This window comes from Callospermophilus lateralis, chromosome 6 (genome assembly GCF_048772815.1).
Source record: "Callospermophilus lateralis isolate mCalLat2 chromosome 6, mCalLat2.hap1, whole genome shotgun sequence".
NCBI classification, from domain to species: Eukaryota; Metazoa; Chordata; class Mammalia; order Rodentia; family Sciuridae; genus Callospermophilus; species Callospermophilus lateralis.
The window spans coordinates 31,697,575-31,985,932 of record NC_135310.1 but is presented as its reverse complement, the minus strand read 5'-3'; the positions used below and the strand labels follow the sequence as shown (position 1 = coordinate 31,985,932).

The following is a 288,358-nucleotide window of genomic DNA, read 5'->3' as shown; positions in this document are numbered from 1 at the left end:
ATGAAGAGTGTTGGGGTCTGCTTTAAAATACTCAAATCATGGGGGAACAAGGAAAAGGTGAAGATTGGAGTCATCAATAGGGAGATGTTAAAAAATAATATATAAAATTTTTCATAATCTCCCACATAGAAACTAAATGCACCTAAATTCTTATGAACATATTCTGATATATTAAAGATGCTCTAGGCTGCAAATATCCATAAGTGATAAATAAGCTATCATTTTTATTATACTCTTGTATGGTAAATTTCTTTGAAATGTTAATTCTGCCTTACAACTGGTCACCTACTTCCCATATTCCGGCCCCCATTTCCAAACAATCCCCCTCCTATCATATCCCTTAATTTTATCATCTATCACCTTTGCATGTTTATAGTGGGTGAAGTTATCTAACTATTCGTTTATGTCTACTTTTCTCCTTATCCACAAGAATGCAAGCTCCAGGAAAAGGAGGAAAGTTTGTCATCTTCTTCATTACTGTTTCCATCTGTTTTGTTTTGTTTATTTTTTTTTTTCACAGAACCTAGTTCACGGTCAAATAAGTAAAGTATATGAAGTATATTTTCAAAACAGTATATAAAATAAATTGGATAAATGAATATCTTTTTAAAATAACTCAGTGCCAAGGAATATATATCAATGGTCAGATTGGTGGACATTTTGGAAAGCTTTGTACCAGACGCCATCTTGAGCCAGACATGTCTAGGTAGCATCCACTTCTCACTGTGTAAGAAACCACTTTATGTGCATCTTGCCAACCCTGGTAGGAAATAGAGCAAGAAACATTTAATTAAAAGTAGTTTTCCCTCCCCACTGAGCCAAGCTACCCACCACGCTCACAAGAGTCCAGTTAGAATAAACGGGCTAATCTCAGCACTGAGCATTTCTCATTTGGTGAAATCCTTCTTTTGCTTTTTATATCTCTTGACTATTTCTCCCATCTGCCACAAGGGATTCAGAGTTCTAAATTCCAGAGACAGGATGAGGCCTCAGTGACAGTTAGCCCAACACCCTAAAACCATCAGTCCTATTTTTATTTTATTCATGGAAGGTCCTTCTTTGATAAATTTTTTTTAGTAAGATCTTATTAAGGAACAATCAAAATATTAATAAGTTCTGGACATGCCCCTCTAATTGAGGCTATGTCTATACAAATTACCTGAAGTCTCCATTCTTTTTTTTTCATCTTTCATACATTTGATTCAAGTGAGTTATGAACTTCCATTTTTACCCCAAATACAAATTGCAGAATCACATCAGTTACACATTCACAATGTTTACATAATGCCATACTAGTGACTGTTGTATTCTGCTGCCTTTCCTATCCCCTACTATCCCCCCTCCCCTCCCCTCCCATCTTCCCTCTCTACCTCATCTGTTGTTGTTCAGTTCTCTCCCTTCCCCCCCCCTTCCCCTCACAACCTTGTATATGTGATTTCGTATAACGATGAGGGTTTCCTTCCGTTTCCATGCAATTTCCCTTCTCTCTCCCTTTCCCTCCCACCACTCATCTCAGTTTAATGTTAATCTTTTCCTCATGCTCTTCCCCCCTGCTCAGTTCTTAGTTGCTCTCCTTAAATCAAAGAAGACATTTGGCATTTGTTTTTTAAGGATTGGCTAGCTTCACTTAGCATAATCTGCTCTAGTGCCATCCATTTCCCTTCAAATTCCATGATTTTGTCATTTTTTAGTGCTGCATAATACTCCATTATGTATAGATGCCACATTTTTTTTTTATCCATTCATCTATTGAAGGGCATCTAGGTTGGTTCCACAGTCTAGCTATTGTGAATTGTGCTGGTATGATCATTGATATGGCAGTATCCCTATAGTAAGCTCTTTTAAGGTCCTCAGGGAATAGTCCGAGGAGGGCGATAGCTGGGTCAAATGGTGGTTCCATTCCTAGCTTTCCCAGGAATCTCCATACTGCTTTCCATATTGGCCGCACTAATTTGCAGTCCCACCAGCAATGTACAAGTGTACCCTTTTCCGCACATCCTCGCCAGCACTTATTGTTGTTTGACTTCCTAATGGCTGCCAATCTTACTGGAATGAGATGGTATCTTAGGGTGGTTTTGATTTGCATTTCTCTGACTGCTAGAGATGGTGAGCACTTTTTCATGTACTTGTTGATTGATTGTATGTCCTCCTCTGAGAAGTGTCTGTTCAGGTCCTTGGCCCATTTGTTGATTGAGTTATTTGTTATCTTATTGTTTAATTTTTTGAGTTCTTTGTATATTCTGGAAATTAGGGCTCTATCTGAAGTGTGAGGAGTAAAGATTTGTTCCCAGGATGTAGGCTCCCTACTTACTTCTCTTATTGTTTCTCTTGCTGAGAAAAAACTTTTTAGTTTGAGTAAGTCCCATTTGTTTATTCTTGTTATTAACTCTTGGGCTATGGGCGTCCTATTAAGGAATTTGGAGCCCAACCCCACAATATGTAGATCAGAGCCAACTTTTTCTTCTATCAGGTGCAGAGTCTCTGATTTGATATCAAGCTCCTTGATCCATTTTGAGTTAACTTTTGTGCATGGCGAGAGAAAGGGGTTCAGCTTCATTTTGTTGCAAAGTTTCCATTCTTAACCAGTTCTTCTATGTCATATAGATGCAAATACAAGTTCTGGGGTGAGTTGTGCTGCGTACTACATACAATATAAGTACCATCTAGACAGTTTCTCTCTTAAGCCTCTGAACATACTTAGGAAGTAGATTATTCTTATAATTCTTTCTTTTATAGAGCCCCAGGGAAGTTAAGTAACCCACCCAGGATCACAAACTGATGAATGAATGTAGGGCCAGAAACTGAACCCAAGTAGTCTGACGACATTAGAGCTCTGAATCTTTTAGGGGGAGGTAGGGGTACTAGAGGCTGAACTCAAGAGCACTTGGCCACTGAGCCACATCCCCAGCCCTACTTTGTATTTTTAGTTGTTTAGCACCTCACTTTTTCGAGGCTGGCTTTGAACTCATGATCCTCCTGTCTCAGTCTCCAGAGCCACTGGGATTACAAGCATGTGCCATTATGCTCAGCTAGAGTTCTAAATCTTAACAACTACCCTGAACACTATACCTGATGCTTATTGATTAAGAAGAAATTTTCCCTCATGCTCATAATTCATTTTATACATTTTATTTGTAACTCTCCCATGTGTGGATTTTACTTATTGATGGGAAAACTAGGAGGATGGGAAGGGAGAGGATAGTATGTGAAGCCACAGAGTAAATTTCCCAGCCTGCCAGCTCCTAGACTTCAGATAAAAACTTGCACAATCCTGAATGTTTCAAAAATGCAGGATGTGTTATGGCCTGAGTCACTAGCTTTTCATATCATCAACTGACCTACTTTCAAAATGTGCTTGTTTTAAGGTGGTCATTAAAGATTAAGTTTCCTGAATGAGGCAAAGATAAAAACTCAGGTCCACTCAGCTCTGTAAGGGAAATAGGGCAACAGCACCAGGGTATAACTAAAGGGGATACTGATCAGATGTCTGGACACCACTGTGACCGGGAAACATGTCTGAGCAGTGACAGGTGACAGCATTCTTCCCTGGAGAGACCCTGAATGGCTTTCTAATCTCTGCTTGATCCTGGATACAGAGCATCAGATGTCTGTATCCAGGGCCACGTGTCTCAAACTCCTCGGGTGGGTTGTCGTTGACTCATGGTCAGCCCAGCAGTGGCTCAGTGACTCGTTCCTGAGCCCCTTTTATGTGCCAAGTGCTATGCTCCAAGTTGGAGACTCAGTGTTGAGCAAAACCATTTAACTTGCTCTTCTAAAATTCAGCTATTTTGTGCTGGAGACAGAATTTAATCAGACCACCTCATCCATGATCGCATATCATTATAAATCCAAATAAGTGCTAAGAGGCCAAGAAAGAATTCTGTGACAGGACAGAACTCAGGCCTCATAGAAGACGTGGCACTGAAATAGCAACGAGAGCAGATGTTGAGAAGTCAGGGTCGGGGTGGCGATGGTGGAGGTCCAGGAAAAGGGAATGGCATGTGAAAAGGTCCTGCAAAGGACTAGCCCAGACTGCATCTCTGTGCAAATTAGAGAAAACTTACCACCTCCCCAAGACCCTATGCTTCTACTGTAAAATTGTTATAATTTACTAATTTTGTGTTAAAACCAGATTTTTTTTTATTGCAAACTTTCAGAAAACTGTTGTTCTGTGATTCTACAGTATCTGGAATATCAGAGGCACAATCCTAGGCTGCTAATACTATCATGACTGACCGTGTGTGGCTACTGAGCACATTCAGTGTGACTGGTCTACATTAAGTTGTGTCGTTTAAGTACAAAACACACATTAGAATTCAAAAATTTGGTATGGGAAGGAAATAACATAAAGTATCTCAGTTATTTTTATATTGATTTTGTGTTGAAATGAAACTATTTGGATATTGTTTTAGTCAGCTTTTTCACTGTTGTGACTAAAAGATCTGACAAGAACAATTTTAGGATAAAAAGTTCATTTGAGGGCTTACGGTTTCAGAGGTCTCAGTCCACAGACAGCCAGCTCCATTCCTCAGGGCTCGAGGTGAAGCTAAACATCATGGTGGAGGAGTGTGGTACAGGGAAGCAGCTAACATGATCAGGAAACAGAGAGAGATACTCCACTCACCAGACCTAAAATGTATACCCAAAGGCTCACCCCTAGTGACCCACCTCCTCCAGCCACACCCTAAATGCCTTTAGTGCCCACTCAGTCAGTCCCATCAGAAGATTAATTCACTGATTGGGTCAAGGCTCTCATAACCCAACCATTTCTCCTCTAAATCTTCTTGCACTGTCTTACACAAGAGCTTTTGAGAGACACCTCAGATCTAAAACATTACAGGTAATGCTGGGTTAAATATAAAATTCTCAAACTCAATTTTGCTTTTTTAATGTGGCTACAAGTAACATTCATGGCTTTATGGATGATACATTTCAATTAAACATCAATGGCACATCCTTTGGTGCAGTAGACTAGTTGAACAGCTTGGTGTGCTCTGTGTGGCAGAAATGGAGATGAGGAACACAGGAAATGAGAGGAGAGCAGAGTAATGTCCCAGAGAGGGCCAGGAGGAGAGCGGAATGAGATATGGAGTGGCCAGGCCAAGCCTTATTTTCTAAGCCTGGATAGTTCAAAACAATTTCATTCTTTTTTTTTTTCCAGGTTTATGGATACTTCCTTGCCAATTTGTCTAGACAGTGATTTATTTTAAAAGGATAGATAAACAAGATAATCTCTACTGATAAGGGACACATGGTTTAGCAGGAGACACAGAGAAGCAAGGGGCCATTCAATCAACCATGAAGAGTCTTGTAACCAGCCTGAGCCCCCAAAACTAAATAATTGGATGCTGTTTTTGATAAAGGGGCCTGGCAAGAGAATGCAGAGATTTCAGCAAAGACCTGCATATCACCCATGAGACAAGGCATCAAGACATGCTTGGCTGAAAGGGGACTCTCAATGCAGAGGAGCAGCACACAGCAAGGGAAAATGAACCCACTCACCACTGTTCCTAGAGAATTCTAAGTGCCCATGTGCGGCTACTCCTCTCCAGTAGGAGGCACGCACAATTCTCTTTAGCATTCTGGATGAGTATGATAATACATCTCTTATGTCTTCCAATCAGAGAAGAAAGCAAGCCACTCTTTTTAGGGATTCAGCAAAAAGGGATGATTACAGGTCTCTCTAGAGAATGAAGTTGGGGAAACCAGAGGCTGGACACAACCTAAGTGATTGGGAGCCCAGAGCAAACCTCCTGTCCTCACTCCCACAAAGACTTTCTATTCTTATTAAGATGAATCTGAAGAGCAATCCTAAATAATAGTGACAATATAAACTGTACAATCTATATACCAGATACTGTACAAGTCATATGCACATATTAGCTCATTTCATACTCAAAAAACTTTATTAAATGGATGTATCTATTTTAAGATAGGAAAATTAGAGAGGTTAATGATCTGTCAAATCTGCTTATAGATGGCAGAAAAAGAGGGTTGGATGCAGAAGAATAAAGGACTTCACTGTAACCTACTTGCTGTATGTGCATGAATCCTGGACTTTCAAGAGAATCACAAACAGGTGCCTACTTCCTGCAGCCCCTCCACCTGAGACCCTCATGGTTAGTAGGCAAAAGGGTGGGAGGGGAATGCACAGAGAGGCTGCAAGGGACGCAGTTGCGGGTCCTGGTGCTGTACTACTGGGAACACTCTGAGTGTGCTTCTTTACCAGTGAGACAGAATTCATTAAAATGGAAAGGAAACCAGACTTGGAGCTAGACCAATATGTTGGATTCTCAGATTTTATGTTGACTCGCTAAGCAATCTCCATAAAATCATACCAGCTCTCTGGAAATGTTGCCTGATCCATAAAATGAAATGGCATGGTTGGCTATGCTCAATACCCCTCCTAGCTCTCACAGTCTATTGTCTATGAATAAACACAACCGAGCAGAGGTTTTTGCTAGAAGCCATGTAACTCCCAAGAAGCTGGTCTTGTAGACTCAGATTTTGTCCCTGAAATATACTTCTGTTGTTTGACTTTGAAATATTATTGAATCCTAAAACACATTCTCCCTTTAAAAAAAAAAAAAAACTTCTCACTAAGAAATTAATAATAAATTATACAGAAAGATTATTTTCAATATTGAATAAAAACAGTCTAAGAAGAAATAAGGAGAATTGAGTTCTGGGACCATGTAAAACATTAATTCCTTATGTGAACTTGAATCAATGCCTCTCTTTCTTTCCATTGCCCCAAAGGTCAAGTGGGAACCACATTAGAATCAAATGTGGTCATGAACAGATGCTCTGGAGGGGTCTAGGTTGGTGCAAATGTAGGGCACACTGTTGCTGTTTTAATTGTTCATGTATCAGATTGAATATTCAGATTAATATGAATAGCAGGTATAATACAGGGCGGGCATAGTGAATGCAAAGCACTTAGAGAGGAGCAGGGACCAGGCTTGGAACTGCTCCTGCACTGGGCCCCAACAGACCAGGTTAAAAATCACAGTGGAGTCACTCACATCACCAAACCAAAACTAAGTTGCTGTCTGAATTCCCCCCAAATCCAGGGGGAGCCAGAACAGCCAAATTTCCCAAACAAAACCGTTTCCATTGGCATGATAATGAAGGTCCCCTCTGCCTAATGCTTACACCCAAAAAAGAAATTTGAAGTAAGCTGATGTTAACCAGTTAATTAGATTTTTTTTATTTGTACCCACATCACAAGAAATTAACTTTCGAATGATCAAACTTTTTTGTTCTTTTTTTTTTTCTGCCCTTTTCAGCCCTCTTCTGTCTATAAAAAGTATTCTCTTTGCTCAGCCCATCAAAACACTTATTCAAACTTCATGGAATAAAATGTTGTCCCATTCTGGAATTCAAAATAAGGACAATTAAGATAGTTAACTTATTTAACTTTGTTTAAGCTTTGTTCTTTTAAATTCCAAAACACTATGAAGTCAATGTTGTGATTGTCCCCATTTTATGCTTAGGAAACAGAAGTACCAAGACTCGAAATGAGCTGCCCCAAATCACACACTGCCAAGTGGCCCATGGCTCTAAGCCCAGGGAAGGAGCCACTGCGGCTCACCACTCAGCTCAGCTCATGGGGCTTAGTGCTCCAGGTGCTAAACACGTGCCTACATTTCCTTGCTTAGGAAAAGCACAGAAATGACAATCTAAAGATAAATTAGAACCCTAGAAATTATGTATTTTGAAGTATTTAATGAAACAGAAAATAGATTATTGCTTCTATGTATTGTTGGCTCAAAATGAAGGACACTTTAAATTTTTTCAACGTGATTCGTTTTCTTTTATTCAGAGATGGGTATGTATGACTTTACAACCTAAAACAATATGCAAAGTAATTTTGCAGTTTATTTCTTACTTCTCACCCCTTGGAGGGACCCCACCAGAAATCTCTAGGAGAGGCAGAGATGTGTCACTCAGACCAATTTACAGTGAGAGATACCTGTGGGACCCAGTTTAAGCAAATAGGAGCCAGTGTGGGTTGACGTCAGTCACAACATTGTCACCCCAGCCAGGAGAGCTAATCTGTTTGTGCAGATAACCTTTGCTGCTGACCAAGCCTATGCCAGCATTCAGACTGGCCCACTTTGAGCCCTGACACATGACCTTTCATAATTGCCTTTCCAGGATCCTGCCTGCAGTGGCCTTGCTAGAATCCAGAAATGGGACAGCCCCGAGGTCTAGCTGCAGACTCTAGAGCCTCGTGGGGAGCCTGCCTCGTGGGGAGCCTGGCATAGTCTGGCTCTGCCATGCCCCAGCTATATGACCTCAAACAAGTCACAGGACCTGCCTGTGTCTCAGTTTCCTCGTCTGTAGAATGGGGGGTAATGATAGCATCCACCTCAGGGCAATGTTGCAAGAGTTAAATGGGGGAATAGATCAGACCCCCAGACTGGCTGGTGCACAGTAAGCCTGAGCTGCCATTATTGTCAACCAGAGTACTGCAGGACCAGTTGTCACCCCCCACTAAATCACTTTTCACAGGTCTACATCTTAAGATGACACAACTATTAACTAATTTTTTGTGATATAATTCACATAACATAAAATCTACCTCTTTAATGGGAGCCATTCTGTATTGGCTATGTCATACAACTATCGTTACTGTCTGACCTATCGTCATTGTCTTCTATCTCCCCAAGGAAGCCCAGCCCAAGAGGAGTCACTCCCCCCACCACTCTCACACCTACCAGTTCCCTTTCCATCTTTAAGGATTTGCTAGTTTGAGACATTTCATATAAATGGAATCATCCACTAGGAGGCCTTTTGTGGAAATGATACAACCATAAAGAAGTCTTCACACTTTAGAAGCAAAACAACAGGATCTCACCCCCGACCCCTTCAAAATAATAAGTGTCAGCTGCACTTGCTCATGGTAACAGCCTCTCAGTGGGCTGGCAGGAGGAGGCTCAGCTTGATTTGGGGTTTTGAAACATTTTAAGCTTTGAAGCTCATTTTCCATCCCACATAGCACAATCCAGAGGCAGAGCAGCAGGCCTGTTGCCCCACCCTCCTTCCCTCCGGGTTCATCGACCCAGGTCTGCAGAACCCTGAGGACTAAGTCTCATTACTGACTGATTTCCTCCCCTGCTCAGAGACTGTTCCTTCAGACCTGACCTAGAGGAGATTTTTGATAGAAGTTTCATGAAATGATAAACTCTTCGAGCTCATGGCAGCCCAGGCTAAAAAACTCCATGGGTTTAAATCACACCAGTAGTGGCTCTTGCTTTAAAACATATTGAGGTCATCCTTTGGCCCAAGGGGTGTTATTGAATTGCTTATTAGGAAGAAAATCCCAACATGGCTGTTACAAAGAATGCAGAATAGAAGATATCTTAACTCCATTCCCAGTTTGAGGAAAAAAAAATTAAAAGTATGTTGTGTTAATTTCTCAAATACCCAAGATCTTGTATCATACGTCCCAGGGGAGAACTGTGAGATGGAGGGGAGCTGCTACAGCCATGAATTCACAGAAGGAGGTATCATCGACCTCCTGATCCTCAGTCTTCTTCCCCCAAGTAGCCAGTGAACCACGGAAGGCCTCAGAGAGTAGCCTGCCAATCAGAGAGCATCACAATCCACTAGGAGTCTAGTTTCAGGAAAGCCCACTAAACCCATGCTAAACTGAATTAATATTGTATAGCTGAGTCTTTTGGAAATGTAAAATACAATAGCTCCCAAGACCCTTCCCCTAGCTCTAAGCATCTACAGAAGTTTCTCTCACTCACAAACTAATGTAAGAATGTTGCACATTGCAAAGACTCCTCGGCCTAAGCTCCTGGAATCAGACTAAAGTCTAGGGAAGGGAAAAGCAAGCAGTGACTTCTGTCCCACTGAGCTTCTGCTTATCAACAAGTTCATGGAGAACTGAATAAATTTTTCAGAAAGCTACTGGTCTTCAGTCAAGCAAGGATACAATTAAAATGGAAAGTTGGGGTTTTTCTTTTTAATGTAGCCATGGATCAAGAATAAAGATGCACTTATCACCCTTGTTTTCTAATTGTTCAGAGGCACAGGGTGTCCTGACACTTCTCTAGGAAAACCAACATCTTTCTGAAGGCGTTAAGCTCAGAACTGGCTGACAGTCAAGCAACAGGAAGGAGGAGAGAACATGAAACATACCCTGGGTGAGTAGTACCCAAGAGGCAGCGAACTAATTATAACAGGCCTAGAGTTAGGCCCCATTTTTATGGGTCACACACTGGCTTTCCCTATTTGAAGGCCTGGAAGAGATTCCTTTGTTACCTGAGTGGACTCTGCCTTTCATGCCAGTGGCTAAGACTCCCATTGCCCACGTGGTTTCTCTGATTACATGATTACTCAGGCCAACTGGGATTTCTTCATTCTAGGTCAGCCCTCTTTATCCAAGCACCACTCACGATCCCGGGACATTCATTCCTTTACAGCACCAAGCCTGCCGATTGCAGTGAGGTCACATTACACTCTGACCCAGCCCAAAAGGGATATGAGGCCCACTGTACATACTGTATCTACTTGGGTATCACCCGTTTTATAACTTCTCCAGAACAGCCACTCCAAAGTACACTGTGACAATTCAGGAACAGATGTGTCAATTGCACGGTTTACATGTAAACGTGTTTACAGTGTCTTTCAGGATTAAATGCAGCTTGCATTTTCAGTTTATAGATGGTGACATATACGAATAGAACCCGTGGATGAAAAGCAAACCCCCATCCATTTGGGCTTCCTTTCTGTCCCTGAGATTTTTACCCAGTTTTGTTTCCCAATCTAGTTGAACAAAGCAAGATAGATCGCCTTTCATTGTAGCCAAAATATTTTGCAGGAGCTGACGAAAAACTCTCATCATGAGGCAGATAAGAGGGTACACAATGATGTCAAAACAAGGTCAAGCAAACTTGAAAGAGTAGTTCCCAGTGGGCTGTTTTGAACACCCCTCTCTTCTGTTGTAAGAAATATAATTTTTAATTGCTATCATGCACTTACTGGCAAATGCTCATAAGATAAAAATCTCATCCCTTTGCTTATGTTTGTAAATTTATATTGCAGCAATATTTATTGAGCACCCATTGACACACTCAATCCCCTGTTGCTGGGAGGGCAAAACACAAAGGTTCTCCTTGAATCCTGTAAGGACAAGGCTTGCAGGTGGGTGTTGTCCTCTATGCTGAAGTGGGTGGTGGAATTTTGTGTAAACTGCTCTCTGCTTTTCATAGAATCAAAGTAATGGTTTTTTTGGCTGCTTCTTCTTCTTCTTCTTCTTCTTCTTTTCTGAGTATTAGAGTTGTCAACAATCTCAGCTAAAGGTCAATCAAGGAAAAGATGTTAAGTAGCAAATGGCTTTCAATGTGGTATCCATGAATGTGCTATTCTTACTATTTAGAAATTCCTTGATCAGTTTTTCTCTCTCGGGTAGAAGTGATGTCTGTTAGCATTACTTGCAAGCCCTGGAATGATTTGACTTTTATTGATCATTTTAAGGGTCCTTAAAACAGGCACAGCTTTTATAGGTTGCAACAAGGCTGAATAGTTGCATGCATATTTTTCTGCTAAGATTACAGCTGATTGATTGATCGATCGATTGATTTATAACAAAGAATGCTCTGAAAAATGGATCACCAACCAGACACCTAGAATAAGTGGTTCTTGACTGTTCTATTTAGACCAGAGTTTCTCAACCTTGAACTATTGCCACTTGAAGCCAGATAATACTTTACTGAGAAGTATTCTCCCATGTGTTGCAGGCTGTTTAGCAGCACTCCTATCTCTTCTGCCTAGATGCCAATAGCAACCCCCCTATTGTAATAAACAATCTCCAGACAGTCAGACATTGGCAAGTATTTGGGGGCAGAGATGTGTGAAAAATCGTCCAGGGTCAACAACTACCAATTAAGGTGAAATAAGGGTTTGGGTGGATAAATTGTCCCAGCCAGACAGAAGATCTGAAATGGGTCAAAATCACAGTTTTAATTGTGGAAATAAAAGGAGCATAAGGATTGGGTAGAAAGCTAAGAATTTCCAAACCAGAGTCTTTGTCAATATATCACAGTCTTATTTTACAAGCTTCTGACAGGCCCCTGACTTATCTGAAAGAATGAGATAAATTATTCTTTCTAACTTGGGAGGCTGAACAGGAAAATCAAAAGTTGAAGGCCAGCTTGAGCAACTTAGCAAGACCCTATCTCAAAAAAATAAAAATGGGTTGGGGACTAGCTCAGTGGTAGAGTAGCCCTGAGTTAAATTTTTTATGTCAGTGGTTTCAAACTCTCCACCAGTATCACAAAAAAGGTGTTTTCTAGACTAACTGATAATTAAAACTAGATTGTAGACTAAATAAAAAAAGGAGGTCCAAATTTTGCTTTGAATGTCCTAGAACATACTACAGAGAGAAATGAAAAGAAAGTCAATTTCTTAAGTTTCTGCTCTAATCCACAAAGTTTATGGCTAATATGTGCATTTTTTAGTATTCATGTCACTCTTAAAATGTACAATTGTGCTTCATAGATGGGCTTTACAGATATAATCAACATGATTCACACGCTTTGGTAAATCAAAGGACCTCTCTATCTCATCTCTCTCTCCTTCCTGCCCTTCCCACCCAACACACACTCATACATGTACTTTTCTGAGTTGATTTTGGGTTTTGGCAGGGAGGTACCAGGGATTGAACAGAGAGGCACTCAACCAATGAACTACATGCCCAGTTCTTTTCTTTCTTTCTTTTTTTTTGTATTTTATTTAGAGACAGGTCTCACTGAGTTGCTTAGTGCCTCACTATTGCTGAGTTCCTCCTGATTCAGCCTCCTGAGCCACTGGGATTACAGGTGTGGGCCACTACACCCGGTTTCTGAGTTTTATTAATCCAGATTTTATTTTCCCCGTCAATTATTTTAACTATCAATTTTAATCCATGGTCATGGTTTTTATTTTTAGGAATTCAGAACTCTCTTTCTTCAGTTTTTTAGACAGAAGCTCAGTTTGTGAAACAGGGTGCTTTCCTTCTCCTCCCCAGAGGTATTCTTGATACAGAGTTTGAAACCACTGACATAGAAAAGAGCATCTAACCATTTAATGTTGAAATTCACCATTTTAAAGACAATAGGAAGCATAATAACATAAGTATTTTAAGGTCAAAATGATGACCTGTATATGTGGCCAGTTTTCAATTAGCCTCAGGGGGATATATCATAGTTCTCAAAAACAAGACAGAGGCTAGCATTATAACGAAAAGCAAATCTCTCAGAATTTTTTTCAAAGAGAAAAAAAAAAGGTACTGCCATAAGAATTCTGCTCATTTTACAAAGCTGTTATTATCTTAACTTCAGTTAGAAGTTAAATATCAATTCTTGGTGGTGAGTCAATACCTCTCAGTTACTATACTGAATTCTTATCAACCCATGCCCCACCAAGCTGGCCACACCTCCACCAGGCCTCCACACTGTGCTTTACACATCTCTACAGATATTGGTCATGTCCAAAAGAAATCCTTTCTTCCTGGTCCATCAAATCAACTGCTATGTTGTTTTATTTTTAATTTACCTTCAAAATTCACCTGAAGTTTTCCTGAAAGTCTCTGCCTGGGAAGAGTTCTGTCTCCCTAAAGACTCCAAAGAATCAACAGATTGAGCTAAACTCTGTCATTGGCTGGACTTTGTATTCTTTGAGCTGTTTTAGTGAGTAGGTTAATCACAGATAACAAATTCCTCACAAACAAGACATTTTCCATTTTATTCTCTATCTTTTGTATATAGGACACACAATAACCTTTTACATATGCTTATAAAAATAGAATTGTACATATAGTTTTTCAGGATTTTTTTTTTTGTACCGGTGACTGAACCAGGGGTGCTTAACCACTGATCCACATCCCCAGCCCATTTTTTATATTTTATTTAGAGACAAGATCTTGTAGTTGCTAAGTGCCTCACTAAGTTGCTGAGGCTGGCTCTGAAATTGTGATCCTCCTGCCTCAGCCTCCCAAGTCACTGAGATTAGACACATGTACCACCATGCCTGGCAAATTGTACATATAATTTTTGGGGGGATTATTATTTATTTATTTGTTTGTTTTATAGTAGAATGCATTTTGACATACAGTACACAAATGGAGCACAGCTTCTCATTCCTCTGGCTTTACATGGTTCAGAGTCATTCCACTAGTGTAATCATACATGTATATAGGGTAATAATGTCTGTCTTATACATATAATTTTCAAAGTGGGTTGTGAATCCAGAAATAAACAGGTCACTCATGAAAATAATAGTTAATTGAATTAATAGAGCATGATGATTAATTTTATGTACCAACTTGACTGAGCCATCAGGTGCCCAGTTATTTGGCTTAATATTATTCTGAGTGTTGATGAGAGAATTTTTTTTGGATGGGATTAATATTAATAATAATGGGGTTAATATTAAAATCAGCATACTAAGAAAAGCAGATGGCCCTCTATAATGTTGTTATCCCATTACTATCAAAGGCATAAATAGAACAAAAAAGGGGAAAGCTGACTTTCCCCCAGGAATGAGAGAATTCTCCTTTTTTCTTGCCAGCATTTGAACTGGGACATCAACTCTTCCTAGTTCTACAGCATCCTCCTAGGCTTCAGACTCAACTGCGACATGGGTGTTCCAGATTTTGAACTTGAAAGCCTCTATAATCACGTTGAACCTATTGTTTCTGTTTCTCTGAAGAACACGAATATATGAGAAAAGAAAGCATTATCAATAACCATTATAGGTCCCTATCTGAGAAAGATAGACCTGTCAACCTATGCCAGCTCCTGAGGATGGTGCAACAGAAACAATGTAGGATCTGTCGGCCTCCTAACCCAGAAGAGGTTGCCTCCATTACAGGAAGAAAAATGTCACATATGTCTAAGGGTCACCCAAGTATCCATGGGGGCAGAAATGGACCCAAGTTTTATGGAATTTTTATTTGGGGGTGGATTTTTTTTAAGAAAGTGAAATTACAAAATGTACAGAAATACATATTCATAAAACATATTTAAACATATTGTTTGGAAGCATTTCGTGTTCTTGCAAAAAGTATGTGTATGTGAGCCCTGAAATTTAGGCTTCTCTCACTTTGTAGTAAGTTAGCTCTACCCAGGAAAGTCTTGCTGAATGGCCCACAATCCTCCACCTGAATATTTGGCTCCATGCTTTCCCAGCCCTGGAAGTGTTGGGGGAGAGAAAGAATCAGAAAGGAGAAGGAGGGCTGCTAACAAACTTTGACAACTAACTTTAGAAATCATTTCCACACTTAACAAAGTACCAGATGCCTTCCTAAAATAAAAACAAGTCAGAGGAAAAAAGATATATGCATCTGCCCTCTACAAATAAAATATGGTTAGTAAATACGAATAAAATGCCAACTGCTTACAATTGTAGCAGATTGTCAGCTTCCAGTCGTATGAATGCTAAGGGTACATCTCACTACCCCTAACGTTGGAGACAAGGATGCTGAAATCAGCTCACTTCAAAGCTGCTCAAGTAAACATAACCATTCACACTGGTGCTGATAAACAGAGGCTGTGGGATGGAAAGTACCAGTTTCCTGGTATAAATGCTTGAAATCAAGAGAATGGATTGGTTTCTAGGAATTCTTCAGGCCTGATAAATTTTATCTTTGTCCAAGTAAAAGGCAGTGTTAAAGTGTGGTTTACCTAAGGCTGGGACTTGATTTTGATTAAAACAAATTGTTCTCCTTCAGGAACAGTAAACTTCTATCCAAATGTCTTTTGAGTTTAAACTAGATTACTTAACACTGTGGTGGAAAAATGTTTATTTTGTCCTCTTCCGTTTCCCTCCAGCTTCTTACAGATTCCATTTCTTCATTTTGAGCCTCAGAATCTTAATCAATGGCTGAAGGATTCACACATACTAACATCAGTCATGACCCTTGCTCTCATTCCTTTCAAAGATGAGATGTTTGGGGACACGTTAAAAATGGCAACATGGCAAATTTCAAGGGAATTAGTTCTACTGCCCTTGCTGCCCACGTACTGAAGACTGCAGTAGTCTTTTATTTCTCCTGTCTCCTGCCTCCTGCCTCCACCTAAAGGAGTGTAAAATAATGGGCACTATGTTGGGAAAAGCCATACCACTGAGAAGTGACATGTTGAGCCTTGTTGTAAACCTCACCAAACCTCACTAGGATGAACCTGAACTATGGGCCAGGCCTCTGTATTTGATACCCACTATCAGGCAGTCTTTCTACTCATCATCACAGAGCCTAAAGGGAGAGAAACAAGTGGACTTGACCAGAGTCCAGGGAGTAGAAAGGAAGATACAAATGAGATCAGTGGAACTGACATGTCATCCATTAGGATCCCCTCACCTCATCGTCATTACCAGTCACCCAGCAGCCTCAGCCCTTCCCCAGCCTCACAACAATGGTGGGCTTGTAAAGTAATGGACTTGTTTCATAGACCCCCGACTCCAGATTTTGTGTGTATGGATGTGTGTGTGTGTGTGTGTGTGTGTGTGTGTGCTCGCGCACGTGTGTGTGCTTATGCACACGTGTGCATATTCTGTAGATTCTCATTATTCATGGCACTTATGTTCTAAAAAATCTTCGCAAAGAGTGAAACATTGCTCCTAAGGAGAAAATGGGGCTAGGCCCCTGCCAGCTTCTTGTCACATCTTTGTTAACGTATCAATACACTTAACCTTATATATATGAGTATCTGTTTAAGGATCCCTTACTGAATACATATTATTGATGCGTTAACGTTGAACTCACAGGCAGCAGTGCTGTAACCCATGACTGAGTGAAGTTGACCTGTCACATGTGATTTCTCCATAAGGCACCAAACAGCCTTCTTGGGCCTTGGAACACTAGAAGCACTAGCACTCTGCTTGGAGCTATTTTAAAAACCCAAATCATCAAAAAACACAAAAATGAGAAAAATGTAGCGCTAAATAGATTGTGTGGACTGTTTAAAGGACACTTGTTTATGTGTGAGACCTGAAAGAAGGAAGCAGAGCATCACCTTGCATGACCTCAGCTGGGAATGTGCACAGTAGTCAACTCAAATTTGTCACCAACTTACATTATGACTCAACCAATATTTCTTGATACCTACTCTTGGCCAAAGAGTTCTGTGGAAGATGCAAGGAGGATACAAATAGTATAATTGAAAACAGCTTGCCTTGAGGAATGCGTAGATTACTGAGGAGTTAGAGCACTAGTACATAAAATTATAATGAATAAAACCAAGAGAAAGAGAGTGTTGACTGGGTAATGGAATCCATGTCATATAAAATTTATGCAGATTTTATTGCAATTATGGCTATTTAATGAATTATTTTCTACACAAACTTTAGAGAGAAAAATAGATTAAATTCTGCACTGTCCAGTTATGATAGACTCTAGTTATATGTGGATATTTAAATGAAAATTACAATTGATTAAACTAAAAATTCAGCTCTTCAGTCCCATTAATCATCTTTAAGTACGTAACAGTGATATGATTGGTAGTTACACAGAACACTACCATCTAGGCAGAGCATCCCACTGGATGGTACTGATTTTTATTCTTTAATTTGTATGTGTGGAAAACTAATGAAAAAAAAACTAAGGAAAAAATCACAAATGCCAAAATTTCCCATTTGAAATTTTAAAACTACAAATTACAGAGAAAATTTAGGGTTTGGTTATTGCATAACTTGAAGAGTTGTAAGCTTGTCCTTTCTTGCAAACCAGCAATATCGTGTGGTAACAGCCAAAAACACCATGAACTTTCCACAAGGTCCTCAGATAGCAGTGGTATTTCTATGATAAACAAACAGCAATCTCCGGACACTGTGCTCAGTGAGGGCTCATTACACATCACAAATAAACATACTCCATTTTCCTTTCTGCTTCTCCACCACTGGGGTCAGTAACTTCTCTCAGAGGCATAAGAAGATACATGCACTAGATGAGCCCTGAGGAAGGAACCAGAAGACAGGTCGGTCTCGTGGATCAGATTGATCCGGGTCTTATCAGCCACTTACTACAGAAACTTCATAACATAAAGATCAAGAATTTAGGGGCTGGGGTTGTGGCTCAGTGGTAGAGCGCTAGCCTAGTATGTGCGAGGCACTGGCTTCCATCCTCGGCACCACATAAATAAATAAATAAATAAATAGATAGATAGATAGATAAATAAATAAATAAATAAGAAGGTATTGTGTCCAACTCCAACTTAAAAAAAAAAATACTAAAAAACTAAGATCCCTCTAATTCCTGGGCCAATCTAGTGCCTCAGTAATTTCCAAATGTCACTTCACACACTATGGGACTCCAGGAACCTTGGTCAGCATGTTCAGCTTAAGATTGCCCTTGCCACCAGCATCACATGTGGCAGACAATTTGCAACCACACAGGCCCATACTGCCTGCGGCCTGAACCAGCAGGCAAGGGACACGTATGCACAATTTTCAGGTTCTCAAATAGAAAGAAATATTACAAAGTTGATTAATTACTCATCCCACACTTATTTCCAAATTCTTTTCTCACTCCTAGCCCAGCTTAGGAGGTAATTCTCCATCCTGAGGGAGATAGCAGGGGATAGAAACAACTGAGCAAGCAGACACAACAGTCTATGGAGCTCTTCCTGTCTTGTCCTTGGACCTGTAGTTTTTAACTTAGAAAATTAAGAATTTGCTTTCTTTGTTCCCAAGTACAGTTTTGATAACTTCCCCAAACTTCCCACTCAAACAAGGCATGATCACGCAAAGAAGAAAAGAACATGCAGGTTGATTTCTCTAGTTTGTTATCCCAACATAGATACCAACTTGTGGAGTGAATGCCCCTTGAAACGTCCACAGGAGTTTTCAGTCTCACTTAAATCACCATATCAGGTTTTTCCAATCCCTGAGCAATTTTCTACCCCGTATCGTTAGTAGTATAAAAGATACTGAGAAGTAGCTAAATTGAAGACAAGAAGACATCTGATCAATTGGACATGACAAACATACCTGTGGTCTGATAGTTTGGCTTTAGCTTAGAAAATTTATCCATCTTTCAGGCACTGGCCTACAATATAACTCTTTTTAGAAGAATTACTTACTGTGGTCATGAACTCTAAATTTGCATTCAAAGATTGCTTGAGAAAAGAGTAGAGAAATAGAAATTATACTTCCTGAAATGTATGAAAAATGTTCCCAGGGCTAGGCTGTAGCTTGGTGGCAGAATGCTTTCCTAGCATGGCCTAGGGGCACTGGGTTCAATACTCAGCACCACATAAAAATAAACAAATAAAATAAAGGCATTCTGTCCATCTACAACTACAAAAAATATTTTTAAAAATAATGTTCCCATCTTCCACTCCATGCTTTAAAAAATAATCTGGCACATGAAGGAGTTAAATTTTTTTATTACTGTCTTTAATCTTTTTCTTAAGCTTCTTCAACCGAGAGATGCTGCCAACCTCTGATAGACTTAAGTCTCAGAAAAAAAAAAATAACAGATTCCATGCATGATTAAGTTAAAGTACATTAAATTAGAAACTCAAGGAATCTGCCTCAACTAGTACTGAGATGTCAATGTATTGCTCTCATACCTCATGTTTTCTCAAAGAAATGACAAATAAGAATTTTAAACTAAATCCCAATTTTAAGCTTTTCTGAATATGAAAATTTTTTTCTTTGCTATAAAAACTGCTTTTGAATACAGGCTAGCATTTTTCCAGTAACTGAACATAATCGCACAATTGCCTGCTCTCACTCAGGATGTGAAAAGTGACTTTCTTTCAAAAACTTAAGATAGTGGGTTGAAGAGGCAAATATGATAGGAACAACATTTTCATTTTAATGGTTACTGGTAAAAGATTCCAAGGACAAGTTCCATCTCTGGTGTTATATTTTTGCAGAGAAACATAGAATGGATTACAATTAGTATTTTCAGTGATGAGATAGCCTGATTCCTCACATCCCTCGGATGTGAATTATAGATGGGCAGGGTTCGCTGAGTGATAATGTTGCCAAAGGAAAAAAGATGCTGTCTTACCAAAATGTGTTTGTGTGCGTGTGTGTGCACATCTGTGCTGTTCACCACTGGCCTGGGGACACCTTCTGCACTTCCTTGTCACCTCACCTTTGACTACCTTAGCAAAGAGTTTATAATTTTCCAGGGACCTTCCTTCAGCCTCTGATCCTGCAGTGACCACTGTGAGAGGAAGAGAAACCCAGATTGTGCACCTGAGTCTACTCCTGCTGGCTTCCATGAATAGAGATTTCTATTTCTGTGTCAGAGACTACTACACCTATAACTTTTTAGAGTAGGATAGTAATTCTTACTACGGATGGTTTGTTTTTTGTTTGTTTGGGTTTTTTGTTGATGTTGTTTTTGTTGTTTTAGTAGTGAGGATTGAATTTAGGGCCACCTAACCACTGAGCCACATCTCCAGCCCTTTTTTGTATTTAATTTAGAGACAGGGTCTCACTGAGTTGCTTAGGGTCTCACTAAGTTGCTGAGGCTGGTTTTGAACTATCAATCCTCCTGCCTCAGCCTCCTGAGCTTCTTGAATTATAGGTGTGCGCCACCATACCCAGCTTGGATGTATTAATTACAATGTATAAAATATAGTAATTAAAAAGCAGGGACAAATGGTGAGAATATAAAAACATTTATTGTGGATCCCTCAAATAATCAGTGCTTACTCTATTTATTTAGATTTCTCACCTAGCACACATACCCACAACATAGCTTTTTTTACCCCCTCCTCTATATAACAAAATTGCTTTTAGTAAAAATATAAAATGAAATAAATAATAACATAAAATAAGTGCAGGCAGTTAAACTCTTCTTTTATTGAATTTCATGCGTATAATTAGTTATATAAAAATTAATAAAAGTAATCTTAGTTCAGCCAAAATAGCTATAAAATTAAAAATGTGGGTGATTTCTAAATCATACCACTGATTTAATATTATATTTTCTTGATTTTTTTATTTAGTTTTTTTTATTTAATTAAAACAATTAACAATTTAAAAGAATACTTTTCTATCTTAAAAGGGAGTTAAATTCAGAAAATTCTATCTTATGAGAATTAGATTTGTACTAACCAAACAAAAACATTATACCCTACTGCTAGCACTATTTTACTATTTAAATTAATCTTAAAAAAAAAAAAAAGAAGACGAAGAAGAAGAATCTCAGGGGGTGTGAGAGGAGAAGAAGAAAAAGAATGGACATAACTCAAGTTCATTTTCTTCATCTTCATAACCTCTATACTGTCTTGTTTATTTCAAATCCCCTATTTCAGTGAAGGCATGTGTATGTTATCCCAGAGTTGGAGAAACATGCTTGTCAGCGTGACCCTGAACTCCACATGGTCATGAACTTGGCCTAGACACAGGCTAAATCCACATGTACGGGGGGCGGTGACCGGATGGTTGGTAATTTTCCAAATTAACTTCCATGTAGAATACAATATTTATTAAAGGACAAGTAATAATTTTATATATATATGCTAGCTACAAACTCATGTATACATTATTGAAACATAGTAATAACCATGAAAATTGTTTAAACCAACAACAGATTTTCTTCAAGAAATATTTCATCACAGACATGGTTTAGAATTGCTAGTGCATTTGATGATAAAAACCAGACTGACTTGTAGTCAGTTTTATTGCTGTTTTTAAGTCCCCTATAAACAACGTGTCTCTGTATTGCTGCACAGGGCTGATCACTCCTAGCACCCCACGAAGTTCTACTAATGGGTCTAATATAACATGTAGTCACAGAAACTCGGTTCTCACATAAGTTTAAAAATATCAGAATAAGTTCCCAATGGTTTATCCAGGCCCCTGTTGGATTTTTAGCAGTTTCAATTAAAGATATAATATGCAGGGGATCCTGGTTAGCACTTATCTCACTTCAGAAATTTTGATATTCACTTCAAATATAACTAGCTTTCCATAATAACTTCTGATATTCCTTCTATCCCCAAATTTCTCTGACCACTTTTGGAACCTACTTTTATTTTCATCATGGCCCACATTAAGGGGTATCAGTACCGCAACTTGAATAGCTGTAGTTTACTACTTCTACCTTTTGCTCTCTTCCAACTTTGATCTTTCTGGCATTCAAGACAGCCTCTTGGGTTCTAGATTCCAAGATTTAGTAATGTGACTTTCCCCATTTCAGAAATATATTCAGAGCACATCAATAAAACCATGAGGCTTATTCTATCTTTCTTTCATCATTTTTTTCACCCAGGTATCATTGTTGTTAGTTAGACATACAACTGATTTGAAAGAGGAGAAAACAAGCTTCAAGCTCTAACTGAAGCTTTATTTGCAACTAGTAAGTCACCTTCAAAAGCTCCTGTGACAGGTAAACAGAATTCTAGGATCACAAGGTAGCCTCTGCTCTGCTTCTGATTGAACAGCATCCGGGCCCTCCACTGAGAACACAAACACACCTGTGCTTCCTTTTATGTTCACCTGCAGAAGAATTAATACCCCATCTTGTCTCACAATAATATTTCCTGACAAACCACTTTACTTTAATGGTTTAACCTATTAAATTCCCACTGCAGTATAAACGCATGCATCTCAGTCTATCTGTAACTGGACGTAAACCGTGGCATCCTGGAACCTGCTCATATCAGCTTTCAAGAACTGGTATTTATTATGTAGCCTTTCTTCCCAATTTATATTCAATAACATGACACTGATGGCTTAAAATCAACATGGTCAAAATATTTGCACAACAGAAAATGGCAAAGGCCATAACTCAGAGCTGCTTTTCAAACATTTACCAGAGTACCATTGAATAGATATAGGTACCTCTGTTACAGCTTCCACAAGAAATTTCTTCCACATTCCTTGCCACCCTAGCTTCAGTGCCTAAAGAATGCACGAATGACTCAAAGGTATAAGAGTTCACTTAGAGATCAATAATGGGTACCTGTTCTATATTCCCTGTCCATCAAGTAGGCAGAAGGAGAAACGATGTCAAAGAGCTACAATACATAATTGCTCTCAGCATCTAGTTTAAAAAATAAGATGTGCTCTGAGCCCTGAATCTGTGTCAGTTAGAGTCCCAACAATTAAACTCAAAGTTTTAACTGACAACAGGGTGGTGAAAGATGTGGGCAGAATTGAGGGGAACAACAAGAATGATAAAACATCCAGGAACTAACAAGAGAGGAGACAGGAGATCTTTGACCCACTGCCTGCAGGAACAAAGATGGGGCAAGGGGGCTGTTCATGGAATCAAACACCAGGAGCTCTAGACACAGGGAGAGAAACTTCCAGAACTGTGGCAAGGCATGCAGGAGCTCTTACTCTGCTTACCTTCCTCCTTTACTAATACCTCCCATGAGCCAAAGCAACCAGAAAATAAAGGGTAAGAACTTTTCCTCGACAGGCACAAAGATAAAGAAAAAAGCATTTTAATATCACAAAGTTGTCACAATGTCCCAGCCCTAGTATACTCGGCAAAATTATCATAGCAACCAAATCTGGCCCCAAGAATCTCCACACAATGAGCAGATCTCCACTCATGCCTTTGGTTAGGGTGTTACTTGGCTGGGGCTGCCGTGACATAATGCCATAGAGTGGATAACTTAAACAAAAAAATTCCCTTCCTCACAACTCTACAAGTCATAAACCCAAGACCAAGGTGTGGTTTTGTTGTTGTTGTTGTTGTTGTTTTTAAGCCTCCCTACTTGGCTGGTTCATGATTTGGATGTGGTTTGAATATGTCCCCCAAGAGTCTACAGGTTGGAAGCTTGGTCTCCAGTGTGGCAATGTTAAGAGGGGACAAAACCTTTAAGAAGTGGAACCCCCTGGGAGGTCATCAGGTCACAGAAATTCAGGAGTTAACATAGTTCTCCTTATGAGAGCCCAGTTACTCTCTGGCTCCTATCTCATCATCATGTTGTCTCTTCTACTAACACAGTCTCCCAACTTATAATGATATCTGCCATGAAGCCATCACCAGAGCCAAGCAGAAGCTATGCCCTTAAACTTCTACAACTCTGAGCTTAAATAAACTAATAAACATATTTTCTTTATAAAGTTACAAATCTCGAGCATTTTTTTATAGTAGCAGAAAATGGACTCTGCTCCCTGTCTCTTTATGCACTTTTCCTTGGTACCTGTCTGTATTCGAATCTTCAGTTCTTACATGGGCATCAGTCATTGGACCTTCATGGTCTCAATTTAACTTTCACCTCTTTAAAGATCCTGTCCACAAATACATCCACTTTCGGAGGTAATAGGAATTTAGACTTCAGCATATGAATTTATGGGAACACAATTCAATCAATAAGAGTCACTATTTATATCTTTTCTCCCTTACTACCCATGTCATGCTTTCCTCAAAGGACGACATTTATGCACTGGTCTTCTTTTACTTCATCCCCTTAAAATGGGTCATTCTTTCAGCCCATGCCTTCTGCTTTCAAGTATTATCTGACAATTTATAAATGAAAAGGAAATTGATTTTCTCATCTGTGAAGATATCTCCCAGGTAATAGAAGCTTTCTGGGGACAATGGAAACACTGAGATACAGGACTAGAATGGCAAGAATTCCAGGTATCTTTAAAGTTGGAAAGAGGGATGCTTGCTGGAATGGGGAGATTCACATCTGGCTTCATATAAAGAGATGACAGGAGGACCCAGCACAGATGCATGGTGGGACCTGGGTCCTTAGCTCCCTTCTACACCAAGGTAGCTGCTGCTTCTGCTCAGTAGATCCTCCCAACATCCTCATCTAGCACACCATCACTCCTCCCTTGGACACTGCTCCTAACTCCAATGCACCTCTGTCATTCACAACCCTTCACATTCTCTCTCCATACAATCTCCAAAGTAACTTTATAAATAACTAATGCCTTCCCCAAGCTACCTTAAAACCCTTTGACAAATTCTTGCTGCTATCAGGAAAAATCTTTATTTCCAATCCTGACTTTAGAGCAGGGCTTCACAAGCTACAGAACCTGGGCTTAATCTGGCCCAGTGCCTGGGTTGGTATAGCCCGTGGCACAGGAATGAATTCTCCATTTTTAAATGACTGAAAAAAATTCAAAAGAAGTTTTCATGATACATGAAATTAAAGTCACAGTATGAAGAAATAAAGTGCATTAATATATGACCATGTTCACTAACTTATATATTGTCTGACTGCTTCTCAGCACAAAGGTAAATTGATTTACCTTGAAACTATATGGCTCATAAAATCTAAAATAGTCACTCTCTGGCCTTTCACAGAAAAAGCTTGTCATCCCTGCCATAGAGAATCTAGGTCAATGGGTACCTTCTACTTCTCACTTTCTCCTTCCATGTTCCCAGTCAATTCCTAGTCCCAGCTACAGGAGCTATGACCTCATCCTGAGGCAAGCTGAACACTTTCCCACTCCCAAGGTATTGCAATTTGCTTCTATCCCTGCCTGAAATGCTTTGGATCTGCTTTTTACTGAGGGACACTTTTTCCTTAAGACTCAGTAAAAACATCATTTCTTTCAAGAGACTTTTCCTGAACACACTAAACCAGCTCCCCAGCCCACCCTCCATGTTCCATTGATCTTAAATACCCACTTGCACTTATACGAGGCATGTACCAATTTCAATAACTCTTGAGTTACTGAAAAACTAAATTAACGTATTGCCTCTAACTTTGAAGCAAAATTGGAACTGTGAAATTTTAATAATTTATCTTCCAAAGTTATTAAGAGACTATTAAGGTAATTTTTGGAAAATATAGATCATAAAAAACGAAGAAAATTAAATCTCTCCAAAATGCCAGCACCTTCAGGTGATTAATATCTGATGTGTATATTTCTGATTTTTTAATGTATCTTTATCATTTAAACTGAAGCAACGTAACGAGTCAGTCATTAGGTTTTCCTGGTCTGAAATATGTGTGTTTGTTTGGTGCTATCATACATATTAAAGAAGAATAATTCATAAATTTATGAGATAAGACACTGTGTATATTTTTATCGTAAGTAATTAGGATCATGGATGGTCACAGATATAGTGCCTAAGCTTGGTTCTCTGTTATGAGATGTTAATGCTTCTACTACAGGCTGTGGAGGTCCTGGGGGGAGAAAAGGAAAAGAGAAAGATAAGGAGGGAGGGTAGAAGGAAGGAAGAAGGGGTTAGGAAGGAAAGGAAAGGAAAAAAGTGAGGAGAGGGAAAGACACAGGTGTTTTGCTTTTTCTTTTCTTTCTTTCTTTCTTTTTCTTTTTTTGAGCATTTTAACATAAAATGCCTTGGAGCTTTTTAGAAAAATCATTGTCCACAAATTTCAAAGAGCCCATGATTTGGCTTTTTTCTTAGGTCTCCAGTTTTTTGTATTTCTAGCACGATTATCACAAACCCTTTGCTTCATGTGGCAATTGCAAAACACCTCTGCAAATTCTTTGAGAGGTGTGGCCCATGTCCTTTCACTTGGAATCTTGGCAGTTTTATGATAACTTCAGTGAAGAGAGTTTGGCGGAAACAATGCTATATGATTTATGAGGTGAGGTCAGAAAGGATCCTAGCTCTTAAGATGTTTACTTGAGGGAAAGGGGAGTGGACACTGCCACTGTGTACATTCAACCACCCTGAGACAGCCTCAGCTGAGCTCCAGACAACTGGTCTCAACTGCCAAACATCAGAACCAAGTTGAGTATCCACCCTAGATCATGTTGTGGTTTGAATTGTGACTCTCTCACCCCCAAACTCTCTATTCAAAACCTAACCCATCATGCCTATGAAGGTGACATGATTTAGGAATAGAGTCTTTGTAAAAATGCAATCAAGATGAAGTCAAGCTATATTGAGAGGGCCTGAAACCAATGATGGATGTCCTTAGAAAGAGAAAGAGAGATCTGGACCCAGACATACAGAGATGACCCTGTGATGAAGGTGACAGAGACTGAAATGATGCATCTAGAAGCAAAGGAATGTGAAGAATTACCAGCAACTACCAGGAGCTAGGAAGAGGCAAGGAGGAGTGTCCCTCAGAACCACCAGAAAGAGCATTGTTCTGTTGACATTGACTTTGGACACTGAGCCTGCAGAACTCCAAGAAAATGCATTTCTGCTCTTTAAAACAATCTAGTTTTCTATACTTATGACAGTCCTCAGAAGCTAATGCACTGTCACCCTGACTAGGAACACCCCACGTAAGAATTTCCCAGCCAAGCCCTTTCCAATTTTCTGACCCTCCAAATTGTCAGCAGAATGACATGGCTATTTTAAGGCACTACACTTTTTGGTTACCTGTTACACGGCAGTAGTAATGAGCACACCTGGATATCTCCTATTCACCTCTCCAGGTTTCAGCGAGCTAATGACTTCTCGGAAACCTTCTTGGCCTTCTCCATCCTGCATTCAGTCTCTCCCACAGCACTTGGCCTACCCCCCACTTTCTACCTCTGCATTGTCCATGGAACCTTCTTGTCAGTTGTCCCCACAAACTAGGCTTTTGCCACACTCCAGTGACTCTCTTACACGCACTCCAAAACATTAATTCGCACTCCTAACCCCAAAGCGTTTGGGATTACTGTCGATTTCACTAAAGAATTTGTGGGAGAAATAAAAGATAAAGACCATAATATGTACTCACACTCTGCAGTAGATACTTCTGTAGCTGGAAGTCTGTCAGGGGTTCTTTCCTACAGAAGTTCTCGGACCCTAATGTTGATTTAAGAATGAATTGATCATTGATGTTGTAGAGGAGAGGAAAAAAAGCCTTTCCTCTACCCTCAAAGGTTCAGAGGCTGGGACTTATGAATTAAACTGACAAAAGGCAGATTAACAGATGATTTATTTCATGTGCACACAGGGACCTCACAGAAGAGTGAAAGCCTCAAAAGGAGGCAAGGTGTTATATATACCATTTTAACAAAGGACAATAAGGTTTGGAGAAGTGAAAAGGTAAAGGAAAATGGGTCTGGCTCCTAGAGGCAGTAAATTGGGAAGGTAAATATCTGGAAGAAACTAATGGAAGATGGGTTATTTGGTAAGATTTGTTACACAGACTCAATTTGGTGCCAATTCCAGGTGTGAGTCCTCTCCACTTTCTAGACCTCTTCACAAAAGGAGATTCATTTTGTGCTTTCAGGCAGAAAAGGGAGAGCAGGGAGCTCTGATTTGTTTGCTGTTTCTCAGTTGCTTTCAGTTCAAAATAATCCTTATGACAACATAGCATAACTTGAGGTGACACATTCAGGTCCCCTTCAGCATTAAGACCTGGTGACATATCTGGAAATGTCTGGAATCAGTGTGTTTTATGACAGCTCTGTGTGCTGTATAACCAAATTATACAGGATACGAATGTCTTGTGCACTTTTCTTAGAGTATGTTGTGGTTGTTGCTAGTCTTAAAAGAACAGGCCCAACAAATTCTCTATTACCATGACAACAAAAACAGGTATATGAATAACAAGCATGAAATGTAGAAAAACAATCCAGATCTTGCTAATGACTGGACTCTGCCTAGACCACAACATACAGTTTCTCTTTGCTCTGGCAAGAATCACTCCATAGCATAAGGCTTTTCCCCTCAAAATGGACTGCAAGGACAAAAGATAGGCCATTTGGTGCAGGGAACAGGGTTGACCAGAGGTCTGACCTGTTTCAAGCCTCATTTTTTTCATTAGCTAACTACATGATCTTCATTAATCACCAGGTTCCTCCCTTAAAATAATGAAGGATTCAACTCAATGATCATTAAAGACCCTTTCAGAAGCCCAGAAACCCATCCTAAATAGTAACAATGATAAGCTAGGTATTATATCTCTGAGTATAATGCATAGCCAGCCCTAAGAACCAAGATTTCTTCCACTTCCTAGAATATAAACATTAAGAAATTGCATCTCAGTGATGGGTCATAATTTGTCTAGCTACCTACCACAAAGCCAGGATTAGGATACAGGCTCAGCACTGTTCTGACCCAATGAAAAGGACCTAGCACTTCTGCTGTGCCCCTATTCAAAAGGAGAAGAATCCAGGAGGCCAAGTAAAGGTTTACCAGAGCCCACATCACTTCTGCTCTTAGAGAGTAATCCCAGGATTCCCCACAACTGCTCATTTCTCCACCATCCAGCATCTCCCTTCCTGGCTCATCCTCTCCAGGGCTAGCCAAGTATAGCTATTGCAGGTTGGCAATCAAATGCCATGTGCAATCATGCTGGGGGTGAGGTGAGAAGAGAAGACCACAGACATATTCTGTAAAACTCCAAGGAGTCCAAACTCCTAAATTCAAAGTTGACCTCCCAGGTCATTATGATGACATATCTCGTATGGCAGGAGAACAGAATACACTGTGCCTAGCAGTTTCCTTGATTAGAAGTTTCTGTTTTTCAATTTTACACCATAGTTGTGTCAGCTGCGTTTTTGCTCCACCCTAGGCCTTACACATGTGGGGAGCAGTGCGGGGAGTGGGCCTGGTTCAAGTGCAGCTCTAACAGGAACTGGGCTTTTGAAGATGCTGTTGACGTCTGCCATAGTCCAATCCTGGAATATGTCGCAGCAGACAATAGAGTCATTAACCCCACTAACATGGTCTCTCTAACACATAGTGGACTTAAGACATTTGACATGGTGATTCAGAGGTTTTGTTAATTTATTATCTTTATGTTTGTTTTTATTATTGTTTTTGTTTTGTGTTGTGTTGTGTTTTTTTTTTTGTTTGTTTGTTTGTTTTGGTACTTGGGCTTTAATTCAGGGTTGCTTAACCCCTGAGCTACATCCCCAGCCCTTTTTTTTGTATTTTATTTAGAGACAGGTTCTCACTGAGTTGCTTAGATCCTTGCTAAATTGCTGAGGCTGGCTTTGAACTCATGATCCTCTTGTCTCAGCCTCCCAGGCAGCTAGAATTACAGTCGTTATGTTTATTTTTAATCTATTAATGTGTCTTACAGTATGCTATAGGATGAATATTTGTATTCCTTTTGAAATTCCTATGTTGGCACCTAATACCAAATACAGTAGTATTCAGTGGGGTCCTTTGGAAGGTAAGTAAGTCATGAGCATCTGCCCTCCTCAACTGGATTCATGTCTTTATAAAAGAGCCTTGAGGGAGCTGCTCTCCCCTCCACCATGTGAGGATCCAGGAGGCAGGCACCGTCTTGGGAGCACACAGCATCCATCACCAGACTCTGGGTCTGCTGAAGCCTTGACCTTGTACTCCCCAGACTCCAGAACTATGAACCATCAACTTCTGTTACTTATAAATTATCTCATCTAAGGTATTTTGTGGTAGCAGCCCCAAATCACTAAGACCCAAAGCAATCACAATATTTAGAATTTCTTTTCTGGATCTTCCATTACCTTGGGGGTGAGCAGTATGTCTTGAAATGTGACAGCCTGGTAGTCACCCAGGATCCCAGCAAAATATGCTTTCTGGCTCAGAAGGAAAGTTGCATGTAGAACACATGTAACTTTGGTACCTGCAATGTAATTATCAGTTGGATCATTTTATTTAATTCTTCTTTGGAAGGTGCTTTTTCTAGTGAAGGCCTTTGTCTTAAACACACACACACACACACACACACACACACACACACACAAATCTCAAAGACTTGAGATTGTTTCTGAGTATGATTCCAGTATAAATATCCATTGTTAAGATAAATTCCTTCTGAGCAATGTGTTGCATCGTTTTTCAAAAGATACGGGCTCTAAAAAGGGGGCAGGATCCTGGGTGTTTGACTTCTTTGTCGTCATTGAAAAATCAGTTTTCCTATTCATTTTTTAAAACTTAGATCTATTAAGAAATGTACGGTTGTTAAATGCATAGCACAGAGAAGGTGGAACTGAGCTGGCAGAACAATCTGACCACATTCGCAGACATTTCAGACATCTTCCAGTTCTAGCGTATCCCAAACCATCATCTGTCCTGAGAGCTCTGTGGTTTGGAATGTCATAGGGCCTGTTAAAATGCTTTATTTATAGATGACAAAATAAGTGAAGTGAGATTCATTATCTAGCCTCCGAGAGGTGTGAGGGAATGGCACACAAGTACCTCAGGGTCTGCTCGTGTGTGTGAGCCACAGTGATGAGGATGGTTGAGGAAGGTCCCTCAAGACTTGTCTCATATTTCATATTGTCCTATGTTTGTGTTCATATTGTCTTATGTCTTATCTTTTGGCAAAGGCCTTCACTAGAAAAAGCACCCTCCAGAGAAGAATTAAATAAAATGATCCAACTGATAATTACATGGCAGGTACCAAGGTGAGTGTGTGTGCTCAGCGGTCCTTGTGGTCCTTACACATATCGCCTTAGTCCTAAGAGCTATTGTGCATCTTGGACCTTACATAGAGTGAACAGAAAACCAAGGCTGACCATTTAATCACTGGAATTTGATTGTTAAAGAATGTGATTGGAATTAATGAAGACTCTTGAGAAAGTTTACCTCTCTTTGTCTCAAAACAATTAGTCCCTTAAACAGGAAAGCCACCATAGCCATCCCCCAACACACTCACATTTTCCTACACAAGCAAACACACTGGAGTTCCCCCTTGGAGCTACACTTTATTCTACTCACCTGTTTTCCCAAATAAGTTTGGGAGTTGTCCTCTCCCTCTCTGTTAACACTGAAAAGCTACTGTTTCCAGCAGTCCACCTCTTTGATAACCCTGAAATCCACCCCCATCTCTCCCTAGCCACTGCTGCTCTTTCTAGCACTCAGCAATCTGTTATCCCTGAAGGCACAGAATAGCCCTATCAAACCTGCCCTTATTGGTCTCAGGCCTCAGTTCCTAATAACACACAGCCTGATACATAGTACCAGTTTTTTGTTTTGTTTTGCTTTTTTTTTTTTGCTAAATGAAGGATTTTCTTACATGACCTCTCAATTTATTGACAAGAAGATACTATTTCCTAGATGGAATGATTGGCAGGCAACACAAACGGGAGCACTGAAGAGATTCAAATGCACTTTCCTCACAACATGGAAAATGCCAGAACTCTCCGCCGGTGGAATGGATTTAACTCCTGAACTTAAGCATTGAGTTTTTGGAGTCCCATGTTAAAAATCCAATGTGTTCTCTAAGACAAGCTTTATCACTTCAGTTCACATCATGTATTTGGTCAATTCTTGGGGTTATGAGGGAATGGGTCACAAAGCAGGTGACTTTTGATATGTGATTAGGTAGAGTGAGATCCATAGCATCAGCACTGCCCCATGGAGGCATCAATTCTGTAGGAAAACCAGAGAAATACAACTCAGGGCATTTAGGCTTTGCCTCTAGGATCAAATATATCACAAGAAATAAATGTGAATAATTCACGCTTGAGTCAGAAGCAGGAGAGGCTGTGCTTCCTGCCCAAGCTCCGGCCTCTTCACACTGCTCCCACTTAGAATGATAATTCTCATTCTTGACATGAATGGAATAAACCCCTGTGTGTGGATTTCCTGGAATGTTCTGACTATGAATGTGGACTTGTTCCCAAGAATCTTGCCTGCTCCTCTGCCTCCTGTATGGCTGATTTCCATGATGTCAGAGGAGGGAACGCGGGTTCCTGCGTCATGTCTGCTAGCAGCTGCCGGGTTCCACACAGGTGGCAGGTGAAGACTTATCCTCACCCAGAATCACAAGCCACCAAATTCACTGTTTAATTTATTGCCTGAGTCAAAATAGTGATGATATAAGAGCAAATAAAACAATTCAATTGGCCAGTAAGTCCTAGAAATATCTAGAAATATCTAGGACTGCTCCAAACCACCTTGAATCATCTCAGGATCTGCCAGATGTCTCCAATAATTAGTTAATAAAGTCACTGGGGCTGCTCTCTCCCTCTCTTTCCCTCTCTTCTCTTGTTTGACTTTCTTTCTTGCCCTCCTGTCTTCCTTTCATCTCTTCTTTCCCTTCTGTTTCTCCTTGCTTTCTTTCTTCCCTCCTGTATTAATTTGCTCGGGCTGCCAAAACAAAATACCACAGACCAAGTAGTTTAAATAGCAGACTTTTACTTTCTCCCAGTTGAGGGGCTGGAAGTCAAAGTTCAACGTGTCGGCCAGATTGGTTTCTTCTGGGGCCCCTCAACATGACTTGCTGACATCCATCCTTTGCCCACTCCTCTTACAGTGGACCCTCTGTGCACACATACCCTGATGTCTCTCTGTGTCCTAATCTCCTCTTCTTGTAAAGACACCGGTCAGATTGGATTGGGGCACACTCTAACAGTCTCATTTGAACTTGATCATCTCTTTAAAGGCCCTATCACATTCTGAAACACTGGGGGGATTGTATCTCAACATATGAAAGGAGCTGGAGATATGGGGACAGGAACAGTTCAGCCTGTAACTTCCCTTTCCTGTGTGCCTTTATTTCATTCCATCTTTCATTCATTCAATAAATACTTTTTGAGTACTTACATGGATCTGATGCTGCAAAAGAGAATGAGACAAAAATAATTCTACAAAATCTCCATTCTACACACACACACACACACACACACACACACACACACACACAAAATGGTATCCACAAAGCTCTCCTAATTTAGAACTTCTGACCTCTTCTCAGATTGAGACCAATGTTGGTTTTTGTCACATCACAATTAGTGGCACCCACACCTGATCTAAGTGGCAAGGTCAAGGCCAAGACAGGATGGGACAGGGAAGGCAATGGGAGTTAGACCTAGCTCTACCTTTGACTTTACGAATGACCTTGACAAGGGATCCCATCTACAAGCGTTCACCTACAGAGAGTGGGAGGGGAAGGAATAGATGCCTAATCGGGTCCTCTCAGAGGATAATATCTGAGAGACACTCTTGATGTGAGGAAGGGCTCAGGAATACTAGGAAAAACTAAGTCTCCCAAGGTCAGAAAGGCCAAAATAAAAGTAGAAAATAAATTTTGCCCTTTTGAAATGCTTGTCTATCAAGGAATATATAATAAATGTCCTATTTCCCCTGGCGTAAAAGACTGAAGTTGTTTTCTGGGTCAAGCCTTAGCAGGAACAAAGCAAATGAGAGCCAGAAAGGCTGGTGACCTTCCAAAAACATTCTGCAGAGAAACAGCACCACCTGCTGGGATGAGGTGATGCTGCTTGTGGTAAGAGATGAAAAATCACCAGCCTGAGGTTTGACTGAGCAGAGAATCAGGAGCATTAGTCTTCATCAGAAACTGAGCTTTTAAACTTTGACAAGTCCACTAGACAGTGGAAAGATTTTCCCACAGGTTAATTTTAGCCATGTTTTAGATTGATTTGCACGCCACAATATTCATTCCTGCTATACATCTTCATAAATCAGTCTCAGTGGTATGTACTAATAAAAGCCACTTAGTCCACGTCTGTCATTTATAATACAAAGTTAGGCTCACAGGTCTAGTGTCCTTTAGTTCAGATGCTATTAATCAGTCAACCTCTTCATCAATACACCAGACCTCCAAGTCTCCTTCCAGTACTAAATTCAGCCGCATGGGGAAATCATGTATTTCTTGAGTTCTACAAACAGGGTATTTGACATACTGAAGGCTTGATGAAAAAGGTAAGACATGGTCCTGATCTCTCACTTCAGAAACTCGACATGAAAATATACGTAGAAAATAGCAATTATAAACAGCAAATGACCATGCCAGTCAGCAAATAAAATATGACTGAGGGCATCTGGACATTAACTACTTTGAGAACTGGTATTCCAGGCTGGGGACCAGAGAGGGTTTTATAGAACTGCATCTGGCAAAATGACAAGGATTTTTATGATGTTCAGGAATGATGGGGGGAAGTGGAGGCAGAAAAAAATGCTAAATGCTTTTGATAAGAAAGATGAAATGTGCTTAAGAAAACACCAGGAAGATCACTTTAACCTGAGTGGGATTTTTTAAGAGAATAGTTTGAGATAAGGCAAGAAAGGGAAATTGAGACAGGATTAGATGATTCTGTAAATGCAAGGATAAGGAGTTTGAGCTAATTCCTGTAAGCAATCAAAAAGCATTGAGGATTTCTGGGAAGGAAAATGAAATGATAAGAACCGAGTTTCAAGAATACTCACCTGGCAATCTGAAGCAGGATGAAATGATTACAAGATGTGAAGGATGAATGTGTAGAAGATAGATTAAAAGAAGGAATTTGAGGTCACAATATGTTTGTAAAAGCAAAAATGGAAGCTGCTTTGATATATGTTTCTGTCAATCAACACATACTAACTTGAAATAATTCTGAATATTAAACCAAAAGAGTGCCCACATATACGGAGGAAAAAAAGGAGCCAGAAAAGAGAAGGACTCTGACCCAAAGTCTGAGAGAAAGCAACGACAATGTGTTAAAGACCTAAGATGTTTCCAGAAGAATCGGAGTTGGGAAAAGATTGGTCAGGCATTATACGTTGTAAATAATGCACAATGAATTAATTAACTGCTTATTATTTAATTTTTGTCATTATAGAGAATTGGGCAGAAAGGAACTTAAAAATCATCTCCCTCTCAGGAAAGTAAAAATTTGTGCAAGATCTTTCTAAATAGCCTTCCAGCTTCAGTGTGGAGTCTATTGATGTAAGGTCAGTGGACCATCTAGAGATAGGCAAATATTCAGAGGCAGACCTCTTCCCAACACTTTCCAACACTCATTTGTCCCCTAAGGTTAGATCACTGCAATCATTTTAGATGATTTATTTTGCCAGTGACTTTTTAAAAATGAGGAGTCAATCCTGAGCTCTAGAAGCCCTCTAAAAATCAAAGCATTAAACAAGATAACTTCTCCCTGTTTTGGTTCATACAGCGTAGCCTTGAGGTGGTACTTAGTTTAGGTCCATGCAGGACTTAATACAAGCACTCTTTATTAGACAACTCTAGTAAACAAGGTCATCACACTTCTATGCTTTCTGGCCTTGATGGTGCTAAACCTAAAAGGGACATATTTTTATGTTACTCCCCATAGAGTTTTCTCCTTTTGATATCATTTCATCCCAGATCTAGCATTGGACCTGGTGTGTATTTAATAAATATTTGGTGGATGAATAAATCAATGAATATGTTTCAAAGTTTTCATTCTTTGAGCAAATGTATTTGCCCTTCATCTCAGTTTCCAAACAGCCAAGAATTCAATAAGCATACTACATCAGTTAGGAATGCTTTGGGCAGCAAGTATCAGAAAAGTCTGAGCACAAAATCCTAAACAAATAAATTTTCTTCACATAAAAGACGTCTAAAAGCAGGTGGTCCTGGGTTCACAGTGTCACTCCGTGATGCCATTGAGCACCACGTTTCCTGCCATCTTCTCAGACCCATCCTCAAGCTGCTTTCATCTTCTTGGCTTCTGTCTCTTGGTCTCAACGTGCCTTTCACAACTGTACCACCCTAGACATGCTGCTGGCAAGAACAAGGGGAAGGGAAACAGGGCAAACTCCATACCAGTTGGATCTGTGCCTCTCACATCAGGAAAGCAAAAGGCCTCATTGGTAAAGGCTCCAATACCTTCTGATAGTGTCAAGAGCATCACTCAGCAGTGACCTCGACATTTTATTGACTGAAATTGTACCACATAATCATCCCTAGACCAACTGCTGACTTCTTAGCCCATCATGTAATTGGCCCATGTTAGAAATGGTGAATTATAAAGGTATCATGAATTTAGAACAATCATGAGTTATTCTTCTGCTATTATCCAAACAATCATGGGTCCTGATAGCAAAGAGGGAGACTTGGGATAATGGGTCCACAAAGGGAAGTGACCATCACACATTCCTTCTACCAGGTATAATTGCATAAGCATATGTTTGTGTGACTTCATTCAAGGTCATCAAAATCGTGCATGTATACAATTTCATAGCAGAACCTAAGAATGATTTGCTTTCCCATTCAATGGGGCAATTTGCTATTTGTCCTGAACCTTGAATAGGAATTTAAGACAGCCCTAAATGTGTACAAGTATTCCAATTGAGAATTTTAGGTTTGGCTACTTTTATAGTCCACCAGTACATAGCATTTTAGTTCTTCCCTTATATTATCTATCACCCCATAAGAATTTGAGACTGTTTAGAGCAATAATCACGTCTTATCCATAATCACATCACTGAAATCTACAACAGCAATTGACATGAGATCAATGAATATTTATTTTTAAAGAGAAAGCTCCAGTTATTGATGTGTTATAAAATGAATGTTCTATTCCCACAAGAAAAGTACATAAATTTTTGTGATACTACTAAAATTTCAGTAGGTTGGTTGTCTTTTGTGTGTATGCTTTATGGAAATTGCATTAGTCGGTTTTCCATCACTATAACAAATAACATGAGGCAATTAATTTATAGAGAGGAAAGATTTATTTGACACCAGTTTCAGAGGTTCCACAATCAGTTGGTCCTGTTGCTTTTAGGTCTTTGACTTAGAGGCACCATGATGGAGGGAGAATGTGGCCCAGCAAAGCCCCTCACCTCATGGTCTCAGAAGCAAAAAGAGAGGGGAATAGAAGAGAGCAGTTTCCCATTATCCACCACAAGGGTGCGCCCCAGTGACCCAAAGATCCCCCAGTAGACCTCATTAGAGACCAAACCTTTAACAAATGGACCTTTGGGGTTGGGGGGACATTTATCCAAACCATAACAGAAATTATGCAAGTAAAGAGTATTGAAGAGTCAATCTACTTGTGTTTCCATGCAACTGAATGTGAATCTGCAAGAAACAAGGAACAAGCTACAGCTCTGTGCTGTGACCTGGATTTATAGTCAGTGAAAGAAGCCAGACAGACCATAGCAACCACATGTGAAGTTTTATGTGATTCTATTTATATAAAATATCCAGGAAAGGTAAAGCTATAAAGACAGAAAGCAGATTAGAGGTTGCCAGAGGTAGGGGACAATGGAGATTAATAGTAAATGTGCCTGGGGGATCGTATTAGGTAATGAAAATGGCCAAAGACAGATTTATGGTGATGCTTGCATAGCTGGTAACTTTACTAAAAAAAAAAAAAAAAAAAAAAAAAAAAAACACTTGAAAGGATGAATTATATGATGGGCAAATATGCTTTGATAACAGTTTTTAAATCAGTTTTGGTCTCTGGGGATTTTCCAGCATTCTTAAGAAACATCATCAGTCTGCGTGAAGTTCCAAGTAGACATGGGCATCTGTCACAGGCAGGCAGATTTTGAATATGATGACACAAAGGCATTTGAGGAGCAAATCGCCCCAGACCAATCTTTAATGGCTCCTGTCTTATACCTAGATTTAAATTTCCTTCACCAGCATTGACATTACAAACAGAGTACACACAGAGTAAATTTGACCTGTTCATACTGCTTGTTGCCTTTTTTCTTTTCGTACTTCACCATCAGCACCTTTTCTTCCATTGAAGTATCCCCATCTGGCAGTGACCGCCCACAGAGTGTCCACACTCTGGCTGGAGAGGGGCAGTCGAGAGGCTTGGAGCCCCCTCAAGATCCTTGCATGAGACCCCCCCCCCACCTGGGGATCTGTGACACATAGTTGGAATGGGAATGATCTACCATGTCCATTTGAATGGCTAAGGAGCACTTATGGATGAACCCCAGTTTTCAATCATATTCCCTTTGTTGGATATATGGTTCATATCCAGGTTTCCATTACTCTTAAAGCCATGGAACTAAATCATTGTGCATATTTAGCAGATCTTCTGAAATAAACTTTTAATAGCATTCTTTCTGGTTTAAATTCATGCACATATATAAACAAATCAAAAAAATTATACTTCAAGAATTTTGTTCTGCTTAACCCCTAGTAGCAATATAGAAGTGACTTCTTAGTAATTGTTTCTTTCCTTTTTATTTTTAAAATCTTGTCAATTTGATCAGTGAAAAAATGTGCACATTGTAAATAAATATATATTTAAGGATGTTGGATAATTTTTCTACTGACTTTTTATATTGTTATGTCACTCTGCTCTCATGAGCACTTGGCTTTTTCATACATAATTCAGGTAAATTCTCTGAGAAGCAAGCATTGGCTCACCTTCAGCTTTCCTGGATCCCAGGCTCAAACTCAAGTTTAGAAATCAAGACTCAGCCAGGAAAACAGGCTTGCATTTTAGGTCAGAATCAACAGTTGGAGTCAACCCACTTGCAGGCATTTCACCAGCTCTAGAAACACAATCAGATCTCTTGGATACAAATAGCCCTTGGACACAAAATCTAATTGAAAGACTTGTAGAGTTCTCTGAGTCATCTCCTAAGAGGAAGAGAGCTCAGAGGTCTTGGAGGCAGCAATCCGATGAGCAAGAAAGACTGCAATGGGATCTTTGCTGAAAGATAAAATTAAATAACAATGAACTCTTTTGTATAAAGAGAAGATGACAGCCCAGCTGGCCTTTCACAGTCCTCAGGGTTCCCAGTGTCATTGACTAGTCAGTTCAGGCAGCCTGGCTGCTTTCCTTCCCAGCATCCACCCTTTCTTCCTTGTTCACCTTCCCTTCCTTCCTTCCTTCCTTCCTTCCCTTTCTGCCTTTGGTACTTGCTTTTGTGGGTCTTCAGAAAGAAAAATCACGTAGTAACCGCTGTTCCAAAGGTGTACAGAGAGCCGTACATTCCGATAATGATTTATAATTTAGCCCTTCCTCTTGGAAAAACAATGCTTTGATACTTTTGCTTTCTCCCACCTAGTAAAGGGGATCCCCCAAAATCAATTATAAATGTTTGAAGTTTCTGTATGTACAAAATTAGTGAAGGTTTGTTTTAAAATGTTAAGTAATATAAAACTTTATAAAGTCCAGACTAAAAATGGCCCATGCTAAACATTACCAGGGAAAGGAAGTCACAGAGGGTCCACCCCTCAGTCAGGACAGAGCCCTGGCAGATGTCTTTTCTACACCTGATGCCAACACTGCCTCCATGTCCTTTTGCCTTGAAATCATGGCTATAGCCCCCAAACTAAAGCCAATGGTGTCAACAAAGCCACATGTTCTTAATGTGGTGCCAAGGAGTGGCCCAGAAACCTTTTGGCCTCATAAAAAGTTGCCAAACTGGTCCTTCTACCTCTCCCCACCAGCCACCTAGATCTAGAAGCTGAAGCTCAGGCTCATGAAAGAAAAAAAAAAGAATCATCCAGGTAGTAAGGTGCAGGCACAAGGGACAGCACTTCAGCAGGACTGAGGATCCCACTTCTAATCCCCCAATCCATGTGGAGCTACATGCCTAGTCCGCGGTGGCACTTTGCAAAAGAGCCTGCAATGTGTGCCTTCCTATTGGAGCTGGAGAACAGGCTCCTGCAGCTCACCTGGAGGCTCTGAGGCACAGAAGCTGCCTGTAGAAGGAGAGGCAGCAGCAGGATCAGGCAGCACCGCCCACCATCACTACCATCACCATTCAGCATGGAACTGGTGCATGGTCTGAATCCCTGGTGACTAGGAAAATACAAGTGCAACAGGAAACACCAGGATTTGAGGAGTTGGCAAAAGTTTTAAAAGGCAAATAAAATCTCTTACTGGCAAAAAAAAAATGCAGAAAAATGCATTCTTGTACATTTTATGTAGAACTACAGAATTAAATAGCTCTTTGGAGGACAATTGGCAGTATCTATCAAAATTTTAAAGACAAGTGCCTTTCCCACCAATAACTTACTTCCAGTATGAAATTGTTTTAAAATTGATCTAAGGCTTTTGGGAGATAATTTTCCCAACATCAGTACAGTGGCAGGAGGAGAAAATGGGGAGACTAAATAAATCCAGAGAAGGATTTGAACAGATAATGGCAGCAAGGGTAGAGAGGTAGACAGATTTGAGAGGGAGCTAACAGGTAGAATTAATGGGATGCCGGCTGTCATGGATCAAGCTGTGTCCTTCAAATAGATATGGCAAAGTTCTGCTCCCTTGTAGCTCTGAATGTGACTTTATTTGCAAATGGTGTCTTTGCAGATACTCTATCTAGGGCCATAAATACAATATGACTGCTGTCTTTGTAAACAGGAGAAATAACACAGACACGCAGGGAAAATATCACATGTGATGTTTTGGAGTCATGTACCTAAAAATCAAGGGCCACCAAGATTACCAAGATTATCAAAAGCTAAGAGAAAGGCACAGATTGACCTTGCCTCAGGCTTCCAGAAGCATCTTGGTCTTGCATTTCTAGCCTCTAGAACCACAAAAATAAATGTCAGTCATTTTAATCCTTTCCATTTGTGGGACTTGGTTGCAGCAGTCCTAGGAAATTAACACAGGGGCCAGTCCAGGGGATGGCCAGGAAAGGGGATAAAGGATGACCTAGATGTATCCTGCTTGGGCTGCTGGATTAATGCTAGTGCTAGGAACTGTGCCGATGGATGTGGGAAACATAGAAGGAGGAGGGGCAATCAGGTGAGGCCAGGTCTCCATTGAGTTCAAGGTCCGATGTGATCGGTCACCAGCATCTAGAAGTCTAAGCCAAAGGGAAAAGTGGAACAGCCTCGAGCTGCAGGTGAGCGAGTCATCTTATTGACTTGAAAAGTGCTGCTATTCAGATTAGAAAACTTTCCCCCTCATTCCTTCTGAGGCAAGAGAGACTGTATTCTGTGGCTGAGACATTGGCCCCCTCAGCAAAAATGTATCAGGAAAAAATGTGGTGAGTTCTGAGAATTAGGTCCATTTCCCACCAAGAAAGGGACCCCATCTCAGCTAACTTTCTAGAGTCAACGTGGATCAGCACTGGTCCTCTGGGCCCATGGGAGCTGAACAGCACTGCACCCCAGAGTATGTAGGCAATACTGTGAGAAGAGTAGGGAGACAGGGTCTGGTGGGCCTGACCCTGACAGGTGCAGCCCTGGCCAGGAACTTAACCACTCAGAGCCTCGGTTCCTCACTGGGAATAAAGGAATGTGAGAACTGGAGTAACTTCACAGTCAGTTCAAGCATTTCTTTTATAAGAAGAGGAGAGTTCAGCACGGAGAAGTGACGTGGTTTATTCAAGGTCTCGAACAATTGGGTTTCAGAGCTGGAACCGGAAAGCGCTCTTTTCATCATAGCCTTTCTAAAGTGCCTCTCAGTCTTTGAATCTTATGGTTATAAAAGAAATTTATAAATAGGATGGGATTCTAGAAGTTTCTAAATAGCACCACATACTCCAAAGCTTGCTGTTTAGAGAGATCTAATTGGAATCCATCAATCTCGCAACTCTCTGGCTCCACATTAATTCTGTGTGCTGGGGCAAAATCTGTAGGGCAGATTGTTTGAATGCAGGTCAGATAGATGGCTTCCTCACATCTTCAAGACCACTCGAGAACTGTGTCAAAACCCTTTCCTTAGAAACACTGGCATGTTGGAATGCCACTGCTGTTCCCTGCTACATGAAAATTGAATTGGTTGAAAATTTTCCCCAGCCAGCCCCCACACCTCTCCAGAGGTGTTGGAATTGGGCTCCCCACACAAAAAACAAATATAAAAATGGTTGTAGCAGGCTTGCCCTAAAGTCAGTATCCAGAAATTGTGAAAAATAACAACTGCTTGCTTTCCCGGGTGATGTGTTCCCTGAAAATGAACTTCCCTCAGGCCTTGGGTGGCAGGCTCCAGCATCTGAGCCTGACTTAGAAAGAGTCTGACAAGTGAAGACAGGGGACTGGAGAGGGCATTCCCCACAGCGCCTCAGCCAGATGTCACCAGGATGGATGCTGGGTTTCTGTTCTCACGACTAAAAGGCTCAGGGGTCACTCCAGGTAAACTGGGCTGACTGGGCTGCGCAAAATAAGCACACAAGAGACACAAATACCTTTTTCTTTGGGATCGCTGTGACGGCTCCTCTGACTTTAAGGGTCCGCAGGAAGAGAGACAGCGAGAGCACGCGCTGACCCCTTTTATTGAGGAGAAGCTGTTCAAATGAGGCAAGGGGTCAGGTTTCAGGGGGCTGAGTCTATCTTCATGATGTCCCACACCCAAGGGCACAGTAAGAGAAGGGAATACATACAAGGCACTTCCCTGGAAGATTCTATCCTAAACAGGGCAAGGGGTTATACTGCAAAGGAACAGGTGAGCATAGCTTTACCCACAGTGCTGTAGCAAGACACACCCATGCACGAGACACCGACCCTCAAATCCAAGAAGGGTGGGAAAAGCTCTGCCACATTTTGCAACTGAGCGCCTCAGCACCCAGCCGGGGAGTGTGACCCAGTCACGAGTAAGGTTGGTCTCCCACAGATGGAGGCTTGCTGCTGCCAGCAGTTGACCGCTGTAGTGGGAGTTACCCCTCCAGGGGAAAGCTGGGCAGAAGGGAGCAGGCCCTGCTCCCATGGCTCCCTCCCCTCTCCTTTCCCCTCTTCTTCTCTCCATCTTGTACCATCCCATCTTCTGCTGAGCCTCCTTTTCCCTTGTCTTCATTCTTATTCTTCTCTCTCTGTTCCTCTTTCTGACTCATTCATTTTTTCCTGTATCATGTCTCTTTCCCCTAATCCTCAACCTAACCCTGGTCTGTCTTTTACTGAATGCATGGAAATGAGTCACTTTAAATCAACATAATGCAATAATTTCAACGCCTTCAAAAGACAAGTCCTATGGTCAAGATTGGGATCTGCCCTCTTCTCCTGAAAGGCTGCATTGAGTCTCCAAATGGTCACAAGCTGGCCATTGTGGTATGAGGAATCACCAGCCCATGGAGGACACACCAAGCTCCATGAAAGTAGTGCCATCATGGCCCCATGGCTCCCAGAATGGCCGAACACTAAAACCATCAGAACTCAATACCAATTCCTAGCTCTATTCCCAGCCGAGATGGAAGATTGAACAAGTATAGAATACACCCCTTCCACTCCCAACATATAGAATGGTTAGAAATACTAGTTTAAAAAAATCTTATATATGTATGAGTATACTTCATGTCACTAAACTGTACACTTAGCAATGATTAAAGTGGCAAATGCTATTGACTGTTTATTTTGCTACAATAAAAATTAAAAGTACAGAACAACTGAAGTCCATCAGTGTTGAAACAGAAAATGGAAAATCACTAGAAAGAGGGGACATCTGAGTGTGTACAGATACAGATGTGATATGTAAAAGTTACACAATATAGTCAAAGTCAAAAGGAAGAAATAAAATCTTGAGGATCAAACCTTTAAAGACACAACAGTGAGAAGGCATTAAGGCCCTTGGGCACTTAGGAAAGAGAAATGTGTCTGCTAGTGAAGCTCTACAGTTAGAGCCCCAGTCTCTTGCTTCAGCAGGTAGTCGAACTGGCCTCCCTACCCAAAGCCAAGAGGGAAAAAGTCATCTGTCATCACAGGGGAGTGACCAGAGAACTCGACTCAAAACTCATAAAGCTATAAGCTTCCAATATCCTCAGAGCCTAAGCAAATCATATCTCAATAAGGGACCCTCTTTGAAGGTTGTAATCTAGACAGGAGTCAGAAGTAGAGCAATTTTGTAATGAAATCGTCTTAACCCTCCATCTTGCATCTTATGTTAGCAAATAATCAGCATAGAAATAGACCCTTGGTTTCTAAAACTGAAACCTTTGGGAATTTGCCAGGAACCAATCATTATTTTATTTGCCCAAACCCTATACCAGACGTCAGTCATATGTTTCCAATAGGAACCCTTATTGGCTTTTATGGATGTTAATTTATAGCTCCATTGTTGGCAGGCCATTCAGAGACAGTTAGAAAAGCCAGCTGCTCCACTGAGTGGGTATGTCTGAGCCTTCCACCGAGGGCTTTAAAATCTTAATGGACTAGCAGCTTGGGAGAGCAATTCAGGACAGTTGCTCTTATTTTTATTCTAACCCTTTCCATCTGCTTGGATAGCCACCTCCAGGGTACTAACATAAGAAAGTGATAGTTAGTGTCCACCAATCCCCCAGGCCACTGTAGTATGGAAGGACAAGGGGCTTTTCCACTCCCTCAGGCACTAACAGCTCCCATTTGTATAGAATGCTTAAAGTTTAACAAATGACTTCTCAGAATAACCCAATTCCCATGAAGTAGGTCATGGGACCAGAGTTACTATCCTCAAGTGAGAAAAAGAGATTCAGGGAGGTTTGGGGACTTGCTTGCCTTGACACTGATTGGTTTTGCCTGCCCTGCACTATTAATTTTCATTTTATTGTTATATCTCACATAAAAATTTATCATTTTGAGGTAAACAGCTCAGAGGCAGTAAGTGCATTCATGTTGTTGTGCTACCCTCACCACGTGTCCATCTCCAGAACTTTTCCTCATCCCAAACTGAAATGCTGTTCCCATTAAGCAATAGCTCCCATTCTCCTCTTCTCCCAGCCCTTGGTCACTTCTTTCTACTTCTCTCTCTAGGAATTTGACTACTCTGGGAAATTCAGGTAAGTGGAATCATGCATTTGTCCTCTTGCATTTGAAGTTTTCAGTTGGCATGATTTTTCCAAGGCTCATCTGTGTTATAGCATGTGTCAGAATTTCAGTCCTTTCTAAGGATGAATAATATCCCATTGTATATATGGATTGCGTTTTGTTCATCTGTTGTGGGGAATGGATGCAGCATACAGGGGGTTGGAAGAGAGGAAAATAGGTTTGACATATAGTGCTATCTGTTTGTCCTGTAGATGAGTTTGAATTTCCTTAAGAACCTACCTATATTCACTTTTGCTTATTTTAATGTCAAATCTGGGCCAAACATATACAGACTTAATTCTCTGGATTCCTGGGATTTGTTACACCTTTCATTCTGTCCTCCATAAATTTCCTGGCAATCTTTGAAGCATGTTTCTACAATTTCCTATTTTCCTAAGAGCTCTACAAAAACACATACTGACAGTCATCTTCCTGATTTCTCCTTTAAAAAAAAAAAAAATTCTGTCTCTTAAAATATTCCTTCATTCAATAAAGACTGAATACCTAAAATATACCGGGCTCTGGACTAGGTTCTAAGGACCCAGCAGCAAGCAGGGCACATACGCCAGCCATCCTCATGAAGTACACCTGCCAGGAGCAGAAACCATTGGCAATTATTACTCAGGCAAGAATATGTGGAATTCTACATCTGTTGAGTGTTCTGAGAAGCTTTGAAGGAGGTTGTCACCTGGTCAGGGATGCAGGAAAGGTTTCTCTGGGAGACGGTGATTGACATGAGTTTTAGTAGAATTTCCCTAAATGGACTAGTAGGAGATTGGGTGCTGTGGGGGAGAAAGGGTTTTTGTAGAACATGAAATAGGCAAAAGCTCTATAATAAAAGTTGCCTCAGCCTCTCTGTCTCCTGAAATTTCAGTACTTTCATTTTAATTTACCTAACAGTTTTCACGTAGATTTTCTTTCTGAAACTGTTTTGATATACCTAACATTGCACTCACAACAGAATTTTAAAGCCAAGAATTATTCAGTTTTAGAGAAGTCCCAGATTCTGCAGTCCATTTCTTGCCCCACTTCCTTCCCTTTCTCTGCACACATACCATCCACTTGATCTTCACCTACAGGTTCAGCCCAGTGGGGCCGCACCTTGGTGGAGAAATGAGAGATTAAAAGAGCTTCTGCCTCTATATTGATAGTGGATAACTTAACCCTAATTTGGTGCCTCAATTCTAATAATCAGATGGCTAAGGTGAGACTCTGATCCCAGGCTCTGTGACAGCTCTTTTGGGAACCTTCCCGGTATTCCAAACAGGGGCTGGGCTCTGCCTGGTTTTTCTTATCTCTCTGCTGGAAATCAGTGCCTGCCCTGAATTCCATCAGAGCCCAGCGGTCCCCACCAGATTTCCTAAGACCTTTCTGCTTGGTAGAGTTTAGGAACCTCTCCTGCTTCTTTACCATTTTAATGTCCTATCCCTAGTAAGACAGGAGGTGCCCTTCTGACTCCAGCTACTTCCAGTAGCTCAGTGGTCACACCACAATTATGCTGTCACTTACCGTCACAACTCTGCTGGATGTCTGGCCCTTAAGGACCTGCCTCAGCCCTTTGAGAACATCCCGTGCAGGGTCCTGGAACTTTAAGGCCAAGAATTATTAGGTTTTAGAGAAGTCCCAGATTCTGCATTAACCAGTTAATGCAGTTAACCAGGCCATAGTTCAGTCATGCTAGAACCAGGCTGTAAGACAGCAGCCTAGCAGCCTGTCCACACTCCATCTAAATCCTTTGGCTAGTCAATAAAAGCAGCTCTGTTAACTGGGATTTGTGAGCTCCTCTTCAGATGTAAAAAATAATTTGTGATAGAGAGGGTTTTTATTTTCATTACCTGAGAAGCCCTGATGTCCTCAGTCTGACATTTCCTTGACTGGTCAAGAAATATTCTGTAATGAAGTCATGTTCAGCCTGATGAAACTTAAACTGCCTACAGATTGACAGAGACCATGGACCCCAAGCCAAATGGCCCAGAGCCATGATGATTAGATCAGGATGCACAAATAGATCTGACCAGATCTCCCAACTTCCCCTCCTTGAAGCTGACCAGAATTCCCATGGGGTCAGGCTGCAAATGGCTGCAAGTTTTCTCTGCTCAATTCTCAACAGCACAGCTCTCCCAGCCCAGGGCTCTCCTGCCCTGGGGAGGCAGAAGGAAAGTGAAAAGCATGGGTTCTCCCTGAGACTGAGAAGCCCTGGGCAGGGAACCCTCTAGCTAATAGGGAGTCCATATTTGCCCAGCCCTGTTAGCAATCCTGTCTACCAGGAAGGTCATTACTGCATGGGTTGACTCATGTGCCAGGTCAATAGTAAGGACAACCAGCCAGGCTGACTTTTTCCCTGTACCTGATCTTTGGCACCATTTGAAAAGAAGATAAGCGGGGTGTCTCCTAATGTATCCCCATTCCCTGCCACTCAACTAAAACAAAACCACTCAGCCATTTCTTTTAAAACATCAGAGGTTGCAGAAAGCCCGAGCTAGGAAAATGTGCCAGGGAACATTAGCTGTCACGCTACCTCACACGATGTCTCAGAATGGGTAACCTAATACAAATCCCCATAATCTGAACACTTCATCTTATTTAGCAATACTCAGTGACACAAATGCATGTGCAGATCTCTGGGGAGCCTATGATCTGAGCTCTGAGTACAGGCTGTTCCGACGGTATCTAAGAAATACCTCCGAGTTGGCGGGGAGTGTGAGGGGTGGAATATTTAATGATCCTGATATTAAAAAATCCAGAGATCTGCATACTAATAAAATCACTGTGCAAAACGTACCCCCCCAAAAAAATAAACTAAAAAAGAGGGGAAGAAAGTAAAGAGAACTCCCCCACCCACCCCAGATTAGGTGTCTACACCAAGGTAACACACACCCCAGCAGACTTTTGACTGCTGGCCTTCTGCCTGGCTCTACCAAAGAGAGTTTAATAAAGTTTAAAAGGACTGACTTCTGTCTTTTCAACTTTGGTGGGTAGAGGTCACCAGAGTGGGCAAACAAGTTAACTCAGAAAACAATGAAGCTCTGAATGCAATCATGGCCATAGCTTTCTGAGCAGTTGACACATGAATGCAGTTCCTTAATGTTACTCCCAGAGAGGAAGACTGGGATTTTGAGAGTCCATCTCAGGATTCTGCTTTCCTATTAGCTTCAAGTCATTTGCCAGACCTCTGGCACTATCAAAACCTTGTTAATTCACCTCCAAAGTGGCCTGCATTCCCAGGCAACCCTCAGTATTAATATATTCTATCCACAGTAAAGGTAGAGAAATCACCTCAAAAACCAAGTAGGTTTAAAGATCAATAGGACATAGGCATGGTGGCCCCTAAACCCAACCAGTTTAGATATACTCATAGTTTCAGAGATGGCATGTGGTAGGGAGAGCAGAATTAGCCCTTCAAAATCTTAGTCTGACGTATTTAATGTAAACCTGCCACAGAAGTAGAACAGTTTGTAAACAAGCTGTAAAGAACTCAAGATGCAATGAAAAGAGGTTGATCTTCAAAATATATATCTTCAAGGATGAATATTTAATCCAGGAAAGTATATTCAGTTAAAAGTCAAGTCAAAAATAAAAATGAGGGAGGAAATTGGGAAACTCTAGGCTCAAAAGCAAATAGCTAACGGGCCAACCAAAAGTTAACTGGAGATCAGAAGTTACTGGAAGAAAGGAAGTGTATGATTCACTGTGAAACAAATAGCTCCAGAGAAGACAAGGATGGTCCTCAAATAAAACAGAGGCTCACAGAACCAGAGAAAATGATGGTAGACCCTGAATTGAGCAGAGATTGATAAGACCAAAATGCATTGCTGAGTTATCCTGCCACAGAGGGCTTGGCTTCTTCAAAGACATCTACATTGGACACAATTAATTCGCTAGCAATTGCCTCAGGCTGGGTGAAGAGATAAAAGATATGGCTGCTTTGAAGAGACCCTCTTTGGCAAATGCCAGTAAACTCGTCAGTTTCCAAAGAATGAATCAACCTCTAGAAAAGGGCAGAATAATCACAATCATGTGTTAAAATGGCCTGCATGCTCAGGAACTCGTTTCCTTTCCCAGAATTCCAGTACTCCTCCTGCTACCAGTCAACCCAAACCTATGTTTTTTTCAGAGCTTCCTAACATTTTCTCATGAGGGAAATACCAAGTTGTGATAATCGTCACCATTTTTTTTTTCTGTTCTGTTTGTGTGTGTGAGTGTGTATTGTTTAATTTTGTTTTCATTCTTTAGTCATTGTTTTCTGTCTCCCTCACTTAGAAACTCTGTAAAGCGAGTCTGCTTTCCTTCTGTGTCTGTTGTATGATCCTATAAGGACGATGGGGGCCTAGAATATTCCCATTGAATATTGAAAGGATAATGCGTTGAAAATAAAACACTAGGTGACGTCTTTGTTCTAAGCTATTACTGAAAAGATTATTAAGAAAAATACCCACTTTCATAGAAAATGGAACAGTGTTCACTCTCATCCTGTATTTACGACCTGAGCTCTGTGCATTTTCTTGTGATAGGCTACCAAGAGTTAGGTATGCAGAGTTCTTGTGGGTTAATTCAACTCCTTTTTCATAGACTACTGTACTTTGGATCTGCAATGTCCAGCAAAGGCCCATGTATTAAAGGCTAGGTCCTTAGCCCCTGATGCTACTTAAAGATGGTGAAGCCTTCAGGAGGTGGGGCCTAGTGAGAGGTCTGCCAATCATTGAGGCATATATTTGAAAGGGATTTGGGGGGCCCTAGTCCCTCCTCTTCCTCCTTCTCTTTCATTTCAAGGCTATCAGGAGCTGAACAACTTGTTCCAGTATGTGCTCCAGCCTTTATGCCTTCCAGAGACCCAAAAGCAATAGAACCAACCAACCACAGATTAAAACCTCAAAAACTGTGAGCCAAACTAAGCCATTCCTTTTTTTTTTTATTTTAGTTTTTTTTTCTTTTCTTTTCTTTTCTTTCTTTCTTTTTTTTTTTTTTTTAGTTATACGTGGATACAATATTTTTGTTTGTTTGTTTATTTTATGTGGTGCTGAGGATCGAACCCAGTGCCTCACATGTGCAAGGCAAGTGCTCTGCCACTGAGCCACAACCCCAATCTGCCATTCCTCTTTTTAAATTGAATAATCTTAAGGTGTTAATTATAGTAATAAAATGCTGACTGACATAGAGCTTCTAAAAATGGACGAGTCTACACAGTGGGACTCACCTGCTTCATTCTGATTCTATAATGAGCCGGAACCCATAACATGCAGAATTTGTATTAGCATTTGTGTCTGATCCTGGGTCATGCCCTGCTCTCTGAGTACTTGAGGCGGAGAAACCCCACTTTTCTCAAGGCACCCACATCACTCTCCTCTAACGAGGTATGTTTTTCTCCAAGAATATGTTCACCCAAGCATAACATTCCAAATATTTCTTCACTTAGAAATTTTAGTAGTTCTTTTTTCTTTGTGAGGTGGGAGATACATTAAATGAAGGATATCAAAATATACCATCACAAAATATGCTTCTTGGCATGAGGATTATTTTTAGATGAAAGCAGTGAAGAAAAACCAGATACAGAAAGAGCCCTCTGCCCTCCCTTTTTCTGCCTAAAAGCATCACATGCTGGGAATAGAAAAACTACTCATCAACAGAGACAGAAAAGGCATGGAGCTGAGTCTATATGAATAAAACTTACTAAATAACCCTTATCTACCATTACTTCCCTCATATATTTATTTCCCCACATTAACCACCAAGTCCTCTTTCTTTTGTTCACTTCTTCATAATTTATAATCCTTTGTTAAAATGGTCTATAAGCCCCCAAGTCTAACTGCTTCTTAGGATTTTCACTTCTTTTGTGGAACCACCATGCATATTAAATTAAAAATACATTCTGTATGCCTCCTTCATGTTCATTTTTCCTTGGTCAGCTTCATTCATAGGGCTCAATAATAGATCCTAAGTGGGTACAGGAAAAGTTTTTCCTCCCTTAAGAAGTAAGACAAAAGCCACGTTCATTTATTTTTTGTTTCTCAGGCATAGATCAAACTCAAAACTGGAAACTTTTCATGATTATAGAATAAACACAGGCCTTTAGTCCTATTTTTAGTCATATTTTTTGCTACTGTGACCAAAGAACCTGACAAGAACAATTTTAAGGAGGAAAAGTTTATTTGGGGGCTCACCACATCAGAGGTCCCCAGTCCACAGACAGCCGGCTACATTCCTTCGGGTGCAAGGTGAGGCAGAGCATCATGGTAGAGGATTGTAACTGAAGAAGGCAGCTGGAATTATGGCACCTGAAAGCAAAGAGAGAAAGCTCTGCTCAACATGGACAAAATATAAACCCCGAAGGCATACACCCCAGGTACCCATCTCCTCCAGCCACACCCTACCTGCCTACCTGTTACTACAAAGTTAATCCCTATCAGGGGATTAATGTACAGATTAAAACTTTTATAACCCAATCATTTCATCTCTAGACTTTCTTGCATTGTCTCACACATGAGCTTTTGGGGGATGCCTACACCTAAACTATGAGAGGATTAAAAGAAAAAAAGAAGAAATGGCTTCAAGGGTTTTAGAAGTTTAAAATCCTTATAGGTGCATACCTGATCCTTGGCCCCAGAGACTTTCCTGACACAGGATTATCTCCTCATTAAGTATTCAGATCTTTTTACTGGGAGATTTCATTTCATAAGAGATGAATTCATCACTTTAATAAGTTTAATAAAAAAATCACTTGCATCATTAAATTCCTGATTTAAAATTCCTACAAAATATTAGTCTGTCCACCCAATTCAACTTCTTTCTTATTAAAATGATTTATTGGTACCTACTCTCCCTCCTAAGTTTTCATCTATAAAGTAGTGTGCGTGTTTCCTCATTTAAGCTCCAGACATACAATTTGAAGAAATGCAATGATTCTTCTGGGAGCTATAAGGCAGGGAGATGTCACCAAAGCCTGTCAGCCACCAATGGGGAGCTGGCCTCAGGCATACTGCTAAGGGAAGAGTCACATTTAGTGAACTCTCTGAACACAATTTACTTGAACAATATGCTGGGCCAGACCCTGTATCTCTGAACAGTGGTCAGAGGACTCTGGCTTCTTTCCCCAGAATTTGGGCCCCAACCGTTTACCAAGTAACAAGCATTGAGAATCAGATTTTGCATTGTCTGATGAGCCAGAACATCTGACTTCTCTATTCCCACTTGTGGGATGTATGGGTTTTACCAGAAGTCAGTGAAAACTGAAATAATGATCAAAACTTGATCCAGCCTTATCATAAACAAGCCATATCTCCAGGATACAAGACAGTTCATATAGTGAGTTAGAGTTTTATTTACTTAGTGCAGCAAACTTTTGTGTAGCCTCTACTCTGTCTAAGGCACTGAACCCAGATCAGTAGACAAATAGCACTCCGGGCATGGATGTAATATGAAAAGCAACCCCCATCGTCAGAGACCGTGCACTCTAGGGAGAATGGAAGAGTGTATGGGAAGCACAGAGATGATATTTGTATGTGTTTCAAAATAGAGAAATCATCTAAAAAAAGAAGAAATCAAATGAAGAGAAAGAGGTGGTGGAGGAGGAGGAGGAGGAGGAGGAGGAAGAGGAGGAGGAGGAGGAGGAGGAGGAGGAGGAGGCCGAGGCCTTAAGATCCTATAGAAAGTGGAAATGAAATGGTGCTTTCTGTAAGGTTGACCTCTAAGGCAACAAGAATAGGACATAAAAAGCTATTTATTGCCACAAAAGCTTAAATCATTTTTCCAAAACATGTTTATCAAGAAAAAAAGGGGGGGAGCATTTTCTGCAGCAAAAGAAAGGTGAATGAGAGGGTGAGTTAACAATCCCCAGTCATCACTGGGTTTATTTAAGGTGTCTGCAGCCATCTCTCCAGACTTCTGCTGATGACAGGAATTCATAAAGAAATAAAAGCAGAAATAGCAACACTCACCTTATCAAGCCACAGGGAGGTCACATTCTTTCTATAAACAATATAGTGCAAGGGTTCAGGAGAGTGAGAAGGCTGACCTGAAGCAGCGTTTCCGCTATTCACCATTTTTGACAGTTTCATGAAATCCAGAGAAGTTCAGGGAGTTGGCCTCTCTCAAGATTAGGATGCACTAAATACATCCTGGGGAAACGTTGCAGAACATTTTCAGCAAATATGGTCCAGGAGATGTGAACTCTCCCTCCCTTCATTTGGGATCCCAGAGAAAGGGGCGGGAGAGGCCAGGTCAAGGTTCAGAGTCAGTGCTTCAGTCAGCATTTTAGTATCGCTTCCACAGGGACAGGAGGGACAGTACAGCTTCCATCCTCACGGTGGAACTCAGCCTGAACACAGACCCAAGACCCAGCCCATGGCCCCAAGAACTCAGAGTATAAATAACCCCTCAGAACCCCTTTCTGGTGATTTATCACCATTTAAGCTGGAGAGTGCAGTCCCTCCAAGGTACTGAAAATCAATGCCAAAAGGACTTCAGAAGCATATATTTTGCTGAACTTCAAATCAGAGAAATTGTTCAAAAATCCCCCTGAAGAGGTAAATATGCTGATATTCAAATTTTTACCTCTCTCAGTGATCCTCACTGGCTTTGATTTCTCAAGGATGAGGCATGGAAATCAGATTTCTCCTACTTAGAAATTCATGAGCTCCTGCTGGTACTTCCCAGGGGTGGTCCTTGTGATCCTGTATATGAACTCTGAATGCATGGGATGCCAAAGCAAGACCCCCTATCCCCCAGGAAGGAACCTGTTCCACATACACAGGCATCGGCACCTGGAGGTGCCAACTCAGCACCGTAGGGCCAACTCAGCTCTCTAACTGTCACACAAATTTCACAGAATCAGAGAATGCTCTCTACCCAGCTGCTGACACTACCCGACCTTAGAGACCTACAGAAAATGGGTCTCAACTCTCTTATGTTATTGGCTATGTCTGAGCTTAAAATATAAAAATAACACAATAAAAATAACTATTGATACAAATGAAAGTAAAAGTTTCCCTCTCCCATTAAGCTAAACACTCCCTTCCCCATTAATATAAAGCTCTTTTTGTTTCATATATAAATTCAATCCCAACAGCTGTATTTAAGAACATTTTTCCTTCCTTATCTTGTCCTCAGTGGAGATAGAGGCCACCTGCTTACTGCATATGGGTGGGAAACTCCAAAGTACTTATCAGAAATTGCAGTTACTTGTTCACTAGCCTCAGAAGACCTCTACTTCTTTGATGATTGTACGTTTCTGGGTGTTCTGTACATTCTGTATCCCAGTTCCACCTAGGAGGACTTACTGCTTGCTATAAGATCTTTGGCAAGCTAACAAACCTCTCTGTGCCACATTTGTCCATCTGGGAGAGGGGAGAGAGCTTCACAGAGTGATCTCAAGATCCCTGGCAATCTACTAGGTTATGATTCAGTAACTTAATATAGTCAGTCCTCCGAGGACTATTTTTTCAATGCTTTGTTGGAAATTGTTGCATCCCACTGGAATTAATTGCAATTATAAGATGAGGCTGGAGAGTAATGATACCTCCAAGAGAAAAGACTGGATGGAGGAACATGGAGGAGGAGTGGAATAAGTTGTGGGATGGGAAAGCAGTAATCAAATGTGCAGAGATGGCACATTCTAGGCCAATGGATGCAATTAGGCAAATTCTCACCACTTGATGAATGGCAAGCTGCAATCAGAAATGTGATTCTTCCCAGAAGCACCGCCTATCATCCGTTTGGCAGAAGCCTCAGTGTAGTGATGACGATGGTTTGCAAAAAATCTTGGGTGAGTCAGCATGGTTCAGGCGCTGCCGAGCTTGGCCACAGAGATTGACAATATGAATGTTCAGGACTATTAGACTGACGCATGCCAAGATGCACTCCGGAAGGCTAATTTTAGGATTGGAGGTGTAGAGTGTTCAAGCAGTGGTAGAGAACTTGCCTAGTATGTGTGAGGCCCAGCACCACAAAAAATAAAAATAAAGTTCCCTTGATGAGAAAGCTAGTTTTAGATGCCCAACAACAAAAAATGTCTCCCTAAACTATACCCAGAAACCCTCATCAGCAGATCTGAAGTGTGATGTTTGATCCTGGGGCATCCCAGGTGTGAATCTACCCATTATTAATTTGGTAACAGTCAGCTGCAAAGAGCCCAAGCAAAGGATGCCAGAAATTCCCAGGAGAAAAGCAGCTCCAAAGTTAAAAAGGACCAAGGGCTTGGAGTTTTCTTTTTAAAGTCTGGGTTTAAGCTTAAGGGAATATCCAACTGGCCTGAAGGCAAGTAAGTGATGCTAGAGCATCCCCCATCCTCCCTGTGCCAAGCAGGAGGGAAGGGGTAGCTGCGGAGAGCAGCAGGGTGCAGGCTCTGGCCCCCAGATCCTCCTGCTCAGAGACCGGCAGCACTGGGGCACTAGGGGGATTTGCCCTCCTTTGGTCTACCCTGGGCAGGTTTCCGAGGGTGTCTCTGCAGGGAAGTGTTCTCTCCAATTGCACTGGGACTCCCAAGACATCAGGTGACATCAGACCTCTTAAAGAGGCTGGGGTTGGAGAGCTAGGGCTGGAACAGCCTTAAATAACAGGGAACAAAAACTCCCAATTCCCACTCCTGAGAAAACGTATTAATCAGAAGGTGTCTAAGTATTTATATCATTATTTATCAAAAATGATCACAATATGTTAAAATATAAAAATAAATCAATAAAAATAACCACTGATAAATGAAAGTAAAATTTTCCCTCTCCCATTCAGCTAAACACTCCCTTCCCCATCTTCTGGGGAGTGGGACACATTTATAGGCCTTTTTCACATCCAACAACTTAAAATTTCATGTGATTTCATTCCTCAGGCAGTTCTTCTGTTCGTTGGACTCATGTTTCCCTTCGCTTCCTTGCATGCTCGAGTCACACCAGGAAGGACAGACAGGGAGAAACTTCCGGGGTCACTAAATATCTTATTTTGTCTTCATTCATGTCATGTGACTGACTATAGAATTTAGGTTCAAAGTAAATTTTTTGTGAGAACTTTGGAGACTTGCTCCTCTGCTTTCTAGCATCAGTATTATGAATTTAAAAAGTGTGGTGACAATCTTTTGCTTATTTTCATAGGCATCCTATTCATTTACTCTGCAAGCTTTTCTGTCGGAACTTTACAGTGTTAACAGAATATTTCTGAGTATTTTCCCTCTAAAAAATCTTTTTATTTAGTTTAGGGAAATTATCTTTTAGTATTTGTTTCACTTTCTTTTATTATTTATTTCAGTATGGTGGAAGGGCATGGTAGAGAAAAACTGCTCACCTCATGGCAGCTAGGAAATAGAAATTGGGGAACAAAGCCACAGGAAGATGTACCTTTTCCAGCGCACTCTCCCCGTGACCTACCTTCCCAGGTCTGCCTACAGTTACCACCAAGTTAGGCCATTCAAACGAAGATGAACTGGTTCAGTTACAGCTCCACAGTCCAGTCTTTTCATGTCTAGCATTATTGTCCCATATCCAAACCATAACACATGCACAGACTCTTATTCTTGTCTGAACAATGTAGTGCAACAACTGTTTACAGAGTGTTTACAATATGCTGGGCTCCATGGATTTTGGCATCTGTTGGAGGCAGGAAGAATCCTGAAACCCATCCCTGGTGGGTACTGAGGGATCGTTGCCTTTCTCTCCCCCCTCCTGAGTCTCATGGAAAGCGAGCTCGCTCAAACTTGGTGCCAATGACCACAGTAGACCCCTTCCCAGAATATGTTTCACTCTGGTGTCTTGAGCCCTTCCTTTGCCTGGGTGGGGGGCTTGGGGGAGTCAAATGCTGCAGCCTGCCACTCCTGAGGCCTGGAAAGTGAGAAAGAAGCACTGGGGCCAGGGATTTTGCAAAGTGTCTTCTAATTCCTTGATATTCCTAGTTCCGTAGGCCTCACCTTAGACTTAGGAACACTGAATCTATATTTTAACAGAAACCCTGGTGATTCAGAAGCACTATCAATGTCTGAGAAGCTCTGCTCCTCAGATATGCTTGTCCCTTCCCCATCAGTGCCTGCCCTGCATCCTTCATGCTTCCAAGGATCAAGGATGGGAGCTTCATCCGGGACTCTACCAGGAGGAGACACCCCCCGACTCTGCTCAGCATCTCCCTTGCCTGCTTCTCAATGTGCTCCTACTTTCCCTTTAGGTATAAAAATGTTTCTGACATATGAAATAATATAGTCAACCCCCATGTGCACATAACCTAGTTTAGAAATAAAAGTTTACAAATAGAATTTCAATCCTTGTGTTTTAGTCAGCTTTTCCTTTCTGTGACCAAAATACCTTAAAAGAACAACTTAAAAAGAAGGGAAAGTTTATTTTGACTCAGAGTTTCAGTCTCTGATCAGCTGACTCCATTGCTCTGGGCCCGAGGTGAGACAGAGCATCATGGTGGAAGGGTGTGGCAGAGGAAAGCAGCTCAGGACATGGCCACCAGGAAGCAGAAAGAGAGCTCTGCTCACCAGGGACAAAATATAAAACCAAGGGCACACTCCCCGTGACCCACCTCCTCCAGCCATACCTTGCCTGCCTTTAGTTACCACCCAGTTAATTCATATAAGTGGATGAATCCAGATTAGATTACATTCCTCATAATCTAATTGTTTCACTTCTGAACAGTCTTACATTGTCTCACGATGAACTTTTGGATGAAACCTCATTTATAAACCATAACCCCTTGTAAATCACCCTCTCTGCCTTTTTTTCATTGTCAGTTCTAAATGCAGCATGAGAGCTAAATGCAGCATGATGGAGGTGTGGCAGCCCCATAGCCACAGATAATTCACTCCAATGAGATTCTGTCATATGCAACACAGACCAGTTGCTGTGAGGACCTCAGAAAGTATGGGGAAGTGGGAGAGGAGGAAAGCTTGGATCTGAACTTACCCACTGGAACAAAGCTGGAAATGCTCAAGTGGGGAGAGAAAACAACATAAGCAATGGTTATAACCACTGTCAGCTGGCGTAGTGTCAGAGTAGAGGAATAGCATTTGGTCAAACATACATTAGACTGACCAGGGGTCCAGAAGTGATGTTGGACAAAGGAAAGTTTGACCTAATGATGATAAAAATGATATTAAGTCATGTGAATACTAACATATGGCAGTCTTTACTTGGGGCCTCAGCTTGGGAGGGAGACGCCACTCTGACAAGGAAGTGTCAGATGGGTTCCCTTGAATAAAAGAAATAAGCACCACCACCTGAAGGGGTGGACTGGGGCTTGGCTTGTTAATTGGCTTTATGTGCACTTCAACCTGAGCGGGCACTGAAACTTAAGCATCCCAGCCCTGCGATAAGACTGAGTTAAGTGAAAGAACAGGTAGCAAGTTAAAGGCCCTGGGTATCTGCCATTTTGGGATCTCCTCAACAGAATTACCCTTTTAGCTTTGGAAAAGTGATGCTGAGGGCGCCTGGCTCTAACAATGCACCTGATCTTTAAAGCTGTTAACACTCTTTGAGGATGAATAAATGAGACACATTTCATTTGCTGTTCGACAAACTATAAGTTGGGACCTTTTAATGGCTTGTAAGGCTATGAGCCAAGACCTAGGAATGCATCTTTTTTGTCCTTATGGGGGTCCCAGATTATCTCAGGAGCTGCTAAATTCAAAGAGATATAGAGGCAGGAAAAAGGCAACCAGAATGTCAGCAAGAAGCAATCCCTCCAGAGGCTGAATCCAGAGCCAGGACAAGAACTGACGAGAGCAGAGCTGGCTCAGGTCCTGAGAGCCACCTCTCAGGCAGAAAGCAAGCAGGGTGGGAGGCAGGTATTCAGACACAGGGAACAAGGAGAGTCAGCTGCCAGAATATGGAATTAAGATGTGATTTGAATTTTTTTGCATTACAATTCATATACAGAGTTATGAAAATTGTGCTGTGAATAGTGGAATGCATTATGAATATAATGCATTCCATTATTGTTATGTATGAAAGAAAGAAATTTTAAAAAAAGATGTGATTTCAGTCTCAGGAATAAGGATGACTTTGGCCACAAATAAGAGCAAAGATGAGACTGAAGTTGCTAAAACTCCTCTTGCTGATGTTCAGAGTTGGTCCTGGACTAAAGTAATCAAGGTTAAGAAGAGAGGTGGTGGGCTGGGGTTGTGGCTCAGCGGTAGCTTTACCTAGAATGTGTGAGGCCCTGGGTTTGATCCTCAGCACCACATAAAAATAAACACATAAAATAAAGATGTTTTTTAAAAAAAGAAGAAGAGAGGTGGTGAGGGAAGGAGAAGGGAGGGGAGTTAAAAGCTAAGAACAGGTATAATTCACACCATCACTTGATCTTAAATAGGCTGACTGATTTCTCAGCACTTGTAAACAAGTAAAAATGCCTAAATCCCAAGCAAAGTTATAAAGCATAGTCTTCCTCCTACAGGTATCCACAGTCCCCCACCCAGACACAACTAATGCAACAAATACCTCAGAGCACCAGGAACACCTTACTCCCCTCCTGGAATTAGTTTTGAGTACCTTCTGTGTGCCAGGTGCTATGCTTTGAGACTTGTGGGGATAGTAACACAACCCAGGGCCTTTGACATTCCTGTCCTGTTGTGGGGTCAGACTGCAAACAGATTGCTTCTGCCAGTGAGGAAGACACTGGGCTCCAGGAAGTCCTGGGTGGCATGGCCCTTGTGGCGGGTCCCTCACTCATGCCAAATGGAGCTGGACAAGAGGGAAGAAGCAAAGCAAGAGGGAGACTTGGAGAAGGACCCAGCGTGATGTGTGCCCTGAATCATCAATAATTGGCTCCCTCTGGAGCAGGACCCAAGACAGGTGGGAGGTGTCCAGAGATCATTAGTTTCAGAGTCTGAGGATCCAGGCCCACCTCTACCCCCATACAATTTGTATGACCTTGAGTGTGCTATTTAATGGCTAAAACTCAGTTTTCTCCTTGAATCATTTGGGGATCCATAAAAATAAGCAACTAGAAATAGTTTTAAGAGGATGGACATAAGGAGGGATAATGGACAAGTCAAGGTGAATGCCATACTTTTTACTAAAATTGATAATATTTTATTGTTTCTTTTAGGATTAGTAAATGATCAGCCTTATTAACAATTGATAGACTTGACAGTGGAAATGGATTAGTTTTCTCTTCTTGTTCCAAGCTTCCTCTAAAAGTGGTAGCAATTTTATTGTTCTTTGTCACTGTACAGATATATTTAGCCCAACCTACCACATAGACCTCCTCTAACAAAGTGCATAAACATTCGACACCCCCATACATAATGAGGAGTAGCCAGTTATCACTTAGCCACACAGGTGGAGAATGGACCAGGAGAACATCTCCACAGTCCCCTTAAAGGCAGGAAATTATGCTGAGTTGTTTCTCTTCAGCTTTGCGGATTTTTTTACTCCATATTTGTAAATGAAAATATCTGATCACTGAGGATTCCAAGATTTCAATCTAGAGGATGAAAAAAATACTATGAAGACATGACACGATGATCGCGTGGCCTCCTTGTTGTGACTTCCTATTCAGAAGTATTCTCTTCTGAGTCCACATTGAAAAGAGTTAGCATCTCACGAGTCTCCCAAGGTAAGCTAGAGAGAGCCTCCTGCGGTCAGGATGTGCTGCGATGGACACCTGCACTTCCTTCATCACACTAGACAGCAGGGTCTCGGCTGCAAGGCAGTGACGACAGCAGCTTCCCCATGGGCGAAGTTCAGTACTTAACTGTGATGGTTTTGATCTCGGTAAAGAAGTCATGAGAGTCCTTGGCTCCCTCCCTTCCTATCCCAGAATACTTCATCCCCCCAAAAGGTAGGTTCAGCTCTCTGATCAGCCAGCAGTTGGTCCAGACCAAGCCCGACTGCAGCTTCTGAGCCACCCGGTGGATGCGTCCCACGTGGCCTGACCATACCGTAGCCGCCAGCCCGTATTTGACACTGTTGGCCCTTCTAATCACTTCCTCTTCGCTATCAAAAGGGACAACACACGTCACTGGACCAAATATCTCTTCCTTCATACAGCAGGACTCATCCTTAATGTCTGTTATCACCGTGGGAAGCATGAAGTAGCCCGCCTGGTTCCTGGGGGGCAGGCTCAACCTATCTACCCCCTCGCCACACAGGATTTGGGCCCCTTCAGCACGAGCCTTCTTGATGTAACCTCTGACCTGGGCAGGCAACAAACATAGTTAGCAAATTCTCAGAATTTAGCTTCACAGAAATCAATAGAATATTTCCTAATCATCAGAAAGCAGTATGAGATCATTGCTAAGAAAGCCTAGGGTTTTCTTGACACTCAGCTGCTAAACCTTAGGGCAGCCATCATGTAGGCATTCAGCCATCATGCACAGGGGAAGGAAGAAATGTATTTAATATCTAAGTGTCAGACACTCCGATTCATACTTTACATACATTCTCACTTGATTCTCTCAAAACACTATCAACTATCTTTATCTGTTACTACCCCTATTTGCTGATGTTATATTTGAGCCTCAGAGAGAATACATCGTTCATGAAGCTAATAAAAAGTAAAGTTAAATTCATACTCTGGTGTATTTTGTAGTTAAATATATGAAAGAATATTTTATCTCTTTTTGTGGGGGAAAGATGTCCATAAATGGGAAGTGAGTGATTTGTAAGATTTATAAGCCAGAATGTCCTTCAATAGCTGAGCTTTGAAAAAAAATGATTTCTAGTCTCATTACTGATTATACTCTGAAACTACATCTGGGTAATTAATATAGTACAGCTAACTACAATGGAAATCAAAGTGTGTAATAAATTAACCCAGTGACTTCAAGATAATGACAGATGCACTTTCTTGAAAAGAGGCTTAAAAGAGGCTTGATTTGTGTGTTTTGTTTCTTTTCAGAATCTTGATGCTGAACCATGCTAGCAGGAAAGATGGCCAGGACCTGTGCACCTTTGGACCCAATACCAGGTAGTTTAAGCCAAGAACCTAAAAGTATTCAAGGAAAATGGGTGACTTGATTTTGGAACATATATCATAACTGAAACACACAATATGGTGCAATTTGAATCATTTTCCCAACTAATACTATGCGCCTTCTATGTTCTAGGTATTTTTCTGGGCTTTGAGGACACAGCAGTGAATAAACCTGGCCATGGAGCTTCCATTCTAGTCAAGGAACTCCATTTGCATATTCAAATCTAAAGTTTCTAGAACCTATGTCCAGAGACAACTTCCCATAGCCCATAATTTTCCAGAAGTAATTACAGTATCTCTAAGGCCAATGTGTGTGATGCTTGTGCTGAGCTTCTCTTCCAAAAACTTTCTGTAACTAACATGACAGAGGTGTACTTACTTTCTCCAAATGTGCTTTACTTATCAAAGCACCCATGCTGGCTGATGGATCAGAAGGAATACCGACTTTCCACTTTCTGGTAGCTTCTACAAACCTCTTTAAAAATTCATTATAGATGCTCCTCTGAACAAAGATCCTGCTGGTGCAGAGACAGATTTCACCCTGTCAAGAATGTGAACAAGACAAGACTAGAGGGCCTTCTCCTTCATGGTAGATCCCCCATCACTTTCTAGTGCCTGTCATGTATCAGGCACTAGTCTAGACAATGGGATCCAGTGGTGAACAAGACCAAGTCCCCACCATGTGGAACACATAGTCTTGTAGGAAGACAGACAAAACCACAAATGAACACTTTCAATACACAACAAAGCTTCAGGTAGTAATCAAAGCAATAAATGAAAATTAGGCAGAGGAGGAGAATAAAAGCTTATGGAGGAGGAGACAGCTATTTTACTAAAGGGCATTCTGGAAGGCAATGCAAAGAGGAGACATTTGGAGAATGAGCTTTTTATTGACATTAAGGAGCTGGATGAGCAAAGATCTGGAGGAGGGAATTCCAGCAGTAAGCATGGAGGTCTGCTGCAGGAAGGAGGGGGTGTGGGAGTGGGGCAAGAAGAAATGTGGGGTGAGGCTGGGAGTGGAGGCAGGAATGGGAGGTGAACAAGGCAATGTGGTGCACCCTCATGGGCTCATAAGGAGCTTACATTTTAGTCTCAGTATCATGAAAATGGAAGGTTTTATGCAGAAGAGTGATATAGTCAGATTTACATTTTAAAATTATCATTCTGACAGCTGTGTAGAAAATAGAAAAGAAGGAAATCAGAGTGGAAACAGAGAGCAGATTTATAAGACTATTTCAAAGTGCAGATGAGTGGAGGTAGCTTGGACCAGAAAGCCACCAATGGAGATGGAGAGAAGTGATAGGAATCTAGTGAGTTTAAGAATCTTACAGGGGTATGGAACCCTAAAAGTGTAGGAGACAGGCATGGATGCACTGGAGAAGTTATAGGTTGTAGGTTATATCTTAAAGATAGGACACAGATGCATAAATAACTATTTTCATCCTAGGAAACAGAATGCTTCTAATTACCTTGGTATTTGTAAAAAGGTTTATTATATGAATTAAACAAAATGAATTAAACAAAATAATGACCAATTCTCTCTGCAAACAGGATAAATCAGAATCATCTGCTTATCTGGTTTGGGCAATGACCAACACCAGACAGGTTCATCTGCACAAGTGCCCTGTGCCCTATGAGGAAGGAGGGTGTGATAAAGAGACTTGAGAGTTTTACCAAGTTTCCCGTTACTCAATGCCAGGAAAGCAAGGGAATACTGAAATCCCTGGGAGGATGACTTCAGAGGAAATGAAAAATGGATGATACTATTTATCGAGTCTCTGCTATTTGCCAAGAATACTCGTTCCTTAATAACGCTGATGTGTTGGCATTCTTATTTTACAGTTAAGAAATATATGCCCAAGTTTGTACAGACATGCTTCCCCCAATAAGCCAATTATGTTTAATTAAGAAGAAAGTATGTCTTCCATGAGACTCATCACTTAGCTAAAGTGAAACAATCAAGCTACTTTTTTTTCATTTGTGCCTAAAATCCATTTGTTGCTTTGGACTGGCCCTGATCCTTCTCCCACTGATAACTTTAAAACACCCCAAGAGGAAGTTTCTTTGGGCACACTCAAACCCTCGCATGATTCTAGTAACTGAGCAGCCAGAAGTCTACACCTCCAGGCTCAGTACAGATTTACTTTAATACAGAGAACGTGCCTTCCTTTCTCACCTCAACTCTAAATCCTTGGAATTTGTCTCTATTTTGTTATCTGGAAATCATCAAAACACTGAATTCAATTATCCATTTGATATTTTCTGATTTTAATGATTAAATCAGTTGTATCAAAAAAAAAGGCCTTTTCTATTGATCCCAAATTTCTCTATGTTTCTAGCCATTTTCTCTAGGAATTATGGTAAATCAAATAATTACCATTATAATCATTTTTAAAATAATATTCTATAGGGTTGGAGTGTAGCTGAGTGGAAGGGTGCTTGCCTAGCATGCACAGTACCCTGGGCTCAATCCCATGTGACACCAAAATAATAACAGTAAAAATTATTATTATTATTATTATTATGTTTTCCACTTTACATTTGCAAAATCCTATCAGAAGGTATTGTTATAGCTCAAATGATTCTACAGGTGTAGAAATGGAGGTTCAAATGATTATGCAACATCCAATGTTTCTCCAGTTAGGAAAATGCAAATCTGTCTCATCCTACTGCTCTGAAGTCCTAACTGTTTTGTGTAAGCCTTTATTCGCTACTAAAATAAAACTATCTCTTGGAGCAAACCATTCAGTAATAGCACATATCTGCCAGGAACTATGCAGACATTGATATAAAACTATTGCACAGAAACAGGTACTGCTTCCATCTTCATGAAGCTGTTGTACAGTTGATTTGATCTAGCATTCTTAATCCTTTGGAGTACCATGACCTTGAAGAATGTAACACTACAGAGCCTGAAAAAACATTAGTTATGTAATTTCTGGGAGATGCAAGATGGCCTGAAGCTCTCTATGACATTATAGGCAATGGTAACAGTGTGTGAATGCATTTAAAATACTTTCGGGGTTGGGTTGGGAGGCATGGAGAATAAGGTCCACTAGAAATAGGACATGTGAGCAGCAAGAGGAGATAGTGCAAATGTGTGACTTACAAAATGCAGGAGGTTGAAACAGCAAACTCAATCATTCTGCCCATGTGTGGTACATGATAAAAGTTGTATAAACAACAGTAGGAGCTTAATGAACAGAAACTGATAGACACTGGAATATCCGTGTACTGATCCTCCTTTCATGGAAGTGACTGGATTTACCCATTCACTCCTGGGATTTGCACTATGATAAAACAGATTCAGGTTGACAGGGCCATGGGGTGGGGAATACCCAGAGCACATACCTGGTTGGCAAAGCTGGATCTGACAGTTGCTGGAATACAGTCCTCTAGATTGGCATCCTCAAAAATGATGGCAGGATTCTTGCCCCCCAGCTCCAGGGAGAGCTTCTTACAGAAGGGAGCACTCAGCTGGGTGATCCGCTCAGCTGTGGGCTGACTCCCAGTAAAGGAGATCAAGGGCACCTCTGGGTGGGTCACCAGGGCCTCACCTACCTTGGGCCCTGTTCCAAACACAATATTGACCACACCTGGTGGAACACCTGAATGGGAAACAGTATCAGTGATAGTCATTCTCCTCTGTGTGTTGAGGACTTAAGGTTACACAAAGACTCTCCTTGAACTTACAATAGCTTGAATGGGAGAAGCACTTGATAGGTTTTACAACACTCAGAGCTTTCATGGCTACCTCCAGTTTAATAGCAAAGCAAGGACTACAGAGTCGCTTCTGCCTATAGAACCATTAGGTGGGATTTCTCTGGTGCTCATAGGTTCACATCCTAGGTAATTCATCCCACAGTAGTGACTACACTTTAAGCACTCCAGATGCACATATATTCTCAGGCAGGTCAATTCCAGTGGGGGGCTCAATGCCCTGCTCCAATGTGGTATTTAGGAGTTAAAATGCAGGGGAAAAATGTTAAGTAGAGGGATGTGTAAATCTGCAAAGAAGATTGACTACTTTGGCCAGGGAAGTAGGGGAATTTTCCCAGGGAGGGTGAGGTTTGAGTTGGATGTCCTGTGCCCCATGATTATGAATAGAGCCACTGAACTCTAAAACCAACTTACAAGTACCAAGAGCACCCCAAAATAGATGCTCCAATCTTTTCTATCTCCAGATCCTATTGTCCTAAATCTACATGTATATGTTATGTGTTTTCTGGATTTACCTATATATGCCTGTCCACCACCAGAAGGTGTGCTCACGAAGGGCAGAAATGACATGTGGTTTCTATTCTTTGTTGCATTCCCAGTTGATCACATAGAACTAACACCAATAAGGACTCAATTAATTGGGTGCTTAGTGTGGGCCAGCCATTGTTATTAGTGATGTATAGTAATCACCCCCTTATCTGTGGATTTATTATCTGTGGTTTCAATAACCCACTCACAGTGACTCTCTGAAAATATTAACATTTGTCGTTACTATTTCAAGAGGGAAAGAGACCATACTCATGTGCCTTTTATCATAGTATGTTGTTACAATTGTTCTACTTTTCTTACTAGTTATTATTTATCTCTTTCTGTGCCTAATTTGTAAATTAAACTTTATCAAAGATGTGTCTGTATAGGGGAAAACTTAGTGTATGTGTGCGTGTGTATATATATATATATCTCAATACTAGGCACAGTTTCAGGCATTCACTGGGGGTCTTGGAACCTATTCTCCACTGACAAAGGGGGACTACTATACCCTTTTTAGAACTCACAGAAACCCTATAAGGTACTTGGTATTATTATCCTCACTTTACAGGTGAGAAAATTGAGGCAAAGTAAAATTTAATAAAGAGTAAATACCAAAACTGTCCAGAGTAGGTTAATCAATAATTGTTAAATAAATGAATGAGTGAATGAAAGCTTAAAGTCCAGTATCCAAGTTAGAAATGGCTTGCGAATACAGGAAGATGTGTGTGCAGAAGAGAACTCACATACAATCACATCATGTCTCGAAGTTCTTAGGGTCTGTTGGGAGGTAGCTGAATTTCATCCATTTCTTTAGGAGAACATAGTAAGGGCAGAAGTCCTCCATCATAAAGCCCCAGGTAAAGCATTCTCTCCTCAATGGAAACCCTCTCTGGGATTCCTACCAACACTTCAAGAATCTGCGCTTAATGTATAAATAAGAATTCCACAGTGACGATCAGTTATCATGAAGAACACTCTCCCACAGGGCCACTGCCTAAGCCTGATCGCCTTCAGAAGACCCTAAGGTAAGAAGTTTCAGTACCATGGAGTATCTGTCAGAACCTCCCTTCTAATAGCCCCCCACTTCTCCTCAGTGTGTGCATCTGTTGAATCTAGCTCAGGTCATTTCCGGATCCCAGGTCATCACCAGAGGTGTGCCTGGCACCACGTGAAAGCCCCTGGACGCCAGGTTGGGGCAAAGAGTCTGGAAGGAGAACAACTGATGGGGAGAAAACAAGGACAGGTTTCCCTCATTTCCTAGATGGGGTCAGGCCTCTCCATCCAATATGGGGCCTGTGTGTGGCTGGATCGGGGAGCGGGAGAGGAAGGGGGACTGTTAATACATCCTGAAAGAAAAAATGACTTGAATCACTTCTCCTGCGTGCAACAGCATTTAACAGAGGGTGGGAGGAACACAGGAACACCACAGGTTTCTCACCACAGGAGAGTGAGCTCATTTCGGCAGCCCAATTGCCTTCCACAAGCAATGTTAACCTTCGATTCTGCTTCTGTGGCACCCATGTTCAGATGTAAAGAGGTATCTGCTGGCCGTGATTTCTCAGGACTATTTTGCCATTTGATCCAGACATTCTGAAATTTTTTACAGATATTTGCCTGTTGACCCTTAAGAGATTCCGATTCTTTTTTTTTTTTTTGAATTATCTGATTTTATTTTATTTTATTTTTAAATTTTATTTTATTTTTTTTTATTGGTTGTTCAAAACATTACAAAGCTCTTGACATATCATATTTCATACATTGGATTCAAGTGGGTCATGAACTCCCATTTTTACCCCAAATACAGATTGCAGAATCACATCGGTTACACATCCACATTTTTACATAATGCCATATTAGTAACTGTTGTATTCTGCTGCCTTTCCTATCCTCTACTATCCCCCTCCCCTCCCCTCCCATCTTCTCTCTCTACCCCATCTACTGTAATTCATTTCTCTCCTTTTTTTTTCCCATTTCCCTCACAACCTCTTATATGTAATTTTGTATAACAATGAGGGTCTCCTTCTATTTCCATGCAATTTCCCTTTTCTCTCCCTTTCCCTCCCACCTCATGTCTCTGTTTAATGTTAATCTTTTCCTCCTGCTCTTCCTCCCTGCTCTGCTCTTAGTTGCTCTCATTATATCAAAGAAGACATTTGGCATTTGAGATTCCGATTCTAAGAGAAGGAAAGCAGTTGGTTAAATTGGCAAACAGATATTCAGCAAAAATCAGGTGAGGTGGCTAGCAGGCAAGTTGGGAACCCAGGAACAGACAAGAATGAACCCTCTCAACATGTGCATGGGAGGGAGAAGTATTTAAAATTTAAATAGAGCTAGGGGCAAGAAGAACAGTGGAAAAGACCACAAACCCCAGGAGACTCTCCAGGAATGAGGGCAAACATTTGGTACCACCAAAAAAAAAAAAAAAAAGAATATTCCAGACTCCCAAAGAGGTACTTACTTATAGTTCTACACCAGGGACTAGAGGAGTTAGCTCTTTAAAATACAGAATATGTTAGCAGTTCGTTTGCACTTCCCCTCTCACACTCTTAAAAGTTCCTCCTGCATTCTCTACAGTAGGATTTCCTGGCTGTGATTCACACGTCCTCCAAATCCCAGTGGAGAAACCAAGGGCTTCAGAAAGGTGAGATTTGAGCAGCACCTCTCTGTATTTTTCAGGGGAGGAAAACTTGGCAAAGATAGCCCAGCGGGGAAGGAGAAGAGCTGCCTTGGCTTTACAGGACTGTTTGTTCACAAGCAAGATCCAAGCTGGGGAAATAGATGGAAATGGAAAGCTCTCGTGCAGACCGGGTTCTGGGGAAAGTGGTGAGGAAAGAAGACGCATCATAGATCAAGATGTGTGTTTTCAGGAGAGTGCGCAGGAAAACAGGGCGTCACATCCCCTCCTCCATGAGATCAAAGGAGAGTGAAGTCCCTGCCACAGTTTGGATTAGGAATGTCCCCAAAGGCCCCTATGTTGAAGGGTTGGGCTCCAGTCTGTGGTACTGCTGGGAGGTGGTGTAACTTTTAAGAGGCAGGGCTGGTGGGAATAAGTTAGGTCACTGTGGGAGTGCCCTAGAAGGGAATATGGGGACCTCCTGCTTACCATGAGGTGAGCTGTTTCTTCCACCATAATGTACCATCTCATCACAGGCCCAAAAGCAATGGAGCCAACTGACTATGAAGCTCCAAAACTGTGAGCCAAAATAAACCTTTCTTCTTTTTAGGATGATTTATCTCAGGTATTTGTTATAGCAACAGAAAGCTGATCCTGAACCCTTCTAGGAACCTGCAGTCACCAGCTGAGAAGAAATATCCCATAAGTTTGCATTTACCAAAGACTCAGTTTTGCAAAGGATGGGATTAGAACGGTGGTCACTTTTGTAAGGAAAGATTGATACATTCTGGGACATTGGAGAGGTAGGTACATTAGAGTCACATATTCCCCCCAGAGGACCAGGGCTTCCATAGATATTACCCCAAAGACCTGGGTTGGGAGACCTCATTCCTCTGTAGCAATACTAGGGCCTAGCAATACTAGGCCCAGTGCCCTGATCTAAACAGGTTCAGTATTAACCTATCATTAGAATCCTAGAGAAATGACTAAATTTCACTGGACCCTAATGTGTATGTCTTTGTTGCAAGAGCAAAGATATCCAGAGGAAGAGAGGATAGGCTTGTACCCACTGCCCATTCTATAAATATGGGAGAGCCCAGCGGTACCTTTTCTGTGTGCTGTAAGTCAGTGACACCGCAGAAGCTGACATACCCAGAAGGATGGAAGTCTGTCCCCAGCTCCCAGACATCATTCCACCCTGACTGTGGTGGACATGAGCCCAGAGACCTAATAGCAAGGGGCCTTCTCACAGGTTACCTGTAGGGCTTCCTGCCTGTGACCTCCAAACCCCAGTTCAGTGTCAGGCTGTCTGTGTGGAGTTGTACCTAGAACAAATCCAGGACTGCACTCTGAATGTAGCTATTAAACTATTAGCAGAAAGAAGGCAAGGAGTGAATACAGTTTGTACTGTGAGTGAGCATAAGATTTGGAGGGTCAGGGTAAAATATTATGGTTGGATCTTTAATGGCTCCTAAAACTTCATATATTGGGCAATGCAAGAATGTTGAGAAATAAATGATTATAAGAGTTATAATCTCATCAATGGATTAATCCATTTGATAATAATCCATCAAATGGATGAAGAATTTGAATAGATTCCTGGGTAGTAACTCTAGGCAGGTGGAGCATGGCTGGAAGAGTAGGTCACAGCGGGTAAACTCTGAGGAATTATATCTTGTCCCTGGCCTCTCACACATGCACACTGTCCCTCCCTCTCTCCTTCCAGGCTGATATAAACTGAGAAGCTTTCCTTCACCACACCCTTCCGCCATGATGTTCTGTCTCGCCTCTGGCCTAGAGCAATGGAGTCAGTCTCTGAAACTGTAAGCCCAATTCTTTCTTGCTCTAAATTGTTCCTGACAGGTATTTGAATCACACTAATGAAAAACTGACTAACACAAGGAGCAAATGTGCGACCCTGATAGGCTACGGCCTCTCACCTTCTGAGTATTGATCCCAAATCAAGGAAAGCCAAAGGATTTATATTCAAATCCTTTGGAAATGGCTGTGTCTATGAGGTATTGTGTACAACTTATAGGAATACCTAGCAATCTTCTCCTTTTCACCAAGATTAACTTGTGGCTTAAACCTAAGATTTAAATTGACCATTGAAGATACTCTACAGAGAGCGGATGTCTTTGATTAGATCAGGACTCTTTAAGTTTGCGATACTGTTTACTGTTTTATGCTTCTTGCACTGCAAGACACCACCCTGTGAGGTGGGTCTATTCTGCAGTAGCAGTTGAATAGAGGGAACAGTGTGAGAATGCCCTGCTGTGGATAAAGAGGATTTCTCAGAAAAGGATCAGGGAGACAAATCCCATAGATGTCTTTGGACTGGGTATTCTTGCCAAGTGGAAGATCTGTATGTAATACAACTCTGCACCTCTCCTAAATTTGCCCCCCAACACCTATTTACCTGCTTTATTCAGGAACTTGCACAACATCCACGCAGTCACTGAAGTTAGCTCACTGGGCTTTGCTATCACAGTGTTCCCAGCAGCGATGGCCGGAGCTATCTTCCAGGTCAGCAAGTAGAGGGGCAAATTCCAAGGACTAATCAGACCCGCTAAAGGACAAGAGCAGAAGCACTTCTATGGTGATATGCCCTTCAGTGGCAAGTTGGCCGGATAAGGTTACTGAGAACTCCTTCATGCTGCATGAAACTTATTTACTCTTAAAAACTCTAGACTTGGCTTATTTATAGGTAACTTCAAGTAAATCATCTAAAACTTATTACACGCAATTGTGCCTTTCAAAACAGTTTTCCCATTTCTTGATGGCTCACAATTATAATTATAAACAACAGTGTAAGCCCCAAGGCCACAAGGCTGTCACCAATCTACTGCTTAACAGTTGCAGAATGTAATGCATTTTGAGATTTATAAACTGGGCTTTACTTTTCTTAAAAATTTCTCCCTTCTCATTACTAAGCTGTTCAGCTGCTATTTATTTTAACAAGTTTATTCACCTCTGTTTCCAATATGTTGTGGATTGACACATAATACCTCAAGTTTTCTTAGAATTATTTGTAAAGTAGGAATAAAATGGTTCTAGATGGTTCTGGTAGGGCCCCTCCTGTCAGTAAAGCCAATCAACTTTCATGCATAGATCATGAAAACCATCTAAGCTGTTTTGAATATTCTTAAATAAAAATTCTCTCTGGATTCTCACCTGTATCCTGACCCAATAGATTTCCTGAATAAGTAACATACCAACTTCTAGAGAGTGTCTCCATGCAGTATTCTGAAACTATCCAGGTTCTTAACCACAACATTCGACAAATATAAAGCCTCTATCATGACAGGAAATGGATTCACTTCATTTTAAACTCGGCTCTAAAACCTGTGTTATGAAAGTAAATGTGTATTTTACAGTATTAAATTTCCCAGCGGGAGAAAAAAATCTGTTCTTTGGGGGATAACAAAATATTGTTTCAGCAAAATACTTTAGCATTCTTCTTAGGAAGCAGTTAGGGCTCTCCATAATGCCTTAAAAAATGTGATTTCCAAAAATTTCGAAGAATCAAAACAATAAAATGTCTCATTTTCTTTTCTTTTATATTCATAAAATGTTAACTAGTAAAATATGGTTTCTTTTCAGGGGAAACATTGCCATCTAGTGGGTATGTCTAGTCATTGCAGACATTTAGATGTTTCTTCAAAGAACAGGAGGCAAAGAACTGAGTGGAGGAAGTACAGCATTCTCAGCCAACGATTATTAATTAAATAAATTCATAGGTGTAGTCATTATTCTACGTATCCTATACCTCTGATTTATTTAATTCGTATATGTTATTAAAACATATGTAAGGATAAACTACTCTCCCAGGTTTTCGGAGAAGATACTGAAGCACACAGAATTCTTGAGTCAAAACCACTGCACTCTTTGGGTTGGTTGGTTGGTTGTTGTTGTTCAATTATTGGTGGCAAAAAAATAAAATAAATCCTGGCATATGAACTTACTCCTAGCATCATTCTTTTCCAAAATTGCAATTTTCAAAAATAATGTTCCAGGAATTTGTAGGGAATTTGACACCAAGAGAATAAATTAGAAATAGATTTTTGAGGTCAACAATTTTTCGGTAAAAAGGGAGAAATTGGCTCCTTCCTTTTCCTTAGTCCATTCCTTGAGATTAATTCTACAGAATTTTCTGAGCACCTCTGTGCATGATCATGACATATGCTTTTTCCACCAGCACCTACCGATTCCCACTGGAGTCCGCACTGTGTAGTGCAGACAGCCCAGGTGATCCATCTGTGTGCTCTCTGTAGTATGGTGCAGGATGGAGGAAGCGAAGAACCGGAAGTTCTGCACAGACCGGGGAATGTCTATAGTTCTTGCCATCGTCAGGGTTTTCCCTGTAGGGAAGAAAGCACTTCCAAGTGTGTTCTATGTGGAGTGAGTAGACATGGACAGAGGTGTCCATCAACTGCCACCACACTATATCTGAATTCACACTGGACTAGTCACAGTTCCTTCCAGCCCTGGGGAGGCATTCCTTGACCATGGTTGGGTAAAACTGTGAAATTATTAGGTATGAGGTTATAGTATCAGCAGGGGCAGGGGCAGAGTTGAGTCAGATCATCTTTGCCTTGTGGACTGAACATTTTGTAGCTCTCATTGTGAATTTGTCAGATGCAACCACTTCACCCACACAAGCTCTTGCCAGTCCAAATCACCAGGCTTTGTAAGTGCTGTGAAGGGGTTGAAATAATGGGTATTGAGATAGCTGTGTTTGCACATCACACACAAACACGTGAGTTATATTAAATGTCCTCCTAACACATGGTGGTAATCGGAAGGATTAGCAGGAACATCCCAGCCATGGATGCTGTGTGACACTTGCTCACCTGTCACATGTCCCCATTCCTGGATGGAGTGGAAGGAGAAGCATGAGCTTACCTGGATTGCCCCTGAGTGCCCTCCAGTGAGGCAAAGAAACTGCCACCTAGAAAGGTGGAGAGCAAACATTTTCTTTCCAAGGGCTTGCCCCCAGGCTGCTTCCTAACTCTATGTTGATTTATGGCATGCATACATTTTTTTAAAAGTTTTTGGCTCTTCCTAATAGACAGTGTTACAGAAATTTACAAACATTTATTCAAGGAAGGAGAAAAATTGGGAGATTGTGTTAGGAGTGGACTAATGACTGATAAGATCAGAGCACTTTCTACATAACTTGACTGTGGCACTGCTCTTCAAATGATCTTTGCTTTGAAACTCTCTACTCAGAATGGGAGGAAGATTGAGTGATCAGCCCTAGTTCCTCACCTATCCCCATATCCATGCCCTTTGCTGTGGATCTTTGTATTTTGTTCCATCAAAGGAACAGAGTATAATTCTTTGCCCCTTGACCTTGGGTTCAGTCTCATGACTGCTGTGAATGGGGCAGGAGCATGCTAGCTGGAAGCCATGACTTTCCACAGCCTTGGATGGTTTTTGCCTCCACCTCTGCCATTGCTGTAAGAAAGCACCTGCCTGGCACCACAGGAGGGTCGATATGAATAATGACAAAGAGTCAAGAATTCCATCAATTACATTTAAGTGTCAAGAGACCACCTCATAAACTGGAAGAAGGGTACTAATGGTCAATATTGGGTAATATATTGCTGTTCTTATAAGCATTTAGTACAAGACCTCTACACTCAAACCACAGCTCTGTTAGAAATGGCTCTCACCTTGGTCTTTAGATTCTGCCTGGGCCAACTCCTCAAGGGACTGCTCCAGCAAGTCTGCCAGCCGGTTCAGGACCTGGGAGCGCTCCTGGGGGCTGCGGGATGACCAGCTGGGAAAGGCCTTTCTGGCCGCCTCCACTGCAGCCTCGATCTTTGAAAAACAAACAGAAGAGGGAGGAAGGTCAGCTTAAAGCTGTTGCTCCTGAGGGACTAGAGGAATCCAGAACTCATGGCTCCCTTTTATCCAACATGTCCCAGTGCTGGGCTACCACATGTGGGCGACACAGGTGTTTATGCCACCAGCAAACAGACACCACAAAAACAAAGCAAAACCCTCCATCTCAACCAAGGGAGCTAGAATGCGGCAGTCAGCTAATCAGAAAGAAGCTGTTCAAATCTCAACAGATATGCAATGTCAATCATTTTCCAAAGAACAGATCTTTTTGAATATTGAATAGGAGGGGAAGCCTACTTTAGATGTATGGAATCTCTAAAGCTCTTAATCCATCTCTAACATTGTATAAAACTAAAGTTTTGTATGAAATCCTATCCTTGGAATGTCATTGGCCCTTGGAATGACTAATCCTATGTTAGTGATTTATTGAATAATTTTATAACTAAAGGAATATGACTAAATATACCAATTATTTCAGTTAGCCTCTTTATCCTGAGTATTTTATGCCCATTTTACAGATGAGGAAGTGAGGCACAGAAAGCTCATTTAACTTGCCAGAAGTGACACAGCTAATAAATGCATATCAGGATACAAATACAGATCTTTTTGGTTCCCAAAACCAGAAGCTGACTTGCTATGGCGTAACCACTGGCCCTGCCCAAAGCCCATTGTGCAATGGAAGGGGTGGGTCTCTGTTGGAAAGGAGGGGATCTGGGGTTGAACAGAAATCTTAGATCTCTCGTTTTGAAGCTACATCCCCAGAGAAGCAACATGAGGAGGTATGGGCAGGGCCAACTCATGACCAAAATGTGACTCAGGCAAAATGAATCTGGAGTGCTTTCCTGCTTCTGCCTTTCTTCCCATTCAGGGAATGTCTAATCAATGCCTCTTCCAGACATGGCAAATCTGTAGACCAGGTGTCACCGCTCTCCTCTGCTTGTGCATGATAAACAGTCACTTACACCTTTCTCCCACCACTGGGCCCAGCTCAGCCTCAGAATCCTTCTTCACAGGCTTCAGACAGTCAGGAGTGCCTTTCTTGGGTCATGTGATCTGACCATCCAGACTCCTGATCTAGCCCCCTCATGAAGAACCCCACCAACGTGTCCCTTGTTCCCTCATGGGAGCTGAAGTAAGGCATGAGATTATTAAGAGGATTGGGGTTTAGCTCAGTGGTTGAGTGTCCATCTAGCATGTGTGCGGCCCTGGGTTCCATCCCTAGCACAACGACAACCACTGAAGATTAAGATTCTCATCGTCAGCAGAAATTTGTCTGAGGATGGCAGCCTCACCCCCAAAACCGAATCTCTAATGTGGACCTGCAGGCAGGATGAAGGAAGGGAGGTGGACTTTTTGGTGACCTTCACCTCGATCTGCAGTCATGGAGAATCTACTGCCAGCCAACCAGAGGGGCTCCATTCCTACAGTGGATCATGTACAATTCTGATATGTAACATTTAGAAAATTCAAGTCCACTCATGTTTTCTAAATTGTCTTATGTCACCTGATTTATGTTTGTACAATATAGACGGCATATTAATCTACTATATATAATATATAATATATATATATAAAATATTACTGTAAGCTAATACTTAGAAAGGGCCAAGCACTGAGGGTTTTATGTGGATTAGTCCATCTCATCCTCAGAACAACACTACGAAGGAGGAATCATTACTATCCCCATTTCATAAATGGGGAGACTGAGGCACAAAGAGGCTCAGCTGTAAGTCAAGGTCACAGGCAGCAAGCCATGGAATGGTGTTTGCACCTAGGCAGTTTGACTCTGCTCTGTGCTTCCGTCTGAAATGCCATAACACAAATGGTGTACGTATGTGTGTGTCTGAACATGCACACCAGCACACACCCATTGACCTAGGCACCAGACACCAAAATGTCGGCACTCTGTCCTCTGAACATAAGGACGATAACAGATAACTAATTTCTAGGTTGTTACAACTCGCTCCTTGGGACAATCCTGGTAAGGCAGCTTGGTGAAGGCAAAGCACATAACTAAAGCTGACTGAGGAACCCCTAAGCACTGGCAGGATTTGCTGTGAGCAACTATTTGGAGAAATTTATCATGTAATTTATACAGTGATCTTTTTTTTTTTTTTTTAAGCCAGAAAAATAAAATGGGATTTACGGGATCAGATAGAATACTTAACTTGTGAGTTTCATTCATGGAAATAAAAAATATTTATTACTGTAGTAGCAGCTACTATTTTCAGTTTTGGTCTATTTTCTGAAAAGGTACGAACCATAAGCTGCAGAAAATATTCAACCTGAATTTGGCATATTTGTCATTTTAAACTTCATTTTTGGAAAACACTGTAAAACAAGAAGAAGTGGAAAAGACAAGACTGGATTTCCCACAGCTATCTTGGGTTCTTTAAAACAAACAAAATTGCAGATTATAGTTTAACCAACAAATTAGCCAATACTTGCCAACATTAATCCACAAGTCTAAAGGTTTTGTTAATGCAAGACAGACTTGAAATTTTCACAGAAAAAAAAATAACTGAGTTCTTCAAAGAAATCTGCATACAACCTATTTTTATAGATGAAGGTCATAATTATATTTTAAATAATCTAGGTTTTGTGTCTTAAAAAGTAATTATAATATATTATGCATTAAAAGACTAAACATCCACCAGTCATGTTTACCACCCCAGACATATTTACATTCTCAGTGCAGTAACTGAAAACATGTCTCAGATATTTTATAAATTTCCCAAAGTAAAATCAATTCATCAGCAAAAGAAAAGAAAGAGGGAGTAAAGGAAGGGAGGAAGGAAAAAAGGGGGAGTGAAGGGAAAGAATATCAGTCTATATATCACTAAGTTAGAGTTTAAAAGATTTTTTTTTAAATAAAAAGTCAAATACTTTTAAAATGCTAAATCTAACTCCAAATGTATATGAGAATTTGATTTTGAGTTTCATTATTCAAATTATTGAATTATCCTAGTTATTTGAAGATATGAGGAATAATTAATGTTGCTGCTCTATTTTAGTGAACTGACACTTTTTTTTTGGAAATCCTCAGATTTGCTCATAAATTTAGGTAACACTTGGTAGAGAAAAGATGCATTTTAATAACAGTTGCTACAGTACACTTCATATCATAAGCCCATAAGTCTGAAAATTACAAAAAATAAAAATAAAAAAATAACAACTGAACACAGAGTTGTTAGGTTGGCTAGAAAAATCACTTTATTCTGAATGTAGTAACCTGAAATTTGCTTGAGTCTCAGACATGTCCTATTACAAGAGAAACCTTAATGTCTTCCTTCTGCCTCACAATTCTATACTTTCCTCCAACCTCCTTCTCTTTTAGAAAATGAAGTAATTCATAATTTGCCAATTCATTAAATACATTTCTATTTTCTCTAAGCGAACAGACTCACCTCTTCTTTTCCACTATCTGGCACTTTGCAGTACACTTCTCCTGTGGATGGATCATAAGAATCTATATAGGAGTGACAAGGTAAGAATTTCCCATCTATGAAGTTTTCCAGCATCAAAAGTTCCATCTTCCAGAACGGAGAAGAAGTGCTGCTGCCTTTCCCTTCACAATTGTTCCCTGAGTTGTCCCCAACTTTGCCCCCAGTGCTGAGCTGTTCTCTCCTTTTCCAGTCCCAATATCCACATTGGCCAATCAGGAAAGTGGGAGGAGACCTGACACCCTCAGAGAACATTCCAGCTTCCAAACTAAGACAACTCTCAAATACCCCACAGACTTCCAGCCCATGATGAGAAATGGATAACACACCAACTAAAGCTAACATACTAACATCAACTTGCATGATCATTGCCCTTAAAATCATTCAAAGGCATCTGTGTGTATGATTTTATTAGATTCACAGGATAAATGGTTCGTTGCTCATTAAGTGCCAAAACATAAAGCAAGTCCTTTTCAGGATTTTCCTCACTTATTCCACACAATAATCCTCCATGACATGAATTAATATCATTATTTGTCGTCTTTTAGACAAGGAAACTGAGCTTCTTCAGAGAGGAAGAGACGATAGGTCACATAGTTAGCAAGGAGTGAACCATGGAACGCTGGTCTTCAAATCATGCGCTCTTAACTCACTGCTCTCATCCCCACGGAGGTGAGTAAAGACACACACCCTCTTTCCATTGCTCATCAGGTCTGGTTTTTTGCTGTTGTTGTTTTGTTTTTGTTTTACTTTGTGTTTTCCATTTTGGCTGCCTTTCTCTCTGAAAAACTCTCTCTCCACCCCAAAACCAGGGCTGCAGCAGCAGCTCACGTCTTCCCAGATGTGCCATGGAAATGAATATGCAAGCCCCAAAGTGTATGAGACACATAGCAAACCAGGCATTCGTGTCCAATTCTACAAATTGATTAAGAGAAATGACCAACTCACCAGAAAAGGTGAGCAAAACATATAAACAAACAATTCATAGCAAAGGGAATGTGATTGGCTAACCAGTGTATCAGTGGATGCTCAGCCTCATTGATAATCAAGGAAGGTGAACTACAAAGAGGTGTCCTGCTGGATCATCAGACTTGAGGGTTTTTAAAGGTTGACATCCATTGTGTGGTGTGTGTGGAGAAGCACAGGTTTTGCCTTTGATTGGGGTTCACAGAACACCTCAGGGAGCATGGGGCACGTTGCCAGTGTCAACGTGCAAATGTGTCTGCTTTTTTCTTTCTTTTTTTTTTTTTTAAAAAAGAGAGAGTGAGACAGAGAGAGAGAGAGAGAGAGAGAGAGAGAGAGAGAGAGAGAGAGAATTTAAATATTTATTTTTTAGTTCTTGGCGGACACAACATCTTTATTTGTATGTGGTGCTGAGGATTGAACCCGGGCTAGCGCGTTACCACTTGTGCCACATCGCCAGCCCTGCTTTTTTCTTTTTTTAATATTAGTTGTAGGTGGACACAATACCTTTATTTTATTTATTTATTTTTATGTGGTGCTGACGATTGAACCCAGTGCCTCACACGCGAATGGGGAAAAGCACTCTACCACTGAGCCACAACCCCAGAGCTGTGTCTGCTTTTAGTCTAGCCATTTCCCTTCATGGAAATGCCCTACGGAATAACTTGCTCATGGACAAGTAGATAAATTGTTAGACATTATTTCTTATGGTAATTAAAAAATTGAAATCTATCTATCAGTAGTAGAATATTATAATTGTTTGATCCATAATAAGGAATGTTACTTAGCCATTAGAAGGGTGTGTTGTTGCTGGGCGCACTGGTGCACACTTGAAATTTCAGCTACTAGAGAATCTGAGGAAGAGACTCACTTGAGCCCAGGAGTTTGAGGCCAGCTTGTACAACAGAGCAATATAATATGTGTATGAAAATATATATATTTTATGTATGTGAGAAAAAGACAAGTAGTGAATAACATGAATGGTACAATCTCTTTGGATGCCTATATAGTTGAGGAGATTAAGGAGGCTTTTTACTCTAAATATTTTTAATTGCTTGAATATTTATGATGAACTCATGTTAACATGTTACTTTTATAGTTATAATTTAGTGGAATATTGACCCTGGCAAGTCCCCATAGAGTGTCCCCATAGCATGTTCTGTGAACCCTAGTCAATATTCTAAGGTTCATTATCAGAAGGGGACATTGGCTGGCTGTGTACCTCCTCGGGCCCTGCCTGCTTCAATGCTTCAATCTCTCTCTCTCTCTCTCTCTCTCTCTCTCTCTCTCTCTCTCATTATCCACAAGATGTTTATTGAGTTCTTGGGATGTTCAGGACATTTTCCTGGGCAAAATAACCCCAAAATTATGGGGCCTAAATGTGCCCCGAGGAAACTTAGATTTTACTTGAAGAGTTAAGACATGCTCGATCATAGATAATTAATCATACAGGGTCATTAACATGCATATAGGGGGAGGAATTAAAGTCATAATATCATAGGAGCTGAGAGGAGCAAAATCTACTTCCATCTTTGTCTTTCTAGATATTCTATAAAATTCTTGCTAATCATTGATACAAAGCAATAGGCAACCCATCCCTATGCAGCTAAGCTGCAGGCTTCTCTGGGTCTCTAAAAACTATCTATGATGCTTTGCTGAACAAAAGATTCACTTCCTGAACTTTTCTTGTTGCAGCTCAAAACCCCTGAAGAAACTTTGGAAATATAGCTCATTTTATTTTATATAATTATATTCTTGGGAAGGGCTCCCCTTTCCCAGTAGAAAAAAAGGGAAGCAGTATAAAGATGAACATTATTTTTTTTCTCAGCTTAAAGTTCTTAATAGTTCCTTTTCTGGGTTACTGTTTCTTTTCTTATATCTCATGTTAATGATTTTTTATCATAGTGCTTTACTTTTTTGGAAACCCTTTTCTGACTCTTAGTCATATCTAAATAAATATACAAGATGAGGGATAAATAAATCAACAAGGTCCCTTCAGAACCCAGAAACTTCAGTAGATTTTTCATTGTTGAATACAAGGAAGTGTTTGTACAGATGTAAGGGGGCTGGAAGGGCTGTTGAGGTCACCCAGCTATTAGCAGCTGCAAAGAGCAGTTGCCATTATCTAGACTGGGGACAAAAAGGAAGAAACAGCTGCCAGAACACAGAAGCTTGAAGGAAAGCACCTGTCCCTGCCCCCAGCTGGTGCTGCCTCCTGAAGGCCTACTTGTGGCTGTAGCTGGAGGCTGGAATAGGAACATCAGCTGTGACTAGAGGGACACCCACGGGGGCTTGAGCCAGAGGTGGTCTCTCCATCCTCTCCTTCCCTCAGGCTCTTTCTAGGGCCTCCCATTGGCATAAGCCACCTTTGATGGATGTGAGAAATATGATTTGCAGGTGCCAGGCCTGGATCCCCACTACAAAAGACCGAGAAGAGGGCCTGGGGATGAGATGGTCAGTGACATTACAGATTCTGTAGCCCTCCTCCTGAGTCTCCCATTGCCAGCTCCTGCTGCCCTCTTGGCTCCTTCAGAGGCTCTTAGAAGTTTATCTTAAGCACTTCATGCTCAAAAATAGAGCAACACAGTCCCTTTCCCCAAACCATTCAACTTAGCTTCATCTCACCCAAGCTATTAAGGAGAAAAAAAATCATTTAATATGACTGGAGAAACTCAGAATAATGTTGATTGATTAAGCAGAGTGTTTATCTTTTTATATATTTCTTAATGAGCCACAAAATTCTAATCAGGGGCTTAAGGGACAACTCTTTGCAGAAAGGAGCTTTTCCTGGCTGTCTTCCACCACTTCACTGTAGAAGAGGGTCAGAAACCAGACACAGGGCTTTTGAAAATTGCTTGATGCTTCTTGGAATGCCTCGCCAGGAGCAGGCCTGGCTCTGGGCAGGAACATACTAGTGGCATCTGCTCTTTTGTTTTCCATGTTTACCTTATTTGTCCCTCTGTCCTGTCAGCCCTTTTCTGACCATAACAAAACTATTTGATCCCACCTTCAGGTCAATCACAGGCCTTACTCTGCAGTCAGGGCTCAGCAGATGTGGGAGAAAAAATCAGATGTGCAGGATGCAACATCAGGCCCCAGGGAGAGCCTGGCCACGTCCTCTGACCCCAGTCCTCATTCCTGACCTCTGACCTGCTTGGAGCCCTCTAGGCCTTCTCCCTAAGCTCTTTTCTGTTTCCCCTAAAGAGTAATGAAACCCTGTATCTGGGCCTAGGCATTGAGACTTTCCCAACCATTTGCTTAATATTTTCCAAAAATCTTTAATAGAAAAAGTGGAATCATATCATATGCACATACTCATACCACAAATATATATATATATATATATATATATATATATATATGAAAATTTTTTTTAAATAAAAGGAAATGTTAAGCTCTAATTAAGAACCATGGTCATGGGTGGGGAAAGGCAGAGTGATGGATTTGGGTAACTTCAATGGTACTTGTTAATAATGTTCTAATTCATTAGTAGAGAAATGAATTCATGGATTTTTTTTTACTATTCTTAATCTACATATGAATTATATATTTATTTCACTTATATCAAGTATTACATAATAAAAATTAAAGAATGCATATGTATAGACCTTTAAAAAGTTTGTATTTACAGAAACCCTGCACCTCATTTCTCATTATTAGTGTCTTAAATTAATGTAGTAGTTTGCCACAATTGATGAACCAGTAGTAGTAATACATTACTTTAACCAACATTTGTAGTTAACTCCTGTTTCCTTAGTCTTATTCTAATGTCTTTCTGTTGCAGGATCTCATTCATGATGCCATGTTACATTGGCTCCTCTCGGCAATGAGTTTCTCAGACTTCCCTGGTTTGATGACCATCACAGATTTGATAAGTATTAGCTGAAAATTTTGTAGGAAGACCTTCTGGAATTTGCTTGAGGTTTTTCTCATGGTTAGATGCTGCTACGAGTTCTTGAGAGGAAGACCACAGAGGTAAAGTGTCATTTCCACCCCATATCATTACATACACCGGTCCCTATAATCAACATGTCTTATTGGTGTTGATGTTAACCTTGATCATTGGCTGAGGTAGTAGTTAAGTTTCTCCACTATAAAATTATTTTACCTTTTCAATCCTTTCCCATACTGCACTCTTGGGAGAGAAATCACCATGCTAAGGCCACACTTCAGAGAGACGGGTAAAGTTCCACTTCCATGAGGGCAGAATGTCTACCAAGAACTATTTGGAATGCTTTTCCAAGGGACACCTGCCTCTTCTCCCCTGTCTTTATTTTTTTATATTAGTATGGAATCATGGATATATTTTCCTGAGGTGAGTGGTTTTGTTTCTTTTCTAGGTTTTTGCAATGAAATGATTAGTTAGCTAATTTTTCTGTATGTGGATAATAAAAAATATTTAAGATTATCCTTTGATATATAAATATTATACAAACATACACCTATACACATGCAATACATTATATACTTATATATACACATAATACATGTTACATATAATGACATGAATATGCATTACACATATATCTATTTTTATTTTTTTACTCTGCAGACTCATATTCTATGCTTTCCACAAATGATTTGAGAAGACACATAAATAAAAAATATACAAATTACAATAGGTTGAGGTGGTGGGAAAATATATTTTGGGAAGAATGGAAAATAAGGGCTTGCAAACCAGAAATGGGGGTAAAGACAGTTTCTAAAATGCCTAAGACACTGAACAGTTTTGAGCAGAGGCATTTGGCTATAAGCTTCCGAGCTGCCAAAACCAAGGGAATTTTCATCAGTATACAGCTTTCTGAAGGTTTACAAGTATTGTAGTAGTCTCGTTTCCATCTTTTTCTAAATATCTTAATTTTTTTCTCCTATTAGCAGTTATTTAAGTGTCTTTTAAACACCACAATCATTCTTTTATTCTACTTTTATTACACTGGTACTGTGAACATCATGCTGTTGATAATCTAAGGTTTTATTCATCACTAAGAATGTTTCCATATTTAAAATGAAAATTTTATAAGGTGTTAAGGAAATACATGTTGTAAGAACAGGTAAAATTTCTTAGATGAAAATGTCAGTGTACATTCATTCACCCATAGGATGCCATAGAGATTCCATAGCATAAATATATTTTGTTAAAATTACTTTGGTTTAACATCTGGCTTATGGGCTTTACGGCCTGATTTTGTCAATGCATTAATAGGTCCTTAGTAAAACTCATGAGACTGATGATATTTAACAAAAAAACTTCCAATTTATTTACATACTATGAGAAGTAACTATCAGAAAACCCAGCTTCTTGAGCCATTCCTGGCATATTCTCTTCTTTTGATCAAAGTATTTAAATTGCCAAATAATCAGACTTGTAAATGTAATATCCAAAGTTCATACATCAGCACATTTATTTTCATTTTAAGCAGAGAACTTAGGAAGCTCAAATATAGAAAGCTATGAACAAATGAGGAATAAGAAGGGAAATTAGATGAATCTAAATTTAACAGTATTTAAAATCTCAGCATAATGTAACCTCCTCATTGGGTGGCCTGGACTTGGGAGTCAGGGAGCCTTCTTTTCCAGACAGGGTGCTATGGTTTGGATTTTTGTGTCCCTTCAAAATTTATGTTGAAATTTAATCCTCAATTCAATAGTATTAGAAGTGGGGCCCTTGGGTGATTAGGCCATAAAAGTTCTTCCCTCATGCATCGAATTAATAGTCTTTTTATAAAGAACTTGAGAAAACAATGGTGTCCCTTGGACCCTTCTACTTTGGCACCTTTAGCCATTGGAGGATGGGAGCCCTCCAGACACTGAATCTGTCTGCACCCCAATCTTGGACTCCAGAGTCTCCAGAATGATAATAAATTTCTCATGTAACCAACTACCTACTTTATACACACACACACACACACACACACATATGACATACATGTATATATAAAACATGTACATCTAAGACACATTATGTGTGTGTGTGTGCGTGTATAGTATGTACATTAGTTCCAGGGATTCAAATGGGTGGAAGGTGTTGCTTTTTGTTTTTTCAAGATTCCATAGATAACCAAACTCTCTTATAGGTTAGCACAGACTTTCTTTAACCTTTTGGAGATAGTTTGCTATTTCCATTTTCTGGTTTGGTTAATTCCCTGTCTCTATGTAGATCTGACTTTGCTCTCTGATGAGTTTTAGGATCCTTGTCTTTGGTATTCTGTGGTTTCACTACAATGTGTTTAGATGTGGATTTCTTTTTATTTACCATGTTTGGAATAGGTTTACTTCTCTTTGTGGATTTATTTCTTTCATCAGTTCTGGAAAATTTTTAGCTATTATGACTTTGAATATCCTTGTACATGTATTCTCTGTATTCTCACTTTCTACAATTGATTTTATATAATATATGCCTTCTCATATATTTTTCATTCAACATGATTTTTTTCATATTTATTTCTTTGCACTATATTCTGGCTAAATTTTCTCAACTATGTTTTGTCACTCTTATTATATTTTGGTGATACCTAATTTGTTTTATCTATTAGTTTTAGTTTATATAATCTTTTTTACATCAAAAAATTATATTTGATTGATTGTAAAACATGTCTGGTCATTTTTGTATAGTCTTGTGTATTCACATTTCCACTTCTTCAGCAAATGTTAAAGAGTTAGTATTTCATCCACCTATTCTCTAACTAATAATTTTAGTATCTATAGTCCAAGATAGGCAGCTAAATCTGTTTAAGACTTCTATAGCTGAAAGATAACACCCATATCTGTGGGTTGATCACTGTGTTGATTTTATAACATTTAACTCTTCAGGATCAGTGTTATTTATCTCATCAAATTCTAGAAGAAAACTCGAATTACAGTGTATTCTTTTTGCATATATTATATATATATATATATTTGTGTGTATATATATATGTGTGTGTGTGTGTGTGTGTGTGTGTGTATGTGTATATATATATTTGTATGTATCATTGTATTCTTTCTACTTTGGCATTTAAGTCCTCTACAAACTTAGTTTGCATGATCTATAAGGTAATATTATGAGAATGCCTCAATAATTATATTTTTTTCCCTTAGTACTGAGGATTTAACCCTGGGTCACTTTACCACTGAGTTACATTTACAGGCCTTTTTATTTTTTGTTCTGAGACAGGGACTTGCCAAGTTACTGAGGCTGGCCTCAAACCTGTGATCCTCCCAAGTCGCTGGGATTACAGGCATGTGCCACTGCACTCACTAGTCCTTTAATTTCTAATAAATTTTCATTATACAGTTGGATAGCTTCAATTTTATACTAATTGTTCATTATACCTCTTAACAAGACGAAATGTTCTTTAATTTTTTCATTTGCTTACTTTAAATTCTTAGCCCAATATTAATAGCTATTCATGATTTCTGCAGAGGCAGTATAGTGATCATGCCTCAGATTTAAACTCAAATCAAGGTTTTATAATCCCTGTCTCTCACTTTTCTCCTTTATAGACTGAGATTAATAATGCCTGCCTCACATAATTACATAAATGTCATATTTAATGAACTAGTGTACAAAACTTGCCTAAAACATAGTAGATACCCAACTAGTTATTTTTGGGCTCCTTTTTCATTCCATCCATAATTTTAGGCATGATTTTATAAATATCATTAACTTTGCAGTTTGAGCATACCATTTTAAGAGAAAAATCTAAACTACTTTCACCTATTATTATAATTGCTGCCTGTGTCTTCATTTAACTTTGCTATTTTCTTTCTACAGATTAAATTGCCTTGCTTTTGTCTTCTGCATTGATATAGTTTTATTAATTCCATTAGTAGTTACCTTAGTCTTACAACTTTATGGCTTGTCAGAATAACAAATAACACAGTCCCTTTATGGACTATAAGTAACTCAATGCTTTTTCTTCCACTTCATGTCTCCAAACCTGGAGAGATAATTTAATTCACTATTTCATTATTTTGTTTCACACTGTATGTTACAATTGCATTATTAATTTACTTCTGTGTATTTAAATGGCTTCCATGTGAGGGGGCAAAATCAGCTTCTGACAGCTAAGAGTTGACTTGGCATTCACAGCTAGGCCAGGGAGTTCTCTTGTTGGATAATTTCCAAATCTCTGTTACTATGCCAAAGTGCAGGCATAAAGTCACTCACAGACCATAAAATGACTAAACAACCCCCTCTTGTGGTTCGAATGAGGGACTGCTGCTTCTTTCCAGTCTTCCAACCTCCTATGTAAAAATTAAGGTACCCTACTTTGGGACATCATTCAACCTCCCATGAGTCCTCCCCCAATTGACTGCACCTGCTTGAACTCTGTAACAAACACTTCTTTGCAACGTCTTACTGTGAAGTACCTATAATTCCTTATGGTTTGCAATCTCTCTTGCTGTATTGAGCATCAATAAAACTAATTTTTTTTTAAAGAGACAGTGAGAGAGAGAGAGAGAGAGAGAGAGAGAGAGAGAGAGAGAGAATTTTTTAATATTTTTTAGTTCTCGGCGGACACATCTTTGTTTGTATGTGGTGCTGAGAATCGAACCCCGGCCGCACGCATGCCAGGCGAGCGCGCTACCACTTGAGCCACATCCCCAGCCCAATAAAACTAATTTTGACTACACTTGTGTCCTGGTGGTCTTCAATGCCACCAACAAATTGTGGGTATCAACAGATACTTACTGCAGATTTTCCACCATCACTGCCCAGTCTTAACCCGTTAAATTCCAATTTTCAGTTCTCTGAACATAATATTCAAATATTATTTCAAAGTCATAGAAGTAGTATATTTGTTGCTCGATTTAAGTTTTTATAGGGGTTCCACATCTGGGATGATCGAACAAAATGAGTTAAGGTTTCGAATTACCTCTTTATGATCCAAGTATTCTTCAATCCTTCACCCTTCTGCCAGGGCACCTGAGACTTTCTGATCTTTGTCTTTGAACAACATCAGAGCTAGTGTGAGGTTGTGGGTTGCAATTCTTCTAACATGAAGTTAAAAAGCTTAAAGCAGTTAACATTTTGTTTCTTTGCAAATAATTATTTTAGTAGTTTTGTCTTGCTTACAATTTAAAAATTATTGAAAAAATGCAGATGTAATCCCTTTGTGACTTATATAAAATGCAATGTGCTCTCACATGCAAAATTTGGCTGTCTATAATTTCATCTGTATGCATTGCAGCAGTGGTTTCTGCATTCTAGCAGGTCAGTTTCTCTATCAATTCTACCTTTTCAATCTATTCCAGTCTTCACTGAGTATCTGAATCTAGGATTTAGGATCCCTAGTCTCTTCTAACCTATTCCAATACTTTTCTCAACACACTAGCTTTCTCTTACATCTTAAATACTAAGTAATAGCTATTTAAAGAAAACATATTTCCCACTACAAACCTGAGCAGCGAGAGATAGAGGTCTAATTTCATTTTATTACATAGATTTCCAGTTTTTCCAGCACCACTTGTTGAAGAGGCTATCTTTTCTCCAATGTATGTTTATGGTGCCTTTGTCTGAGATATCTGTATTTGGTGAGCTTGTCTCCATGTCTTCTATTCTGTACCATTGGTCTACATGTCTATTTTGGTGCCAATACCATGCCATTTTTGCTACAATAGCTCTGCAGTATAACTTCAGGTCTGATATTGTGATGCTTCTTTATTCACTTTTCTCACCAAGGACTGCTTTGACTATTCTGGACCTCTTATTTTTCCAAATAAATTTCATGACTGCTTGTTCTATTTCTAAGAAGAACATCATGGGAATTTTAATAGGAATTGCATTAAATCTGTAAGTCAAGGTCATAGGACAAAGTAAAGGTAAGATAACAGTCAAACCATGAAAAGGAAGTCAAGAAATATCTGAAGCAAAATGACAAAATGGAATACTATTTCATCTGGATGGAAATGCCAGAACAAGGAAACCAGATCACAACCATGCTTGGGCATGCTTGTTGTACCTTGTTATCACTAATTAACACCAACCATCCACTGCCAGTGTCTTCTCTCACAGTGGTTCCTTTTAATAACTTCATCACTCCCTTAAACAACAATCCATTATAAACATAGTACAAATAAAAAGATCATACTTCATCACAATTTAAGGGGGAAGAAATGAATAAATGCATCCATTTCATCTACTACTATTACCACTAGTTAATGCTAAATTCTTAATTAAAATTTTTCAATCTACCATGATCTTCTATAACATACACAATTTGTCTTATTCTTGCTAAGTTCCCCAGTCTACTCCCCTTAATAGCACCCTAAATTTCAACAGTCCAGCTCTTTGCTTTGAGTTATGTTCATTTCACAACCCCCTATGAAAATACCTCACAGAGGGAAATAAAAACCAATCATAGTCAATGATGAGAAGAGTTCTAGGACTTCTGGAAAAGATATGCTCTTTGGGGCCTGTCCTTGCCTAGGATGGAGGGTCTAAGGACACAATTGGAATTCTCATATCCTGTCTAGAATCTGGCATTGCAACGGGATTCTATACAGATCCTGGAAGCAAAACCAGCACTGGAGCTAGGAGAGATAAGACCCTGGAGACACTGTGAGTTGTATCAATCTAGACTGATCCAAGCTAGGGCTACCTCTAAATTTTTTAAGTCAGTCAGTCAAAAAATTTCCTTTGTTGCTTAAGTTACTTTGTTAGGTTTCTGCCATATCCATCTGTTAAATTCCTAATTTATATAATACATAAATAGAACATCTTCTCTCAGCACAATTACTCTGAAGTGATGACACACTTTTTAGTAAAGAAATGCATTGTGTGGGTGTGTCCATTTGGCAATCATCCATCAAGCAGCACTCCTATGATCTGTGCACTTTATTACATGGATGTTATTTTTCAATTAAGAATAAACAGTGTTGTATATGGTACACCATCAATGTACAAAATCACACCATTTTTTTACCCCACAGCACCTCCGCTAAAAAAAAAAAAAAAAAAGGCTTACCATAAATAGTCCCTCAGATCAGAGTCCTAGGCTTAGAGGAAGAAAAAAATCTACTTGAACATTCCTTAGAGGCAACCCAACAAATACTTGTCAAATAAGCAAACCCTAGGGTCTGCTGTTTAAAGAAAAACATGACTAACTCATAGAAGACCCCATAATCTCTAAGGTAAGTAAGATACAGATATAGTCATTATATATGTAAGTCTAACAGGAAGAATGGGAAAACTAAGTTGTGGTTACAAATGGGTGAGACTAAATTTGATTTGCTGTTAGGATTACAAGCAAGAATTCAGAAAGATCCAGGAAACTCTTAAGTGAAAAAGATCCCACAAAACTCCCAAGTCATATTTAGTGAAAAATCACAGAGTTCTCATAAATGTCTAAGGAACAAAACACACGTTGCATTATGCTTCAACTAAGGCATTTTATTAGCTGGTTTTACAACTTAAATAAAATCTTAGTCACCAAAGGAAAACAGCTTCCACTAATTCCAAACTATACTTTCAAGAGTTGACTTGTTAGAAGGGGAACATTTTTATACTCAAAACAAAATACCTTTATTATAATCTTCAGCAAATCTTAGAGTTAACTAAAAAAATAACTTAAATATCTACTACCTCAAAAGCCCAATTTTGTTCTTTTCCCTAAAACATGTGCAGTACAATTGAATGAAAAGAGAAAACTGCAAATATTTTGTGGTTTGGCTGGAAGTAGAGTGTATTTCATGATAATTTCAATATCTTCTAATACTATTTCTGATACTTTCCATAAATCTTAGCAAAGTAAATCCATTTGCTAACATTTCAGAGGGAAAGATGGGTTCTTAAATGAAAGTGCAATGTTAGCCTTTCTTTGCCTGTTGGCAGTTTGAAATTTTGCAGGAGTGATTATTAATACTTCTTTGTAGTTAATTTTAGCTTAAATTTTTCTCTCTCATTAAAAAAATATCAATTGCACATTGTTTCTTTAACTTCATAACTGGATTCTTTAAAATCAGTGGTCAGATATTTCATTCCATTTGGGATCGTGGTAGAAATTCAGAACATCATTCCTTTATCTGTAAAGAGGAAAAAAAGATACTTGCTATAATTTAGTGAATCATATTAATGAAAATTAACAATAAAAAAGAGAAAATGACAGTGAGATAATTATTGTATCAAGAGGAAATTTTTATCTTTTTTCTAAAACGTTTTTCTACCTTCCATCATCAGGCAATTTATAAGGTTTAACTCTAATCTCTCCATTATTTTCCACAAGAAAGTCACACTTTTAGAATGTTCTTTTATCAAGAATGCCTTTACAGATTAAACATGCGATTGATGACAATGGTGACATTAGCTAATATTACTGAAAGCAGTGACAAATACTGTGGCAAGTACTTTGAATGGATCATTTCATTTTAAAACAATTAGTCCAATTTTATGCATGGACAAATTGAAGGAGAAATGTATACTAGAAGTCAGTGGAGCAAGAACACAAATGGGTGGTTTAACTCCAAAGATATATATATATATATATATATATATATATATATGTACTAGGGATTGGACTCAGGGGCACATAACCACTGAGTCATATCCCTCAGCCCTCCACCACATATATTTCATGTAAAGGATGTGTCAGTAGATTCTTTTTATTTCATTTTATTTTTTAATTTGTTCTAATTAGTAATACATCACAGTAGAATGCATTTTGACACATTGTACACAAGGAGCACAACTTCATGTCTTCCATTTTCTCCAAAATATATTTGTACCTTGCATTATATAATAGACACATTCCAGAAACACCACTACTACATTAGTTAAACTTTTTGAATAAATCATTTCAAATGCACTGATAGTTAAAGAAAACAAATTGGGGGACTGGGATTGTGGCCCAGTGGTAGAGACCTTGCCTAGCACATGTGAGGCACTGGGTTCAATTCTCAGCACCACATTTTTTAAAAAAATGGATAGAATATTATATATATATATATTTTTTTTTTCTATCCATCTACAACTAAAAAAAATTTGAAAAAAAAATTAATGAGGGCTCTTCTATTAGACAAAAATCACTATTCCCAAGTCACTTAATTCCAAGTCTATATTCTAATTTGTACTGCATTTTTAACACCTATTTTCATCAGATTCCCTTTAACTCTGAACAATTCACCAATGAACAACAAAGTTTGGAAGTCTCACTATGAGAAAGTCTAAGATCAAACATTTTCTACCCATCATTCTTTTAATTTTTTTAAATATAAATTTCATTTTCTTGTTCTAATTCCTTATTTGTGGTTCTCTTAAACCATAAAATCACAGTAACTATCCTTAAAAGGTAAAAAAGAAAAGACAACATAACCCTGCAGCCACTTGAAATTACCTCAGTGACGACACCAGCAGCTATCGTAGAACCACTGTAGCGCAGCATAAACCGCCCTAGCTCCTTGAAGTCTTTGTAGAGCTCCAGGGCAACTGGTCTTTGTGTTTGTAGCTCTACCAATGCATTTTGCCCTTTAGTCAACAACCTTTTAAGAAAAGAAGAATAAAGGAACAAATGGACATTCAACACATATGAGTAAGTGTAATAACAACCTGAAAAACGAATGTTTCACAATCAATGAATCAACTTAAACTTTCAAAAACCAAAGGAAAGTTGGTTTTTGAAAGTTTAAGTGTCTCTGTGTGTGCATTTTTAAAGGAAAATATATGCCTTTGAATATTTCTGGATTACTTAAAAGAAATGAGGAGAGGTTCTAGATTTAAGAAACATTAGGTAGTTCCTATATATCAGGTAATTCATACATTAGTTAGTTCATATAAGTATTGGGAACCTATCATCCAAATAAAGCTCTATCCCTTGAAGAACTACTATAACATAAAATGCTCAAGGCCCTTCCTAATCAATGCTTTCCTTTTCATTCCCTGAAGAAAAAACTGAGAAGTTTAATTATCTCATAAAGTAATGCTAATTCTACAAGGAGGTGTCTACATTTTAAGAGAACTGCAAGGCCTTGTGTCTTTCCCAGTAATTATAATTTGCAGAATGTGTGTTAAGAAGTTACCATTATTGTTTTGTCTTTAGGTGCAGGGACTTGCTCATGCTAAGCACACACTCTACCAATGAGCTATACTCCCCAGTCCAGAAGTTATCTTTAAAGAGGACAATCTCTTCCCCACCTCTTTCCCCACGTTAGGAATAATGGTTCCTTAGCAGGGGTTCAGGACAAGATCATATATGAAATGTTATTTGCAGGAAAATGAAAGGCCACATTATAAATGATAATATACAAATAAGTAAACAAAATCCCTGGCATGGGCCCCATCCAGACTTACTGAAAAAGGTGCAACCCAAAAAAGGGACACTTTGGAAATGTCCTCTAATTTAATATTGATGTACTGTAGAAGGATCAAGGATAGAAATCATAAATTCTCCTTCTGAAAGATTAGTTCAGGGACAGACTGACTAAGCCAAACAAGTTCCTTAAAAACACACACAATTACACACACAAACACCACCCCCCCAAAAAAAAAATTTCCAATTATTGGCTTTGGCTAATTTTAGTCCAAAGTCTAATTCTTTAGTAAGGAAAAAATCTAATATTCATGACTTATGCTTAATTCAGTTCCTAAATACAATTCTGTTCCATTCTGCATAAAGCAACTGTGTTTATGATGTGTCTGAAATGGAATGAAGGGGAAAGGTCAAATGGTTTTCGTGTAAAATAAAAGGACAAAGCTACATGTAGATGGCAAGGAAAACTAACTGAGAATATGTTAAACCCCAGCATTACTCAGCTAAGACAGTGTAGCAGGAAGAGGCAAGGGAAAACTCAGGATTAGAGTTGACAAGCCAATTTCAGTTTGAAGATTCTCCAAGTCAATTTTCTGGGTCAAATACCTTGACTCCTGCACAAAAAAAATGATAAAACAACTGAGTTGATCAGAACCCTGACTATGCCATCTGTAAACTCTCTTGTTACTTTGATCGTTGCTTCACATGATTGTTGAGAATATAAAACATGTGAAAGCATTCATGGTAGAGCCTATAAAAAAGGAATGTTAGTCTTAGGTCTGGGGAAACATTTCAGTACTAGAGTACTTTGTCTGGCATGTACAGGCCCTGGGTTTGATCCCTAACATTGAAAAAAGAAGAAAAAGAACAAAAATCTTAGATAAATCACATTTCTCATATCATGACGGCAAACACTAATGCTAGAAACAAAATCTGCCCATTTAGAGCTGCAACGTGAAGATTCTCTTCCACTTGCAGCCAACCCATTAAACCACTAACCACTGTGGGTTGCTTAAGCAGGTGCAGAAGGTGAGGAACAATCAAGGACAAAATAGGGGATTTTAAGTGGGATTCCCCCTAGGGTTGAGGTTAAAGAAAACACCAAAACTGAGGCACCAAGACAAACTGTGATTAGCTTTTTTGCTCAATTAGTATAAGAAATCTGTATTTTGTAGCATTCATCTTTAACCTTTTGTGTTTTGTTTTTATTTACAATACTTAGTTTCTTAAGAAGTACTTCCTTTGAAAAATTTCGAATTTGTCTCAGCCAAAGGGAAACCATTCACACATAGGCCTGGATGTTCAATGGTAATCAGAGGATCAAATGGTGGTGATCACCGTAGCTGAAGGCTCCATCTGGAGTTTTACGCAGAAAAGACTTTCCAGATGAGAAAATGAGGCACTGCAAATTATATAGATGAATGACTTTCTTCTTAGTATCGGGCATGAGCTGAGTATATGGGTGAGGAGACAGTTCGGGAAAGTGCAAAGCTGAAATGTGGAACCAGTGGCTAGACATAATTCAAATTCATCTCTTAAAATGTAAGATGAGTTTTTACAATGCCCTTATCTTTACATCATCAGTGTCTAGGGCTTGATACATAAATTTATATTTTTATTTTTTACTTACAAATCACATCCCAATCATCATGCATGACAATAATTATATCTAACATTTACACACAAACAGGAAATTAAATATTTGTTGCTATGCTTGTTTTAATCTAGTCATTAAAATTTTTTCTAGAACAAGTAAAAATGGATTTCACTTACTTCAAATATTATACAAATGACTTTATCTGTAAGAAACTTGCTGAAGTTGTTAGTATTTATGATTTCTGCATTAAAATACTCACTTAGGCTTTTTCTTTGTGACTTCGCCAGTACTTTTGTTTAAGACACTAATCAATCGTTTGATAACTGCAGGTTCACTGACAGTTTGGTAGTGTAACAGCACCTTAAAAAAAAAAAAATATATATATATATATATATAAACTGCAAATCTGGCTTTCTCTTTGGTACTTACATTTAACTATGCTCAATTCTGTGCTGCTACTTAAGGTCAATCCATGTCCTCAGTTACCTGAATCCCCCTACTGTAAGCAGGTAGCACTTAACTTTCTAAGGGAGAAACTGCCACGAGAGGCAGTTTAAATATCTACTCCCCCGTTTCTTCTAAACTGCATAACCCTCCTGTCAGATTCTCCTCTGTAAAAGTAGAGGATGACAGCATCTTAGGGTTCCTGTAAAGATGGAGACTTTATCATTTAGAACAATTATTATTGTTGATGTACAGTCATTATTATTAAGGAGTAGTATAGAAAGAACTTGGGATTGAACCCCTACTCTTTCCCTGTAATCTGCCCATGCCTCAATTTTCCCTTGGTAACAGCAGAAGCCTTTTAGGGCATTGTGACAAGAATTAAATATGATGAGACACAGTACCTATAATAGTAGATGTTCACCAACTGTTCATTGTTTCATTTTAAAAATGAGGGAATGGGGATATGGTGTTTACAAATCAATTAAACTTTGATAACTTTACTATTTCCTGGGAATTTGTTTTTTCAGCTATATCCAAATTACATACATATTATATACTTAAAGTCTATTATCCAAAGATAGTTTTGGTTTGGATTAGGATCTGTCCAAGCCTTAGCAGCAATTAATAATACATATTCATTACTAGGTAATGAGAATAAACTATTATAAATATAGAGATAAGAAGGAAGGAAAATAACATATTTAAGCTCCCCTGAGTGCCAAGCACTGTGTGATGTGATTCATATACACTACTAAATCTTATGTATATGGAAGTTTAATTAGGCTTTGAAAGTCTTACAGATCTGGTTTCAAATCACTTCCTTTTGGGGCAAGTTCTTTAACCGTTCTCTACCTGCAAAGTCCCAGCCGCAGGTTTCTCATTTCTCACTAAAATGAGAAAATTCAGATAATGCATTTTCAAGTGGTTCCCACTACGTGGTAAACATTCAGTTAATTGATGACCGACCATACATTAGACAATATATTAGCTATAACTGTCCATATTTTACATGTAAGGAAAACTAATATCAAAAAAGCAATGTAATTCAATGGGGCCATGGTACTATATGTAAGAGCTGAATTTTACCCTATCATCAGTTTTGGAGCTACAAGTCCCTAGCTTTCCCCCACTTCAGCTTACTAAGGGCCTATAAAAATTGCATATATGGAACCTTTTGTTTTATAAAAAGAAAGCTAAGGCTTAGACACCAGAACATAGGCCAAATATCCTCATTCAAATAATAGGCTTTAAGTGTGCAATACGTCTATAGTTTGAGTATAGTACGAAGACCAAATTCCCAGGAAGTAATAGATCAATCAAAGTTTAATTGATTCATAAACATCAATTTAGGCTATTTGATTGTAGAAACACAACCATCTCAAATCTGGAATTTCCTGGTCAAAATAGATTGCACATTCAGAAATCAGAAATGACAGCTGGGGGTATTACTCAGTTATAGAACACTTGCCTAGGCCCTGAGTTCCATCCCCAGAAAGCAAAGGCCGAAAGAAAGAAGACATAAAGAGAAGACAAAAAAGAATACAAAAGAAAAAAAGAAGACTAATGCAAGGGGGACTGTGAATGCACAGTCCTAGTCTTTGGAAACTTTTCTGAAAAAATCAAGTGATAAAATAAATAAATACAGGCACAAGTGAAGCACCATTACTCCAAAAATGCAAACTGGCTTTCATTTTCAATGACAATTGATGATAGTGAATGCAAATATTACAAAAAATTAACAACTGACTCTGGGGGAAAAAAATGCCAAAACACAGGCTAACATGATGAGAAATACTTTTGTGCATTCAGTGAATTCAGGTCTCATTTACTACTCTATTAACTCTAAATACCTAAGAAACATCTCTTTCATAACAACTTAGATAAGTAAGCAGAATTCCCTTCACTCAGCTCAGATGCGACTAAGAGAAACTGGTCCTCATGGTTTGCCAAATTAAAAAAAAGAGGCATATGAACCTAATTAAGTTCCTTCTACCTTCAGCTGAGCTATGTGTGGATTTGGGGGTAAAATTAGGGTGGATAAAGAATGGTTGTGGCAGTATGTATTTAGGTTTTATTTTTCTATCTCCACAGCATCTCACCAAAAGTAGTTCAAACAAAATACAAGTGAAAAGAATCTACATGCTTAAAATAAGAAAGAAGTGGTTTTATACTACCTTGACATTTTCATTCATGTTATATATAAACAAGGTCATTTATAATTCAAACCAATCTGCAACACAATGTAACGGGGGGGGGGGGGGGGAGTGCTGGATTTCATAATGAAAGTGATGAATAATGTGCCCTGGCTGAACCACTTCTAGTCATATAGTTACAATCTCTCAGAATCTCCATTTCCTTATTTGTTAATAAAGACAATACTGACAGCTCCACAATCTCTTACCTGTAATTCCAAAAGACTGAAAACCTAAAAGTTTCTTTTTCCAAAATCTAACAGCAAAATTGGACTTGAAGTGAGGCAATGTAGAGTACTGTGTATCTCATATAGTGTTAAGTTTTGGTGCAGGAATATCAATGTGTTTCATTATAAAATATTGGGTACTGTCTCACTTTTTGTTAAGTGTTTTATATAATATGTACATAGCATTTACCTTTCCAATATCCGAACATTTCTAAATTCTGAGATACACTGGCTTAAAGGGCTTCAGGGAGGAACTCTGCTTCATGTGGAGTTATAAGAATCAAATTAGTGTTTTATAAATTATAGTGAGCTAAATAAGCTATTATTTTCCTTAAACCTCTAGTTAAACTATATTTTAAAAAAACTTATGGATATACAGACATTAGATTTTTAACAAGGATTGCCAAGATCCACTCATTAGTGCAAGGAAAGTCTTTTCAACAAATGGTGCTGGGAAACTGGATATCCACATGCAAAAAAAGGTGAAGCTTTACCCAATGGCATATCCAACAATTAACTCAAAACAGATTAATGATCATAAAACTCTTAGAAGAAAACAGAGCAAAAGTTCATGACACCAAACCATAGGCAACAACGACTATAAAAAAGAACTGGACTTCTTCAAAATTAAAAACTTTAACCCATCAGAGGACACTATTATTATTGAAGGGAATGAAAAGATAACTCACAGAGGAGGAGAAAATATTTTTAAATCATATATCTGATAAAATGATTAACATATGGAAGAAATCAAGAATTCCTGTAATTCAACAATAACAAAGTAATCTCATTCAAAAATATGAAAAGGACTTTAACAGATATTTCTCCAAAAATACACAAATAGCCAATGAGCACTGAAAATATGCTCAACAACATTAATCATTACAGAAATGCAATAAAAACCACCATGAGATACCACTTTCACTTACTAGTTCAGCTATTATAAAAAAATTAATCTTTGCCTCCATTCCACCCAAATGGAAAATACACATTGATAAGAAACAAGAAAGTAGAGAAAACAGATCCCTTTTCTTGGGGGAGGGGAGGGGAGGGGGGATAGGAAGGGGATAGGAAGGGCAGCAGAATACAACAGACACTTGTTTGGCAGTATGTATAAACATGGCTGTATAATCAACATGATTCTGCAATCTGTACACGGGGGAATCATAAGAATTCATACCCCATTTGAAACAAATGTATGATATATGATATGTCAAGATCAATGTAATGTTTTGAGCAACCAATAAATTTCTGATGTTTAAAAAATTAAAAAATAATAAAAAATTTTTAAAAAAAGTTCTCTGGAAGTTTTTTTTCCCCTTGGGAGTGAGCTGATCAAATACAAATAATTTTTTTCTAAATTAAATTTCATCCTGGCATTTGTCAATCAATATACACAAGTAGAATCTCATAAAGTTATGCCAAAAATCTTTCAATTCATGCCAACTTTTAAGAAACTACTGTAAACAGGAAGAAAGCACTAGTATTCAAAGTGACTACTGACCTCTTGACCTCTCCACATCTCCACTGGCAAATATTATTATTGCTGAGTAAAAACATGCAGCAACTACCCTCTCCACCATAGGACACACTGCTTTCTATGAATGAGTTCCATCCACCCAAAAGCAATTAATTTGTAGTTACTTCCCCATTGTTATATAAATATTATATAATTAAAATTTTAATATTTTCAACTGTAACAAAATTTTGTAACATGCTTTTATTCCTTTTTTAGTATATAGAAGAAATGTAATATATAAGGTACTTTAACATTATCTTATAATTTTATATCATCAAAATTACACTGAAATAATTCAAGAATGACAAGTAAAGTACATGATTATATCAAATGTAGTAGTATTATTCTAAGATGAATCTGAATTATCTAAATAAATTTATTACCAACTTCTAAAACAATAATTTTAAAAAGTTGAAGGGACAATTACTTAACTATCTCAATTTTATTTGAAAGATGCATCAAATAAAAATAGTCACTTTATATTTTAAAAGGCAAGGTATATAATTTCACCGAGAAACACTTTTCCTTGTCATACAAAATCTGTACTATCAGAAAAAATAAGTCTAATGAAAAAATGTTTGCCTGTTAATTTACAAAACAAGGTACTAACCTATGGAGTATGGCCTTAAACTTATGAAAAAATAATTTCCATATAAAACAAGAAATTCAGACTAGTCACAAGTAGTATGTTTCCTGGATAAGTAATATTATGGTATTAAAATCCCCTTCTTATTGTTCAAATGCTGCAGATCAATGAATACTTTAAACCAACATCACAGCATGCATGGTCTGAATGTGATGCAGCTTTAGCACAATTAAAATTTACCCATATGTCAAGGGATCATCAGGATACACCCATAAATATCAAATGTATACATACTGAGTGGATAATATGTACACATGAAAATATAATAAAATGTAAAGAGTAGTTATCTACTTTTTATGCAAATATAGAACATTCTTATTTTTTGTGGTTTCCAAAATTTTCTAAAACAATCCATTTCTTTCATAATCAGAAGTACCAGAAATAATCATATTAAATAAAACAAAAAGCCAGAAAGTTCCAGTCCAAAAATATTAGACAAACTTTACAGTAAAAACTGATCAATTGTTATCTCCAAATTTAGTTATTATCATCAGTTTGCATCCTATTGATTATGAAATATCTTTTCAATGCCTCTCTTAAAAAGTTCTCAGTCTCAAAGATCAAAATAAAAATGACTTTCAAATTCTAACTTGTTTTTCTAGATGAAAATAACAAGATATTAATTGAAAATAAAGATAGACTCATAAAATGTTACTACTTTTGGGGTAAACTACTTTGAATTTTTTAAAAGAACAATAAAATATTTGAAACTTACAGGAAATCCTTTAGTGATAGGAATTTCTATATTAAAGATGAGAATTCGGGCTCTGAAACGAGTACAAGCCTTAATGGGTTCTTTGGGGCCACAAAATATGCAGCCAACACTGTAACAACAAAAATAAGTAAATGAGGGAGGATAGTTGGAGGACAAATAAATTTACATCCAACAGGAGTACTTCTAAAAACATTTATTTAAAAAATTAGAACAATTAAGTAGGAACTTTTCCAAAATACTCTCTTCAAGGTTAAAGCATGACTTTATGCATTACAGTTTTTCCATCAACATGCAGAGTTTGTACGGGGACAGGTACTGATTCCAATTTTAAGTAACATTTGCTAATACTGTAAATGTCTATTTTTGGCCAAAATTCAAAATTCAAAATTGAGCTGGTAGATTGCAAAATCTATGTGTTTTGATGTCCTTTATTCCAAAGTGATGGTTACTTAAACTTATTTTCTTACTCACTTGATTTTGATGATATCCATCCCAACCAAAGTCAGACTAACATGATCGCCTGCTGCTGCCCAATCAACAGGTTCATCATGCAGTGTGATTCCTGGAAATGAGTAAGAACCAAAGCATACAGTGAAACACCTCAACACTGAACCATAACAACCAAAAGAGTTTGGCTGGTTTGTGCTTCATCAGTCACTACTCATCATTTTCAATATGAATGGACTGAGAGTGAGAAATATAACTGTGAGCGTTGAGGAAAACACACTTCCTCTAGACTTGACTCTTCTATAACACCACCCTAACCATAAAGTGACTTGTATTTGCCCATAAAAGGCTGACTTCTGCTTATTTAACCAAGATTTTTAAATTAATTTACACAATGAAGTCATTAAACAGGTCCCATTCCATTATTTTTGTTATATTAACAGAGGAAGGTATAATAAAAAGTTCAAATTATTCCTAAAGACATAAAAAAGATAGGACTGGTGGAGATGCCTAGTAGTATTTTAATCTCTTGAACTTTGCTTATAATTAGATAACCACCCAAACATAACATGTGTTCTCTAAATAATTCATGGGGCAAAGTGCTCAGTCAGAACTTCAACTGGTCCTCTCAGAGGTCCCTTAACTATATCTGGCTCAAGGAGAACTTCTTCCCAGAATCTGCATATTGATCACTGGTTATATGAAGAGAAAGATATTAAGGAAATAGTGTTAAGAAAATTTAATTTAAAAAAGATCCCTAGTGTTGCTCTATACCTAGAAATAGACACCTATTTATCTAGACACAATCCTGCCCTGGAGAGCAGTTCCAGAGGACAATACTCAGCAACCTTAGTCAAATGCTTTTAAAGATATTCCATACTTTCTTTCTGCCTTTATGGGTTAAGTTTATTGGTAAAGTTCCTTTCCACTGGAACCTGAGTTCTCTTCCTGATGAAGAGAATGTACAGGCTAATGAATGTGCAATAGTTTTGGACTGACATAATTTTAATGAACTACAATTTCCATATTTCCTTCTGAAATATATATTATTTCCCATGCAGCATATTTCTAAGGAACAATTTCTGATTTGGGGGGAGACAACCTACAGTTTTGGTGCAGAATTTCATACATGCATCAACCTTAATCTGAAAAGAGGGATTCTTGACAAATATGTTAGCAATTATGGTATTAAGGAATATTTGTCAGATATCAAGTAATTAAGTTCAATTTATAAAATGTAAATTAAAAATGATCATGTCTGACATTTGCTATGAAGTTTAAGATTAAAACTAGAAGCTAGCTATTTACATAAAATAGCTATGTATATAAGTGTGTTTTGATGTCCTTTATCCAGGGACTGCCTTTGGCTTAAGATTTTGAAAAGCTTTCATGTTACAAGTTCAATGAACACTATAAAAATTTCCAAAGAGAATCATATCATCTGTTTTCCCTTCCCCCAATCATGCTAGACTAATCCATATTTGTCTTCCAAGGACTTTTCTCATTGGCCAGATATTACAAAAAGAAATTCTTTTATAACACTCCATGCACTTGATATTTTAATGAAATAAAAAGGTGATATGGGGTTGCTATTTTAGTCAAGTCTCCCTTTTGGGACACTACCAATTAGAAAGCCACAGTAGCCCTCAAGTATTCAACAAAAAGGGTGTGTTGAACAGTCAAGCAAACAAGCAAAAGCAGCTCTGTCAGAAATGAGGGCTGAGAACCTCCCACTTGTTACAAGAGAAGCTCCCAAGGAGTAGGCGTTTCTACCCGGTACTTCTGATGGGGTTTCTCTTTAAGAATCACTGATTCTAGGTAATGCTTTGAGTTTTTTTGTGGGAAAGGGACAGAGAAGAAAAGTAAAGACTGTAGGACTTTCATTGGTCACCAAATAAAGATTTTAGCAGTGACAAGAGGGTCCATCCCAAGGTCTGTGATAATTTTGGAATCATGGTCTTAATTCATGACTGTTGATTACTAAAATACATATCCGTATGTATATTTATACATATTATTCTCACAACAGCTCATTAACACAGGTAGAAATTAGTATTTCAGAAATATTGCAGTTCTTGATCACTTTTTTAAAAAATGAAAGAAATGAGCTGCACTTAAAATTAACAGATCTGGTTTGGGATTATGGCTCAGTGGTAGAACGCTTGCCTTGCACGTGCAAGGTCCTGGGTTCAATCCCCAGCACCACATATAAATAAATAAAATAAAGTTATTAAATAAAATTAACAGATCTATGGAAAGTGACACTTTTTAAAGTGCATATTACTTTTAATCTAAATAGAAATTTCATGATCCTTAGTAGGCATAAAAAAAAAGTTAAGTAGAAATAACATTTGCTTTCATTCCCTTATTCATCTTTAAATATAGGTTAAACATGCTACCTAAACACACTCATTAATTTCTTCTAATAAGCAAGATATCTGCTTTTAAAGTGAGCAAATTAAGCAAAATATATATACTCAAATTTATTAACTAGTCAGTTGCAACACTGGATGTAAACTATACATTAAGAATAATGAAGGAAAATTTTAACATGCCAAACAGGTTTTACTTCAGCTTCAAATTGTTACTAATAATATTATTTCATAGCATAAGACACTTCTTCAGATTTAACTGATGTCATGTTAAGATAAATCCAGAACTATTAATTATTAAACCAAATTAGGAAAAGAATAACATGTATGCAGGTAAAGCTAAAGAATAAGAAGACAGAAACAGTTATAAACCATCTTGGAAAAACAGATTCCTGTGGTAATTTAAACTAGCTTTATTAATTTTTTTCAGCATTAGGATTTTCTACATTTGTATCTTACTTAGGTCTTGCATATGTATGTATTATATAACTTATTGATATAAGTTATTATATAACTTGTTCTGTAATAAACATTTCAAAATCACAGACTATTTGCTTTGCCACTGACAAATTAGTGTCAAGTTACACTTAGATTTAATTTTTTCTACAGAGTATGATCTTATAAATTTATCAGTCAGGTGTCTACACATCTGGTTCAATCCTAACCAAACTTCTTGAATCACTGTCAAAAACAGAATGCTACCACATTTAGAATGCTATATGTACACATATACACACAGTCACAACAGAAAAAAATCGTTTAATGTTTTCACATCTAAATCTTCAACAGTTAGTATCATTTTGACAGTCAGTTACAATTTCAGTAAGAGGTTAAACCTAAACTACTTTTAAAAAAATTTGCTATCTCAAGGCTTGATTAGCAAAAACAGCCTGCAGATGAATACCTTTTGCAGTACAAGTTTCATTAGGAGGCATTGCTAGTAGTCGGTCACCAGTCTGAATATAACCAGCTTCAATTTTACCAGTAACACAAAATCCAGATCCTTGATCTGCAAAATATGCAAAAATCTTACATAGCAGGTTTCTAATAATTAGTATTATAATATTTAGTCCCACGTAGTTTCATAAAACTAATAGTTCAATGGCTAATTAATTAATGGTCCCTTCAGAATTTTAAACATATCTACTAAATACAGGTATACACATTCTACATTTTTTCTTGCAAATAAAAATATTCACATTACAAAAAAGTAGAGGTGTGTTTCTTTCTCAAATATTTGAGTGGTACCAGGCATTATGCCAAGCTTAGGACAAACAGATGAATGAAACATAAGACCCTACCTGTAAGAAATTTACACTAGTGAAAAGAAAGACAAAAACAAGTACATTGAACTAAGACACAAATGCTATTTAAAATAAAAAGGTACATCAGAAACAATCCATGATAGCATACCGCAAGTGTAGCTCATTGGTAGAGTGTGCATGCCTAGCATGCATTAGCCCATAATTCAATCCCCAGTATCACACACAAACACACACACACAAATTCATGATGGGGAGAACATACACTTTACCTGTGCATTTTGAAGAAGCAGGAATAGAGTTTACCAGGCACCTTGTATGTATGAATTGAGGGAAAAATGAAAACACTTGCTGACCCAGGAAACTGAATGTGCAAAGCCAAAACCAAACACAGGATTTGCTAAAAGCCACATGTATTGTTTGTAAGGGGTAATATGAAATAATGAAGAGGCAAGACATGAGACAAGGGAGAAATCATAAAGGAGCCTCATAAGTGACATTTAGGGTTTGAATTTCATTCCTGCAGTTAAGTAATGTAAATCCAATAAGGAATTATGAACAGAAAAGTCACATAATGGTATTTTGGGGTCAGAAAGGAGGCCGATGGAAATGTACACACTGACTATAGAAAGGGAATACATCCAAGAATTTGAGAATAAAGAATAACAAGTTTAGAGTGATAAAGTAAAGAATAATGGAGAAATGTGAGGATATGACATATTACCTAGGATACAGGAAATTAAGGCACAAGATCTATTTTAGCTTTGGCAAATTTGAAGTGTCTATGGGATATGGGTGGCAAAGTTGCATTCCAAGGAGCACTAATTACACCATGATCCGTAAGAATGATAATTCCAACTACACACTCCTCGGGAGATGTCCAGCTGTGGTGAGCCACAAGTGTTGCAGATAAAAGAACAGTTTTGGATTGGACAACTGAGAAAGCTTCAAGATTCAGGCAAGAGAGGAACTTATAGTCATCAGTTCTTGGAATACCTGGGCAGAGTAAAAGAAGAGGACTGAGGCAACAGGACACCATTTCAGAGTCAGAGAATGAGTAGCACACACAGAGGCTAAAGAGGGGTCAGAGAATATACAGGTTAGCAGAAGAAAGCACGTCACAGACACCAATGAAGAAAAGTTTCAAGGTAGATATGGTTAGCAGCATTAGAAGTAATGCCACATTCAAATAGGATAGTAACGAAAGTGTGTACTGACTTTGGCAACCAAGAAGTCACCTGGTGACCTCAGCCAAAATACCCTGAGGGGAGCAGTGCATGCAAAAGCCAGTAAGCAACCTGAAGATAAATCAGCACGGTGTTGCATGCTGTAATCCCAGTGGCTTGGGAGGCTGAGGCAGGAAGATTGCAAGTTGAAAGCCAGCCTCAGCAATGGCAAGGTGCTGAGCAATTCAGTGAGACCCTATCTCTAAATAAAGTCCAAAATAGGCTGGGGAGATGGCTCAGTGGTCAAGTGCCCCTGAGTTCAATCCCCAACACCAAAAAAAAAAAAAAAAAATAAGAAAAGAATGTAGAGTCAGCAAAGATTAACTACCTGTTGTATCGTTAAGAGACAGTGGGCATTTTGGAAACCATTGCCTTATTTTGCCTACTACTATGGCACTAGAAGCTGAGAATGATATATTTCAATTTCATTGATTTTTTTTCACTCATTTTTTATGAGTGAAAAAATGTATGGTATGTGAGGTACTGGGCTGGGTCATGCAGATACAAATGCTCCTTGCCCTAAAGGAGTTCATAGTCTATGTGAAATAAGCAGCACAGAAACAACTGTAATATTGTTTTTAAAATGCAGGGTTACGGGCTGGGGTTGTGGCTCAGCAGTAGAATGCTCACCTAGTACATGCAAGGCGCTGGGTTCGATTCTCAGCACCACATAAAAAATGAATAAACAAGGAATGTCGTGGGATTTTGATTGGAATTGCATTATATCTGTATAGTGCTTTTGGTGGTGGTCATTTTGACAACATTAATTCTGCCTATCCAAGAACAAGGGAGATCTTTCCATCTTCTAAGGTTTTCTTTAATTTCTTTCTTTAGCATTCTGTGGTTTTCACTGTAGAGGTCTTTCACCTCTTTCATTAAGTTGATTCCCAAGGTTTTTGTTTTGTTTTGTTTTATTTTTTTGATGCTATTGTAAATGGGGTAGTTTTCCTTGTTTCTCTTTCAGAGGAAAACTGGGAATGAAACCACCATTTGACCCAGCTATCCCACTCCTCGGTCTATACTCAACGGACTTAAAAACAGCATACTACAGGGACACAGCCACAACAATGTTTATAGCAGCACCATTCACAATAGCTAAACTGTGGAAACAACCTAGATGCCCTTCAGTAGATGAATGGATAAAGAAAATGTGGTATATATACACACTGGGATATTATTCAGGATTAAAAGAGAATAAAATCATGGCATTTGCAGGTAAATGGATGGAGCTAAAGAATATAATGCTAAGTGAAATTAGCCAATCGCAAAAAAACAAATGCCAAATGATTTATCTTATTTAAGGATGCTGATCCATAATATGCTGCGGGGGACAGGGGGGTGGGGTGGGAACGGATGGGAGAATTAGATGAACTCTAGATAGGGCAAAGGGGAAAGGGGGAGGGATATAAAGGGAAGGGGGATGGGGGTAGGAAAGACAGTGGAATGCGATGGATATCATTACCCTAAGTACATGTATGAAGACACGAAGGATGTGACTCTACTTTGCATACAACCAGAGATATGAAAAATAGTGCTCTGTATGTATAATATGAATTGTAATGCATCTGTTGTCATATATAACAAATTAAAATAAAAATTTAAAAATGATATAAAAACTGAATAAATAAAATAAAGATATTGTGTTCAACTACAACTAAAAAAATATATTTAAAAAGTGCAGTTTTACAATGAAATATTACTCAGCCTTAAAGAAGAATGAAATTATGGCATTTGCAGGTGAATAGATGCAACTACAGAATATCATGCTAAGTGAAATAAGCCAATCTCACAAACTAAAGGTGAAATGTTTTCTCTGATAAGCAGATGCTGATCCACAGTGGGAGTGATGGAAAGTAGGAAAGAATGAAGGAACTTTGGATTGTGCAAAGGAGAATCAGGGGAGGGGTGGGGCTGTGGGGATGGGAAGGACGGTAGGATGGGAAGGACGGTAGAATGAGACAGACATTAATACCCTATATACATGAATGATTACACCACCAGTGTGACTCTGCACCATGTACAGCCAGAGGAATGAGAAGTTGTGCTCCATTTGTGTACAATGTGTCAAAATGCATTCTGCTGTCATGTGTAACTAATTAGAACAAAGTAAAAAATGAAAAGAAAAAAAACGGTGGGACCTTTAAAGAAATGATTAACATCTGGGGAATACCATCCTTGTGAATGGATTGAGGCTGTTTTTCTGGGAGTCAGCACTGGAGTAAGTTAGTAATCAATTCTGATGAGTTCAGCTTTTTCTACTCTCATTTTATCTCTCTTTCATGTGCTCTTTGATACCTTTCAGCCTTTCACAGATTCAAAAAGACCCTCACCAGAGGCACCTCCTCAATAACCTCAACTTCCAGAACCAAAACCAAGCAAACAAGCAAACTTGCATAGTTTATGATTTATTAAGTCAGTGGCATTCTGTTAGCATAAAATGTATTGAAGAACCAACTGATTGTGTGTGTATGTGTGTGTATGTATGTGTACGTGCACATTTTTTTGATGTGTCTGTATCAAAGTATTTGGTCCATTTCATAATTGAGCTGTTTGTGTTTTTATCATTGAATTTTTAAAAATTCTATGTATGCTTTGGATAACAATCCCTTATATGGTATTTTGCAAACATCTTCTCTAATCTATGGCTTATCTTAAAAAAAAAATTCAGTGTTAGAGGGTACAGAGAAAATAAGAGATGCCTTGGGTAAGTGTGTGGGTGAGCATGCCAGTTATCAATCTATTGCTGCTCAGTTCCAAATCCATTCTTAACTGTCTGATCTGTGATCATGGAAATCTGGGGGCAAATGACATTTTTTCAGTATTGATTATTCTTGTGTGTGTGTGTGAGATGTTTATTTCCACTTTATACTTTTCTAGACAAGATTGTGTGTGTGTGTATGTATGTATTGTGTGTGTGTGTGTGTGTGTGTATATAAAACTAGATATATTCTTAGGCATTCAATACAATACCAGCAAAGTATGAACCTCTTCTAAGTCTGACTTTCCTCTCCCTAGGATGCTATTTAGGGTTTCTTTATATCTTATGGTTATTCTTTTATCATAATTAGTAATTCTCTATGATAAGTCTCACTTAATATATGTGTAGTATCTATCTCCTAGCTGTTCCTAGGCTGTTACAGATGGGAAGAAAATGGAAAAGTAAAAAAACACCAAAATATGAAAAACACTGGTAGAGGAAGCGGCAATAAAGATCCCAGGTTGTCAAGAAATAGTGAAAAATCTAGTTTGGTTGAAAGACACAGAAACTAAAAGGATCTAATTGGAGAAGGTTATAAGGTTAGAAAGATAAAGAATAAGGTTTTCTTAAGTCTAACAGGTACATAAGAATAATATGGGAAATGGTGAGTAAACTGAAGGTCTTTCTAGGCAGAGGAGCTCAGTAACTAGAACCGTGCATTTAAGATTAATTTTACACTGATCCTTATATTGCAATGGGGAAGGAAGAACCTGGAGAAAGTACAATGACTTAGTCCAGGGAAGGAGGACAAAAGAGAATGGAAAGGAAGGGGCCACAAAGAAGCAGCCCTGCAGAGGTAGCACTTACCTTTGAAAACATCTGACACACATAATCTAAAAGGTTTGTCAATAGATCGCTGAGGAGGCTTGAAGGAATCTGAGAGAAATGACAAAAAACAAAGTTTAATTTAAAATGTGGGACTGTGGATGTTGCTCAATGGTAGAGTTCATGCTCAGCATACACAAAACTCTCAGTTTGATCCCCAGCACCACGGTTTTTTAAAAGAAAAGCAATTTTTTTGTTGTTGTTTTAAACTGAACAATTTTGTATACATTAATTAACTAATTAATTTAACAGTAGAATGCATTTTGACATATAGTACACAAATGGAGCACAACTTCTCATTCCTCTGGTTGTACATAGTTCAGAGTTACTCCACTAGTGTAATCATACATGTATATAGGGTAATTATGTCTGACTCTTTCTGATTTTTTTTTTACTCCAGTGAATCCATTATAGTCCACTTCTACTAGAAAATAATTATACTTCACAAATAGTAATAGCAAATGACTATCACTCATATAATACTTTTATAAAATGTATTCACATGTGTTATCACATTTAATTATAAGAATAGTTGTGACCGGCAGAGTAGGCACTAGCCTCATTAAGGAAGTTGAGGAAAACTGTATTAGAGTTCAACAGTAACGTACAATCTCAAAACTAGTCACCTCATTCCTCTGACCACAAATTCTATGCTTTTTCATACATATTACTGTCTCCCATAAGAACTCTAAATAATAATTAATGTCAAGTTTAAAATTCATTGAAAGTAGAATGGCAGTTTACTTACCAATTTGCTCTAACAAGCACAGCCCTTTATACCATTTGGTGAGTTCACTTGACTGAGATCTTGTAATTAGATTTTCACCACTGAGACCACTTGTAGGAATAAAAGCTACATCACTCTCCTATTAAAAAGATTAAATATATGAAGTTTAATATGTAACAGTATGTTTAAAAAAATTAAGATTTGCCATTACCATAACTGCACCAAGTTTGTAAAAGCAACAATGTATTTTTTTAAAGGTAATAGAAACCATAGAACTTGAGGTTATCTGATCCAATAGTTTTCAACTTTTTTGATTTTATGCAAAACACAAATTTGATTTTGTCAAGCATTTTCACCTGGTCAAGCAGGCTAGAGAAATTGTTCTATAACAACATTGTTCTGTGACCTCCTTAAACCTTATACTATCATAATAGGTGGGGAGAAATTCTTTTACTTATATAAAATCCAAGTCAATTATTCAACATATGCAATTTTCTAAGGTGAAGTAACCCAAAGAATATATTACATATATGGTAGCAGGAGGAAATAAAATACAAAAAAAAATTATAAAAAAACCCCAAGAATATGAAAGTTTTAGGTTTGTTCTCATGATTTCTAGAAATTAATAGCCAAATGAATCTAAAATTATCATACCTTAAAACCTGCTTGCTTAAGAAAGTGTCCGAGTTTTCCAGTTATCTCTTGAAACCTTTCTTGTTGCCAATTAACCTGATAAAGATCCGATTTATTTTTAGAATTATCCTTCAGAACATGATAAAGAAAATTTAAATTTCTGCAATAAAATATAATCAAGACTATATAAAACATAAATATAAAATCTACTAAGTATGAAATCTATTAAAACTCAAAATACAAGTATTACCACTAACATAACCTAAAATTATTTTTTCCAGAAATAAAAAATCTATAAACAATATTTCTAGATTTCTTTTTTTTTCCCAGTACCAAGCATTGAACCCAGGACCTTGTGCAGGCTAGGCAAGCACACTACCACAGAGCTATATCTTCAGTGCTAAACTTTTTTTTTAACGGATCAGTCCAGGAAGGCTGCAACTTTACTTATTTTTCCGTATTTTTTATTGGTGCATTATAGTTGTACATATGGTGGCATTTGTTGTCATATATTCATACATGCACACAATATAACAATATATTTTGGCAAGTATTAGCCATAGAATTTTTCACATAGACTAAATGTATTTCAAATTTACAGAGAAAAAGTGAACAATTTATTACATTATTGGAAATCTTCAAAACTACAGGCCTATTTAGATAAATCACTTCATGAAAACAGACTAGAATAAAGCTATAAAAAAAATAACCTTTTATCTAATGGTTATTAATTACTTGAAAATATGTATAAGAACATTGTCAATTTTTTTTAAAAAAAGAGTAATATACTATAACCCAATATAAGAGTCTTACCTAAAAAAATGGATGAATATACAAAATGATTTCATACTTTCTACTACAATAAATGCATATTATTTTATAATTAAAAATAGTTTTTAGGTTTCAAAAATATATTTTGAAAATATGAAGACATTCTCCCTTAAACATTATTAACATCTCATTTATTTCATCTCAGGAAAATGTTTTTATCTTGAAAAATATAGCAACTTGGTTAGTGAAATGTGCACTAATCACACCTGAAATCATCTATATGGGCAGAATATTATCTTATCTAGCATCTAAACAAATTCTCACAAAGGCTACAGGTACCTGATCCATTTTATTGACAGCAACTGCAAGCTGTGTTACTCCGAGAGATCGAACCAAAAGGCCATGTTCTCGTGTTTGTCCTCCAGTCTCAAATCCAGCTTCAAACTCTCCTCTACTAGCATCTACAACCAATACCGCTACATCTGCCTAAAGAACAGAAAACAATCAATAAAAATAATTCCATACTACCTTAATTCAAAAGTCAAATTATCCAATTAACTGGTCAGATTTTAAAGACAGACCCTAACTGGACCCAAACCTGACACCAAACAGCACAACAAATGAAATAAAGAATTCCACAAATGGATTAAAATATTTTAAAAAGTACTAGCATGTACCCACATGATACAAGAAGTAGTGATATAAAGAACAAGAAATTCCATAATTGATTACCTCACCTTTAGGCAGAAGGGAAAAAACATAAACAAAATGAAAATATAGTAAACAGGGACAGATATTCCCAACATTTAAAGTAAAAACTATAATCCTAATGTAGAATCTTCATCAAAAAAAAAAAAAAATACATACTACCTTAGAAAACTAGTGAAAATACAAGCAAGCAATCTGTTAAAGAAATACAAATAACCAACAAACAAAAAATTCAAAATCACTAGAACTAAAAAATAGAGAGAAAATAAAAAGAAATTTAAAGTACACGGATAAATTCCCCCAACCCTACATTCTGTTTTTACAAGTCTCGACGTTAAAGATTTAAGACTAAATTATTCACATTAGGTTAAGGTGCTGCAAAATGGGCATGCTGCTGTGGACTCTCTTACACTTTTCTGGAGAGCATTTCCACATGCTCACATGCTGCTGTGTCTACCTTTCTGGAGAACATTTCCACAGCAAGTAAAAATTATATATATTTCATGTCCATGAATTTATCCTAGATAAATAACTATGGATCTACAAAGATATTCATCAGAGTACTGTTTACAATGATGAAAAATTATCAATGAAGGAAAATAACATTCATCCCCAATGACTGCTGAAAAAGAATTTAGTGTAACAAAATTTTATAACCTTTGTGGATCATTTTGTGAATCAGAAAGACAGTTCTCATTTCATACTCAAATTACACACACACACAAAAAAAAAAAAAAAGAAAGAAAGAAAGAAAGAAAGAAAGAAAAAAGCTAACATTATTAGGGTAGCTGATTTTCTTTGTTAGTCTTACTGAAACTACCTTTGTAGGTTCCCATTATTTTGTGTTGATGGTTCTTTATTGCATGTGGTGGATACAGACAGAAAAAATTTACAAGAAACAGTTTATATAACCATAGATGTCCCTCGATTTTCATTCTTATCATTTATTTGTCAATGTACTATTCGGATGTTTTTTAAAGAACATTCACTTTCCCTTTCACAGTTTTGCTTTGAGTGCCCACGGGTTCTCATGAAATCTACCTGCTTCTCGATAATCCAGCATACAATGATTAAATGTCACCATATTCCTTTGGCTAGTTATCTCAGATTGATCATCATTTTCTTGCAAGGGTTCTCTGACATTACACCCACGTCATTGAGTGTTGCTTTGGGTCAGAAATAGTGTTTCTCTTTGTTGCTTCCTCAATGAAAGTATGTTTGTGCTGTCCAGTTCTTAAGGAATTTCAGATATATTTACATCCAATTTTCACCATAATGGGAAATGAAATGGACATAAATACTATCAAATACTATGATGTTAAACAGAACTTTATGATTTAAATTAAAAGTATCAGAAATGATGGTGGAATGTGATGGTTATTATTATTATTATCCAAAGTACATCTATGAAGACACAAATTTGTGTGAATATACTTTGTATACAACCAGAGATATGAAAAATTGTGCTCTGTATGTGTAATAAGAATTGTAATGCATTCCACTGTCATATATAAATAAAAAATAAAAAGTATCATCCACATGCTTTGTTTGCTGTGGCATTTACACTATTACTTTTTTTTCCCCTTACTCTTGTCCAAATACTCCTTCTGCTTTACTTCTCCTATTAAGTGTAGTATTCATTTCTAATCATTTATGACTTCTAATGCTGAACTCTATCTTATTCAATGAGATCCAGTTCTTCTGATCAAAGATTCTTAGTTAAGAGTACAAATTAGGCTGGGGATAGTAGTGCATGCCTGTCATCCCTTGAGAGGCAGAGGCAGGAGGATTGCAAGTTCAAAGTTAGCCTCAGCAATTTAGTGAGACCCTCTCTCAAAATAAAAATAAAAAAGGGCCGTGGGTATGCTCAGGTGTTAAGGGCCCATACATTTAATCCTCAGTTTAAAAAAAAAAAAAAAGAAAGAAAGAGTAGGAATTGGAGCAATCAATTTAAAACAGACTATTTTAACTCATACTTTAAGTCACTAACATGTTTCACGTCTCAGGAAAGTTGTCTTGTCACAGAAAACAAGGAGTAAACATAGACTCCATCTCCAAGCTTATAAATCCTAGGATTGATAATTATAAATTTTTTTCTCATCAGGTTTTGTTAATAACTGTGAATTTTACCTTCTTAGGTTCAAATTTGAAATTCACTGAATTGCTATTAATATACACCTGATGCTATAAGTGCTTTATCTAATCCCTAAAAAATGCTGGGCAAAATTCTCTATTAATATATTGTCAATGCTCTTGTCTTTTGGGAGCTCAAAGCCTATGTATTTGGAATATAATAGAATGTAATGAAATTCAATTACTGTCTCTAAAATACTGTCCCATCCTTATTCCATAAGGAGTTTAGAATAATGATCTTCATAATTCTGGATACTCAAGTTCTAGAATTCCAACACACTGCTGCTTTTTCTGGGGTTTACCTCTCCCAAGAAAGTATCAAAATGTGTTTTGCCATCATCATATCCCCACACTGCTTTCCACAGGAAATAAGTATTGAAAAATACATGTGTGTGTGTATGCACACGCACACATAAACAAACACACAAATACGTAAAAGAAAAGAAATTAAAATTATATTGTATCCCTTGGTAAAGATAAAACTCACAAGTATATTAAGGGGTATTAAAATGGGGAAAATACATCCCTCATAGAGTTCTTGTAAGTATTATATTATACTGAATGCATCTGAACACATAGCACATTGTCTACCCATATTAGGTATTATATCATTTCAATCTTTTATAACATTCAGTCCATAAATCTCAAATTAATATTCTAAAATTCTATATTAACTTTCTTAAAAAGAATCAAATAATTTCTCATTTATTTTCATATATATATATATATATATATATATATATATATATATATATATCAAAATTTGTGATCCTCCTGCCTTGGTCTCCCAAGTTCTGAGATTATAGCCATGTATATTTTAATTTATTCATATAATACCGTTTTTAAATTGGTAATGCTTGTAAGTATTTCCTTTCTATAAATGGAATCTTGAGTCGACTGCTTAAATTAATATTTCTTTCAATGTTACACAAATTCTGAACTCTTCATATTTTCTAATAATAATCCATTATAAAAGAAATCAATGCCCTATTGTTTAAATTACTTAAAATAATATATCTTTGACTTTTTTTCAGTATACTTATTAAGAATAAGTGTAATAATTACAATTGGTTTCCAATCCTTATAGAAAGTAAATAAAATCTGAATTGCACTCAGTACAAGGAGATAAATAGTTCCAGTGGTCACAACTGTCACAAACCTGTATGACAGCTACCATGTATTTGGGACCTTTCTGATGTTTGCCAGTCTGGTGGGAAATGGTGCTTTTAGATTTCTAATTTGCACTTTCACATTTATGAATGAATACACTCTTTTGTTGAGAGCCACAGCCGAAGGGGCTCCAGCAAACTTTCAGACTGCCAGCTGATGATTGGCTCACAGCGGTCCCAGCAACACCTAGCTGATTGGCTCCTCTGTGGAGATGCTCATTGAGCTGTTTCCCTGCCCTTTCAGACTACCAGCTGATGATTGGCTCACAGCGGCCCCAGCAACATCTAGCAACATCTAGCTGATTGGCTCCTCTGCGGTGATGCTCATTGGGCTGTTTCCCTGCCCTTTCAGACCACGGAGCTGCTCATTGGGGAACTTTTTTGGCTCCGCCCATGCGACCCAGCCAATCGGCCTCAAGAGCAGGAGGATTGTGGGAGGAAGAGGTTGTTGGGGTGCGTGGCTTGTGGGAAGCCGGTGGTGGCAGTTGGGCTCTGAGGGTTTTTAACTGAGGAGCTGTTTTGTTTATCGTGTGTGGTTCTAAAAATAAAGTTAGTTTCTTCTGACGTGCGGCACTCTTTAAAAATAAATAATATAAATTTTTTACAAATAAGGTAAATAAACCACTGAGTCGTAAACTCCAAGCTTCATTATTTCTCCATAAATTAGCTCCTTAAAGATACAGGACTTGAATACAGAGTAAGAAAGCAGATCTATCTTATCAATAAATGAAATGGTTTTATAAAGTTCACATAAAGAGATTTTGAAAAATCCATTCCTCAATTTTTTCAAAGTTAATTTTTTTTTTTTTAGTTGTAGTTGGACACAATACCTTTATCTTATTTATTTTTATGTGGTGCTGAGGATCAAACCCAGGGCCTTGCACGTACTAGGCGAACACTCCACCGCTGGGCCAAAACCCCAGTCCCCAAAGTTAAAATTTTTAATTTTAAAATATTTTAAAAGTTAAAATCCTAGAATCATAAACCGAGCAGCAAGAAAGTTATGTATAAGCAGGGTATGGTGGCATGTGCCAGTAATCCCAGCAACTTGGGAAGTGAGGCAGAAGGATCAGGAGTTGAAAGCCAACCTCAGCAATGTAGTGAAGTCCTAAGCAATTTAGTAAGACCCGGTTTCTACATAAAATATTTTCCAAGGGCTGAGGATGTGGCTCAGTGGTTAAATGCCCCTTGGTTCAATCCCCTGTACCCGCTCCCCAGCCAAAAAAAATTTATGTTTAATCAGTATACTATATAGAATTAACAAAATATCTGGTACCTGGGCTGCTCCTGTAATCATGTTTGGAATGAAATCCTTATGGCCTGGAGCATCCATTAATGTAATAACTTTGGTTGTAGTTTCAAATTTTGTCATACCAACATCCATTGTTACTCCCCTTAAACAAAACAAAAGGATTAGAATGTACTATTATAAATAATCAGTGATAAGGGTTAAATTATTTATCAATAGGCTAAATAATCTAAATGTTTAATGAAAGAAAGTTTATTAAATAGACCACAGAATTATACCCATATGGCTTTAAAATAAGGTTGTGAATGCAGCAAGAGTTCAATCAAAATGATAGGTTTTCCCCATTTCCTTAATTTTTTAATGACAAACAATATAAATTATGAACAAAGAAAACTACACTAGGTCATTTCTAGATGGGAGAAATATATATACTAAGCAAGAGAGAAGATAAAATGAAAAGCCATTATCAAGAGGTAGTGTTCCTTGTATTTTGTTATACTTCACTAATTATAAACAAAAATTTATAAAACTTTTCATTTGAAAAGTTGATCAATATGTTACATATTTAGAAAATGGGAAATGTTAAAGGATATGACCAATTTTTTGAGAATTTAGAGAGATAAACAGAAATTGGCTTCATTTCTCATTTCATCCTTCTTGGTGACCAATACAGTGTCCTTTTCAGCCACAAAAATGAGAATTCAGATTAAAAAGCATAAGGAAAATCTACAAGGGCACTAAGTCATTCTAAAGCTCCAGGATTTAGAAAGGGAAATCATGTTTACAATAAATAACGTCTGCCCCAGGATCATTGAAAATATCAAACAATAGCATTCCTTTTTACTAACAAAAGAATCCAAAAAATTATAATAAACAACAGGTTCATCCTGGCAGTAAGGTAACTGTGGGTCTCCGTGGTCAAGCCCTTTGGTTTAATTTAAAACCAAAAGCCATTTGAGTTTGCCAAAGTGATACATAATTCTCTTCAATATCTTCAAATCATCTAGAAACCATAGGCACCTTCAGAATAAGTCATGAACCATCACCAACTATCCGAGTTCCTCCCTAGACTATTTGATCTAAGAGCACTCTTCTGGCCCGGCTCTGGTCTGAATTTGTAACCTTGAGAATATGAAAATGTCACTCAGCTCAATAATTTCTGTTCTTCCACATCTGAGAACAGAGGATACAAATATTTAACATGATTGGGTAAGCAACATAGTATGTTTTTAAAATGCTATTAAGAACAGATAGGGAGTGAGTTAAAACTTCTAACATGTACCTGAAAGCTTCTGCTTCCAGAACAAAAAATATTCTAAAAATTATACCATGCTGAGTAATAGAGAACTAGCAGTAGCAAAACTATGACAGCTGAGTAGCAAACATAGTATTCAAAAAAACTAAAATTATTAATCACTATAGGCAGAGAGTAGATTATTAGCTCACTGCCAGTTCAACTTACATATTAAGTAAATTTAACAAGTTATTCTAATTTCAGTTATAGTGTTCTCAATCTCTCTTGCTATTTAACTAGATGGCATGAAGGAAACTAAAAGGCTCATGCTTTAATAATCTCCTTATTAAACAGGAAGAAATTATTTAGCTTCTAGTATCTTCCTAAAATTGGCAACTGCATAGTATACTACTTTTCTTTCTAGGGTGAAAAACAGGTTTGTGATATTATACTAAAAAAAGATACCTTTATGGGAAAAAAGATCACTATGATATAAATTTCTATTTATCAGAGAGCTAAGAAATACTGTGGGCTACTTTATTGAGAATTGCCTCCAACAATGGAGACTAAGACCTCAAAAAAATAAACATACACTGTTGAGAGCCACAGCCGAAGGGGCTCCAGCAAACTTTCAGACTGCCAGCTGATGATTGGCTCACAGCGGCCCCAGCAACACCTAGCTGATTGGCTCCTCTGTGGAGATGCTCATTGAGCTGTTTCCCTGCCCTTTCAGACTACCAGCTGATGATTGGCTCACAGCAGCCCCAGCAACATCTAGCAACATCTAGCTGATTGGCTCCTCTGCGGTGATGCTCATTGGGCTGTTTCCCTGCCCTTTCAGACCACGGAGCTGCTCATTGGGGGACTTTTTTGGCTCCGCCCATGCGACCCAGCCAATCGGCCTCAAGAGCAGGAGGATTGTGGGAGGAGGAGGTTGTTGGGTGTGTGGCTTGAGGGAAGCCGGTGGTGGCAGTTGGGCTCTGAGGGTTTTTTCCTGAGGGGCTGTTTTGTTTATCTTGTGTGGTTCTAAAAATAAAGTTAGTTTCTTTTGACAAGTGGCTCCTGAATTGTGCCCAGCCAGACTGCGGCAATACACATAAAAGAAGTATGAAAAGTTAGATATGTTCTCTAATCATATTCACATTGGGGAACATAATTCAATCCCTATGCTAATTTAGTACTTTCTCAGGACTTCACAGGTTATTAGTCATTATCTTAACATAGTTGGTATATGTGCTATTTCGTTTAACTATTAATATGTCCTTTGGGTCCCCATCCCTAATAGCCCTAATATGATTTATATGGCCACTCTAAAAAGACTTCAGAAGAAATACAATCCTGGGGCTGGGGTTGTGGCTCAGCAGTAGAGCATTTGCCTCACAAATGTGAGGCACTGAGTTCGACCCTCAGCACCACATAAAAATTAAAAAATACATACATTAAAAAAAATACAGTTCTTTTGCCAGAAGTATGTGTCCATAATATCCTTCTAGAATTCCTCCAAAATTAGCATTAAGCACCAAAACAGAGACATAAGGAACAACTGGCTAGATTGTATCTGTATGGTATGATATGGTTTAATTGTGTCATTCTTCACTGTTTCATAAAAACGTAGTATACAAAGTATAAAATGAACTCAGTCTGGTATTTTTAATTCATTGGTCATTCTGAATCCAGACAAAGAATTTACTGCAGTTAATCCTTCCTTTTTAACCTGATGTAAGATTACAATTCTCATTCATAACTTTAATTCAATTTGATATATACTTGGAGAAATGACAATTGAAACCTCTCCTATAGAAAAATTAGCTTCAATTATCTGTCTCTTTTTTCTGTCTTAATTTGTTTTTGATAAACATTCTTTTAATCTGTTCTTGTAGAATTCAAAAGGGGAAAAAAGTAATTATGGTGAATTATAAAAATATTACCCTGATCATTAAAACTATTTCATGGTATGTTTAACATATTTAAAACATATTACACACTTAAAAGATTATCATTTCAAACTGTAAATTTTAAAATGACTACCTTTCCCTTTCTTCACCAGTCTCATCCAAGACCCATGCATATGCAAAGGAAGCCTTGCCAGCCTTTTTAGATTCTTGTTCATATTTATGCATAGTTCTTTTGTTTACATTACCCAGAAGATAAAGCATATGGCCCATCAGGGTACTTTTCCCAGCATCAACATGACCTAAGGAAAATTGATTCAGGATTAATACTTCATACATTTCCAGATGTTGTTCACATTGAGGCATTGTGTGGATGTGTGATTCAACAGTTCAGGTCAGTGTTTAGAGTTATAAATACCAATTTTTATCAAATGACAGTTAAAACATCTAAAGAGGGGCTAGGGATGTGGCTCAAGCGGTAGCGCGCTCGCCTGGCGTGCGTGCGGCCCGGGTTCGATCCTCAGCACCACATACAAATAAAGATATTGTGTCCGCCGAAAACTAAAAAATAAATATTAAAAAAAATTCTCTCTAAAAAAAAAAACATCTAAAGAGAGGGGGGCATATCTGTTCAGAGAGATGGGTAGAATTTCCCTGATTTTTGGAAATACATGCCATTTTCAAAATATTCACAAAATGAAAATGCCATAAACAAATCTAATGATTGGTAACTTGGCATTATTTCACCAAGGGTAACCAGAAAGCATTATGATGCAATGCCCCCTTACATCATGTCCATTATACCCAGAGAGACATTCAGAGTTTCCCTGCTGTCTCTAGACCACAGTCAGGCTAAGACAGAGCTGACTGACAATCCAGAGGAACAGAGGGCATACCAATGACCACCAGGTTGAGGAGCTGCTTCCCGCCTTGCCGTTTCTCCAGTTCAGCTTTCACATCTATTTGCTGTCTCAGCTTGCCAGCCTTTTTCATTGGTGTTGGTGTCAAACTCTGTTCTTCCGAGGCTTGAATGTTGTGAGGTGGAAGAGATGATTTACAAATGGTGTCAAGAATGTCAGAAGAAGCAATGCTGGTATCTTCACCAGGAGGTACTTTTTGAGGTGTCTGGAAACTATGACCATTTTCTTCAGATGTTACTCTACAGAAAGCAGACAGGAAAGAAGTGTTTGAAACCAATTTGACTGATGTCCTATAGTGTCATAAGGAGAGCAAAGATGCCTCTTCAAAATTCTTTATATTCCAGACCAAAAATGATCCCTCTTAAGTGGCTACTGTTTGTTAAGGTGGAAATGAAAAGTAGTCAGACCCAAACCACATAAATATAGACTCCCAGGAGAAAAAGGCTACCAAAAATTAGATAAGAAAAATGTATACTATAAAGTAACTGAAATTCAAAGTCCAAACCTATAGCTTTTATCATATAATAAAGCCCATCAAAACAGATGATAAAAAGGAGATATTTTATAAAAAATAGCACCAAATATGATAATGGAGATAATCTAGTATTAAAAAATCATTTTTCGACTAACTCATCCTTTCAATAGGACTATGATCTTTTCTGCTCAAATACTAAGCTTAAGAGATATTGATAAACATCTATTGTTTCTTAAAATTTGTCAAAAGAGCTTAAATTCATTTGTTCAACAAGCACTAGATTTATTAAGATCTACAACATAGAATATGTACTGACATTATGAAGAAAAAATGATACAGAAATAAAATAATTATTCATGGTTCAAAAAAGCTTACACTCTAATAAGGGATTCAAATATATAAAGTAGAAACAAGACCCCTAACTTAATTTATCCTCTCCTTGACAATGACAGTGCCTCCAAAAGTAAACACTGCCCTCACTGCTTCGTTCACTCTGTGATTCTGACTATTCCCTGCAAAAGTTAACACTAGCACTTCATCCCATGCCTGCCCATAAAGAATACAACCTCATTAATCAGATTACACTATGCTTTGACTTCCTTTAACAACTAGGATAAATCAAATGAGGTCTAAGAGCAGGTTAAATTGCAAGTTAATAAAAATGAAGCAAAGTATATTCAACTCAAATGGAGCTGACCAAGATAGCAGTAAAATGGAAATATGTAAGAGTAAATTTATTTCCTTCTTGCCCACTGTTAACAAACAGATGACTTTTACCTTCTCAGGACAGTTTTTATAGGCTCAATATTAACCCTTCATCTTATTCCTCAGGAAAAGACATACTAATTACATTTGCAACTTCACAAAAAAAAACCTCGCTAGTGGTACATGCCTGTAATCCCAGCTCCTAGAGAAGCTAAGACCTGAGTAACTTATGTTGACCCTGCCTCAGCAGGAAAAAAAAAAAAAAAAAAATGGGGCAGGTAGTACAGCAGCCCTGGCTTCGATTTTCAGTACTACAAACAAACAAACAAATCCTCATATCCATTCTCACTTTGTTTTTCAATTTTCTTCCAATAGTTAAGTGTTCATTTTTTTAGCACTACTCAGACAGATGAGTTCCATCTTGAACTATAAGGAAAAAATTAGTATGTGGAAGCTGTCTCCAACACTTTTAAATCAAACTTAAAAGTAATAAAAAATAATTTACAATGTTGGGGGGCTAGGGAAAAGTAGAGGTTCTTTGCATTAGGCAGAGGGGGTGAAGGGAGGAAAGCAGGTATGGTGATAAAGAATGATAGAATAAATCAGACATTATTCCCCTATGTACATTTATGATTACATGACTGATATGACTGTATATTATGTACAACCAGAAGAATGAGAAGTTGTATTCCATTTATGTGTAATGGGTCAAAATGCATTCTACTGTCATGTACAGCTAATTAGAACAAATAAGAAAATATATACACAAAATACAATAAAAGTATTCTACTGCAATGACTAGTCATAGGCTGAATAGACCTGGGAGAAATAGACCTGGGAGAAATCTCAATCTCTGGCTTCAAATCTTTTTGTTCTTAGCTTCAGAATCTTTTCTTGAGAGGAAAGCTTATGCTAAATCCATATGAAAAAACAGATAACTGTAGACAGCTATGGCTGACAGAGTGGGCCGGTTCTAGAAGTTTAGCATACCCACCAAGTTCTAGGAAACCCTTAGAGGGGCTATTTGAGTAGGAAGATATTCACAAAACTCAGGGCTGACAAGACTCTTTCATTTACAATTCAGTAACAGGAAAGGGTTACTTTTCTCTTACTTTCAATAATATTCCCTTTCTCAAGTTGCAAATTAATTCATTAAAATTATATAGTATTAGAAGAAAGTAACCAAAGCAATTGAAAAGCATCCTCAGGTAAGTCTGCACTTAATAAAAACTTCCACATATTACAACAAAAATCAATGTTTTAAGATTTGAAAAACCTCCAAGGTAGGTCTAAAAATGACTATTCTAGATTCAGTCCTATAATTACTAACTGATGTGAATGAAAGAATAAGTTGGTCAAATTTTTTTCAGGTGCTTTCTGATACAGTTTTGTAACCTTATCTAATATTATAAAATGACTAGTTTTTTTTTTCTCCAACACTATCTTCCAAAAATGGGATTATTAATAACATGAATTTAGAGGCTAATAATTTAAATTTAAGAGTGTAGAGTATTTGTTCTACACAATGTTCTAACCATTTTTACTTGCATATATTTACTTACATATATTTTGTTAATACAAATTCTACATTCTCTTAAGTGTTCTTTGTTTTATTTTAGAAATTTTTGGTTTCCAAGCAAACTTAACATATTATCTGTGAATGTGATTTTTTGATAGACTTATTTTTTAGATTTTAAAACTAAATTTGAGCCAGGTATGGTGGCACATGTCTACACTCCCAGTAAGTAGGGAGGCTAAGACAGGAGGATCACTGTTCAAGGCTACCATCTGCAACTTAGTGAGGCTCTAGGCAACTTTAGCAAGCCCCTGTCTCAAAATCAAAAATTATTAAAAAAAAAAAAAAAAACCTGGAGGTGTGGCTCAGTGATTAAGCACCCCAAGTTTAAACCCCAGTTACAAAAAAGGAAGACAAAAACACAAACCTAAATTTGAGAAATTATGCATATTGTATACCTTATTTAATCCAAAGATTTATTTGCAATTTCAAAGAAGTGACAAAAAGGCTGAACTCAAGTTAAATAACCTACATGTTCTACATTTTTCACATTCCATTTCTGAGTAAAGAAATACTATTCTGTACCATACATTACTTGCTATCTAATAAGTCAGATTGTCAGCATAACTTCAATAAATTATCTCTATTTTTAAAGTATATTTTAGTGAACTTTCAGAACTGATCTCGTCAATAATACACACTGTGTGACATGCATTATTAGCCCAGAAGCTTAAATAAGAATCAAACTCATAGTTTTACAATGAATATTTTAACATTAAAACTATGTACGTATTTACAGTATACTGCATATTAAATTACCATTTCAACTAATTTAAATATTTAGCAATCATTTGTACAGGCACTTTCAAAGGCTTTGATTACCAATATCCAGACACAATACTAAGCCTACGAAACTTGAATATCTGCTGTAATATTGAGGAAAAGACTGACTTTTTAAGCTATTGATTTGTATAGATACAAAAGTGCTTGGACTGACAAAATTACTAAAACAAAAACACTTGAAAGGCTTTTTAGTTCTCAAAATATTAACTATCCTATACTTTTTAAAAACACCATTGGGAATTAAACTATAATGTTGAAATCTCAACTAAAACTGTTTTGTTATGCTTTTAATGTGCTTTCTTAGACTAAATCAGACAATCTTAAGTACTCATCCCTATTATAAATCTCAAAAATTTCTATGAAAGTATAATTTGGTTGGCCTTAAGTATTATTAAGCATTTCTGAGTACCTCAATCTGTAATAAGTCACATTCTGATGACTTCTCTCATAGGCCACATCAAAGTTACCTCATGGGCTGTTTTTTTTGTTGTTTTTTTTTTTTTTACCTTTACAGTACTTCCAAACTTACTTTTATAATCATATATATAAAGTTCAAATGTGTAAACTATTTCTTTGCATCAAATTATCTATATTCTTGATCATTTATTATATATTACCCATTATTTTTATCCTTATTCAGAGAACTATGCATTTACTTTTAATATAATTCTATAACAACATTTACTTCATATTGCTTTTAAGACTTCTGAAACCTTCTACATTAAGACTATAAAATCCTTAGGAAAGGTACTGTATAATTGTTTTCTTTTATTTCTCTTTGTCAATGGAAATACTAACACAATAGGATTAAATGGCACTTAAAACATTTAGTACATAAAGAGTATTTATGTGAACTTAACCCTAATTAAGAGAGAAGAAAGACACTCCTTAAGATTTTGTAATTGAACCACAACTCAAAATTATTTTAACTGGTTAAGCTTACTCAAAATAAAAATCAACTTTTCTTTCATACAATCACTGAACTAATATATAGTGAATGCTTACTATATTGTAGATCCTGAGACCTTTCGCACCCTGAAGTTTAAACCAAATGAATAAAATCTTCCTTTTATAATACAGTAATTGAAAAATTGAAATAGGTGATCATTAAGATTCTGCACAACACATGACACTCCTATTAATTTATACAAGAGAACATTATAATAGAGAAAAGACCAGGCTACTGAGCTTCTTTTTCTTGAAATTACCAAAAAAAAAAACCTCAGTTATTTATATTTGGTAACACTGAGTTTTCTTTTTTTGAGAGGCAAAATACATAAATTTGTAAGTAAAAGTATACCTTTTGGAATGATTGAAAAATTCAAAAAATTTAAGAGGTTCAACGTTACTGTTTATAAACCTGAGACTCAAGCAATTACTTTCATTGTCTATAAAGACTTCTGGAAGAATTCTAGAAAGATGATTTTTTAAAAAAGAACAGCTGCTATCATATCACTTTTCAAAAGATATTTGAAATTCTAGGTATGTTTCATTTTATGTATTTTCTACAATGATACATTTTATTCAATAAGAAAATCTAAAAGAGCTCAAAGATAATATTTATTAGAATTTTAATTAGTGATTCTATGATTGACTGACTCATGTAACTTCTAAGCCCTGATTACCTATGCCACCTAATGGTATAAAAAATTCCCTACCTCAACATGCTAGCTTTCACAAAATCATTATAAATTATTTATGTGAGGAAATTAACAGTGAGATGCAGTAATACACCCAGGCAAGGCTATAGAATTCAAGTCTAATCTTTCATCCCCATCTCTTTGAACTATGTTATAATGAGGACAATGGGATACTTCAATGCCAATGTTATATTATATAAAATTGAAAGACATTCTCTTTCTAATAGACTAATAGGACACAATATTGATTTCAAAAAACAGGGAGAAAGACTTAAAATCTTACCCAGGTACTTCAAATCCCATAGTTTGCTTCTTTCCAGATACAGTCATTTTAGTAACTTTTGGCACAATTTCAGATTCACTTCGAGATGACTGAGATCCTATTGATTTTCCTAATTAAAGAGTAAAATATAAAAGGCTAATTAAAGTTAATTTCTAGAAACATATATGTTATATAAATTATAGAGTATGATAATTTTCACAGAATTTGTGTCTTTATAAATATTTATCTTTTCTTTGAAAAAAAAATAAATTTTTGGTGAGAAAATTCTGTCACCCCATTCTGGGAAATTCCCCATTGTCAGGACTCTCCTTTGCTTAACCTCTACCAAATCTCTTCCTAATTTTGAACTGACTATTAAGTTTCAGTATTAAGAGATCACAACGTGGTTTCTGCACTGAGCCTTATTCTGACATTATACCTAGACCATCTAACTCCCTCTCCTACTACACACTTTCAAAACACTAAAATTGTTTCCTCAGTTTGCAGATGGCTCAATTATTTTTAATACTGTGAGATTTACAAACTGATGAACAAGCTGAGAGTCTGCTGAATTTTGTTAGAACACTACATGTATTTTCTTATATACACTAGATTTAGTAAGATATCTGGAAACTACAAATATGAGGAAGAGATTGATCTAAAAAACTGAATCAACATGAAAGAAATGAGCTAGATCAAATATATATATATATATATGCTCCTTGTATAATACATTGAATTTTTTAAAAAAACATATCTTCATAATTTCCAAAAAGAGTACCATCAGGACTGAATACACATAAACCTGAGAAGAATACATTGCTACATCACTAAATATACAGAAACTACTTAATTCACAAAGATAATGTCCAGAATTCACTCAAAATATTTACTGTTTGCCTCCTACATGCTAAGCACTATGCTGGAAATACAATGGTAAACAAGAGCAGATACAATGCTTGTGCTCAGAGAACTTACAGTATAGTGAGGAAAAATATTAAGTAATTCAAAAAAAGCAAAATTAAAATTGTTACTAGTTTCATAAAGAATTCATATATAGTGCCAGGCACAGTGGCATATGCCTGAAATCCCAGCAGCTCAGGAAGCTGAAGCAGGAGAATTGCAAGTTTAAAGCCAACATCAGCAACTCAGTGAGGCCCTAAGCAACTCAGCAAGACCCTGTCTCTAAATTAAAGTGTTTTTTAAAAAGTGCGGGAATGTGACTCAATGGTTAAGTGAGTTCATTCCTTGCTATCAAAAAAAAAAAAGAAGAATTCATATATAGTGCCCTAAGATTTGATGATAGGGCACATAAATTAACGAGCTTCTCTTGGAAAGTGAGAAAGCTAAGTTGTAAAAAATAAATTAACTGGCATACAAAGGAAGAACATATCAAACAGAGTAGCTTTTGTACTACAATGGCCCTGTTATAGGAGAAAGCATGGTACTTCAGAGTGAGTGAAAGCAGAAGGGGGGAGCTAAGTGAAGCTGAAAAGATGGGCAAGCCACGCAGGCCTTTTAGGCCACACCAAAGATCCTAATCTTTGTTCTCAAGAAATGAATATTACCAAAATGAGATAAGCATGTGTTGAAAGGGGAAAGAGAAAGAAGAGAAAGTGGAAGGACAACCAGTTTGGGCACAGGAAAATCATGAGATTAGGATATTCTGAGATTTTAAAAAAAGGGAATATCAAGTAGGCAGTTCAACATATTGATCACACTCAAAGAAGAGGTCTGAACTAGAGTGTATATTTGTGATTCATTAACACCTAATTGGTAGTTGACAACACAGACAATCACCAAAGGAGAGAGCAGTTAAAAAAAGAAAAGAAAAAAGTGGTCCTAGGAGGATGAGATAGCTACAGCAAGGTAAAGGAGAACCAGCAAAGGGTGATACCAGTGAAGCTAAGGAAAGAGAGTGTTTGATGGAGTTGGCATCACCAGGATCTGACGGTGCTGGCCAGTTAGTTAACTGAGAACAGAAAACATCTACTGGTGAAATGATCACTTTAGATAAAAGTCACTGGTTGAATTAGCAAGAATCATTTGAAGCAAGTAAGGGAAAGTAAACACCAGAATGGGTTAAAAAAAAAAAAAAAAAAAAAAGAAGGAAGGTGAGAAAACAAAAGCAGAAGTACATACCCACTACCTCTCATTGCTAACACCAAAATCCACAAGCAATGAAAAATTGTTTTTTAATTACTTTTAATAACTAAAGTAAAAAGTAATTTTTTAATTACTTTTAATAACTAAAATGAGACTATTTATCCACAATCCTTATTTATCCCACTTAAAGTGAAAAGCCCAACATTTCAGAAAAGAGCAAGTGTTTGATTCCAGGGTGCTGCTTTACAACCCACTGGAGCTATTAACACCACACATGGTACATACATGGTAATGCTTTTCTAAATCCAAAAAGATTCGTAAATCTGAATTAAATCTGGCCCAAAGAGATTTGGGCAAGGGACTGTAGATGTGTAAAAATGATTCTTTCAAAGATGTTTGGTTGGAAAGGGAGAAATGGAGGAGAATGATAGAAGAGAGATGTGGAATCAGTTCATGAAAAAGATAAAACTGAAAGGGATCAGATGAATACATGAAGAAGAGATTGCCAATATTTATTTTTTTTTAATTTTGATTTTTATATATGACAACAGAATGCACTACAATTCATATTACACATGTAGAGCACAATTTTTCATATCTCTGGTTGTAAAACAATATTTTAATTTTTGAGAGGATAGAGTCTAAGGCGCAGGTAGAAACTGAACTAAGATTGGAAAAAGGCCCTTTTATTGCAAAAGAAGGTAGATTTGTTTGTTTAGGAACCGGGAGAAGAAAATTCCCAATGGAGTGCTTCTATTTTCTCTTTAACATAGCAGCTAGTTACCTGCAGGGACTGAGGCTGGATGAGAAAAATAGAACAATCTGGAAAGTGAATAAGATCTTCAATAACTGTTGCTCAAAGAATAGGTTGAATATAAAATTTAGGGCAAGTGTTCAATAGTACTAAAGCCCATTAAACTACTAAAATAATGAATTTAGGGTAGAATAACTCACCTTTCTGCATGACTTTCTCTAGCAATGGTCAGCCATTCAGGAAAAGGCATTAACTGTTGCATACAGGGTTAAGGTTCTAACCGATAGGTGCCAGCCAGCAGAAAGCAACAAAGTCACTGAAGATACCAACACCCAAATAGAATGATATTAAAATTATTAAAGACCATGAAATCTAAGATAGGTAAATTAAATGATAAAGGGAAACTACTGATATAGTAGAGAAAGCAGAAAGGTCAACAATGAAGAAAAGGTCATGGTATGAGAAGTACAGTTTTGAAGCACAAGAAATTACAGTGAATTGCTGATGAGAAGTGAAGGTCACTGGAAATGAAACTGTCAAGGAACAAGCATTTGTTTCAAATGGACTTGGTACTTTCCATTTAGATGCTCTCAAGTAAGCTATGACCATGAAGAGCTGAGGGTAGAGAAGAAAACTGCACACCACCAGCAGCTAAAGTCTGAAGGATAAGGAAAAGGAGTCGTGAGGTTATTTAGTAGATGACTGCAGGAAAACTAACAAAACACTGATTCAGGCAAAAGTCCTGAACCTCAACGGAGCAGGGATTATGGGAAGAAAAAAAGATGAATAATGACGTTGGAAGGGCAGGAAAAAGAATAAAGTTGATCTTCCTGGGGTTTGAGAAGACACAAATGAAGTAAAACACTAGGAAAAAAGATTGAGAATTATAAAGCAGTTGGCCTTTCAAGAAAAGGCAGTTCCCAGAGTTAAAATAAGGTGAAGGAGTAAATGGATAAGGAAGGAGGATACTTAGGACATGATAACAATGGTGTGGTGGTGAGGTATGTGTGTGGTGTGTGGGTGAGTGTGTAGGTGTGCAGATAAGGAGATTCCCAACTGAGTAAAACAAGGGATGGAGGCATAGTGGATTTGGGCCTCTGTTACAAGAATGGGAAATAATAAGAGACTCAACCCAGGCTCCACAGGACTAATTCCAACTTCCCATTAAGGTTCATTTTTTATTTCTTCCAACTATGTTTATATGAAAACTTTCTTGACCCACTTAAACATTTAGTATTTTAGATGTGTGACTTTTAAAAAGTGGGTGGGTCACACAATGACATAAAAAGTCTCTAAGCATAGAGAAAATCACCATGATCTATCAATATTTCTGGTGATGCAATAAACAGGACTTTTTTTGTTTTGTTTTATCTATAGGACATCAAACTTAGGACACAATATTTCAAAAATTTGGTTGAAAGTAGAAAGAAAGCCATCATTATGGATCTGAATAACATTTATTAAAGCAGTGATTTCTAAACTTTTTAATTCAGGTACCCTTTAAAAGGCTAACAACAGAAAAATGCACATACACACAGTATTTTGCAAGTTTTTTTAAGGAGTTCAGTAAGTCCAACCCCGGTACCTCCCTTTACCAGATAACCTTGGCTCTGGCTATTTTGAAAGCATATTAATTCAAATTAATATCTACCATCAAAAATAAAAATGTTAAAAAAATAAATAAATAAAATAAAAATATGTTCATTAAATTATTCTTTGAGCTGTAAAAGGCAATGTTATATACTTTAAAAAGTCCTCCTTATGATGTGCACTGTACTGGATAAGAGGTAGATCTACTGGCACAGCTCAGAAATGAACTAATAATTAAAATAACCAGTCATGAATCATTAAGAGATACACTGTAAGATTCAAATCTATCATGTTACAAGAAAAAAAAAAACTGAAATGTTTAGTGTCTTCTCATCTTCCCCAATCAAATGAAAATTCATTCACTGTATAACAATCCCAAGAAATCAATCATCGAATTTTCAGTAAGTCTCAAATATGACAATGAGAAATGAGTACTGGATGGGAAATAGCATGGATTCTGCTCCCTGTCCTACCATTAATCAGCAGTTACCTTACAGTTCATTTCACTAAGTTCAGTTTCCTCTGAAGATTTTGTTGTTGTTTTGCAGGGCTGGGGATGAAACCTAAGGCCTCACATATACACTCTCACAAATACACTATGTCATCAGCCTTCCTCTTAAGTTTTATATAAAGTATATGAAGTTTCCACTTTATATAATAAAGTCAATTAAGATTTCTACCTCTGTGAACATTTGTATCTCACTCCTAAACCACGAAGATATCCTTTAAGTCAAACAGGCCACTATGAGATAAAAGTAAAGTATTCTATTCCAAAGGAAGACTACCAATTTTCTCCTTAAAGCCATGAAAACTACCTCCATCAAATTATGATCACCTCCGCCCCAAAAAAATACATCCTCCGCCCCAAAAAAATACATCCTGAAGATTGATATATTAACAGTGAGTATTTAGTCCCTAATTGAATAGAAAGTTGTTCATTTGTTCAATTTTTCATTCCAAAAGAAAGAACAGCTACTCAGTCAATTTAGTCTGCTAGTTTTATTGACAAAGAACAGGGACAAAAAGTCAAATTACTTCACCTTCCTGGCAGGGTCTATCCAACACCAAATTACCCACCTGCCCTGCCAGTTCACCTTTCTCAGACTCCAGTTATCTCTGTAGCAAAGCATAAATTAGAAACTGCCACCTTGTCCCCTTGATGAGCTGCTTCCTCCAGGGCTCCCATGCTTCCTTTCTGGCTAAAATCTAGTTAGAAGATCTAGGTTTTCTCGTGATCATGAAATGATCTAGGTTTCTTGTCCTGAAGGTTCTTTTTCAATGACTATTCCTTTGTAAAGGATGCAAAGTTAGATATCTAAAGCATCACACAATTGTTACTGACACTTGAATTTAATGAAACCCTCTACTTGTACATCCACATGATTTATTTCAACTCACTCCTATGGTCTTTAAGCACATTTAATATGAGACTACTAGCTCTCTGAGGACAGGAAATACCTGATACATATGTTTACACAGTCCACTGAATATGTCACAGTGCTCTACCTATAAAACATTCAAGAAACAGTTTAACGATTAACTCCCATGGATTTAAATTCTATAACCAAAAGTTGACCTCTATCATCTTTATAAATTATCTTAGATCTCTTCTTCAGGCAAAAACCTCCTCAATATAATCTCTTTATTTCTTACAATTAATAAATACCAAACACCTCCTAATGTTGGAGATATGAGTTCTAGAAAGACAACCTGGTACTTGCTATAGGCATTCTCCATTGTCATCTGCCAGGTGCTTTTACATTGTCTTTTAACCTTCATAATAACTGTGTAAAACAGATATAATTATTCTACATTACTTTGTAGAAACTGATGTTCAGAGGGGTTAATTTGCCAGAGGACATTAACCTTGAGGCCTATGACAGCCAGATAAAAGATTAGGGGAGCAGGGTCACACAGTGGCAATTCTGCTATTCTCCAAGAGCTTATGAACTATTCTGAGATGTGAACTATAATAAATAAGAAAAGTCAAAGTATGTACCTGAGTAATTATGGAAAGCTTAACAAGCAAAATGAGATTTGAGGGGCTAGAGATGTAGCTCAGCAGTAGAATGTTTGCCAAGCATGTGCAAGGCCCTGGGTTTGATCTCCAGCACCAACACCAAAAAAGAAAAAAATGAAAAAAAGAAAAATGAGATTTAATCCAATTAAAAACTTTAAGAAAGGTAGAAATAACATGGGAAATGTCAAATTTTAGGAATCAAAGGTCAATACTTCTGAAAAAGACTAGGCAATAAACTGTTGCGGGGGCTGGCAAGAGAATTTTACTATAAACAAAAGTAAGACTCAAAAAGCACGAGAGAGAAAGAGAGAGAGAGAGAGAGAGAGAGAGAGAGAGAGAGAGAGAGAGAGAGAGATGAATGCGAGTGTGAGCAAAGAATGATAAAAGAAACCTAATGCTACTTCTAAATTTATTACTGTTTGATATTTGCCAGAACTGGAGTCTGCTTTCTACACTCTTTACCAATGAGGTTTGACCCTAGTTGGCCCTTTCAAAACTGTTCTGGCAACCATTCCATTAGGAGGTATTTCATCAAATCTGGATTTGAGCCTGAATAAACTTAAAAGATTATGATTGAAGTTTTGAAGGAAAGCCATTTTTTAAAAGATCTTTTACAGATTTATGTTCAAGGACTCTTCATTTAATGAGTTGAAAGTAAAACAGAAAGAATATCAAATATTCTTAGAAAGGATAATTACTGAAACTCTTTAGATAGGGAAGATTAAATGAGAAAAATCCATATGTACTTACATGTGATAATGACAATTTCTCCATAAAATATTTTGCTGTATTTCATCGTTCCATAATTCCTTCACTTTCTCCAAGCAACTAAAAAGGTATTTCCTAAGCTTCGCCCTTAGATTCCATTTATATCCTACAGATCTCTCCCAGCCAGGAGTAATCAGTTTTAATTAGACTGGTATGGCTAGAAATCCAAGGCTCTGCCATGGAAATTCACAGAACATGAACCTTGAACTAGTTATTAAATATTTCAAAGACTTTTAAGTTTTTCCCTTCTACAAAATGTGCCACCTACCTCACAATGAAGTTGCAATATACATTGTATTGTGAAAGCATTAAAAAATATCATCAAACAAAACTAAAAAAAAAAAATCAGACCTTTGCCCTACAGAATTATCTAATTGTTGTTTACATAAATCCTTGGAAGAAAACTCTAAATCAAAAATAACTGCTGAAGTTTGTGGTTAGTCAGAGCATGCTTACAGTAATTTTAGTCTGAATATTTCTGTATCCATTTAGTCTTGGGTTTTTAAGTAATTACGTGATTAGAGGGTCAAGAAGTACTAGAATAAACATTTACTGTCACAAAGAGATAGTAATACAAAGCACCTTACCTTGGCTTGAACCCAGTATTTTTTATTTGCTTAACTGTCATGCAAATAAATTTCAAGGGTACATAACAAAAAAAGAATGATGTGGTAGTACAAATCCAATGAGACTATTTTGGGGGGAAACATGCAAAGTTGATATTGAAGTTCATCTGGAAGAGTAAATGTGAGACAATGACCAAAACAATTTCATTTTTAAATTAAGAATAATGATGGGGGTCTGAACTACCAGATATCAAGACCTCCTATATAGCTGGTGAAAATTAAAGTCTGGTAATAGGACAAGAATAGCTCTATAAATAAGAACAGTACATCTGCAAATATATCAATAAGTAGCACTATGTTTATATGTCTTTTATATATAGGAACTAAAAGGAATTGAGGATATGGGAAATCATATAGGAATAGAAATATATATATATTTATTTATGAACAGAAATTTGGCATATGCAGAGTGTTTCAAATCAGTGGGAAAAGGATGGGTTACTCAACATATTGTACTGGGAATATTGACAATTCATCTGAAGAAAAGACTTTTAGCATGGTTGATTTACCATATACAAATTCCTTACTGATTAAAGATAAGAACATAAAGTAAAAAGAAAACAGGTATAGAAGACTGACAAATTTGATATAAAAATTTTAAAATTTCTCTCTGATTAAAGATACCACAAGTAAACAAAGAATATTCCAGAAATAAATGCAAGGGGCTAATATACATTATAAAATATAGTTCCGATACACTAAAATAAAAATTTTCAAAAAGAAAGCGAGCAATAGACCAGGTCAAAGAAACACAAGTCAAAGAAAGTATGTTAAAGGAAAGAAAGAGGGAGAAAAAGGAAGAGGACAAGGAGGAGGAAAAAGAGAAGAAATGACAAAAGAAAGGACATAAGAAGAGAGGGAAGTGTAGGAATAGTAGAAATATTTCTATTTTATGAACATCTTAGTGTTGCCAAGGGGACAGGGAGGAGGGTGTTGACATTGTTGGCAAGTGTAGCTTGGCTACTCCTGGCAAGTGTATCAAAAATTTGATAAAATAAAAAATGTATTATGTATATTACAAATCTGAGAATGTAGCCTGCAGACATAATAACACTACTGTGAAACAATATATAAATAAGATTGTTTACTGTTGTGATATCTGTAATGATAAAAAACTATGGAAGCACACCATAAGGGAATGGTTAAATAGATTACAAAATATTCAAGTAGACATAGGTGGATAAAAGAAAACTATGGCACCCAAAGTCAAAAAAACAATAACCATATTATATAGCAATAATCCACAACACTGTATTATTGGCATTAAACAGTCTACAAGCATGTCAGTGAACTTTTAAACATGATTATTTCTAAATATGATACTTATGGTACAAAAGGGAAAATGTGACTTTCATTTCAAACAATATATTTCAATGCAGTAATGACTACATATTCTAAATTAAAAATTATTTTAAGCAAAAAGCATACATACTAAAACAATTTAAACTGCTAAACACTTATATCTATACTAATCTTCAGACACTTGATTTTTCTTAAAAGCTATAAGATAAAACTGTACTTAGCAATAACACTTAGTTTACCACAACCCTGGATGTTTCCATCAATGATTCTGAATAGAACATACTACTAAAAGCACCAATGAAAATCTCCTGCTTTGAAACAAAGGTACAAAGTTTATCCAATCAATTACTCAAAGACTACTTTATATTCAGAATGCTCTCTAGTAAAGCTGCAAGTTTTAACAGTAGTGTTTTATGTGTAAGTAACTACCTGTTCTAGACTTTCATGCTCTGGACAGCAAGGACTGTGGTTTATATTGCCCTACTTCAACAACCTAAGTATTTTACATACTGTATAACATCCATGCATATTCACTGAATGCTGAATATATGAACAAATAAAATAATTTCTTGACAGCTCTTTCAATGTTCTGATAAATTTCTAAAGGAATGAAATAAAAGTGAAAGTAAAAGGAATTTTAAGTGTGACTTTTTGAACATATATCCTCTTACCATACAAAACTTTCATGATAAATTATCCTGCAATCATCAAATCATCTCTAAATCATCTCTAAAGCAAGATTTTTCAACCTTGGCATTATAGACATTTAGGCTGGGATAATTCATTTTTGTTGGGGGACTGCCCTCTGCCCCAAGAAATGTTAGCACCATCCAGAAAGTGTCTTCAGACACTGCAAAATGTCCCTTATGGAGCAAAATTGTTTCAAGTTGAGAACTACTGTTCTTAAGAGTAGCAAGAAAATTAAAAGCGTACTACCCATATTACATAAAAATGAGTATCATCTCCTAAACTCATCCTTTTGCCAACAAAACCAGCAATCCTAATATCCTTTTCCTATCTAGCTGAGCCTGACTTTAGTCATTTATTTCTAATTCCTTTCCTCACAGTCTTAATTTACTAATTAATATTACTTTTGACTTCACAGACATTTCTTAATACCATATACAGTTCTTGACAGAATGACCCCCAACTTGTTTCCATCTGTTCCTCTTCCTTGGTACTCCCATGTGCAGACTGAGGTTCTCTGACATAAACAATCATTTTTTCATATACATGACTATAACTCATGTGATTTCTGTATTCTAAGTGAATGCTACTACCTCTCAAGAAAAATATGCTTTAATTTAAATTACAGAAAGATTTTTGGTAACTAATAAAAGAAAGCCAAGGCTTGATAATGCATGAGCCACAGAGGCCAACTTCAGCACAGATTTATTGAGCCTATGAGGTAAAGACCACAGAATTGTTTCCTCTGTGTAAAAAGCAACAAAATACAGTATGTATAAGTTTATATGCATATTTTCATGCTCCCAAGGAGACCTCAATAACTACACCATGTAAAAAGCCAATTCACCAGCCTCTTGAGATTAGTAGGAAAGATATAAACTTTGCTGACATACTCCTAGAGTTTGAAGACAGTCCTTATCTACATGGCCTCAAATCAATCTAATATTTTTCTGTTCCTAATTTTCTCATCTGTAGAATAACAATAATATCCATAATAGGAATGTTTGAACAAATAAATGAGTTAATAAATGCTTAGAGAATTGTCAAGCTTATAGTTAATGTTCACATCAAGAGAAAGCACACAATCTGTGGGTCTCTGATATCACCAAAATAAAAACTTCCTTCTCCTTTTCTTCATTTGATAATGGAGAACTTATAGACACAATTATTCTGTGAAAATCACATTTGTTAATGATGGGGAAGGAGAAAATGCCAACTGGGCAACACTGTGATAGGTACTGGGATAAAGAAATCAAAAATATGACTCCAATCCTAAAGAAACTCAAGTCTAAAAAGAGCTAGCACATAAACTAGTGAACTACAATAATGCAGGCACAATGAGAGTGCATGGTTAAGGTACTAAGCAACCCATTCTTGACAAACCAGGTAAGTGTCCTTAGAGATTGCTAGTAAATCTTGGAGAAGACAAAATCTACATAAAAGAAAGGAAATGACAGAAAGCATACAACGTCCAGTAGATCACTGGGGGTGCAACATGGGAAAGTAAGTGGTAAGACAAACGGTTAAAAAAGCAGGTCGGTTATTTAGGGCCATGTGTATCATATAGATCACTTGATTTTTAAATATAAGGGTGTGTATATGAATGGAAGTACCAAGTGACTTATCATATTGGGCACTTATAACTTAACTGTGGAAAAATTAACTGTGGAAGCAAGATTGAAGAGAAAGCAGTCAGAAAACTGTTACACAAATATATGTAAGAAATTCTATGGATCAACCTAAAATAAGAATAATGGGACAAAGATGGGAATAACAAAAAGATATTACAAAGTAAAATCAGGTACCCTTGACACCAGAATGGATATAGAAGGTGAAAAAAAGAACAATCCCCAGACTTTTTTTGCCAAGGAAGAAAGGGTGGATGGTTGTACCATTAACAAATATTAAACACCTTCAAGGGAACTAGAAGTCTTTTGGTCATGACCTCTTAGTTCTGTCATTCAGTGCAAAATTCAGCAGTTCATACAAGAAATCTGTTTAACTCCTAAATAAATGGGGACTACCACAAAAAATGTATTTTATTAAACATTGTGCGGATATTATCTTGGAACTCTGTGATAGAGTTTTTCAGGTTACATTATAATATCTTCTTAGAAATAGAAGACACAGCAACAAACCCACATAAATACAGTTGTCTCATACTAGCAAAGGAGCCAAAAACACACATTGGTGAAACAATAGCCTCTTACAAAATGGTGTTGGGAGAACTGGAAATCCATATGCAACAAAATGAAAATAAATCCCTCTCTCTTACCATGCACAAAACTCAACTCAAAGTGGATCAAGGACCTAGAAATTAGTCCAGAGACCCTGCAACTAATAGAGGAAAGAGTAGGCCCAAATCTTCATCACATCAGATTAGGTCCTGACTTCCTTAACAAGAATCCTAAAGTGCAAGAAATAAAATCAAGAATTAATAAATGGATGGATTCAAACTACAAAGCTTCTCAGAAAAAGAAACAATGAGGTGAACAGAGAGCCTACATTTTGGGAGCAAAGTTTTACCACATGCACATCAGATAGAGCACTAATCTCTAGGATATATAAAGAACTCAAAAAACTCAACACCAAAAAAACAAATAACCCAATCAATAAATGGGCTAAGGAGCTGCACAGACACTGCATAGAAGAGATATTTGATCAACAAATACATGAAAAATGCTAAACATCTCTAGTAATTAGAGAAATGCTGATCAAAACTAATGTAAGATTTCATCTCATACCTATCAGAATGGCAGTTATCAAGAATACAGACAATAATAAATGTTAGTGAGGATGTGGGGGAAAAGGCACATGCATACACTGCTGGTGGAACTGCAAACTGGTGCAACCACTCTGGAAAGCAGTATGGAGATTCCTTAGAAAACTTTAAATGGAACCACTATTTGACCCAGTTATCCCACTCCTCAGTCTATATCCAAAGGACTTAAAATCAACATATTATAGTAATGCAGGCACATCAATGTTCATAGAAGCTCAATCCGCCATAGCTAAACTGTGGGAAGCAACCTAGACTCCCTTCAATAGATGAATGGATAAAGAAACTGTAGTATATATATATACAATGGAATATTACTCAGCATTAAAAGGGAATAAAATTATGGCATTTGCAGGTAAATGGATGGAGTTGGAGAAGATCATGCTAAGTAAAGTAAGCTAATCCCCCAAAACCAAAGGCTGAATGTTGTCTCTGATAAGTGCATGCTGATCCATAATGGGGGAAGGCATGGGAAAAATGGAGGAACTTTGGGCAAAGGGGAAGGGGAAGGGAAGTGGTATGGGGTCAGGAAAGATGGTGGAATGTAATGGACATATTACCCTAGGTACATGTGCACATATGGTACAAGGCTACATCGTGTACAATCAGAAAAATGAAAAGTTGGGGTACAATTGTGTACAATGAATCAAAATGGATTCTGGTGTCATATATACCTAATTAAAATAAATAAATTTTAAAAATAATATGTTCTTGGCATTGGGAAGATGAAAATGAATAACTCAATTTTTAGGTAGTTTTCATTCTAACAGATGTGACCAACATCAAGATACACAGATGGAAATAAAGACAGGGAAATTAAGAGAGTTCTGCAGACCACAAGCAGTATGACTACAGTTGAACAAGTACTACACCATGGAAATGAATAAGAGAATGCATAAGAGACAGTAAGTTAGTTGAACATATTGATGATTTAAAGTTAGGCAGACAAAAAGAAAAAAAAAAGGAACCTTAAGTGACTACTAAGACTCTAGAGTAGTCTAGATGCTGTTAATGAAACAGACACACTAGGTCTGAGATTCCTTTAGGAAATAGACAGAAATCCACAGAAAATAGATAATCAGATTTATAAAAGTAATGTGAGCACCATTAAAACACCTGAAGCAACTCAACACCTAGACAGCTTACAGAAAGTGAATGATGAAAAGGCAGCCAAGGAAGAAACTAATGATAAAGAGGGAATAAGAAAATAAGAATTCTGTAGAGTCCTTATATAAAATCAAGATTCATACATTATACAATCTGGAGGCCATATTTTGGAGGTTATTTAATCTAGCCTACCACTTTACAGATGAATATTTAAATACATCTATCTCCAAGACTACATGGAAGTTTTGCTGTTTTTCTGTTCAGTCTTCTTCCAAAGCATCCTCTCTCCTTTGTACTCCACGTATTCTAGCTGCACCTCCTCAGGATATAAAGAAGTAGTATTCCCAAGATGACTGAATCATGATCATTTTGAAGTGAACTATGTGCAAAAAAAAGTGCTAATCAAGAACCTCTAGAAAATAAAAACATTTTGCCCAAATCATGATTATGTGAGTTTAGTGAAGCTAATCATTATTAGTGAAGCTAATCATGAATGAGTTACTGTTAAACTCAATTATGCTGATTAAGTTTAATGTTTGTATTTCAAATCTAAGAATATACTGTATACAGTTACAACTTAGCAGTTAGATTATTCTCTGCTTAACAAAGAAAAATTTCTAATAAATTTTAATTTCCAGTAGGAAACTAGAAGGTTAAACTATACTTCCTTCAATAATAAACACTGGAAATTGTGTTCTTATTCTTCTCATGGTGTTTTTTTAAAATATTTATTTTTTAGTTTTTAGGTGGACATTATACTTTTATGTGGTGCTAAGGATTGAATCCAGTGTCTCATGCATGTTAGGCAAGCACTCTACCACTGAGCCACAACCCCAGCTACTTATGGTGATTTTTAAGAAGAAAATGATATTTAGATTTTAAGGCACACATCACAGCACTATATGATTAATTTTAGGTCACATGTAATAATCTCAAATTGCTAAAAGATGATAGCTTCACATAAAAACTATATGACTTGAATATCAAAGGCCTCTTGTAGAGCTTTGGGTAGAGTATATTGTATTCTCTCTATACTATAAAATATTAAAATATAGTATGTGCCTTACCTCTCCAGCTAAACCTGAGCTCCAGAAGTTACTTCTACAACATATCATCCAGTGTTTGGTACATACTAGACATCCAAATAAATAATAAAGTTGTATAATTTTACACTTGAAAAACGGTTACATATTCTCTAATCTAGCTAGTCTCATCTTGGGAGGAACAGGAAGATGAAAAGAACAGAGACATCTTTACTCCTTCCCCCTTAAAAATCACTGTCACTGGAAGACAATGATGTTGACAAGCACTTCTTTCTCTCAGGTGTCATGAGACAGGAACAACAACAACAAAAAAATTAAGAATACTTATCTGGTATAAAACTAATTTTAATGATGCATAAGTGAGGCTTAAGTAAATTAAACAATTTGCCATGCCACTTTAACATTTTTTGCAACTTATAACCACCTACCTCTTGTAGACTGGTTTCAGATTCATAACTAAAATATAACTGAACACTTCAGAAGACCTTTTAAGATGTAGCCCTTATTGTCTCTTTTTTAAAGTAAATTTTTAGTCTATTCAGTGAGAATCTCACTCCCACACATAAAGATAATTACTCTCTAAATGACAAATACAAAATGTTTTAACATCATAATACTATCATCAACATAACAGAGTACTACAAAATGAAAATTGTTGTCTAGGGACTAATGTTCTCAACCCCAATCAAAATAATCAAGGTGGTTTTTTTTTTCACAAAAATATACAACTAAATATGAGTAATATTATAAGAGACAATTTTAAACAGTAAACTTATGGCACTAAGTAATCTCAAATTTGAGTAGGGCCTTTTGGGTATAAACCAGTGGTGGAGCACTCACTTGCCTTGCATGCATAAAACCCTGGGTATGGTCCCCAGTACCACCATAAATAAATAAGTAAATAAAATTTGAATAATACATATGGATGTGAAAATACTACTATAAAACACTAGTTTTTACTTTGGGTAACATGGCAATACCAGCATAAAGGTGAAAACTGGGAAGTCTTCTCACCTTTTCTATTTTATGAAAGAAAATGTGTTCAGTGGTTATATTTTTTACTTAAATGTTTACTAGTTTACCAATAAAGCTATTAGGGATAGAAAAAAATTACAACACTAATTTTTGTGTTAAGCTACAAATGCCTTTATAATTTTTAGTCAATGTTTTGACAGTATTCTACATCAAACAGGAATCTAAAAAAATTGATTGCATATTTTAAAATGTGTGTACACAGACAATACCCACAAATATATGCATATATACATCCCTACACACACACACACACACACACACACACACACACACACACATATATTATGTATAATTAAAAGAAGGAAAGTATAGGATCTAAAATGTAAGTACACTGTAACATAAAGAATAAAAATGAATAGGAATAAAAATCTGAAAGAAAATATGGCCTAAGAATAAACAAAACTAAAAAATTTTTTAAAACTCTCACTGTTTTCTTAGGGTAACAAAATTATGATGATTTTTTTCTCTTTTTTGACAAGAATATATCACTCTGAGGTAAGCAGTGACTTGGGAGGCTGAGGCAAGAGGATTACAAATTCAAGGCCAGCCTCAGTAACTCTTGACTCAAAACAAAAAATAAAAAGGAATGGGGTATTGTTCATTGATAAGAGTGCCATTGGATGCAATTCCCTATACAATAGATTTTACCTTGACATTGCAGAAGAGTTACTGGAAAGTTTTCAAAAGAAGGAAATTTTTTTACTACATTTATATGGTTTAGAAACATTCAGATTAATTCACAATAAACTCCTTTAAAGAGACTAATTCACCATTTAAAGTCATTGAGATCAAAAAACCTCAAGTTTAAAAAACACTTAAAGATTAAAAAAAAAAAAAATTTAAAAACAGGGGTTTTCCAGGTAGTAGATTTGCCAACAATCATTTTTCCTATAAATGGATTTCAATATACTAGTACACAGAGCAACACAAAAAAATAAATGTTCAAAATTTCAAAGAAATCAATATTAAAATTTTCATTAGAAAACCTACCTCAAATAAGAAATCATCTCACCAAATCTAAAAAAAACATTAAAATTCTAGTTACCACACATATTGAGAAATTACACCAACAAAGCTAGAGAATAAACCACTTCCTGCAATACTCCATCTTCACCGACTGTGATTTGTTAGATATGAATTATTCACTTCATAATATAACTTTATAAATTCCTCATGAAATCCATCATGCAGCATCCATCTCCTATCACAAAGAAGGAAAAAAATCCAAAAAATTTCTTGTGACTAGATTTCAACTTAATGTAATATCCAGAACCAACAACTTTTTAAAAACTGTAAATAGATTTCATATTCTATATTACATTGGATTAAAGCCTTGACATAAAATTATAATCTAATAATAGAATTACCATATTGTGACCATTTTATAGCAATAAGACTTCTTACTACTTCAAAAACTAGGGAATAATCAATAAAAGGGATGGATTCAAACTAAAACATATCTTCTCAGCAAAAGAAACAATCTGTGAGGTGAATACAGACCCTACTTCTTGGGAGCAAGTTTTTACCCTTCGCACATCAGATAGAGCACTAATCTCTAGGATATATAAAGAACTCGAAAAGCTAGCAATTAGAGAAATGCAAATCAAAACTACTCTTAAGATTTCATCTCACTCCAGTAAGAATGGCAGCTATTATGAAGACAAACAACAATAAGTGTTAGAGAGGATGTGGGAGAAAAGGTACACTCATACATTGCTGGTGGGACTGCAAATTGGTGCAGCCAATATGGAAAGCTGTATGGAGATTCCTTGGAAAACTGGGAATGAAACCACCATTTGACCATGCTATCTGTCTCCTCAGTCTATACCCAAAGGACTTAAAAAACAGCATGCTACAGGGTCACAGCCACATCAATAAGTCACAATAGCTAAACTGTGAAATCAACATAGATGCCTTTCAATAGATGGATTTAAAAAAATGCAGCATATACAAACAATGCAATATTATTCAGCAAATAAAAGAGAATAAAATCATGGCATTTGCAGGTAAATGGATGTAGTTGGAGAATATCATGCTAAATGAAGTCAGCCAATCCCAAAAAACCAAACGCAGAAATGTTCTCTCTGATATAAAGAGGCTGACTCATAGTGGGGTAGGGAGGAGGAACAAGGGAGAAACAGATAAACTCTAGATAGGGCAGAAGGTTGGGATATAAACACAACATACATACTATTTTCCCATAGGTTTTTAGTACTTTTAACAATGTTATTTAACCTATAACATAACTAAGCTAAATGCATCATGGACACAATTTTGAGGGACACATAAGTAATGGCATCACAGCAGGCCCCCCAAAAAACTGCATAATTTATCTTTGACTCTGGTTCACTAGTTAACAAGTGAAAACCTCAGTATGAATATAAAATCCTTCCATGTAGTATAATTAGTCTTTATAAAATAATAACATCAATGCTATTATGATTAATAATTAAATGTGACAAGTGAATTAGTACAAACCTCTTGAAGGAGAACCTCAGAATATATCCTAAAAAATATCCTTACCTTTTATCCAGATTTGCATCTTTTGTGATATAATTAAGAATGCACAAATGTACAAAGATATTTATTAATTCATTTGTATAATAATAAATTTTAAAACCAACCTCTGATAGGTATTTGGTTAAATAAATAACCAGAAACCTGAAAAATAGAATACTAAGAAATCTAATTTGCTGATTTTATATATATATATATATATAAAGTAGAGGTATTAATACACTCTCTATATATAAACTTACACAAAATACAAAAATGAAGACTTTGGTATTAATGTTGCTCTGAATGTCAGTTATGCCACTTACTAGTTTGACTAGCCATTTTTAAGCTTTAGATTGTATATGTGTAAAACTAAGATAAAAGTAATCTCTACACTGCATAGCTATTATGAATATTACTGAGATGAGCAGATAAAGAGTTTAGTACAATATTTAGTATATAGTTAGTACCCATTAATATTACCTAGTATAAATTAGATATATCAAAATGCTAAATAGTTCTAAATTCTCAATAATTGGATTGGGTTTTTTTAAAAACATATATTGATTCATTTGAATTTCCTAGTTTTGCTAAATAATTCTAAATTCTCAATAATGGAATTGGGGTTTTTAAAAAATAAGTATTGGTTCATTTAAATTTTCTAGTTTTACTTTTTTATCTGGTGGTTGAGGAGACTGAACCCTGGGCCCTGAGCATGTCAGGCAAACACTCTTAACACTTAATTACATCCTCAACCCTTAGTTTTTCTTAACAATCTAATTTATAAGTTTGTGCTTAAAGAATAACATCAAGCTAGCAGTTATTAAAAAACTAAATTTTATAGTACTTTAAATCAAACAGAATTGCTGCTTTACATAAGGAATCAAAGACTATAAAGTTATTTCAAATTTAATAAGAAAACAGCTTCATTTTTTAAGATTAATTTGTTAATTTGTGAGAACTTAGAAACTGATATAATACAAGCAAAAAGAATCTAAAAAGATAAAATATAGCTTAATGATGAAAAGCTAGTTCCTCTGACAAGGAATTCAATTTTATCCTTAGGATACTTATCATTAAAACCAGATTACATTGTTACAGAATAAAATTTTGTCGAGGCTGAAGTTGTAACTCAGTGGTAGAGTGCTTGCTTAGCATGTGTGAGGCACTGAGTTCAATTCTCAGCACCACATATAAATAAATTAAATAAAGGCCCATCAACAACTAAGAAAAATATATTTTTAAAAATTTGTGGCAAGAAAATAATATGTAACAATGAAAAGGGATTGGAGATCCAAAGAATTGTGCTCAAATTAAACTTTGGCTCTAAATAACCAACTGAAATAAGGCCTCAACTTCCTCCACCAACCTCACAGGTTCTTGTAATGAACAAATAAAACATATACAAAATGTGACACATTATTGCTCTTTAATATATTAATTCACATCTCTACCTTCCCTTGAAAGGTAGTAACTTCCAGAACAGAAAACTTTACATATAAATGAAATTTTTAAACAAGTAAATAACATGTTCACAGTACTATATTTGGTATTTCCATTAAATCAGAAATGTAGCCCTTTTTCCTTGGAAAAAGCTGGAAATAAATTTTATATCCCCAATAGCTAGTACTTTTGATTAAAATAAAGAAGCTTCAACAAATGCTGGCTAAACTGAATCTGATCTATCCTCTCTCTTTCCATTCTATCAATTGCTAAACCATTCATTGATACTCAGCATACAGGAAGCAAAAAAATAAAATTTTTTATTAAAAATAGTTACAGTTGTCTTAGAATGGAGTAAGTATATAAATACATATATAATCTAATTAAGATGTGCAAAATTTTAAAAAGCAAAGAAATAAGAATTAAAAGAAAACTGTATGTAAGATTCATGATTCATATTTCATACTAGATATTGATAAAAAGCTGTTTTAAGAGTCTAAAGCAAATTATTTTTAAATTAGGCAATTAGTGTTTCAATTTTTCCAGTGTAGGTGTATATATACAAAGAGAATCTTAGAACATATCTGAGAACATTCTGAACTACTTAAGTTTTTTCACCGAAATTAACCACTTCCTTTAAAAAAAAAAAAAAAAAACCACACAGAAGGCCAATTAATTCTAAACTTATGGGTACAAAAGAGTATAAAATTCCTCTAATTGCTTGAATAAAATACTCTGAGATGAATTAGTTAAAATGATTTTCAGAGAAAATATATTTAAAGGGGAGTTACAGTTAAATATGCCTATTTTAGCAACCTAAAGAATTAAAGTAAAATGAAACATTTCAAGTCCATTATTCCAAAGTTTATATTGATTTAGAATTATATAGACTCTCATATTAATAATTTTTATTCATAATAGACTTTTCAAATTAGTCATAGCATAAAAATCTCATGATACATTTGATTTTTTAAAAATTTCTTGGCTCTTCTCTAGGGAATAGTCTGCCATTAAGACTCAAAAATATGATAATCAAGACCTGAATACAGTTATAAATAATGCTGTACATATATTCAAATCCCAATATACAAATACACTATAAAACATCTGTTTAACAGACTAACACTACAAAAAATAACACTACTAGAAAATAACTATATCCTCATTATATAAAATTACACTTTATTTTCTAAATAAAATTTATACTTGAACAGAAAACTAGATGAAATTCAAAGGTAAAGGAAAATAATAATTTCCAACCAGTTTTATTAAAGTAAACTTTATCAAAAATAGTAGTTCTATTATAAAGCACAATACTGATGTGTACTTCTGGAAAGCTGGCATCATTTCTAAAAACCAATTCTCTTAATAATCTAACTCATATAAACGTTTATCAACTACTTATTTTTCTGAGGCAATAAAAATTTTGAGAACTATAAAAATATTAAATTTAAATTACACAATTATTTTTACATTTATAGAACCATTTTTTCCTCCATATTCCTTGTTCTTAACATCAATTACTTTCTAAAAGAATCAAAATAATCCTTAAGAATGAGCAATCAGGGGCTGGGATTATGGCTCCGTGGTGGAGAGCTCACCTACTACGGGCGAGGCCCTGGGTTCGATCCTCAGCACCACATAAAAATAAACAAATTAATTAAAGATATTGTATCAAACTACAACTAAAAAATAAATATTAAAAAAGAATGAGCAACCATAAAAGAGAAATCTCACTTCACACAATAACACTAGAACTATCCTATTGATTTTCCAGTTAGAATGTCTAATTATAAAATTTTAATTTTCAATAATTTTTCTTTACAATAATAATGCTATATGTATTTTCATTTCCTGATTTTTCTATGGAAAAATAATTAAGAATATGTGTTACTCCATTTTATAGTTTTAGGAATGTTTTCTCCTCCCTTGGTAGGTTTAAGGTGACAAGAAAAATAATATCAGAAAAAAAAAAAAAAGGCTAAAAGGTTATCCCATGATTTTACTCCTCAAATACATGTTCTTTTAGCAATTCATTCTTATGTATTTGCTACTGGTGACTTTAATCAATGTTAACAAAATGAAATAAAATGTTGCCTGAATTAAGAAGACACATTAATAATAATATAGTTCTAAGTTATTACTACAAAAGGCTAACCTTTTAACTACTAAAAAAATCATATTCCAAAATTCTTGAAAGACAAAAATATTTTGAAATTCTCTTATTGAGAACTAAATGTCCTTCTAGATTGTGTAATGGTACAAGATTGATATGGATCATGGCATCATTACACCTAAGTTACTAAACCTTTGGAACAAGTGTCGCCAAATCATATGCATAGAAAAAAATTATTCACAAGCCTCTAGTGTCAGTTGGAAAATACTCTTGGGGGGAAAAAATCCAGATAAAAAAATCATAGCAAAGTTATTTCCATCCTATTTTTCTTCCAAAATAAAAGTAGAAAAGTCCTAATACAAAAGCACAAATTATGAAGAGCATACACCAGACAAATATTTGATACATTTGATACCCTGAGAGGCAGGGTTACATATGACTGCAGATTTTGTCCAGATGGCACAGTTCTCCACAGTTGGAGGCATTCCTCTCAGGACTCAACAAAAGAGCCATCATGAAAAAATGAAGATCTGAAAATGTGTAAAGGCTGAAGAAAAATCTTGAAAGTCATCTACACCAACCAAAAGGAAACTATAAAAAAAAAAAAAAAAAAAAACAGAAGAAAATTTCACTGTTAGACTTTTAGAGGTTCAGTTTTGCTTCAAAGAGAGAAAATGAAATGTTGATAAAACTGCTGAAACAGGACCCAAGGACAGAGTGCGCAGCAAGTTAGACTAAGTTCAATCACTACACTCTTCCCTACATTATTCTTCTTCACACAATGATGTCAAAAAAGAACTCCTTCCCTTTCAAACTGAGAAATAAGGAAACTGGACAGGACACAGAAGCTATAAAAAGATATTCTAAGGACAAATAATGAAAGAAAAATAAAAGCAGATAAAGAATATACTATATGTCAATGAGAAAATTTTGTTTTTAAATTCTATTATATCAACTACAGCAAGGAAACTATCTCTGAGACAGAAGCTTAAAAGAAAGACACAAATGATGAAAGAAAAGAATACAAACAAGAAAAGACTAGTAAATTAAGTAAGCCTAAGGAGAGCTCAGAGCAACAGAGGCAGAGAAACTGCCATTCTGCCATACCCTGGGCAGCAGAATTGGGCTAGTTCATAGGAGACAATATTAGAAAACAGTGGAGCAACAACTGTAGTGCCCTGCAGGAAAGAGAGGGAACTCTATTATTCGTCAATATGTCTTACAAATATAGGCCACAAAATCACTTTCAAATACTTAGTAACTTAGAAAATATCTTACATATGTACATTTTAAGGGAGAAAAAGGTGAGGATTGAACCAAGTCAAACAAACAGAGGTCTAATTGAGAAAAATCAATTAATTTAAAAATAACTACATTTTAAAACTAAAAAAAATTTAAGTACAGAATAAAATTAAAATATTATACATCCTAGCAATAATATAACTAGAAAACTCAGGTAATTAACGGAGAATAGGTTAAGAGAAAGTCTAATTCTGATAAGCTCAATTTTTAAAACTGAAACTCATTTCAAATAAATATTACAAAACATGAAAACCTTACCTAAGAACTTAGAATATTAATGAAAATTATAAAATGGGGGGGAATATATATATATATATATATATATATATATATATATATATATATATATATATATAAGTTTCTTCGTTTTTCATGAGACATCAACATATATTACTTAAAATTGGCAAACTCTTAAATAAAAGTTCAAGTATGTTATTACATTATAAACTATAAAATGTCCAAACTGCCAGAGTAAATGTGATGATCAAAACAAACACAAGTCACATATCAAAATATGTAAATGTAGAAGACCACAACTTTCTTAAAAATGGCAGTATTATGTCTATTATATTAATCCCATAAATGGTAAAAAACTCATTATTAAAATAAAAAGTCTCTGACAAACCAAGTATATGTAAGTTTAGGAGACACAACCAAACCAAAGTGACTTGGAACAATGAAAGCAGAAAAATGAACAAATAAAACTGACAAAAAGTGATAATCGTGATATTAAAGAAACAATGTAAGGCAAAAAGCATAAAACTAGCAAAAGGGGGACTTGATATGAATGAAACAACAAACCCACAGAAAGATCAGTTATCATTTCATATATGATTGAAATTTACATGGTAAAATCTGAGGCAAATAAGATGAAATAAAAATGCAAGGATGTTATATTTTAGTTCATCTCTCTCAGCCAATAGCCAATCAAGGAAACATTTTAAATAATACCAAACTCTATCTCAAGTTTTTTTAAAAAGTAATAACAGAAATATTTTATTCTGAAAATAGAATAGTAATGTTGACAAGTGCCAATAAAGGCATTTAAAATTACAATGGGGACACACAAGCATGCGCACATGCACACACACAAGACACAGAAATCTCACCAAACTTCAAAAAGTAGAATATGGATGACAGCTCTGCTAACAATATAATGAAACTAGTAATCATAACAAAAACAACAAAATTCCCAAAACAACCTGGAAATTTTAAAATTCAGACAAACCCTTGGCTTAAAAAGGAGAGAAAAATTGTGGATTACCCAGAAAATAATTACCCAGTGGCTTAACAAGAACACAGAAGCCAGAGCAAATGCACTATTCGTAGGAAAATACTGATTCTAGGAACATAGGTAAATAGGAGCATTTTTGAAATAATGTACATTCAACCATCAAGTAGGAACAAGAAAAAGATGAATTAGAATTCCAATCTACAAGTAATTTCTTAAAATAGAGATCTGAAATGTATATGGCAAAATGTCTGCTTCTGTTGAAGCTATGCATACTGTTATTTTAAATTATTTTCTGTATTTTTCTTTTTAAAATTTTATACACGAAAATTAAGTTCTAGGAGAAAATTAAAGATGCTTAAAGTTAAATATTCTGCTTAGAAAAATAAACTTACAAGTAATGAATTAAAACCAGTAGAACTAATTATTGATTTAGGAAAGCTAATTATGGGGGTGAAGGGAAGACAAGACAAATTACAAGGTAATATTCAAGAGGGAAAAACGTTGAGCAGAGGGGAAGGGAAAAATAGAAAAGAGAAAACAATATACAAAATAAGAACAGAGAATTAACCACAGGTAAAGAAGAAATCTAAAAGAATAAAAGACAATGTTTGGTACAATGCTAAACTCACACACTTGTCAACCTGGATGAAATGGATGGTTTTCTAAGAACACTAAAGCTTTAAAAACTCCCAATTCACCAAGATGAATCCTACTAGGATACATAATTTTAATGTTATTTAAATCAAGGATTAAGAAAACTTTTTCTAAAAAAAAAATAAATAAATAAAGCACAAAAGAAAAAAAAAAAGGTGAGAAAAAGAGACCCAATTAGAAAAACTGCATTTTCAGAGGGTAACATGAATGCCTGAATAAATAGACTAATGTCCTAAAAAAAAAGAAAAGAAAACTTTTTCTAAATAGTCTACAAAAATATCAAAGGAAACATCAAAATCCAACAGAAGATGTACATACACAATTGTAACCTAATTTTATTAATAAATGAAATTATCTTAAGTAAAATAATAGAAATAAAATGAATCCATGAAAAGAGTAATCCACCGTGACAAACTCGAGATGTTTGAATGTTACAAGGCTAGATAAATAGTAGAAAATTTAAAATAATAATAATAATAACATTTAATTTAACATTTAAACATAAATGCCTTTAGCATTTATAGAGACAATATTCTTTTATTCCAAAAATGTCTTGACATCATCATAACCCCAATAAAAATTGTAGCTTGATTTTTTTTTTCAGTAACTTGACAAAGTAGGATGACAAATCCACCTTTTCATGTATAAGAAAAACATTGGCTACTTCTCACTCTCCAGACAACCCACATTTAATCTTGAATGTGCCTTTGTTTTCCTAAATAAACCTCTATCTATACTTCTGATTGGCATGTGCTAAAGTTCTTTTCCTTCCATATGCCAAGAACCCTGCTGGTTCTGAATGGAGTTACCTCTTCCCCTTCAGACTTTTCTTCAGAGAAATCTCTTCCCTGTGAAATCTCTTGATAGCCCTTACCAGGATCTTTGGAGGTACTGACTTGGTTACAACAATTCCATATTAAGTGGATGGCAAGACAAGAATTCCAACCCATCCAGGCAACTGAGAACAGTGTCTTATCTCCTTTAGATCAGTCAGGATAAGACTTCTGAATCCTGGCTAGGCAAGATCACTGCCCCTTGCAAGCCTTAAACAATCACAGAAGAAAGATCTCCCTCACAACCCCTTAAGATCAACCTATCAAAGTCTGGAAAAGAGGGATGACTTAGGAATTTGGGGATTTTTAAAAAAGGTGGGGAGAGATACCTAATCTCAAAGGAAGTGCCTACAAACCACTGAAATGCAAGATAAATGCCCATTAATTACTGAAATACAGTTGCAACTCTTAAGCAACCCAGCCCATACCCTTCGCCCACACCCTTGACCCATCCTTGTCTGCAAAAAGTAATGTGAGGACAATGTGCAATAGAGAAATTTGGTGCAAAATTGTGTAACTCTGCCCTGACTGCACCTCTAGACTAGCCCCTAGCAATCATTCTTTAAGAAATATTTACATCCCACACCAAGAGGTTGCTGCTTCTCACTCACCAGACAGCCTGCATTCTCCTCTCAATGTGCCTCTGCTTTCCTAAATAAATCTCTGTCTACACCTCTGAATTTAAAAAAAAAAAAAAAAGAGGAAAAGATGTGGGTGGGAGGAAAATGGACTTCTAGGTTTGCTCTTAATACTGGATCAAAGATACAAATATTAAAAAATTAACATCAAAGGTATAAGAAGAAATAATGATTTTATTTTTAAATTAACTTGTAGCAAAGAACTTTCAATCCAACTTTTTTTCCCTCTTGAATATGACTTTGCAACTTGTCTTATTTCTACATTTCCTAAAGATGGTAAAAAAGAATTCTCAAAAAAAAAACCCATAAGAAAAACAGATTGATAAAAATAAATGTATAAAGATTGAAAAATCTGTCTTATAAAAATATTTTCCATGCATAATAATTATAAAAACTAATTTCCTTAGTATAAAAATATGTACATGAGGACTGGGATTGTGGCTCAGTGACAGATCGCTCGTCTAGCACGTGTGAGGCCCTGGGTTCAATCTTCAGCACCACATAAAAATAAAATAAATACAATAAAGATTTTGTGTCCAGTTACAACTAAAAAATAAATATTAAAAAAATATGTTCATGAGATTATGTTTACAAATACACATAACACATACCCCCTAAAACTGATAAATGATAATCCAGGAAAAACAAAAAAATGAACAAAATTTAAGAGCGACAGTTCTGAGAAAAAAGACAAATAGCTTTAAATACATGATAATGCAGTGAGCCTCACTCAAGTAAAGAAATATTTTAAAAAATGAAAAAAAGTTTCTCAATTATCAGTTTAGCATAATACCCAAAGTCATAATACCTACCCCATCTGTGAGAATCTTAGAAATTCAATTTCTAGAAATGTACAATGTTCATTTTGGTATCATTAGTGATAGCAAATGGAAACACTTAAAATGTTCATCAACTCTGTTTATAAAAATGATGTTACCACCATATCATAGAATTCTATACAGCTTTTTAAAACAAATGAGACTGATCTATAAATGCTGGTACAGAGAGATTTGCAAAATGCTTTAAGTGGTACAAATGTGTTACAGTTTCCTGCTTGTGTAAAAGCGTAGATGTTCACTCACATATGTATAATATATAAGTAAAGTTCCTAGAAGAATACTGTATAAGAATTTATGCAAAATACACACACACACACACACACACACACACACACACACACACACATCAGATGATATAAATGGTGTGAGGAACAATTAAACAGGGTTACAAGAGAAACAGAGTAAATGTATGAGGGTGGGGTTACAATTCCACACAGGGTGATGATAAAAGGAGCCAGGGGTATGGGAGAGGGAGAAGGGAAACACTGTACAAGCAAGGGAACATCAGGAAGGTGGGCTAGGGTAGGTTTGGGTACAGGGACTGGAGGGGCAGGGGACAGCGTACACAGAAAGAAACCAATTAATAAAGGGGTTCCAGAAATAAAAGGATTTGGACAGGGAAACAGAAAATTATATCTACTTTTAGAAAAATTACTTGAACTGTACCATTTTATTTGTAAGTATTTTAAAAGAAAATAAACTGAAAAATTATAAAACCAGCTAGGTATTTCAGCAATTCTGCATTCTCATTCTCAGAGATTCCAAATTTGTGAATTTTCCTACTCACTAGAATGTATTTGAAACCCCAAAATTACTATTTATAACATTTTGGCAGTCATTTGCATACATGTGCAGAGCAATGAAGAATTTGAGTCACCAACATGCAAGTTCTCAAGTGAAAAAACAGATAACATTATGTCTTTTTGTTTTAGCTCTCATAAAGTAAACAAGTATACTTTCTATGGTCTATTTATTACTATGTTTTTCTATTTCTGTGGAGTTTTTTTGTTGTTGGTAATTTTGCTATTTCAAATGGTTTGCAAGTGTAGTGCTTAAGTGCAGTCTAGTGTATCTAGGTACAAGAAGGCTATAATGTGCCTTATGCATAAAGAATGTGTTAGATTAGGCCTAAATTATGTGCTATACACCAGGATTTCCAAGTTAATGAACCAGTGATATGTAATAATATATAAGGTGTATTTAAATAGACACACATAGAAAACAAGGTTATATAGTGAGTGATTCATAGAAGTGTGATCAGAGGCTCACAGGAACCTAACCCTGTATTTCCCAGAGGAGCAGTGTTATATTTCTTAATTCTGCAGATGCAGTGACTGCCCCAAATAACAAGAATCAACATTTATGCATATATATGTGCACACACAAATATTTACTTCTTTCTAAGACAGAAATAAAAAAAATGGTAATTGATTTTGAGTAGTAGGCAAAGTAAGAGGAATTGAGAATAATGCTATACTTTTGGTTTGGGCAACTACTAAGATGATGGTGTCACTTATAACAAAGATAGGAAAAAAAGGAAGAGATGGCAATTTGGATGAGTAAGACAAAGATGTATGGTTTAGATATGGCGTGCCCCAAAAGCTCACATGTGAGACAATGCAAGGTTTGGAGGAGAAATGATCAGTTTATAGCCTTAACCCATCAGTGAATTAATCCCTGATGGGATTAAGTGAGTGGTAGCTAGAGGAAGGTGGGTGTGGCTGGAGGATTGGTTCATTGGGGGCTTAACTATGGGGTATATATTTTGTATGTCATGAGTGGAGACTCTCTCTCTGCTTCCTGATGATGTGAGCTGCCTCTCTCTGCTACACACTCGGCCATGATGTTCAGCCTCACCTTCAGCCCGGAGGAATGGAACCAGCAGCCTTCTATAGAATAAGACCTCTGAAACCATGAGACCTCAAACAAACTTTTCCTCCTTACAGTTGTTCTGGTTAGGTCCTTTAGTCACAGCAGCAAAAAAGCTGACTAATACAGATGTCTGCTTTGATGAGTATAATAAGCCACACCGTGCTATATGTAATTTGTGTTTACATGTCAATACTCAACCTCCCATTCAGAATAAGAATCTGTTAATAATGGTATATCTCCTGCATCTAAAATGGTCTCTTTTAAGTCATGCAATGCAAATCAGGCATGACAGCATCAGAAATATACTCTTATCATTTCTTTTACCTTTCACTATCACTTCTGCAATAACATGATCAATATTTGCCATAACCTATACAGTAATTAACAATATTTCCGAGCACATACATATATATTTTATACACACACACACACACACGAAACAATTTACCCCATGAAAAGCAAAATTATAAATACATATCTTAGAAGAAATTCCTCACAATCCAATGAATTTTTTTTAAAGTTTGTTTACAGAAACATAAAGCAATACCTTCTGCATAAAGTATCAAAATATCATTCTGAAATCAAATTTATATAGGAAATTCTAAAAGATAAATTGTTATGCTTTCACATTTGATTTAAGAAAACCTCAGATTATAATTTCTTTCAATTCATTACTTTTCTTTCAATGTAGCTCTTCTAAAACTGTATATATATGCTTAAAATGTGACAAATCCTTTACAATCTTAAAATTAAAATTCTACATAAATTGAGCCTTAAATAGTAAACATATGTATACAGATAGAAGAAAACTAGTGTAAAAATTCATATCAATCCCTCCCTGTCTAGTCAACATTTTTTATATACATTCCATTATTTAGATAATAGAAAACAATTTCTAAGATACCATAAAATTGATTTTATAACCAAATATATACTTTTGAGTACATGAAACATAAAGCTTGCTGATACACAGTTCTTCTCAATATATAATAATCTCAATATTTACTTAAGGTCAGTTTAAAAGTAAATAATCATATAAGAATTCATTATTTTTCTCTTAAGTGTGTTTATCTTAAGTGTTTCCTTTTACATTCAAAGAAAAGCATCTTGTTAGTTTTATCCTTGGTATGACAATTAGTTTCATGACCTTTCACTGAGTGCTAAAATTTAAATATAAAACACTGCAAATACTACTATTTCTATGAGAAGAAAAAGGTAGAAAAAATGCTTAAGAAAGGAAAATTCAAAGCTAAAGGGAAGAAAATAGGTAAGAATGTCAGCAAGATAGAAAGGTTAAAATAAAGAGAAATTAGTGTTCAGAATTGAAATGAAACTCCAGTTCTTGGCAACTAATTTTAAGAACTACAACCAAAGAGTCAACTAAAGACTTTAGAAAGCAAAAGGACAAAACATTCATGAACAACATTAGATCTTTTAAAAAACAAAAAAATGAAGAGCAAAACAAATAATTTTTTATTAGAATTATTTCTATTCCTAAAATATTAATGCACTTTATAATACAAATAAAAAAGTTTTATACCTCAAAGTTGGTATTTGAACTGGAAAATAAAGTAAACCTAAAACATTCAGCATACCTGAGCTACCAAGACAGCAGTCAGTCAGTGAACAGCAGCTGATGCAGAATATGCACTTAAAACAAACAGTCATTGTCACAGCTCCATGATGGAGCTACCTCCTGTCTTTTTACCAAGGAGTCTTCTTAGTTCTACGCTTTGAATCTCACAGGCTGTGACATTCCCTTGGTCTACATGGCAAATGCTTGTCAGGTACATGTCTGATAGACCAATAGCCAAGACAAGCAAATTAGGAAGATTGAAGACTTATTTAAAATACTCTTTTGCATTCCCTTATCACTCCATAATACAGAATTTTTCCCACCCCAAAAAATAATCTTATAAGCAGTAGTTCAATTAATTAGCCAACAAAAGGGTTCTGCTCCATGACCTAAAGTACTATACTTCCATTTGAATGTTAGTTTGTTATGAAGACAGTAAAACAATACCACTATTCAACTTCAGTGAGGATTAAAAATATATTTGCAAATTCACGGGCAAAGTGAAGCACTTGTGGAGGATTTAATCTCTTAGGAATTATCATCAGTTACAACTTCAGAATATATTCACTTCTAGAGACTTCCTATACATAAATCTAAATTAGAGTTGTACCCTAATAGTTCAAAGTTACTAAATTGTTTAATCAAGGTTCAAGACTGGAAAAATGAACCCAGCAGTTGAGGGTAACACAAATTTTAAAACTGATCCTAAAACATATTTTGTATCTAATTCAACTCAAGTTGCTTTGCCATTGAGCACCTGCCTGTGATCCTCCTGTCTCAGCCTCCCAAGTAGCTGGAATTACAGTGATGCACCACTGTGTCTAAACAGCTTGTGATTTTTATGACATCCTAAGCATCTGCATTAGGTAAACTGAAATAAGAAATTAAAAATAAAACTTGAGGCTGAAGATGTAGCTGGTGTACAGCTTCCTTGCCATGTGTGAAGGCCCTAGATTCAAGCCTCAGTATCACTTTAAAAAAAAAAAAAAAAAAAACCCTGAAGACATTACAAGACATCAAAAAGCATTTTGTGAAGAACAATAAAAACATAATGCCATCTTAACTTTTCCCACCAAAAATACTGGAAAGTCATTCTGAAAATAAACAAGAATATAAAATGTTATTAGATGTGCTGTCAAATAGTTCCCAGAGGAGCATCTTTCTTTACTGGAAAAAAAGACAGCTATTTTGTTTTCATTAAGAAATAATATTTTGCCAGGCACGGTGACACATGCCTGTAATCCCAACAACTCAGGAGGCCAAGACAGGATGATCATGAGTTCAAAGCCAGCCTCAGCAATGGCAAGGCACTAAGCAACTCAATGAGACTTTGTCTCTAAATAAAATATAAAATAGGGCTGGGGATGTGGCTCTGTGGTCGAGTGCCCCTGAGTTAAATCCCTAGTATCCAAAAAAAGAAAAAAAGAAATAACATTTTAGCTAGATGCAGTGGTACATGCCAATAATCCCTGCAATCAGGAAGGTTAAGGCAGGAGGATCACAAGTTCAAAGTCTCAGCAACTAGAGGCCCTAATTCAAAATACAAAATAAAAATGCTAAGGATGTTCAATCCCAGTACTGGGAGTGGGGGTTTAATATTAAAACATTGAGATATTACTGAAATGTTTTTCAAGAAACACTAAAAATATCTTCATCATTTTATACAAAAGACCATAATTCCTAAATAAGCTATTCTCCTTGGTATTCCTGATGTTAAGTTGCTCAGATATTTTGTCATTAGTGATTCCATTCTACTGATTTATTTCTCTAAGGTGTGGTTCTTGAATATAAGCAGACATTCAGAATCACCTGGGAAATCATCTTGGAAACATACATTCCCAAGTACCATCCCTCAAAGATTGATTCAGTAGGTCTGGAGGGAAACCACAATACCTGTTTTGAAAAAATTCCCCCATTGATTCTGACTACTAGTTGAGGACGACTGCTGGTAAGGGATGAATTGCAAACTTATTTTTCTAACTAAAAGAGCTCTTATTTGATCTGCCATTACTGAAACTTTCACTGCAGTGTATACAAGTGTCAGTAACTCCATGTTTCATTTTTTATTACAAAGCGAAAGTTTAGGAGATCTGGTAAAACCATCTATTCAAAGAACATGCAACCATTCTTGAAAACACTTTCTATGTATTTATTTTAAAGTATACATTAGAACAAATGGTCTTGAAAATGTATAAAAATAATTTATGCATTAATTCATCTTCAATATTTACATGGTCCCTTAAAAGATTTTCATTTTATTATCATCAAAAATGTATTTCAACTGCATCCTATAGTACTCTCAAAAGTCAGGAATTTTAAGATTTTCTAATAGAAATGTTTCTAATATTCACATTCAGTAAAATAATGAAACTGGGAATGATACCAATAATATTTTAAAATGTAATTATGTCTCAGCTACTCTATGCCATATCATAAGAATAATCTTCACACTGTAATAATACCAAATGGTGGCATTTTTGTTTAAGAAAAAAGCACAAAAATAGTTTATAGAAGAAAATATCCCATCGTAAAAACTTATAAAGTTGAACACCAAATAAAAATATCTGAGGTTCAATTTCACAATATCAAGTTTCCATATCCATTTTGTAAACATATACTCGTTATCAACTCAAATAAAGCCAGTTATCACTACAAGAAGATAGAGTAAAAAAAATTTTTCAGTGCAAAAATACATATCAACTTAAGTTGTTATCAACTGACATAAGATAATTTTAATAAAAGTCACAATTTGAATCCCATAATATAAGTTGATCCTACAAAGACATTAAATTAATTTCAAATAAAAAGTTCTACAGCAGTAACCCAAATTTTCCTTTTGCTACTATTCTCTAGTAAATGCTTTCTTTTGATTAGCTTTTACAATGTCATCAGGAGATGCTGATTTGAAGTCAAATGGTGTTATTGCTACAAGAGGGCTTATTTCTTTGTCCTTTACATCTTGAACTTGTCTACTATAAAGAAAAGTCTTATAGAGGTCAAGGGTGCGCCGCTTGCATCTTTTCAGTGGATAACGAAGACACAGTGTTGAAGCAAAAGCTGAAGGTCTAGCAGCAAGGGCCTTGGTCCAAGAGAGAGAAAAAGGTGGTTTCCTAGTCAGAGAGCCTTTATTGTTTTTCTTATTATCTTTAGCAGAATTGGAATTCTTCCCTAATTTTGAACTAAGAACTTCAGTTCCTGGTGTTGGAGCAATTGATGGATCAACTATAGGCTTTGAAACAAAATCTGGAGCTTTTATCAGGACACTAAGATCAATATTTGAATCTATTCCAGGAGACCTCGTTTCGGATAAACTGAGCTCAAAAGAATTTTTCTTAATCTGAGAATTGTCTACCTCAATTGTTTCTGCAATCAAATCAGAAAGTGACAAATTCTCAAGGTCTCTTGTGGGAGAAGCTTTACGAAATGCCAAAGATGACAGAGATCCTGTTAATTCTGATATTCCAGAAGAAGACTGACAGTGATTTGCTAGCTGTGACAGGGGAAAGGATCCCAAACTTAGATCTGTAAAACTGGCAGATGACTGGTTACAAAGATTAGATAAAGTAAAGCATTGGCTTGGATGGTTTTCTTTGTGTTCCTGAAACAGTTCAGCTAGGGATGGACTTTTACATTGGGAAAACTGCAAACTGTCATTTTTTAAAATGCAATTCTTGGCACTCTGTTCAACCAAAGAAACATTTCCAACTTCAGTCTTTTTACTAGGATTTAGATTATCATCAGTCATATTTTCCAATGAGCTACTTAAGTGCAAAGGATTATTTAAACTTCCCAAGCTGTTTTGTACTGGAATGTTTTGGAAATCAGATAATGAACTGTTTTGAATAAATAAAGAATTATTATCTGTTGTGCTCTCTATCATTAAGGTCTTTAAGTCTGGTATTCCTTTGAAAGCAAAATCATCTTTGGAAACACATTCAGATGCATGAGGTCTTAACAAATCAGCATCTAGATTCTCTGAAAGCAGCCTTTTCAAATCATTTGAGGATGATGATCTGCCTTCTGGCTGACATTGATAAGAATCTCTTGGCATATCATGAATTAGGTCAGCTAATGAAACCTCTTTTGTTAACTTACATGATTCTAACTTCTTTTCACTTTTAGGTCTGTCAAGTTTCTTTTTCCTATGAAGTAAATAGTGACTTGGTACAACCAAAGAATTATGTGATCCATGTTTTGCTACTGAATCAAAGGGTTTGTTACTGCAATCCAAATGATTTTGTGACTGAGAATAAGAACTTTGAACATTATCAGTTGAAACTTCAGAAGAAGAAAATAAGACTCCTTACCTTACAAGAGCCATTAATTTTCAGATGAACAGGTTGACATATGCAGAAGACAGCCACAGCAACCAAAAGGAAATATGAAAATGAGGCATTTAATTACTAAATGTTTCTTTTGATTATAACATGAATAAAGCAATAGTTGATCATTATTTAACATTAAGTGAACATGCTAAAAAATAATAAAGAATATTACCTGCTTTTAATAATCTAAAGTAACCTTCATACTTAGTTCATGATATTTACAAATGTAAGATGTAAGTACCAAGTCAATGTTCCAATTGTCATAAATTTAATAAAATGAGGTTTTACCATAACTAAATAGTTATAATTGTCTCAAAATCAAAACTTTTTCAAATAGTGGTATTTTAATGCATTAAAAACAACACAGCTTAAATTTTTAAAAAATTTTAAAATCAATTTTAAAAAAACCTTAAAAATTTAATTAATTAGTTAATTAATTAAAACACACACACACACACACACACACACAGCTAAAAAACATAGCTCCCTGGTACAGCAGTTGCCTAGCATGAATAAGGCCCTGAGTTTCATCCCCAGCAACACACACACCATACATACACATAAAACAGGCAAACAAGTAATTCCCTATAATATCTACTGTGATCTGGGCTACACTATAAATACAGATAATGTATTACTGATTCATTCCCACACTGGTCAGCTAAAAGTATATATTTACATCCCTTCCCCACAAAAAACACTTCTTATTTCATGGTAACAGATTATATGCCACTATGTTGTAGTAAAATTCTAGCCCACAGATTATAAGAAATATCAAATCAGTTAGTAAATCACCTAGCAGATATCATATTGATTAATATAATGGTACCTCAGTTCCCTTCTTATATCCATTAAATTCCAATTTAAACTCAAATCCTACAAATTTAAAATTAAAAATCTTGGCATGAAATGGAATAGTAGTATAGCTCTAGTGGTTATAGAATTTAATATTTAAATAAAATGAAATTATATATGCTATAACATGCTATAAGCATCAAGGGTTTTTTAAACATTAAATGGCTAGGTATTAATTTTTATTTTCTATCTCACTAGATTTAAAGAAAATTAAAAAGTTCTCTAAAACCCAACAAGAAAAAAAAGGCTCATCTGATTTTATTTCCTAGATGCTCTGTTATGCAAACAAGTAGTGAATTAAGGGGTGGGGGGGGGAGCCATCATGGTGGCATAAGCAACTTAGGAGCAACTTAGGAGGCTGAGGCAGGAGGATCAAAAGTTCAAAGTCGACAATTTAGAGAGGCCCTGGGCAACTTAGCAAGATCCTGCCTCAAAATAAAAAATAAAAAACGGGCTGGATGTGTGGACCAGTGGTTACACACCGCTGGGTTCAATCCTTGGTACCAAACAAACAAAAAACAGGCTGTAACAGAGAAGGGAACATAGTTGGAAAATTCACAACAGAAAATCAATTGATAATAATCAAGAGTTAACTGTAACATGCAATATTTTAACAACGTGAGCAAATTAAAGACCCTCTAAAACCATTAATTACATAAAACAACAAAAAGGGAACATATAAAGGCATACCTTTTACTGTCTTTCCTGTAGATACTGCTCTCTCGCTCTTTCCCTTCAAATTCTGCATGTTATCTTGTTCCAGAACCACTGACAAAGCCTTCTGCACATCAAACTTGTTCTTCAGAATTGCTTCAATCAGTACTTCATCCGGCACAGCATCTCCAAGTACCTCTCTCATGTGATCAAGGCACGAATAAAGACGAGCTGGGACAGACAACAAAGATTAAAAGCTATACTAAACAGCGCCAAAGAACCCCAATCTTCAAAACTGATAAAAAGGACTTGAGACTATACTAGGATATTCACCTCTCCTTTTTCTTTAGCAAAAATTATTTAAAATGATCATATTTTTCTACAATATACCTTTCTTCCTTTATTACCAGAGGAACAATTTTATTAAGTCATTATACTAAATGTTCCTGAATAATACTATTTGAAAAACATATAAATTGTATACAATAAAATCTATTTTTATCTCATGGTGATGATAAAATGTCTCTCCCATAATACTGACTAATGCTTGAAAAAAATGTAACTGGTACACACTAATATCTATTTTCAGAAAGCAATGATGGTATCTATACTAACCATTTTTCAAATGTGTGGAAATAGAGGGTCAATGTACACTATTCCTAACTACGCTGATAACTAGATATATTTCTTACATTTTACAAATTACTACTTTTAAGTTTTCTTTTAAGCTAATTCAGTTTTCCCCAGCCAACTCAAGTCATCCTCAAATGACTCTTAAAAAACAAGCAAAATGCATAACAAGGAAGTCTAATAGAATAAGAGAAACATAAATATTTAATTCTAAAATAAAAAATTTAAGAACTGGGAATGTCAATTGTTGGTAGGGTGCTTTCCAAATAGCATGAATGAGGCCCTAGTTTGGTCCCTAGCACCACATACACAAAAAAATTCATACCTGGAGTTGTCCAAACTATTTAAGGATTTTATTTTTTATGATTATGTCATTATAAAAAGTAATTATTAACAATTTCATGAAGTAAAATAGGACCTGGTACCTAAGGGCCAGTGAATAAAAATGAATGAATATACTCATTTATATTTTTATTCCACTTGGCAATTTTCACAATTCAGACCCATGCACACCTTCTGTAATACAATAACTCTATGAGTTAGTTGTATGGGGCAAATTCTAAGTTACAAAAATTATAAAGATTGAAAATCACAGCATTATGAAGTTAGCAATAATCGAAAAGAACTGAGGCTTTTGGATTTTGTTATGGTTTGGATGTGGAATGTACCCACATGTGTTAATGACTTGGTCCCCAATGTAGCTATGTCCAGAGAGGTAGAGCTTTCGGGAAGTGATTTTATCATGAGGGTTCTGACCTCATCAGTGGATTAATCATATCATCCACTAATATCTGACTGACTACTAAGAGATGGTAGAAAGTATAGGCAGGTGGGGCACAATGGCAGGAATAGGGGATGGGGGCATGCTCTTGGGGACAGTATCTTGTCCTTTGCTTCTGGCCTCTGGCTGCCTCCCTACCACCCCGTTTCCTGGCTGCCATGAGCTGGGCACTTTCCACCACCATGCCTTTCTGCCACAATATCTCTACCTTAGAGCAAGCAGACCATGAACTGAAAACTCTGAAACCATGAGCTAAAATATATATTTCTTCCTTTATATTGCTATTATCAAGTTGTTTGGGTCATAGCCTTGAAAAGTTCACTAAGACAGACTTCCTACTCCACCAATCATTTCACAGAATTCAATTATGTTTCATTTTATATGCTTACATGCTAAACAAAGAATCTGCTAGCAATACTGTACTTGTTTCAAGAAAAAAAAAAGGGTATTTGGTATTTTGCTCCATGTCTCAATTATTGAAAGTAAATATTTCACGTAACTGGGCAATTCTGACTTGCTTAGTCCAAGATTTATTTTAAAGGGCAAGTGAGCAATGTTGGGAAAATAACACCAATTTGATAAATATATGACTTATTGAAACTGGAACAGAATACATGGCCTAGTGAACATCAGAACCTCTTCTCTCTTTAGAACTATTTTCTACACAAAAGAGACAGTTAAAAGTTGAGGTTAAAGAATTAGTTGGCTTAGCTGGTGCAACCTCAGACAAGTTCTTTCCTGAGAATCATTTTTCTCCCCTGTAAAAAGAAGGACAATAGCTTTCCTACAATGTTTCTGTGATGATTAAATATGTTAATAACTGAACAACACTTAGAACAGTCCTGGAGAGCATTTAGTAAAAGTGAGCCATAATCATTATTACTGTTATCATGCAATTACTTATATATAAAGTTGGAAGTTTAACTTTCCTTCTAAAACATGATTTTGAATTTCACTACTCCTTAATCTTTGTTCACAGAGGCATACGTAGCAGATGAAAGGATGAGACTTATACTCTATTCCTGTCTTCTTCTGTCTTCTCATCCCACAATGGGAACTGTAACACCTTTTTTCAAAAATACTATAGAAGAGAAGATGGGAGGGGGGAGGGGGGATAGTAGAGGATAGGAAAGGTAGCAGAATACAACAGTTACTATTATGGCATTATGTAAAAATGTGGATGTGTAACCGATGTGATTCTGCAATCTTTGTAATGTTTTGAATAACCAATAAAAAAAAAATACTATAGAAGCCAAGGGTGGTGGCACACATCCATAATGCCAGCTACTAGGAAGGATGAGACAGAGGGATCAAAAGCTCAAAGCCTGCCTTGGCAAACTAGAAAGACTCTATTTCAAAATTTTAAAAGGCAGGTGGGGAGGGCTAGGAATGTAGCCCATTGGTAAAACACCCCTAGGTTCAATCCCCAGTAATGCAAAAACAAATAAATAAAAACACTACTGAAGTGTTCACATAATAGCTTCTCTACCAACTTTTACTCAGATAGGAACATACCTCAACATCATAAAGGCTATCTATGCTAAACTCCAGGCCAACATCATTCTAAATGGAGAAAAATTGAAGGTATCCCTGTAAAAACTGAATAAGACAGGGATGCCCTCTTTCACCACTTTTATTTAACATAGTTCTTGAAACACTGGCCAGAGTAATTAGACAGAAGAAAAGAAATTAAAGGGATACATATAGGAAAAGAAGAACTCAAACTGGCACTATTTGCTGATGATATGATTCTATACCTAAAAGACCCTAAAAGTTCCACCAGAAAAATTCTAGAACTAGTAAATGAATTCAGCAAAGTAGCAGAATATAAAATCCACACCCATAAATCAAAGGCATTTCTGTATTTCAGTGCAAATCCACAGAAAGGGAAACAAAGAAAACCACCCCATTTTCAATAGCCTCAAAAAAATAAAATAAAATACTTGGGGGGGCTGGGTTGTGGCTCAGTGGTAGAGCGCTCACCTGGCACATGCAAGGCCCTGGGTTCAATCCTCAGCACCACATAAATAAAATAAAGATATTGTGCCCAACTACAACTAAAAAATAAATATTTAAAAAAATAAAATACTTGAGAATCAACTTAATGAAAGAGGTGAAAGATCTATATAATGATAATGATAATTACAGAACCCTAAAGAAAAAAATCAAAGAAGACCTTAGAAGATGGAAAGATCTACCTTGCTCTTGGATAGGCAGAATTAATATTATCAAAATGACCATACTTCCAAAAGTACTATACAGATTTAATGCAATCCCAAAATGATATTCCTCATAGAAACAGAAAAAGCAATCATGAAATTCATCTGGAAAAATAAGAGACCCAGAATAGCTGAAGCAATCTTAGCAGGCAGAGTGAAGCAGGTGGCATCACTATACCAGACCTCAAACTATACTACAGAATAATAGTAACAAAGACAGCATAGTATTGGCACCAAAACAGTCTGGTAGACCAATGGTACAGAATAGAGGACACAGAGACTAACCCTCAAATGTATTTCCAGAGTTGATAAAGAATTTTTTTTTTATTTCTTCTGCCTCATTTGTCTTTCTGCTTTCTATTTTTTATATGTATTTATGTATTCTTTCCATTTTTTCTTGATTTGTTTAGCAGCTGGTATAATTTTGTTCACTTATTTAAAGATCAGCTCACAGATTTCTCATTCATTATAAATATTTACAGGAAAAAGTCATACTGCAAAAAAAGAGCAAGTCAGCTTATCCCTGCTTACTGTTAACAGATACATAGTGATATATCTAATCATTTCAGTTCTACTATCAATCTGTGCTTAAATAATGTTTGAAGCAACATCATGTTTCAAATTTACAAGATAAAATATAAGTACCTTTGTTAAAATATTTAAAGGAGTTGAAAATAAGAAAGCTCAACCAATGTTACTTCCATTGAACTTACAGGTTCCATCCTGAAGTGTAATTTAAACAAATGTGAACCATCAGGACACTTGCATAGCTGATATTTTGGCCTTTAGCTTGTTTTTTTTTTTTTTTAAAGCCTTTTGGTATTTAAAAATCTTCGCAAATAAGAAAGTTTCTATCCTCTAATCATAAACCCCCCATAAAGCTTATGAAACAATACATATTCTTAAAAATGTTCTTATAACAAATCACTGGAGCTTTTTCTCTCTTTTTTTTTTGCAATATCTTTATTTTTTTGTTGTTGTTTATTCATTTTTATGTGGTGCTGAGGATTGAACCTAGTGCCTCACATGTGTGAGGCAAGCGCTCTGCCACTGAGCCACAACCCCAGCTTTTTCTTAAGGAAAAGAAAGATGAAAGAATGAGAAAATTAGATAAAAAATTCCTGCTACTGAACAGTAGCCATACAATCAAATTTTCAATCACATAGTTAAATATTCTACTCAAAATATGCTTAATGTAAATTTTCCTTGAAGATATGAGATATTCTTGTATCATTATTGTCCTGTCACTATTATGAATAATCACATTAAAATTAAAATTCTAATATATTTCATTATTAATTATTTTTAGGCAATAAATATAGACAACACTTTTTTTTTTACTATACCTTGATCAATTTCACTTAGCTGATGGTTCAAAAGAGAATTGGGAGAATCTTTCAGGTCTTCATAATCATACTCTTCTACAGGCTCAACAACTGAAGGCTTGTCACGTCGTGAGTAAATAAATTGAGCAGCTAGAATGTAAAGTAATTGAAGAATGCTGTGGTATTGACATTTTTCATTAACTCTTTATTTTAACAAAAGTTCTAAAAAAACTTATTTGCTCAGTTATAAAATACAAAAGACTTATTGTATAATTAAGAAAATTAGCAATAGTTTTCAACTCCCAAGAATTACTAATTTGTCCAAATACAAACACGACCAAAAATATGTCCTAATTTTTTGAACAATGTATACTTTCAATCACTCACTCACACTGTAAATATTCATTCAATCATTCACTTATACTGTAAAAAACCTTCAACTTTCAGACATCAGGCTGTGCTCTTCTACAATACAAGCAGCGTCATCACTAGTGAGTGATATTATGAGGTATTACATATTGCATTAAAAGGAGGAAAGACACTCTATCACAGTGCCGATATATCCTTGAATGCTATTACTGAACTAATAGCAAAAGGAAAAATCATCACACACACCCCCAAAATACTAACACTTCTACTATCTTAACTAGATGGTCCATTGAAATCAGTCCCAAAGATTGTTCAATTACAAGAGAATAAAATTAACCAATGTTATAAAGGACAAAAATATAAATACAAAATCCAAAAGGCAAGGTATTATTAGAGTTTTGCATTATAGCTTTCTTTAATAACATGTACCATATTAAATCCCTCACATAAAATGCCTACATTTGACTTTTGTACCTGTTTTCAGAAAGACATTACTTATAAAAGGGAAATTATATGTCAAAATTTACAAATAATACACAGAACATAAACCTATGGCCCAAGCTGAATATTAAGATAAACACCTGTAATCCCAGTTAACTCAGGAGGCTGAGGCAGGAGGATCACAAGTTAGAGGCCAGCCTCAGCAACTTAGAAAGACATTGTCTCAAAATAAAAAATAAAAATGGCTGGCAATGTAGATCAGCAGTAAAGCATCACTGGGTTCAATTCCAAGTACAAAAAAAAAAAAAAAAAAAAACACCCTATGGCTTATGTGTAACACCTATACTGAGAAGGCCATTGCATAGATGCTCTCAATTCAGAGTATAAACTGATGGCTTTATTATAACAGGAAAGGCAAAGAAGAAAAATGTAATAACATTTTAAAATCTAAAAGAATAATATAGATAGGAAAATACTGCAGAGGATTAGTAAGTGAAGAATGAAGCAGCTGGGTTTTTTGTTTTGCTTTGGTTTTTGTTTGTTTTCTGGTTTTGGTACAGGGGTTTGAACTCAGGGACACTCAACCACTAACCACACCCCCAGCCCTATTTTGTATTTTATTTATTTAGAGACAGGGTCTCAGTGAGTTGCTTAGCATCTCACCATTGCTGAGGCTGGCTTTGAAATCATGATCCTCCTATCTCAGCCTCCAGAGTCCTTGGGGTTACAAGTGTGTGCCACTATGCCCAGCTCTAAAGCAGTTTTAATAAAGGAGGTAAGAAAACAGGAAACGCTGAAGAGGTAGAAGAGATCTTGGAGAAGGAGAACTGAGTAAGAGACATACAGAGAAGTTGAGAGAATTCAACCTATTTTATAATGCATGTTTCCTTAACACAAATTAGCTCATACTAATAGGTACACAGAGGAATGATGAGGATGTAACATTAAAGATGCTTTAATTTTTGAAACTTTTCCCCTAACACTTCAATGTTCTGCATCACCAGGTAATAGCATAAGGTTGAAACCCAATAAAACCAAACAAAAACAAATGTAATACTGCAACTCTAGTTGTATTATAGTGCCGCATAGCCTCACATTCTTCTCTTGGCTCAGTTTGGCCAAGTACCCTGTTTGACAGTGCTTACTGCTTGCCTCTCCAAGATCTGTATTTTGCCTCTGCAACATTATTCATTAGTTTCAACCCTTTCTTCATTTTCTATCAAACTTTTACAATTTGTCTTAAGTATAGCAGGTTTACATTTACTGGAGTATTTCTTCACTGAGAAGTCAATGCACCTTTTCAAATGTGCAAGCATTTTTTATTAAGATAAACTAATTTTTGTTCGTACACTATAGGTTGAGAGGTCTGTCCTGATCCTCCTACTTCCCATGAGCTATTTTTAGTATTTAATTTTGAAAACCACAAAGAATTTGAATTTCAGGAATACACATATTATATTGTGTATGTGTATCTTTCTCCCTTCTTTTAAGTAATAAGATGCCTTAAAATCCAAGACATCTTAGATTTAACATAGTGTAATATACTAAAAAATGTAAAAAGGGCCATTCTGAGTCTGTGATTTACAAACTGCTGTTCTGCCCTTTAAATTGTATTAAGTTTGGCCTAAATTTAACAAATGTACTTCCTTCATCTTCCCTCATACCTCTAGCTATAAGGAAGAAATCTAAGATCCAAACATTGAGGCAAAAAATCATGTTTCCCTCAACAAGTTTTACTTAGAAAATACTGACAGGGAAGAGACATTTCTCAATGTACAGGCTTCTACTCTACCTCACAGGAGCTATTCTTGACAGGGGAGGGTCCCTAATACCACTGCACCCTCCCTCACACATAAATCCAACTCACAAACTTGTACTATTACAACTATTTTGGAAGTAGAAATGTATAGATTTGCTAGGGAAAAAAACAGGTCAGGAAAACTTTTGTAGGAAAAATAGATACTGGGGGAGAGAAGGGAAGCATTCCAAACCTTTGAAGTTGAAATGAGAGCCCAAAGGCAACAAATAAAATAAAAGTTAAATCAGAGAAAAGCATGGTAAGAAAATAATAGATATAAAATGTTGTTCTTCTCTAAACTCTAAATTTTAAAGCACTACGATGGAAGTGCTTTCTGAAAAAACAGATACACAAAATGATTTTTCAAATGTAAGGCATTTTAACAATCATAAAAGTTTAGAGAATTCAAAACCTAACTCCTGAAACTACCTAAAATTTTTCCCCAAACACCTTAAGGTCAAAATCATGTGAGCATGCAGAGGTACAGCTCTCTCATCCCCTGGCGCTTCTGATGCAGTGCTGGAATGGAGCAAGAAATTTATGTTTTTAACAATTACTCACACTGATTCAGACCACTGGGAAGGTTAGGAAACTCTGACCTGTAAATCTCCCCTCTCATCTACCCTACCTATACTCCATTCTGTAAACTGTCATCAGTCACCTGCCTAAAATACCATCCCCCTGACTTAAAAAGCTCCAATAAGTTGACACTACAAACCCAAAATTGAAAACATCTTTCACAATCTGGTTCCTACTTCTCCCTGCCTAGTTCTTTTTAATGCTGCAAATTCTGTGAATCCTGTGAGTCTCCGGAAACAAACCTCACTAAGAGGCCACTACTTAAGCAATGTTGTTTGCTCTACCTAACATGCCATTCTCTCAAATTTGCCAGCCCAGTTCCCATCTGCCAGAAGCATTCCCAGGGGATTTCAGTCAGGTTCATGTTCTCCACCCACCAAATTGTTGCAGTCAGCTGTGAACAGGCCTTTATAAGCTGCCTTATACCAAATTAATGGGAAATTTTATTACAAGAGAGATTTTTTTACACATATATTGATATCCATTAAAGATTTTAAACAGGATAGAGCAAATAAAGATTACTTCTAATCATACTAGTTGATACAAAAACAGACACTCGTAGTTTTACAGAGCTGTAAAACTATCTGAGTGTCTACCCTACTCCTCAACTTATATTCAATACTCAGTATCAAAACCACTCTTTCTAAAGGAAACAAAAAAAAAGCTGTTACATTTAGAAATTACCTTTCCAACAGGAAAACTGCACTTAGTTGAATTCAAAACAATATATATGAGTTGATATATTTTAGAGAGAAATTCCTATTAACTGGCAAAGTAACTCAATTACCAGACTTCAATAGACTATTAGTAAAATCACTTCAATGAGACAATTGTGTTTTTATTTCAATTATTTTAATTTAGAAGTAGAACACATATGGAGGGGGGAATATGTGGGTTAATTTTTACTTGATGAGCTTCACAAACCTTCATTTGTCCATCAATCCCCAAACACTATTGCAAAAAGTATTCAGTCACCAAGTAGGATATTATTAATAGAGATATGGATCAAATTTAAAGCCCATGACTCCCACTACAGTAAATCCTCCTGATGTTGCCATAGCAAGCTGCTTCTTTAAGAACAAAGTATTCTTAAAGTATTCATTTTTTATTGGCAGTTACTTGAAAACATACCACTGAAGAGGAAGTTAAATTTTTTAATCTGATATTACTGCTACTCTGTAAATTTTTTTAAAAAACATCCAAATTCACATGCTCTTGCTCAAAATACAAGTTTGTCAAAGAAATTTGAATTAACTATCTCCTGCTTTGATAATGATATCTGACTTGTTGATGTGTAAAAAATGTGACTCTCATAATACAAACATATGCAAGATCAATGTATGCTCATCAAGAACTTTGAGAGACACATGGATAAACTATGATTCTGTCCTCAAGAAAGGTAGGCCGCAAATGCAAATCTCAAAAAAACAACTTTGGAAGGCCTGACCTTTGTACTATTAGTTCATTACTCAATAGTAAATGTTACTTATCCAGAAAAGCCTACCCAAATGAGTGTTAGCCTGCAATAGTAAGGTGTCTTTCAGGAATCACTCTATGAATGGTTCAACCCTTATACAAGCCATATTTACCAAGTTTCAAGTACTGAAGATCCCAACTCTTGTAAATCTTGTAAATCTCTTGTCCAAATCCACTCTTATCCAAAACATATGGTTCCCCACGCAAGCCACAAACATAATCTAGTGGGTTTTTTATACCATTGCTGTGCCTCACCTCACCCTAGAATTCTGACTCTTGGTTCCCTCCACCATCACCTCTGAACTACATTTCTAACAAACTCTCAAGTCATGATGATGGTACAGGGACCATACTTTGAGAACACTGTCCTAATATCCTTTATATACTTTAGTACAATAGTCTTTTAACTAATCTGCCTACATTAGCTCAAGTACCTCTTTCAATCCACTGTCTACACTGCAGAAGAGATCTTTTTAAAAGTCAACTTTAATACTATACCCACATCATCTTCTCAGTTACACAAATGTGCCTTGCTTTCTACTGCACTTAGAATGTGAGTAATGAGGACAAAGATACCAGACATCACTTTGTTACCTCTAAAGTTTAAAGTGCCTAGTCAACCTTGGCACTGAATTGCATGAGCCCCAAAGGGCAAGTGCCTAGGGGGATCCTTGGAAAAAGGGAAATTTCTTTTATGCCTATATCCCTATAAAATGTCTTCCTTTGAATCCCTCAATAAGGAGCTCTAAGGGAATGTTGGTTATTAACTTATCTCTCAGCTTCCAACCCACATTTACTCAGCTTTGCGATGCTGATGTTCAAGTATTACAAAGCACATTTATTCTTTGACAACTGGCTCCTTTTTAGCATCCAGTAAGATGCTAGAGGGAGACTACAAGGCTGAAGGAAGAAAACACACACTCCTTCCCTTTTGCTTTTTGTTCTGGTCAGCATCGCCCTGGCAATATTTCACCTTGCAAAAGCAGTTTGTTCCAGTAAACAGTAACTAACTTAAGTTTTCAGTATTTTCAAAATTCCCAGAATCAACATCAACTTGCCCCTTCACTCCCTAAACACTACAGCAAAGAGTAAATTGGAATTATTTCTTCAAAAGGCTGAAACCCAGCTTCAAAAAGTCCCTTCAGAGGCACCAGCATCAGCCAGGCTCCCTAGTACCTCCGGTGAACCTCAGAGGCAAAGCAGAACCCCTCCTTGTTGTCTGAGTCCTATCTCCAAGGAGACCCCACAAGCTTCAAAAAAATCAGTTTCAACCTCATCTGTTTGTTCTATACAGAACTACAGATGGTAAATTCTTCCTGTAGTTACTACATTTTTGATATTTGGGTTGTCCTTTCTGCAACATTTGTTTTATAATTCCTGGTTAACAACTTCTTTTTGTATTAAATTTCCTCTGATAAAAAAACTGGTAAAATTTTCTTCTATTAACAGAATCCTGAATGACAAAAGTGAAACATTAAAGGAAGAGAGAAAAGGCCATGATTAGGTTAAATAAGTAAAGTACTTGATCTTAAGAGCAGCCCCACAAACAAAAACCAGATGCATTTCAGAATAACAAGTAATAGGAAAGAGATGACAGAAAGAATAGAAGTATTAAAAACAAGTTCTAAAGCATACCTATGACTCAAAAGGGGTATATTTGGTCTTCAAAGTCTAAAAATGGACTAAAGCTGGTATAGTCTATAGGGCATCTCAGTAGATGATAGAATAATTACGACGAGGAGAATGTCTTAGACCATTCAAGCTGCTGTAACAAAATATCATATAAACTGAACAGCCTATAAACAGAAATTTATTTCTGAAAGTCCTAGAGCTGGGAAGCCCAAGATTAAGGCATTCTGGCTCACAAATAGCACTTACTTGCTGTGTCCTCACAAGGTAGAAAGGCAAAGGAATCTATCTAGGACCTTTTTTAGAAAGGCACTAATCCTATTCATGAGTACTCTGCCCTCATGACCTAATCACCTCCCAAAGGACCTATATCTCCTAATATCATCATCTTGAGAATAAGATTTACATATGAATTTGGAGAAGATAATCATTCAGGCCATAGCAAAGGGCTCTAAAGGTAATGTTAATTAAAATAAACATTTAAACTAAATGGAAAGTGAGTTTAATGAATTATACTTTTGTAACACCTAGCAATAGTTAAATCATACCCTCTTTTAATGCTACATTAAAATTTAACAGGAATTTTCAACCATTGTCTATAATAGACTAAGATTTGAAGAAAAATGTATAAAAGAAAGGTTAAAAAAAACTCAGTCTTTACTAGAAAGGAGTATTTTGTTTATATGGTAGCAAAGAAATCTTTGAACAGCTGAATAGAAGATGGCAGCTCTGATGTGGAATCATACAGGAATCTGAACTCTAAATCTCTCTGTGCCTCTATCAACCATCTGAAATAGCCAGGCAGAGTGGTGCACACCTGCAATCTCAGTGACTCAGGAGGCTGAGGCAGGAGGATCTCAAGTTAAAGGCCAGTATCAGCAACTTAGTAAGACCCTGTCTCAAGAAAATAAATAAATAAAAAGGGCTGGGGTAGAAATCCCCTTCAGCCATTCCTGGTTCCCTAAAAAAATGTCTGAACTATAGGTAGTTGGTGTATTTATCATACTGCTTAACAGCAGATAATCTAAAGTACTAAATATCATACTGTACCCCATAAATACGCACAATTATTGTGTCAATTTTTTAAAAAACACTAAAGTACTACAAAAAAAAAGAAAGTGGATGCACAACATTTCACTCTAATATTCAAAATATCCTTAGAGATATAAAATTAAATGCTGTCTGCCTCCAGAGGCTTTAGAACTTAATTACTAACTAAATTACCGTTTAGTGTACTTAGATTAATTGCATGTTGCAAAGAATACTGGAAAACCCATAGTCTTCAGAATTTTCTTCAAACTGTTAAAACTCAATGATGGTGTCAAAACTTTAAATGCTATTCATGGGTAAAGAAATCAACATACATGTATCTTTTTAAATATTACATATTATAGTCATATAGAACACTCTAGCCCTAGAATGACAATAGTATTTACTTGACATTTTTAACATTCAAATTAAGGAAATTGAATTGTTTTAAAAATTCACCTGTTGATGGCGAAATACAATAATCATCCTCTACAGACTGACCATAGAGATCATCATCTTCAAAATCTAAAATCAAAAAAAGAAATTAATTAATTTACAAGTTCTTTTTATATCCTCCCTTATTAATACTGTGTTTAAATTCCCTCCAAAATAAACTGTCAAAACTTGGAAATGTCAACTCTTTCAAAAAATTCTACGAATTTCACTTACAAAGTAGGTATTTACTGACATTCTACATATAAAAACATACATGGGGGCTGGGGATGTGTCTCAAGTGGTAGCGCACTCGCCTGGCATGGGTGCAGCCCAGGTTCAATCCTCAGCACCACATACAAAGATGTTGTGTCTGCCGAAAACTAAAAAATAAATATTAAGAAATTCTCTCTCTCTCTCTCTCTCTCTCTCTCTCTCTCTCTAAAAAAAAAATACATGGTTCTTGTGCTTTTAAGTTGATTTTTAATGTTTTCCCAAATTTTCACTCCATGTTATCAAAAATAACAATAATCCTACAGCAATAAACTTGTCTTTCCAGTGTTGACAAAATCTTAACTAAGCCATCCATCCATGTTTTTCACCAAGTGCTCTCTATAGCCAAATCCTTCTTTTCAATAGAATTGACTAGCATGTCTAGGTCCCAAGAACAGTTGTTCTTCACTGTACAACTACGTAACCTTTACAAAATCAGCTTACCCCTAAATAGCCTTGCACTCACTTTCTTTACAGCTGACTAGACTTTTTTCCTACTGACTGGAATATGCTCTTTGCCCAGATCTCCCTAAAGTTGTTTCTTCTCCTTGGTAAGGTTTCAGCTTAAATGTCACCACTTTCCAGAAGTCTTCCCTGACCTGGGTAATGCAACAAGCCTCCCTTCCACCTTTGCCCTCTAGCACACAACTTCAATTTATTGTCTTCAAAGCACCATTCCTGTTTTAATCTATGGGCATATCATCTTCATCAGGGCAAGAATTGTTTTAGCCAAGTCCCTGGCACACATTTGGCAGTAAATAATTATTTGTTTTAATGAATCAAACTATTAAAAACTAAAACCCACAAGGAACATAAACAATTTTATACAAATGTATTCATTCACTGATTTAACAGATACTAACACTGGACCAGGGACTTCTTGGGAGGCACTTGCAGTACAAAAATGAGCACATTTCAGCCTTTTCCAAACCAAAAATCTGACAGGGAATACAAAAAAAAAAAAAGGACAACTACAAAACTATACAAGTGCTCAACATGAGATTTACAGCACAATGATATAAACACTCATATGAACAAAACTAGAATTAGGAGTAGGGATTCTGGGGAAAGATCTCCAGGAATATAACATCCAAAACAACAAAGGATGAAGTTAGCCAATTTTTGAAGGTATTCATGCATTAAAAACATCATGCTTAAAGGCTAATACCAAATGTAATTGGCAGAGAAAAATTAGACAAATGCTATTTGAATCAAATATAAAATTAAAGTAAGGCTTTTAAACTAATATCTGAGGCAATCATGTAAAGTACTATCCAAATTACCAGAAAAAATAAATTAGAAATTAAACAAGGAGATCAAAGTATTTTAGAGCACAATGAGGTTAAATTACTTATGTGAATTTTTTTAAATTATTATTGAGAGTACAAGGGAACGCTTAACTAGGAAGAACAGAAACAAACTGGACCCTGAAGATGTATGAACTTTCATAAGCAGAACAGGGGGATGAACCTCCCATGCTACAGGAACTGCTTGGTTATGATGTCAGCAATTGTTCCAAAAAAAACATGGCAACCTGACCTCAGGTGGCCAAGATGAGAAGATATTTAGCACTCACTCCCTGCAGCCAAGAACCTCTCTTCCAGCAAACTTTCCTTCACACAGAAATCCTGCTTCACCCCAACTCCCAACCCTTTCTGAATTAGACACTCTTTTTTGCAGCCTCCATAGCACTATCCTTACTTTTTATAGTCTCTCATTATTATCTGTTACTTTTTATTATCTCCTCATTATTTTCTGTTACTTTTTATTATCACCTTCTTGGACTACCCTCAATATCTTAATGTCATTCCCCAGCTTTAGTACTATAAGCATTCAATTTTGGTTGTTTAAGGAAATGATGGCTACTAAAGAAATGCATGAGTAATAATAAAACCTATTCATGTCATTTATTTTATAATTGTACAAATATCTCCCAATCAGGCACAGTGACACGGGGCTGTAGTTCTTGATATGCAGGATGCTGAGGTGGGAAGATCACTTGAAGGAGTTCAAGGCCAGCCTGAGCAATATAGCAAAATAATGTCTCACCAAAAAAAATAAAACCTCCCAATTTAGTCATTTCCCAGGAGTCCATGGTCCACATGCCAATGTTGACAACCACCAGAACACTTACTTTAAAAGGACCTCCATTCTAACATATACCAGGAAGAATGCAGTGGGTCACAGTCTCCAAATGTAGCACAGAGTGTTAATTGCCTAAAACTACCAATGCACACTGATATTTTAAAACAAACTACTGAAGGTGCCAATAAAAACCACCAACATATTAAACACTACATGCTTTGCACTTTACAAAGCAATAGGTCTTTATTCCTCTTCTGCATTAGTCCATATGTGTTTATATTTTTCGGTTTGAATGATGCTTGGTAATACCTATAATTAGGCACTGCATAACATCCTCCTCTGAAAACTACTTCTAACTCCTTTTAAACTACTAGACAGTGTTCATACACACATTTGTTCTTTTCAGTTTTTTAAAGTCAGTAAGTTCATTTCCATGCCCTTTATCCTAACACTACTTTTTACTTCCATATCAAAATATATGTATATCAAGTACTGATAGTGAAGAGCTGAGTACATGCCTGGAGATTATCTGATCAACTTATTCTGTGAGTCTTTTAAGTATCTTTTCTACTGTCTCCGTACATTTTTTTATTTGAAATTCGTTGAAAAATAAATCCATCTGTTACTTCAAGCTAAGCTGTATAATAAAAACATGTGGTCAGACACAGAAAGATTTACCAGGTAAATCTAACATAATTACACATCAGTTAAACATGGCTCTAAGTCCATCAGTGTTTTACCAATAAGCAACTTTTTATGAACATTTCTAAAGAGGGAAACAGGGTTAGATGGAGACAAGCAAGTGCCCAACCTGGGAAAAAACAACGGGATTGGTTATAATATTATGTGCCTAATATCATCGGATCCTAACCTCGCCAAATATCCTTCCTATACGAAGCTGTGCGGCACTTTCCCCTCCCCTAAATAAGATCAGAAATTGCGAGTTAACACCATTCGCTGGCTCTCAAACGTCCTGTTATTTCCCCAACTGGGCCTCCCAGAATTTTAGCCTGGCGCCACTATTTAAGAACTCGGACTGAAGTGAATGTCAACGGGCTGGAATCCCAGCTGGAATAGTAAAAATGTCCCGGCGTGACTCTGTCACCTACCTTCATCGTAGTTGTAGCCTCGGACATTCCGATGCCGGGCCATGGCAGCAAGGCAGGGCGTTTGCCACAGCACCTTCGAAAACACCCGGCTCAGATACTCTTTAGGCGCCAACTGCGGCCTGGAGACCACTTACGCGCCATCTTGGCTTCCGGCAGGCCTCTGCGCCAAGCGCCTGCGCACGCGCGACGTCTTTCGCGCACTGCGCGACGGCAACCTCTCAGGGTCACACTCCGCCTGAGACGCATGCGCACTCATGCGCATGGAAGGAATGTTTTTGGAGCGGCCCCGCCCACGGACAAATTGACTGACGTGGATTTACAAAGCTGGGAAATTCCGCCGCCTACAATTTGCTAGCCCGGATTACGTGTTACCTGCAGAGATCTTTGACCTACGCCTGCATTCTGGGTTGTTTTCCAAATTTCATTTCTGATAATATCCTGAAAAAGCTGCTGTGTGCTCAATAAGAGTAGGGCTTGGTTTATCCAACTTATATCTTTGAGACATGGTTAAGCTCACAAATTTGTATAAGATGCAAAATAAGAAATAGGCCAGGTTTTTTTTCTTTTTGGGGAGGTGGAGGGGGACACCAGTTTTAAATAAAAATATATGGTTGAATTTAGATTTGGCTACAATAGGCCAGTCTGATTTTGAATAATTCAAGACTTCATACAGGAACTCCATTTTCCTTTAACACGTCTAGTAAACAACTATCTGCCCTTAGCTCTGTAAATGATCTTCGTCAACATCATGAAGTATCCAGCAAACATTCATTGAATACATAATCATGTGAAACTTGCTAAGCATATTAAGTATACCTTTTTAGACATAGCACTGGCCTTAGGTGGTGATGATGAACGTTGGGGATACTAAATCTATAACCTGCTATTAAATGTCCTCATTCCTTAGAACATAAAGTTAATAATGCTATATAAAAGCCAACCTCATTATCATGCTCACTTCCTTTGAGCTTGTGTTTTTGAAATAGTGATACTATGCATCAAAGGCAAATGTCAAATTCTAGAAACAAATTAAGAGCTTGCTCAGCTTTTAATAGTCCACAATAGAAAGAAATAATGAGAGTAATACAAATTTAACTCATATTTGTAAGTGGCTTAGAAGATAATTTATACCTGCATTTGAATATGTCTGACTAAGAAATGTTTTAACTATCACTGCTATTTAGTACAGCTCGGAGATAAATTTTTTCTGAAAAAAAATATAGTTGCTAATTTTGTATGATTTTTAAGTTTTTTTATTGTTTACATCTTTAAATAATTTTTTATTCTGCAGATTGTTTCTTTGACAAATGGGGATAGTAATACTATCTAATTTCTATAGTTGTAATAATTTATCCATGGAAGAGGTTATAGTAAAGAACGTTGAAGATGCTTAAAAATAGTGTTATTAAAATATAAATGGCAGCCTCCCTTCCACTGTAATCATCAGTAACTAATTTAGATACAACTTACTGAGCTAACTCACTGAAGAAAATGAATTATGAGTTGACCACATAAAGTGGTACAGGAACAGTGAATAAGAAAAGAACACTTCTGCCTGGGAGGTGGTATGAAAATTGACTCTGTAATCAAGAATGCACTCACTCCCTCAAAATTCTAAATTCAGGACCACCTCAAAGCATCTCAGCCATAGGGTCCCAATAGCAAAGGCCTCACTGACTTCCTCAGAAAGTATCAGACTTTTGACCCACTGCATCCTGTGCTCTCTAGGAGTGACTATGGCTTGATGGAAAGTAGCATAATGTTGGAGGCCTAATTTTGCTGCTTTCTGTCTGTTAACATCTTTGAGCTGAATTTCTTCATCTATAAAATGGATATATAAGAAAATCTTTGTTTTCTGTCTTGTGCAAAGTAAATGAAATGATACATGTAAAAACAGTAGTTGTGACACAATGGGTACTCAATAAATGTTATTTCTCTACCTCACTAGTTAGAAAGCTGTATCTTTGTTTCTCTACCATCCTGATATCTGGAATTTTGAATGTTTACTGAATGAATGAGTGAATACAAAAAGAGAAATATAGTGATGAATCTGTTGCTATGAGAAAACTCACAAATACCATATGTATACAAGTAAAGAATTCATTTTTATATTAATTGGTGAAAAACTGTATGTGAAAATAGCTTAACTACATTACTGAAAAAAAAATTTTGACAGCTTTATGAAGGTATCACTTTATGAAGTATACAATTTAGTATCTTTAAGCATATGTATACTAAGTAATATATGTATACTTTTAGCATATGTACACTAGTAAAACCATCAAGCCAATCAAGATAATGAATATATCCAGTACTTGAGATTCCTCAAGTACTTTTATATCCAGAATATAAAAATTCCAAAATATTCAAGGCTTTTTGCCCCTTCCTATTTCCTCACCATGGCCCTTGGCAACAACTGATCACCTATCACTATAGATTTGTTTGCATTTTCTAAAATATTATATGGATGAAATCATATAGTATATTTTTCTTCTTTATCTTTTTCACTCAACATAATTCTTTTGAGATTCAACCATGTAGGTACTTAAATCAATAAATAGGTCATTCCTTTATATCAAAGATGAGAATTCCATTGTATGGATATACAACAATTTGGTTTTCCATTAATTTATTAATATATATTTGGGTTGTTTTCAATTTCAGCTACTATAAATAAGACTAATATAAATATCATGTTCAAATATTTGTATGGACATAAATTTGGGTAAGTACCTAGGAAGAGATGTTTGGATGATATAGTAGATAATTTTTAGCTTTTTAAAGAAAAAGGCTAACATTTAACATAACATTTCCAGGAATGATGAAGTTCCATAGCCTTCTCATCCTTCCAATATTTCATAGGATCAAAATATATTGTGCTTTTTGACATTCCTATACCATCTTTGATAAAGCATCTGTTTGAGTCTTTGGTTGATTTTTTTCATTATTAGTTCATTTATCCATTTTAATTAAGTATATATGACAACAATGCATTTTGATTCATTGTACACAATTGCAGCACTTTTCATTTCTCTGGTTGTCCATGATGCAGCGTCACACCATATGCACAGTCAAACATGTAGCAAGGATAATAATGTCCATCTCATTCCACCATGTTTCCTGCCCCTATTTCCCCTCCTCATTCCTCCCTCTCATTTGCCCCATCAAAGTTCATCCTTTTTTCCCATGCCCCCCCAATATGGATCAGCATCCACTTATCAGAAAGAACATTCAGCGTTTGGGTTTTTGGGATTGGCTTACTTTATTTAGCATGATCTTCTTCAGCTCCATCCATTTACCTGCAAATGCCATAATTTTATTCCCTTTTAATGCTGACTAATAGTCCATGTGTATATATACCACAGTTTTTTTATCCATTCATCTGTTGAAGGGAGTCTAGGTTGCTTCCACAGTTTAGCTATTGTGAGTTGAGCTGCTATGAACATTGATGTGGTTATGTTACTATAGTATGCTGATTTTAAGTTTTTGAGTATAGACCAAGGAGTGGGATTGCTGAGTCTAATGGTGGTTACACTCCCAAGTTTTCTAAGGAATCTCCATGCTGCTTTCCAGTGTGGTTGTACCAATTTGCAGTCCCATCAGCAATGTATGGGTGTGCCTTTTCCTCCACATTCTCGCAAACACTTATTGTTGTCTATATTCTTGATAACTGCCATTCTAACTAGCATGAGATGAAATCTTAGAATAGATTTGATGTGCATTTCTTTAATTACTAAAGATGTTGAACACTTTTTCATATATTTGTTGATCAAATGTATATCTTCTTCTGCGAAGTGTCTGTTCAGCTCCTTAACCCATTTATTGATTGGGTTGCTTGGTTTTTTTTTGTTTTTTTTTGTTTTTTTTTTTTGGTGTTAAGGTTTTTGAGTTTTTTATATCTCCTGGAGATTAGTGCTCTATCTGATGTGCATGTGGCAAAAATTTGCTCCCAAAATGTAGGCTCTCTGTTCACCTCATTGATTGTTTCTTTTGCTGAGAAGAAGCTTTTAGTTTGAGTTCATCCCATTTGTTAATTCTTGATTTTATTTCTTAGGAGTATTGTTAAGGAAGTTGGGGCCTAATCCGATGTGATAAAGATTTGGGCCTACTTTCTCCTCTATTAGGTGCAGGGTCTCTGGTCTAATTCTTAGGTCCTTGATCCACTTTGAGTTGAGTTTCATGCATGGTGAGCGATAGAGGCTTATTTTCAGTTTGCTGCATATGAATTTCCAGTTTGGTTGATTTTTAATATGGTGTTTTGTTTATTTTGTGATGCTGGAAATTGAACTCGGGGGCCTCATATACCTCAGGCAAGCCATTGAGCTACATCTCCAGCTTTTTGGGTTTGGTTTTGGGTGGTTGGTTTGTTTTTCTTTACAGTGCCTGGCATCAAACCCAGGGCCTCAGGTATGCTAGACAAATGCTCTAACTCTTAGCTATACAACCAACCTGGGTATTTGTGTTTGAGTTTGAAAAGTACTTTTTGTATTAGAAATACAATTCCTTTATCTAATATGTAATTTGGAAATATTTCTCCCAGCATGTGATTCATCTTTTCATTCTCTTAACAGTATCATTCTCTTAACAGTTTTGAACAAAGTTTTTCATTTTCATAAAGTCCAAATAGTCATTTTTTGATTTAATGCATTTTGTTATTGATTTTGAATCTAATAAATCTTTATGGGATCTAAGCACTTTCCCCTGTATTTTTAAAGGTTTATAGTTTGGGGGTTTACATTTAGTATTGGGATGCATTTTCCTAGTTGAGCTACAAGGTTAGATCAAAGTTCATTTCTTGAATATGAATGTTTAATTATTCCAGACCCATAAAAATAAGACATCCTTTCTCCACCAGATCACATTTGTATTTTTATCAAAAATCTGTTGTGGTGAGTGCAGTGACAAAGACTTGTAATCCCAGCTACTCTGGAGATTGAGGCAGGAGAATCTCAAGCCTGGGCAATTTAGGGAGACCCTGTCTCAAAAAATAAAAAAAGGCTGGGTATCCCAGTGGTAAAGCATGCTTGCCTAGCATGTGTGAGACTCTGTGTTCAATCCCTAGTCCATAAAAAAAAAATCAGTTGTCCACAGTGGATCTATTTTTGGACTCTCCATTCTCTTTCAATGATACCCTGATCTACTGACATAACTTAACACCAATACTATACTCTCATGATTATTATGGCTTGGTAAATCTTTAAATAAGGTAGTATTAGTACTCCAATTCTTTCAAAGTTCTTTTAGCTCTTTTACGCCCTTGGCATTTTCAAATGAATTTTAAAAATAGCTTATCAATTGTTACAAATGTTCCTTCTGAATATTTAGCTGGTATTTTGCTTCCTCTGTCCATCAGTTTGGGGAAAATTGACATTTTAACATTGAGTCAACACATACACATTATGTCTCTCCATTTGTATAGATCTTTAATTTCTCTTAATGCTTTCTAAAATTTAGTGTCTGGTCTTACACAGCTTTTAATTATTTACTACTAAATATTTCTTATATAACCTCAATGCAACTGTATATACTAATTTAAACATTTTTAAGATAAAGATATGCAATTAAACCATTAAAATTAATAAGTTAATTAGCAATAGTAATACACAAAATTGTATACTTTACACATTGTATAATTTATATACAAAGTATGAAATTATAAAATCATAAAATTTATGTAATTAATATATAAAATTAACAAATAATAGAAAAATAAAAATTAAAATGAACTACATTAGTATAAAAATAGAATCTCAGGGACTAAGGATGCAGCTCAACGTTTGCTTACATAGGATGCACAAGGCCCTGGGTTTGATCCCAAGACTGAAAAAAAAAATACACACACACACACACATATTCCTTTGATACCCAAATAATTACAAGGAAATATATATATGGCCCAAACTAGAAAATATTGCTGGAAATAAAGAAAATTACATTAAATGAAAATATATACCATGTTTATGAATTCAAAAAGTCAGTACTATTATATTAAGTAGATGAGATGTCCATTCCTTTCAAATAAGTCTATATTCAGTCTATCTCATTCAAAATACTAGTATTTTGTCATGGAAATTGTAGTCAAATTCTGTAATGTCAACAGAGGTGCAAAGATCCTAGAATAGCCAAGATAATCTGAGAAAAAGTCAAGTTGGAGGATTAACACTGTATGGGCAGATATTGTAGACACATAAATACAGCAACATAGATGACTCTCACAAGCATAGATAGTAAGAACCAAGGACGCCAGACCTAAAGTATCTGCTGTTTTATTCCATTTAGATAAAATTTTAGAATAGGCAAAACATTCTATAGAAGACAGGATGTGGATTACTTCAGAGATGAGTGTCAATAGGGCTGGGGGAGAGAAACCTAAAGGTAGTTGTATGAGATATGGAAATTTTGTGTGTGTTGATTTGCATGAATCATAAGTTTTTATACATGCATAAAATGTTATTATGCTGTACATTTAAGATTTATACACTTTACGTGAGTTATACTGGAATTTTAGAAAACTAAAGAAAAATGCAAAAAAATACTTAATGGAATTTTTGTGACTATCATAGATATTGATTGCTATGACTTTGATCTGAAACACTACCCAGAAGCTCATGTATGAAAAGCCTGATCCATAGTGCAGCAGAGTTCAGAGATGGGGCCTTTGGACAGTGATCAGATTGTGAAAGCTCCAATCTCATCAATGGACTAATCATTTGATGTAACAGGCTATTAGGAAGTGTGGGAATGGAGCTTCACTGGAGAAAGTAGGTCACTGGGAGCATATTTTTGAAGGGTATATCTTGCCCTCCCCCTTTCCCTCTCCCTCTCCCTCTCATGAGCAGCTTTGCTCTGCCACCCACTTTCCAGGATGTTCTACTTCATCAAAGGCCCAAAGTGATGGGGCAACATGACCATGGACTGAAACCCCTGAAACTGTAAGTTAAAATAAATCTTTTCTCATTTAAGTTGTTTATCTCAGGTATTTTATCACAGCAACAAAAGGCTGACCAACACAGATATAAATATATATATATATATATATATACACACACACACACACACACACACATATATGTGTGTGTGTGTGCGTAGTGTTGTGTGTCTAACATGTATATTTCAAGTATATATTTCAAATATTTCCTCTATACCCTTATACTGTCCTGTTTTGAAGCTATAAATAAAAATTCAGGATTTTGATACGCTGATGTTAAAATTCATTGAGAAATGCATAAATAGCTACCAGAGTACAAAGTACAGACTGTTTTCTATTTCTATTTTAGTTTTTTCTTTTTTTGTTTGTTGGTTTGGTTTGGTTTTGGCACTGGGGATTGAACTCAGGGGCACTTTACCACTGAGCTACATCCCCAGTCCTATTTTATTTTTTTATTTTTGTTTTGAGTCAGGGTTTCCTTAAGTTGCCCAGCCTGGCCTCAAATTTGCGATCCTCCTGCTTCAAGCTCCAGAGCAGCTGGGAAGACAGGTGTGTGACACCACACGTGCCCAGAGCTACTGTATTTTTACCTTCCTCTATGTAATTTCCCCTGAGTTTCCTCGGATATTATTCATTTTTCTTTTTCCTTAATTCTTTCCTCCTTTCTTTTTTTCTTTTTAAGGTCTGAAATCTGAGTAAAAATTGGCACGATTCTGTGAACGGGACCTTATATGGGCAAAGCTCTGCCGGCTAAGGAAGTGAAGCCATCCAGGGATTCCCTGTTTGGCAGAAGGGCTGATCATATAACTAAACCAACAAGGAGGTCTTTCAGGGACACTGGAACAGATCTTCAAAGAAGATTCCATGGGTGATTCAAAATCTCTGGGTGGTATTAGAGAGCTTACTGCAGAACGTATCAAAACCTTGGAAAGCTAATAGTGGGGTCATGAACTTTATAAAGCAGAGTGAACCCCTGAGAGAACAAAACAGAACTCAAAAGAGTTCTCTAAACTACTCCATGGGGAATACCAGCAAAACAATAACACCTGGGCGAAAACTTCTATGGGAGTCTTTCAACCCCCAGTCTCAGGTTCTCTGGCTGTTAAGTACCTTGTCAAGAAATATAATAATAAAGCTATTTCAGAAGTTCTTTACACGTATCACTTTTTCAACAGTTCTTGTTGTTTTAAATGCTCTAGCAGTAATTAATCCTCCAGTGTAAAATCTTTCAATGAAAAGATTCTAAGTCCAAACCGTTAGAATTTCAAAGGAGTTCCAATGTGATTTTCATTGCTTCCTGGTTCCCTATCTTACCTGCTACACCCCACTGGAGTCACTGTGTGCCACAGCTCCTACTTTTATGGTCTCAAGTCCAGCCATGCTCTTCCTGCTCCAGGGCATTGGCACATGCTACACTTTCAGCCTCAAAAGCCCTTCTATCCCCATGTTCTCCTTATTGCTCAGGGAGCCTCCCACTAGCATCACATATGCTGAAACATACTCCTTGATTCTGGCAGAATAAACTTTGCTCCTCTGTGCCCTCAGAATACCCTCTGTCTGGGCTATAACACATATTTAAATTGTCTATCTTCTCATCTATCCCTGTCCACCTCCCAACTAGACCTGAGTTACTTCAAGGCAGGTACCCTCTTTAGTTTATCTTATCTCTCCAGCACCAGGATAGTGAACTACATAAAACAAATTTTGTTGAATGACTGTGAACTATACTTATAGCATAGAAAATAAGTATGTTTTGTAAAATATAAAAAGTTTATGATTTTGGAAACATCAATGTGATCAGAAGTCTGGAAAAAGAAACTGAGAAATGAAAAGCAAATGATATGGAAATAGGGACTGTGAGTAGAAATTTCTAGGTTAAAAGAGTCTTTTCTCTATATACCTCAAAGAAATAATAATGTGGCCACATAAAACTTGTACATGAATGTTTATAGCAGCATTATCCATAATAGTTAAAAAAGGTAGGTCTTCTATGTCCATTAACAGATGAACAGACAAATAAAATGTAGGATATCTATATAGTAGAATATTATTTGGCAGTGAAAAGGAGTAACATACTGATAATGTTACAATATGAATAAACCTTTAAATACTATAGTATATGAAGAAAGCCAAAAACAAAAAAAAACATTATTTTATGATTCCATTTATGTGAAATGTCTAGCAAAGGCAAATATATAGAGATAGCACATTAGTAGCTGCCTAGGTTTGGGGTGGTTGGAAGAAATGCTGAGTGACAGCTAATGAGCAGAGGTTTCTTTTGGGGTAAGGAACTATTCCAAAATTGTGGAAACAATTGCACAACTTTGTCAATATATCAAAAGCTGTTTTAAAAGCTGTACTGTTAATCAATTTCCATGCACATATGAGTTTTTCAGGATGAACCCAACTCTACTATGTATAACTATAAAACTGGGGATTTATATTATATGTTAATTATATATTAATAAAGCTATTATCTTTCATTAAAAGTTCCCTTTCAGTGGTTCTTGATAAATATTCAGTCAATCTGAAGGCAGAGACTTTCTGTCACCGGCATGAGTGGTAAGAAGCTTCTATAATTCCTATAATTTGGAATGACAGAGAAAGAGGCACGTTGGACACTGGGACCATTTACTATTGTCAACACTGCTAAAGAAACCAGAGTCAAGCTACCAATATTCCTAGATATACCCAACTCCAAAAATCTTGTTTTTTAATTTTTTAAATTAATTTTAAAAAGTTGCTGGGCACAGTGGTGCACACCTGTAATCCCAGCAACTTCAGAGGCTCAGAAGGAAGGAGGGTGACTAGTTTGAGGCCAGCCTCAGCAACTTAGCATCCCTGAGTTCAATCACCAGTACCTAGATTGTTTTTGTGTTTGTTTATTTTTGGTTTATAAGATAGGATGTCTCTTTGTTGTATTTTGTCCAGGCTGGAATCAAATTCCTGGACTCAGTTGATCCCCCTGACAAGTAGTTGGGATGTTAGGTGTATGCCACTGTGCCCAAACCCATCTGGAAATCTTTAAAACAACAGCTCCCACCCAATCATTCTTTCTGAACATAGTATTATTTTTTTAAAAAATTTTTTAGTTATAGTTGGACATTTATTTATTTATTTTCATGTGGTACTGAGGATTGAACCCAGTGCCTCACACTTGCTAGACCAGTGCTCTACCATTGAGCCACAACTCCAGCCCTGAACATAGTATTCTTTAAGAAAGAAAGCTGTTATAAGGATGCTTTAGTAGAATACATGAACTATTTATTTTCTAGACCCAACCTGGTCTAAATTCAGGCTTGCTGGACATCCCTTGTTATGCCCATGACTTTTTCTATCATCAGTTAATTTTTCATTTCTGAGTTTCTTCTTGAACACACTCTGTGTTTGTATAACTTAGAGACCCACAGAACCCTCTTTAGCCATGGAAAAGAGGTGTATCCACAGTACAAAATGCTCCAAGGCACTAACAGAATATTAATGAAAAATCAAAGGGCCAAAGCAGTTTTAGTTTCCAAGGGAAAAGTCAAAGCAAAGAAAAATTGCAAATCAAATTTAAAACAGAAAAAAAAAGATTCAAGATAAAAGGCAGGGTTTAAAAAGGTGAAAAAAAAAGGCTCTCATTAGAAGCCATTTAGAAGAGCAAACTGTTTCAGGAATTTCCCTTCTTTGTCCTGTCATGCTCTGTTTCTTTGAAAAGGAGAAGATGGGGTATAGTATCAAGGCATGTTGAGAACCTAACTCTAGAAAAACTCTTGAGAAAACAAAAGTAAAATAAGCCACAGAAGAATATTTTTATTAGATTTTCTTAAGAAGGAAAATGGGAAAGGTAGAAGGAAAGCATTTCCTCTTCACCTGAATATGTATATATGGTTGGAAGTGCCACTCACCCTGAGAATTAGGGTATGGATCAGTTACACAACAGTGTTGCCTGTGTGTTGGACCATGGATTTTTGCAGTATATGTTCTCCCAAAACAAATTTGCACTGAAAAGAGGTCACATGATTCAGGTCACTTTTTTATGTTATTTGACCAAAGATCATTTGGAAGACTTGGCTCCTAATTTCTATGTCTCTCAGGAAAGGGTCACTATGATTAGTCATCTTCTTTTCACTTCTTTCTACTCTTTTGATATCTTTTTTTAATGATTAAAATTTTTAATGTTAATTAGACCAGAAGAATCTTCAAAATAATAAATCAGACCATTGTGTTATTTCAAGTTCTATTTAGTTACAATCTAGGAACAAAAATAAATATAACAAAAATTTCACCAATGTTCATGAATCTATTCTTTGTGAAATTTTCTTAGACTTATTCAAATTACTTCACATATAATATGTTCTTCAAAAGTTGACTACAATTAGCAATTACTGTCTCTAAGTTATTTTTATTTACCAAATTCCACTAAAAGTGGAAATTAACTTTATTTTTAGAGGTGGTAGTATCTTATCACAAACATATTACGTGGCATTTTTTAGAATGGGCAAAGCCAAATAATTAACAGGAAGGGGGAAATTAATTTATTATTCATCTGTTTAATCTGTAAAAAGCAAAAGACAGGGAAAAGCTAAAGACCTTATATGAAATAGATTGTGTACAAACACTTATGAAACTGTACGGTACTATGCAAACTAAAGGTGTTATTGACATGGAAATATAAGGTATGGTTTAATTAGGCAAGAATTAACTTTTCCTAGTCATGATGGCTTGTGCCTGTAATCCCAGCAACTCATACACATAATTACATTGATAAAACTGAAAGGTTTATAGCCAAGTTTTCATTTATATAAATAGAATAAGAATTAGCCCTGAGGGACAACAAGCCGTATGGATTTTATCATGGTAGTAGATTATATTTTCCTAAGATAACCACATCTGTATATCCCACCCAACATGCTCTTGCCATGTAATGCTGACACTTCTCCACTAAGAAATGAAGACTTTTCAACAAAGAGAAATATTTCCTTTCCTTGAAACTGGGTGGATCTGTGACTACTGTGGTAGCTGTATTATGTACCTGCAAGGTTAAGTCTTTGTGTTAGTTAGCTTTCTGTTGAGAAACAAATACCAAAGATAAATCAACTGAAAAAGAAGAAAATTTATTTTGGAGGTTTCAGCCAATGGTTGGTTGGCCCTGTTGTTTGGGCCCATGGTGGCATGGTACATCATAAAAGAGAAGGTCTGCTCCATTCATGGTGGCCGGGAAGCATAAATAGTTGGAGTCCTAATATCCTCTTCAAAGTTTTACCTCCCAGTGACCTAACTTCCTGCCATTAGGCCTCACCTCTTGAAGGCTCCACCTTCTCCCAATAGCTCCACAAACTGGAGACAAAACCTTTAACACGTGGGCCTTTGAGGCACATTCTGTATCCAGACTATAGCAGTCATAAAAGGGGATACTGCTTCCACCCATCCTCTTGGCATGATCACTCTAAGAATCTAGCCACCATATTGTGAGGAAACCAAAGAGTCACAGGGAAAGGCCATGTATAGCATTCTAGCAGTGCCTTAGGGGAAATCCCAGGCAATAGCCAGCACCCACAACCAGACACAGGGTGTGAACAAGGCTTCAGATGATCCCAACACCAGCCTTCCAGACACCCCACCTGATGCTGAGCAGAAGAGAGACAATCTGTTCTCACTGGTCCTATCCACATTGCAGGCTTATGAACAAATATAAATGTTGTCCCTATTTTAAGCCACTAAGTTCTAGAGTAATCCCTTGGGTAGCTCTAGGTAACCAGAATAATTATCATCCCAAAAACATTTTCACAGGATTAATAAGTACCACCATGCTAACAGCTTCATGCTTGCAGATCTCACAATTAACAAAAATGTTAATGATAGATAAATCAATGGCAAACACACTGACCATGATCATTTGTATGACAAGGAGTAAAAGTTGAGAAAGACGGCTTTTAGTGGGATTTCCTTTTATCACTAGCCACAATTCTGAAAACTGCCTCCTAGGTATACATGAATAATCACAAAAGATCTTTTTATTCTATTTTATTAAAATTTATTCTAAAATAACTCAGGCAAGCTAGTGTAACAAGGACTTGATTTTCTAACTGGAAAAGTCTTGTGAAATTCTGTAGTCCCCATTCTTTCACATGTTACCCAACACATCAATTGTCTGGAAATTTTAAGGAACAGATATTTTACTCAAAAGTTTGTGCTTATCTAAAAAACCACAACTCAACAATGAAACTTTTGATAAAATGTCCCCTTTCTAAGTAATATTAATGTAGATCATTTATGATATTTTTATAAAAATTATAATGATGAGAACTGGAGATGTGGCTCAGTGTTATAGCACTTACCTAGCATGTGTACACCCTCGGGTTCAATCTCCACACCCATAATAAATAAATAAATGGAAAAATTCAATTCATTGCCATACTTCTTGAATCATAGCAAATATGATCTTTGAATGTAAAACCAGAAAGTACATGTTTAGGTTCCTTCACTAGGTCTGAAAATATGAGAAGTTTCTACTTTCACTGCTCAAATGATTACTGAATAGTTCTTCCAAAACCAATAGAGGTGATGGTTAAATATAACCAGTGCTGAAATGGGTGAAATCTCAGATAATAGCCAGCACCCATGACCAGACACAAGTATAACTCATGGTGGAGCACTTGCCTAGAATGTGTAAGGCCATGTGTTTTGATCCCCAGCACTGCAAAGTCAAAAATCAAATAAATAAAAAACACTCATGCTCAGTTTTAAGAATAGTCAGGCATTCAATGACTTTGAGATTATAGCAATCTAGGAGATGGAAGACAGGATTGGGGCTAAATCCCCAGATATTGATTTTGTGTAATTTATGACAATGGCATATATAGCAGGAGGCCAAGAGGAAACAGAGTAGCTTGGAGAAATGGGAGGGAAAGAAGATGGATGGGGAGACTGGTCCAAAGCTGAGGGAGGGCACTCTCCATAATGCCTGGAAAGTTTACACAGCAGTCTGTCTGTCTGTCTGTCTGTCTGTCTTTAAATCTTTTCACCTTCTCCTTCTCCTCCTATTCCTCCTCCTCCTCCTTCTTTTTTTTTTTTTTTCAGCATTAATTCTCCACCAAGAAAAAGGGAATTCTTTTCTGAAAAGTGAGTGTAATTTGGTCAATTTCCACATTTGTATGTTCATAATTAGTAAAGATTACACAGCAGGGGATGGGGTGGTAGCTCAGTGGTAGAGCACTCTACCATGTGTGAGGCACTGGGTTCGATTCTTAGCACCACATGTAAATAAATACATAATAAAGGTTCATCAACAACTAAAAAAATATTTAAAAAAGATTGCACACTACTTCAAGGAGAAGATGTGCTAATATCTAAAGTCCTGGTTGATTCCATCCTGGTTCCAAGTCAAATAATTTCATTCTGCCTACTTAAATACTGGGCTGTTTAACCAAGGGAAGATGTACTTCATTCTAATTCCTTAGAAGCTAATAAAACATATCTAGAGTTGTTTGTACTGTTATACATAGAATGTGATCCTTAGATTTTTAAATGTCCACAAAACTCTTTATATTCCTCAGAAAAGACTCTTTAAATTGTGGTTGTTTTCATTTTCCCAGAGATAAGACTTTAGATGTTCACTATGTTATTAATATGTATTTATGAATATCTTAATTAGGGAACATATTTCAATATGGTATTTTATATAGCATATGGCATATTTCTTCTTTTTATAAAGTTATACACTGACAGACTGTACTATTCCAACTTTTCTTTTACTTGGGGATCAAACTGGCTAGGTAAGTGCTCATACACCCCCAGCCCCATTTTAGTTTTTTTATAGTTCTCTTTGGAATGCTTTTTAGGCTTACAATATAAATCCAAGAAAACAGCAAGTTCTATTTGATTCTTTACTGAACCTCTCAGTTGACAGTTTTTCTGAATTCTCTTTATATTAAGGCAAGACCTAACTTGGCTTGGTTTTTGGAAAATCCTGGCATCATAGGAGGGTCGAAACTTGGCCTAAATCCAATAAACTTTCATGACAACACCCTTCCAGCTCCATTCTGGTGGCTTAATCTGATAACCAGAAAGAAAAGAACTGCTTAGCAATATGTCAGCTTACTGTCTACCTGGGTTCACAGGTCCAGATTAGAAAGTTCTATCGCCGATTGCTGGGTGAATGTCATGTCATGCAAAGACTAATCTTGTTCAACGGATACTCTTTTTAAATGTATAAATCTACTTAAAAACCAATCTGATAACAAAGACAGGCCTGCAGAAGGATGATTCAGTTGTGTCAATGTAGTAGTCACTCAGACCTCAACAACAACAAAAAAAAATTATATGTTGAGGGTGGGTGTTAAAAGTATGCACAGTCTTGATAATAGGAAAACATTAGCCACAAAATGAAAATAATAAGCTTTTTTTTTAAAGTGTAGGCCAAAAAAATTGTCTAAGGAGTTTTTTCTTTTTAGATTTTATGACATGAACAGGAAGAGACTAATGATCATCTTGCCTAAAAAATTAATAAATCTTAAGAACACTCTCTTTTACTTTGGCCATTATCATTATTTTTAAATTGCAATTGCATGTGTTGTCCTGACTTATTCTTCAATGATTTTGGGAATATAATTCTCCCTTGAATCAAATTTTGTGCACTAGTAGGAAGTGAGGGCTATCTCTTAAATATACTTGCAGAAATTATATTCATCTCCTCACCATTTCCGGTTTCCCTTTATTTTTCTGTCCCGTGAACTTTAGTTATTTGTGAATACATTATGTGAGTAATTTACTTGAGGAGATCATTGGCTGAGTTCAACAGCCTATAACTGAAAATGAAGGTGTGTTTTTTATGCATTCTTTGACACTTTATTAAAGTACTTTATTTTTAGTTTCATGTAAGAAACTCTTCCTTTGAAATCCAATTAAATAATTCCAAGGTAGGACCATTTTTAAAAATCAGGAAATCCACCCTAAAAAATCCCCCATATTTTTCTAATTAATTCAACCAAACCATTCCTACCTAAGAGACCAGATCCAGCCATGCAGAAACCAACAAGAGTATTATTTAGATAATCTGATATATTGGCTAGGGTTCTTTATTATTCCTGGGACCTGCTTTTTTTTAAATCACACTAAATTAGGATCTCTATTTTTACTTTGTAAATGGATAATTAACTGCTCTTCACCTGACTTTTCTCACTTGTGCTTGACCTTGGCTTGACTTTACCATGATACTATGTGGCAGGAATAGAAGTCATTTTCTCTTCCTTCCTTCAATATGTCAAAGGACAAAACTATAATAATTTAGTTTAATGATCTTAATTGACTTTATTTTGAATTCTGGAATCAGGCAACACTTCATTCCCTAAATCAGTGTTCCATTGAGTCAAGTAAAAGAGGTTGGTTTTATAAATAGAAAAGGACTTGAAGAAAGCAAAACAAAAAGTAAAATCCAAAGTTACTTTCAAAGTTACTTTCCTTGCTGGTAGAACAGAAAGCTAGAACTACAAGAAAATAACTTCTTAGTTAACAAATTATAAAAATTTTAGGTTATTTCTTTTTTATTTTTCATTAGTGTATTATAGTTTTACAAAATTGTGAGGTTTGTTTTGACATTCATCAATGCATATAATTTGTTCGGTTTCAATCTTGAGTACTACCCCCTTACTTCCTTTCTACCGTCCTCATCCTCTTCCTCTATTCTGTTACTAATCCTTTTGTTAATTTATTCTTAATTGGTACATTACAGTTATACATAAAAGTGGAATTCATTGTGAAATAGTCATGCATGCACATGGCAAAGTTTGGTCAGTTTCATTCTGCAGTTCCTCTTCTTCATCCCTCCTCTCTACCCTCTTAATCCCCTCCTTCTACTCCACTCTTCTCCCTTCTATTGTCATGAAATTCCCATTTTTAAAATTTTCTTATTTCTCTATAGATTATGCATATGAGAGAAAACATTCAACCCTTGGCTTTCTGGGTCTGGTGTATTTCACTTAGCAAGATGTTCTCCAGTTCCATTCATTGATGAGCAAATCACATAATTTCATTCTTCTTTATAGCTGAGTAAAATTCCTTATTTATATATACATTTTCTTCATCCACTAGTTTTTGAGGGACACCTTGTTTGGTTCCATAACTTGGCTATTGTGAATTGTGCTGTTAAAAACATTGGTATGCATGCATCAGTATAGTACGCTGATTTTAGTTCTTTTAAATAAATACTAAGGAGTGGAATAGCTGGGTCATTTGATGGTTCCACTCCTGCTCTTTTGAAGAGTGGTTGTCCCCATAACCAATGTGCAGTCCAACCAACATTGCATAAGTGTATTTTTTCCCCCTACATCCTGGCCAGCATTTATTGTAACTTGTATTCTTGAAGGCTGCCATTTTAAATGGAGTAAGATGTAATCTCTACAGTCTTGCTTTGTGTTTCTCTGATTGCTAGGGATGTTAAATATTTTTTTCATATATTTGTTGGCCATTTGCATTTCTTCTTTAGAGAAATATCTCAAAGAAGAAGGGTTTTATTTTTTTGGTGTTAAATTTTTGAGTACTTTATATATCCAAGATATTATTCTTCTGTCGAAGCTGATGAAAATTTTCTCCCATTCTGTAGGCTCTCTCATCATGGGCTTGTTTCCTTCACCATGCAGGAAGACAGAACAATAAGGAAATAACTTATTAGTTAACAGATTATTTCAGGTTACTTCTTTTGTGCAAGGATGAAAGAGGAGATAACTTCATTGTTATGTCTGTTTAGGAAACTTGGCTATTATTGCTCTATTTCTAATTCCTCAGAAGGTCAGATATACAGTTTAGTTTCAGATTGGTAATTAGAAACTTAAGTACAAGTGACTCCGTTTTGATTTTTAGTCTGGTCTAATGCGGCCCAGGGAAGGAGATTAGTCCAAAACAATGGACTAAATAAAATGGGCATTTTATTTAATCCTTTCTTCCCTCCTTCCTTGCTTCTCATTATTTATACTAGCTTAGAAATTTATCAAAGCACTTTTTCAAAAATGATTTTGTTTCATTAGTTATTATGTGCTTAGTTGTTCAGTTAGGAATTTGACTATAGACTTATGAAATAACTCATGCTATTTTGTTACTATATTTGTAGAAAAATATTTCACATCTCACATCTTCAAGGATTTGTTTGAAAACTTTATGTATAAACTAATAAACAGCTTTCTATTCCTATTACCACTTAAAATGTAAACATAAAATATATTAAATAAATTAAATAGAATGGTTTCTAGCTCCATTTTAAAGAACTATGAAAGGATATTTTATAACAACTATAAAACTACATTTTAGGGGCTGGAATTGTAACTCAGTGACAGAGCACTTGCCTCCCACATGTGAGGCACTGGATTGGATCCTTAGCATCACATAAAAATAAATAAATAAATAAACAAAACAAAGATTTAAAAAATAAAATAAAACTACATTTTAATGTTTTATATTTTTGAATGCTTTAGGTAAAGCTAAAATATGACTTTTTTTAGAATCAGAGACACAAAACTGAAAAAGTAAAAATAATGTATGAAAACAATATATAAAAATAAATTTGCTTTTTCCCTGCATTGCTACAAAAGGAAAAACCACAATAATACAAAAGGAGTTTTCAGCCTAGAGAAATATGTCATTTTATGTGACCTGCTCTCTACCTGAAATACTCTACTGTTTCTCCATTCCTCTTCATGCCATTCACAACTGTCCCACATTTCTCCTTCCCATGCTGACTCTAGTTCCCAAAGCCTGTTGAACTCCTATCTCTCCTTCAGGCTGCAGCTTAAACTTTGCTCTTCCAGAAAACACTTCCAACTCCAATTGGACAATTACATTAGGTACAAATTGGCAATTTTCCATATAATAACACCCAACCATCTTGTTACATTGTTCTGCTTATTGCCTGTCTGGGGATTTAAAAGCTGGAAGCATCTTGATTTTATTTGCTACCATATCCTAATCCCTTGCATATTTACAGTATGAACTCAAGTTCTCTGAATAAGCTGCATACATTAAAGATCCTAGACACTGCCTGAACTTGGCTGACTAGAACATAGCGATTGTGGAGAGATGGAATGCTATAGGTCGAAACCCAAAATTATCTTGAGTCATTGTAGGTCCTTTTTTTAGCCATTTTTACCTTAACTTTTATATCTGACCTAATATTTCTGGTGACTAATAGGTAAATCTCTCCAAAGCTATTGCTAAGCTTAGCAGGTCAACAGCCTCCATCAGCTCTGAAGCTAAGAATGTGATAATATCTGAAACCTATACAAGAGATTTCCCCACTCTCTCATGGGGATGCCTACGTGATAGTCTCACCAACATAGTTGGCAAATGTATTGATTTATGATTTCCTTTTGTTCTGTAATCATAAAACTCTTTGTAACCTCTTCCATGGTGAAATGCATCATTTGGGGTAACTTGAATCCATGTTCTCAGGCCATAGTCACTAATATTTGGTTCAGAAGAAACTGTTTCTCATTTTCTTTAAAGCAGCATCATTATTGTATGTTAACAGTAGGTCTGTGCTAGGTAGAGTAAAATAGAAAATATTTTATAAAGCAAAGATGAAAACACCATAGCATGACTCCAGTGTTATAACTTGTTGCCTGCTATATGTAGAGTCCATACGCACTTTGAAAGCTCAACTTCAAACCTACCCTTTGTGATACTCGGGTTGACTCTGCAAAGCACATTTCTCCTGTGCCATATGGTGGCTCCCTGTCAGGCTCAGCCAATAGAAAATGCTGGAGCAAGGAAGCTGGAAAACTTGCTCTTTCCTATCTGTGTCCTATTTTATTAATATTGACTCAGCAAAGGATCTCTCGCCTGGCAGAGAAGGATTCTTATCTCCAAGAACTCCCAGAGTCAGCTTCATAGTTCACATTGATGCCACCAAGGGGCCAGACAGGAAAACAGAACTTCTCCAGTCATATAAATTATGATCATTTAATAAAATGAATGAATGATTGGTTGGCTACTAAAAACCTAAAAAAGCCAAAGGTGATCACAGAGACAAGTAACCCCAGGAAACAACTACCATCCAAAGGGAAAGGAGAAAACATGAGGCTTGTCATAACCTAGGAGCCTAGAGGAAGGACCCAGCAAGGTGGGATTCAGGCCTCTGAGAAGGGACTGTACTTGCTGCTGGGGATCCCAGTAGCTCAGAGGCAGAGGCTCAAGGAGTCAGAATTGACACCTTCAAGCTTGCCTGCTGCCTAGCTGGTGCAAGGTGTGCAGAGGAAATCCCAGTATGAGCCTAAACTATGTCCACCTGTGTAGTTCAGGAATATCTAGGCACATTTACTGAGCCTTTCAGATTGGCCTATGAAAAGCCAGTGTTTGTCACTTGATATTTTTATTTGTTTGTTTCTTTCTTTCTTTGGGCCTAAGGAGGAGAAAATAGGTTTCAGTGGCTCAAGGAGATGGAAATAGGTGATCGAGTGGCTAAGGAAAAAGACTGGAGAATAAAGAACATGACCTGACATTTAATTCCCAGCCTGGTCTCTGACAAATTCCAAACCTTACAGGAAGGAAGAGAGACTATAAACAGTCTTAAGAGACCATTTCCATGAAGGCCTTTAGAAAAATCTGAACACTAGGGATATTTCTTAAAGTCAATATGACAGTGAATGACAAACATTAGAAATGAGTGGTCCTCCACCATTCCTGAGCTCTATATGCTGTCACACCAGCACACTAAAAGCTAACTTGCACAATCACATACAGTGGTACTCAACAAACAGTGCTGCTACTGCTGTACTCAAAATCAGAAAAAAAGCAAGTATCCAATAGAGAACAGAGTTGAAGACAGACCACAGTGAATATCAACATTAAATATATCCACAGACACTAATTTAAACAAACTATAAATAGATTGCAGAAAGATCAGTGGAGTGGAGGAAGGGGAGGAGGGGGACAGAGGAGGAGGAAGGGGGAAATGCTAGGGACTGATTTGGAGCAAATTATAGTCCATGCTTTTGTGATTATGTCAAAATGTATCCTAATGTTATATATAACTAAAAAGAATTTTTAAAAAGTTAAAAAAAGATACACCTCAAAAGATAAGTCTTCACAAGTGCTAGATCCTTCTCTCATTATTGTTTATCATACAAATGGATTTTGAACTTACTTCTTGATTTCACAGCAAGGAGTTCATTGATTAGCTGTTCATAGTTTCAGCTTCATAACACAAACTCTTGAATGAGATTCAGAAATCTTTGCATGTGTTCATTAAGTATTTCTAGAATGAATTGTTGATTCAGTTAAAATATGAGCTTATTGAGAGATCTGCCTCACTGACCTGCACAGGAGCCTGGGCCCAGGATAGGCCCAAGTTCATCCTGCCACAGGTAGTCACTCGCCAGAGTTCAGGCTCGGCCCAGGACTGCCTCTGCCCACTGGTAAACAGCCAGCGAAGTCAGGCTCGGCCCAGACTTGGCTCTCTGACCTGCATGGGTGCTTGGGCCCCAGGTAAGCTTGGTTCTGCACCCCCACCATCACCTGGAAGCCCAGGTCAAACCCACTTTCATCTTGAGACACTGCAGCTGTAGCCTTCCCCAAGCAGTAGCCTCTACCTTGGGACAACAGACAGGGCCTAGAAGCAGCTGCATCTTGGAGTATGCATCCCAAAGCCAGTGTAAGGCCCACCCTTTCAACCCATCTCTGAAAGACATCGCATCCATCTTGGGGCACCTCTACTGCTATATTGAGTTACCTCTTGTTATTGCCGCCACCACCTATAGTTGCTATAGCATCCGTCCTGGGACACCAGCAGGGTCTGGAAGCCCAACACCAAGGTAAGGTACAGACAATCTGCACGGGTACTACAAGAATATAAGTTAGAAACTATAATACCTCAGATCGGCACCGTAAGTAAGGAAATCACATAGACAACATGAAAAAAACAAGGGAGGAAAGTGCCCCAAACAAATCAGGATACTATCATAACAGAACCCATGGACAGTGCAGTTGATGAAATGTCAGAAAAGGAGTTCAGAAGGCTCATAATTAAAATGACCTGTGAATTAAAGGATGACCTAAATAAGTAAATTTAGGCAAAAGTTGATCACTCCAACAAAGAGATAAGAGAAAAAGTAAAGGCAACCATTGATGACATCAATAAACAGATAAGGGAGCAAATATAGGCATCCTTTGATGACACCAACAAAGAGATAAGGGAGCAAATACAGGTAGCAAAAGATTACTTCAAGAAAGAGAGATTCCGAAAAAGAAAAAAAAAATCAGAAATCCTTGAAATTAAGTAAATAATAAACCAAATAAAAAACTCAATAGAAAGCATCACCAACAGACTACTTCACAGAATGTGAGATAATGAAGACAAAGTATACAACCTGGAAAATAAGGTGACCACATAGTGAATATGGTAAGGAACCATTTGGCTTCTTCTCAATAAAAGAGGTCAGCATGCACTCTCTCTCTCTTTCTGCGGACCCTTAAGGTCAGAGGAACCATCACAGCACCCCCAAAGAAAAAGGTATTTCTGTCTCTTGTGTGGTTATTTCACGCTGCCCAATTCCCCTGGGATGACCCCTGAGTGTTTAAGTCACTGGGAAGATGACAGAAGACACAGAGTCTAATCCACATAATTATGGTTATCGTATATTAGACAAAGGCATCAAAAACATACATTGGAGAAAAGATAGCCTTGACAACAAATGGTGCTGGGAAAACTGGAAATCCGTATGCAACAAAATGAAATTAAACTCCTATCTCTCACCATGCACAAAATTCAACTCAAAGTGGATCAAGGACCTAGGAATTCGACCAGAGACACTGTATCTACTAGAAGAAAAAGTAGGCCCTAATCTCCATCATGTGGGATTCAGCCCCAACTTCCTTAATAAGACTCCTATGGTGCAAGAATTAAAATCAAGAATCAATAAATGAGATGGATTCAAACTAAAATGCTTCTTCTTAACAAAAGAAAAGAATCAATGAGGTGAATAGAGAGGCTACAATTTGAGAACAAATTTTTACCACACACATCAAATAGAGCACTAATCTCTAGGGTATATAAAGAACTCAAAACCCTTAACACCAAAAAAACAAACAAACAAACAAACAGAAAACCCCAAATAACACAATCAATAAATGGGCCAAGGAACTGAACAGACACTTCTCAGAAGGTGATATATAATCAATCAACAAATATATGAAAAAATGTTCAACATCTCTAACAATTAGAGAAATGCAAATTAAAACTACTCTAAGATTGCATCTCACTCCAGTCAGAAGGACAGCTATTAAGAATATAGACAACAATAAGTGTTGGCAAGGATGTGGGGAAAAAGGCACACTCATACAATGCTGGTGGGACTGCAAATTGGTGCAGATAATATGGAAAGCAACATGGAGAGTCCTTGGAAAATTGGGAATGGAAGCATCATTTGACTCTGCTATCTGTCTCCTCCTACCCAAAGAACTTAAAAACAGCATAATAAAGTGACACAGCCACATCAATGTTTATAGCAGCACAATTCACAATAGTTAAACTATGGAACCAACCAAGGTGCCCTTCAGTAGATGAATGGATAAAGAAACTGTGGTATATATACACAATGGAATATTACTCAGCATTAAAAGAGAATAAAATCATGACATTTTCAGGTAAATGGATGGAGTTGGAAAATATAATGCTAAGTGAAGTTAGCCAATTCCAAAAAATCCAATGCCAAATGTTTTCTCTGATTTAAGGATGCTGATTTATAATGTGGTGGGGAGTGGGGCATGGGAGGATTAGATGAACTCTAGGTAGGGCAAAGGGGAAAGGGAAGGGACAGGATGGGAGGGGGCATGAGGGTAGGAAAGGTGGTGGAATGAGATGGACATCATTACCCTAAGTACATGTATGAAGACACAAATGGTGGAACTCTACTTTGTGTACAACCAGAGATATGAAAAATTGTGCTCTATATGTGTAATATGAATTGTGATGCATTCCACTGTCATATATAACAAATTAAAATTTAAAAAATGAATGGATTGAATTGGACATTATTAATTATATGAAATATGGGAAACACAAGTCACAAATATTGAGACTAATTTCATAGGGTGCTTATATTCATAGTATTCCTTATTTTTCCAGGAGACTATTCTCCTACATAGTTTCTCAAGTAGGAAACTGTGAAATTGGTGTTTAGACATGTGTTTTGCTATAAAAAGTGATGTGTTAAGATTTTTTAAAAGAAACATGGATCTATGCTCCCAAGTTTAAGGTTCCCTTAAAGCCTTTAAGATGATAAATGAGATTAAATACATCTTTATGAATATTTCTCATAGTGTCCTCAGAAGTTTTACAAATTCCAAAGAACACTAAATGTCTAAACATGCTTTTGAATATACACAAAATGGCATCAAATGGAACTGAATATTTTAAAATTTTTAGAAGTATTGCACTCCATATGCTGGAGGGCATGTATTATAGTGTGTTGTTGGAAGTGTGATTTCACTCTAACACTTTTTACACTAACAATGATATTTAAGCATACCGTCTGTTCAAGATTCCTGCCTACTCAATTATTTACACTTTAAGTCTAATGTAAGCCTGACACATTCATTTCTGTGAACAACAGTGTTTTACTGTGGATAGAAGGTGTTTGTAAGCACTGCCACATGGTCTTGAGGATGCCTGCATAGAGTGTCATTTTTTTTAATTGGAAAACAAAGACAATGCAAGCACTATAGAGAAGCAGTGTTGAATTTTTGTTTAAAAGTATTTTAGGGATTTTCACATTGTTTTAAATTTGAGACACAGAACATATGCAGTGTAAAAAGGAATTTCTTTTTTACATAATAAAACTGCCTGGGAATTGAAAGTGTGCCAAAGCATACGTGTACATGCACACATAGAGGCCTTCAGCAAAGGGGAGAAGATATACCACTCAAACCATTAAAGAAATCTCTGAGCAAAAATTAGCTGACCACTAAGCTAATCACACAAGATCTTAGTGGCCACACAAATTTTTTTAAAAAGTACAAACTTTCCATAATTAGTTTGGAAAGTCACTAAACAAACATTAAGCACAAAAAAACTCTTGGAAAATGGAGGAAATCTGACTTCCAGAGTTATCACATTGTACTTTGAATATATATTTAATGAAAAATAATATTATAAGGCATGCAAAAATTAGGAAAATACAGTTGGTACACAGGGAAAAAGTAGTCAATCAAAACGGCCCCTGAGGAAACAGAGACATTGGATAGCTTAAACAAAACCTTAAATCAGTCAGATTCAGTGGCTGTAATCTCAGCCACTCAGGAGGTTGAGGCAAGAGGATTGAAAATTCAAGATCAGTCTGGGCAATTTGGTGAGAAATCTGTATCCAAATAAAAATTTTTAAAAAGAAAAAAGAAACAGCTGCAGATGGAGCTCAATGGTAGAGGGTTATCCAGCATGCAAAAGGCACTGTAGTCCCCAGTACCGAATATATATATATATATATATATATATATATATATATATATATATATATATATATGAACAATAACAAAAGCTAACCCAAAACCAGCTATCACAGCTATATTCAAAGAAATAAAAGAAATTGCAGCTGAAAATTTAAGAGAAAATGTAAAAATAATGTCTCATCAAATTAATGTCTCAATGAAATGTCTCAATAAAATAATGTCTCAATGAAAAGGTAAAAGTTATTTTAAAATGAGTTAAATAACCTGGGTACAGAGGTGCATGTCTGTAAATTCAATATACTCTGGAGGCTAAGACAGGAGAATTGCTTGAGTTTAGGAGTTTGAAGCCAGCCTGATAAACATAGGGAGATCCTGGCTCAGATAAATAAATACTCTATAATTGAAAAGTATAATACTGAAATAAAAATTTCATTATAGCCAGGCATGGTAGGCACACACCTATAACCTCAGTGACTTGGAAGTCTGAGGCAGGAGGATCACAAATTCAAGGCCAGCATCAACAATTTAACAAGAACTTCATCAACTCAGTAAAAGCCAGTCAATAATAATAATAATAATAAGAAGAAGAAGAAGAAGAAGAAGACTGGGGATATAACTCAGTAATAATCCCAGTACCAAGAAAAAAAGAAGAAAGAAAGAAAGAGAATTTACTATCTGGACTCAACATCAGAATTGAACTGATGGTAGAAAGAATCAAGAGTTTGGAAATAGGTCAATTGAGATTATCCAGGTTAAGAACAGAAAGCAAAAAGAATGAAGAAAACCAACAGAGACTGAGCAACCTGTGGGACATCAATCATTTCAAAATAAATATAATAGAACTCCTATAGGAAGAGAAGGCTGGGAATGAAACAAAAGAAATATTTTAAGAAATAATTATCAAAACTTTTCCAAAATAAAATCAAGAATCAATTAATGGGATGGACTCAAACTGAGGCAAGAAGATTGAAAATTCAAGATCAGTCTGGGCAATTTTGTGAGAAATCTGTATCCAAATAAAAATTTTTAAAAAGAAAAAAAGAAACAGCTGCAGATGGAGCTCAATTGTAGAGGGTTATCCAGCATGCAAAAGGCACTGGGTTTAGTTCCCAGTACTCAGCAAAAGAAACAATCAATAAGGTGAACAGAGAGCCTACATTTTGGTGGCAGTTTTGTCACACACACATCAAATAGAGCACTAATCTCCAGGAGATGTAAAGAACTCAAAAAACTTAACACCAAAAAAATAAATAACCCAATCAATAAATAGGCTAAGGAGCTGAACAGACACTTTGCATAAGAAGATATATATTTGATCAACAAATATATGAAAAAATGTTCAGCCTCTCTAGTAATTAGAGAAAAGCAAATCAAAACTACTCTAAGATTTCATCTCATACCAGTCAGAATGGCAGTTATCAAGAATACAGATGATAATAAGTGTTTGCAAGAATGTGGAGGAAAAGGCACAGTCATACATGGCTGATGGGACTGCAAATTGGTGCAATCACACTGGAAAGCAGTATGGAGATTCCTTAGAAAACTTGGAGTGGAACCACCATTGGACCCAGCAATCCCACTCCTTGGTCTATACCCAAAAGACTTAAAAATCAGCATACTATAGTACCGCAGCCACATCAATGTTTATAGCAGCTCAATTCATAATAGCTAAACTGTGGAAGCAACCTAGATTCCCTTCAATAGATGAATGGATAAAGAAACTGAGGTATATATACACAATGGACTATTAGTCAGCATTAAAAGGGAATAAAATTATGGCATTTGCAGGTAAATGGATGGAGTTGGAGAAGATCAATCCCAAAAAACCAAAGGTTGAATGTTCTCTCTGATAAGTGGATGGTGGTCCATAATGGGTGGGGGGAGCATGGGAAAAATGGAGAAACTTTGTTGGGGCAAAGGGGAGGGAGTTGTGGGGAGGGGGTATAAGGGTAGGAAAGATGGTGGAATAAGATGGACATCCTTACCCTAGGTACATATATGTCTGCGCATATGGTAAGAAGCTACATTGTGTACAACCAGAGAAATGAAAAGTTGTGCTGCAATGTATACAATGAATCAAAATGCATTCTGCTGTAATATATACCTAATTAAAATAAATAAATTAATAATAATTTTTTTCAAATTTGATTTTTTAAATAAATTTATTTATTAAAAAAACACAAAGACTGACAACCCAAATTTCTATATCCAGCAAAACTATCCTTCAAAACTATCCTTCAAAACTATATCCAGCAAAACTATTCTTCAAAAATAAAAAAAAAAAATTTAGACATTAGAAAATTTCATTTATTTATTTTGGTACTAAAAATTGAAAACAGAGTTGTTTTACCACTGAGATATATACCCAGACTTTTTAATGTTTTGAGACAGAGTCTTGTTAAGTTGCTGAGGCCTGCCTCCATCTTGTGAATCTCCTGCCTCAGCATGACAACTGTACTGTGCCTCAAGATTTTTTTTTTTAATTTAAAATAAACAGGGCTGGAGATATGTCAGTGGAACATTGCTCTTGAGTTTGATCGCCAATGCAATAATAACAGTAATAACAATAATAATTCGGTCAAGACAAAAGGCACAGATTGAAACTGTCCCTAGCTAACTCAGATGTAAGGTTGCCATATTTTTAAGAAAAAAGTTTAGGTATTTGGATAATCATCTTATTTTCATTGTACCAAACACAGTTTGGCTTTTATATCTGACTGCTAAGATCTAGGACTACTTAAGCTCTATGTTTAGCATTCTGATACAATCTAATAATGAAAAATTACTTTCAATGATTTAAATCTGGCCTCTTCTGCGTGAATATTTTGTATGGAATTTTTCTGGATCACTTTGAAAAGAATTATTATGCAGTTTTCATTATATAGATCTCTCAAAATTTTATTTATTAAATATATGCTATAGTTTGGATACTGAATGTCTATCCCTCAAAGGCCCACGTTAAAGGTTCTGTCCTCAGGAAGGCATTATTGGGAGGTAATGGAAATTTTAAGACCAGAGTCTAGTGGAAGGTCTTTAGGTCATTGGGGATGTGCCCTCAAATGGGACTGTGGAAACACAATCCTCACCTCAATGTCTGTTTCCACCCTGAGATGAGAGTCTTTGATCCACCACACCCTTCTGCCATTCTGTGCTGTCTCAACACAGGCCCAAAACAATGAGCCAATCAATCATGAACTGAAATCTCCAAACTGTAAGCCAAAATATACCTTTTCTCTATATAAGTTAATTATCCTAGGTATTTTGTTATAGCAACAGAAACCTGATTATCACAATTTATCTCCAGGTATTTTGTGGTTTTTATCCCATTATAATCTGTTTGATTTTGACTTGTTTAATGCCAGTGTAAAGACATAAAATTAGATAGGTGTGGAGGCACAGGCTTATCCCCAGCTTCGCGTAAGGCTGAGGCAGGAGGATTACAAGTTCAAGGAAAGCCTGTATCAAAATAAAATGAAATTCATGAGCTTTGTAATGTTTTGAACAACCAATTAAAAAAATTAAAAAAAAATGAAATGAGCATGGGAGTGTGCAACTCAGTGATAGAGTACTTGCATAGCATGTGTGAGGCTCTGAATCTAACCCCTAGCACCACACATTCACACACCAAAAAAGACATAAAATTGATTTTTGTACATTCACTTTATATCCTACAATCTTGTAAATTGCTTATTAATTCCAGGAGTTTTTTTTTTTAAATAGGATTCCTTTTACTCTGTCAGGTAAGGCTAAAATTGTTAAGTATTAAAATTTGCCATTAGTAGGGATATAAGGAAACTGTATTTGGAAATGAAAATTAGTAACAAATTTTTAGAAAGTATTTTGAAAGCATCTATTAAAATTTTAGGACTAGGATATGGCTCAGTGTTAGAGTGCTTGCCTAGTATGCACAAGGTCTCCTGTTCAATCCCCAGCACTGAAAAAACTCATACACACACACACACACACATACACACACACACGCACTTATATATATATATATTATCTCTTTTTATGTCTATATACTTATTTACTTATTTATTGGTGATAGTGGGAATTGAACCTAGGGCTTTGTACGTACTGAGCACACATTCTACCACAAAGCTAGGCTCCTACAAACTAAATATATATATATTTGGTCTCACTGCTGGGAAACTATTTCATTGCCAGCATAGGACATATATGCAAAGACGTTGATTTCAGCCCTCATCTGTAATGGTGGAAACCCAGAAATGAAGTGGATGATCACTAGTAGATGATTATTAGTAGGAAATTATACCTACTACAGATGTATGGTTAAGTGGTGGTATGTTGTCCTTCGTTTAAAGTGACTTGGATAGATTTCTCTGACTAATATGAAAATCCCATTTCATAAAGGACTGTATAGTATATTAATAATATGGAATTTCCCAGAACTGATTATATAGTTGCTGAAAACTAAAAAAGTGAAAGAGCTACTGCTTTTTAGTGGAACACTTTGTCTGGTGATGAGAAGTCCACAGTCATCAAGACAACGAGGTACCCACACTCTACATAGTCCATTTGTTCCTCTGAATTTGTGTAATGGGCATGCAGCTATAGCCACTTAACTGTTTTTTTTTTTTATATAACTTATTCAAAAGATTCCACTTAAACTCAGCAATATGTTTATTTAATCTCTACTCACTTAAAAAAATTATAATGTCTATTTCTCCTCCATAATTACTTTCTTCATAAGAAAAACAAATACACAAGTCAGGTGCTGGGGTGTATGCCTGTTATCCCAGCTACCTGGGAGGTTGACACAGGAAGATCACAAATTTCAGCAATTTAGCAAGATCATGTCTCAAAATTAAAAAAAAAAATAAACAAATAAAACAAAAGGGCTGGTGGTCTGGGGATATACCTCAGTGATAGAGCATTTGCCTAACACATGCATAGCCCCTAGTTTCAATCCCCAACACCAAATAAATACATAAATAAATAGGCTTAGGATATAGCTCAGAAGTAAAGTACTGACAGAGGTGGAAAGATTGGTAAGATTTTCATGATTTCTCTCTTTCTCTTTCTCTCTCTTTTTCTCTTTTTCTACTGAGAATCAAACCCAGGGATTCTTGCATGCTAGGCAAGTACTCTACCACTGAGATACGACATCAGCCCCAATTATGATTTTTGCATGTTTCCTTGTACCACTCTTTTTATGTATACTTTTAGTATTGGATTTAACCTATATATTCACTGTGTCATTGTATTTATTAGTCAGTTTTTTGACACTATGACAAAATACTTGAGAAAATCAACTTAAGAGAGGAAAGATTTATTTTGGCAAACAGTCTCAGAGGTGTCATCCAAAGTTGGATGGCTCCATTGCTGAGGAATTGTACTGAGACAGATCTTTATGGTATGAGGGTTTTGGTAGAACAAGCTGTTGCTACCCTTGCAGCAACCAGAAAGCAGAGAGGACAAGGAAGGGGTCAGGAAAAGAAATGCCCTCAGGGCATGCCCCAGTGACCCACTTCCTCCAACTAGGCAGCAGCTCCTACATTGTTGTCGCCTTCCAACAATGCCATCAAATTATGAATGGAACAATGGATTGATCCACTGATGCGGTCAGAGCCCTCATGATCCAAGCATTTCCTAAATCCCCACCTCTGAACCCTGTAGCACTGGGAACCAAGCCTTCAGCACAAGAGTGTTTGGTGGTCATTCCAGATGCAAACCATAAAACTATATATTGTACTAAACATTCTTCTTGTTGCTATCCACTATAGATTTTCTTTACCCGTAGGATAAATGCACAAATGCTTTTATCTTAGAAGTAAAAGTTATAAAGTAAAGGGGTATTCTGGTCAGATCTTCTGTAAGGTCACCAACAGTATATCACTGTTATCTTGACATAGGAGAAGAGTGATTTATAGCAAGTTCTTGGAACAATTACTATCTGGAGGACAGAGCAGAGAGAAAAAATGCAAAGACATAAAGAAACTAAAAAAAAAAGGCAGTTTTGCAAAGTCATTAACTGCAGAGAATAAGGCTTATGCTCTTATAAAGAACAATTTAAAACTTCAGGTAAAGAGGAGAGCCAGAACAGGAACAATATTTTCAATGAGGGAGGGCTACAAGCTGGTATTGTAGGTTTGGAAATAAACACACCACAAACATGGGAGAAGCAGCCTGGCTATTTCCTTTTCTACTTTTAAAAAGTCTATGATTATAGTGAAAAACCTTTTTGTTTACTTGTTTAACCTAATAGGCTTTTGCCTGAAGTGTCCTTATTGTGCTATGGTGTCCTGAATTTCTACAGTTGAATTCAGTTCTCAGAAATATTTTCTTACATTTTCCCCACCTTTTGCCATGAACTGAAAAGTGCATATAGGAATAAACTGCAAGTGAATTCTTCAGAGGTAAGTAATTTCTGCTTCAGCAATCCCAGACTACAAGGTATTCTTATATGTGCTCAAAATATTTAGAAATATCTATTCAGTTAATACACAAGGCAACCCTTCATTGTAATCATCCAAGATATTAACTTGATTCCTATTATGAAGGATATCCACAATAATAATTTTGAGTGCTTTCATAAATTTGATTAGCATAACCAGCTCATTTTGATAAGTATGATAGCTTAAAAGTGAATATTTCCTTAAATAGGTTATAGATTTTATTTAAAATTGCTCAGTCCTTTATCTATTCAGAAGAAAAATGCCAAATAAATATTTCCTGAAAAATCAACATACTTTGTGTATGATGTAATAGCTGTGAAAACAATCTAACTATAAGTAATATTCATGGTATGAGCTATATATAGGGAGCCATAATTCAGTGAAGAATGGCAAAGATGTTAAATAAGTAGTATGTAAGTAGATACTCAGTATGAAATTCAACCCTGGCTCTACCCACTTATTGAGAAGGAAATTACATCTGCTACGGATTTAAAGCAGGTTGACTTACATGTAGCTTTTTCTAAAAGTTAAACTTATTGGAAATATTTCACCCACAAAATCCTAAGAATGACCTTCAGGTAAAAGTAATGCCAAATGGGAAGTCTCGGATGCAAAAAGGAAGGATGAGCAAAGATTTCTGTAAATACACAGGTGGATCTGAATAAAAATTGACTATTTAAAGGAATTAGATCTACTCTGTTAAACTAAAAAAAAGATAAACCATTGACAATGGCAGCATGTAATTTGAGAGAATTAGATCTGAAGCAGCCTAGTATATTTTTTTATTTGGAAAGAGGATAGAAATATCGACTACCCTTAGACTATTGTAACTATCCATGTTAAAATAACCAGGGTAACTCCTAAAAGAATGGAAAATATAATCTTTAATTTAATATAAGGTAAAATTTAAAAACAACAAAGTTTTTGAAAAAGAGAAGGCAAATCCTGAGAAAAGACAAGAATCTATGTACTTGACTTTGGGCTGTCAAAACAAAGACTATCCAGAATAAATAAGAGGTAAAGGATGCTAAGTATAACAACACTTTTTTATTATTTTTTTATTTTTTATACCTGGGATTGAACTCAGGGGCACTAAACCACTGAGCCACATCCCCAACCCTATTCTGTATTTTATTTAGAGACAGGGTCTTACTGAGTTGCTTAGCACTTCACCCTTGCTGAGACTGGCTTTGAACTCGAGATCCTCCAGTCTCAGCCTCCAGAGCTGCTGGGATTACAGGTGTGTGCCACTGTGCCCAGCACAACAACTCATTTTAAAAGCAGCACATTGGTATGTGTCTTTGACTCAAACTGGAACTCCCCAAATAGAAAAGTCTTCCCCCTGATAGACAAGTTTGGCTTTAAAATTGCTCATAATTTAAGTAAAAATTGAGTCAAATTGCCCTTGAATCTTAGCTCCTAGAGGAATTCTTTTTTGGTGCATGGTTAATGTATAAAAGTAAATATACCTGTCCATAGTCAACTATTGAAAAAATAGCAACAACATCAATTATTTCAATGTCTTAAATACTTGAAAACTTAAGCTCTTGGCTTAGGCCTAAGGGACCCAATTCAGAAGATCTACTTTACCTTTCCTTGGGGATAGGAGGGAAGATGGACATCCCCAGCCCATCTTTTTCTGGGGTTATCCATGGCTGTGGACAGACAGACAAATATGTTGCCACAGGTTGACTTTAAGGATGAACTGATTAAGTTGAGGCTTTAAAGCATTTTTGCACTGCAAGCATATCATATGATGACAAATTCAACTGCTTTCACTTTGCTTTCATGCAAGGTAGTTCTGTCATGTGTTTCCTATTTTTGTTGATGTAATAATTTCCTCCAGAATGACAGGCTTCTGCATTTATGATGAACTTGGTAAATTCTCTGTACTTCATGTTTCTATATTACACACCTTGTGTCTGTTACCACTGTTGTGGTTATACATTCTGTATTTAAAAGTCTCAAAGATAATCACAGTAAGTTATTAACTGAGGCTCTGTTTAAATAGTCCATCTGGAGGAACACAGCAAAGGTGACGCTCCCTTGACTATCCCAGGCTCTCAGAAATCCTGTCAGGGTTACCAAGAGAGGGGTCAATTTGGTGTAAACTGCAAGATTTAGATTTCCATTTCCATTTAATGGAAAACTTTCACAGTGTCCAGATCCCTTGATGTCCTACAAATGAAGAGAGAAGATGTCCTCAAATTCCTTGTAGTTGTAACCTACTTAGGTGACACCACACTTGATTTCCAGATGGAACAGTACACCTGCAAAAGGAAAGGTACTGACAACTACATCATAAATCTGAAGAGGACTTGGAGGCAGATTCTGCTGGCAACGGGTGCCATTGTAGCCACTGATGGCAGGTCACACCAGGATTCCTACTCTGACTGCAGGACTGTGCTCAGATTTGCTGCTGCCACGGGCGCCACTGCCATTGCTGGTGGTTTCACTCCTGGAATCTTCACTGACCAGATCCAGGCAACCCTTTGGAAACCGTGTCTTCTGGTTGTCACTGACCGCAGGGCTGACCACTGGCCTCTCACACGGATGCCTGCCTATCATTCCTCTGTGCAGCACAGATCCTTCTCTGCACCAGGTGGATATTGCTATCCCAAGCAACAACAGGGTTATACTCAGTGGGTTTGATGTGGGGGATGCTGCCCAGGATGTGTAAATAACTCTCTGTGAGCACCTCTGAGAGGTCATGCCTGAGACCATCAATTTAAAAGGAGGAAGGGTTTATTTTGGCTTGTGGTTTTGGCAGTTTCAATCCATGGTCATTTGGCCCTGTTGTTTGGGGTCTGTAGTAGCCTGGCACCTCATCACAGTCAAGAAGGAAAGAAGAGACAGGAAGTGGCCAGGATGCAACATCCTCTTCAAGGGAACACTCCCAATGACCTAACTTCCTTTCACTAGGTTCTAAATCCTGCAGTTCACACCATCTCCCAATAGTGCCACAGACTGGGGACCAAGCCTTTAACACAGGCTTTTGAGGGATATTCAAGATCCAAACTATAGAAAATTATAAAGACTTTGGTTTCTATGGTTTGGCATGGTGAAAGGAATTAAGAGATAGAACTTTCTAATCCCTCTATGAAACTCAATGAAAAAGAAAGAGCTGGGGATGCGGAGGGCTAAGCAACAAGGGCCGTGGTGGCTGATTTCATACAGCTTGACCACATGGTGCAGATGGTTGAGGACAACCATCCTCTGCCCCTTCCCAACTGAAAAATCCTAAAGTCCTGTACCCCTAGTGTGAGTTTGGGGCCTTCTTGCCTAAGGCTGCTGGGTCTCCCACAATAGGTCCCACTTGCTGCATCACAGAAGCTGTCATCAAATCACACTGTCCTGCCTCCCTTTCCACACCCCCCTTCACCCTCCCCTTTAGTATACATTAGGGTAATGTTTCAATGTTTTAAGCAAAATGCATTGACAAGCTACATACAATTGCATTCAGAACCTAAGTTCTGCTACTTTAAACATGAGAGTGTGGTTCTGTTGTGTGTGTGTGTGTGTTTTTTTTTCCTTGTTGAAATACATGGCATAGAGAAAAGATGGAACTTTGAGTCACAGTACACACAAGAACAAACAACCAGACACAAGGGTAGACAGAGGCTGGCAGTTTCTGGACTGCTAAAGTAGAATAACTTTTTTTTTTTTTCACTTAACTTGGCAAACCACAGCTACTTGTGTGGTTGGTATGTAGCTGAAGGCCTCAGCTCTCCTATCACATGATCTCACACAGAGTTGGAGTTCTTCCAGTGAGCAGGTGTTTAACGGTCCCTGAAAACCAGCCTTTAAAAGAGATCATAGGGGGTCAAAAAGATATCTCCAGCTGGCATCCCAGAGTGACATGCTTTTGAAATCGAAAGAAACCCATGTTTTCCAGGAAATTACTATCAGAGTTCAGCAGAGATTCCAGCACACAAGCATAATACAGTCCCCTATGTACCTTTATTAAGGTTCTACTGTGGGCCAGGACAGTGCACTTTCATGGTTTTGTTCATTTAAATCCTGTTCTTCCTTCAAATCTTAGGCAACTTCGAAACACTTTTCCTTTCTTCCCTGGGTCAAACCCTACATTGACACATTCCTGTCATACCATCTCTCCTTCACAACTCTTAGCCAGGGCTGAATTTTACATTATTTATGTAAGAATATCTATCTTCCCTACCAAGCTGTAAATACGAGGAGGGCAAGGACCTTGTCTTGGATCCATTAGATCTGTAGAGCCTGGAAGGGAGTCAGACATTTGTTAACAAACGCAGGTCTTCATGTTTTCTGAAATCTTAACGTGCAGAAATAGATCAGCTGACCTGACTTAGAGCTGAGGTCAAATGAGTAAATATTAATTAAGGAATAAAGTCTGTATTTCGACTTTTGGGAAATGCAAATTACCCATACGGATTGTGAACTAGTGAATCAGCACTCCAAAAGTAAATAAATACACCATCCTTATTTGTATAGTTTGCAAAATTCCATAGTGTAAATACTCCCACCTCATCCAACTACAGAGTCACTGAGGCTGACTTAGGAGGAAACAGACACAATCAACTCTCACAAGCCAGTCTGAACCAGCAGGAGCTCACCACTGCTTCATGCCCACAGATTTTCTTAAATGTTGCCTGGCTATAATGCATAACTGTAGGCACAAGAGCAGTCTGCAACACCTTTTTCCTGTGGTAACACGTCATTAGAGACCCCATTAAATAAAGTCTTAAACAAATGATTTACCAGGAAAAGCCAACATCATTAAAAAAGGAATGACGATTTTTTAAATGTGCATGGGATTGAAATTATAATGAGAATTCTGTTTGATGGAATATAAATTCACTTTTGAACTCTGGACAAAAACAACCTGGGAAAATGGGTTTTTGTTTTAGAATCACTCTCTCTCTCTCTCTCTCTCTCACTCTCACACTCATCTATCTATCTATCTATCTATCTATCTATCTATCTATCTATCTAATTCTGGGGATTGAATCCAGGGGAACTTTACCACTGAGCTACACCCCCAGCCCCTTTTTTAGTTTTTATTCTGGGACAGGTTCTCAAAATTTGCTGAGGCTGTTCTTAAACTTGTGATCCTCCTGCCTCAGCCTCCCCAGAGGTTAGGGTTACAGGTGTATGCCACCATGCCTGGGCTTCCTTTAGAGTCTTATTGATGAGTTAAATAAGATTTACTCTATATTGTCTGGGCCTCAGTATTAGCAAAAATATCAGTTTAATATGTAGCCACAAAAATCACAAAATGAAGACTTGAAGGACCCCAAGTGGAATTTTTTTTTCTCCCCAGTACTGGGGAACCAACCAAGACATCAAACGTGCTAGGCAGGTGCTCTACCACTGACCTACACCCCTAGCACTTAAGTTAAAAAAAAAAAAAATTGCCTTGTCTCTCTTCTTGAAATTCTGAAATTCTGCTACATGAGGTGCTATTCTTTGATTTTTTTAAAAACTTTTTTGGCTTCAAAGTCCCTACAAAAGTGAGAAGAATCCAAGTATAATAGCCATTTTAATTCATTATTACACAACACTTCTACTATAATTGAGAATAAAAATTATCAGAAATAGTATTCATGGGCCCAAATAGATAAGAGCAAGAGTTCTGGCCAGGGAATTAGAAATTTGCAAGAATAAGTTATCTGTTTCATATTATTTTATTTAGGCCAAATCTAGCAAGTTACTTCTCCTTAGGTTTTCACAATGCCTAAAGTTTTATTTTGGAGTCATGTGTTTATGATAACATTAATGGAGTATTTAATATTTATTGATAAAAAACCTATAGGGACTAGAGATTTAGACACAAAAGATGGTTTGCTTTACTCACAGATTTCTCAAAAATGTAACTGAAAAATAACATTACTGATGTTTTGCTAAAGCAAAGTACCAAAACTCAGTTATCAAAATGATTATTTTCTGAAAAGCAGTTGCCTTAGGAGGCTCTGTGATATTTCTAACAGGGTGTTTAGAGCCTTCAGCAGTCTCTGTGCTGAGGGATCTTTGATATTTGAGGAGATTCAATATCACTGGTGACAGCCAACCTCACACCCAGCCAACTCTGAACAGCGTGGGTGCGTGTGAACCTGAGGGCTGGCTGCTGGAAAAGACAAGGCCAAGCTCCCAGGACAGGGATATGTGCCTCCTGGACGCACTCTGAGGAGTAAATCCAGTGTGCTGACATGCATCAAAGCCTCTAGCGCCGTTTTGGCATGAACAGTTACTAAAAATGCCTTCCTTGAATTCACTATAAACCTAAATATATGAAACAAGACCTCTGTAAAAGATCTTAAGGTTGAGAACATATCATATAATAGGCATGAGACTGAAGCAACAAATGGGGCAGATGTGACAAGAAAGTCTTTGATGTCAATAGAAAAGCAAACTGGAAAATATTCATTCATCCTTCAGAACCTCAAATCCACCCACACTGGAAATTATCACTAACGTACTCTTGCCCAGGAATAACACGTACTCTGACTTGTGAAGATTGACTTGTTCTTTTATTCTTATAATAGAAAGAGGTCAAGGGGCAAAGAGAGGACAACTTACAGTTCTATGAAAACCGGGCTGCAATACCTGACTACATTAACTGGGCAAAAAATGAACTAATTCAGACACTAGCACAGTTGGAACATATCTTGTTCTGATTTTAAATCACCTAGAAAATTATTATCCTCTAATATGTTTCATCCCTATCAGGAGAGCCACCTGGATTTGGAATATCTCATCTCCATTCTGAGAGATTGCACCATCTCCACTTCACTTAGTTGTATGGTGTGGCTTGCAATAAAATCTGCATTTATCTCAGTAATCAAATGTAACATTATGGGAGAACCTCCTGTACTTTTCTAAACATTAGTATCTTTCTGATCATCTATGGTAATAATTACTGCAAAATACAGGATAAACATCCACCGGTGGAAATCTGGAGATGTAACTGTAGGGAATTTATAGTGGGGAGGACTTAGGGCAGGCCCCTTTGCAGTGAATCCAAGGAGACTGTCAACATGGTTGAGCTCTACAGTGTGTCCAACATGGAAGTCAGTGATAAGGATAGGTCTAGAGGAGAAACTAGCAGCAGTTCCCTCAAGGGATTCAACTCAATTTATTATATATTTAGAGGCCTGAAGCCAAAGTCCTTAGTTTCTGACTCAGGTTGATAAGAGAAAAAGAGAGAGATGGGTAGAGGCCCCGTGCTTCAAGAAAGTTACCTCTGTGTCTTGAACAGTGCCCCACGGGTAGATAGTCCCTGTTTTCTTTTAAATGAACTTTTTGGGATGCCTTTTATTTATATGTGATTAGGGAAAGTTTTCTTTTCCTCATCTGAATCTTTTATTGTGATCTCGAAGCTATGGAGTAGTCCTCTGTTGTTTTGATGTAATAAATGGTTACTGAAAAAACAAATGTAACATGATTGCATCTACTTTGTGATAACTTCCTTTTTTGAGTTCCATAAAATATTGTTTATTGCTTTGAAAGAAAATAAGAAGACTTTTTGCTTTCCCAAAGGGGTAAAAAACTAACCACCTCCCTAGATGTCGTAAACCCCGGAACCTGAGAATATGTTAGTTTACATGGGAAAAGAAATTTTGCAGATGTGATCAAAGTTAAGGATGTTAAGATGAAGAGAATGCTCTGTATTATCTAGCTGACCTCAGCCTAATCACATGAGTCCTTAAAAGCAGAGAACATTTCCCAACTAAGATCACAATCAAAGAGAGATACCTATACAACAGAAGAGTCAGGCAGGTATGACTGGAGGGGCCAACTCACTGTTTCTGGCTTTGAAGACAGAGGTAGGAGCCATGAGTCAAGCAATGTGAGCAGATCCTAGAAACTGGAGATGGCAAGGAAACAGATTCTCCCCTAGGAGTTCTAGAAGGATCACAGTCCTACCAACATCTAAATTTTGATTAGTGAAACCTTCTGACCTGTAAAGCTAAGAGTAAATGTGTGTTGTTTTAAGTCATGAAATTTGTGTAAATTTGTTATGGAAGCAATGGAAAACAAATGTAACTAGTATCAAGTGTATTCCCCATGACTTTGTTTATATGTCGTGCGTGTGTATGTTACTGAGGACTGAACCCAGGGCCTCATACACTCATACACACATACAAGTGCTCTATTGCTGAGTTACCTTGCATGCCTTTCTTACACATGCTTACCTTTTCTTTCAATACCAAATAAGAACGTACTCTTTTAAAGACATCTCATAGCAATTAAACTCAACACATATAGTATCTATGGTGCATGTAATCCAGTTGAATTAGCAATAAAACAAACAGCTTATGATCAATTCATATATGCTCAGGCAATGATAACTGCATTATATCCTCCATCTCACTGACATAGAATTACATAATGCACTCCAATTTCAGAAATCTGAAGTGTGAACAAATAGACTCTAGGAAAAATGGAAGATACGGACTGGCTTCCTAGTGGACTGCACCCCAGCACTTCCTACAACTAGGCTCACTGGCTATGTGTGCCTGGGCCTTCAAAACCATGGTCTCATTAAGTTGCAGGGCTGGCCTTGAGCTTGCATTCCTCCTGTGTCAGCCTCCTGAGTCACTGGGACTACAGACATGTACCACTGCACCTGGCCTCAAGAATCAGCTTCTCTACAAAACCCTTGACATTCTCCTCTGGCACAGAGGCTTTGAATTATCTCTCAACTCTGTGGTGTTCACCCCTGTATTGGCAATTCCCTGATGCATTTCACTTGATCTGAAATAACTTCCCCTTCCATGTAAACTGTCCAAGTCCTACTCATCTTTCAAAGGTCAACTCAAGATTTCTACCTCACCCAAGAAATTAACAACCACTCCAGCTCATGTTGCATGCCCTGTCAGAATTTCTTTTTAATATTTTTTAGGTGTTGATGGACCTTTATTTTATTCACTTATTTATATGTGGTGCTTAGAATGGAACCCAGTGTCTCACACATGTGAGGCAAGCAATCTACCACTGAGCCACAACTCTAGTCCCCCAATGTTAGAATTTTTAATGTGAACAATTGTATTTGTTCTGTACTATATCTGTATTTATCTAGTCTTTGTGTATAATTAATGGTTTTTCTTCCAACAAAATTTCAAGTTCTTTAAAGTAAGATCTTTACTATACATGCTGTGTAGCCTTGGGCAAATCAATCTCAAAGAGCTTTAATTTCCTCATTTGTAAAATGGAGGAAAATGTAGGAGAAGGGATCAATTAAAGTGCCTTGCACATAGTAAATTCCCATTAAATGTTCATTGTTTATATAATTTTAGTTTATGAGCTTCTATCCCATCCATTCCTTGCCACTCTATCCATATTTATACATAAAGGCTACTCGTTACATTAATTATTTCAACCCTAAACTAGTACAATTCTGATCTTTGAGATGGTTTGTTGCTCACCACAATGACCACAACTAATGATATATTATCCAGTTGACAGACACTCCCACCAGCTGGTGCCTTGTTAGTGAGATACTGAAGGAAAACATTGTCATTGTTTGATTTCCAGCTTTGTATTTTCCACATACAATAGCACCTGCCTCCTTAAGGGTTTTGTGAGGTTCAGATGAGATAAATCATGTGAAAGTGTTTTATATGATTATAAAATATTAATATATGCATGGCCATTACTCCAATGTCTTCATTTACAACTTCATTTTAATTCAGTTGCTTTCCAAAACAAAATAAAAGAAGGTACAACCCATTGTCCAAGGTCATTCATTTAATCATTCATTTCTTTTGTTGATAAATATTTACTGATCCCCTATTACTGGCAGAATAACTATGCTAGTCACAAGGGGAGATACAAAGACTTCAATACTTGTGCCCTCAAAAGCTTTCATATTATCCTTTTTTCCTTCTCACCTCTCACGTTAAGCCATCCTGTTTACCAACTGAGCATTCTATGTCTGAATGTGAGACAGGATGGGGTGGGGAAAGAAGCTGAGTAGGTGACACTACAGGGTACTCATGTGTATGATCAGCCCTGTTGTGCCATGTGAACTAAAAGGACTGTATTTATAGTGTAGTCAATCTTCTAGAGATGAAAAGTCTCAGCCCCAGAAAGCAATGCCAAATTATGAAAAATATGGAGGCAGAAGAAAGCCACCAAAGGATATTCTTAAAAAAAAAAAAGTATAACTCTGACCACATATGACTCATAGTAAAATGGTCCTTGGTGATTCACTGCTACCTATTTTTCTTTAAGCGTGATAATTATCTTTACTACTTAAATTGAGCTTTTTTTTATTTCCAAAAACAATTTTTTAAAATGCTTGAGGCTTTGTTTGATTTTTATTCCATTGTTTAATGTAAATAAGATTAAATACTTTGAGTCTTTCAAGTATGACATGAGAATTGGTTACCTTTTTGTAATACAGGATGTCTTCTGATTTTCCATTCTAGGTCACTTTTTGAAAGAATAAAAAGATTTTGTAAAGTTCATGCTAGCTATCATACAAAATTTTTAAAGATATATTATGACAATGCTATTTAATGTATTTCAAACACTGAGCTCTTAAAGATAAGCAAAGGAAGAAAGAGGCGGGAGGGTAAAATCTTTGAGATATTTTCACTGCCTTTATTTAACAAGTGTTAACCAATTTCAAAACTAGTATGAATTTTACAGTAAATAAGTTTTGACATGTGCATGATTATGCTTGTATTTTAAATGAAAATGACCTGGCCTTGGACTGAGAATCTCCTGAACTACTAACCACTTAAGCTAATCTCACTATTACATTTGTTCTTAAATGAGTCAATTCATCTGATAGGTAATGGATGAAACTGAACTCTCCATTAAATAATTGAGTGTACGTTCTAAATTCCTGAAAATTTCTGAATAAGGAAATAACGTACTCTAAAAATGAGCAAAAGCATGTCCTCCAAACACCAGATGTCCCATGAGCATGTTTCTTGCTCTCTTTTATAATTCTATGCATCAGCATGGTACTTGGCACATAAAGTTTTCTATTCTTTTTGAATTACAATGCAATTCAAAAGTTTGTACCTGCCAAACTTGCAGAAATTTGTGATTGTGCATGTGCATTTTAAGTGGGGAGAGAACTATGTCAAGAATTTTATTATTTAATTCATTAGCATTGTTTAACCAAGTGACTGACTTCTGGTATGTGTGTGTTTGTGTGTGTGTATGTGTGTTTAATCACTCTTTCATTTATGAAATAGGGATCTGTTCTTTATAAATAACTAATTTTCTTTGTACCTATCAACATAGAAAAGGATACTTAATCAGAACATTGTATGATGTAATAAACTCATTAAAAAGCTAATGATTGAGTATATAAAGTGCTAAAATAATTCCAGCAGCTTGGGATGCTGCAGCAGGAGGATCTTGAATTCAAAAAGCCAGCCTCAGCAACTTGGTGAAACCCTAAGCAATCTAACAAGACCTTGTCTCTAAATAAAATATATTTTTAAAAAGGGCTAGGGATGTGGCTCCATGGTTAAGTGCCCTTGGGTTCCATCTCCAGAAACACCGCCTCCCCCTGCCAAAAAAAGCACTAAAATGATAATTAGTCAGAATTTTGTAAAATTTTAGAAAACATCCCTTCACGTTGTCTATGTATCTGGAAGCTTTGTTCATTTGTGTTTTGCAGGGCTGTGGATCATATTCAGGGCCTTGTACCTGCCAGGCACGCACTACCACTGGATCTCAAACACATAACACTATCATGTTGTAAGAGTTCATTTCAGATTTTAGACTAATTATTATTTCAATTCTTTTAGTTTTTTATTCAATCTTTATTAAAGAACTCTTGTGAGAAAACAGTTGAGTAATCTACTACTAATGAGAAATATTCATTTCAGGGGCTGGGATTGTGGCTCAGCGGTAGAGTACTCGCCTAGCACATGTGAGGTGTTGGGTTAGATGCTCAGCACATAAAAATGAAATAAAGATATTATGTCCACCTACAACTTAAAAAATAAATATTTCTTAAAAAGAAACATTCATTTTAATATAAAATGTTGTCAAGGGGGCTGGGGCTGTAGCTCAGTGGTAGAACGCTTGCCTCGCAGGTATGAGGCCCTGAGTTCGATCCTCAGCACCACATAAAACTAAATGATAAAGATATTGTGTCCATCTACAACTAAAAAATATATATATTTTAAAAGTTGTCAAATATCTTCTATCATTTACCCATTGAATGGGTGAGTTTGGAAGTATTACTGATCCTACTTTTCAGGTAATGTAACCAAGCAAGAGGACCTGGTAATAAAAAAGACATGAATTAGTTCAGTATATACACAGGGTCATTGTTTGGGAGAAGTGTAGCTATGGCTAAAAGGAATTAGATATGTACAAAATTTGAACAGGTACAATAGTAGTTCTTTCAGTGAGCACTATCAATGTTATGTAATTAGCCACTAGATTGCTTATATTCATATTTATGTGTTGTTAATAAGCATATATTAGCACTTAAGAAATATTGTACCAAATATTGTTCAAAGCATATTACATATAACTGTTTAAATCCTCCTAACAAGTTTTGAGATGAGCATTTTCATTATTCCCATTTTACTGATAAGAAGGCTGGAGAAGTCAAAACCAAGGTTCATATAGTTAGTATGGGAAGGACCTCAGCATTTTAGGTTTTTAGCTTCCAAAGAGCAAGGATTGTTTTCAATAATCATATACTCTTGCCATAACAAACATAGCACATTGTGTTTGGAGGCCTTTACTAAATGTTTGCTGAATAGGATTAGGACTGTGGAAATATTTGGGTCAGCATATTTCACTGAGTCTTCTTTTGCAAGCCATACCAGTCAGCAGCTGCCTCCAAAGTAAACTAAAGCCACTGCCTTTAATTGATGTTTATGGAGGCAATCAGAACTTTATTGAACTAAACAAAGTGCAAATATCATCACACCTGGCTCTACAACTTAGAAGCTGGGTAATCCTGGATTGTCAGCAAGCTCTCTGAACCTTGGTTTCCTCATCAGTAAAATAGGGATATTTAAAAGAAAGAAGTTGTGAACATTGGAGATCATGTAATAAAACACTGCAATAAATAACAGAGTCACATGGCTAATAATAATGCTAGTAGTTATTATGATACTCATTAGCACCAAAGCACACCTCTAGGTGCTTTGGAAGAATTGGGGATGGAACTTAGGTCTTTGGCTCTCTAAATCAGTCTGTTCAGATGTTCATGGTTATTCTTTTCTATTATAATTTGGATAGATTGAATAATTTGTCCATTCATCTAATGTGCCATCGTATTTTAAACGTACACCTTTTAAATATTCTGTTCTTAAAGACTTATTGTGAAACTAATTTTTATGATGCTGCATAAGAACAAAGCAATTTGGTCTTTCTGATTAAGGAACTCTACTAACATGACATAGGGATTAAATTCACTCTGGAAAGCAGATGTTATTATATCAAAACCACAAAATGTTATCAGGGCGGTTCCCTCAGAATACACTTACTGGCAAAAACTTCTGACATTTTACTATCACAAAATTTAACACTTTTCCCTTTTGAGAGTTTATGGTAGAAAACTTAGAAAATATAAAGAAAAAAAAGAGTAAAATATAAGTCTCCAGAATGCCATCATTGAGAAAAGCACAGGCCTGAGGAACAAATAAGGAAATCATCTCAAAGCATCTGCATCATTTGTAATTTGAATTTAATTTTTAATTTTTACAGTAAATATTTCTCATATCATTAAATATTCTTGTATAACATCACCTTAAGAGCCTGTTTGGAATCCTATTATAGGGACATGCAATAATTTAATTAGGTGAACACATGGTTTTTATAAATTTTTGACTATTATAAGCAACATTGCTATGAAGCTTCCTGTGCACAGATATAGTTAAGTAGCTTAGGAAAATTTTTGGAAGTGATATCACTTGGTCAAATATTCTTATGCTTGCCAGAGTGTTTCCCTCAGTGAACTAACTTCCCAACAATATATAGTATCATTAAAAACAATCTTTGTCTATTTGTATTTTTTTTCTTTAAATGGTTTCAAGTCAATGGAATATCACTATTCAATAAATAGTGTTATGACAACACATTTTTAAAATATTACATTTCTTTGGTTATCAAAGACATCAAAATTTTTAAATGTTTTTGTCATTCTTTTTTGCAACTTGCTTATTTATGTACTTCATCACTTTTATATTGGGCATTTATTAATTTTTTCTGGACTTATTATGTAGCACTCCTTTATTTTACATATGTGTATTTTTATGTCCTTTTTCTTTTTGTTTCTATTTTTTATGTTTTTACCAAAAAATAAAAAACCTCAATGTTTTAGTTTTTTGTAATTTAACCTGTTACTTTTGATACTAACTTAGAAAGTGTCACCCAAAGACTGTAATAAAACATATTAACAGTTAACCTCAATCTTAAAAGATTTTGGTTTTAACATTGAAGAACATAGTATCTCTGGGATCTCTTGTGCTTGGTAGACAAGTGCTCTACCACTGAGTTGCATCTCCAGCCCAACTTTCTCAATGTCTTTAATTCTAAGATAGTCATTTAGACAAGAGGGCCATGAAAACCTGGTGTTAGACTCATCCGTCATTAATCACAAAGTTTTGTTGACTTTCCCCACAATGTTTTTGACATATGTGGTTCAGCTCCAAAACAATGCTGTATTAAAATAGTGCAGTTTGTGTACAAATAATACTTTAAAAGGTTTTTGGGGTTTTTTGCAGTTGTGTATAGACAGCATGCCTTTATTTTATTTGTTTATTTTATGCATTGCTGAGGAACGAATCCAGTGCTTCATACATGCTAGGCAAGTGCTCTGCCTCTGAGCTACAGCCCCAGCCCAGCAAATAATAATTTTAAAATCAAGGTGCAGATTAACATTCTCTCACTTAAAGAAGTCTTCTCCAGAACTCAGCATCCTTTCAATGAGAACTGAAAGCAGACTATTCCTTGATATATATTGCTTTTTATTGTTGAGGTCTGTGTGTGTGTAAATGCATGTGTGTGTGTGTGTGTGTGTGTGTGTGTATGTCCAATCTCCCTATGGCAGATTGCAAACACTCTATGAACCCAGGGACCCCCAAAGACAATATATCATCCACACGTGTCCTTTGAGGGCTATCTATAATCCTGTAACTCTATGATTTTGTTTTGTTTTCCCAAGACTGTGCTCCCTATTTAATTGCAATCATAATTTCACTGTACTCTAGCATTGGTCTTTAATTATTGTAACACTTGTTTTATTTAAAATATTTTAGCTTTTGTAATTGAGTAACACTGCATCGTTTTGGTGTAAATCATATTAGAAATTTTACTGTGGAAATATTTTTAAAAGACTTCCTGTGGGAATGAGAGGGGGATTATGGGAAAAGATGGGATCACAGAATCTCCCTTCCAATCATTAAAACTAAAAAAAGTGAATGAATTTGGACTATAAAATTAGAAAACATGAGAGCTACCATACATTTTATACACTGATATGCTCTTTTTTTAATAGTGATTCTTTGAGCACTGGATTATATCAAACAATCCATCATGGTCATTTGGAATTCCTTTAAGTGCATTGTGAATTCTGTGAGTCTGCCAGGAGTCCTCAATCAGTAAAATTTGCAAAAGTAGATCCAAATAAGGCTGAAGTTCATAAGTATATGAATAGGCAACCTGCCAGAGAAGTTCACTGAGGACAGTAGAGGAGAACTGAAGATACTCTCAGGAGCCGAACCGAAGTAACTTAATGGTCTCCTCTGAGTTACTGCAGTCTTCAATAATTTTCTTCACATAACTTACTCTCACAAATAAAATATCTGCCACATTCCGCTGAATTGGCATTCTAGGTTATAATAAAGTAGGGTCACAAAAGGATTGGGAAGAGGGGATTACCATTGATTAAAGATTGTATTTTGTATGTTTTGTTTTGTTTTGTTGGTAAAATTTGTTAGGTTTTGCTTCTGCTGGATCCCAGTTAACTAACTGTGTACATTATCAGAATTCACAACAGTACTATTAAGTACTATTATACCAAGATGCCAGGCTGATTTTTAGTCAGTCTCAATTTTACTTAAAAACAAAATGACACTAGTTCTTTTTTCTATTCATAAATTTTTGTTACATATGGAGTTTAATCAAGATGTAAACTTAAAGTAACATTTTAGAGTAGACTTTTGTTTAGGAATTCCAACAAATTCTTAATGTCATATTTAAAGGAGAATTGCTAGCTTTAGAATGTATGTAATATTTTGGAAGCTGTCTAAAAACCAAATATTTCTGCAAACAGATTTAGCCCATCCTTTACTGTTTAAATATTTTGCTGTTTTGTTTTATAGAAATTATTTTTGCTGAATTCTCAAAAAGAATTTAAGAAGAGAAAAAAATGTAAATTGGAAGGGAAAGAAAGATTTTGATGGGGCATATTATGACATTACTACAGAATATAATAACATAATATTCTTATAATAAGAAGAATATTATTCCCCAGGCATAATTAGTAGGGAGCTGAAAAAGTTGTAGAGTAGGCTCTATAAGGGTATCTACTGGTTGCTGTGGAAAACTCAAAGAATGAGCTGGGGGTGTGGCTCAAGCAGTAGCGGGCTGGCCTGGCATGCCTGCGGCCCAGGTTCTTGAGACCTACTCCAGCTAACTGGAGCAGACTGCAGGACAGAGCACTCACACCCTCAGGGAGGACTGCACCCACCGCATTAAGCCCCCGCTCCTTCAATTTCTTCATCTTGTCGATATACCACAAAGGGGAAAAAGTGGATTTTGATGGGGCATGTTATGACATTACTACAGAATGTCTTCAACTGTTAGCACAGAGAGGAAAGACCAGCTAGGTCTCAGAGTTAAGTGGGGAGAGAGTCAGGAGAACACTGCTTTATAGTGTTATTGAAGTTAGAGTGTTTGAACTAAGATAAATCAAACAGAAACAAGAGGGAAAGACTAAATTTACCACTAAGACCATTTTTTAAAAATACATATTTTTAGTTGTTGATGGTTGTTTATTTTATCTATTTATTTATATGTGGTGCTGAGAATCAAACACAGTGCCTCACACATGTGAGGCAAGGACTCTACCACTGAGCCACAACCCCAGTGCATTGAAACCATTTGTAAACCTACAGTTCTATGGTGTTGTGTCACCTTCCTATACAGCCATCACCACTATCCATCTGCAGAACTTTTTCATTGTCCCCAATGCAAACTCTGCATCCATTAGACAGTGACTTCCCAATCCCCTCCCCTCTCCTCCCTTCCATCTCCTAGTAACCACTATTCTTTTTGTCTCTATGAATTTAACTGTTCCAAATTATTCATATAAATGGAATCATCTTTTTATTCTTGTGTGTGTGTATGTGTGTGTGTTGCTAGGGATTGAACCTAGGATCCTGTGCATGCAAGGCAAGAACTCTGCCAACTGAGCTATATCCCCAGCTCCTATTAATGGAATCATTCAAAATGATTTGTCTTTTTATGTGTGCTCATTTCACTTAGCATAATGCTTTCAGGGTTTATCCATGATGTAACATGTATCAATTTCATTTCTTTTTAGATCTGAATAATATTCCATTGTATGTATATTCCATTTTGTGTTTGTCCATTTATCTGTTAATAGACATTGGCTTGTTTCTATCTTTTGGTTCTTGTCAATAGTGCAGCTCATTAACATTGATGTACACATATCTGTCTGAGTTCCTGCTTTCCATATGTAGAAGTAGAATTGCTGGGTCTTATAGAATTCTGTTCACTTTTTTTTTCCTTGAGGAACTGCCGCACTGTTTCCCGAAATGGCTACACCATTTTATTTCTCCACTTCAGTGCTAACACTTCTTTCTTTATTTTCCTCTTTATAATAGTCATTATAATGATTGTGAAGTGTTATGTTGTGGTTTCAATTTGCCTCATTCTAATGGTTAGTGATATTGAGCATCTTTTCTTGTGTCTCTTGGCTTTTCCTATATCTTCTTTAGAGAAATGTCTATTCAAGTCCTTTGCCCATCATTTTTCAAGTAAAACAGATATTTAAAAATATATGTTTTAAATAGCATAAAACCAGACATATCTATGGGGTGCCATGTGATATTTCAATAAATGTATACTTTGTGTAGTGCACAGATTAGGATAACATATCTCTTCTTTGTGGTGAAAACATTCAAGAATTTTTTTTCTTTTTTGAAATATAAATTATCATTATTTATAGATCCCACTGTATAATAGATCATCAGAACTTTCAATCTATAACCCATTGATCAGACTTTTCCATTCTCTACCCTGACTCTACTCTCCCAACCTCTGATAGCCACTAATCTGAACTTTTTAGATTCTTCTTATGGGTGAGATCATATAGTATTTGTCTTTCTGTGCCTGGCTTATTTCACTTTGCATCATGTCCTTCAGTTCCATGTGCTGTCACTAAAGATAGGATTTCATCCTTTTTAATGGCAGAATAGAATTCCATTGTATACATATCACATTTTCTTTATTTGTTCATTGTTGATGGACACCTAAGTTTTTCCTTTCTTGGCTATTGTGAGTAATCTTGTAGCAAACTTAAAGAGTACAGATGTGTCTTTGACACATTGATTTTGTTCTTTTTGATATACATACCCCATAAGTGGAATTTCTGGATCATATGCTAATTCTACTTTCAGTTTTAAAGGAACTTCCATATTCTTTTCCATATGGCTATGCTCACTTGCATTTTAACCAGCAGTGTGCAAGCGTTTCTTATTCCCCACATCTTCATCAGCACTAGTTATCTTTTGTCTTATTAATAACATAGTAGCCATCCTAACTAGAATGAGATGATATATCATTGTAGTTTTGATTTGTGTTTCCCTGATGATTAGTGATGTTGAGCACTTTCATGTCTTCCTTTTAGAAATGTCTATTGCTGCCTATTGCTCATTTTTAAAAATTGAATTATTTTGATTTTATTATTGAGTTGATTTCTTCCTAGATTCTAGATAACAAACCCTTGTCAAATGTATGGTGTGTTAGATTTTTATTACTGTGACAAAATACCTGAGATAGTCAATTTTTAAAGAGGAAAGGTTTATTTTGGCTCACAATTTCAGAGATTTCAGTACATTGTTCCTTGGCCCCATTATTTTGGGCCTGTGGCAAGGAAGTGCATCATGATTAGACCCATGTGGTAAAGAAAGTTTCTCACCTCATGGTGGTAAGGAAGCAAAGAGAGGGAGAAAGGAATTTAGAGTCCCAATATCCTCTTTGAGTACATGCCACCATTGAACTAACTTCCTCCCACAAAGTCCCACCTCTTAACAACTGCACTACTTCCCAATAGTGCCACAGGCTGGTACCATGCCTTTAACGCCTTGAACTTTGGGAGACTTTTTAGATCCAAATACAGCAAATAGTTTGCGGATTTTTTTTTTTCCATTCTAGCTCTTCACTATGTTGTTTATTTCCTTTGCTATACAGAAGTTTTTTAGTTTGATGTAATCCCATTGGTCTATTTTTTGCTTTCGTTTCCTGTGCTTTGGAGGTAGATCCAAAATACGTTGCCCATCCCAATATCCTGGAGAAGTTGGCCTATGCTTTCTTCTAACTTCATGGCTTCAGGACTTACATTTAAGCCTTTTTAATTTTTTCTAAATTTATTTCTTACATACATGACAATAGTGGAATGCATTTTTTACATTCATAATTATCCATTCACAGCACAATTTTTCATAACTCAGTATATAAAGTATGTTCATGCCAAATTATGCCATTATACATGAGCTTTAATTTTTTGGCATTATAATTCTTAATACACCTTTATAGCACAATTTATCCTCTCTCTACTTGTACATAAGGTATGTTGATACCAAATTAACATCTTCATACACATATTTTGTATTATGATGACCGTCTCCTTCCACCATCCTTGCTATTCCCCTTCTCCCTCCCTTTCTCTCCCACCCTTATTCCCTATCTAGAGGTAACATTTAAGTCTTTAATCCTTTTGAGTTAGTTTATGTATATGGTGAGAGACAAGCATCTAACATCATTCTTCTGTGTGTGGATACCCAATTTTTCCACTCCCATTTATTGAGGAGACTGTTCTCTTTATCCTACGTGTGTTTTTAGCATTTTTTGCTAACAATCAGTTGTCGATAGATGAATGGGTTTTCTTTTAGGCTCTCTGTCCTATTCCATTGGCCTGTGTATCTGTTTTTATGCCAATACAATGCTGATTTGATTACTGTAGCTTTGTAGGATATTTTGAAGTCACTTACTGAATTGCCTCCTATTTTGTTCTTTTCACTCCAGATTGCATTTCTTTGCCTATGCTTCAAATTACATTTTTTGTTGTTGTTGTCTAGTTCTTTTTTTAAATGTATTTTAGATGTTAATCCCTCTTGAGATGGATGATTTACAAATGTTTTCTCCATTCTGTTATCTTTTCATTCTGATCGCATTCTTTGATGCACAGAAGTTTTGATATCAATGACGTCTAGTCTATCTATAATTTTTTTAGCCTGTGCTTTAGTTGTCATATCTCAAAATCATTTCCAGTTTTAATGTCGTGAAACTTTTCTGCTAGGTTTTCTCCTAACAGTTTAATAGTTTCAACTCTTCCATCCATGTTCAGTTAATTTTTGTACATAATGTTTAAAAAAAGTATACAACTTCATTTTTTCTTTTTACTGGTAACATCATAGTTTTTTGATAAATAGAGAAACTGTAATGAGACATAAGTGCCCTGATGTTCTCTTGTGACGTAATGACCCAGAGCTGTTGTGGGTCAGTCTTCCCATTGCTCCCACTCATCACTTCCTGAAGGTTATTGTAGACTGGTACAAAAGCTGCTTTTTCTTTTTTAAACATCTAGAGGCACCTGTTCTTTGAAGTGGGTGTCAGCTGCAGATGTAACACCCATCATCACATGACATCTGTTTTAGTTAGTGGAAAATGCTGCAGTACTTTACTTACTTGCCCCCCTGCTTGAAAATCCACAAACTTCAAAATTTCCCACAAGGGATAATTTTTTTTTCCTCAAATAATTTTTTTCTTTTTCTTATATCTGAAGACATATTTTTCATATTTAAATGTACTGTTTTAAATCTCCACTATTTTAAGTAGAAGTAAAGATAATGGCATATTTTAAAATAATATCTTACATGCCCAATGTTTGCTGAAACATTAAAAATTTATGGCAGACTTGGGGCTGGAGTTGTGGCTCAGTGGTAGAGAGCTTGCCTAGCATGTGTGAGGCACTGGATTTGATTCTCAGCACTGCATATAAATAAATGAATAAAATAAAGGTTCACCAACATCTAAAAAATATATTTTAAAAATGTATGGCAGACTTTCAATTAGAAAACAAGGTGAATAATCAGTTTAAAAAACTACCAACTACCAGATAATGAACACAAAAAAATAAAATGTTACAAATCAGTTAAAATGACAAATCTGATTTCTTTAGTAAATTCCATCACAATTTTTCTATTCAGTGGAGATTATATTTTTCTATATAAAAAATCTATAGACAGAGAATATGTATCACATTAATCCAAAAATGTTTCCAGTTACACCAAGTAATTAATGTCTATTACTGGAGTACTTATTTCTTCTTTCAATTTGGCTGTAATTATCTGAAACAAGAAACCAACACTCCTAATTAGACTATGGGAAGACCCTGAGAATTCCTTAGTGACCCAATTCTATAAAACCTATATCTCTTGGTCTAAATCTTAATATTCTATTCCTTTTCCTAAATTGTAATGAGCAGGATTGATTACATAAATTTGTGGGGCCTAATTCAAAATATAAATGCAGGGTTTCTTGTTAAAAGTTGTTGAAAATTTTAAGGTGGCAATAGCAGAACATTCCTTGTGCAATTAAATAGTTTTCTTACCCATGAAGCCAATATTCTGTGGATCTGTTTTTGTGCTCAGAGGTCTCAAGAGCAGATGCTAACTCTCAGATGCTGCCAAGCATTCATTTTCATTTTTGCCTTGACATAACCATCTTGTCTCTTCCCTGTGGGTGGTGGCCCCATTTTCTTGCTGCTGAGCCAACTTTATACTTTCCATGAAGCTATGTCCTACCTAATCCTTGCATGTATCCAGAATCCATTGAAGTTCATTCAATGATAACAAATATTTATTGTCTTGATTTGAATTCCCCCAAAACAGACTCTGAAATAAGAATTTGAGGGTAAATAGTTTGAGAGGTACAAGCTGGCAAAGGAGAAGGGACATGATTTAAAAAGAAAAGGTCGCCAACAAGAAGTATATTTCTAAGACAACTATCTCAGTCTCAGAATAATTCCATTCCCAGCCCATTCCTTACTCCCATCCCTCTCTACTAAAGGGCAAAGGAATATTTATGCATCAAATGATAAGTAACATTGGTTAAGGGCTGGTCTGTGTACCATGCCTGATGATAGGATGGTGATACGTGGCTTATCCCAAAAGTTTGATGTGTTGGAAGCTTGATTCTCAGTGTGCTAATGTTGAATAGTAGAATTCTAAGAGGAAAAGCCTCGCAGGAGATCCTTGGTCCATTGGGTGCATACCCTTGAACAAACCTGGCCACTCCCCAGCCTCTTTGGGATCCTTTTGGGCTATGCAATCATTCCTTCTCACACACATTCCAAACATGTGACACCATCTTCCAGTAGTTAATGCAGCAGGGAGACCCTCACCAGAGCTGGTACTGTACTATTCAAACTTTCAGCCTCCAAAACTATGTGCTAAAACAACTTCATTACGTCACTCAGCCTCAGATATTTTGTTATAGTCATAGAAAACTGATTAATACAGATGGGCATGCTATCCTTCAGTTTCCAGAAAACATCCCTGAGCTTGGAAATGCAGACACTAGCTGTTTCAAGTTGGTCAGACTGCACTTAAATGGTACAGACCAAGGGATCAGAAGGAGCACTGAGAGCATCTGCTGTTTGAGTACCTACTTTGTCCAGGCACTACTCTAAGTGCTAATAATATAGGCCATTCATAGACAATATCCAGTTTCATGAAATTTATATTCTGATTGAGAGAGAAAGATAATAAAGAAAACATCTAAAATAACAAAAGATGATAAGTGATATTTAAAAAAGAAAGCTGATTATGGAAACCAAGAGTAACACGATAGGAAAGGAGAGCTAGTTTAGTTTCACCAAAGCATCTTTATAAGATGATGCTTGAGAGACCTGAGCACATGAAGAAGACAGAGCCTCAAAGATACCTGAAGGCAGGGAGATCTAGGCAGAGGAAAGAAAAAAAGCAAAGGCCCTGATTTAAGAGTGTCCCAGGAAAGGACAAGGAGGCTGCTGTTGCTGGCTGTTGTAGAGAGAAAGGGGAAAAGTAACCAGAGGTGAAGTCAGAATATTGGAGTGAGATCCTATGGGATCTTATGGACCACAATAAGAACTCGGTATATTGTATTAAGGTGTGGCCTTGTTGTGAGATGGAAAGAAAGTGGAGGCTTTTGAGCAGAAAAGTGATTAAATCTGTGGTATTACCAAACAAAATTGGTGGTTGCCATATTGTTTCTGTTCTTTACTCCATAATAGTGATGAGTACCAGATGTCCACAGGCTAAATGCTGCCTAGCTTTTTTTTTAAATGCTATCTATAATCTAACTTCAAAAGCAAAACACCAAAAACAGTCAAGTAAACACATGATCACCCATCCATTCACCCATACCCTGAGAAAGTCCACTTCCCTGCCCCCCACTGCCATCTGGGACAAGTTGCTGTGGGGTGGAGGCAACTGGGAGTGAACATAAGGCAGAATGAGAAAGATGAAAATGTCGGGTGAAGAGAAAATTTCTCTCTGCCCAGAGCAAGTCAGCAGTCACAGTGGATTCAAAGTCAACCCTTTCCAGGAAAGAAAATCATCTTCTGGACCTTGGAGTCAACTGGTTTACCAAGTTAACAGAAGAAACAGCAGTGCTTTCTTTAAACCTGCTCAGAATCTTCTCTTACCACTAAAATGTGTGCATTCATACATACTCATCATGAAAAAAATGTAATCAATAGAAATGTCCTTGTTCTTTAAATTGATTTTTCTATTCAGACCTGCCACCTTCCTGTGCTTTTCCTGGGCTGTGATCTGCCTGGTTTTGTAAACTTGAGCAGACTTTTCTGTTCCATCAAGAATGTAGTCCAGCCTGTCTAGTCCTCAGATAGAGATCCTAATTGAAGATCAAATTGAAGTTCTCTTTGAACGAGACAGCAAGTAGAATTTCTATTTTAAAATTACAGTTATGACACACAGAGATTATGAAGAGTCTTTATCTGTATTAACTATCTACCTTGTCCTCATAGACAGGAGGGAAGATAGAGAGAGAGAAGTAGGGTAAGAAATTATGATCCATAAAATAACTTCAGCTTGATAATTTTGTAAAGGATAGAATTTATGATAATAACAATAAAATACTGGCTACTAGCACATTTTTCCCATGTTTTTTATTGGTGCATTATTGTTTCACATAATGGTGGGATTTGTTGTTCCATATTCATACATGCACTAATAACACATTTTAAAGGGCAATGATAAAAAATAATGATAAAAAAATCCTCTAATAGAGGACTATAGTTTCTAAAACCTGACTAAACTATTTGTATAAATAACAATGCATCTGTATCACAGGCATTCAGAATTTTTCCTTTTATTTTTATGCTTAAAGATAAAAAACTAAAAAATACATATTTTTAAAAAAGATAAAAAGCTATATTATTTCACTACTATAAAAAGAACACTGTGTCTTTCCCTTACAAGTTCTAGAAGAAAAAATGAACTCAACAGAGAAATATAAAGGACAAAAATATTCAAATGTACTCTTTATATTCAAACTTCATTAAAAACTCCCTCAGAAAAATTAACTTGCTTCTAAGTTTATATCATCAGTAAAATCATTGTCTTTTCACCAAATAGCAGGAGCATCAAATAAGAAACTTTAGATAATGCAAAAATAGCAGATTTTGTTTAATAAAGTGCTGAAATTTTCATCTTCAAGTTTCAATCATTAGGCTCACTGTCTCCACAGTCTTGGAACTACAAGCTTGGTTGGGAATAAAAAAAAAAAGGGGGAGGATTAGAAAAAGAAACCTTGATTTCCTCCTCAAAATAGTGTGGAGGGAGGGAAGAAAGGAGGAAGAGAGAGAGAGAGAGAGAGAGAGAGAGAGAAAGGTAGGCAATGTGGTCTTTGTTGACTAAACTGTATAATTCTGTAGTATAGGGACCCACCATACAGAGTTAATGGTTTTTTGGAACAAGAGAGCCTCATTATTGAAAGATAATTTATCTTGGAAAAAGCTCACCTAACATAGGGAACAAAATGACACATACAAAGCAAAAGGCTTGATTGCCTTATTTTGAAAAGAGCAACCAAAATTTATAAAAATAAGTTCCCTATCTTATATTGTACAGAATATATGTTAAAATTATACCTATACAGTAATTGCTAGGATAAACAATGAATCAAGTGTTCATTTTTCTGAGGGGGTGGGCTGGTAGGATATGGTACCATTCACTATCTGTTTGAATTTTGCAAAATGATCCTAATGAATCATTAAAATTATTCTAGAGCTTTACTTTCCTAAGTATTAAGTGGTACTCTTTGAGATGCCTGTTATGTTATCATTCTTATAGAATATTTCTTCTGTGGTTGTTTATTGGAACCATACCAGGAACTCATTTGTCAATAGTTTTGTCTATAAATTAGAGTAGTTTCCCATCATCACTTTCATTAATTTTGGTGACTTTATTATAAGGTTTTCAGTTTCACTTCAAAATCAATATTCCATGTATTTGATTCATTTTATTAGATGTTCACACCATCTAGATAGTGATTCATAAATGTATAAGCAAAATGTTCATGTGACGACAATCTATGCTGTGTGATTGAGATTACGGATGGAGGGGGTCTGATTCATAGAGAAGATATTGTATTTTGATAACTTCAACATCTCTATTCAATCTTCCTGGCTTTATAGCATCAGACATAAAAACCAGAAGATCTTCCTTTATGTTCTCAATAATTGCTGGTTAACTCAATTATTAACAATAAGTAAATAAAAAACAAATGCTCAAGTATATAGCATATAAACTATACTAATATGTGTAAGTTGATACATATGTGCTGAGTTGTGAAAAAAATTCAAGACTCAGCTGTTGGAAGCTTTTCTACATTGAAATTTGATCTTCAAAAAAATGTGCTCATGAAACACAATACAAAACTATCCTGAAAATGAAAATATATGCACCTATGGGAAAAGACCTGCTTTCTTTTTTATAGTTTGTATCTCTTAGCCTCAGAATCAGTAGCATTTAGTCAAATAAATGCTCCAGTTTTATTATGGCTATTTTTAGCCAATAGATGTTCATTTTCTCCTCACTCTGAATAATGTAGACCCTTTAGGGTCCATCTGAATATTTTAATGTGGTAGGAGAGCAGTCTGAAATCTCCTACTCTTCATCTGCAGTAGACATTTATTCATCTGTTTCTCAGAAAGCACTCAGGCTGTTTGAAATGGATCAAACCATTTGTGTGCTAGCCACACATTCAAGCCACAGGAGGCAGGAATAAAGAACCAATTTAAGCCAGGCACAGTGGAGCATGCCTGTAATCCCAGCAGCTCTGGAGGCTGAGAGAGGAGGATCACAAGTTCAAAGCCAGCCTCAGCAAAATCGAGGTGCTAAGCAACTTGCAAGACCTGTCTCTAAATAAAATACAAAATAGGGATGGGAATGGGGCTCAGTGGTTGAGTGCCCCTGAGTTTAATCCCTGGTATCCCCACTCCCATAAAAAGAACCAATTTAAATCCTAGAAATCCCCTCCTAATGGAGCATGATGTGCTGTGACTAAAAGTGATCAGTTATTCCTTTTTTTTAAAATTTTTTAATTTGTTTTAATTAGTTACACATGACAGTACAATGATCTTGTCATATCATACATTTGAATCAGATGGGTTATAATTTCTCATTTTTCTGAGTGTACAGGTTGCAGAATTACATTGGTCATGCAGTCACATTTACAAGATAAACAGTATATTAGAGAACCCACCCTAAGGAGATGCTACTGGTGAGAGCACTACAAAAAGATAACTTAAATGATGAACACAGGCTATCAACTTTTCTGAACATATTTCTATGGACAATATGACCCCATACTGGGCATTTCAAGAAGGATAAAGTGTTTTTACTTATTAAGGGCAGACTATATGCCAGGTTCTTAACATATCCCCAATTTAATTAATTAACTAGGTAAGTCAGCTTTTACTGCCTAATCTGCGAGAGCTCCTATTCCATCTGAAATTTAGGTGTATCTCTGTATGTATGCATGGATTGAGTAGAATGCCTAGAAAAGGTAAAAATTTTTTCTAAGTTATTTTCTAAATTTTCTGATCACATTTATTGCCCTCTCCTTTAATTTAAATTACTGCACTCATCATATGTATATATAAATAGAGTTGACTTCTGGCTACCAATTCTGTTTGATTTATTTTTATGTCCATTCCACTACCACCAAGCTATTTTGATTGGTAAAGCTTTTTAGCATGTTTTCATATATACCAAGCAAATCTTCAATGATTGTGATTCCTCTAATTTATTAAATATTTTTGCATATTTTACCTCTTTTAGAATTATCTTTATTAAAAATTCTAATGATATTTTAGTTGTGATTGCATTAAGCTTACATATTACTTATAGAATTAATTTTTTCCTGAGTTTTCCCATCTAGGAATATGATTCATCACTCCAGTTTTTCAAGTCTTTGTTGGCAACATTAAGAAAAGTTGATCTTTCCCTGTGCATGAGCATTAACATTTATTATTTTAATTATCACTAAGTATCTTAAAACTATTTATTGCTATTATTTTGAATGGAGCTTTTTATCCTTTTATATTTTCTTAAAGCTGGTATTTAGAACACTATTTTTGTTGCTTGATTTTTTTTTCTTTTTTAAATGTTGAGGAGTGAACCCAAAACCTTGCACATGCTAACCAAGTGTTCTATCACCGAACAATGTCCCCAGCCTCTATATCTGGCCACCTTCATGGACTTTTATTTCAGTGATTGTAGTTCATCTACGGAGTCTTTTAAACATCTGCATAGGTGATCCCATCTCCAGCATGTGGCAATGTTATCTCTTTTAAAATTTACATTTCCAATTTCTTTGTCTCAGATTTTTTTTAGAACCTTCAGTATATATACTGACAGGTAGTAGTTTAGCAGAAATCCTTGCCTTTGTAGGAATTTTTCTGTTATTTTCTCAGAGAATGTTGGCTATTGATTCTTGGTAAAATTCTAATTTATTAAGATTTGTATTTTTTGAGTTTTAAAAATTTGACAGAAAATGCTTTTTTAAAAAAAATTTGTTGAGATAATTAGAGTGTTTTACTTTTTGTAAGTTGGGTCTGATAGCTGGTCTAAGAGGTTATTCCCAAAGAAGTTTGTGACTGGCAATTTTTCTTTTTCACAACTCTAATTTCCAGAATATAATGGAGACTGTTTATCTTGAAGAGACCAAGAGAGAGATAAATATACTGAATGAGATACACTGTCCCATACAGGCAGTCTGGTGTACCTTGGGTTCTATCATGACCAATAATATACCTAACTCTGACAGGTGCCCTCACACCTAGCCACTCTGAACTCTGGGGGAATTGTCACAGCCTCCTCAATACAAAGCGGAGCTAGGAGGGGTCAGTTGAACCTCCAGGAGTCCTCCAGTGACTCTAACTCTTCTAGATTGACTATCTGTAATTGCACATATGCCAGTGCCTCTGTCTGTTAGTGGAGAAGGCTGCTGGCCTCTGTGCTGTGTATCCTGATTGCACTAACTTCCTTCTGCATGTCTAGATAAGCATGTTTTCTTGATTTATCAGGAGGTGTCTTGTCTGGTGTCTGAGCCAATTTGATCTTACTATTGACATTTATCAACCTGGTGGATGTGAGATCTTTTAATCCAATGAGTTATGTAAGTACATTTTTCAACAATGAATTATTCTTGCACTGCTGGAATACATCCTAATAGCTTCCAGGATTTTAATTGTTTTCATATACTGCTAAAACCAATCATATTTAGGAATTATTTACATAAAAAAGATACTTCTTAATCCAATATGGAAAAGACAAGCTTTTTCAATCCATGGTACTGAGAAAAGTAGATAGGATATAGAAAAATATTAAATTCAATTCATTTTTTACACCTCAGACCAACAAACTCTACAAATATGTCAATTATTTGTATGATGCAAGAAGGTGAATTTACAGGAAAAAAATTTGTGCATTCTTTTATAACTTTGAAGTAGAAAAAGTTTCTCTAAATCAAGTCTTAAAACCCAGAATTTAAAAAAAATAGATTGATAAAGTAGACTGCATAAAAATGAGAAAAGTTCTTCATGGCAAAGGACACCATGAACAACTCTAAAGACAAATGACAATCTGGAAGCAATACTTTAACCACCTTTTTATATTATTCCTAATGCCCTGAAAGCCCCTAGAAATTGAGAAGGAAAAGACTCAACAACCTGAAAGAAAGCCGACAGTCCACAGAAAAGAAAATACAAATGGCACTACCATATGGAAAGGTGTTCAATTTTACTCATAGGAAGAGAAATGCACACGATGTTCACTTGGTAGATTAGCAAAGTTACCACCAACAAGTTGGGGAAGAAACACTGTCCAGGGTATCCCTGCAAAATAGAGCAAATTTCAGGAAGGACAATTTGGGGAGACCTGGTAAAAATGTAATTTGCATTCTACTCCTGCAACTTTTCCTACAAATATACCTGCTTGTGTATAAAATGCTCTTTACTAGATTATTTGTTCTGTTGTTTGTTGTGGGAAAAAAAATCATGAGGTAGGGAAAATCCAAATTACTGTCAAAAGAGAAATGTTAAAAGAAATTATAGTCTATCCAGGAAATGGAAAACTAGACTATTATAAAAATGATTGAAGATTTCATTGTATTGATGTAGGAAGGTCTTCAGGATACATAGTAAAGTAAAAAATAAGCAAGGTGAAGATAAAGTGATTATTTGCTACTTAAAATGTTATTGATCAGATATGGAATAATCTCTGTTGCCCCAGTGACTCTCAAAGTCATAGCCATTACAGTGGCTCTGGTGGTCTGGGGTCCCATCACTATTTTAGGGGTTAATAAGTTTCAAGTTGTAAAATACACACACACACACACACACACACACACACACACACAGTGGGGACTGAACCCAGGGACACTTAACCACTGAGCCTCATCTCCAGTCCTTTTTATTTTTTATTTTGAGACAGGATCTCACTAAGTTACTTAGGGCCTCTTTAAGTAACTGAAGCTGGCTTCAAATTTATGATCCTCCCGCCTCAGCCTCCTGAGCCACTGGGATTAAAGATGTGCACCACCACACCTAGCTCAAGTTATTTTTATGATAACATTAAAAACTTCTTTGCTCAATTTTAGTTCCTTTCTAAAATTTGTGAAAACTCATTAGTGAAAAATCCAGGAATAAAGGTAGCCTTGATCTGACTCAAAATAATCCAGCTGACATTTCCTTCTTTTGTCCTTTGTACATGTGCCTTTATCAATGGCATTTAGGGCAGGCTGGGAAGAAACCAATAGGCATTGCTCAGTGAGTCTCAGACCACAGCCACTTACTCTTCAAGGGTTGTCCTTCTATAAAGAAGTTCACAAAATGATAAAGAAGATCAAAAGTCAAGTCCAAAACCAACATTATAAAACTTTTCTTTCCCCTTCAGACTCCTACTTGTAAGAGCAAGAAAGATAACCAATCTAGGCCTTAGGCCATGATAAATAAAAATTTAAATGTGCCTTTCATTTCTGTTAACAGGTAAGGAAAGACCTATGAAATACAGTATTTGTGGTCACTGCCATATGTGGCTGGGCACCAGATGCTTGGTCACAAAGGAGACTGAGTGAAGGTGAAAAGCCATTTCTATCATAAAGACAATTCAAAATCATATGGCATTTTGCTGTTTATAAAATGTTTTTCCCTTGTGTAAAATGTTTCTGAACCATGGTCTCCAGGGCACACACGTTGAACTGTTTTTTCCTGGAGTTCTGTTTCATTTGCACCAACTAACCACATTTTCTTACAAGAGTCTCCATATGACTAATGAAGCGCAGCTGAGGTTATGATTTAGGGGAATATCTGCAGAGAGGGAGGGCACGATGCTGACTGGATCTATATACCCTGATTATAAACACACACTCACGTAACTGCTGCCTAGCCTGGCCTTCCTTTGCCACTTTTCTTTCACATTTTTATGTTTAAAGAGAATCCATGTAACAGAAATTGTATGGCCACAAAAAATGGTGTTTGCTACATGGGCCTTTGGATTTACGCCCCCAGTAAATCACATGGGACATCAGATCTTTGGGTTCTGCTCAGTCTCTTCCCTGAGCGGTAGCTCCACATTTCACAGGTTTGAGCTAGGCCTGTCCCCTCACACAGGCGCAGCTGTCCAAGGCTACCAAATTATATGAAGAAACAGTGTAGGATATGCCCTGAGAACTTTTTTCCCTTCCTGTTCACATGTGCTTAATTTATTCATCCTTGCAGAATAATTCTTTGAATAGATATGTCCATCTAATCACTCATTTGCCTGTTCCAGGAATGAATGCATGTGTATGTAAATAATTTAAGTTGTGTGTGTGTATATTTATTTGCATAATAATTGGACAACTTGAAGAGTTAATGCATTCAATTTCAGAAGTTAATCTACAATACTGTTTTTAAGGGTATATTAAAATTCTATTTGAGCCAGCCATGGTGGCACATGTCTCCAATCCCAGTGACTTGGGAGGCTGAGGCAGGAGGATTGAAAGTTCTAGGCCAACCTTGGCAACCTAGCAAGACCCTTTTTCAAACTAAAAATATAAAAAGCTGGGGTAGAATACTTTGAAGTTAAATTCCCATTATTTTACACACACACACACACACACACACACACACACAAGCAAACAATCCTATTTGTATTTCTTCATCTCCAAACAAACTTAATAGTGTCTTAAAACTGGGATCTCATTCAGTTCCTTAAAGAGTTACATTGATTCTAATGTCACAAAGGGCACAACTTCACTTAAATACTGTCTCAATTTTCGGCATCATTCCATTTTTAGCTCCTTTGTGGAGTTTGGGATGTTGTATTCTTTGTAGGATTTATTTTAGGAAAGAAATATTGATATCGGAACTGCCAATTCACTTGTGTGTTTGTCAGAATGACTTAACTCAGGATTGGATTTATCTACTGTACCTAAGATGGAAGTTTTTGGATGACGCTGATGCTTGCTGAAGGTGTTCTAATTCTCTCAATCAATGAACACCTCATTAGTGACAAGTGTCATTTAATTAAAGAGAATCCAAAAAATGCAAGAAAATTCAACCAAAAATAAAACCACCAATTGTGCCATAGTTTATTAAATCTTCTGTGACTCCTCTGCCTCTTAACCAGAATGTTATCCTGAAATTCTCACTCCTATAATTAGCTCCTACTGTCTTTTGATGCCGAGAAGTGAAATGAAAACAGTTGAGTTAATTTTATGAAGTATTTCCACTGTTCTGGTAAGAATGAAATGCATATGTATGTGTGAACTACAAAATACCAATTGTGCAATTTCAGTAACTCCACATAGGGAGGCAACACTCATGTTTGTATTGAAGACTGGCTGTGCACAAAACATAGATGAGTGGTAATACTCCTGCTAATAATTTGAAATTATATTATTTTCTTTACTTAGAATAGGATTAAATAGGGAGAAACCATCATAAGTCAAGAGAGCTACCCTAGAAGAAAGGGAAAAGCCTGATAGATACTAAGACCCTTTTACAGCACTTTTGCTTTGTGAACAACAGATCCTGCATTTTCATTTAGTACTGGGCTCCACAAATTGTGTGACTTTTGTGATAATGATGTGTTGAGCAGCATCCTTGAAGTCTGGTAATGCTCCATATCTTTCTGAATGCCCAATATATAGAAAGATGATAGATGGATGTTGATTGTCCATTTTGTTAAAGCAGCAAGTATTTCTGATGTCTGAGTATTTGGCACATCACTTCTTCAGAATCCGCTTACCAATATCTATTGTCTTTATGGTGTTTACAGTTTAGGACTAGGATATTTATATTTTTTCAATACTGCACCTGTGCTGGGCTTTTGCAGGGGCTCCTGAAGTGTTTTATCATGGGCATGCTCAGTGACCTTTTGGGGGGAGATCAGGTGGTTCCTCTGTTCTTCACACTGGGGAAGGAAAGACCTGCTTGTAAAATGTAACAAATGTTTCCTGGGTTGAAGCCAATTTATTTTTGATCTTTATTTGATCTTTATTTTGACTAATCTTTCTCTCTTTGGGTGATTTCCTTTTGTTGAGATGCCAAAATTCTGCCAGCCTGTTTCCTTTCTCAAAAAAACCCTCATTTCTGTTCAGTTTAATTTAGTATCCAGGCTTGTTTGCCAAAAACAAATTAAATTCCCTCTGCCCCGGCACCAACCCTGTTCAAGTTTGAAGCATATCTTGTAAAATGTCTTGGCAATGGGCTCATCTATGTGCTTACTGTGTCTCTACATTTTAAGGACAGTTATGTGTTGATCTCTATGGTTGTTTAATGGGGGTAGAAGGACAGGGCTTTCTTTCCAGTTATTTGGTCTCACAAATAAGAGAATGACATAAGTGACATCATATTTTCATCTCACTGAGGTCAACTATCCAGGTGAAACAGGCAACATTCAACTTTAACTTGAATTGCACAAATAAACAAGATGCCTTTGATCCTAATTTGGGGATGTGATAAAAAGACTTGGTTGATTCATTTCACAGGATACGTCAGGGGCTCTGTCTGGAGACTGAGCATTATGGGAATTGGTGCATTCTGTTTGTTGTAGGTAATCTATTAGCAAGCTTAATATCTTCTTGTAAAGCTTTACTAAACTATACATGCTAAAAGAAACCTTTTTCCATCTGAAACCTTTTTTAGAGGCTTGGACAGAGCAAACTAAAGCACCAATTAGCACTGTTAGTTCAGCATTTTCAGCATGCAAGATTTGCTTCCAAAAACCTCCCTTTGAGCCTGAGTTTGCAAGAGGTTCAGATCTCCTGAGTTTCACTTTGACTGTCAAGCTGAAACAGAACAAAGAGAAACTCAAAGCAAAACCCACTTTAGACACTTTGAGTTTCACCTGGTGTCTACCTGAAAGAACTACCCAATGTTCCCTTGAAACTTAGCCCAGGTTTGCATGCAATTCAACTGAAATCCAGTTCAGCATGGCTGAAAGATTTGCAAATCTCCATGAAATGTATTGTGAACCTAGTGTGGCCTTTAGGTATCTGAAAAAGTTTGCCAAAGTTTCCAACAAACTTAAATACAACTCTTAGGACCTGGTGAAGAATCTCCATGTTATATTTGAAATTATAAGTCACCTCCAGGAAGTCTATGAGTCACCTACAATTGGCCTCAGAAGATGAGTTACCTCTGCTTTGTGATATTATGGGTTTTCATCTCTATGTACTCTTACAGAGGGAAGATTCTGGCTATAATCTTGATGAGATGGTAGGGAACTCTCAATACTTGAAGCTCCACCTCACCACTGCATACAGTGAACCCTATCATCCTGAATACATGGGTGAGCACTTGCAAGAAAGTGACCCTGGGAATCTACACATTGAGAAACATTGGTAAACAGTTGAGATAATCCAGTATCTTGGTCCAACACAATGGGTTGGAGCAACCTGTCACATAAGACAGACTTCCACTTTTCTAATGAAGATAAAACTGCACTTATTCTTTTCTTCATTCTTTAGGCAGTTTCCTTGGGTCTCCTCTCTGCCTTCCCCTCCACCCTCTCCTCTCACCACAAAGCCTACTTGTGTCCTCTGATAATTTTCATCCCCTCTCCCTTCTCTAACCACTTGCTGTCTTCGCCTTCCAGCCACTCCTCCCTTCCTTTACTTTGAATGGCCTGCCCCTCCGTCCTTTCTTCATTCACTTCTTTTCTGAAGCTCCCTGACATGACTTTTCTCCACCAGCTTCTGATAGTACCTACCCTCCACTGGTGCTTCAGTGGGTATTGGATTTCTTTTCCACCACTCCGTGCCTGTGCCAGGCTACCTACTCTGTGTCCTGTGTCCCTTGTTATCCAAGCTGGCATTCTGGGACCTCCTCAAGAGGAGCAGTCCTCAGAGCCTGAGAGTGGAGACAAAAGCATGGATGATGGAATAACTCTCTTCCATCAATTCAGAAACAAAACAAGAGAAAGTAATATAGAGAGAGCAGGGGAGGGAGGGAATAATATGATATATGGGTTTGGTAGTCAATAGATCTAGTTTGAATATCATCTCTTCCATTGTGAACTTCAATGCTCACCTACCCCTCACCAGCGAAACAGGGACACAAATAACTAGCAAAATGTTAAAGGAATAAATGAAATAATGTACATCCTAGGGTCTCGGCTCATGTCAATTCTTTGCCCTTAAGAATTCATTAAAAGAAGATTCTATAGCTTACATCACAGGCTTAGTCTTGAATGGTTTAGTGGGAAATTAGAAAAAAAAAATGCTTATTTTTAGCTCATTTAATCACTAAGCATGTCTAAGCAATATGGTGTGGTTTTTTTTTACTGAGGCACAAAGGACCTTAGACTCAAGAAAATCCCTTTTAAAAAATCTTGGGATACATATTCCAAAATGCTCATTTTGCTAGAGTCCATTCTACTTGATTTACTAGAACATTTGTCTAGAGAATAAGGATCTTACAATAAATAATACACCCACTACCCACATCTGTTCATTACTTAGCAAATAAAAACATTCACTATAAATATTACCTGAAGAGAAAGCCAAGTTAAAACTTAACAGTGTTTGGGCTGGGACTGTAGCTAAATGGCTGTATGTTTGCCTGGCATGCACAAGGTTCTGGCTTCAATCCCCAACACTGGGGTTGGGGAAATACTGTTTATAATTGTAAATATAGTTTAATGGCATCATCATCATTTTTATTAACATGCACATATTAAAATTACAAGGCTTTGGCTCGGTTTAGGGTTGAAGTCACAAAGACATAAGTAAGAAATGTTGAGTGCTGTTTTTGACTAAGTCAGACGAAAAACTACTCTCCGTGACTTGACAAGGATCTTAATCTCTCTTCCATTCACCAACACATACAGCTTTTGAAATTTTATTTTTCTGTGAGTGTGGGCCCTTTAAGATAAGGCAGATTCCTCATGGACTTCACAATATCTTTCATGTAGTTTTTATCTCTTTTGGCCAACACATATACCCACTAAATAATAACTGGAGAAAATATACTTATTACTGAATTTTTATTGCATCTAAGTATTTGAACTTAAGCAAGATCAAAATGTCTGAATCAAAAATGAAGACTCTGTCAATCATACTATTTTTTGTTTAATTTTACAAGGACATTATATTTATTTATGTATTTTTTGTGCTGAGAATCCAGTCCCGGCCTTTCACATGCTAAGTGTGCACTCTACCATTTAGCTATATCCTCATCCTCAAGGACTTTATATTTAGCACAGTGAAACAAGATGGGTAAGTGTTTGATGTCAAGTGGACCACACTTTCATTTTAAATGTCTGTTAGGTTTAATTTTATGTAAAAATGAATTATACAGTATCACTTGAGGAAGTCTAGATGAATATGTAACAATTAAGTAGAATTTATAGTATGAAACCATGAAGAAAAATGCAGTATGTGAAAAGAGAAAAAGTCTTTGATCCCTATTACCATATATAGGGCTTGATAAATTATTGTTGAATGAATGAGTCTCGTGAGAAATCAATAGCCAAACCATTCTGCCAAAGAGGCAAGGCTGACCTAGCAACTGAGAGAGAAGAGGTGAGCTGGAGATAAGGCCTTGCCCTCCCTGAAGCAGGATTGGCAGCTCCAACATGGAGCCCACAAGAGGACATTCAGAGAAATCACAGGGAAGGTGAAACGGAGGAGACCCAGCAAAGTGAATCCAAGCTGGAGTCTGCTAGAATTATCTAAATGTAAGAAAGGAAGAGACCACAAGCAGATGCAAAGTATAAAGGGGTAGGTAGGCATAGGAGCAGGGTTGTAAATGTGAGAGTAAAACAAAAGTTAAGAGTTATGATGGAACTGAGTTTTCATAAAAAGAAGTCAAGCAAAGAAGGGCAGAAGGATTGCTTCATTTGGTGCTTTAAGCCTTAGTCCTTTAGTATTCTAAGAAGTAGTTTCTACAGATGTTCAAATCCCAACAATCCCATTGTAAGTTGAAAATACTGTAAGTAAACAATGTGCTTATCACCCCTGCCCTACTGAACCTCCCCTTAGTAACACAGACCACTGTAAAGTATCAGTGTTCGCCTCCATAATCTCAGGCCTGACAGGGAGCTGCAGCTCATTGCTGTTGTGGCATCTCAACATAACATCATACCACATATCACTAGACTGGAAAAAGATCAAAATTCAAAACTAGAAGGATTATTTTTACTGAATGTATATGGCTTCCGCAGCATTGTGAAGTCTCAATACCATAAGTCAACTATTGTAAATCAGTTACCTATCAGTATTTTGGATTTACAAGTTGCCATAGAATTGCTTAAAGGAAAATAAATAATAGAGGGGCAAGGTCAGGGTGGAAGGTTGAAAGTAAAGGAATGGAGAGAAGATGTGAGAAAAGAAAGTAGAGGAAGACAATATGAAGGGAAAAGGAAATAGACACAGAAAAGTAAAAGTGGAAAATGGAGACAGAAAGGTGGAAGGAATAAATTTCCCAAGGATTAGAAGGAATCATGATTATTTCTCCACTTGTTTTACGGAACACGACAGTCAGTTTGCTCATGAATTCACACCAGTTTCCCAATGTATCTAGCCAGGCATCTTTGAGGTTTTTAGTTTTAGCATAGAAATGGCTCCAGCCTCAGAAGATAGCTCTGAAATAAATATGAGTGATGTTTCATTATAACCACAAATCCGTAAGAGTGAAATTCAAAGAGGAAAATGAAAATATTATGTTTTGTTTTAAAAAGTTTGACCTGAGGTCTTTACCCAGTCATGATTCATTTTACCCAGCAAGCAAAGTTAGGGTACCCCTGTCATGAGTCAAAATCTTTTCTTGTGGATTTCTTTGTTTTGAATATTTTATTTCTTGGTTTGTTTAAAAAATATTAATGTCAGGCGACATAGCCAATGTAAAAATAAGAAGTAATCACCACAGAGTAAGATTGAGCACAGAGTACTGATCTTTAATGACCATCATTTAAATCTTCACCATCTCTATCAATAACTGGTAGTGAACAGCAATAAAGATGATTTTTATGCCATTATTACATTTTCAATAAGCTCTAGACAACCTAATGCCCATTAAGTTTCCAGATATCATCTGGAATGCATATTTCGGGAAAATATTACTTTTACATAACAGAGGGTAAGATTAGGGACAATAGATGGGCTCCGCGGGGACTTAAAAGAAAAAATGGATGAGAAACTCCAAATGAGCACACAGGAATAGCTGGGGACACAGATCTCCCATAAAAAAGCTCCTGGTTTAAAATGTGATACTGTACAGAGAGAGTCACTGTTATATACCATTAGAACCTATATTAATAATAAGGTTAATAAAATTGCTAATTTACTTTCACTGAGTATTAGCTATGGAATAGGAGCTGTCCAAAACATTTTACAAACTTACACAGTCAATCCTGCAAACAACTCAAAGTGGTAGATACTTATTACTATTCTCCCCCATTTTGGTGAATTGATGAGCGACTTGATTGGTTCCTAGAAAATTAATAACATATATATAAGTTACCCAATCACAACAATTGATAGCAATAATTACTATTGGTAACTCAACAAGATGACAAAATGTTGTAGTGATTAATTTATGAAATTTTCCTCAAACTGTTGAATAAAGATAGTTTCTGAGGCAATAGTAACAAAAACATCATGGTATTGCCAACAAAACAGACTGGTAGACCAAAGGTACAGAATAGAGAATACAGAGACTAACCCACAAAATTACAATTATCTTATATTAGTGTTTGGTGTCATGTTATATTAGACAAAGGTGTTATATTAGACAAAGGTGCCAAAAACATACTTTGGAGAAAAGATAGCCTCTTCAACAAATGCTGTTGGGAAAACTGGAAATCCATATGCAACAAAATGAAATTAAACCCCTATCTCACACCATGCACAAAGCTCAACTCAAGTGGACTTAGGAATTAAACCAGAGACCCTGCATCTAATAGAACAAAAAGTAGGCCCCAATCTTCACCATGTCAGATTAGACCTCAACTTTCTTAATATAAGACTCCTGTAGCTCAAGAATTAAAATCAAGAATCAATAAATGGGATGGATTCAAACTGAAAGGCTTCTTCTCAGCAAAAGAAACAATCTGTGAGGTGAACAGAGAGCCTACATCTTGGGAGCAAATTTTTACCACTAACACATCAGATAGAGCACTGATCTTAGGGTATATAAAGAACTCAAAAACCCAAACACCAAAAAAAAAAAAAAAAAACCAAATAACCTAATCAATAAATAGGCCAAGGACCTGAACAGACACTTCTTAGAAAAGAATATACAATCAATCAACAAACATATGAAAAAAATTTTCATCATTGCTAGCAATTAGAGAAATGCAAATCAAAACTACTCTAAGATTTCATCTCACTCCAGTCAGAATGGCAGCTATTATGAAAACAAACAACAATAAGTGTTACAGAGGATGTGGGGGAAAAGGTACACTCATACATTGCTGGTAGGACTGCAAATTGGTGCAGCCAATATGGAAAGCAGTATGAAGATTTCTTGGAAAACTGGGAATGGAACCACCACTTGACCCAGCTATCTATCTCCTCGGTCTATACCCAAAGGACTTAAAAACAGCATACTACAGGGACACAGCCACATCAGTGTTTATTGCAGTACAATTCACAATAGCTAAACTGTGGAACCAGATGCCCATCAGTAGATAAATGGATTAAAAAAATGTGGCATATATACACAATAGAATATTACTCAGCAATAAAAGAGAATAAAATCATGGCATTTGCAGGTAAGTGGATGGCATTGGAGAAGATAATGCCAAGTGAAGTTAGCAAATCCCAAAAAAACAAATGCTGAATGTTTTCTCTGATATAAGGAGTCTGATTCATAGTGGGGTAGGGAGGGGGAGCATGGGAGGAATAGATGAACTCTAGATAGGGCCGAGGAGTGGGAGGGAAAGGGAGGAGGCAGGGCCTTAGAAATGATGGTGGAATGTGATGGAATGTGGTGGAATGTCATTATCCAAAGTACATGTATGAAGACACAAATAGATGTGAATATATTTTATATATAACCAGAGATATGAAAAATGTGCTCTATTTGTGTAATATAAATTGTAATGCATTCCGCTGTCATATATAAAAAAAATGAAAACAAAATTTTTAAAAAAAGATAGTTTTTGAGGATCAGGACATAAACAGTAAATTGTTTCAAAAATTCTAAAAAACTGATGAGCATAGCATGGTGGTATGCACCTGTATTCCCAGCTACATAGGAGGCTGAGGCAAAATGATGACTTAAGTCCAAGAATTCAAGACCAGCCCAAGTAACATAGTGAGACCCCATCTCAAAAAATAAACAAAACAAAAAAAGAGAGAAAAAATTCAAAAGACTATATTGGGATATTTTGTAAAACATTTTAGCAAGTATTCTTGTAAAATTTTAGTGGTTTTTTACTTGCACATCTGACCTAGGAAATCTCACCCTGAAACTCAGTATTTTTTATATGGTAACCTCAGATTCAGTTGTGTGCTTGGACTGAAAGAATTCTGGTCAGACGCTCAACCTCCAGCACTGTACTGTATTAGAAACGAGCCCTGGGAAGCTTCTCCATACTGCCAGTACCAGCTATGTTACCTTCCTCTTAAGAGCGGGTCATAATAGAGTCTATCCCCTACCTCACAACTTCTTATGACTGTCAAATAACTTACAGATGCAAAAGAACTTCTTAAATCTTTATCATTTTCAGTAATTTTAAGCATGAACATAACAGATGGTAAAAGAATCAGAAAGACATATTGGCTCAAGAGTGATATAGATTTTGATTAACTTTTTTAGCATTTAAACATGTGTTCATCTTTGATAAATGGGATAATTACTTAACTTGCAGTTATGATAATTAGAGGGTCCTGAGTCATCTCCGAGATGCTGTATATGATGTGGTAGTTAAGTGAACTTGAAACCAGATTTGCCTGTATTCAAATCCAAACTCTTACCAGCTATGTGACTTTAACCAATTTCTTAACCTCCTGAGTATCCTCATCTATAAAATGAGGATAATACTAGTATTTATCTTACAAATAGATATACAATAGGATATTCCAGATTGGATTAATAATCTATAATTAACATTGTGAAGATACTGGTATCTATAGTACATTATAGATTGAATTAATAATATGTAATTAATATTGTGAAGATTAAATGAGTTAATATAGATGTAAAAGACTTAGAAAAAATGTCTAGTATATAAAATTCACTATATAAGAATTTGCTATTATTGTGAAGAGAAACATAATTTCAGGTAAAGGCAAGTTACATCATTATTTTTCTAAATTACTCCATACTCCTAATCATGAATTTCAAAGGCATGATTGTTTTCAAATCGCTTAAACAAATTAGTATTACACACATACTATTTCCCGTCACTGTTAGGTACTGCACCATAATAATAGCAACAACAAAAACTATGTGATATGCTTCCAGCCCTTAAGGGGTTTATAATCCAGTGGGGAGGAGAAGGGACTAAATTACTGAATATCTAAATAAGTTCTTTGGATCTAAAACTTTAAAAATTTCTATCTGTTCTGAAGCACAAAAAAGGTCATTGTCGATTTTTGATTGTTAGATTAACATGATAAGAATGGTGTTTGGAGAAGATTAATCTGGTAGTAGAATGCTCAAAGACCTCAAGATTTTTCTCATATATTCCCAGACTGAGTTGGTAGCATCATCTGCACCTGATCAACCAGAAACCCAAGAGACCAGCCAGCATTCTCCAAATTCTGTGAATGGCAGAGTGTAAAAAGCTACATACATCACTTCCCATTCAGAATGAACTGCCCTGCTTCCTGTGAGCTAGCAGCATAATTCCCACCACTACCACCCACATCATTTCTTATCTGGGCATTCGTCATTGATTCCTTGTCTCCTTGCTGCCTTTGAATTCCAAATATCAACTAATTATTACCCATCATCTATGAAAAATTTGTGTCTAACCATTTACTCATTCATTTGCTCATTCACAAATATCTATTTAGCACTTACTTTCTACAAGGCAGAGCACAGAAAATCATTTAACAAAAGCAAATACAGTCTCTTAGCATCATGGAGATGCTGTGATAACTGTAATCAAATTATGTTCACAATTTATGTTCAGCTGAAGGTAATGCTGAATACAACTTTGTAAGCCATGGCTTCCCATTATTTCATTTTATTTTTTTAGTTGTCAATGGATCTTTAATTTATTTATATGCGGTGCTGAGAATGGAACCCAGTGCCTCGTACATGCTAGGGAGGTACTCTACCACTGAACTGCAACTCCAGCCCTTGGTTTTCTCATTTTTAAGCAGTCATAATGCAAATTACCTTATAAGGTTATCAAGGATAAAATAAGAATACTATTATGTGTCATCTTGAGTACAGAAAATAGAGGTAATGATGGGACAGTCATTGACAGAGAATAAAAGGAGATAAAGAATGAATGAACTATCTTAAAGAAGGAGCACTAGGCAGAGAAAAGAAGGGAAGGAGCCCCGTGGTAGTGAGAGGGAAGAGAAGCCATCCAAAGGAGACAACTGATTGTAAGACTGAGGGCAGTAGAAACAGGTTCCATTGTTATTCTGGAGCTGGAAATTAAAGATTTATTTCTCCATTGCTCAGTAGTTTGTTTCCACAGTAGTCTTATGATCAGTACTAAATAAACTCATGGGAAAGATTTGCAAGTTATTTTTTATTTATTTTATTTTTAGATATGTCTGTTCACAGTAAAAGCTATCAATATGGAGCATGTGATAGCAGGAATCTAGATTCCAAAACTACTCACTGTCATTCAAATGGTCTTGTGTGGAGGACAGGCCAGACACCTGCACTGCAATATAAAGGTTACAATATGAAGGGAAAAGATATAAACGTAAGTTATATTGATCACCCCACCCCTGAGCTGGCCTATCAAGCCTGGCCTGAAGACAACTTTGACTCAATTCAGACAAGCTGGAAGGAGGCCAAACTGAATTTAAAAGAAAAAACAAAAACATGAATAAAATACCTTTCTTTAATGAATGCAATTTTGTTATTTCATATATATATGATGACATTTTATTAGGACAAAAAGACTACTGGCAAATAGATAATCTTATACCTGCCCCTTCTTAAATAATAAGAATTATTTCATAAATGTATAAATTGAGAATACATGAGCAGGTGACATAACACTACAAACCTGAAAAAAAAAAATGTTCTCTCAAAATAGGTTAATTCTTTTTTTTTTTTTTTTTTTTTGCAGTGCTGGGGATTGAACCCAGGATCTTAAACATGCTAAGCATGCACTCTTACCACTGAGCTATATCCTTAGCTTCAAGTAGATAAATTATATCCTTGCAATTAAAAAAAATTGTAGATGGTCAGAATGCCTTTATTTTATTTGTTTATTTTTATATGGTGCTGAGGATCAAACCCAGTGCCTTATGCATGCTAAGCAAGTGCTCTGCTGCTGAGCTACAGCCCCAGCCCCTTTGCAATCTTTTAACACCATTTTGCTTACTGAATTCACCAACTATAGGCCAAAGACAGTCTTGTCTTAACTGCATCCCAACTACCAAAAGTGCCAAATTGGCCATCTAAGGTAATGAGGTTCTAACATACACAGTGCTCATACTAACACATGAATATTCTTTCTTTGCAATTCCACAGTTATAATTGAATTACTGCTTCATATACCAAAATTTGTGTATCTAACACATCCTTGAACCAAATAAGTGTGTTTAGTTTCACTCAAAATTTATCTTATAAGAAACATGATATCTGCCCTAAGAAAGAATCTGGTGCCTCCATTCTACCACCTGTCAGGGCACAGCTGGAGCACTGCGATCCATTCTGAGCATCAGATTTTAGAATAAACTCCAATAAGATGAAACATAGTTTGAAGAAAATAAGAGTTAGAGCCCCTTCATATGAAGGACAGTTGGAAAAATTGGGGGAAACTTGGTTCAGAGAATAAATGACATAAAAAAAAACAAAGATACTAAACAGCTGTCTCACCTATCTGAAGGATTAGAATGTGTAAGAGGCATTGATCTTGTTATTGTCTCTAGCTTCAGAGCAGTGATCTTCAAAGGAGCCTGTGAAAGCAGGAATCTGGATTCCAAAACTGCTCACTGTCATTGAAATGGTCTTGTGTGGAGGACAATCCAGCAACCTGCATTGCAACAAGAGAAACTCAGGTGATCTGGTGCAGATGTAACACATACAGAGCACACCTGACTAAACACTGCTTCCTAGGAGGAACTAGAACTAGGGGACCAATATCACAAGAAGATGGATTTTTCAGCTTAGTATATTAAAAAGGGCTTCCTAACCACCAGAGCTGCCCTGAAAAGGAAGACCTGTCTCCCATCGTTGTTCATTCTTGTCATCAGTGGGGTCCCACCAGACTCTGGGGCATAGGTGTTGAAGAAGTGACTGCTCTGCAAGCAGATGACTGGATGGCACAAGGGTTATTTCTAGTTTGTTAATTGAAGATGTCAATTCTGAGCATTATCCATTTAATAGAAGTCATGTGATCAAGACAAATAAGAAACCAGAGAATGTAAAGACAGCTCTCTGTTTTGAAAAAGAGAAAACAGTGGTGTTTTTTTTTTTGTTGTTGTTTTGTTTTGTTTTTCTGGAAGAAGCCTAAATTAAACAGGAATTACAAGGGAAATATTAGAATATTTTAATTTTTTAATCATGCATTATCATTGCTATAATATGAATTCTCAAACCTGTGAGTAACCAAGCATGTGTTGACCAAAGAGAAAAGAAATTGAGTGATACAAGAATCTGCAATAAAAAACTGAGGCTGGGGTAGCCTAGGGAAGGGGCTGGGAGCCACCACACACGTTTCAGGAAAGAGTGATGAGATGGAGAGGAAGGAAAGACTGTAAACAGTATCCTTTATATTTGTATACCACCGACTTTTTTTCCAAATTTCTCTTGCCAGCATTAAATTTATTATAAGGTAATAGTTTGATATCAAACTTAATGGTTCTAAAGAGAATGAAAAAGAAACAGGAAGAGAAATGACACTTTTCTACATCCTGAAAAAGGCAGTTTTGACATTGATAAGGAAAGGGGGCTAATTCATAATAGCTCAGATGTAAAGCCAGTAGTGAGACATTAGTTCCATTGTGGTTTGGCTGTGTGAAATGGCAAGCTACAGAGTGTGAGAGCAAGATGCAGACCCTGAATCACACCCTTTCCTTTGTAACATAAAATGTCCTTCATTCGTGAGGCAGACGTACACACTTTTTAAAATGGGATTAAATGTTTAAGAGTACATGTACAATGACATTGACCAAATCATATTGTGTGCATTTACAAATATGTAGCAACAAATTTCACTATTATATATAATTATAATGCATCGACAAGAAATACGAACAGAGAGTATTACATATATCTCTTTGAGAGTGAGGAAAGTTGTCCTGGTCATCAGAAGGCCTTTCTAAGGATGTGACCTTTGAGTTGAGATCCAGTGGCCAAAAGAATACTAGCATTTGAAGATCTCAGAAACAGCTTTTGAGGCAGACGGACAGCCAGCAGAAAACATACTTCAAACATGCAAAAGATTACTTTGCCAAGGGAGCAGCAGACAGGTTCCAGGGTTGGGATACTGGAAAGAATCCAGACTCCAACAGTATGGCTCATATTGTTCCTACAGCTGTAGAGCCACAGCTGCAGTGTCCACCATGCTGGCCGTCCAGCTCCTTGTTAGTCAAGGCTATTGGACCTGACCAATGGCTGGATGGACCCAAGGAAGAGTCCAGATTTCCTAAGAGCTGTCTGGGGTCAGCTCACACAACTCAGATCTGAGGTGGAATTATAGCATTGTGGGTCGACTTTGATCATTGAGAGAAAGGATCTAGCAGATAAACTGCTTGCTTTCCTCTTCTCTGAGGACCTGTTTCTAGATGTTTTTAAGCATCCTCTTGGAGAGGTCCTGTGAGACCAAGTGATCAAGAAAACTGGCCAGTCCTGGTTGGGGCTAGCGGTAGAGCGCTCGTCTAGCATGTACGAGGGTTCAATCCTCAGCACCACATAAAAATATAAATAAATAAAATAAAGGTAATGTGTCCAACTACAACTAAAAAATAAATACTAAGAAAAAAAGAACTGGCCAGTCCTGTAATATATTCTCTCATACATGTCTATTGTGGTTTGGATATGTCCCCAAATTTCACATTTTGAAAACTTAACTCCCAAATTCACATAAGGGTAATTTACAGGTGAGATATTATGACTGGGTTAATCTACTCATGGATTAATGGATTAATGGGCTATTGAGGGAGTGGATTTTTTATAGAGGAGAGCTCTCTGGCAAGCTTTTCTGTCTTGTCATGTTATAATGCAACATGGCCCTCACCTGGGTCTGAGCAGATGCCAGTTCTTAGACTTCCCAGAATCTTGAGCTGAATCGACCTCTATTTTTTATAAACTACTGAGTCTTAAGTGTTTTGATATAGCAACGGAAAACAGACAAAGATTGCATTTCTTTTTTCCCTTGCTCTTGCCTCCTGGAATTGCACTCCCTAACAAAAAGTTAACAAATAACTTTTGCCTCAAACAGTTTTCCAAGGAAACTTTCCTAAAACATATAATGAATTCATTTCATCCTCACATAAATCTCATGAGGTGGGTACTCTTAATGTTCTCAGGTACCTCAGAAGTGATATAACTTGCCTGGAGTCCTGAAAGAGGAGAGTGGGCCAGCTGAGCTGGGAACCCAAGTGATCTTGCTTCACAGCCTTTGCACTTCTCTGTCATGTAGACACTGGCCACTTGCGTAGTACAGGGATCAAGAGGGTTCTGTAGATGTTTCCATGTGGAAAATGAGCCTCCTCATCTCAGAGAATAGTGCCCTCTCTCCTACCTCTTAGGAGAGGTCATGAGGCATTTTGTTACATCTTTCTGTCCTATGCTACTGGACTTGTTATACTGGAAGGGATCAAACCCCAAACAGTTATCTAGACTTAGTCTTCGTCAGCAGTATCATTAACCACTTATCAAAATTCATTTCTGGGCTGAGCACTGCTTAGGCATGAAACCTTCAGGGGATCAGAGATGGCCATGAAAGTCACTTTTGAGAATTAGGGAAACAGCAAATATTAGCCTCAGACTAGGATACAAAATGGGTACAAAATTCAAGGGGGTGCCCCAAAACTCAGTAATCCAGGGAAATAATATTTTGACATAGTAATTTTTACATTTTAAGTTAATGTAAAAAAGTCATGATAAACAAAATATAAAAATTTTAGTATAGATGATATCAGTACCAGTGCCCTATCAAGTCATATTGGAACCTAGGGACAAAGAATAACCAATGATGGGCCGGAGTTATAGCTCAATAATTTCATGCTTGCCTTGCATGAGCGAAACCCTAAGTTTGATCTCCAGCACCACAAAAAAGAAGAAAAGAAAAGGAAAAATCAGTAATACTGATTGCCTCCTGGAATTGCACTCCTTAACAAAAAATTAACAAATCCTCCTCACCCAACCCTGTTGGAAAGAACATTTTAAGGTATATATATGTCCATTTCCTTGGCCTTTGGAGCCAGAATAAAATCAAGACTCTCTTTTAACAACGTCTGTAAATAGAACTATCAAGCAGAGCATTTGGATGCTTTGTAGAGGATTAATGTGAACAACTGCAATCCATTTCTAGCTTGTTTTTCTCTGCAACCATCCTAGGAAGCTAAAACACTATTATTCAGAATTAAAATTATCTCTAATTATCCTAGCTTTGAAAATTTAACACTATTTTCTTAATGATGATTTTTTAAGTCCTTAGCGTCAAAAAAGAAATATAATTACAGGTGACTAAAAATGTCAATATTTAGTAATATTCAGCACATGAAAAGATGGAAAACAGAATACTATAAGCACTAGTTTATCATCTTTACATTTTTATTCTCTTCTATTAGAATGAAGTATAACATGAGTTTATAATATGCAATAATTTAAATCTTAAAACTACAAATTAAAATTTGCCAAACTATAGAATTTTTATTTAAAATTTCTAAAGCTGGACTAGAGATATGGTGAGTGGTAGAGGCTCTGGGTTCCATTTCCAGAACTCAAAAATAAATAAATACATTAAATTAAACATTTAAGCACCTTTATGGATACACAGTTTGAGATAATCAGACGAGAAAAATGCTCTTTTGTACGTATGAAGAAATATCTCCTGAGTTGAGGAAGATGATTCTTTGAATGCTAAAGTTCTGCCTGAATTGTTGCACTGTACTCAAATATATGACAAACCTTCTGTTTAGGTAGGGATTCTGCCAAAGATGGCAGAGAACAGGCTCATAAGAAGGCACTGCTCACAGCTGGGGTGGGGGCATGCACTGAGAAAGGGAGGGAAATTCCCACCTCTGGAGGGAGAAAAGGGAATATCCACAAAAATCAGTGAAAAGTTGGCATGGCTCTAACTTCCTCTTCCTAACTTGCTGGATCACTGCTTAAAAATCAAAATAAAATAGAGCAACAACAACAAAACCCTTCTTTCTTTACAGCTGAACAACAGTGATAATTGTGAGACTGCTAAACTGTACTTCCCCAGCAGGTCAGGCTGTAACTTGATTTAGCAGGGACAAAATGAGAAAATGTGACTCTCCTTCCCCAGCCCATTCACATTCTTCTGTTATTTGCCAAACTTTTTAATAAATATGCCACATTGTTGGTACTTTCTTATTATTCCTGTAGCCTACAGTCATTCTGGAAGTTCTTTGGGTTTTCTTAACCCCTTTATTTATACAGCATGCAGTTGATAGGAGACTTGAGTGTACCAAAAAGATAAACTCTTTTCTCATATTTAATAACGGTTAGGGAGAATGTACTCCTTAATGAATATTCAAAATTAACTAAGCAGTACAATTTCTATTATTGGGCTCCCTGGTGCAACTGTAAAGTTTTGTAACTTAAAAGACCTGAGCAAAAAATAAATAAAATAAAATAAGTGAGCTTTGGTGTCTTCAATTATTTTACCTCTAATTAGGAGTTTGGTCAGTTTAACTATTTCCTTAGGTCATCACCAGTGTGCACCATACACCTAAATGCACACATGCACCCTCCCACACACTTTTTTCAAGGGTCAAGAAAACCTCTAAATTTTAATGCAGGTAGACTGGGATTTGTTTGTGGTGCCCACATAAAAATAAAATCATTGTGTCCATCTACAACTAAAAAAAATTTTTTTAATTTCAATTCAGAGCAACATTCTGAAATTTCAACTAACATTCTTCATCTAGAAAAAGAGACTGGAAATTTCACAATCATTAATTTATTTGTGAACTTTGATTTTTTTCCCCCTTACTCCAATCATAAGCACATCCTTCTAGAAAACACTTGGGAGGCAAAAATTTAATGCATTTGGGCTGGGGATGTGGCTCAAGCGGTAGCGCGCTCGCCTGGCATGTGTGCGGCCCGGGTTCAATCCTCAGCACCACATACAAACAAAGATGTTGTGTCCACCGAAAACTAAAAAAAAATAAATATTAAAAATCTCTCTCTCTCTCTCTCTCTCTTTCTCTCTCTCTCTAAAAAAAATTAATACATTTGTTCCTATACTTTCCATGTCCTGAAACATAGCATTGTAAAACACATCATAATTAATCTTCGTACTTTAATGAGGATATATTTACAAGCCTACTGTAGACATATAGGCCTCTGGTTTGGATACAGAAGCCAAGCTTCCACCTGCAGTGATGTGTGTTCAATTCACATGTTTAAGTTCCATGAAGATTCTGCTCTATGAAAAATTCTCAAATATATAATTTCACAGACCCTAAAAACTCTAATACTATATAGTAAGTAATCTAAATATTTCAAGCCGGAAAGTATACAGAGTCCACACAAACATCTGCCCTTGAATGTTTGTGACAGCTTTATTCCTAACTGCCCAAACTTGGAAGCCACCAAATTGTCTTTTAGTGGGTGAGTGGATAAGCAAACTGTGGTAAACCCCAATGTTGGAGAGTTATCCAGTGCCGGGGTTGGGGAGATGGGAGGGTAGTATCAAGCCTTGAAAATACATAGAGAAAACTTCAATGCATATTACTAAGTAAAAGAAGCCAGTCTTGAAGGGCTATGTACTGCATGATTCTGACTATATGACACTCTGGAAGAGACAAAACCAGAGACAGTAAAAAGCTCAATGGTGGCCAGGACTTAGAGGAGGGAGGAAGGGTGGATATTCACGGCTGAGGATTTTTAGGACAGTGAAGTGAAAATACTCCAGATGGTTCTATAATGATGGGTACATGTTATACATGTGAACTACAGACTCTTGTCATCTACCTGGCAGAAATGGAACAATTTGGCTTGGAACACTGTCATTAGTCTTTTTCCCACCAAGGCAGGTAAATTTTCATGAACTTTTTTTTTCTTCAAGTTTTAACAGCAATTACAAATTATCAACAAACTGTCGATTAATCTCATTTCATAATCTGTAAATCTTGTATCTCCAGATGTGGAGTTGGATATGAAACAGATACAATGGATGAGAAGAAAAAGGGGGAAAAAATAGGATAGTCCCTTACACATACATAAAAACAGATGATGTACAAGTCACTGGACACAGACACCCCAGCTGTAAATAGGGACATTGCTTGGACTCCTAAATTCTATAACCTTTGAAACTTTAAGTATGTGTGGTAAATAAATATTTCTCTTTTATTTTTATTCTCATTTGTTTGGAGGGAATAAGAGGACTCACTATAAGCTGGAGGATCACTCACTCACTAAATAAAGTCAGTTCAGGGGTTCAGATGATTCATAGAAAATATTGAGTAAAAACTAAGTTTGGTTTAAATTTTTTTTCTTTGACAGTTATATCTCTGTGGGAGTAGAGAATGACATCTTTGTTCAATCCAGGATTCAGATATGTCTCAATCGAGATTGGTTGCCATCACAAATCATTTATCTGAAGGTTTCAGGTGCCTTCCTTTAAAAAAAATAAAAACTTATTCAGACAGGCATAGCATAGTTATGATCCAGTTTTTGTTTGTTTGTTTTAAATAATGTTTGTGGTCAGAGAAGAGGGGTTTCTGAGCACACCACAGTGCTTGCCCATAAGGATTCTTCTGTGATCCAGCTCCTCAATGCTGGGTTGGTTTTGAGGCTGTAATACTAAATGCTTTATGGCATCCAGACATAGGAAGAAAAGCCATGGGAAAGGAATGACTTATGGTGGGGAGGGGAGTGCCCGCCACTCCTGCTCAGCGCACCAAGTGGCTGTTGTTTTGCAAAAACTCCCAGAAAATACAGACTCTGTGGGCTCCATGAGGAACCCTCTGTGGTGACTGTGCCTCATGAAAGTAACTGTGCCTGGACAGAATGACTTATTATGGGTGCCATGGGCAGGGAAGAGCTTGGAAAGGAAGAAATGACAGAGCTACAGGGTGGCTAGTAGGATTTGCTTGGGAGCACAGGTCAGACTTCTGCTAGGGCCTCCCAGAATTCTGACTGTACCTGTGTGAGGGTCATATGATGGTGGGTGAAAGAAAGAACGAAACACATGGGGGACTTGGGCATTTGTTCTGTGGGCTACAGTCATATCAGTTCTATGATAAATATAATCGTGGACAGTTCTGATGGCACATTTTGAAATAAATGCAGATAACAAGGAAGATTTGGTGACCCACTGCCACATTTGTATTCGTGAAGTTCAACATCATGGTCATAGACTTCATCCTCTGGGATGGTAATGTGTTTGTAGATATTTTTATCAGGTGCCATCACTTGAAAATTATTCATTTCATCTAATTCAGCAGTCTTGTGTGGCACATACTTCTAATGTAGATTTGTTTTAAAGAAGAACCAAGGACTTATCCAATACTACACAGTTAGTAGGTGACAGGACGGGGGCAAACTCAGACCTCCTCTCTCTCACCCCCTAAGAATGTTGTGCTCCTCATATAGCCCTGTCTGACCTGTCAACTGTCACGTGTTCCTTGGCAATTCTGAGGACAGGGAACAAAAGCTCTGGGCTAACCATTGAGAAGCCTCACAAGGAATCCTCCTGGCTCTTGTTCAGCTTCTCTTTGACCTTGGGAAAGTCACTAAACTTTCTATTTTATTTCTCCATCTGTGAAATGGGTTGGGTAATAATAATACCAGCCCCACCCAGCCGTGCATGAATGTTACAAGGAAGAATTAGATAATGTCTGCACTGGATTTTTCTCTGCTTAGAAGAAAGTGTCTATAAAACACAAGACAGAAATTCAGCTGACTTTACGAGCACCGATGAGATCAAAGCCTGCGGCCATAGACTGGGGCAACTTTCCACCGCACAGAGCATTTACTGCTCCATGCTCTAATAACATTCCTCCCTCTAGATTCTAAAATGATTTTCAGACAGTCATTAAGTAAATCTTGCTGCCCTTAAGCAAGGTGCAATTTGCACCATAACAGCCTAGAGCTTTGTGAAAATGAAATTGTAGGAAGAGAACAGACAGTACCTAAACAAAATAACTCAGGAACTATGATCCTTAGTTCTATTTTCTAATCATCTACTCTTATATCCACAAATTATGATTTATACTTAATTCCTTAGTTTTCTATTCACAGCAACTGAATAACACTATTATAAGCAGACCTCCTAGAGGGAGACCCTATGCATAAGTGAATGCAAACAGCTACTAGATATCAGTAACTTTAGAAAACTTTGGACAACTCTAAAACCTTATATGCATCCCTAGTTGAATATGTGCCTTATTTATTTTGCAGGTCCTTTCTTTGAGAAAGTGGATAGGTTACTAAACTAAAAGGGAACTCACTGCTCATCTTTACAGAATTCATCTTCCCCAAGTGCAAGGATCTATTAACCAGGTCTTGAGACGTTTGCATAATATTGCCCAACCTCATTTTCTGCTGTCTCAACTTGACTGCACTTCATTTTAATTTATTAAACTATATTGGCAACGTCTCAGAGTAAAATGCTATGCTATCTTATTTTTGAATCTACATGTTAATCATGTCTAATTGGCCTTTATTTCCCTCTGCATGGATCGCTAGCCCTCATTTCTGGGATTAGTAGATCAAATTTCCAAATCCAGCTCCAGTCATGACCTCACGATGTTCCTTGACTTTGTCTCAATATTCTATCAGAGCCTTAAAATTTAAATTACCAACATGAGCAAGAACCAAGTGACAAAATGACATATTTCAGCTTTTATAATATTTCTTGTTTGAATTAGATCTGTTGAAAGGCAAGGGTTAAAAGCTCTGGTGACGCCCTTAATCCTTTATTCTCAGGAAAGATAGATGTAAGCTGTAAGCAGGTTTTGGGGTTCCCCTGACCTTTATAGACTTACTCTAGAGTTTATTGAAATGAGCATTAGGGCCATTGGTGACATTTTATAAGAGATTGACTAGAAGCCACTATCTCCTTTCTAGTCAACCCATCCAATAGGTTCTGCCTTCTCCATCTAGTTCTAAAAAGGGAGGACGGACTCTTTAAAAAAAAATTTTTTTTTTTTGTATTTCTTGAGAATACAATATGTCATTATTAACCACAATCACCATGTGAGGACTGACTTTCTATATCAGTGCTGGATTAATTACGACAGAGACCTCTCTGTCTAGATAAAATAAGCCTTCTCTTTCTGCTCAGATTTAGTCTCCAGAAAGAACACTTCAAGTGGGGGGAATAATTCCCAAGAGGTCAGGAAGTTACCTTTTTGGCAAAATAATTTTCTCCATCGGTTAACAATGTGTTTCCCTTAGCTAAGTTCTTTTCTCCTGATGAAATACAAATATCTCCAGAAGCGACCATCTACTAAGTCCTCAGTCATTTATCCCTTAGTGTGAAAGCACTGAACAAATTCTGTGCCAGTGGGGAAGGGACTAGAAAGCAAAGCCTATGGAAGGCGCTAAGGAAAACCTCGGCTGGCTTTGACCTGATCAGATATTTTCTCAATTACACTTCAGCCTTCATTCTATTCCCCCGAGCAACTTCTTTTTTTTTAAAGGCTGAAATAGCTCATGGAACCTTTTCTTCAACCTCTGTTGAAGAATTCTGCGTTAAGAAAGAAACATGCAGAGGTGGAGACAGGCTCTGAGGCTCAGTCTTCCCGTGCCCAGGAGCACATGCTGTTAACAGCACAGTTGGCTGTGCTGGCCAGGGAACCTGCAGCTACATGCCTGCGTCCAGGCTTCCAGACCAGGGAGGGGAGGAGTGTAGAGCATTTCATTCTAATTATGCCAAGGAGTCTGAACTGAAAGTATAAAATAAAATCTCAACACCATGAGATTGTAAGTTACAGTCCAAAATGAATGGGGCTACTAACATTCAGAGATCATACGATTTACTTATTTCCAACTCTCCAGCTGTAATAAACTTGCATTTGTGAAAGGAAATTATGTTTCTAGAAAATGAACAGAATAAAAACCCAAGTCCCAAATCCTTGACTGGTGAAGAAATGAACTCTGCTTAAAAGTATGATCTTGCCCAAAGCAAAGGAAAAGTAAAAATTCTAACGTCTTGAATTCTTCCCCTTATTTTCTCTTTTCTATTCTTTCTGCTTTTACAAATAAAATAGCTCAAACATTCACACCAAATACTGTGGGAAGCTTAGCATTCTCCTGAGATCTCCAATAGATGGAGATCTTCTTCCTCATGGCCAACTCTTACCTGGAGCTCCTGCTGGGTTCTCAGCATGCGCTCTTCATCTGGATGCTCTTCTTCCTCATGTGTCACACTGCTTCACCTTCACCAGGTCACTATCCATTATAAGATGATCACCCATCTTCTGTTATTTCCAAAAGGCACACCAAGTATAGAAAAGAAATGATCTTGAACTTCAAGATTAAACCTCGATACCATAAACTCTTGCCTTGGGGTAGTGGTGCTAAGGGGTGGGGGGGCGATCTCTTCTCCTAGGCCTCCCAAAGCCCTGGTGCCAGTCTTCCCACTCTAGCTTCTGAATAATATTTGGAGAGGAGAGAGGAGAAGAGAATCGAAAAGAAGAGAGGAGACAAATAGAGGAGAGGAGAGAAGAGGAGAGGAGAGGAGAGGAGAGGAGAGGAGAGGAGAGGAGAGGAGAGGAGAGGAGAGGAGAGGAGAGAGGGCAGAGCCTTGATGCCAGATGACATTCTTCATACCTAATTAGTTTGCTCTGATTGCATACGGTGTGATAGACATAGTCTCTCTTTCCCAAGACAAGTCTCTTCTCTGCTTCAGATCTCAGATCCAGACCATATGGAACAGATGGATTCTGAATATGGACATAGGTCCTCTTAGCTCAGTCCACTGGAGTGCTGGTTAACTGGCTCTGGAGGACGGAATTGGCCAATTTTTATGATGTAAATACATCCACCCTGGCCATTTTCAAGCTACAACCAATGTTGCTGAATGTCAATTTAAAAAGACATGGATATATAGGAGTGGGTTTGAGCGGCTCCGGCCCACTACTGGCTCAATCCATACAAGAGTCATTTATTACACTCTGTCACAGGACTAGCCACCTGGCCTTCTTTCAATTCCCTTTACTGGCTCTGCTTCCTCTTGCAACAAGACCTTTGTATTTTCTGTTCCTTCTGCCTAGGATGTTCCTTCCTTCCTTTTCACCTAATCAATGACTACTCATCCATCTGTTCTTAGCACAACTGTGACATTTTAGGCAGCATCTTTCTGACCTTTCTAGCTAGGTCAAGTACCTTAATTCTAGTCTCTCATTGTGCCTTGCACTTTTCCTTTCTAGAATACGTCACAGGTATAACTTTGCATTTGTTCAACTGGTTGTTTCATTAATGTCTATCGCCTGACCTTGATGGTCAGCTCTAGGAGGTCAGGCCATATCGGCTCTTGTTCATATGGCATTCCCAACACTTAGCCTCACAAACAGCAGGTGTGTCATGACAATTGATTGAACAAATGAGCACTGCAGACCATCCCCCAATCCTGGCACATCATCAGCTGTTACTTTTCACTGGAAGGTGGAAAGTGCGAAGAACAGTGTTCATTGTATCTCTCTTCTCCAACAACATCACATTCGAAGTTGCTTTGGATCAATAGAAAAACTTTGATCAAACTCAGTTAAATGAGAGTCTACAGTAGCTTCTTCATAGCTAAGGAGCCACATACACAGTAAATCAACAGAGGTTTAGAAATAGCTTTGTATAATCCCGAGATACAATATCTTGTGTGGTTTCCCTATAGCATCTTCTTTAAACAACTGTATTTTTTTTTCATTCTTTTCTATCTAATATATGTGCTCAATACAATTAGATATATATCCAGTTAAAATTAATCTGGAACATAAGAAGAGAAATTGGAACGTAAAAGATGAGCAATTTTTAGTCCTCAAATACTAATGTTTCATCAGTGAAAAGTTGCATCAGTCTTTAAATAATGAAAATGTTTATATTATGCAGAAGTTGAAAGGGCTTACAAAAAACGGTTAAATAATAGCTTAATTATGGAGTACCTATATTCTAAATCCTCGTAACTGTGAAGCCCAGAGAAGTTAAGCTAAGGGCTCAAGGTCAGACAATCAGAGGTAGAGGAGAGTTGGGAGACATGGACTCGGACACTGGTGCTCACACTTGTAATTACTAAGATCTGCAGCCTCAGGGGAAAAGATCAAATGCAAATAGATACAGTGATCCTCCACTCAGAAAGAAATATATGGACAAAGACATACAAATAGAATCGGAAGAAGGCAAGAAGAAATTTAAGCAACTGTGCTAGTTTAAGAAGATAAGATAATAGATGGGTTTATTGTGGTTGTTATTGCTTTTGAATATTTCTTTAAGTTTGTTGGAAACCATTGTTAAAGAAAAAAATCCCAGCTTGCACCATAGCTTGACCTGTGGAGCATACCCACACACAGTCATTAGCATCTTGCTAAGAATTCTATGAGGAAAAGTAGACTTCAATTCATTCCCCTCTGATCATGTGAACAGTGCCCTAGCCTAGTCATAGTAGAAGAGCATATTTTGGCAGTAAAATCATAGTTAAATTTAGTTAAGCTATTTAGCTACACATCAAAAGTCAGGAGTTGACTATATGAAGTTTAATATAATTTTCTGTAAAGAACTCATTAGGGACTACAGCAAGGCTTTAGCAGAAAAATTTAAACATACTTATAGAGACTAATTAAATGTCATTTACTATAGTCGCTACTCAGTACAGTTCCCTTTACCAAAAACAATTCTAACTTTCACTCAGAACTTCCTATGTACCCACTGCTAAGTTAAAAGCTGGGGCAAGACTGACATAAATTATTTTTAATTCTTACAAACTCCTGTGATCTACTGGCTGTTATTCTCCTCATTTTAGAGTTGAGAGGTAAAGTAATTAGCTCAAAAATGACACAACGAAAGGAAAGCAGAAATCTGAATGGAATTATTCCTATCTGATTCACTCTACACATTTGCCTTTTTTTTTTTTTTTTTGTATTCTACTTTTTGTAGAATACAAAAAGTGGAGAAGGGATTTTTCAGCTCTGACTGCCCATGGGTGGGAGTTGATGATTTGGCCCTGTCAACTTGTGACAATTTCATTCTGGAAAATCCTTTAAACACATATTCCACAAAGTAACTACTACTTTGTAAGAACCTTACAAAGCAGCCTCTTTGGTTACTAAAAAATAAATTGATTAACAAATTTAAAAAGGCTCTAATTAGAAATAAGCAGCAGACAAACTGTAGTGGTGGTTTTTAACTCTGTGTATGTAAAGTTTGGGCTCCATCCCAGACCAGTTAAATTTGGGTTTCTTAGGGATCAGGCTTGGACCTGACAGATCTTTAAGAGCCCTCCACGTCATGGAATGTGCAGCACTGGCTGGAGCATGTTGTTTGCCTCTCCTCAGAGCACTGAACACAGGAGCTTTCACCTGTCCTCTGCCCCCCAAAAAATAATGTTCCTTCTCCAACAAAAATGATGACAAAAAATTGATGTTTAAAAAAGGGGTTTTTGTTGTTGTTGTTGTTTACTGATAGGATTAATTTGTAAATGTATATGACTACTTGTAATTGTTGTTTATTTTATAAACTTATCTATGCTCCACCACCAGAACTTTCTAGTTGCAAAAGCCATACCAAAAGGCAACAGTAGATGGCCCACCTCTCTCAAAAAGAAAGACCCAACATTGTGTATTAAATGGAAGAACCAAAGCTTTCCTTGTAAATTAACTTGAGGGCAGGGAAGTGAATGAGAAGATCAAAACGTGTTGAGGAAAATAAGTTTTCAGAGTCTTCAGAGAACCATGGGAGAAAGAGTCAAAAAGAATCACTTATTTAAAATTGCAAGGAATGGAAATGAGCAAAAGCGATTCCAGGGTATATAGTCTTTGATACTGATAATGAAAGTAGTGAAAGTTAGAACAGGGAAGTTGGCAAACCATAAAAATTGAGTCCCAAAGTTCCCCCTAATTATGGATATCTTTTTTCCTCTTTTTGGGTGAAAGTGGGAATGGAAGATTTAGGTTTATGTGGACAACATCTGTGAGGAAACCTGCTCATTTCTTTCTCTGACCACCGATGTGCACCTTATAGAAGGGCCAGAAAGCCCAGGAATTTTCCATTGCATCATCTACGTTTAAAATTGTTTTCATTTTCGCTTTCACCATTTGTACTATACTTCAGAGACATCAAGCAAACATACCACTCCTTAGAAATTAATGAAAGTAAAAGTCTAATTAAAGACTAGCTGCTATATGGTTAGTCTTCTAATACAAAGAACTTGTTATAATTGAAACAGAGTTTAAGAGGATTGTCTTTTCTTTTTTTTTACAAGGTTAATTATTTTTAGCCAATAAAAATAATAATAGGTGCTATCAATATCTTTCCTCCTGCAGATTTCCATACACACTAAATGGTTCTCATCTCCATCCAGGAGGAAAGTGGGGTCATTTCCATTTTACATCTCAGCCAACTGAGAGATGCCAGAAGGTATTCTGATGGAGATTTTCATGGGAAGCTCATCTCATCACCCCAATTCAGAGCTCTAATTCTAAATGACTTTTCCTGCTTCATTTCCTCTGGGCTAGTAGAAGTATGAGATGACATCTTCACTGCTAAGAAGACTCAGGTCCTGGTTCTAAGACCTATCATGACTAAAAGCTCAGAGTCCAATTTTAGTCATTACTTTCAACTTTTAACCCCACACTCAGTCTGGACCTATGTAAAGTTAGAGACCCTGCTCAACGCTGCAGTGGGGGGCAGAGGACAAGAAACAACCCTTTTAAAAATTCTATGTCCTAATTCAACTTTATGCCAGGAACTAACATTGAACAGCACTACAAAAGTCCTGTTCCTCCAAACACAAGACTATAGATCATCAAACTCCCATTTTAGTATGCTTAGAAACATGTTGTGCTTTCACTGAGGCCTACAATCGGGAACAAGTACAGTCAGGACAATGCACTGACCCAGCCCCGAAGCTTTGGTGGAAAATAGCAATGTTTTTCCTTGAAGTTCACTAATTACCAGGCCTCAGAGGGAGTTGGGGTAGGGGGGTAACCTAGAGTAGACAGCTGTGGTTAAAGAAATGCCAGTAGCCATGACTGAGAACAGATAGACATTGGGTTACAGCTTAATCATTTTCTGGAATGAGCCTACCCCAACTCTCCCCAGCTCTATATGCAATTAGGTAGAAGTCTAAGGATGCATCCTGAGGTATTCATTCTCCCTCTGCGTGTCAAGTTTTATTTTTTTGTGGTGCTGGGAACCGAACCCAGGGCCTTGGGCATGCTAGATAAGAGTTTTACCCCTGAGCTACGCCTCTAGTTCTTCAACGTTTTTGTTTATTTGTTAAGGCTAATTTCTATTTAATGTTCAGAATGGGAGGTTGCTGCCAAGTCTTTTTAATAATACAACAGTTCTCACTGAGTACATAATTTACACAATTTCATCTGCAAACACAGGTGATGGTAGTGGTAACAGAGTTTTCTTATGGATCATTTAATTCCTGAGTACTGGATTAATACCAGTTGTAACTACAAACAAGTACTGGAGCTACTCCTATGCACACTGCCTCTGAGAGCATTTATATCTATACTCAGAAATATTTTTAAGTAAAAATATTTAATAACTATGATTATTTTTAGGAAGTTATAATAAATTCAATTTACCATCCCACAGAACACAGCCCCTGATCTTGCTATTCAACACCAATCATTTCCAGAACATGAACCAAGATGGCTAGCTAGAGGTCTATGGGCCTGTCCATCCTATACTTTTATCTCATTTGAATCTTAGAGTATTTAAAAATATTTTTGTTTGGGCATTTACAGGACTTCTATCTTCTTATGAAAAATGGAAGATCTGCCAACACTGAGCGAAAATTCATGTACAGCAGCAATCAGCTACAGCTACGCAGAGGCCTCAGATGAGACACGTGCTGTAGTTCTCCACAATCCCCACCCCTTTCCGTTGCAACATTTCGAGGATGGACACTCATGATCTGTATCTGACTTATCCCTGTAGAGACATTTTACACTTCCATACTGTTCCCTCCAGCTAGTTCCTCTTTGGGAGATGCTGAGTTTTTCTCTGGTGGACTTCTACTGCATCTCTCCTCTGTGAGGTCCTTTATTTGTCTCCTTCCATGGTCTCCTATACACACTGTTATCAAGGGATCAATCACAGAGTTTATTATAAGCATCAGTTCCCCAGATACTGTCTCCTTAGGCACAAGGCTCGGGTACTGTTTATCTCTTTACTGTCAGGATTCAGCACAGATGCTGATGAATGAATAATCGTTCAAGAGATCACAACAGGAGATAGAGAAAAATGAACTAATTCCCATGACATTGAAGGGAAGAGTGATTCTTTTTTCTGAGTCAGGCATCATTTGCTGTCAACAGTGGTTGAAAGTGGGGCAAAAAAGTAGGGTAGCATGAAAGTAAAGAACACATGCAGGATCCTCGCTGAAGAACAAATTCAGAAATTAGGACACAAAATTGTTCATACTTTTCAAATCCAGATACATAAAGAGGAAGAAGGAGGAGGGGGAGATGAAGAAAAAGGAGATTATGACAAGTTGGGCAAAACTGTGAAGGAAATGTCTAAGAGGTTTTTTTTTACTTATATTCTCTAGCTGAAAACATTTTCAAATGGAGTCATGTTAGGCTTAACCATTAAGGAAGAACAATTTCAGAAATTGTTTGTAGACCTAGTCTTACATATTACAAACCTACAATTTGAGGTTCAAACTACCAAATGTAGGTAGTGGAAGAAAATATAAAAACAAAGAGAAAGTATTCTTTTTTTTTTTTTTTTTTTTTTTTTTTTTTTTTTTTTACTGCAGAATGAAGTAGGGGGGAAAATATTAAACTTATTAACATCTAAAAGATTTGACCACTAGCTAAACCAGAAGCCAACTTGTGTTTTTCCAGAGCAACACTTCCCAGTACATAGTTTTAAAATCTCTTATGCTGGTGTATAAATGAATTCTAGAAACAACAAAGTTGGGGAAAATGGTTGAATGGTTGTTGACTGAGACATATGGTAAGTAGAAATTATTGGCACATATCATAACAACAATCTTAATATCCTGTGCTAATAAACAATGGTGTGGCTTGTGAAAAGGAGTCTTTCTTATTACTTTAAGAGGTACCCCACTGTGGTGCAACCTGTAATCCCAGTGGTTTGGGAGGCTGAGGCAGAAGAATTGCAAATTCAAAATGGGACTCAGCAACTTAGTGAGGCCCTAAGCAACTTAGTGAGAATTTGTCTATAAATAAAATATTTTTTATATATTCTATCAGCCATCTCCTATTCATCTACTCCTTCTTCTTTTCCATTAGCTGCTCTATTAGAAAAGGAAAAGAAAGATGTAGAAACTAAAGGACAAGTGGCTTTTATTTTCTTTTAATGAAAGAAAGGGAGTACAGTGAATGTAAGGTAGCTAGTTTCTGCTGGGAGGTTATTTTGAATGACTTCAAGGAACCTCACATTTGTCTTGTCTAACATCAAGTTGGTGGTGTGCTCTTGAGAGCTTAAAAAAGTTTTCCCTCTCTTACAAAATCCTGCTGAAGAAATAAAACATACACATGAATGTATAAGATACTAATTTCCTCAAGTATCTTCTACAGAGTTACAAAACTCATGATGAAATAACAGCCTCTTTAAACACTGTGTTCAATATCTGGAGCTTCAGTTTGTGCCGTTAGGAGGACCCAGCTTTAGAACATTCACTCTCAATCCCATGTCTCCAGGCCTTGGCTCTAGGAGCAAATAAGAGGTAGAAATGATGAGAGGAAGAACTGAAATGGCTTCTTCTGGGAGGAAGAAAGTGTGTCTCCATGTTATCATTCTAAAAATCTATTATCATGGTCAAATCCTTTCCTGTCACCAGCTTTTCGAGTTATATGCTTTATTTTACTTCAATGAACAGAAAAACATGTAGTCTTTACAACTATATATAAAAAGATGGTTTCTTGAATCCATTTTCTTGACCTTGAGAGTTAAATTGCTTCTTTAGGAAAAGTGTCTAAAAATTCACCAGGATAATTAAGACCAAGTAACAATAACAATAGTCTTATTTTCTTCTACTTCTGTTCTTTGCCATAACAGAAATTGACCTTTGACTTTTAAGAATTAGAAGTTCATTATCTCTTTTTCAACAAATTAGTCAGCATGAGTTCTTCTTGCCTATTATTTTCCATTTAAAGGAACAACCTCCAAGTACAGCCGTGCCTTCTAAACCTTACTTAACTGAGCTTGTATTTTTAATAGGATGCTTTGTTTTACTTTTGTGGCTTTATTCTGTATTTGGGCTTGTTACAGTCCCTATTAACCACTTGTGCCCAAACCATTTGCAAGTGACCTCATCTTTACGTGTGGATATATATTAAATATAGAGTTTATATTCTAGTGAAGGAGGAAAAATCACAGAGACAAATAAGTCCAAAGATATTGTACATCAGAAAGTGGTTGAGTGCTAAAGAGAGAAACTGAGCCAGGAAAGGGCATTGGGAACATGAAGGTGGGAAACTGAAATGTCAGAGTGCACAGGAAGGTCCGTGGTGAGAAGGGAAATTTGGATGAAGACTTAAGGAAGTGAGGGAGCAAGTCCTGTGGATAGAGAAAGGACATCTAGACAGAAGGACAAACGAGTGCAAAGGTCCTAAGCAGGAGCAAGACTAGCATGTTCCACAATCAGCCAAATTAACACAATGATAGGAATCCTGAGCAAAACAATAGGAAGATATAAGGAACAAAATTGTTATGGGGTGCAGGAAAGACTGAAGATAGCCAGTCAGAAGAACAATATTGATTGAGATGGAGATAGCAGAGGCTAGGAACAGAGCAGTAGCCATGGAGGTGGTGATGAGATGACGTCATAGGAAGAATATTTTTAAAGGTAGAGACAATAAGATTTCTTGATGAATTATGAAGAGGGAAATCAAAGATGAGCCATGAACTTTATAATTGGAAGAATAAAGTTGTCCATGCCCAGAAAGTAAGGCTTGGAAGGAGCAATTTTAGAGAGAAGTCTAGGAAATATTTAGCTATGTTGAATTTGGAGGTCAAAGGACAGATCCAAGCTGGAGATGAAATTTCTTTTTCTTTCTTTCTTTTTTTTTTTTTTTGGAGATGAAATTTCTAAAACATAAATTTGTAGAAAGCATTTAGAGCCACTTGAAAGAAACTTTAAAGCAATGATGGAATTAACTCCTAACACTGACCTGCGAGAGCAGAGGAAAGGACAGCAGAGGGGAACGTACATAGAAAGGAAAGGGATGGGTAAGGATGGTTCACTACTGGGGCTTTGGCATCAGGGTGCCAGGCACGGCCCTCTGTAGTAGAAAACTGGCCACGGGGGCAGAGCTGGAAGGGCTGATGTGCTGTTCTGCCTTCTCCTTGTCCCACAGGCCCTGATAACCTCAGTCAACTCTCCACATTCAAGAAACACCTGTTTCACTTAATTTTTCATTGACAAATTATTGGTCTTACTATATTAAAATGTTTTTAGAAGTTTAGAAAGAAAATGTTTAGTTACACTTTAATATGCAAAGAAAATGTCATTCTTCGATTGCCATTTGTTGACGCTTGTTAGGAACATTCCTAAGGATTTATTATAGTGGGATCTTTGAGTGAGCCATCTGTTATCGTAACTCACGGACTGTGGAGCCTGATGTTTCAGGCGCTTTTCTCCCCACATTCTGTTCTTTGCTAGGTTTTCCTCTCTCACTCAGGAGCTCTTGCCCCCTTCCCCTTTTCATCCTGCAAACTCTAACTTGGGAGCTCAAACACCCACATAACCACCATTGTATCTGTTGATACCCCTCATTTTTCAGTCGCGCGCTACAATTCCACTTCATGAAACAATGCTTCACTTGGCACCTTCTATTGCTCACGGGCATCTCAAAAGTCACATTTCCCGTGCCAGGTGTAGTAGCCCACACCTGTAATTCCATCAACTTAGGAGGCTGAGGCAGAGTATCACAAGTTCAATGCCAGCTCTACAACTTAGCAAGACCCTAGGCAATTTAGGGAGACCTTATTTCAAAAATACAAAATCAAAAGGACTGGGAATGTGGTTCAGTGGTAAAGCACCCTTGAATTATATCCCTGATAATAAATAAATAAATAGATAGATAGATAGATAGATAGATAAATAAATCGATCATATGTTACAAAACAGTATTTTTTCTCCAGTCCTTCTCCTTATTCAGAATTCCCTCACACACAGGCTGTGTCATCATTTAAAATCTTTAGAGTCAGAAACCTTGGAGTGGTCCTTGACTCCTTCATTTTCTCTTTCTTCAACCAAGTATACAGTGAGTCTCACTAGTTCTACAAGTTAAATATTATCGCCTCCTCTATACTACTGCTGTAATTCCTGCATCCTTTTATCATCACATACATCACAAGATTTAGCAATTATTCATTTATATGCCTCTGTCCCCCTCAGACTGTGAGTTTCTTGAAAGAGATTACTGGAACTTATTGAGGAGGTAAATTCCAGATTTTAGCAAGATGTGAGCAATTAGTAAGGATGAGGATATAGATATCAGTGACTGCAGTGAGGTGTTAATATCATGTAACAACAGAGGACGATGCCCCTAGAGTTTTGCATACACAACCAGCACAGCCACAAGTTGGGGTCTTGATTAGATACACTTGAATAGATGAATGACAATTTACTGACAGCAAACCAACACCACGATAGGCACTGTTGAGCTATAAATATGTAGCAAAAACATTCACTGCACCCACAAGGAGCCTTCCATGGAGCTGCAGAGAAGAGGTGGGTACAAAATACCTGACAGTATAAAACTGATGGATTTAGGATCTAGAAGATAAAAATTAATGAGAGTTGAAATGAAAGTTTTTAGGCAAAAGATAAACTTTAGAAGGGCCTTTAAAAGGGGGTAAAATCCAGAATAAAGGGAGATCAAACAAAGGAAATGAACACATAGGTTTTCAGGAATGTGTTCATGGGATAAGCAAGTCTGTCGCTCACCATAGAAGAGGCTTCATTTTGTGGGATGGTGGGAAATTAGTTAGGGCAGGCGAAAGGCTGAAAAACTAGGCAGAGGATGAATGTGCAAGCCTACAAGAGTCTAATGACTCTTGAGCAAACTGTAATTAAAATTTGATCCTATATTCTGCCTGAGGTTGATATTTCTTTTGGCTCAGTTGAATTTCCTTAGGTCGTCTTACACAAGAAGCACAATGACATGGATCCAGTTGTCGGCAAAGGTGAAGGAAGGGAAAGGGCGTGCCTGGTGTCAATCAATGAAGACAGACCAGCTGATGAAGGAGGAGCACTATTTCACTTTAAACAGAGGCTCTTGCTTCCTCCTGGGAGCTAAAAGGCTGATCACTTCAAGGGGAAAGGCAACATCAAAAGAGCTTTAACAGTGGGCAACCAGTGTTAGAACTCCACAGTAGAACACCAATTACAGACTCTGCAAATATGCATTTAACTACAGAAAGAAAGAGAGGCTGGTCCAAAGAAACATCTTTGTACATAAGTGTGATGGAAACAGAAGATATCAGTTAAAGACAAGACAAAGGAAATGAAAGAGAGGTGTGAGGTTTGTCAACCTTTTCCCTAAGCACCCTCTCCAATTCTCAGCGAATGCAATATCACTACCCAACATGACACAAAAACTCATCATGAAACTCAAGCCAGTGGCGAGGCAGAATGAGCAATTTCATAGAACAACAACTGACATGAGGTCTGCAGCAGAACTACAAAAGGAAGAAAAGTTAACTGTTAAAACCTCCAACAGTTATGTTCTGCCTCGTTCAGGAACAACAAAATTTAGAGGCCATGTAGTCTGAAATTGAAGCTTCAGATGTAAATGCTTTCCTTTTATAAGCTTGCTTAGAAACTGAACACACCAGACTGTAGGAGATTTTTTTTCTGTAATTTGTTGTGCATTATCAGCTATTTACATAATTACTCTAATTAAGCTAGTTACAGCAGTTCCTGTAAATATGTGAAAGATCACTGAAACATGTAATTATGTCCTTATATCATTAATTAAACTCTATCAGCTGGGAAAATTACTGTAAATACGTCTGGAGGTGTCATTAGTCTGTGTAATGGAGACATAGAGTTCTTTATTGAACAACAATAAAGTGCTCTGCATCAATAATCCATTTAAAATGCCACTTGTGATTTTTTAAAGTTCCAGATCTCAGCATAAAAGAAAAATGTATCTTTCATCTTACAATGGTTTGGAAAACTGATATATGTTGTGGGCTTCCTTTATTACCTACCAACTTAGGCAGAATGAAAAAGGGCAAGCAGGCCCACTCCCCTAGTGGTCATTCTTGGCATTGCAGTAGGAGTGGGCAGCTCCTAAGACCTTCCTTCCGGACCAGGCAAACCAAGGTCAACACAGGAAAAAACTCCAAGACTTGTCTGCCTCCCATGCAGGGGCCACTCCAGCTGTTCTCTCCTGGGTGCTCATGCAGGTGCACCAACCAAACTTTGTCTTCAGCATTTATGTGTAAATCAATGTCCCAATGCCCCAGTCAAAATATCTGATTACTAACAGTGGGATTCCCAGGTAAAGCGGCTTTTTAAAAGACGCAAACATTAGAAGTGTGGAAGATCTCAAAGCAATACACTTCTAGAGACAGAATTTCAGACACCATGAGCATTGAAAGTGCGGAATCCAGCCCTTCACCCCTTCAAACTCAGAACAGTTTCTGACTCCACCTGAGGTGTACCTGCAGTCAGCATTTGGAGCAACCTCAATCCCCAACACCAAGAAACAGTACCCTGAGTTAGTCAAGAAAAAAAGCAGCTCGCTGTGCCAGGGGATAGCAAACAGTGGCTTCAGAAGCTCTAATTGGTTCAAAGGATGCTCACTGTGAAAAAAGTGCCTAGGACTGAAAAGATGAGGGGATCCCCAGAGCTTCAGAAAGACACACAGGAAACCCCCTCCTTCAGAAAATAACAAACACAGAAAGCTTTCAGTTCTTCAAGTGCAAAAAATAAAAACTTATGACTAGAATTCTGATTCTGTTTAGTTGAATATATATTTCTGGGGAGAGGAAAAGGTTAACTTTGTTCTTCTACCAAAATCTTACAAAAGTTTTCATCTTTTTTGGAAATCAACATCTACATTTTAAAAGTAAATTCTTTGAAATAGACATGTCTCAGTTTGGTAGAAAGAACATGATTTTACTTTTAATGGCTATGAAATATAATACTTCTACTTATCTCCAGTGGATACAGAAAATAATATACTTGACTATGGTTCCATAAAATTCACATTTATGGATAAATAAGTGATTAAAAATAGATTTGGATTAGAATTTCTGCCTTCTTTCAACTTCATTCCAAGAGGGAGGATTAAACTCATTTTACAAAATGACACATAATAATATACCAGCGACTCTGCACTTTTTGGATCCACCAATGACTTCATGAATCTAATGACTACTGTGGAAATTCTCTCCCTTAAACAATGAAAACTTACATGAATTTATTTGTATTTTGCACGCAATTTTAGGTGTCTCCTAAAGTCTACTCATAGACCTGGGTTAACCCCCTGAAATAGACTGAATTTTTAATTTTTATGGAACTGTGAGTGTTCTCTTTCAGGAACTCTGGAGTAAAGTGAAAAACTAAAGCATTTAATGAAAGAAAATTATGGCTGATAATAATATACAATATTAAATTCTGGCAATATTTTAATGTATACACTGGTCAGGAAATTAGACCAACTTTTAGGATACAAACACTGCAAATGTTGTTAATTATCCTTCCTTTCTTCAATTTATTTTCATATGGTTTCAGAATTTTATACACGCACACGCTTTCCTCACATATTCCTGAAGTGATCTTGTCCATCTGATTCTGTAGTGTTGTCATATCCGGCTCCCAAAAGTGAGGCAACCTCAAGTAGACCATCAATAGGTTCTGCATGGTCCGCTTCTGTCCTGACATCAGGATTCATTGACCTTCAGGAACATTCTGATCTTCTCAAGGTGAAAAATCATCCATAAGGCAGTTTCTTTCCAAACAAACAACAACAACAACAAATAAAACAAAACAAAATAAAACAAAAAAAACACTGTAACAAAATAAGAAGAGACTGTAAAAAGAAAAAGAAAACATGAGAGACCTTTTCTCTGGATCTATAGGAAGATCAGCCCCAGGTTTTAACTCACCAACCAGGGCATCTCAGCAGGAGACACACTGCAGCCAGCTTCCAAGAAGGGGCCTCAGTCTCCCAGAAAGATCTGTTGCTTCCTTTTCACCTGATGACAGCCAAGCCCTGACCTCATTTGAAAGCCCTCAGTGAAGCTGTATAAAGCGACCTTCAAAATCAAATTTCTCTTAGATCTCTATTGAAATGAAAACACAACAGGAACACCGGTTGTTGCATATTGACCTAAGTTCTTCTGTAGCAAGCAATGTTCTTCCTGACAAGCAATTGTCAAAAGAAATCTCTTGGTCAGCCAGAGTAAATAAGCCTTTGGGGTCACATACCTGGCCACAGAATTCATCCGAGGAGATTGGACTACAAATGGAGTCCCTGATACCATCAATGGATTAACTCATCTAATTTAGGTGGGTATTTGCTCTAAGATAGTAGACCAAGGAGTTTCAGCATGACTGTTTATATTAAGACAATAAGAATCTAGTATTATAAAGACATCAATGATATTCAAAAGAAAATATGTCTTTGAAAATTTTTGTTAGAAAAAACAAACGTTTTACAACACTCAGAGTACAATGAGCACTTACAGGTACTATATTTACTACGAATGAGTGAAAGTTAAAAAGCCAGATTAATCCTAGGCTTCCTCCCAAGTCCACAGAGTGAGATTCACTCTCTGGGATTTATCCCCTACTGAATGAGTTTCTTCACTCCATTGGTCTAATTTGGGCCTACTCTCTGCCAAACTCCCAACTGAAGGCACACTAAGAAGTAATAGTCATCAACAGATCAATATGATCATTTAATTCAAAGCAGTAGTTGGAACAGGAGTTTGATACCCTGTTAGGGTCATCAAGCGTCAGGTGGCCAGGGAAAGTGTCTTTGTTTAGGCTAGTCTAGTGAAACACAGTAGATAGAGTTATCAGGGTAAATCCTCACCAATGTCTTACTTGATTGTTTTAAAATTAAAGAGAACCTAAGCTTTCTCCCATCTTGTATGGTTATTACTACAAGTTGGTTTTCCCCACTGGACACCTTCAGGACAGGAACTTACACACTCATCTTTTACTTACCACCTCCTGGCAATTGCCCATATGGCAAGCCCTGAATGAATGTTTTTCCTCCAAAAAAATGATAAAATGCTCTATTTATGTGACTATGGCCTGAATGCTGAAAATTATTTTTAAAACCCCAGAAGAAAAAGTAAAAGACAAATAAATTTCTTTCCTTCTGCAATGAGACAACATTACTAGAGCTGTCTAACATCTTTTTTTTTTTTTTTTTTTTTTTTTGGTACAAATGGGGCCTACAGAAGGTATATAAATATGTAAATATAATAAAACCCTGCCTTATAATTTTGGGGAAGCTGACTTCAGCATTGGTCACCTCTGATCACTTGAGTACTTGTTGTTGATTTCCTTTATTTTCCAAACACCACATCCTGCATTCCATAAAATAAAAGCTTTTATTTACATGAAGCCTGATAATAATGTTACTAAAGCCTGGTTGTTTTCTTTGAGAGTGTACAACTAATCATTGCCAACTAGCACCTATGGCTTCTGGCATGAGTGAAAGCCAGAAAAATCCTTATTAAAAACTGTGGAGTTATCCTTCATTCTATTTGTTGTGATAAGTTAGCCTTCTTATAAACCCGAAATTCTATAATCCCTCTCAAAATCAGTTAAATTATCAGTTTTCTCCTTGTTTAAAATCATCATGAATTGATTATTTTATTCTATGACTGAAAAGAAATCTAAGAATCTCACTTTTTTTCTTTTTCCTTTTGGTAAAACTTTTAGGGAAACCTAAAGACTTCGGTATCAAAAGGCCTAGGTTCAAATTCTGGCTCAGAAATTCGAAGGTTGTGTAAATTTGCATATGTACTCAAACTCTCAACTGTTCTGTTTCCTTCTGAATCAAATAGAGTCAGTTTGCCTATCTGGCAAGGATACTTTGAGGATTAGCTTCAGTCCAGAGTGGCTGGCATATAGCAAATGCGTAATAAATGGTACCTATTAATCTAGGACTTCAGTCATTCGTTTTAAACCATATTTGTGTTCTTGTAGTAACTCATTTACAGTTTACAAAACTAAGAAGTAATAATTATCAACAGATCAATATGATCATTTAATGACCATATTGACTTAAATTATCCACTTGATCTTCACTTTGATTCTTTATTGTCATGCAAAGAATAGGTATCTTCTTTATTATACAGATGAAGACAATACATTCAAATACTAAGCATTTGACCCAAAATTATGCAATGCATTCAGGAGTGTTTGGACTCCAAATCAGATACATATTTTCTGCCTTCATGCAAGGCTGCCTTCTATCACTGACCCAGTCAGCCCATTCATTCATTTAAGGGAAAACAATAATTAACTGTTTGAGTCAAATACTAATGTCAAATAATTTCAACCTACTGAGAAAAATTCTCTTATTTTAAACATTCAGAAATTCTATAATCTGATCCTTATGAAAATTATGAGGGTATGACTAACTTGAAGATAGCCTGTTAATAAGTATGTATCATTGAACAATACCAGGTTCTAGAACTACATTTTTTAATATAGTAGCCATAGCTACATATGACCAATTGAGTTGTGATGTGATCACTGAGAAACTGAATTTAAAATTTATTTCTTTTCATTCATCCATTAGTAATTTAATCATTAATTATTAACTTATAATTAATTATTGGTTTATTTAGACTTAATTTAATATTAAATCTGACACTTGCTTTAATTACTGGAAAACTCTTAAGTATGTTTCAAATAACTTAGTTATATAAACCTACTTTTCTAACTGTACATTTTATTAATTCTAAATGCAAATCAAGTATCTCTGGTGAAAAATTAGCATCTGAATTGAAATGTGCCTTAAGTATAATATACACACTAGATTTCAAAGACTTTTTCTTAACAATTTTTGTTATTGATTACACATTGAAATAACATTTCTGATATTAGTTTAAATAAAATAAAATGTATCATTGCAACTGGAGTTTTCTGTTTCTTGCTAGTCTTTAAAAATGTGACCACAATAAATTTGTGTAATAGGTATAAAGCTCAGAGTAAATTTACTTTGTCATCACCATCCTATAGTGAAACCCAATTATCTGTGTAACTGGAAAAAAATTGCAGATAATATCCCTTTTCATTTTATTAGCTAATTTTCATTGTTTGATTGGCCTGAGTCTCAGATTATTCATTACTCAGGTCTTTCAGAGGTGATATTTTTTTATGAGACAGCCAGAAAGAAGGAGAAAATGTGAGGAGTTTTTTTGGTGGGGTACATGTGGATAAACAGTCAAAGACCTAAAAAATATCCTGAAATTGACATAACTCTTGAAGTGAAAGCTATATTCAGTTTGACTCAGTGCCTCCAATATTTATGGAATATCTACAACATGCAAGTGACTTGTTATACAAAGTTTACCAGAACCCAAAATTCTCAGGTGCTTACATTCAAGTGCAGTATCTCTCAAGGTACGGTCCATAAATCATCACATCATTATCACCTGGTTTTGCCTGGGAATAATGCTAGATCAATGCTATATCCTAGGTAGCATTGAATTAGGCTTCTGGACATCAGAAATCTTATGTTAAAAGATAATTCTACACCACTAAAATATGACTCACTGTTCCACAAGGTGAGAGGGAGGGCAGGGAGATATGAAACATCGGCCATTGTGTAAGTACTTTGCTAGAGATAGTGAAGCATTCACAGCATGCCATGGAAGAATTTTTGAGCAGTGGGCCTTTAAATTAAGTCTAGAATGACAAGCAAGAGTTAATCACTAAAAAAGGATTTGAAGAGAATAATAAGAGGGTTAGAATGAGCAAGACACCTGGGCATAAATTCATATGGTGAAATTATTAATTACTTAATTAAAACTTTAATGTGAGAACACTGATGTACCTGACATCTTTCAAACATACTTACCAGTATAAGTCTGAAATGAGGCTATGAAGATCTTAGATGCAATGTAAAATATTTAAGGATCTTTAAGGCAAACAGATTTTTAAGGTGAAAGAGACATTGGTGGAAGTCATAGGAGAAACATATATGTAGTTTGAAAAGTTTCCAAATTACCCTGACATTCTGGTCAAGAGTCACTTGCAATAAGCAGGGTCTTAAGTCAAAGGAGTATTATGGCCAGAAATGTGTTTAGGAATTCTTCTGTCTGCAACTGTAAAAAGAATGCCTTTGAGAGAACTGGTCCAGCATCAGGGAATTGGGGTGCCTAATTTGAAGAGGGATTTAAAGAGAGGTGGGTGGGGAGAGAAAGGCAGGGGTGAGGGGGATCTTTTAGATGAAGTTTAAAGAAGTGAACTTAGCAGGACTTTATGCTTGACTGAATGCTGGGGCGGGGAGTTCAGGGTGACTCCAACTCCCAGGTTGACCATGACTGAAAGAGTGGCAATGCCATTCACTAGGAGAAAATGTCAGCAAGCTGGCCTGCTGTCATTTCAAAACTTTACTGCATGTTCTTTTAAGTGAGTCATTCTACACAAAACCTGTTGACAGTCTTCAAAAGGAACCAGTAAAGCTGTAACAAGGCACAAGACTATTCACTACTATGCAGGAACTGCTTTGGGTTTTGCATTTATGAAATCTGTTTCCATATTATGATAGTGTTTGTTTGTTTGTTTGTTTGATACCAGGGATTGAACCCAAGGGTGCTCAATCACTGAGCCACATCCCTACCCCTTTTTATGTTTTATTTTGAAACAGGGTCTCACTAACTTGCTTAGGACCTCCCTATGTTGCTGAGACTGGCTTTGAACCTGCCATTCTCCTGCCTCAGCTTCCTGCCTATAGGCATGCACCACCATGCCCAGCCCATATTATGTTTTCTTTTTTTTAAAACACTATTTACTAGTAAATGCTCTTGGGAGTATAATCAACAGTATCATGATGAAAATTTTGATATTTATGTATAGGAAGACACCTTTAAGTATATTATAGTAAGGGTGTTTTCATAATTTTGATGTTTGTAACATCTACTTCATATATTTACATACATTCACACTACTATATATGATATAATATATATAATGTTATATATTTTATCTAGTGTGATGTGTTATATATACATATGTATGTATATATGTATATATAATGTGTATGAAAGTAAATGTTATCTTCTTTCTAAAAGTATTTTTTATAAGCATTGTTCTTTTATGTTACGCGAGGACAACATTAACTTTCCTTTATTTACAAGAAAGCAAAAATTACCTAAGGGTTTCTGTTTTTGTTTTTGTTTTGCACAGGGAGAGGGAGACTGTTTGTAATCTAAACTAAAACACAAATTAGAACTTTTATACATAAAATCAAAACATCACATTGTGCCCCCTAAAGATATATAATCATTATTTGTCAAGTATTAATTAATTAATTAGAACTTTTTTATATGAGAACTTGGGTGTATCTGGCTTTTTTCAATCTCAGTATTGCCTTTGATGGCTCTGTGCTGTCAGGCTCTGAACTCAAATGGGATCAGATGAGTTTTCCTGAGTTCCCAACAGCTAATGCTGTCCGTTTTTAATAGAAAGGATCATAAACATATCAATACAGTTTATTTATAAACTATTTTCTTTACAAAAAGTAAACTGCTTAGCGCAGACATTTAAGTCAAATGAAGATAATTCTGAAAACCAACATTTTTCATAAGCTATTTTTGTGCATTTCCTTTCTATGATTACTGAAAAGTCAATCAGAATAAGGAATCTCTATAGATGTCACAACTTTGCAGATTGGTTTTACATATTCACAAACTTTTTATATTTCTAGCAATAAAATTAAATGAAAGGAATGGGGGAAAGATGTACTTTAGCCTAACACTATTAACATTTAAAATTGTGTAATCTATTTGATGTGAAGGGTCAAAGAAAAATAATAATTACTTTCCCCTCTTCTTGTTCTGCTTGGATTAAAAACTATCTTTTCTTAGACTGGGCAGGGGGAAGGGCAGTTTTGCTTTTCTTTTTGTTTTTAAAGAAGAATTAGGACAAACATTTTAAGGATTATTTTTACAAACACTAAGAAATATTTTCACATGTACTGGAATCAAGCACTCATTCATTCGTTGATTTTATAAATGGATGGCTCCCTGAGGTAAAAGAATTTAGGTAAATTCAATATTATATAAAGAGATGATAAAGTAAATAAATGGAGGTAAATATGCTATCATAGAGTAGGAGGGGAAAATATGATTCAGGAAATCAATGTATGAAACAGATTAAAAAAAAAAAAACTCCTGAACTCACATTGTCAAATGGATAGCAATCTATACAAATCTTAGAAATAAAGCCTTATTACTGAGATCAAAATTATGATGCTGCCACAATTTGTAAGCTTATCAACTTTTACCGGAGGACAGAACTGAATCCGTATGAGGGACCCATAATTTGAGAACAATTACAAGTACACAGAAGTATAGAAATTAAAAGTTGCCAAAGAGCAGTGAAAAAAACTCGGGATGTGGACTAACAAATCAGGGTTTACATTCCAACTTTGCTGTTTATTGGCCCTGTGACCTGGGAAAATCACTTCACTGCTTCCAACCCCAATCACCTCACCTGAAAACCAGGGGAAATAATACTGGGGGGTCAAGGAGAGGAACAGAGGCAGAAAGGCAGGAACTACCATGAGCATTAAAAGAAGTGATACATGACAAAGCCTGCTATAAACTAAAAAAAAAAAAAAATGTAAGGCATTATTAAGTGTATTTCAAACAAACAGCTCCAACCAGTTCCTTCTCAATTGTCAATGCCACAATGATGTGCTTACTTGTGCTCAAAACCCTGTTCCGGGAAATAAGTATGCAGAAAAGTAAAAGATATGATCCCCCTCTCTAGCTTACAATCAAGACTCCAGATGAGATAAGACACAGTTAAAAAAAAAATAGATGATAGACAGATAGACAGGCAGACAAACAGCAAAGGAAGATAATGGGCCCATGTCCAAGAAAAGGCAAGGAAGTTAGGCATTGACAGGATAGCCTAGGTGGGAGAGACAACTATGGGAAGTTGAGAAAGGCAGCCTGGGCTTCAGCAGGGCTGGAGGGGGAAGATATTGCAGAAGCAGAGAGGAGGAAGTCAGGCATTACAGGCTGGAGCATGGTGCAAGCAAAGGCCTGAGATTGCCTGTGGTGTATTTTTGGGAGGAAAAAGAGTGAAGAGAGACTGGGAGGAGTTGAAGTTGGAAGGTAGATGGGTTGTGAGGCAAAATGGCACTCAGCCAGTGTCCCCAGTGGAGCTTTGCAAGTTGTCTACAGCAAGCCCTTTCCTGATTGGTTGGTGTATGAGCCATCCTGGCTATTAAATACTATCACCCCTGGGGGTAAGGTCGTGTAGGCAGAGGCCAGAGCAAGCTCCAGGCAGGGAATGCCAAGTTAAAGAGTTCAGATCTTATCTCGTCAACATTAGGGAGCCAGTGATAGGTCTTTACACAGATGACTAAACTGCCAAAAGTGGTTCTAATGAGATTCGTGGAGCAGTGGGATGTAGAATGGATGGGGGAGAAAGAGGCCATAGGGTGGAAATTAATTAGGGGGCTGTTATGGTAGTTCAGGGTGAAATAATGATAACCTAGAAGAAAGTGGTAACAATAGGATGGAAAAGAGGCCCCATGCATGCAAGAATTATCCAGCAAAATGACCAATTCTTTCTTTCTATGGGCCCATGCCTAGTACAGACAGAGCTTTACATCAAGTGAAACAGTGCATGTGTTTTGTTTATTGCAGTACTGGGGATTGAACCGGGCAGGTGCTCTACCACGGAGCTACATCACCAGTCATTTTTAAAATTTAGAGACCGGATCTTGCTAAATTGCCAAGACTGGCCTCAAACTTTCGATCCACCTGCCTCCGTATTCCAAAAAAAAAAAAAAAGAAAGAAAGAAAGAAAGAATTACAGGTGTGTACCATTGTGTTTATCAGTGACAAAGAATTATGGAAACATTGTCAGGTACACAAAGGTAAAATAGGGAGCTATTTGGGGGAAAGTGGAATATTAAAGACTCAAAACACCTTTCAAAATCTTTACTGCATTCTCCACAGTTTGAAGGTCTGGAATATGAAGCTCAGAAAAATTGTGTTCTGCCCATATATTTGGTGGACCTGATCTAGACAGTTTGTTGTTTTTGTTATTCCAATAAGCTCCTAAATGTTATGCATCTTTTGTTGTTGTTGTGTCTATTTGCATTTCTATTCATAAAAGCTTGCATTTTGTTGACTGACTTTGAAAGCTGCTATGTTACATTTATAACATATATGGGGGAAGCATAGAAAAGGAGGAGAAATTGACTAAGACCAGTTATGAAGAGACATTACTTCTAATTGGTTTTGATGACTTCACCCCAAAGCTTTGAAAAAATATAGTGCTGTCACTTGGAGAAAA

General features: G+C 36.7%; 2 protein-coding genes and 1 pseudogene across 3 annotated transcripts; 1 reads left to right on the top strand and 2 right to left on the bottom strand.

Annotated features, from left to right (window-relative positions):
- Nucleotides 1-60,756: 60,756 nt before the first annotated feature.
- Aldh8a1 (aldehyde dehydrogenase 8 family member A1) lies at nt 60,757-78,605 on the bottom strand. Its single transcript, XM_076859435.2, has 7 exons — nt 78,201-78,605; nt 74,622-74,769; nt 73,149-73,304; nt 71,363-71,512; nt 65,430-65,686; nt 62,458-62,619; nt 60,757-61,299 (listed from the first exon to the last, which is right to left on the bottom strand). Exons 1-7 carry the CDS (start codon nt 78,603-78,605, stop codon nt 60,847-60,849), a joined length of 1,731 nt encoding a protein of 576 aa, XP_076715550.2. The 3' UTR covers nt 60,757-60,846.
- An 11,947-nt stretch (nt 78,606-90,552) lies between these two features.
- Hbs1l (HBS1 like translational GTPase) lies at nt 90,553-179,578 on the bottom strand. 2 transcript variants are annotated; one of them, XM_076858228.2, is made up of 18 exons: nt 179,364-179,560; nt 175,924-175,989; nt 168,165-168,293; nt 163,225-163,419; nt 126,556-126,664; nt 121,070-121,332; nt 120,310-120,475; nt 117,075-117,192; nt 112,128-112,274; nt 111,039-111,113; nt 110,406-110,523; nt 109,640-109,708; nt 104,491-104,595; nt 101,239-101,329; nt 100,768-100,876; nt 95,281-95,381; nt 92,513-92,657; nt 90,553-91,205 (listed from the first exon to the last, which is right to left on the bottom strand). In XM_076858228.2, exons 1-18 carry the CDS (start codon nt 179,404-179,406, stop codon nt 91,194-91,196), a joined length of 2,061 nt encoding a protein of 686 aa, XP_076714343.1. In that variant the 5' UTR covers nt 179,407-179,560; the 3' UTR covers nt 90,553-91,193. The 2 variants fall into 2 exon arrangements, with proteins under 2 accessions (XP_076714343.1, XP_076714345.1); XM_076858230.2 differs by lacking the exons at nt 90,553-91,205; nt 92,513-92,657; nt 95,281-95,381; ... (9 more) ...; nt 121,070-121,332; nt 126,556-126,664 and adding an exon at nt 159,442-161,656 and having other exon boundaries at nt 179,364-179,578.
- On the top strand, nt 179,405-213,808 carry LOC143401814 (small ribosomal subunit protein uS2B pseudogene; annotated as a pseudogene).
- Nucleotides 213,809-288,358: the final 74,550 nt, after the last annotated feature.

What these genes read in the sequence shown, in the direction of transcription:
- Aldh8a1 (XM_076859435.2), bottom strand. Translation starts at nt 78,605, where the DNA reads ATGATCATGCAAGTTGATGTTAGTATGTTAGCTTTAGTTGGTGTGTTA. An exon ending in GCGGACTCCAGTGGGAATCG is followed by an intron (nt 71,513 to 73,148) that starts GTAGGTGCTGGT and finishes CTTGTCCTTTAG; the next exon opens with CGGGTCTGATTAGTCCTTGG. An exon ending in GTAAAGCACATTTGGAGAAA is followed by an intron (nt 61,300 to 62,457) that starts GTAAGTACACCT and finishes TTGCCTGCCCAG; the next exon opens with GTCAGAGGTTACATCAAGAA.
- Hbs1l (XM_076858228.2), bottom strand. Translation starts at nt 179,406, where the DNA reads ATGGCCCGGCATCGGAATGTCCGAGGCTACAACTACGATGAAG. An exon ending in TTGTATTTCGCCATCAACAG is followed by an intron (nt 168,294 to 175,923) that starts GTGAATTTTTAA and finishes TTTACATTCTAG; the next exon opens with CTGCTCAATTTATTTACTCA. An exon ending in TGATTACAGGAGCAGCCCAG is followed by an intron (nt 112,275 to 117,074) that starts GTACCAGATATT and finishes TCTGTTCTTTAG; the next exon opens with GCAGATGTAGCGGTATTGGT.